Raw genomic sequence first — 225,356 nt, forward strand, 5'->3', positions numbered from 1 at the left:
AAATGGCTGAGTATTATCCCGTTGTATAGATGTGACTTCTATTAATCAACGTGGAGGCCACCACTGGTCTTTGTAGTGAAAAACATGCCACATTGAATATTTATGCACACTCACCTTTGTGTAATATATCTTTAGGATAAATTCTTAGACATGAATTTTTGGGGTATAAGGCATGTGCGTTTAAAATTTTTTTATGTGTTTCTGAATTTTCTTCCAAAGAAGTTGCACAATTTGCACATCCACTGACAGCAGATGAGTGCCTGTAACACATATAACAGACTTTTTCTCTTTAACAATGTGATAAGTGAAAAATTGTTTCTCATTTTTTATGCATTTAACTAGAGGCCCAGTGCATGAAATTCATGCACAGGTAGGGTCCCTAGTGGCTGCTAGCTGCTGGCTGCTGGCCAGGGCCTCCCTCCCCCGGCTGACCAGCCAGCCCTGCCCCTGGTCAAACTCCTGGTCAAACTCCCATTCGAGGGGACAGTTTGCATATTAGGCTTTTATTATGTAGGATTTGCTTGTCTTTAATTGAGAGAGATGACCATTTATGTTAGCTATCTTGCTATCTATATATATAAAAGCCTAACCGAATGTCACAACAGAAACAACTGAATGGATGACCAAACAGGCTGTGTGGGGTGACCAGGCCAGCAGGAGGGTTAGTGAGGGATGACCAAATGACTGAGCAGCAGGCTGCATGGGGCAACCAGGCCAGCAAAGGGGGGGGGGGGGCAGTTAGGGTTGACCAGGCCAGCAGAGGAGGGCAGTAAGGGGTGACCAGGTTGGCAAGGGGGGCAGTTGATGGTGACCAGGCCAGTGGGGGGGGGAATTAGGGGTGACCAGGCTGGTGGGGGAGCAGTTGGGGGTGACCAAGCCATCAGGGGGGGCAGTTAAGGGTGATCAGGCAGGCAGGCAGGCAGGTGAGCAGTTAGGAGCCAGTGGTCCTGGATTGTGAGAGGGATGTCCTAGATTGGAGAGGGTACAGGCTGGGCTGAGGGGACCCCCCCCCCCATGCACGAATTTCATGCACTGGGCCTCTAGTGTATCTATAATATATAAATATTTTAACATACACACATATTCATATGTTACACAAATAGAGACATCCTATAACATCACACAAATATGTTTTATTTACACAAACATATATTAAGTCAGAAGAAATTTGGAAAATTATTTGTGCAGAGACAATATATCTGTATCTATTTTAAATACCACTTAAAAGAAAGTGGGGCAGACTAGTGGAAGCTTCTAATTTTACTTATGCAAACACAGGCTCATGTAAGAGGTGCCTCCTTATCATGTTTACAGGTCTGGGGCTAGTCTAGACAATGGCTGTGAAGAATTCACCTTCCAACTGAGTTAATCTTGACTGCCAAGCAGGGGTTACAATAACACCTGGTGAGGCGCGACTACCTTTCCATTGGCATTAAATGCTTTAGCTTAAATAACCAGTGAGTTTAGCAAAGATCTGAATACAGGCGGTATCACCTCCCTTTAGATATATCTTTTATCCCTTAGCTCTTATCTTGCAGACAATTCTAGAAAATGAATTTTCAGTAAAATTGAGCTAGTTCTCTTGGCAAACTCCTCAGCTTTTCTACCCATATCATGGAAATGCACAGGAGTGTTGCCAAAAAAGGAAAAAATAAAAACAAACAACAAAAAAACAGAGGAAATGACAAACTACAAAAACTGAAAAGCAAGCATGATCACCTTTTTTTTAGTGTGTGTGTGTGTGTGTGTGTGTGTGTGTGTGTGTGTTTAGAGGTAGCGGAAGGGGGAGGGAAAAACATCCATCCTCCTGCATGCACCCACTGGGGATCAAGGCTACAACCTGGGCATGTGCCCTGACCAGGAATCGAACCAGCAGCCTTTCGGTGCACAGGATGACACCCAACCACTGAGCCACACTGGCCAGGGCACACTGTCACCCTTTTAGAAATGACTGTTTCTGTCAAGTTTAATTATTTCCTCCAGCAGTGGCTTCTAAACAAAACCAAAGCAATCCCATCTGAGAATGCAGACAGAGTATCTGGGGCTGGTGGGATCAGGGCTGCTGCCTGGAGAAAGCAGCCATCTCTCCAGTGACTCATGTCAGACACATTTCAATATCAATCTTTGCTGCATGCATGAGACACGTTCAATGATTGACCTGACAAGGCACCCTGAAATTTGGCACAGTTCTTTCAGAAAGGACAAGGGTCAGAACTTCCAGGTAAGCTACTTCTTTTATCAGCAATATCACCTGACATGCTCTGAGAGTCTCTTTTCAACGACCGAGAAGGTACAGAGGCTTGGTGAGGGAAACTTGCCAGGACAAGGTTTGAACATGCTCTTTTCTGGTGAGATGGGGTTGCAAAGAATTTCTCTCATCGAGGGTGAAACCCCTTCACTTTCTTGCAAGTCTTTCTCAAATGCAAATTTTCATGAAAACTTCTCTACCCATATAATTTAAAATTGCAACTCAAGCTCTGGACTGTGTGGCTCAGTTGGTTAAGCATTGTCCTATACACTGAAAGGTCACCAGTTCGATTCCTGGTCAGGACACATGCCCAGGTTGTGGGTTCAATCCCCAGAGTGGGTGCCTATGGGAGGCAAGTGATCAATGTTTCTCTCTCTCTCACTCTCCATTCATCTCTCTCCAAAATCAATACAAACATTTTTTTAAAAAAAACTGCAACTCATTCTCCCACTCCTTTTTTAACCCTGCTCTATTTTTCTTATTTTATAGTCTAGAAATCTCAAGGGTACAGGTTGATGAATTCTCTTATATATGTATAGCCTCACAGAAGCACCACCCAAGTCAAGACAGAGAACTCTTACAGCACCTTGAAGGCTCCCTCAGGGGCTTCCTCCCACTCAATCCTGCTTTATTTTTCTCAAAGCATTTATCACCTTTTAAGATACAATTTACCTGATCAGTTCACTGATGTATCTAAGCAAGTAGAACAGTGCCTAGCACATAGTAGGCACTTAATAAATACTTGTTAATATTGAAACAATACCCACAGTTTCCCTTTGTCCACACTTTTTCCCTCCAGTAGTCTGTAAGAGAAGCAATTAGCTTGAAGTCTCATTGTCTACACATGAGTGTTAAATGATTGGGCAAGGGGCCTTGGCCAGTGTGGTTCAGTTGGTTGAGTGTTGTCCCATGCACTGAAAGGTGGCCAGTTCAATTACCAGTCAGGGCAAATGCCCAGGTTGTGAGCTCAATCCCCAGTGCTGTGCAGGAGGCAACCAATACTCTCATCACTGTTTCTATCTCTCCCTCTCCCTTCCTCTGTAAAATCAATAAAAACATATCTTCCTATATAATAAAAGCCTAATATGCAAATAGTTTTACCAGGAGTTCGACCACTTGCTATGACATGCATGACCACCAGGGGGTGGTGCACAACATGGCAGGCATCGGTAATGTGGCGGTGGCAGTGGAGGCGCTGCCAGCCCTGATGGGCCCTAACGAGAGCTGGGCCGCAGCAGGATGGTGGAGCAGGTGAACGGGCAGCGCCAGGCCAAGGCAGTTGTTAGGGGGGGGGGGGGGCGATCGCCCTGCAGACTGCGACCAGTGGCGGTGATGGGGGGCGGGGCCACCGCCTGGCTCCCAGGCACTGAGGGAGCCGGGCAGGGGGCAAAGGGGGGGGAAGGAGGCCGCCCCTGATTGATCGCCCTGCAGGTGGGATAGTGGAGCAGGTGAGATGGTGGAGCAGGTGAGGGGGTGGTGCCAGGCCATGGAGGGGTGCCAGGCGGGGCTGCAAGGCTGCGAGGCTGGGCGTGTGAGCTGGGGCCCAATCCCCACAAGCCACCTGAGGGACCCTACTCATGCACAGATTCATGCACCAAGGCCTCTAGTTTAAAAATAAAATTTAAAAAATGTGAGGGTAGGTGTGGATTGGATGTGTCTTAGTGTAGTCTCACGGTCTAGGCAGTGTTTTCCTGGACAGATTGAGCACTTGCTGGTTGATCTACATGAAGCAGGAATCCTTCCTTTAGTTGAGTCATTGCTTGATTCCTAGGTTTACAGAGCCCTCCTCAATGGCCTTCCTCCTCCTGACTCTGCTGTTCCTACTAATGCCATCACCCAACGTGCTGAACTTGGCTCACCATCCATGCTTCTGTCTGCCAGTCAGTTGCAAGTTCTGGCCACACTGTGTCTTTGCCATTTCTCCCAAGCTGTCCCTGGAAGCGCATCTGTCTTTTCACTTCCACTGTCTATTTTTCTCAAAGCATTTGTCACGTTTTCAGATACAATTTGCCTGATTGGTTCACTGATGCATCCAAGCAAGTAAAACAGTGCCTAGCACATAGTAGGCACTTAATAAATGCTTGTTAATTTTGAAACAATACCCAACTCCTTCAGGCCCACCTTTTGTTACTCTATTAGCCTCCTGAGTAGTACTTCAGTCTTATCCTCTTCCAGACTATCCCCACTACTTTCCCTAAACACAACCTTGATCATGTCAATGTCGTGGTCATAAACTTTCAATGGTTTGTAGGTGCTGCCTGCATTCAAGGGCTTCCAAACTCCAACTCCCTCACTAGCCTTACGCAGTACCATTGTATTGCCAGCCAACTGGTCTACCCCACTGTTTCCAGGCCTCTGTACTTTTGCTCTGTTGTTGGGCTCAGAAAATAAGCACTGGAGGGAACCATTTCAGATCATCTGGTCCACTGTCATTTTACAAATGATGAAACTGAGTCCTAGAGAAATTAAATGATGAGCACTACCTAGAGATCAAGTGTGACGAATGAACAAGAAAACCAGGGCAGTCTAGGGTCTAACTGTATCAGTTGAATCTTTCATATACCTTAAGATCATATGGTGGAATACCCTCTCCATGCAACTCTGATCCCTAAAAGTGTGCATCTTTGAGCCCCACCTCAAGCATAGCCTCCTCAATGAAGTCTTCCTTGAGCTCCCAGTTGTGAGCCTGAACCCTCAGGCCAATAACCTAAGCCTGTGTCCTGCAGCTAACTATAGTCCTATCTCCCTTACTACATTTTTTAAAATATATTTTATTGATTTTTTTTACAGAGAGGAAGAGAGAGGGATAGAGAGTTAGAAACATCGATGAGAGAGAAACATCGATCAGCTGCCTCCTGCACACCCCACACTGGGGATGTGCCCGCAACCAAGGTACATGCCTTGACCGGAATCGAACCTGGGACCTTCAGTCCACAGGTCGAAGCTCTATCCACCGAGCCAAACCGGTTTCGGCACCCCTTACTACATTTTAAGCAACCTCTGATTCATCTTCGACTTTCCTTCATTCTTATCCCAGAGACTTGTCCATTGCAGCTGATCAGTAAAATTTTGCTGAAGGGGGAGCTTCTGGCGTGTGGAGGAGCGTAGTGTGCTGTCATGCCAGGGAGGTGCGGTTCACATGCTGGGTCCCCAGCTGTCAACCACGCCTGCGAATCCAACATTTCCAACTACACCGCGCCATTCAAATGCCGCATCTCGGCTCTTATTGACCCCAAACTTGTAAAGGTGAGGGAGTTTGGTCTCGGCAAAGAGCCTACTTGCTGCAATTACAGGATATGTTTCTCGAAGTCTTTGGGCACTGTCTCTTTCCCCACCCTCCGCGCGACGCGTATTCAGCGACCTGTCCCAGAACGTGACTTGGCATCCAGAGGGTACAGCTCCCCTTACCGAGGGAGCTCAGGTCCCGGGGAGCCGTGACCAAGACAGCTTTCCGGGCTGGCGCGGTCACCGACCCCGGGCGGCGGCCAGGGCAGCCGAGGGCAGCGGAAAAGGGACGCGAGGCTGGTGGGGCGGGGTGGCGAGCGCGGCCCCTAGGGAGGCGGAAGCATCTGGGAGCCGAGAGCGGCCGCAGCTACCAGGTCGCGGAACTGGCGAGGCGCAGGCCACCGCCAGGGCGCCCGCCTGCCGCGGGGGGACACCGAGGGCGCGGGGCTCTACCCGGGCCGCGTCTGTCAGCCCTGGGTTTCGCTGTCTAGCTCCTCTCAGCCCCCAGGAGGGGCAGAGGGAGGGCCGACGGCTGGGCCCGCCCCCAGGCCCTGCGGTGCGCGGCGGCCGCGGCTGCTGGAGGGAGACGGGAGGCACCAACCCGGAGCGGAGAAACCAGTTTGGCCGGTCGCTGGGAGCGGAGAGAAAAGGGCGGCCGCGGAGGGAGGGCGCGCGGACGCGGGGCGGGGATAGGCGAGGAGCCATTGGTGAGCCGCGAGAGCCGGAGGAGCCGCCGCCAACTGGACGATCTTCCCGGGGCCCCGGGCCAGCCCCGTGCGCCATGAAGCGCTAAATCAGCGGCCAGAGCTGGGGCCGGGCGGGCGGCAGCGGCGGCCAGGTGCGCAGCGACCGCGCAGAGAGCGCGCACCCGGCGGATGCCCCAACTGGGGCCCAGCGAGCGCCAGGTACGTAGGGGCGCGGCGTCGGGGGCCTCCGACCTCTCCCCACCCCGTCGCCCCCGTGGGTCTTCTGTCTGTCCCGGGACCGGCGTTCTCTGGGGATCCGGGATGCGGTGGCAGCAGCTGTCCGCGAGCCTCGGGCTCCGGGGTCCTCACGCGTGGGACTTGGGTGAGGGTACGGGAGCCTTCGCGGCCTCGGAGATGGGGAGGCACAGCTGGACGGGCAGACAGCACTGTGGAGAGGTCCATGGGGTTTTCACCTGTTGGGAAGAGAGGGAACTCGCGGGAAGTGTTTGGGTCCTTCGCTCACTGGTAACACACATGCCCAGGGTTAAGCTCGGAGGGTCAAGCTTGGTGGGGCTTGCGGGTCCCTGGGACGTGCCGCTGGCTTCCCTGCCGTGTCTGCTGCCCCTCTGGAAGTTCTGCTGTCAACGCGTCCAAACACTCCTTAGGGCCCTATGTACCTGGCCGCACCTGCGGAGAAGGATGGTGAGGGCGCCTGCACCGCGCCTGCTGCTGGACCAGGCGCCCACCGGACACATTCCGTGCGCCTTTACGCAGGCTGGGAGGTGGTGGGGGGAAAAGTCACTTTCCCCCGGTGATTGTAGGGTGATATCCGCCGGCTCCCATGACCCCAATACAGCCCATCTACTTTTCCCAGTTTGGTGCCCAGCCGTGTCACCTTGTTTTAGGTGTGCGGAGGGACAACTTGTTGGGGGTGGGGGGCTTGCAGAGAATGGCGAGTGTTTTCACTTCCCCGGTCCTCACTCCTCCCCAAGTGAAAGAAAAGCTTGAATGGTCCGGACAACTTATCCCAGGGGATGTGCGCTCATGGTCCCCGCCGGGGGTGGGGCGGGGGGGGGGGAAGAGAGACACTCGAAATGCAGATCCGTGACAGCTGTAGACGAGGGTACAGAAGGGGGGAGCGGGGTTGACAAGCACAAGTAAGGGAAGCTGGCCACATTTCCACCCAGTGAGCCCCCCTCGACCCGACCCGACCCTCTCCGCCTGCCCGCGCCGTCCCTGGCGGGCTACAAGCACTTGGGTAGCTCCGGACGCCGCGGAGTTCCCTTCCCGGAAACCTCCTGCCCTCTTGGCTGGAGAAGAGATTCTCTCCCATCTTCCTGGCTCCATTGCCTTCCAAGGTCTGTCTCACTCCTTGAGAATGAAAGGACACAGCACAGGCGAAGTGCTTGAATATCGCCCGCCACGCAGTAGGTTATGGGCCAAGGGTCGCTGTTTTTAGGAGCAAAAACTAAAAAGTGATGTGTGATCAAGTCTGCAGTGATAGTAAATACAAGCGCCTATAAAAAGAGGAAACAACACAAAACGTGAAGTAAAAGTTCTCATTTTCACGGTCTCAAGAGTCCTTTTGTGTTAGAACTAAAATGCCATTCATTAACTCTGGGCTATTGTTGCAGGCCTTATTAAAACCCATTATAACTGTATATACTGTGCAAAGGATGATGAATCGTTATTTGCTGGTTACTGTCTGGGGAGAAGCCCGCCTGCCTGCAATAACCCCTTCGAATTCTCCTAATGGTTTTCACTACGTAGTGGAGGCTTCCTTCATTTAAGTGTCCCAGTGGTTGGTGCTTTGGTGAGTTTTAGTGATTCTTTGTGTCTGTTATTAAGGGTCAAACAAGATTCATGCAGCTCAATACTATTGAACACAAGTGCCATCTGTGTGAGAGCAGGGGTGGCTTCCTTCAATGTTCAAGCTTTACACCTGGTTTTATTTTCAGGAAAATGCATACAGGTGTGTACTTATTACCTGTTGGTTACTGATAGAATTAGAAGGAGGCTGTTGTTGTTCTTTTTAAATATATTTTTATTGATTTCAAAGAGGAAGGGAGAGGGAGAGAGAAATAGAAAGATCAATGATGAGAGAATCATTCATCAGCCTGCTTCCTGCACACCTGGTACTGGGGATTGAAACTGTGACTGCCTGGTTCATAGGTGGACACTCAACCGCTGAGCAACACCGGCTGGCCGGGCTTGTTTTGTTTTTAAACTGAGGCTTTAAAATAATGATTTGGTAAAGCAAATGGCTTACCAAAAAGAAGCCTGCAGGTGTAAGTCAAGTTTAGGATTAGTTCCATGTTTTACCTGGATTTCAGGCTCTGGGATCTTAGCGCTAATGACACTGACCATTACTTTCCCTGTCTGTCTGCAATCCTTTCTTCCCTTTTTCCTTCCTTCCTTCTCAAGCAAGGAATAGTGGAAAGCATGTGGATTTAAATTCCCACAGACTTTGATTCTTTTCCTTACTTTAAGTTGTATTTAATTTTTACAATTTATTTTTAATATATTTATTTACTTTTAAAATTTTATAACCTTAGGTGAATTCCTAAATTTTCTGAACTTCAGTTTACTCATTTGCTGAGGTAAAAAAGATAGCAAGGTGTTTGGGTAGTTGAGAAAATTAAATGAGAGAACAGGTGAAAGTCTCTTGTACATGGTAGAGGTTCCAATGTTGTTTTCTTTATTAAACATGTTTTTTTTAAGTAGTGTGATGCCCAAATATTTGGGGGTATTTTTAATGATTTATTGCCTTATTAATATGAATTCCATTTTGTTTTTCAATAAACAACACTCACGGAATCCAGATGATCCTTATAATCTGCCCCAGAGATATTTTAATCTACTAGTTACCTTTGCTTTCTAGTTTCAATCGTTATAAAAGAAGCCTATGCTCTTATGAATGCAGAGGAACTTGCTTTTTAGGCACCAGAACAAGTTTTATGGGGTTCATTCATAACCTGTATCTCCAAAGAGATGTGCCGTTCAAGTTTCTTAAACACTTAATTTTAGAATTTGCTTCTAGATTAATCTCCTGGGAAGTTTTAATTTATGGTATCTTTAGGTATCTTGTGAGTTTTAAAGCCTGTTTGTTGGCAACATTCAATTAGATTAATTGTAGTCATGCCTGTAGGTGTTATGTTACTTATTAAGATAAGTAAAAATTAATTTGCTGCCAGAAGAGTTTTGATAACACAAAAAAAGATAGCTTGTCCTTTTTTATTCTGTTAACTGTGTTATTCCTGAATTCCCATCCCTGTCCTAGCTAAAAATAATGCCCAGTCTAAGATCTTTGAGGTCCTGTGTCCCTGAAGACCTGGCATTAAGGAGGAGTACACACACACACACACACACGTACACACATGCACACTTTCGCCTTTATTTCTCATTTTTATTCTTAGAAGACAAAGTTTTACTATCTGGTCATTTAGGAACACGTAAGTACTGTTCCTAGTACTTCTAAAATACACTGCACTTTTATTTTTACTTTTTAATTTATTATTATTATTATTAATCCTCACCTGAGGACATACTTGGAGGAGAGAGGGAGAGGGAGAGAGAGAGAGAGAGAGAGAGAGAGAGAGAGAGAGAGAGAGAGAGAGAGAGAGAGAGAGAGATGCCTTCCATGCATACCCCAACTGGGGACTGAACCCACAACCCAGGTATGTGCCCTGACCCAGAATGGAACCAGCAACCTTTCAGTGCACAGGATGATGCTCAACCAGCTGAGCCACTCCATCCGGGCAATGCATTGCACTTTTAAATAAATTGTTGCCAAAACCATGCCCAATGGGAGCTAGTACGTTTGATAACTGGTTGCAGCGTGTAGTGAGCCCAGAGGCAGTGGTAAATACAGGTGGGTCACACACTCTGGATTTCTTTGACCTAGCCTGGAATACAGGTCTCATCAAAACCTAGAGTAAGTCACTTAATCCCTCCCTCTGGCTTCAGTTTCCTTACCTGTAACATGGAACAGCAGCAGTTACTGCCTCACACGGTTGTATGATGAGTTCCAAATGAAAGAATTAATCAAAAAGGTTTAGCACACAGCTCAATAAAGAGTAGGCATTACTGTGGTGTTGTTAACATCACTCAGTAAATATTTATTGCTCACTTATCAATTCCCTTTCTCCTATACTGTGAGGAACCAGGAATCACACTGTTAGTCTTTATTTAGCAAACATAGGTGCTTATTCACACCAGATATTGCTCTCACCCTAGAGTAGGGGCGAGGTTCTGGAGCACGGGCGTCCCAGGGTGACACAAAGGACCAGGGTGCTCAATGACCTAGGGACATGCCCACCCAGTCACAGGCACGTGGTCCCTGGTTGCTCTCACCTGGTGCTCCTCCTCCACAGTGGAAGCCCTTGGGGCTCCTGAGTACTGCTGTGTCTCCTTTATCCCCTACTTCCTATCTGTCTTTCTTCTCCCTCAGACTCTGTCCTCATTTAAAAATATATAGGTATTCTTCCCTTAAAAATATATATAAATTCAGAATTTCTAAACCTTGAGTGTTTTTATAGGATCTGTGCTCTCCATGTGGTTTCTTAGTGATGGTGCCTGGTAAGTGTTGCTAAAGACAGGGAACCTTGGTTTTATCCCATTCATTCAGTCATTAGTTTTTTAAAATGGTTTGAGCATCTTCTCCAGGCACTATCCTATGGATTACCTCCCTGCTTCCTGGAAGCCTGCGAGGTTTTCAGAAGGTCTGAGTTGTGTGTTCTTGTTCTTCTTCAGCAGGAAAGTGGATCAGATGTTCTCTCTCTCCCTGCCCTGGACTTTGTTCTTGCATGGAGAGAGGGTTGCCTTAGACCCTGGAGGATGGCCCAAGCCACGTCCAGCTCTAAGCTCTGTTTCACGACCAGTTTCCAAATCTAGTGAATTTGCATCTACGAAGGGAGAGCTGGGCCTGGAAGCCGTGCAGGGTCAAGGTGGGAAGCCCACTGACTTCAGGGGGGAGAGAAGTCCCCCTTGTTCTGGGGCAGTCCTTCAGTGGTGACAGCCACCTGCCCAGCCGGACTGAGAAGCCTGGCACTTCTGCGTTGAGTGCATGTGTCGCCTGACCTTTGGTTGGTAGCTCAGGTCGTTATTTACAGGGCTGTCGTTTATGGCTTTGTCTCTTTGCTGAGTGGCTTTTGTTCACCAGAGTTGAGGTTTGTTTGATTTAGCGCAGGCCGTGTTTGAAATCAGTTTTTTAACCTTTACTCATATTGAGTTGAGCTGGAATATCCTCATTGGAACTTCTCAGGCACCCAGCATTCCCCTCACGCAGTCTCCGGAAGCTTCCATGGTTTGGGTGCCTGTTGATTTTATAAAGTGCTATGTGACTTGTACACAAACCCTTCCTCTGTCTTCTTGGGACACAGTGAACTCACACCATTCTCTGAGATCTGTATATGATTGGTGGACCCAGAAAAAAAGTGTTCAGTGTTCCTATAAGAAAACAGATCACCATCTGAGGTGGGTGTTTAAAATGAGGATATCGCATGGGTCAGGTTTCATATGGACACAAACGTGAGGGCCTTTAAGCCAGGCACTAAGAACCTGTGTGGGCCTCTAAGCCTCTGGAATTTGTTATGAACAAGGAGAATAGTGTGTGGGTTTTATCAGAGTGCAGAAATTGTGAGAATTAAGTGAAAAATCTATCCTCTGTTTTTGGAACCAGAACAACTCTGGGAGGAGAGGAGGTTCCTCATGATCTCACCTTAGGGCAGAAATTTATTTTATGGGAGTTGTGTTAATTGTGGTACATTGTTTATGAAATGTGCCATGTTAAAGTGTGAATTCAGTGGCATTAAGCCCATTCACAGTACCATGCCATTATTGCCACTATCCATCTCCAGAACTTTTTCATCATCCCCACCTGAAACTTTGTAACCATTCAACAGTAACTCCCTCTTTCTCCTTCCCCACCGCCCCTGATAACCTCTGTTCTGTTTGTCTCTGTGAATTTGGCTATTCTAAGGTACCATATACTTGTCTAAGTGGCATCATGCAATGTGGATATTTGTCTTTTGTGACTGGCTTATTTCGCTCAGCATCATGTCCTCAAGATTCATCCATGTCATAGCCTATGTCAGAATTTCCTTCCACTTTTCCAGGCTAACATTCCACTGTATATACATGGTACTTTAGGTTTACCTGTTCATCTGTCGATAAACACTTGGGGTGTTTTCTACCTTTTGGCTATTGTGAATAGTGCTACTATGGACATGGGCATATGAGTCTCTGTTCACGGTGGTAGTTGAGATCTTATCCGGTTTTGTGAGACTTATCTTTCATAGAAAGTAGTTAAGATGGGCAGAGACAAGTGGTGTATAACATCATATTTCAAAACATCCTGGAGATAAGAACTCAGGAAGCTTCAGGGAGGATGGCGGTGTGAAGACACGTGTAAGGCAGCCACACGCTTCTCCTTTTCCCTGGCAGCTGCTCTTATGAAGCTGGTAGTCTTTTGGCATTCCATCACCCAATTGCCCGCGGTGTGGCTGCCACTGTGCTCGGTGCCAGCGTGGGCATGAAGCTCGGGAGACCTCTGCAGACCACAGCTGCCTTCTAGGAAGGACATTCTGTAGTGGAGGGGAAAAAATATTTCACTTTCCCCCAGAAATAACTTGGATTTTTAAAAAAATTATTTTGGTGGGGGTGGTTTAGAATGTGAGGAAAACGGATATTTAAATGTTTGAAAAATTGAATAATTAAAAGTCAGGTTTTTCTACCTTAGGGCAGAATCCATGGTTTTCAAAATCAGCTTTAAGGTCAAAGGTCAGTCACAGACTGTAGGATGGCTGGATGATCGAAGGTTGCATCTGTGTGAGAATGCGCTTGTATGCATAGCAGGATGAAACCCAGAGGCCTTTCTTTAACGATGGGATGTCAGTCTGCATTAAAGACATCTTTGAATTTTCTAGAGAACAATAGACTCTCGTCTGAGTTTATGCTCAGACTGTGCTCTGAAAATAAGCCAACATAAGAATTTGCATGTTTAATATTAGCAAACACCACCATCCTTGGCTATTATTCCACCTTCCTATCCTATGCCAGTCGCAGCCACAAAAAAAAGATGTTGGGGCTGACATGGCTCATCTCTCGGCTTTGATACTTTGTCTAGCTTAACTTGATTGAGATCATTGAAATTTTTTTTAGCAGTCATAGGCTCCTCCCATTACATAGAAAAACATGGCGATAATTCCAATGTGTCTTTGAGATTACTCAGACCAACACTTTTTTGAAAGCTGAAGAAAGTTTGCCCAGGCCCTAACTCTTAGTTAACTATTGGTCTCATTTCCTGAGTTCTGTCTTGAATGGCTAAAGAAATAAACTCTTGGCTTCTCCTAGAGAACTTCATGTTTCTCCAGTCAGTCCTTAGCCTTACAAATTCTGAAACAAGCAGGCCTCACTTCGACAGCCAGCAGATACTTAGAAAGCACATCCTGTGTGTCAGGCACTTGGCACCTCTTAGTGAGTCAAGCTTGAAGAGCCTGCCCTCGGGGAGCTCACATTCTAGGGAGGGGAGAATAAAGATAATAGGTAGATTATATGGTGCTTGAAGAGAAGTGCTTCAGGGATAAAAAGATACAGCTGAAGAGGGTAAAGGGATTGGGAGGAGGCCAAGGGAGCAGGATGTAGTTGTAGAGTGGAGGCGGTGGTATGTGAGCAAAGACTGCACCAGGAAGAGGGTGAATCATGAAGGTTTCCCGGAAGGTGTCCCTGGCAGAGGGGACAGATCTTGGTGCAGAGGCCCCAACATGGGAGTGCCTTGCTCCTCTGATGAAGTCTGATGCTGTTCCTGTTGCCTCTGAGCTGGGAGGGGAGGGATAAGCAAAGACCAGAGCAGAGAGGTAGGGAGCCTCCTCTGCAGGGCTGCCTAGTGAGGAAGGACTTTGGCTTTGACCTTTTGCAAAGGGGGGTGGGAGAATCAGTGCAGGACATTGCCCACTGGAGCAGCGTGATCTGTGATCTGACTTGCATTTTCAAAGGGTCCTTCTGGTTGCTAGGTGGAGATCAGGCCGGGGGAAGGCTCCCAGGTAAACGGCCATTCGGGAGATTTGGACTCACCTGGGTGAGGTGTCTGAGAGAGAAGGTTGTGGGTGTATATATTTAAAGATAGAGCCAACAGAATTTCCAGACAGCTTGGATATGGGATGTGAGAGGAAGAAAAACCAAAGATAACTTTCTTGGCAGAGCCTGGGCTGTACAAGGAAATCTGAGTTTGTAAATTCAATGGGCAGCGTTCAGATCACTCATTGTAGGTTACAGAGAGGCTCGTCAGAAATGTGTATATTTATATAAGGTTTTGGTTGGTTCAGAGAACTTAAACTGTGTTTATCATCAGAGCATGTCTTCCTATTGTGGTGGCGATGGAGATGGTGTACATGAAGCAGCGGCCTCTACTTGTATTGGAGGGAAGATGGTTTGGAGGATGGTCTGACTCTAGCAGGTGCTGGCCGGGCCCTGCTCCCTTCCTCACCTGCTGTGTGTGCATTGAGAAGGCAAACTTCCCAACTATCAAACAGGTAGCCCCCATATTTACAGAGATATAGTTCATATTCCATACAATTCATCTTTTTTAAAGAGTACAAGTCCATGGTTTTTAGTACATTTACAGAGTTGTACAACCATCACCAGAATGTATTTTAGGAAATTTTCATCACCCCCCAAAAAATATCCTGTGCCCATTAGCCATCACCCATGTTCTGTTCTGCCCTCAGCTCTTGGCAGCCTCTCCTCTGCTCTCTGACTCTGTGGATCTGCCTGTTCTGGACATTTTATATAAATGGCATCATACAATATGTGGTCTTTTGTGTTTGCCCAGCTTAGCATAATGTTTTCAAGGTTCATTCATGTTGTAGCATTAATCAGTACCTCCTTGATTTCTCTATATTGCCGAATATGCAAGTTACTTTTGCACATGATGCTTTCTGGAAAAGAACACAGGCAATGGAGCTGTGTGCCCGTCACAAAGACTGACTTCCATGTTACAAAGGGAGTTGGTGGTGCCCAGAGAACTAAAGCTGTCTGTGCATGTGTGTGCACACATTAATTTGTTCTCTTTCACAGTTGAATACAAAGTCCCATGGAATTTGCCAGGGAACATAGGCTGGTGGCTTTCTGGTGGCCTAATGATTTTCTTTCATTCAATGATTCAACAATTATTTATTAATTACCTATTACACTCCAGGCTGTATCGGGAACTGGTGATTAATACAGGGATGAACAAAACAGACATGCTCCTCCCCATTGTGGAACTTACAAGGTTGTAAGTGGGGTGATAGGAGTAGATAATAAACAAAATGTTGAACAAAAGAGATATGAAATAAGCTGATATTAGAATTATGATCTATGAGAAGCACTGAAAAGAAAATGAGACATTACTAAGATAATAACAAGAGCTTACTTTAAAATGCTCTGAGAGAAATGAGATGGCCTTTGAGGGGTGAATAGATAAACAAATTGTCAGGTATCCATACAATGGAATATCATTTAGTCTTTAAAAAGAAGGAAATTCTGACCCAGCATGGATGAACCTTGAAAACAATGCTGCGTGAAATAAGCCAGATACAAGGAAGACAAATATTATATGGTTCCACTTATGTGAGGTACTTAGAATAGTCAAATTTACAGAGACAGCCCTAGCCAGTTTGGCTCAGTGGATAGAGCATCAGCCTGTGATCGGAAGGGTACCAGGTTGGATTCCAATCAAGGGCACATGCCTGATTGCAGGCTCAATCCCCACTATGGAGTGTACAGGAGGCAGCCAATCAGTGATTCTCTCTCATCATTGGTGTTCCTATCTCTCCCTCTCCCTTCCTCTCCGAAATCAATAAAAAAATATATTTTTTAAAAATTTACAGAGACAAAAAAGTAGAATAGGGATTACCAGGGGCAAAGAGGAGGAGGGTGGAGAATTAATGTTTCATGAGCACAGAGTTTCAGTTTGGGATGATGAAAATGTTCTGGAGATGGATGGTGGTGATGGTTGCATGACAATGTGAATTTCTTATTACCACTGACTATACACTTAAAAATGTTTTAAAATGGTAAATTTCATGTTATATATATCTTACTACACACACACAAAGCTCAGGTGGGTCTCTTGGAGGAAATTATACTTAAGTTGAGACCTGAAGGTTGAGAAGGTACCAGTCAGGGGTTCCCTGGTCCAGCCAACGGGAACAGCATGTGCAGAGACCCTGCAAACAGAGCTCAGTGCTGTGACCTTGGAACTGTGAGAAGGAGTGACCGTGGGGCCAAGAAGCCTGGGTTGTAGGCAGGGACCAACCTGATGGGGAGGCATTAATATATTTTTTAAGCAGTGGGACCAGATGTGATTTCTTGTTTCAGTGGATAACTCAGCAGTGATGTGGAATGGACTGGGGGCAGGGCCAAGACCATCAAGTGACTACTGTGCCCATGAGAGATGGTGGGGGTTGGGCCAGGGTGACAGGAGTGGAGTAAGAAATGGAGGATAGGAGCTGCATTTTAGAATTAGAATGGGAATCTTGGTCTTGGAGATACATCAGATTGAGAACCTCAGAGAAGGGAAGTATCAAGTGATTTCCAAATTTCTAACACAAGCAGCTAAAGATAATGGTGTCAGAGACAGAGGTCGAGACTGGAGGATTAAGAATTTAGCTTTGGTCACATTCAGTTCCAATTGCTGGACACCTAGAAGTGGCCAGAGGTCAAGCTTGGACAGATTCAGAAGTCTTGGCTGGAGACATGAAACCTCACAGAGGATTGGTTTGAGGAACTCCATAGGGACAGCCTTTAAATTTTGACTATTTTTGTGAAATCACACATTCAACTATTTTTGAGCAATAAAGCGTTTACATTTGAACCATAAAAGCACTTGTGCAAATGCATAAGCCCTACTTTCTGGACGAAGAGGACAATGGAGAGCTGGTTCGGCGTCGTCCTATAGGCAGGCCCACCATACACCGAGCAAAATGCTTATCAGATTCAGGAGACGGCCAGTTTGTATTCAATGGGAACTCTCTTAAGTTAGGGAATTTCTTGTGGGAAATAGGGTACTTGAATTGGCTTGTGTGGCCTCACTGAAAAACCAAAGTACTCTTTCTAATAGTGTGTATAGGGTGATATGACAAAATGGTGTTGCCTTTGTTAGCGGAATACTGTACTTTCCACACATAGCGTTTACCCACTCAGTCCTATGGTATTTATTGGCCTCTTCTTGTAAGTGAAGGAACTAGAACTTGCCTGAGGTCTCAGAACTAGTAATTAATAAAACCAGAAATTGAACTCAGGTTTCTACACTCTCAAGGTGAGGGTTCTTTCCAGAACCTCACAGCTGATAGTTGGAAAAACAGTACAGATGATCCAGAAATAGATTAGCAAATAAAAATATACCACAGTTAAATTTGAATCTCAGATAAATAAATACTGTTTTAACGTAAGTATGTCCCATGCCATACTTGGGACATACTTACACTAAAATGATGTATTATTTATTGAAAATTCAAATTTACCTGTGTGTCCTGTATTTCATTTGGCAACACTACTCAGGAATGAACCTCTGGAACATAGGGTTGTGTATTTAAGCTCCACTTGACCACTCCTGGATCGTTCATGTAAGTTTTTGAAATTTGGGAATGGAGTAGAAGGAGGATTGATTTTCCTAGTCTCTCAAAATGACTGTGTGGTATTATTCTCCTGCTCTTGAATGAGTATTTATGATTTGTAATAAACAGTGGCCTGGTATTGGGGAACAGGGCTTGGTTTCAGAGATGTCAAATCTGGCCAACTCATTCTCCAGTTCTCTGGCCTTGGCTGGTAATAACAATACTTATTGTTGATAGGCCACTTTAAATTTTTCTCATCTGGGAGCTATTAGGACAGATATTATCCCCATGGAACAGATGAGGAACCCAAGGGGAAGCAGGGTGTGGGTGGGTGGTCGGTGGCCTGGATTGGGCTCGAACACTCCCAAAATTCACTTCAGTGATCATCTTCAGTTCATTCTCTAAGCTCCCATTTCTTTGTGCTTCAGATCAAGGCCCTACTGTTTTACAGGTTACTCTTCTGATGTAATTCCATGACTTTTTGTGGTCTCGTTGGCCATAAGATTCAAGTTTTAAATTACGTGATGTAAATTTCAAGCATTGCAGGCTAAGAAGGCAATGAAACATATGCTTTTCTGATGGCAGATAAATACAATAGGTTCTGTTTTGATCATTCCATATACTCACATTTAGAAAGTATTTTTATGTTGATACGATGAATACTACAGGTTCCTTTTGGAGGTTTATAAAATTTCAAATGAGGCCTTTTCACTATAAAGGTTTTCCCACCTTCATTTTGAGAGATTCTAAATCTTTAGGAAAAATAAAACCAATATTCATGTTCCTGATCATGGAGGTTTGACAAAATTTAGGGCATTTTTAAGTGACAAGACTCCTTTTTTTAAAGTTGAAAATTCGTAAAGCTGTGCAATCAATAAGGCACTAAAAGCCAGTTTTGGAAAAGAAACTCATGGCAAAGACCAAGGGAGAATAAGAAGAGGAAATCCACACCGTGGCCCGGGCTGCCCAGCCTCAGTGCTCTGGGCCTGCTCTTAATACTCACTTGATGAAGTATGTCTTCTTACATGTAAGTTCCTCTGCATGTGACGTAAGGAAACCAGTAAGTATAATATGGCTTTAATTGCACTTGGCACAGGATAAGGCAATATAAAAGTTACAAGAACTGAAGTGCATTTTGCTTGCTAGTAAAATTTTGTTTGCTACATTGTCTTAGGCATTGTGCAATGATCTCCAGTCCAGAGTACCCTTTGAATTTAATATGAATGTCATAACATTTATTGTCTTCAAAGTTTTATATTTGAATGCTTCACATCTTTTAAATAATATTTCTCCTCTAACTTCCTGTTGGCAGTCTTTGTATTCTTTAGAATGTGTCTGACTAAGCTGTAAGTTGTTACAGATCATTTTTCTGTTCCAATGTGTTCAAAGGCAATGTTATCGTTCATATCTGGCTGTATTTTAACCTTTCTTACTAGACAGAGATGATAGTATCTCTCCTTTGTACTCAAGCAACTCTTGATTTTTTAAAACTTCCTTTAACATGTGGGGGGTTCCTATTTTTCATGAACCTTTAGAAGACCACATTTCATTACTGAAAGGAAGGGGCTGAGTTTAGAAGATAATCAGCAAAATTCCCAGCTCTAACATCGCTTTTTACGTTCAGTTTGCTGGATCCTTCCCTCTGTCCCAATCAGTTTCTATTTAAAAGGTGATCCTGAGATTTTTTATTTCTTTGTTCATTTTCTGGACTGTTGCAGGCACCATCTTTAGACTAACTGAGCATCCCACATTTGCACATATTCTTAGTAGTGATATTCAGATGTCAGGGTTATTATTATTTCGTAATCCTGGCATTGGGATTCACTCTTCTAAAGCTTGGGCTATTGTATAAGGAGGCAAGCATTCGGTACAAAAGGAAGAAGGATGACAATGAAATACAGTCATCCTTGGTATCTGCAGGGAATTGGTTCCAGGACCCCCAAAATTTGTAGAAGGTCAAGTCCCTTGTACACAATGACGTGGTATGTTTGTATAGGTTACAGCAGGGTGTGTCTACATGTCACTTCATTCACTTCATTGGAGTGGATTCAGCTTTACTGGTTGGCACATGGCAAATTCAAGGTTTGCTTTTTGGAACTTTCTGGAATTTTTTTCCCCAAAATATTTTCAATCAGTGGTTGGTTGAATCCAAAGATACAAAACCCATGGATATGGAGGGTCGACTATCTTTGATCATTAAAATGCTTTCAATAGAAGGAATGTTTTTGTTCCTGATGGTGCAGGTGTTTTTGCTAACCTTGCCTGATACCGAATGTAATTTCTCATCTTAGAATTCTGTTGGGACAGGGCCTGTTCCCTCTGACTCGGAGCATTGGCTCTCCTTCCCCACACCCCTCTATCTGCTGACCAGGTGCTGCCTTCTCCTGGAAGATGTCCTGTTCTTTCAGCTTTACTCATCCTTCCTCCCTCCCTCTATACCTCCCTCCTTCCCTCCCTCCTTCCCTCCCTCCTTCCCAGGTCAAAGTGAGGGGCTTCTCCCTTGTTCTGATACCTGTCTGTCCCATCCCTGTCCCGGCTTGGATTGTGCCATTCCAGAGACGGTAGCTAGCTTTTATTTCATGTGCCACCTTGGCCTGAGTATTAGTAGTGGCCTAGACACTGGTTTTCCTGGACCAGCAGCATGGGCATAATTGGGGCCCTACCAAGACTCACTGAATCAGAAACTGCGGGTAGGACCCAGCAACCTGGGTCTGAATGCACCTTCCAGGTTGAGAGACACGGGCCTAGAGGTTTTTTGATGAGAAGGATTCCAACGTAGTGTCTGGCCACCACAGGGAAAGGTGTGTTAGGATTCCTTAGTGACCTCACCCTAAGGAGGTGAGAAGCAGGACAAATGTGGGTCCAGGGGATGCCATTCCTAAACTGCATTGTCATTGCTGGTCTGTTTGTCTGTTTGGACTAGACTAGGCTGTGACCTTGGTGAGAAGAGTAGCTTTTTAAGGTTTGCTAAAACAGCCCTGGCCCCAGGCAGTGCTTAAATTGTGGTAGCTGTTCTACAGAGTAAGCCAGGGAGCCAGAAACATTCCTTCCCCACACTTCCAGGCCCTGGCTTTAGCTGTCATTATTAAAAGACTAGAAGCCGGGTGCACCGGATTCGTGCACTGGTGGGAGGCGTGGCATTCGGGGATCGTCCAGCTGTGGGAGCACTGCTCATCCTGGTCAGCCAAGCAGCTGTGGACCTGCCCTCTGAGCAGCTGTTCCATGGTCCGGCATCTTCCTTGGAGCCGGAGCACTCACCTGTCCAGGAGACCTGGTTGGGTCCGGGACCAGGAACAATAGCACTGAGAGGCTGCGGAGTAGGCCTCCGTCCCGCACAGCCATGAACCGGCCTCCCAGCCTCCAGGGTCAGCGCTGCAGGCCCGGCAGCACTGTGTGGCCTGTGGGCTTCTGGAGGAGGCAGCAGGGAGCGAGGAGGAGGAGCCTGGGGTGAGGATTGCAGCCTGGTTCCTGCCCATTGGCCCGGGTTCGCAGTGGGAGCAGCCACTCATCCTGGTCAGCCAAGAGGCGCTTCCACTATGGTAGTGCACTGACCACCAGGGGGCAGCTCCTGCATTGAGCGTCTGCTCCCTGGTGGTCAGTGCGCATCATAGCGACTGGTCAACCAGTTGTTCTTGTTGTTCTGCCTTTAGGTTACTGGGCTTTTGTTATATAGGATAATCTATGAGAGAAGGCTTCGAAGTTGGCTGTATTTGATAAAAAGAACCCAACTTGGCCTGATCACATAAACTCTAGGACTTTCGTTCCTTCAGTAAGATTCCAAAAGAGAATAAGCAAGTTCTTGGACCTTGTTACTTAGTAAACGTGGGTGAGTGAATGAATGGGGACGAGCCTGAAGCCGTGAGGCTCTGGGAGCACAGAGAAGGAAGTTACTAACTCAGTTTGGGGTGTTCAGGAAGCTTTCCAAGAAGGCGTTGCATTGGAGTGCAAGCTTGAAGAATGATTTGGGGTTCTTCAGACTTGGGGAAATAATAAGATGTTCCAACTGGGGTGGGGAAAATACTTGAAATTAAAGAAAATCTGGCCTCTGATCATGCCCCCATATGGATGCCAGGGACCTTCCAGAAAGTGGCTCCTTCCACAGTGTCCCCCAGTCCCTTCTCAAACAAAATTGCATGGGAATCTCCTGAGGGATCCTGTGAAAATGTAGATCCCGGGTTTGGCAGGTGGTGATGTTTTGTAATTCTCACAAGCTCTCGATGCTATACGTGCTGCTGGTCTGCAGACCTCACTTTGCATAGCAAAGACACAGGACATGGAAGACCAGCCGTGTTGTTGAAAGGACATCAGCTCTGTCATCACCTTTGATATGTGGTCAAGGAGATGGCTTCTGTCTTTTCCCCAATATTTAATTTTCTTTTACACTTTCTTTTGTGAATCATGTAAGCAAGAATTTTATGACTTCATTTTAGGCAGCACCTACCAGGCATATTTGATATCTTTATTTTTTCAAATGGATTTTTTTTTTTTAATTTTAGAGAGAGAAAGGGAGGATAGAGAAACAGAAACATAGATGAGAGAGAAACATCGATTGGCTGCCTGTTGTATGCTGCCTACTAGGGATCAAGCCCGCAACCCAGGCATGTGCCCTGACTGGGAATCAAACCTTGACCTCCTGGTTCATGGGCCAATGCTCAACCACTGAGCAACACCAGCCAGGCTATTCGTTATCTTTAAAGTTCTTATTTTACACTAGAGGCCCGGTGCACAAAATTCGTGCTCGGGAGGGGGGCGTCCCTCAGCTCAGCCTGCACCCTCTCACAATCCGGGACCCCTCGGGGGATGTCCGACTGCCGGTTTAGGCCCGATCCAGTGGGACATCCCTGTCACAATCAGGGACCCCTGGCTCCTAAATGCTGGCCTGCCTGCCTGCCTGATCACCCCTAACCACTCTGCCTGCCTGATCTCCCCTAACCACTCTGCCTGCCTGTCTAATTGCCCCTAACCACTCTGCCTCAGCCCCTGCCACTGCAGCTTCATCGGAATGACATCCGGAATGACGTCTGGAAGGTCATTCCGCTGTCTGGTGTAATTAGCATATTATACTTTTATTATTATAGATGGGTCCTCTTATATTATTAAAGGAAATGGAAACATAAAAAATATTGTTGCCATGGCAGGTTTGGCACAATGGTGAGAGTGTTGGCTCACGGACCAACATTGGCATATCAGGACTCACATTGGCATATCAGGACAATGGAGGATTTGATTCTCTGTCAAGGGCATGTATCTCAGTTGTAGGCTCCATCCCTGGCCCTGGGCAGGTGGGCACAGGAGGCAACCAATCGATGTGTCTCTCTCACATCAATGTTTCTCTCTCTCTCACTCTCCCTTTTCCCTCCACTGCCTCTCAAAAAAAGAAAATGAATGAAAAAAATATTTTTGGGTGAGGATAAAAAAAGAGTTGTTTTTGAGTGCTCCCTGTTGCATGCCAGTCATCACTTTCAAACGACCACAAGAAGCTGTTAGTATTTTCATTAAACAGAGATCCACCTCAGTATCATCTTAGCCATCCTGCCTGCATTTCTTCAGGTGCATCCTCTCTCCTAGAATCTGCACATTATCTATTTTATGGCCTCTCTGCAGAGCATTTTTAGTCTGGACAGTCTGTTCTCTTATCATACTTCTGGGCAACCCCCACTCGCTATCAGCCTGAATTTCTTCAGAAAAGACAGCATAATATTCATCCAGGACAGTCATCATTCAGGGGGTAAATCTGTTTTCCTAAAAGAACCATATTACAGTCTAGACCAGTGGTCGGCAAACCGCAGCTCGCGAGCCACATGCGGCTTTTTGGAAGGGGTCGACCTCAGCGAATGTACCTCAATCAGATTGAGGATGTTTTTAGCAAAGGCCAGCTTAGGAGTACCCTAATTAAGTTAATAACAATGTACCTACCTATATAGTTTAAGTTTAAAAAAATTTGGCTCTCAAAAGAAATTTCAATCATTGTACTGTTGATATTTGGCTCTGTTGACTAATGAGTTTGCCCACCACTGGTCTAGACTGAAGACACATGGATCTCATGTTGCCTGGAGGCTTCTTTAAGATGTATAAACCAGGGGACAGAGGAATTTTCTGTATGTGGGAGTGTGTAGCCCCTTCTTGGCTTTGCAATAAATGAGGTTCTCAAACTTGGCTTCACATGAGAAATACTTGGGCAGCATCAAATATACTCATGCCTGAGCCCCCACCTGGAGATTCTGTACCCAACAGGGGTACATCTGGGTGAGTCAAGGCAGAGAACTGCTCTTTGGAAGGTAGGAATCAGACCTCTTTGGGATGCCTTCAGTGTATCAAAAATTCACTTGGGTTTAGGAAAATGTCTGGATCTGAACATATGGGAGAAGTGACTTAAATGAATGAGTGGTGTAACTCAGACATTGGACTGGAGTCTGTAATGCATTGGTTGTAGGTGGCCTTGATCAAGTCACTTAACCTCATGCTCACATCTGTGCAGGGATCTGCCGATTACAAAGCACCATCCCACGAAATATCTTATTACCACAAGAATTCCAAAGAGAGAGGGCAGGCACCTTTGCCCCTTCTGCCCTTTCTCCAGGGAACACAATTCTTCATTGTTTGGATTTAACATCCTTCTGGCCTGGAGTGCCGCCCCAGCTCTTCCCGTACGGCTTCTCCAAATTTCCACCAAAGCGGGAACACATCACCCTTTCCTGGCACTTACCGTATTGAACTGTAATAATCCTGTGTTATGGGTTCTCTCCCCGTGAGAAGAGGGCCGTCATATTTTATTCATCCCAAGCATCTTTTACCTAGTGGGCACTCAATAAATGTTTGATGATTGAATTACTACAATAATCACTACTTTACAGATGGGGATGCTGAGGCACAGGCCTTACATTCACCTCACCTATCCTTTCTGAGCTCCAGATTCTTCTTGTGAAAATGAAGAATTTGGAAATTTTCTCTAACAATCCTCAGAGCTCTCAAATAGGGCCTGTTCTAGTCTACATGGTAGTATTATCAAAAGCCACAAAGCTCTCCAGACCAGTGTGGGACAGTCTCAAGAATAAAGAGTAAAGAATATGATCAGAGTAACCTATTTATTGGCAAGAACAGAAATTCATATTTACACTTCAGCCTAGACCAGTAACCCAATTACTGCTATGCTTCTCATTCACCTCAAGAGAATGAGAAAGTAGTGACTCCTGTCTTAGTCCCTTTGGTTTCTCTTTAGTTCCCCAAAAGATTTTGATGTAGACTGACCAGCAGTTAAGGCCTACTTTCTGGTGTTCTGGAGATTTGCTCACATCTGACCAACAGTGGTTCTGCTTTTATGAATTTTAAACAGCTGGCTGATGCAAACACAGCCCTGTTTGACAGCTAGTGTTGGCCAGCCACACATATACACGCATTGTTGAGACGAGGATGTTGTCTTCTGTCCAAATGAAGATGGAATCAGGGACCTTGCTGCTGAGCCTGGATTCCTGACCACTTAGAAACCATTTCCTAATGGGCTAGGGGTGAGGAGCAGGCGTGGGTGTTCTGGAATACAGAAGGAAAAAGGAAGCGTGAAACCTCATCTTTCTCAAGGTAAAACTGTTCTCAGAAGAAATACGTTTTTCACAGATTGTGGACTTTATTATTTCCATCAGGCAGCCCCTCAGCCAAAGCCAGTTAGGAGATAATTAGGGCCTGGCTGGTGTGGCTTAGTGGTTGAGCCTTGACCTATGAACCAGGAGATCATGGTTCACTTCCTGGTGAGGGCACATGCCTGGGTGGTGGGTTTGATCCCCAGTGAGGCGCATGCAGGAGATAGTGATCGATGTTTTACTCTCATTAATATTTCTACCTCTTCCTCTCCCTTCCTCTCTTTAAAATCAATAAAAACTATTTTTTTAAAAGAAATCTTTAGGGCTGCAAAATGTAAGGATTAGGCAAGTATATCTGATTATTGATTTTTTATTTATTAAAAAAAATTTTTTTTTGAGAGAGAGAGGGAAAGATAGAAAGAGAGAGGTGTTGTTCTACTTATTTATGCATTCATTGATTGATTTTTGTATGTACCCTGACCTTGGCATATCAGGACAATGCTCTAAACCCGTGGTTGGCAAACTGCAGCTCTCGAGCCACATGCGGCTCTTTGGCCCCTTGAGTGTGGCTCTTCCACAAAATACCACGGCCTGGGCGAGTCTATTTTGAAGAGGCGTTAGAAGAAGTTCAAGTTTAAAAAATTTGGCTCTCAAAAGAAATTTCAGTTGTTGTACTGTTGATGTTTGGCTCTGTTGACTAATGAGTTTGCCTACTACTGTTCTAAACTACTGAGCTGCCCATCAGGCCCAGTGTATCTGAGAATTTAAATTAAGTAATTTCTCTGGCTGGGAGTAGGATTGCCAAACTATTGAAAATCCATATTCAGATGTAATTGCGACCATCACACACACACACACACACACACACACACACACACACACACACACACATTTTCTGAGAAGTTTTCTTTTTCTTGTTCTCCCACCAACCCAGCCCTGAATTGGAAGCCAGCCTACCATAGTTCAGCGAATGATAAGATCTGACACTTTTAATTGTTAAGTTCCCAAAGCTGTTACTGTATGCAAACATACAGCAGGATGTCCTTACAGCTGCAGGGATGACTTGGGAGCCAGGCCAGAGGGAGCCATGCACAGGGCGAATCCTGTCAGACCTTCCTCATGTTCAGAGTAAATGGGAACTCTTGCATTTTTGTTTTCAAAGGACTTTTTAAAGAAACGGACCAGTTGAATATTTATTAATCCTTTTAAGGATTTACTTATGTGAGTAAAAGATGAGAAAATACCTTGTTCCCTTTACCTTTCCAACTTCAGATTAAAAAATTTTTTTCTATGTTTATTGACGTCTCGAAGACAGTTTTACTTATACAGTTTTTTATACACTTGTGAATTTGGAATTCATAAGGATCAAACAGGAAGATCAGCAATGTGGCCTTCAAGGTCAGTTGATTTATTCAGCGTTTGAACCCTAACATTTATATGCCACAGTGATCTACATGGGCTTAGCAAAAAGACAATGCTTAACATTATTCCTGAGTGTTTCATTTCTCTCTTATTACATAATACAAGAATTGATATTTAATCATTAAAAAAATAAGATAGAAACATCATGTCTAGTGTTGATAAAATTTAAAAAGTGGGCATAACAGATCAACTTTGATTTTTAAAGTTAACTTTGAATTTTCTTTTTGCCTTCCCTGGATGCCTCCAGCTCCGTCCCTGAGTGCTCATGATGTCTGGCATCTGCTGATGCTGTGTTGTTTTTTTAATATATAAATATATTTTTATTGATTTCAGAGAGGAAAGGAGAGGGAAAGAGAGATAGAAACATCAATGATGAGAGAGAATCATCTATCAACTGCCTCCTGCACGCTCCACCCTGGGGATCCAGCCCACAACCCGGGCATGTGCCCTGACCGGGAATGGAACTGTGACCTCCTGGTTCACAGGTTGACACTCAACCACTGAGCCACACCGGGCCGATGCTATTTTGCTTGAAGTCAGGTCTCTCTGGTTTTCATTTACCACTAGACCTCTCATGCTTGTTCCATATGACTTTTCAAATGGAACTTTCTCAAATGACTTTTACCGTATTTGGGATCCTGTTAAATGTCAGGATTCTTGTTAAGTGTAACTTTTGGCTGCTTCTGTTTCTGGGTATCCTTTCTCCTGGAGTATGGCTGGACCTGGAGATGCGTTCTGATGAATAGAATGTGGCAAATAGGAGGGGAAGTCACTTCCAAGGCGAGCGTGCTCTAAGCGAAGCCAGCTGCTATATTATGAGCTGCCCCATGGAGAAACATGCATGGCCAAGAACCCAACAGCCCATGAGAACCAAATCCTGTCCACAGCCCTGTGAGTGAGCTTGGAAGCAGAGCCTTCCTTCAGATGCTGAAGCCTTTTTTTTTTTCCTTTTTAAAAATATTTTTATTGATTTCAAACAGGAAGGGAGAGGGAGAGAGAGAAACATCCATGATGAGAGAGAATCATGGATCAGCTGCCTCCTGCATGTCCCCTGCTGGGGACTGAGCCCACAATCCGGGGTTGTACTGTTGACTGGGAATCAAACCCAGGACCCTTCAGTCCGCAGGCTGACGCTCTATCCACCGAGCCAAACTTGCTAGGGCCAGATGCTGCAGCCTTGGCTGACACTGGACTGTAGCCCTGAAAGAGACCCCCAGCCACTGAAACTGAGATCACGCTTATGTTTTAAGCTGCTAAATTTGGGGTAATTTGTTATGCAGCAATACATAACTAATACAGGGACAGAGACTTAAGGCAAGTGTTCCCTGCTTCGGGGACCCCACCATCTACCGTGTAAGCTCCATGGTTGTTTAGCATCATGGGTAAACCAAGATGTGGAATTTTAATTGTTATTTTTGTATGAAGGGCTCCAAAAAATAGCTTCCAATCTTCAGTTTTGTTTAACATATTTTTTATTGTTTTTCAGTTTAATTTTATGAATAAGTAATACATGCAAATGATACAACCTTCAAAAGGTACAAAAGGATATAAGTGTATAGTAAATCTAACTGCCCCCTTTCACCCTAGTACCATTTCCCTTTCCAAAGGCAACAGCCATTACCAGTTTATTGGTTAACCTTCTAGCATTCAACTTTTCATTTACCAGTGTGTACATACATACATACCACCTCACCCACCGCCAAAATAAAACAGAACAGAACAAATGGCAGTGGAATTTCACTTTCAAGTTCTACTTGAAATCAGGGGGATGGTTGATACACAACAGATTGAAATCTTACATAATTTCTGCCATTGGATTCTACTCTCAACTTAATAGGTAATTACCTTGAAGAAACCGTTGGGAACCTTTGAGAGAAAGGAAGATAACATGTCACCTAACGGCAGGGCTGGAGTGGGATCTAAGAAGCTGTCTGGTTTGTCCACTTGCCTTGGGCAGGACAGTATTCACAACATCAAGGAGAGCTGCTTTTGAGAGGCTCCTCAGTGAAGTGCCTTGCTGATCTTTGGGGAGGGAGGTAGGGAGAGATGAACATACACTCTCGATCAGAACATGTCCTAGACCCGTGGTTGGCAAACTGCGGCTCGCGAGCCACATGCGGCTCTTTGGCCCTTTGAGTGTGGCTCTTCCACAAAATACCATGGCCTGGGTGAGTCTATTTTGAAGAAGTGGCGTTAGAATAAGTTTAAGTTTTAAAAATTTGGCTCTCAAAAGAAATTTTGGTCGTTGTACTGTTGATATTTGGCTCTGTTGACTAATGAGTTTGCCGACCACTGTCCTAGACGATTGTTCCAGCTGAACAACTCCTCCCTCACTTCATGCTGTGAAAAATTAGAGGTGTCTGTGATTTGCTTCTGATCACTTTAGGGAACTAAGCTGACTCTTGGTTAGAAGTGGAATGAGCCCTGAGAACAGGTATGGAGAGGGAAGGAAGGGCATAATCTTACTGCTTTTCTAGTTCTTTCTATTGCCCCAGTAGTGGAGACTGGGTAACCGTTGGTAACTGGGTGGGTGGTGTCCCAGGCTCGCCAAACAGGACTTGTCTCCTTCCCCGCTGGCCCTGAGACCTTGGCCACACATCTTAACCTGTTCATGTCTCCATTTCCCATCTGCAAGGTGAAGGCGCTGAAACCAGGTGGCGAAATACTTTCAGCAATGGCGGAGGTCTAATTAACATGGTATACTAAGACTAATTAATGCTGTAGAAGAAAGGCTCTGTATGAATATGAGGTGATATTATTATTACAGTCATTACCTTTAAAGATTATAGGCCGCATGCCAAACAAGTCGCAATGGAGGTAAAAGAGTAATTGGCCAGAATTCAACTGAACACAGATGTTAGTTTTGTTTCCTTAGTGTGTAGTATCGACTTCAGGTTGAACTGAGTCATAGAGTGCATTCACCTGGTTTGTTAAGCCAAATCACAAGATTAGCCAATCCTTTGAATTTATTATTCAGAGAACCACAGAAGAAAGCAACCAGAAATAATGATAATAATTATTATTCAGTGACTTATGATTCTTTTGATTGGAATCCAGGGTATTGTTTATTCCTTGTCCTACCATCATGACTAGATATCCCCCCCCCCTTTTTTTTACTAAAGGAACTCGTGAATGGATCAATTTTAAATGAATGCCTACTTATTTAATTGCTTTCTTACAGAATGTCTTTTGTACCAGAAGAACCAATTATTTTTTTCTTTTAAGCCACTCATCTGTGACCCTGGTGATATGGAGTGAGAATTTCTCTGACCTTCCCCCTACCCTTCCCTCCTGCCTCTCCCCCTCCCCACTCTCCCCCTCTTCCCTCTCTCTTCCTTCCTTCCACTCACTTACCAAACATGTAGATTCTGTTTCCAGAATCTAAAACCTCTTGCTACCTACCAGCTACCTCCTATAGTGCCAGGCACTGTTCTAGGTGCTCTGGATATAGCCAGGAGAAAAACAGTGGGGGAGGAACAAACTTTCCTCTGCCCCAAGGTCCTTCTGGCTGGTCTAATAACCAAATAGACATGAGGCTGATTAGCAAGAGAAAACCAGATTTAATGCATATGTATAGGAATCCCCGCATGCATGAGAGAGTCAGAGGTTCAGAGACAGAAAGTGGGTCAAGATATCCTGAGCTAGGGATGAGGCCATGCTCCTTGGGGGCTTCACAGGGTCACTGAGGAAGATGAGGGCAGATGTTTAATAAATGAAAGTTTGCCCGGCCCCATTGGTGGGTCAGAAGGGTTATCACTGACAATCTCTTATTATGGGCAAGGGCCCTAGTTCTTCCAGGTAGTGAAAGGGAGGTGTAGGGGTTTCTCTTGAGCCTGAAGCTAAAATTGCCTTTAGCTTAAAATAATCCACATACCACAGAGGCACATCTTGGGGTGGCTCATTCTGAACCCCACATGACAAAGTCCCTGCCCTCCTGGAACTTAAACGCTCGCATGGAGAGACAGAAAATGAGGCCTCTAACAAGCGGTGTGCTGGTTGGTGATAAACGCAGTGGAAAAAAATCAGCCAGTACACAGGGAGGCCTCGTTAACAAGGTGACCTGTCATCCAATCACAGTATCTCTAACATACCTACTGTATGTAGGGCTCTGCTCTCGGTGCTGGGAGTATATCTGAACAAAAACCCCAGGAAACATGCGTGCTGGCGGGAAGAGACAGCTGGTACGTGAACACATTTTGGAGTCTGTTAGGAGGTGAGGGTATGGGATGGTGTAAAGGAGGGTGAGGGGCATCAGGAAGGTGGGACTGCACAGTTCAAGTACAGAGGTCATTGGGCAAGTCCCCTAAAACGGTGACATTTGAGCTATGGCAAGGACGAGATGAGGGGCTGAGCTTTGCTGTGACTACAGGAGAGTATTTCCGGCATAGGGAACAGACACTGCCTGGCCCCCAGAGGCCCAGGGCCAGGAGGGGCAGTGTGGCTGGAGCAGAGTGGGTGAGGGTGGTAGAGGTGAGACTGGGCGGTTAAATGATACATGGATGTTGGGTTTTGCTCTGAGAGAAATGAGAATCCATAGCAGGCTTTTGAGCAGAGAAATCACGTGATCTAAATTACCTTTTGATAGAATCAGTCTGCCTTCTGTGCTGACATGGAGCAAGGACAGAAGAAGCAGGACAGGACGATGGTGGCTCAGCCAGGTGGCCAGTATGGAGGTGGTGAGGTTTTAGATTCTGGAAACATCTGGAAGGCAGCGCCAATTGGGTTTGCTGATGGCTTAGGGACAGGGTGTGGGGGAAGAGCAGAGTCGAGCACAACTCCAGGTGTTTGTCCTGAGCACCTGGAAGGATGGAGTGGGTTTTTACTGAAATGAGGAAGACTAGGCAAGAGTGGGTTTCAGAGAGAAAGTGAGGGGTTCCGCTTTGGTTAGGTTTGGTTTAGGTTCTAAATTTAGCTTCCTGTGGTAATGTGGAAACCACCTTCCTCTTGAGCAAAATGTTGGCCCATTATGCTGAAGGGTCTCTCAATGAGAGGGTAAAACTGAGACTATTTCCCATTTGAGCCGCTTGCTCTGCCTCGGGTTACAGCAGCAGCTATCTGAGCTAGAAGCCCCGAATCTTCCTTGATGTTTGTCCTGCCTGAGCCCTTGCCCCAACCAGGTGAGCTGTGAACTGCTGCTGCCTCTCCCTCTGAGAGGTTCCGTGGCGTCCTCTCTGCCTGCACTGCCTTCGCCCCTGTCTCTATCATCCAGAGGTCAGAGGACCGAGGAACTTCCTGCAGCCTTGTCTTGGCCACAGATTAGCATCGTCTCTCTCTGGAGTGCGTGGTCAGGGTCATTTCCAAAATGCAGGTCTGATCAGGCCAGTTCCTGTTGAAGAGGCTCCGGGCCCTTTGCACAGTTCCTACAACTGTGCTCCCTCTCTTCTGTGGGAGTGTATGCTTCAAATTCCACGGTGACCACCGTGTCCTTACTTCTGTGTGACACATCCCTGCCTGTGTCTTCCCTTTAAGCTGCGGAAGGACAGGAGCCATGCCTCGCCACCAGCAGCTACCTGAGTGGTTTGGAGACAATTGTTTTCAAAGCTTAAGCCTCTCGTGGCTTGTGCTCATTTAGCACACAAGTTCCAAATGCCTCTAACCTGCGAGGCTCCGGTCCACACCTCTGCAGCCCCCTCTGCCAACCATCTCCTCCTGCGCCCGCCTCCACTTCAATAACTCAATGAAGCCTGTGTCCTGTTGTGCCTTAGGACTTTCACTTCTACGGTTTCCTCTCCTGAGATACCTTTCTCTTCTCTCTTCCAGTCTCCCAACTGGACCTTCAAGGTTCAACTCAAAGAACTTCCCTCTTCCTTCTGCCTTCTCTACAGTCCCAGCTCATCAAGTATAATCGATAGCTGTCTCCTGTGGATTCTCCTTCTAGCATCTGTCACACCGAATTATGGTGGGCATTTGCCAACCGTGAGCATAGGAAGACCAGGCCGTATTTCATCTCTCTCTATACTTACATATACTTCCTATACTATATGTCTTTATATTTCTCTATACTGTATGCTGTTGTCTTTATATACTTTATATGTAACTAATAATTTGTTTATTGCATTGGTTTTTGGGTTAATAGAAAAAAAAAAAACAGTGGAATTTCACACTTTAGGAGGCATGTTCCTTATGAGGAATCTTAACTCTTTTGTAAAGCACGGGTGTAAGCAACAGAATCACAGGTCAGACCTCAGAGAGCACAGGAAGGATTTTGTGGTGGGAACCTGGGGTTCTCCATCTGGTTTATTTGTCTCAAAACTAAAGGTACAGCCTGCCTATTCCCTGCCAGGTATTTTATCATCAGTTTCCAGCCTCAGGCTGTGTTGCTTCCTGTGTTTTTCTGGTTGTCTCAAGAAAAGTGCTGAGAATGGCCCTTGATGTGACTAGAAATCTAACTTGTCTCTTTGATACCATTCAAATCTTCATCATTATTACTTTTTTGTTAATCCTCTCCAAGGATATTTTTCCATTGATATTTTAGAGAGATTGGAAGGGAGGGGAAGAGACAGAGAGAGAAACATCGATGTGAGAGAGACAGATCAATTAGTTGCCTCCCACATGTATCCCAGGGATTGAGCCTGCAACCCAGGACCCTTCAGTCCAAGAGCCAACGCTCTATCCACTGAGCCAAACTGGTTAGGACAGTGGTCGGCAAACCGCGGCTCGCGAGCCACATGTGGCTCTTTGGCCCCTTGAGTGTGGCTCTTCCACAAAATACCACGGCCTGGGCGAGTCTATTTTGAAGAAGTGGCGTTAGAAGTTTAAGTTTAAAAAATTTGGCTCTCAAAAGAAATTTCAATCACCGTACTGTTGATATTTGGCTCTGTTGACTAATGAGTTTGCCGACCACTGGGTTAGGACATTCAAATCTTTAGAGACTGCATTATGATCAGCTCACTGGTTTTTGCCCTTATTTCTCCTCCAAATCGCATCTCGACCATCTACTTCAGGCCCTCCCTGGCTGTTTCCTGACACTGGAGATAAAGCACATACTACCTGCTTCTTGTTTTATCCTGGCACGCCCAGTGAGTCTTATCATTCCTGATTTTAACTAAGCCAGCAATTGGTAAATACGTGATCTTGCATTCTTGGCGGTTTGGAGTATAAAAGCCAATGGGCATTCTTAGAAAGGCTCTAGAGAAATAGTTTTAACCTGAGGAAGGATTCTATCCACAGGGCATGGAAGAGGAAGCTAAATAGATCTTGATTTTCATCTCCTCAAAGGGCAGATCCAGGCAGAGATGGGGCATAGGAGCAAGGGGTTCCCCTGAGGGCAGGCAGAAAACAGAGCTGGGGGAGTGGGGCGGGGCTGAGGTGGGGGGGGGGAGTTGGGGGGGAAGCTGAGGAGGAGGCAGGATGCCTAGTCTCTCCTGGGCCTGTCTGTGGTTTTGAGCAATGCAGACACACAGCTCTTGTTTCTTTCTAAGATGCCCCTCCTTTAACATGCCTGGACTCTCAGAATGCTGAACAAAGGCTACATGTGGTCTGTCTGGGTGCTTCCCAAAGCCACCTGTGCCTTGGCCTGGGAGGCCAAGGCAACCTGGGCGGACCATCTAATCATTGGGAACTCACCTACCAGATTCTTCATGGAGGCTTGGGGCTGGGCTCTTGGGCATTGCCTCTCTACTCCTGGCTGGTCAGTTACTTCCTGAGCAACTGGGAAAATGAAAACACCTCTGGCTTCAGAAATCATCACCCACCTCTAGCTTCTTAGTTTGTTAGCTAACTTAAAATGAAGGGTTAAACTTTTCTCCTGGGCGTGGGTCTCATTTCACAGCATAACTCATTTCCTCCCGGCATCAATTTCCATTTCTGTCCTTGGCTTCAGATTTGTTACCCACTTGGAATGCAATATGTCTTGCCTTTTATTTTTAGAACTTAGAGTAAGAATTGGCACTGTAATAATATGAATCCTACCAATTGAATTACAAGAGAGGAAAAGCCGTAAAAGCTTAGCTTTTTTGGCTCATAAGCAGTCAAAATGGCCTTTTATAATTTTAATCCAGGGTGTATTATCCTTCCTCAATTACTTTGGCCAATTATTTTCAGGATTTAGAAATGGCTTTGGAGAATGAGTGTGATTCTAGGATTCTTCTTAGTGGCCTGGAAAAAATATGCCTTTTATCTCCTTATGTAAGTGATATCTTAGAACAGTGGTCGGCAAACTCATTAGTCAACAGAGCCAAATATCAACAATACAACGATTGAAATTTCTTTTGAGAGCCAACTTTTTTAAACTTAAACTTCTTCTAATGCCACTTCTTCAAAATAGACTCGCTCAGGCCGTGGTATTTTGTGGAAGAGCCACACTCCAGGGGCCAAAGAGCAGCATGTGGCTCGCGAGCCGCAGTTTGCCGACCACAGTCTTAGAATATTTGTAGCTTGAATATATATTGTGAGGGACTGCCAGTTGTCCAGGTTTTTACTCTGTAATTTAAAAAATTGATTTAAAGCTGTGTGTGTGTGTGTGTGTGTGTGTGTGTGTGTGTGTTCATGAATGGCGCCCAACTCAGTTGCATTTTGGTTTAATGCAGTAAAGCCAAGATGCCTGGCAAGTCTTAGATCCAATTCTGCTTATATATCCTGGACCACTGCTGTCCAATAGAACTTTCTATGATGAGATTAAGATGCTCTGTATCTAGCCACCAGCCACATGTAGCTATCGAGCACTTGAATGTGGCTAATGCAATGGAGGAACTGGCTTTTAATTTCATTTTAGTTAATTAAATTGAAATAGCCTCACATCACTAGTGGCTACTTGCATGGGACCTCACAGGGGACTGGACTATTCTTACCTGAAACACCCTGTAACTCAGGCATCAGTTAGCTTTCTGAAGAGCTAGAGCTTCTATAGGGGGTCATCTAGGGTGACTAGAATCAGAGGGACACGGGACACAGGCCACTGCCCACTCCCCAACTCTCCAGGCAGTGTCTCTGCTGGATGGAAGCAGTCCCTGGGACAGGATGATCTAGCCCAGTGGTCCGCAAACTCATTAGTCAACAGAGCCAAATATCAACAATACAACGATTGAAATTTCTTTTGAGAGCCAAATTTTTTAAACTTAAACTTCTTTTAATGCCACTTCTTCAAAATAGACTCGCCCAGGTATTTTGTGGAAGAGCCACACTCAAGGGGCCAAAGAGCCGCATGTGGCTCGCAAGCCACAGTTTGCCGACCACTGATCTAGCCTTAGCTCTGAGAGTGTAAATCCTTTAATGCTGAAAGCCCTTGGAAGCTTCCTGCTGCTCTGAGGATAAACTCTAGGCTCCTTAATGTCCTGGGTTATCTGCTCACCTCTCACTTCCTTGCTCATCACTTTCACTGTCACCCTCTGACTTTCCATCACATGGACAGAGTTGCATCCGTCGCATGGACAGGCTGTGTGCCTTCTTACCTCGAGTCCTGTGCAGATATTGTGCTCTCTCTCAGATATTTGTATGACCTTTCCCTTCCCCTCCCCTAGCTCACTCCTACATGGCTTACTGGTCTCAGTTTAGATGTCAATTTTTATGGTATCTCCTCTGGGAAAGCTTTTTTGACAACTCCTAAGACAGACAGGCACCCCTACTGATATATATCCTAGGTAGATCCCCATCGTAGCACCCACCACACCTGATTGGAATCATAGAGTATTTGTCCTTTTGTGACTGGCTTCTTTCTTTCTTTCTTTCTTTTTAAAAATTGATTTTTAGAGAGAGAGGAAGGGAGAGGGGAGCAAGAGAAACACCGATGGGAGGTAAAACATAGATCAGCTGCCTCCTGCATGCCCCCTACTGGAAGTCAAACCTGCAATTCAGGCATGTGCCCTGACTGGGAATTGAACCAGCGACCTTTAGTGTGCACAGGATGGTGCCCAACCAACTGAGCCACACCAGCCAGGGCATGACTTGGTTTTTCACTTGGCATAATGTCCCTGAGGTTCACAGTATCGCAGCATGTGTCAGAATTTCCTTTTAAGGCAAAATATTCCACGGTGTGTGAGATAGATATATATCTCCTGTTTATCTGTTCATCCATCAGTGGACACTTGGGTTGTTTCCACCTTTGGCTATTGTGGATGCTGCTGCTTTGAACATGGTATTCATAGATGGCACAGTTTCCCCAGTCTCTTTAAAAACAGTAACAACAACAAACACAACTGGAGATCATTCAGCCTGCCTTTTTGGCTGGATTAGTCCTCTATTTTCTCTTGTTTCAAGAAAATACTTTTCTGCAAGCTGCCTATCTGGGAAAGTGAAGATATTTTATGACGTCATCCCTTTTAGTAATAGAGGTGCTCCGTGATTACTGATTCTCAAGCGTGTTATTTCAGTCAGACATACTGACCCTTTTAAATATTTTTTGTAGAACAGAAGCAGTTTTTTAATTGGAGAGGAAAAATTAAGTTAGAATCCATTGAATACAACTTTTGGTGTGTGAATTAGATCTATTTCTATTAGGTGTTTTTTTTTTTAGGAAGAACTTTGGCCCTTCTTAACGTTTGTCTTTGAGGGTCCTAATTTATGATAACAGGAGAATATTTTACTTTGGGTGGTGGGCACATGGTGCAATATACAGATCTTGTAACATAGAATTCCATACCTGAAACCCATATGTTCATGTTGACCAATGTCACCCCAATAAAATTAATTTTTAAAAAGTTTGTTTTTACATCTTGGTGAACAAAGAGGATAGCTAGCATATGACCATCCTTCCTGGTCAGAGATTTCATGAAGGGGAAAAGATTTTGCTGCAGGCCTAGGATTAAAATCCAGGATGTGGTTTCCTCAGGGGCTGTATCTTGTAAAAGCCGCTGGCTTCTCTTTCCCTCCAGGGTTCAGTTCGGGGAAAGTGAGAGAGAAGAGAGGAAGGTGGAGGTGGGCTGGCCATGGGGGAGGCCTCAGGCACCACTAGAGCTGGCTATGCCCAGTGGCATCATGTTCCCAGCCATTGGGTTTTGTGGACAGGACTCTCACTCAACCAGATAGGACAGGGACTGAGGCTGAGCCCCTCAGATATTCCATCCATCCAAGGCCTTATCCGACAGAGATTGTCTTTGTGTCATATTAATCCCCTGAGACTTTTAATTATGATATTAGTATACCAACTTCATTTGTGGCTTTCTTCCCTTTATATTTCTGTATGCTCATTAAAATCACTATGGTGGGAATCATGTTTAGTCATTCTTTTTTCTCCTTGGCTTTGTCTATTGGAGAGAATGGCCAAGTTGGAAAAGCCAAGTACCACAATACTAACCACCTTCTTGTTGGTGAGTAGAGAGTTTGGAGTGCAAGCCCTCTCCAGGCCCTTTGAGTTTGGGTGTGGGCGACAAAGTAGGTGAACTCCTGGCAGCTCTCCATCTTGGTGGGGAGTATGGGAGGAGTCACAGAACATTAGCCTTGAACTGCAGTTGGCTTGCCAAGGGCAGGGCTGGGAGTGAGTTTTCCAGCAGTGGTGCTGGGTTTGTTTTGAGTCATCCTAATACCTTCTCTTCTTTCCTGGTTCCTTTTATGGCCGTTGGACACAACTGCCAGATATCTGTCAGGGTTTAAAGGTTCGCAGAGTGATCTTTCCTTTTTATTCCCTATGTGTGAATATTTACTTAGTTGCTACTATTGGGGCCACCATTTTGGATAAAAATGTTGCCGTCCTGCCAAAACCGGTTTGGCTCAGTGGATAGAGCGTCGGCTTGTGGACTGAAGGTCCCAGGTTCGATCCCGGTTAAGGGCATGTACCTTGGTTGCGGGCACATCCCCAGTGGGGTGTGTGCAGGAGGCAGCTGATCGATGTTTCTCTCTCATCGATATTTCTAACTCTCTATCCCTCTCCCTTCCTCTCTGTAAAAAATCAATAAAATATATTTTAAAAAAAAATGTTGCCGTCTTAAATCCCTGGAAAGTCATAAGTATCCTTCTTGGAGATTAAGACATTCACTGTAGCCCTGACCAGTGTGCTCTGTGCACTGCAAGGTCGCAGGTTTGATTTCCCCGTCAGGGCACATACCTGGGTTGCAGGTTCGATCCCCAGTTGGGGCATGTGCAGGAGACGACTGTTCAATGTATCTCTCTCACATTGATATTTCTCCCTCCCTTCCTCTCTCCCTCTACAAAAAAATAAAAATAAAAAATCACTCTAGCCCTGCTGAAGATGGGCCCCTAAAGGCAAGCCGGACCTTAGGAGGACATGGAGTGGTGGATGATGACTCCTGTATTGGAGAACAGAGAGCAGAAAGGGAGCAAAGCACAGTGGAATCTATAAATTTCTTTACAAAGTTTTCCATGACAATGATTTAGACACATATTATAATGTTTCTGTATTTGTTTGTAATCGGTGTCGGGAAAGTGAATTTTAATGATTTCCAGGAGATTCTAAGTTAGAAAAACAAAGTACAAAGGAGCATATATATTCAACTTCTGTATAAGAAAGATAAAAATAAATATGTATATCTGCTTATCTTTATAAAAAGAATAAACAGAACACAGTGAAGCTGATTACCAACCAGAGGTGGGTTGGGACAAGAAGGGCCTATGTGAGGAAGAGCCACTTGGCTAAGTACCTTTTAGCAATGTTTTGACTGAGGAGCATGTTAATGTTCTACATATTTAAAAAATAAATTCGAATCAATAAAACGTGAAGGTGGGGAAAACCCTAAAACTGAAAGCAAAATAAAATGAATGAACCCAACTGCATTTCAAATGAGTAAAACAACCACAATGAAGAGGGGAAGAAGGAGAAAAAAATCCAGGGAACAATGGAACTATTTTACTACAAATGCTCAGTCTTAGACAAAGTGTGGGAGAAAGGCAAAAAAAAAAAAAAAGAAAAATCCTAAAATATTTTAGTATGTTTTTCATAGTGATATTGGCAGAGCAATTCTGAAAAAATTTTAGATGTGTGTTAGCATTAAACAAATGAATAAATGTATTGATATGGGGAGCCAGGCTTCTCACTAAGGAAGAAGGGACCTACAGGTAATATGGAATGGGAGAAAGTGTGGGGATCAATTGGAATTGGAAGTATTGGTATGAACTCATTTCTGAAATATGTGCATGCAGAGGCATTCTCATGTAACATATATGCATGTCTATGTGTTTGTATGTGTAAGATATCTGCATATACATGTCCACCAACAGGCCAAGAACTCAAGCCACTCCAGTAGCAATGAGCACTCTGGTGCCCAGATCTTGGTCTCTAATATCATTCCCCACTAGAAGTAACAGGACTGGGCAGAAGAAGAGATGCATTAAGCCTGGAGCATATTGTTCCTGCCGCAAAGTATATAGAAATGCTCAAAGAATGTTGTGGACCTGTCACAAGGACATATGTGCCAGCTTGAAGGGACTCCCACTGGGACAAGTTGAACAGGAAAGTAATTATGGACAACAAGGTATTAAAAACCTTTGGAAAAAAATAGAGTGTATGCATTCATAATGAGAACCAATGGATAAATAGACAAATTAAAGCCGATAAGGGAGACACTTCTTACAGTGAAATGCTCAAGCGACTAATACATGCAGAGGGAATGCTGGAGCTGGGGTGTCATCCTGGCGTAGACATCGTAACGATGGGATCAGGCAGTATCCTCAGTGTTTGCCACATCTAGGAGGGAGTTTTGATAAGGAGCAAGACGTTGGCATTGTCTCCCCACAGATTGCAAGTTTAAAAAAAAATGCAGTGGAGAAATCAGATGAAAATTAAAACACACTGAGGAGTGGAGGATGTCTGTGCCTCCAGATGTGATGTCCTGGGAAGGATACAGCATCATCTGTGCAGTTTCCAGCAAGGATGCATCACCTGGAGTGCTCAGCGTGCCTTCGAGATCCTCGGACTTGCCTCACAGCATGTCCCCCAAACGCCAGTCCTCGCTCCCACCTCAAACAAAGAAAGAAGAAACCGAAACTGGTTCCAGTCCCCAAGCCAGAGAAGGAGAAGAAGCCGACCCCTCCGGACGTGCCAAAGGAAGAAAAAGAACAGCAAGAAGCGATTGAACATATTGATGAAGTACAAAATGAAATAGACTTAATGAACAAGCCAGTGAGGAGATTTTGAAAGTAGAACAGAAATATAACAAACTCCGCCAACCATTTTTTTCAGAAGAGGTCAGAATTGATCGCCAAAATCCCAAATTTTTGGGTAACAACATTTGTCAACCATCCACAAGTGTCTGCACTGCTTGGGGAAGAGGATGAAGAGGCGCTGCATTATTTGACAAGAGTTGAAGTGACAGAATTTGAAGATATTAAATCAGGTTACAGAATAGATTTTTATTTTGATGAAAATCCTTATTTCGAAAGTAAAGTTCTCTCCAAAGAGTTTCATCTGAATGAGAGTGGTGATCCATCTTCAAAGTCCACTGAAATCAAATGGAAATCTGGAAAGGATTTGACGAAACGTTCAAGTCAAACACAGAATAAAGCCAGCAGGAAGAGATAGCATGAGGAACCAGAGAGCTTCTTTTCCTGGTTTACTGACCATTCTGATGCAGGTGCAGATGAGTTAGGAGAAGTCATCAAAGATGACATTTGGCCAAATCCTTTACAGTACTACTTGGTTCTTGACATGGATGATGAAGAAGGGGAAGGAGAAGATGATGATGATGATGATGAAGAAGAAGAGGAAGGGTTGGAAGATACTGATGAAGAAGGGGATGAGGATGAAGGTGAAGAAGATGAAGATGATGATGAGGGGGAAGAAGGAGAGGAAGATGAAGGAGAAGATGACTAATGAACACTGATGGATCCCAAACTTTTTTAATTTTCTCCAGTCCCTGGGAGCAAGTTGCAGTGTTTTTTTTCCTTTTTCTTTTTTTCCCCCTTATTGTGCTCAGTCGCCCTGTTTTTGAGGTCTCTTTTTCTCTCCTTTACACCATGGTTCTCACCTTATTTGCGGGGGATGTACCTTGAGCAGAATACAGTGGGAAAAGAATCTTTGCCCCTTTCTGTTCCAAATTCGTTTTTATCCCTTCCTGTCTCAAGAAAAACTTAATGGAATCAACACCACCGGGGTGCTCTGTGGGAAAAAAGAAAAACCTTCTGCTCCCTTAGCTCTGCTGGGAGTTGGAGGTTGCTAGGCCCCTGTGTAGGAGTGCATAGAATTCTAGCTTTTTTCCTCCTTTCTCTGTATATTGGGCTCAGAGATTACACTGTGTCTCTATGTGAATATGGACAGTTAGCATTTACCAACATGTGTCTACTTTCTCTTGTTTAAAAAAAGAAAAAAAAAAAACTTAAAAAGGGGGGAGGGGTTATAGAAGGTGAGCAAAGGTGGGTTTGAGATGTTTGGGTGGGTTAAGTGGTCATTTTGACAACATGGCTTCTCCTTTGGCATGTTTAATTGTGATGTTTGATGGACATCCTTGCAGTCTAAGATGACACTTTTAAAATAAAATTCTCTCCTAATGATGACTTGAGCCCTGCCACTCGATGGGAGAATCAGCAGAACCTGTAGGATCTTATTCGGAATTGACATTTCTCTATTGTAATTTTGTTCCTGTTTATTTTTAAATTTTCTTTTTGTTTCACTGGAAAGAAAAGATGATGCTCAGTTTTAAACATTAAAAGTGTACAAGTTGCTTTGTTACAATAAAACTAAATGTGTACACACACACACACACACACACACACACACACACACACACACACACAAAAGGATGCATCGCCTGGATTCAATCATGAGGAAGCATCAAAGCTCAAATGAGGAACATTCTGTTTTGTTTGTTTCTTTTTAAAAAGGGTGGGGGGGTGGGGGTGGGAACTGTACTCTTTAAAAATGTCAGTGTCATCAATGACCAAAAAAAAAAAAAAAATAGGTTATGGGAATGTTCCAGATTAAAGGAACTGGCCATTTAACATAATTCCTGATTCTAGACTGGATTCTGTCCGGGAGGCAAAATCCTATATAATAAAAGGCTAATATGCAAATAGGCTGAACGGCAGAACTACCGGTCACTATGGCACGTACTGACCACCAGGGGGCAGATTCAATGCAGGAGCTGTCCCCTGGTGGTCAGTGTGCTCCCACAGTGGGAGCGCTGCTCAGCCAGAAGCCAGGCTCACGGCTGGCAAGCACAGCGGCAGTGGTGGTGGGAACCTCTCCCCGCTCCATGGCAGTGCTCAGGATGTCTGACTGCCAGCTTAGGCCCACATCCCCCAAGGGCTCCCGGACTGCAAGAGGGCACAAGCCGGGCTGAGGGACCCCCCACCCCCGAGTGCACGAATTTCATGCACCGGGCCTCTAATAATACTACAAAAGACATTGTTGGGTCAATGATAAAAGACTATTAGATAGCCTATTAATGGTAAATTGTCTTATGTCACTAACTTATGATTATGGCTATGTAAGGAAATGTAAGAGACTATCCCTGAAGGATTTAGGGTAGGGCATGTGCTGTAACTTATCCTCAAATGGTTTGGAGGGAAATTCACACACATGCACGAAAGTGACCTAAGATTAAAGCAAATAGTGTAAAATGTTAACAGGTGAATCTGGGTCAACAAAAAAAACAAACAAAAAAAAACACGATTCCTGTTGTAGAAATGGTCCATGGTTCCATAGATGGTATTTTTCTTTGACCTTTTTAAGAAATTTATGACAAATTTGTGGCTATCTTATTATTCTAATTCAGATCACCCTATATTGATTAACTGAGAGGATGCCTTTGGCAAATAAAGAATTTGAAAATTACCCAGATCTATCTATCCTGCCAGTTGACATTCTTGGTCCCATGCTAAAAGGGGACAAGTGAGCAAGAGTGTGTGAGTTAAAAACACCAATTGGGAGCTAAACAGACTTTGAATGCAATTCCAGCTTGCTACTTGTTAGTTGTATGATACTGAGGGAATCACTTAGTCTTCTCTAAGCCTCAGTTTCCTTTTTTATAAAACAGGAATAGTAAGAGTATTTGAGGGGTCCCAATTCAGTTCCTGAAAGGGCTAGGGAGGGGTCCAGGCTGGCTGGGTGGGGAGTTTGGCACTCAAAAGGGGCAGTTACTACCCAGGCCCCATAGATAGTCGTCTTGTTCAAGTGTTGCCAGATTTATCTATTTAAGAAAATTTCAGAAATCTGGATTTCATGCAAATCAACAGATTTTTAAATGCACCGAACTACAGTTTAAGTAAACAAGAAGATCTCATTGAGCCAAACAACACACAGCTGCAGGTTGCCTTCAGCTGCCACGTATGGGTTTCTGCTCCAACTCCAGTGGGCACGTGGCGAGTGCCACGTGTGTCCTGGGAAGTCCGGCTCCCGTGAGATGGTCGGGGGTTGGTGCCATTGGAAGAGCACCACTGAGGCAGTAGAGGACGGGGGAGGAGAGAGAATTTAAGACCTGGAAATGAATGGGGTAGTGACCACTTCGGCCCATTCTTTCAACAGTTCAAAGTGAAAAACTCCCTGTGGGAGCTTGCCTGTGTAAACAGGTGAGGCCATCAGGTGATCAGGAAGGGAGCCCAGCCTGGGACCCACAGATAGTGAAGCAATCAATCGTTAAACATGCAGATAATCAAGGATTAACTTGATGAAGCAGTCCATGTGAAGTTGCCAAAAACTATAGGAAATTTTATCAAGGATGTTCGTCTCGGTAGGAAAAAAAATGGGAAGATTTCGTCTCTGTTATCATCTTCGTCGTCCCAAATGTTGATGTGGTTTTTATAATGCACAGAATTTTACTTTTACATTCCGATGTGATCATAGGACCCATTTAATAAAGTAATTTCGATAGGAGTGTAACGTGTGACTATAAGAATCCGTTCGGCTCGGGTTCTCCCATGTACAATTACACATTGTTGATAAACAGCTTGAGACTATTTTGGGCTGCCTGGTGTAGTGTGTCTCTTGTTGGCAAGACGTACACCGTATATTGTGGCAGAGGTGTCGGATGTAGACAGTTTCTGTTTCTGAAAATAACACTTTCTCTTTCTGAAAAATCCCACTTTTATTCATTCTGCAAAGATAGGGACTGTGAGGCGTTGGGTGTATACAGTATTTTACTTTCTAGAGTGTGGGTTTTGTAACGCTTTTCCCCTTTACTCGGGAGATCGGACGGGGAGGTAATGGATACACCCCAAGCTGCTTTGTTGAGAGCAGCTGGGAGAGTAAAATATTTAATGTCTCTCTCACTACTAGGGTGACATTTTCCTGCAGCCCGAGCATAACAGGTTACGAGCTGGGTATTCCCCTGGCTATCAATGATTCAACAAACGAAGGTACATTTGAGCCTCGGCATGAGCTGGAGTACTTCTCAGCTGTTCCCGAATTGAGGTCTGCTCACACATTCTTCTCCTGGTGTTTAGTCCTCTCCCAGGAGAATAACGACGACCAGTGTTTATTGTGCTCTTCCTTGGGGTCTGGTTCTGTTTCAGGAGCTTTCGATATATCCGCTCATTTCATCCTCACAGCAGCCCTAAGAGGCATGTGCTATTATTTTACCCATTTTACAGATGAGCAAACCAAGCAACAGCAATGTTATTAAATGAGCTTTCGTGAGGTCTCCCAGCTGGCAGTAAGTGTGGCTCTAGAGCCCACACTCTTTGCCACTGGAATGAACTGCGGGCAGGCTGAGGATGCCGGGTCACTGCACAGTGAAATGGCCTTGACAATTGGAGACTTGGGACTTGGCTCCAGTCTCATCCCTATTGCAACCCACTTTGTGACCTTGGGCACTCCATACAACCTTTCTCAGCTTAGTTTGCTCATCCATGAAATGAGGATAATGACAATATTTCCTTCCTCACACATTGGGGGAGGAAAAAAATGTGATGAAGGATGGGAACAGTATTTCAGCAAAAAGGATTCAAAGAAAAGAGTTAAAATGCACAAAAACAAGTTCTTAGTGATCCAAAGAGCAAATATGCCTCCTCAGGTACCATACAGGTGGGGCTGCCCTAATTTATACAATGTTGTAACTCTGTGACATTTTTACTTCATGAACTATTTAGTGAAATTCCCTTTTTACTTTATTAAATATTCAATTTTCTTTAAAAATATTCTCCTTTTAGCTATGAAAAGCCTTGTTATTTAATATCTGAGGTCTTAAGATGGACCAGTGGCCACACAAAGCACATGGTACCTTCTGAACCTATATTGTGAATTAGGGTACATGTGCTACATAAGAGGGTGACTTAGTGTTAATACATTGGTTTATTTTAAGACTAGTTTTTTGTTTCTTATTTTTTAAATATTTTTTATTGATTTCAGAGAAGAAGGGAGAGGGAGCAAGAGATAGAAATATCAATGATGAGAGAGAATCATTAATCAGCTGCCTTCTGTGTGCTACCTACTGGGGATCGAGCTGGCAACCCAGGCATGTGCCTTGACCAAGAATCGAATCATGACCTCTTGGTTCATAGGTAGACGCTTAACCACTGAGCCTTGCCGGCTGGGCTTGTTTCCTTTTTTTTTTAATTGAGGAAGATTTTAAACATATATAAAAACAGGCCTGGCCGGTGTGACTCAGCAGTTGAGTGTAGACCCAGAAACCAAGAGGCCACAGATCAATTCTGGTCAGGGCACATGTCCCAGCCACTGTTACAGGCTCAATGCCTAGTAGGGGACATGCAGGAGGAAGCTGATAGATGATGTTTCTCTCTCTCTCTCTCTCTCTCTCTCTCTCTCTCCCTTCCTCTCTTTAAAATCAATTATATATATATATATATATATATATATATATATATATATATATATATTTAAAAAGCATATAAAAACAAATATAATGAACCCCTTTTGTTCATGGCCATGGCCCTCTGTCTCCCTCCCCGATATTATTTCAAAGCAAACACAGCCATTGCATCTTTTCATTCAAACTGGTTTTTCAATTTGAGTTTGTTTCACTTGGTCATACCAGGATAAAGATTGTTTGCTATGCGGACTTTGAGGAAAGCAAAAATCTGCATTGCAGTTTGAGTAATTAGGTCACTAACTATAACTCCCCCAGATGACACACAGTGATAGTTTTGTTGGTTTTTTTTCATTGGGGTCCACTTTTACATGGTCTTGGAGCTATTATCACCTAGAAAATATATGGTTCTCTGGAACCTGACCCCAGTGGCAAGAGACAGGGCGATGGAGGGGAAAGGATGCAGGACTTGGACTCAGAGGATGAGACCTGATTCTAGTCTTCTCCCTGTTGAACTCTGAGAACCTGGATACAATGTTGACCTTGAATCTTGATGCTTCATTTATAACGTTCATTCACTTAGTAATTCTTTATGAAAGGTCTGCTGTGTGTCAGCCACTGTTCTGAGCCTTGAAGATATCAGAGAACAAAATAAAAAGAATCTACTTTTCAGTGTTATTGTATAGGTCAAGTACATTGATCTATATGTGAAAATGTTTTGCAAATTCTGAAATAAAATATCCAGGTTACTATTACACTTATTTTCTTACTCTGCTTTTCACTTGAAAACTTCAGTTCCCAAATATTCTAGGCTTATAACAATCTCTCTATATAAAAGCTGAAGTGACCGTTTGACCATTCAACCAGTAGCTATGATGCGCATTGACCACCAGGGGGCAGACGCTCAACACACAGGCATGGAAACATGGAACAGACTGATGAATCTCAGAGGGAAGGTGGGAGGAGGAAGGAGAAGAGATTAACCAAAGATCTTATATGCATACTAGAGGCACGGTGCATGGATTCACCAGTGGGGTCCCTAGGCCTAGCCTATGGATTGGGCCAAAACTGGCCCAGTGGTGCACAGATTTCTGCACTAGTTGGGTCCCTCAGCCTGGCCTGTGCCCTCTCACAATCCGGGACCCCTTGGGGGATGTCAGACTGCCAGTTTCGGCCTGATCCCCGTCAGCCAGGCTGAGGGACCCCACTGGTGCACGAATCTGTGCACCAGGCCTCTAGTTTATAATAAACTACTTAAGTTTCATTGAGGAGAAAGATATCACTAATTCGATCATATCTACACTGTCTTGCTGCATTTCTGATGAAATAGATCAGGAAGTTGCTCACACGGTGGATGGATACTTGAATCCCAGTACTGAGCACTCTGGTTTGACATAATATCAAAACTGAGCTTCACAGGACCCTACAAAGTAGGCATTATCTTCATTTAATAAGTGAAGGGTCTTAGAATATTTGTCCCAAAGTTCTATAGGCTGTAAGTGGCAGAGCTGGGATTTTAGCCCTGTGTATCTTGTTGTCTGTCTTCAGACAGGGAGCGCTTAACCATTTCCTGGTTCTGCCTCACTTGGGAAATAAGAGAAGCAGGGCTTGGTCCTGAGCCTTTGAAATTTACACTCTATTGAAGACAAAAAAAATTAAAAAAACACAATACAAGGCAGAATAGAGAGTGGGCAGAGCAGAAAGTAACTTGTTCAAGTGCAAATGAAAAGCCATTACTTGAGGATTTGAGGATCTGGAAAAGAATGAGAGTGCCTGTGGCCTTTGTGTGCCCCTGGGTGGAGGCGTGAGGTGGATGGAAGAGGAGGAATCTGTGGTGGGTGGGGCCAGAGCAGATACCCTGAGCCTCTAATTTCTAATATAGATGTGAAACTCCACTAATTTCCATAATGAAGCATGTCCGAAATCATCTGTCACCAGCTTTTGAAGACAACTGAGTAACCTCACAGATTCCCCACCTGACCTACAATCCCACCTGAGTGTCATTGATTCATTTCAGAATATATTGAACATTAATAATTGTATTTGTACCTGTTCTAGAGAGCAAAACATACGTCCCATTCAAATAATTCCTCACTTATTGATAGCCTAAGTGTTTAGAACCTGACAAGCTTGAATAATATGTAAATCCTCCTGTGATATCTGCAAACATCCTTAGGACAACATTGTTTTCTGTGCATGGGGTTTAGAAAGCTAAGCTGCAAATTCACCATAGTCAGGTCTCCTGGGTGAAGGAGGAAGAGAGAGCTGAGGCCTCTGAGCATGGGTTGGGCTTGTAGCCAGTGATGAGCCCAGAGACGCCCTTGCTGGGGCAGGTCTGGCGGAGGAAACTTAGACACTCCTGTTAATTGACTTGTTCAAAATCTGACAGCCAGAAAAGTTAGCATTGTGACTGTCTGTAGGAAACCCTGGAGACCATATGAGCCAAATGCAAGTGCTTCCAAGGGACATATACAATATTAATCACATGTTTGCTGTATGGTCTTGGTCCAAAACTTCAGGTGTGAATTCACCTGTGTGGGAAGAGTTTGTAATCTAAGTTGAGCCCTCTAAATTGACTAAATACAGCAGAGAGGAGAGTGTGAAGCATCAGATGTGGCCTTTGTCCCTAAACTTCTGGGACCCAGAGTTTATGAAGGTGTTAACTTCCAAATGGAATGAGAAATAAGGCTCTGTGACCAATCAGAGGTGTTTATGAGACCATGGCAGTGTCTAGAAAAGATCTAGAAGTTGTCCTAAGTATACTCGATATGCCAATCAGATATGGTGCCATGTAGACCTTGAAAGGTATTTACCCATGAATATTTGGAACAAACCTGATGCATGGAGGTTTAGTGAAGGTCAATGTTTGGAGTCTCTACAGGCACATAGTACAGGTCAGAGCAGCTCTTAAAGGACAAGACAGATGCGGACTGGACTCCAGGCACCTCGTGATCTTGAGGAGAGAATTGGAATCTGAGGTGTACTGATGGACTGGGAAAGAGCGATGATACAAAGGACAAAAATTGGTATGTTTCATCTCTCTTGCTCTGCCTGACATGCAAACCATCCCATCTCTGTGCTCAGAGATGGCCTCTGGATGAAACGGACCAGCTTTCATGCTACTGTTTTTGGTTTTGCAGTCACTTGCAAAGAGATAGGGTGATAGCAAATCAAGTGTGGGTGAGCATGGCGGTAAAGACATTAATACCCCGATACAACTCTTCTTCCCCTTGAAACAGCTCTGTGACATGTTTTAAGGGAGTTGGGGGCAAACAGGACTGGTTGAAATTTCACTGTGTGACCCTGGAGAAGTCACCTGACCTCTGTAGGGCCCACAAAATGAGGATAATCCTTCCTTTTGGGAATGTTGTAAGGATTCCATAAAGTAAGCTCAGCATATAAGTGACTGTTCAGTAGTCTTCAACAAGGGGTGGGGAGTTATCACCAACTGTTGATTATTTTGGAATGAGAAACACACATTGGATCTCTTCTTTCAGAGCAAAAATTCAGTTCTAAAGTATGCATACATATTATCTACAGAGCTGCAGTAATAGGATTCCATTCTGATTTCTGTCTTTCCCCCTTTTCATATTAATATTGTTTCTATGGCTGTTGCTAGATGAACATCATCGTTTATAAAACCATTATCCTGTTAGACTTTCAGGTGACTTTTATTCCTGCTTTTTAAGCTAACAATGACAATCAAACATTTTGCATCAATAGTTATTTCACTCTTTATTTCTGTTGGAAGGATTTCTGTAGATGAAGTTGTTGGGTCAGACGTTACAAATATCTGTAGTGTTCTTGGTACATAAAGTGTTGCTCTACTGTTTTCTAAAGAAAAGAAGCAGCTTCCATGTCAGCAGCAATGTGTATGTGTCTGTGTGTGTGAACACTCATTCCGCTTGGCCACCACCAGCATTTGATGTCGTCACTGAATATTGTTAACCTAATGGGCATAAAAAGGGATCGGATGCTTTCATCAGTCTGCCTTTCTTGGATTGCTAGGAAAAGTAATCTTTCCCATATGTGTGCGTGGTTTCCATTTACACATCACATCTGCCCCTCCTACTACCCATTTATTCTGACCAGCCGCTGCTGTTGAATCTGAACGGGGCATATAAGTGGTCACTCTGTAGGTTGAAAATTTCCAGGTTCACGTTCAGGTCTGACACTATGCTGATTCTTGTGTTTTCCTGTAGTGTCATCTGCGTTAAATGCATCTAGCAATACCTTGGTTACTCTTCAAACATTAAAATTAATTCAATTTGAATTGTTTTACCTTGGAGGTTCTGCTTCCGGGCAGCTGTCCCTTGTAAAACCCCTATGATTTTATATCATTTAAGCATGAATAAAATTTATAAGCCTAATCAGGGAGGCAGTAGTGATGAAGTAAAAATGGAGCCATTGTCCCTAACAAGTAAGCATGAAGCTTGAATGTGAAAATAACAATGCTTTTCTCCTGGTAACTTTCAGTGTTTCTTATAAAAAATAATTGTGGATTGAGACTGAGTCTCCAAAATAAACATCTGAGGAATTCTGGCATTATTATCCTATGGGAACCAGTTCCAGTCTTCTGTTTACTTCTTTTCTTAGTTTTCCAGACAAAAGAAGGGCAGCCCCACCCAGACTTCATTTTATACACATTTTCCTGGTTGCCACCACCCTAACTCAGGCCTGTGTTCCTTCTTGATGCAGCTGCGCCCACTGAGTGTTGCTGCCGGCCCCGCTGCAGAGCTGCTAGGTTCTATAGATGACACAACGGTGACTGGGAGACTCAGTGTCCACTGTGACCTCTGGACGGTCTCCCTGCCTAGCTCTCAGCTTCCTGGCCTCCCGCATTCCCTCCTCTATCAGGTTCATCTTCCTGAAGCACCTTTTGGATTGTATTTCTTTCCTTGCAGACGCCTTCAGTGGTTCCTCCAGCTGCAGGAACAAAGCCTTGCCAAGGCCTCATGGACCAGGGAAAGTGACTCCGGTCAGCCTCCACCAGCTCATGTACCCCTAAATCTCAGCTGGGCGGGTGACTCGGATCCTACGTCTTATTTGAAAAGCTCTCTCTCATCCCCCCTGAATTCTTGCTCACACCTGTGACTCCTATATGACCCAGCTCAAAACACCTAGGAAATGATTATTGACTTATGTACGCTCTATCGTGATAGAAATTGGGAACCATTTACGATTTTGGCACACGTAGGAGGGACCTGTCTGTAGATTACAAGGTAGCTTTATTTTGCTTGTCAGTTTCTCCATTTCCTTTGCTTAGGTTTTTCTTGTGACTAATGGGGCTTTAAGTTGGTATGGAGAGGGGACAGCAGTTGACACTGGCAGTTGTGGAGCAGGCCCTGATGCCCCCAGACAGAGCTCGAGTTCTAGGCTGAATCCAGATGCTTTCACTGTGCCACATCTGGACAGACTTGGCTCTGCAGTGAGGCGCCCGCATCCAATCCCAAACCATCTTGGGTCTTAACCCCTTCCCTGTTCCCATTGGTAACATGGCCATGATAGTGCGTGGCCACACATCTCAGAATAATTCCATGATAATTATGAAAAATACTTAGAGAACTCTTAAGGGCTGCCTGACATTGATGGGAAATATCATCAGCTTTAGTAGGATGTGATGGGGAGCCCACAGCAGAGGTGGACCACATTACCCAGAAATCATTTCAATTTAACAGGAAGGTCCAAGTTTGAAACTCCCCTGTGCCTTCCAGTGATAACAATGGAAGCTGTGAGAAGTGAAATGGTGGTCAGTCTTCTCTGTGGCTGAGGGTTCCGGGGTGGACTTTCGGAGGAATAGAGGATGGAACTGTGGACCCAGAGGAGCCTCTTCTATCATGAGTAAAGGTCTGGGCTTAGTTCACATTAGTTACCCCAGGCTTCTAAGTTTTCTAGGCTTCAGTTTAGGAGGAAATAAAATATATAACCCTCTTTGTCCTGGGAACAGTAATCATGTTGTTTCTATAACGGTATAAAGTTTAAATTTAATCTAGATCCTAGATATGCTTTATTACTATTGCTTCATGAGATTCTTTGTCTAATTACAACTGTCATCAAGCTTGTCAGATTATGCTCTCGAGAGTATTGGGCAGATTCCAAACAGGGTGTGGCTTGTGTCCGGGTAACAGGTTCCCGCTGCTTCTTAGATGAGGCTGTTCTTCAGAATATGTTTGAAACAATAGTGGCCATAGAATTATTATTACCATGGAGTTATTATTATTTATGATTAATGATATGTGTATTAGTTATCTGTTGCTACATAACGAGTTATTTCAAAACATGGCAGCTGAAAACGACCCACATTTGTTATCTCATAGTTGCCGTTGATCAGGAATCTGAGCACTGCTTAATTGGGTTCTCTGCTTCAGGGTCTTTCCCAAGGTTACAATTAAGGTGTCAGCCCAGGTTGGGATCTCATCTGAAGGCTGGAGTGAGGAAGGGCCCATGTGGTTGGTGGCAAAATTCATTTCCTTTTTTTCTTTAAAAAATATTTATTTTTTCCAAGTTTTATTGAGACATAATCTACACTAATGAAAGAGAAAGATGCAAATTGACCGTATCTCTGCAATGCCCACAAGCCAATCAGGAGTGAGTATGCAAATTAACCCAACAAAATGGCTGGTTAATTTGCATATGCAGGCACGGAGCAAAGACTGAAGGCTCCGCCCAAGTGAAGACTGAAGACTGAAGACTGAAGGCTCAAGGCTCTGCTGTGGCCGGAGCCAAACCTGAAGGCTGAAGGCTGAGGGCTTGACTCTGCTGCGGCCGAAGCCAAGCCTGAAGGCTGAAGGCTTGGCTCCACTGCGGCCTGGGTCCTGGGTGCCAGAGGAAAACCGGTGCCGGCAGCCGGGGGAAGGAAGGCCTATTGTACAAATCTTCATGCAATGGGCCTCTAGTTACTAATAAAAGGGTAATATGCAAATTGGTCAGGATGCCCTCACAGTAAAAACTGAACAGCAGGCTGCGTGGGGCAACCAGGACGGCAGAGGGTTAGTGAGATACAATCAAATGACTGAACAGCAGGCTGCGTGGGGCGACCAGGCTGGCAGGGGGGGCAGTGAGGGGTGATCAGGCCGGCAGAGGAAGGCAGTGAGGGGCAACAAGGCACGCAAGGGGGGCAGTTGGGGGCAACAAGGCCAGTGGGAGGGGGGCAGTTGGGCAACCAGGCCGACGGGGGGGGGCCACGAGGGGTGACCAGGCCAGCAGGGGGGCAGTTGGGGGCGACCAGGTGGGCAGGGGGGGCAGTGAGGGGTGACCAGGCCGGCAAGGGGGGCAATTGGGGGAACCAGGCAGGCAGGGGGGGGGGGCAGTAGAGAGGGTGCAGGCTGGGCTGAGGAGACTCCCCCACCCTGTGCACAAATTTCGTGCACCGAGCCTCTAGTCTATAATTATAAAAGCATAATATGCTAATTAGACCAGACAGCTGAACGACCTTCCGGATGTAATTCTGGATGTAATTCCAGACATCCTTCCGGACAAACCGCGGTGGCAGGGGCCAAGGCAGAGATGATTAGGGGCAATCAGGCAGGCAGGCAGAGGGGTTAAGGGCCAAGTGCACAAATTTCATGCACTAGGCCTCTAGTATACTAGTAAATTTGTATTAGTTTAAGTCGTACAACATAATGACTTGACATCTGCATAAAGTGCAAAATGATCACTATAAGTTTAGTTAACATTCATCACCTCACATAGTTACATATTTTTTTCTTGTGAGAACTTTTGAGATTGACTCTTTTAGCAACTTTCAGATGTACAGTACAGCATTGCCAGCTATGGTCACCATGCTGTATGTGTACAAAGTTCATTTCCCTGAGGGTTGTTGGACTGAACACCCTCAGTTCCTTGCTGCCTGGTGGCTGGATGCTCACTCCATTTCTTGCTATATTTGTCTCTCCATAGAGCAGCTGCTTTCTCAGAGTCAAGAAGGGGAGAGAGCTGGCTGCCAAGAAGGAAGTTACAGCCTCCTGTAACCTAATCATGGAGGAGACATCCCCTTTTCTGTTGGATGAAAGCAAGGCATTATGTCTAGCCCCCTCTCATGGGGAGGGGTTACACAGAAAGAGGTGGGATCAGTGAAGGTGTCTTAAATTCTGCCTGCTAGAGTTGTAACTTATTATATTTAGTATAGAGCATATAATAAAAAGCATACAGAGTCTAGAAAATATAAAAATATAATATACAAATTTATTATATCATGTGTGTTATATATTTGTGTTATCTTTAATACTAATAAGCAAATGAAATGAAGAAAACACATTCCAGCCCTAGCTAGTTTGGCTCAGTGGATAGAGCGTAGGCCTGTGGACTGAAGGGACCCAGGTTTGATTCCAATCAAGGCCACATGCCTGGGTTGTGGGCTCAATCCCCAGTAGGGGGTGTGTGCAGGAGGCAGCCAATCAATTATTCTCTCTCATCACTGTTGTTTCTGTCTCTCCCTCTTCCTTCCTCTCTGAAATCAATAAAAATATTTAAAAAAAAAAAGAAAAACACATTTCAGAAATATCCTTTCTTGTTGAGGACTTTAAAAGCTGTAAAAAAAACAAAAACAAAAACAAAAAACGATGACAAAGAATGAACACAAATGAATACTGTGAACTTACTTCCTGTCTAAGCTTGGGTCTCCCTGGACACAAATCAAGTTACACAACAAAGATATCATTGATCGGGGATTCTTGGCCTCTCCTGGCCCAAGTTCTCGTTGTTGCTGTGTATGCACACAGATCATATCCCAGCAGTGACAAAACTCAACTATTTTTGTCCCCATTTTCCCTTTATTTGAATCTGGAAACCTGTGTTCGCAAAGAAAGTTTGAGCTCTCATTCCTTCTAACTTCAGAGTTTTATTGCAAAGGCAGAAAGTTTATTCCTTCTACCTGGATTCCCTTTTTTTCTCTCCTTCAACACCTCCTCCCCCACAAAGGGGACAGAGGATTTCATAGTCAAGTATTTGAAGATGACAAATGATGGATGTTAGGAGTTCAAGTTTGGAAATCCTGCTGTTTACCCCTCCTGTCTTCTGGGGTTCATGACTAAGAGGGCTGAACACTATAGGAGGCAGGATGGGAAACGAGGCACTGCTGTATTAAATGCTGGAAAAACCCCTAATTGAGCTCTGGTGTAAATAAGGCCTCATGGTTCCTATTCTTCCCTCTGTTTCTTCCCCCACACCAGACTCATTTTAGAAAGCCTGTAGAAAGGTCTAGAGTCTGCTAACCAGACAGATGCATGGTGGGGACAGAACAGAGAGGAGGGGGACACTGGCGTTACTACTAGAAGGCAGACCCCATCCTGGGGTGTTGCCCACATGGAGATGTCAGGTGGAAATAGCCCACACAGCAGCCTGAACATGTGATAGAGTAACATGACTCCCTTAGTGCTGCAAGCTCGGGGCCCTCCCTTAGGGAGCAGCAGGTAAGGGGTGGACGGGAGGGCTGAAAGGTTTTGTCTGCCTTGGGAGATAGTCTTTGAGGCTTTATTTTGAAAATCTGTGTCTTTCCTGAGCACTGAGAAGGAGGGGTGGGAACCAGCCTGCGGAAGGTCATCGCAGGAAGTCCAGTCAGAGTTCACTTGTAGCGTTTTAGGAGAGAGAGGATGGTTGTCTGCATTAGGGTGGTGGCTGTGGAAATAGAAGAGAATGGATGGCAGGGGTGTGTTTGGGGAGAAATGACTATGTCTCATAGCTGTCAGGCATTGTTCATTTATCTGTACTCCTCCATAGCCTAGAACAGTGGTCGGCAAACTGCGGCTTGCGAGCCACATGCGGCTCTTTGGCCCCTTGAGTGTGACTCTTCCACAAAATACCACATGCGGGCGCACACGTACAGTGCGATTGAAACTTCGTGGCCCATGCGCAGAAGTCGGTTTTTGGCTCTCAAAAGAAATTTCAATCGTTGTACTGTTGATATTTGGCTCTGTTGACTAATGAGTTTGCCGACCACTGCTCTAAGGGGTCTGTTCCCAGGGCCTAGTGTAGTAGCCTCACCAAGCAGGTGCTTAAAGGAGGCTGAGGAAACACACAGGTGTCTGCAGTGTGCTGCAGTGGTGGTGAGAATGTTATCGTTTCCAAAGCCAGGGTATACATAGTGCCTGCCTTGTAGGGATCATGGTTGGCAAGGAAGGCTTTGGCTAGGGTTTCAAAGAAATTATTTCTTCCTTGTTTTTCTTTCATTGCCCTAAAGTGACAGAGCTACAGTAGCCCCGCGTGTGGCTGTGTCTGGACTGTACACACATGCAGACATCAGAGAACTTCCCACGCAGCTTTAAGCTCCCTGCCCGTGCCTACTGGGTCGCCTGCACAGATCTGGCCTGTGCGTGCTCTGGTGGGGAGCTGGTTGGTTATGCAAGGCCTTGCTTACTTTGGATCACATACTTGTGGTTGTCAAATCCATTTCTTTTTGTGTATTTGTCTCCTCCCCCACCTCAAAGACTGGACTCAGTGTTAATATGCGAAATAAGCATGGAGATGCTTAGAAGTGATGATATGTTCACTTACAAAATGTATCTATAGAATACGTTTAATGCCACTGACCTGTGCACTTAACAATGGTTTAAGTGGTAAATTTTATGTTGTGTATGTTTTACTACAATAAAAAATGTTTGTATAAAGTGCTCTCAGACTTTATGATATTTTATATGCCCCTATAATGGAGATATTATATCTTGATCCTGCTACTTACCAGCTGAGCCTCAGTCTACTTATCTGTAAGATGGGATGATAATATCTATCTCCCAGGGTTGTCCTGCTTGACATAGTAAGTGCTTACTTAGTAAGTGGTAACCACTTTATTATTTGTGTTCTGAAAGACTTTTGGTGTAAGTTTTGCCTCTCAGAGTTTGGGAATTTTAAAAAGAGAATGTATTAAATTTAAATATTAGCTAAAGCATTGATGCCACTATATTACAAAACCACCAAAAGGCCAATTAAACGCTTGTGAAGTCCCAAGAAATATCCATTTACAAACCCACAGACAGTTGGGAAAGAGGGAAAACGTTTCACTCTGCAATTAAGAGGTTTTATAGCTGAATATGTCTGTGCTTAAGTAGACTCATATTTTATAACTAGAGGCCCAGTGCACAAATTCGTGCAAGGGTGGGGGTCCCTTGGGGTGGCCTGTGGGGATCTGGCCAAAACCCGCAATCCAACACCACCTGCCGCTCCTGCCTGCTGCTCCTGCTCATCCCAGCCCCACTGCGCCTGCTGCGGGCTTGGGCCCAATCAGTCCTGATTGCGAGAGGCTCGCACCACTGCAGCAGCGCTCGCCAGCCGTAAGCCCTGTGCCTGGTGCCCATCCTGTGCCAGCCTGGGATCCAGAGCCATCCCGCTGACATTCGTGCCAGTTGTCGGGAGCCACCTGGTGACCACTTTTATATCGTTTCTTCCTTGCAGAGCGTCTAGGGTGGGGAAGCAACCATGGTGCGCGAGGCCAACTTCCAGGAGGCTGGCAGCACTGTCGGGATTGTGCCAGTGGCACCGGTCCAGCAGTGCCTGGCCCATTCTCTGGAGATTGGACCTACAGGACTACTGAGGGAGGGAGTGGCTGCTGCCAGGCTGGTGGGACGCTGGGACGAGTCGGCAGCTGATCAGCGCTCCCGCTGTGGGAGTGCACTGACTACCAGGGACAGCTCCTGCATTGAGCATCATAGTGACCAGTCGACTGGTCGTTTGGTTGCTTACGCTTTTATATAGATAGATAGCCTAATATTTTTACTCCCAATGATGGGTAGGTGCATTTTAGAAGTGATCTTTGGAGAATGAAAAGCCTAAAGGAATAGATCCCCATATGGTCCCATTTATTATTGTAAATAACTTTTTTCTATAATTATGGGAATAATTGTTAACAATAACAATGACTAACGTTTGAGTACTTATAGTAGGCTAAACCCTGAATCAAGCAATTCATGCATCATCTCATTTAAAATCATGCATGCCAGTTGTTGGAATTCCGGAAAATGAATAAATGTATGTGTGAATAACGGACTGTGCTGTACATAGGGATTGTAACTCACTTTTCAACTTAATGTGTTTAGACATTTACAGTGTCATTAAAAACTCTTATGATCACTATCTAAATAACTAGTTTAGATCTGTCCCCATAGTATGAAGAGGCCACAATTATGTACCATTTTAAATAACACTGGACAAAAGCCTCATAAATATTTGAACAGTTCCTGGATGTACACTTGTGACTATAAAAGTTTACATGTCCAAGAGGCTAGATTTGGTATAAAGCCATGCAGTTAGCTAAATAGTTCCACACAAGGCAACTAACACTCCATTAAAATATATAACAAATTGCAACATAAAAGTAGAATATAGAAAATCTCGCTTTGGGAAGCAGATGGTTTTGCTGCAAATTTTTAATAATTATCATGCAAGTTATTCAACCTCACAGAATTTAGGCTTTCTTCTCTGTTGAGTAGGAATAACAGTAATACCTTCACCAAGGTGGTATGGGAAGTTTCAAAGGTCAGTGCCTATAATGCATGTAGGCAGGGCCTGGTGTGCTGGTAACACTAAATAAATGTGAGGTGCTATTGACAATACTGAGTACATAGCAGTGTGATGCTTATGTAAATATTGCCCGGCTGTATGTCGATCCCGAAGTATTTGTGTAAATATTTTCCTAATATAAATGTAACTAAGGTTGTCTTTGTTACTTGTGGACAGTCATTTTATACACTGACATATACACAAATACAAAATCGAGATACAGGCAGTGGGTGGTGGCAGTTAGGAAAATGGGCTAGGGCAGTGGTCGGCAAACTCATTAGTCAACAGAGCGGCAAACCGCAGCTCATGAGCCGCATGTGGCTCGCGAGCCGCAGTTTGCCGACCACTGGGCTAGGGAGTGCTCCCAGGAAGTCGTTAGCAGAATGTGAGGACTTAAGCTTGTATTTAATGTATTGGAGTAAAGACTCAAAATATTAGTGTTAGCAGAAACCAGATATCTTAGGGCAATGGGTTTTAAATTTTGTGAGCAATACACAGTACAAAATTCAATTCCATGAAGACTCACGATGCAAATAAATGTGTGTAAGCATTGTTTTGTAAAACTGTCCCACCAACAATACTAACTCTTACTATGTGCGCTGTACTCTGAAATTTTAGAATCAGTTTCACTTTCTTTTAATGTTGGTTGTGAACCAGTTAAATTGATTTTGCTGGGTAGAGACCCACAATTTGAAATACAACCTTAAAGTTTGTCTATCCTTCCTCTTTAAAAAAAAAAAAAAATTGCAGCACCATTTTTTGTTGTTAATTCTCACCCAAGCATTTCACCAATAATGAATGGTTTGGTTCTTATTTGCATAAGAATTTGAACTTTGGGGACACTATTCAGACATATTTATATGTTAGTAAGATACTATTCTGTTAAAAGGGCATTGTAATCAGAGGTAGACAGAATTCTACCAAAAACTGGGCATGGGTCATAATTCACTCTGGTTTCCCTTTCTCTTAAACCAGGTAGTTCCAATTTGCCAGCAGAATGAGTACAGAAAGAGACTCGGATACGACACTTGAGGAGGATTCTCAGCCCAATGATGAAGTGGTTCCGTACAGTGACGATGAAACAGAAGATGAACTTGAGGACCAGGGGCCTGAGGTTGAACCGGCACAGAATCGAGTTAACAGAGAAGTGGAGGAAAGACGGGAGACATTAAGAAAAGGTAACTGCCCTGGGATGGGAGACCAGGTACCATCCTTGTCATCCTCACATGAGCAGTGGCACTGGCTGCAAAGGATGGATGGCCCATGTTAGATAGTCTAGGAGTTACCTTCCTTCTGTTATCTCAGGATGCAACTGGGAGAGTGGCTTGGTCAAGTACACAGCGTCCTCAGTATATAGGGTTGGTCTACCTTATCTGACAAGTTCTACCCAGAAACAGGAGGTCTTCAGTGTTCCTTCATGTCTGTATTTTTAGAAGGGGGCTGTATGTGAAGAATTTGCTTATTACTGAGCCCAGGGACCTTTGAGTTACCATACCTTTTGTTCAGTCATTGGTGACTATAAAATGGTTTTGGCTCTCTATTTCTCTAGAAAAATTTTTATGGGTTCTCTGACTGCCACGTGGGGCCTGTTATACAGCAGCTTTGAGGCTGCGTTTAGACCAGGGTTGGCAAATTTCTTCTGGTAGTGGCTTTTCTATTTAATTTCCTGTTGGTTCTCCCACCCTGGCAAATAAATGTGGCCTTTTCCTTAGCTCTTATGCTCCACGAGGAAGCTGATCCTTTTCTCTTTGGACCCCAGATATGCTCCAGGTTGAAACCGTTTCCTCCAGGTTCCTAGAATTCCAGCTAAATGTCTGTGGTTTCCTAGTCACAGAAATCTCCATGAAATTGATGTTTCTGACTCTCCAGACACACCTCTTCACAGCCTCTATCAGAATGACCTCTGGTTTTATCTGGTTTCTCCAAAGTCTCCATCACCACCAGTCTGCCTTTCCAAGGTCTCCCAGAAGCCTGTGTCCCTCCTGTCACCCCTTGCCCCCTCGTCTCTCCTCCCAGCATTCTGCTGCCTGTTAAACTGGTCTTTTTTCAAAGTTTTCACCCAGAGGAAAAAGTGGCATGGCATGAAATCCCTCACACTTCTGCCATGATTCCTCCTGGTCAGACGGTGCCTCTGCTTTTCTGTGTGGGGAGGCTCTCAGTGTGAGGGAGGGCCTATGTCCACGCAGGGCCCTCCCACCGCTGCTCTGAAACCTGGGAGGCCATCAATATGTGTATATCGCTTGCCTGTTTCTCAGCTTTCCACATCAAACTTGTAGCCCTGCCGGTGTGGCTCAGTGGTTGAGTGCTGACCTATGAACCAGGAGGCCACGGTTAGATTCCTGGTCAGGGCTCCATCCCCAGTAGGGGGCGTGTAGGAGCCAGCCAATTAATGATTCTCTCTCATCATTGATGTTTCTATCTCTCCCTCTCCTTTCCTCTCTGGAATCAATAAAAAAAAATTTTTTTTAAGTATACTTTTTAGACTTACTTGTGGACTTCTGGCTGATATTGAGTATCAAGCTTACGTGCTTTCTGCCTCTAAGTAGAAGTCATGACAATTGAGCTAAATGAAAATGGAACCACTGCCAAGCTGAACAGGAATGTGGCTTCTGTCATAACAGGTCCAGGCTGGGTAGAGTTCAGATGGGGAAACTTAGTGAGGAGTTCTAGCTGGTTGCCCAAATAGTGCACAACCTGTTTCTTCCTCATTCCTTTCCCGTTGCACTTGTAAGTTTCATATCACAACCTCGGAATCTCTACCATATAGAGATATCTGTGAGCTGGCTCCACGGGTAAAGGGTGAACTTGGCTGCTGGTGCTTGGTGTCACGCTATCAGATTTATGGTTGAGGACGCAGCAAAGGGCCTGGGGTTGGGTGCCTGCAGAAATGTCAGACAAGCACGTAGTGGGTGGCAACTCTCACCCCTGGTTTTTTCCAACTCTGCCTTCACATGCTGGTGCTCCGGGCTCTTTCCTGATGGCTGAGTTGGCAGGTCTTATTTCTTATTGATTTCTATCCTCAGAATATAGGCATTGAGGGGGTTCAGGCTTGATCTTGTCTCTTCATAGTCTTTTCCAATGGGGGCTTATATTTCTAGAAGAATTTGGTGGTTCTCATTTCTCAAAACCCCTGTTGAATAACTTTGCTTGTGACTTTTAAAAATATTATTATTCTGACACTTTCTGTCTGCCCTTCCAAACACACAGAGGACATTCAGTAAGTGCTAGACCTCTTCCCGCATTCCTTTCTCCTTCTGCCTGGCATTTGCCCCCAACCAGTCTGTTTCCTCTTCTCCCCTTCTCCCCTTCTCTCTCCCTCCCTTATTCCCCTGCATCCCTCTTTCCTCCTTTCTTAACTTTGCTTCTCTCCCTATTCTCACTTGGGCATGAACACTCTCTTTTCATGCTGAACAAAAACACTAGCACAGAACAGTATTAGCTAGAATGTGTTCTGGGAAACACCAGTCCCACCAAATATTCCAGGGCCCTGAGATTCTGTGGTCCTGTGACCAGAAACTCAGAGTTCTTTATCTTTGTCTTGGAGTTTAAGGTTGTCCATTGGCATAAAGGGATCCAAGAAGGTTGGGCTTTAAAGAAACCAGTTTAATTCTATTCAGCCACAGCTTCCTTAAATTCCTTGACGCTAGAATGCTGGGCCTTTTTGTTTGTTCTTTAGTTTACCATCCTGGTGTTACTAGGTTAGCTCCCTGGATGACCCTGTGCCAGTTGGGAACCAGCTTCGAGAGGAAGTCCTTGGGAAGAAGTAGTGCTCTGGAGGGGGTCCCTGGATGAGTACAAATTGGCCCTTTCTTCTGAGCCCGGGATGGAATGGAAAAGCTGTCTCCTGCCTCCTTGGCAGCATTGCTTTATTAATGAACTCTCCCATCTTCTCACTCTGGCTGGCTTACAGATACACCCACAGCTTCCCGTCTCCAGCAGATTCTTACCTGAATCTTGCTTTCTGCCTCGGGCCGGTGTCCTATCTCCTGTTCTCATGGCCACGCTTCTGGAAACCCGTTTATCTACCTCCACATCCTCCTCTTCTCTCAGGTTCTTTCCCTCTGTGGGCTGCCTATGGATAACACTTTCTGAAAGGTCACCAAGAACCCGAGTGCCGAGTCCAGTGAGCTTTGTATCAGTCACCTATTCCCGACCTCTGTTTTCTCTGACAGCTTGACCTTTTCAACAGCCTCTCCTTCAGGAAGCGCTGACCTCCTTGGCAGGTGATGCCCTCCTGTCCCAGCACTCCTGTTTCTCCTCTCTCCCCACCTTTAAAATGTTCACATTTCCGTTCATCTTCTGTTCTCTCTCTACTCGCCTTCCTTTGGCAAGCTGATCACTTTAATCTGCTTCAGGCACCACACCTCTATGCGTGACTCAAAGACAAAATGCGTGTGATGGTGAGGAGGGAGGACCCTGGATGGAGATAGTGGCATAAAATGGCGATTTCATGATGTTCACAGATTCTGAGTCAGGAGTTCAGACAGGACACAGTGGGGGTGGCTTGTGTCTGCTCTCAGCTATCTGGGACTTCAGCTGTAAAGACTTGAACCATTGGGGTCTGGAAACATCTGAAAGCTTCTTCATTCCTATGTCCGGCCCTTGAGCTGGATAACTCAAATGCTCAACTGGACCTTTGGATAGAAGCACCCCCAGCACCTTGGGCTTCTCCTGGCATGACGCTGGGCTGCCATGGGAGTGTCCTAAGCGGGATCATCGTGCCAAGAGATCAAAGCAGAAGCCGATTGTAGAATTCAGGCAGCATCATGAGTGCTACGTTCTCTTGGTTATAAGAGAGCCACCGATGCCAGCCCTGATTCAAGGGGAGGGAAATTAGATGCTACTTCTGGATAAGGGAGTCACAAGGTCACATTGCAGGATGGGAGATATTGCTGTGGCCGCCTTTGGAAAGTGCCTTCTGCCTCAGTGGATAACAGAGACATCTGTGGGGATGAGTAAGGCGTGGGGGGGGTGGGGATGGACCGTCAAAGAGAGGGTTGTTGTTTTGAACTTGACTACTTGGAGATATTTGTGGGACAGCCACTTGTGTTGCTAGCTGGCAATTAGAAGTTTAGGATGAACTAGTAAGAAACGAACAAGAATGGTGCAGCCTTGTACCTGGAAAGTGACAGAATTTTAAACACTTAACCACAACGTAATAAACAGCATTGAGCTTTAGTTTCCAGCATGCAGTCCTTAGAGGAGTTGGCTGACTTTTGGGTTTTGCTGTGCCCATGTAAGTCGCATATTCTTAGGGAGAAGGAGAGTCCAGGTAAGGGCTTTAGGAGAGGAGCCTCTTCCGTGAGTTCCTGCCCCCAGTCCTTCCATAAGAGCGCCCACCGCCTACTCCCATCCACACATTCTTCACGTTTGCATACATTCTAGGAGATGTGACTACTGCGTATTAGAACTGATTGATTCTGACTATACAACTTGGAACTGGAGATGATTCACACAAAAGCTTCAACATGGTTCATTCATTCATTCATTCATTCATTCATTTTAACCTAAATGATACTGTACAGGGAGTCCCCCAAGTCCTTTCTTCTTGACTGTGTTGGGTTGCTCTCTGTACTTGAAAATATAAAACTGCATTTCTTCTAAAGCCTTTTCCAACTCAGAATTTTGTGTAGGGGTGAATTTTGTGTTGTGTTGCTTGACTACTTAGGATGGAAAGTTCAATCATGAGGGTTTAAAGGTATCACCAAGAGAGCATCAGGACACAGGGAGGAAGTGTGCTGCAAGTGACTTCAGACTGGGTGTGGCATCAACAGAACAAGAACAGCTGCAAACCCCATGGAAATGCTGTCTTCAGAGAAGAATGGGAATGAAGGGTGTGGCTCTCTAGAGCATCTATGAATTCTCTTCTATCTAGAATCAGAAAACAGACTAAGCTAGCCCATTGAAATATGTGAATCCTAGGAAATCCTTGGAGCATGCTGAGAATCGATGGTTTCTACTCAATCAGGTTCGTTTTCAGTTTTCCACACCTAACATGTGGAAATTCCACTCTGATTACTTAATTTCTTTCTCTAATTGGCCGTAAACTGCTTGCCTGTTCTTTAGCCTTAAGACACTACAGTAACTGGCAGCTTGTAAAATAAAGGGTGTGTGAGCGAGGGGGTGGGGATATTCCTGTGCCAATGATTTGTAATGGGGGAGGGGGCGGTGAGACTGTGCCACCTCCTTCTCTGGAACTTGCTTCTAAGTAGTGTCATTCATGACTGAAGCTTAGGAGAGGAGCTTTTGCTCATGGAGACCTAACACGGCTTGTGCTTTTCTTACTGCCTGCTTGGATCCTGAGTCTCTCTCCCCCCTCTTTTCTCTTTCTCTCTCTCCTCCTCTCTCTAACTGGGAGTGCTCAATCTCACTGGTGCATCAAAATCACATTGTGGAGTTTTTAAAACCCTATGGGTGCCTGGGCCCAGTCCCTGGAGATGCCGATAGAGTAGGTCTGGAGTGAGACAAGGGGAGAATCTATATTTTAAAATGAATTCACCAGTTTCTACCTCGAATCGGTAGAATAATGCATCTCATCCCTACTTAGCACACCTGCTCCTCAGAGCCTAGTGGTCACCAACTAGCATCACTGGGTGCTCGTTAAATGCAGAACCTTCAGCTCCTCCCAGACCAGAATCAGAATCTGTTAACAAGATCCCCAATGAGGGTGAGGACACTTTATTTCAAAAGACAGTTGAGCCACCAAAGTCCTGCTTTGCTCAAACCCTGCAGTGTGTTGCTTAGTGACAACGTATATTGCTGGGAGGGTTGTCACTGTCAGGTGTGATGGAGGCAGGAGAAAGGCTGAGGAATGCTGCTCTTGAACAGTGGATCATGTCACCTGCAAATTAGGGTCACCTGGGACTTTTACTGGGCTCACCCAGACTAAAGCAGAAGGGGTGGACAGGGCTTTGAGAAGTGATTTTAAAAAAAACCTTGGGGATTCCATTAGGATCAAGAGCAGCTAATCCCACAGCCATGGTGCATAGGAATCCATCTGTGATCTTGTGAAAATACCGATTCTGGTGCCCAAGGTCTGCGTGTGACCTGAGAGTCTGCATTTCTAACCAGATCTCAGGCGATGCAGGTTGTCCATACTTTGTATAGAAAGGGGCAGAAACAAGGAGTGAAGTTGTTTTTATTTTTGTTTTTGGCAACAGAGCTGAATGCTCCAAAACCACACAATCAAGCAGGTAGACATGATAAATGCTTGACTCCAACCTCTGACTTCCTTTTCCATTTTCTCAAAAGCTGATCAGACTTTCACACTCTCCTGTAGGTGCCCACTTTGAGCCATCTCATGCTTTGAGAAACTCAAAGCTCTATATAACCTCCCTCACTCATCCTTCTCTACCCCTCACCCCAGGGGAGAAGCCCTCCCTCTCACCTCCTCTACAATCCACTCCATCAGCCATCCACTTGTCTTCCTATCTAACTATCACCCCTTCTGGCTCTTTCAGGCTCCCCATCCTAAAAACACTTAATGAGCTCCCCCTTAGTTTCTTATCCAGAAGAAACTTACCAGCAAGGGCTGAGCCAGCTGCAGACCCCTTGGACATGCCTAAAAGAAACAAGTTTGGAGCAGCCCAAGGGGCAGTAGCCACAGCACCACCACAAAGGATCCTAGGACATACCACAAATCAGGGAGGGGCCCCTCTCCTGCTGCATCAGGTTCTGGAAGTAAGAGACCCACTGTGGGTTATCCCTTTCCAAAAAGCCAGCCCTACCACAAAACAGTGGTTGCCATGAGGTAGAGAGGTGGGTGTTGTGTCTAAAGCCATGGAAGACACCATAGAGAGGACAGAGGGTGGCCAGGGAACTGTGTCATGTCACTGCTGCAAACTGAGTTTCCAGTCTTCAGTCAGGCTACCCCACGTCACACTCATGAGGGCACTGCCCTGCCTCAGTCCTTCCTGGCTTTGGTTCCCCAAGGCTGTAGCTGAAAGTCACACCACCACCACCACCACCACCACCACCACCACCACCACCACCACCTTCCTCTCCTCTTCTTTCTCTCCCCCTCAATGATGACTGAACTCATATCCCTTCAGGGGACGTTCAAGAGAGGGAGAAAGGGTGCATCAAGATTCATGGGCAACCACAAGATGAAAGTCATCATCTAGACTTAGCAATTCCACTCCTAAATAGATACCTGGGAAAAAAATCCTATGAGTTCCAGGACACAACCACAAGAATGTTTATAGCGAAATAATCTGTAATAGCCAAACACCCCAATCGCATTAGCAGAGATTTGATAAGTTGTGGTATGTGCATATGATGGGATACTAGGGAACAGTGGAAATGAATAACAGTTCTTCACCTGAATGAAACTCACATAATGTTGAGGGAGAAAAAGCAATTCACAGAAGAACGCATATGATATAGCTCAAGAACTGGCCTGAATGATATATTGTTTGGGGCTCTTGTTTGGTAAATGTGTATGAAAAAACAAGAAGATGAGGGGTACACATGTTAGGAATGTGGTTGGCTGAAGGGTAGAAAGGAGGAAAATGTGAGGGGGGAACACACAGGAGATTTCCACAGAGTTGAGAAATGTTCTGTTAAACCAGGAAACATCTGATAACTGGGGCAAAAACTATCCCCAAGGAGAATCAGGTTAGAAAGAGTTAATGTAGGGCAGGGCTAGAGAGAAGTGTTATAAGAGATACCTGTTGGGTGAGAAATGTTCCCCCCAGTAATAGAGAAGCTGTGGACTATCCTATCTAATAAAGAGGGAATATGCTAATTAACCATCACTCCATCACAAAGATGGCTGCACCCACAGCTGAGGCCAAGTTCCCATAAGGAGCCTTAACAAGCAATCAGCAGGGACCTGAGGCTACGCCCTCCCCTGCCCCCGTGGGGCTTGACAGGGGACTTCAAGGTGCGCTTCCCATCCTGGTGCTGGGCTAGGGGACCTCAGGCCGCGCCCCCCACCTGGTGAGGCTTGACAGGGGACCTCAAGGTGCACCCCCAGTGCTGGGTTGGAGGAACTCAGGCTGTTCCCCCAGTCCCAGTGCCAGGCCGGGGGACATCAGGCCGCGCCCCCCACCTGGCAGGGCTTGACAGGGGACCTCAGGCCATGCCCCCCACCCAGCGGGGCTTGACAGGGGACCTCAAGGTGCACTTCCCATCCTGGTGCTGGGCTAGGGGACCTCAAGCTGCTCTCCTGGCCCCAGTGCCAGGCCAGGGGACCTGAGGCCACACCCCCCGCCTGGCAGGGCTTGACAGAGGACCTCAAGGTGTGCTTCCCATCCTGGTGCTGAGCTAGGGGACCTCAGGCTGCTCCCCCCGCCCCAGCGCCAGGGTGGGGGACCTCAGGCCGCGCCCCCCACCAGGTAGGGCTTGACAGGGGACTTCAGGCCACACCCCCTCACCCCGGCACCAGGCTGGGGGACCTCAGACCTCACCCCCTGCTCAGTGGGTCTTGATGGGGGACCTCAGGCCGTGCCCCCCACCCCAGTATTGGGCCAGGGGACCTGAGGCTGCACCCCCCTGCCTGGCTGGGCTTGACAGGGGACCTCAGGCCATGACCCCCACCCAGTGGGGCTTGACAGAGGACCTCAAGGGGCACCCCCAGTGCTGGGTTGGGGGAACTCAGGCCGTGCCTCCCACCCCAGCACCAGGCCAGGAAACCTCAGACCGCACTCCCCGCCCGGTGGGGCTTTACTGGGAACCTCAGGCCGTGCCTCCCGCCCCAGCACCAGGCCAGGGGACCTGAGGCTGTGCACCCTGCCTGGCTGGGCTTGATAGGGGACCTCAGACTGCACCCCCCACCTGGTGGGGCTTGACAGGGGACCTCAGGCCATGCCCCCCACCCAGCGGGGCTTGATGGGGGACCTCAAGGTGCACTTCCCATCCTGGTGCTGGGCTAGGGGACCTCAGGCTGCTCCCCCCCACCAGCACCAGGCTGGGGGACCTCAGGCTGCGCCCCCCACCAGGTGGGGCTTGACGGGGGACTTCAGGCCATGCCCCCCACCCAGTGGGGCTTGACGGGGGACCTCAAGGTGCACCCCCAGTGTGGGGTTGGGGGACCTGAGGCTGTGTCCCCCTCCCAGTGCCAGGCCGGGGGAACTGAGCCTGTGCCCCCCTGCCTGGTGGGGCTTGATGGGGGACCTTAGGCCATGCCCCCCACCCAGCAGGGCTTGACAAGGGATCTCAGGCCATGTCCCCCAACTGGCGGGGCTTGACAGGGGACCTCAAGGCATGCCCCCCCTGCCTTGGTTTGGGCTGGGGTACTTCAGGCCACGCCCCCGCCCTGGCGCTGGGCCAGGGGACCTGAGGCTACTTCCCCTGCCTGGTGGGGCTTGACAAGGGTGGAACTGGCCAGATCTGGATCTAGCCCAATGGGGGCGGGGGCCGGCCTGGTCTGGGTCTCACACAATTTTGAAGCACATGTGGGTGGGTAGGGACTTGACTCTGGGTCCCATGGTGCACCCCAGACTCTAACAGGAGAAAGGTTTTCATATACATTTTACTAATTTTCTTTCATCTCTGACACTTCTATTATAGAGAAAGGGCAAATAGCAATATTAAATTATTTCCTCTAATTAATCCCCTTTTAATGTGCATGAATTTTGTGCACTGAGCCACTAGTATATATATCCTAATAAAAGAGTAATATGCAAATTAACCATCACACTGCCACACCCACAACCACGCCCACCAGCCAATCAGGAGTGAGTATGCAAATTAACCCAACCAAGATGGCTGCAGCCATGGAGCAAGCAGAAGGCGTGGGTTTCTCTGGCAATGGAGGAAGCCAAGCTTTCCACACACCCTGGTGGGCCCAGGTCTCCATTCAAGGCTACAAAGTTTCAATTATAGAAGATAAATAAATCCCAACAAAAATGGCTGTAGCCATGGAGCAAGCAGGAGGCTTGGCTCTGCTCAAGGCTACAAAATTTCAATTATAGAAGATAAATAAATCCCAACAAAAATGGTGGCAGCCATGGAGCTGGAGAGAGCAGGAGGCTTGAGGTGCCCCCGGCAATGGAGGAAGCCAAGCTTCCGCAGCCCTGGCCTGCTTTGGCCTCCACTTAAGGCTACAAAGTTTCAATTATAGAAGATAAATAAATCCCAGATCCCAGGGCCTCCGCTTGGCTCACCGGAGGGTGTGGCCAGCCTGCAAACCACCACAGGCCCCTCGCCCAGGCCACCCCACACTCCAAGGGAACCCTGATCTGGGACACCCTTCAGGGCAAACCAGCCGACCCCCACCCGTGCACCAGGCCTCTATCCTATCTCATAAAAGAGTAATATGCAAATTGACCCTCCAACACACAAGATGGCTGCCCCTATGTGGTCAAAGATCCTGCACCTATGTGAACACAAGATGGCCACCACAAGATGGCCAGCAGGGGAGGGCAGTTGGGAGGGACCAGGCCTACAAGGGAAAGCAGATGGGGGCGATCAAGCCTGCAGGGGAGGGCAGTTAGGGGTGACCAGGCCGGCAGAGGAGGGAAGTTGGGGGCAACCAGGCCTGCAGGAAAGGGTAGTTGGGGGGGACCAGGCCTACAGGGGAGGGCAGTTAGGGGTGACCAGGCCTGCAGGGGAGGGCAGTTAGGCATCAATCAGGCTAGCAGAGGAGTGATTAGGGGGTGATCAGGCTGACAGGCAGAAGCTGTTAGGGGCAATCAGGAAGGCAGGCAGGCGAGCAGTTGGGAGCCAGCAGTCCTGGATTGTGAGAGGGATCCCAGATTGGAGAGGGTACAGGCTGGGCTGAGGAACACACCTTCCCCCCCCTTGCACAAATTTCGTGCACCAGGCCTCTAGTGTGTGTGTGTGTGTGTGTATTCCAGAGTGGAAGGGAAAGGGATAGAGAGATAGAAACATCAATGATGAGAGAGAATCATTGGTTGGCTGCCTCCTGCACACTCCTTACTGGGGGATGGAGCCCGCAACCCGGGCCATGTGCCTTTGGCCGGAATCGGTAACCTTTGAGTCCACAGGCTAATGCTCTATCCACTGAGTCAAACTGGCTAGGGCCGGACCTTCTGAAGTGCCCTGGGATTTAGATGTGGTGACTGAATGGTAGATGTGACGTTAAGTACGTAAAATGAACTTATAAAGATGACAGATACTTCAGATCGGAATAAAGCAGTGCATCACACTAACCTATGATCAGAACTCAAAAGTTTGAGTTTGTTGGTTATGCCTTTTTTCTTTGATTTATTCATTCACTAAATATTTAATGGGTTATAAATTCGTTTCCTAGGCCTACTATAACAGAGTACCGCAAACTGGGTGGTTTAAAGATAAGTAAATGAGTTCAAAAAAATAATTTAATTTAGCTGTGACCTTCTGGGGCTCTGGGATTTTTTGTTTGGGTATTTAAACAAAGTTTGCTGTTTTAGGACCCTGATGTTCTATGGACAAGTTACAATATGTTCATTAGTGTGCCATAAACTGGGGAACTTCCACAGCAGAAGTTTCTTGTCTCACAAGAAGTTTAAGTCCAAGGTGTTGACAATGTTCATTCCTTCAGGGAAGAATCTGTTCCCGGCCTTTTTCCTTGGTTTCTTGGTCTTTCCCCTGTGACTTCACATCATCTTCCCTCTATGTGTATGTTTGTGTCCAAATTTACTTTTTTTTATAAGGCTATTAGTCATGTTGGGTCAAAGGCCATTCTAATGACCTCACTTTAAATTAATTCCATCTGCTATGATCCTATTTCCAAATAAGGTCATATTCTGAGGTAGGGGTGGAGGATAAGATTTTGGCAAGTGAATCTGGGAAGGACACAAATCAACCCATAACAACATGCTAATTGTCTACTTCATGTATTTTTCTCTTTCTTTTTTAAAGATTGTTCATGGCAAGTCAAAGCAAATGACCGAAGCTTCCACGAACAGCCCCATTTTATGAACACCAAGTTCTTTTGTATCAAGGAGAGCAAATATGCAGTAAGTTGATTTTAACTGCCTACATTGTCTTCACTAAAAGCCCGTTTTCTCCAATGGCCAACCTGCTTGCCAACTTCATGTGACACCTGCCTTCTAGATAACCTCTGGCCTAGGGCCATGACAGTCATTGTTAGTTCTATAGAATGTCATAGCTGTAAGTTTAGCTGTCCTGAGGCTGTCTAGGGGTGGCTTGAAACAAAAAATTATGTAGATTGAAAGTTTTTCTATGTATTTGCAAAATTCTCTTTACCGTGTCTTATGAAAGAACATGTGGTCATATCACAGAAGACTTATGTTCGAAAGTAAGAAAAAATTGAAACGAATCTTAATAACTTATCTCTCCCTTTCCTGCCTATGATAGATTTAGAGATTTTGGAGATATTTTCACCTCAAAAATGCTTATGACCTTTGAAATATGCTAAAGGACACCTGTGCAACATGGGCTGAAATGTTGTCTGTTAGCTCTCTAGGACTGCTACAAGGAAGGACCATACACTGGTGGTTGAAAACAACAGAAAGCCATGGTCTTACAGTTTCAGAAACCATAGTCCTAACGGAGGGTGTTGGCAGGGTTGGTTCCTTCGGGAGGATCTGAGGAATGGTCTGTTGCAAGCACCTGTCCAGCTTCTGGCAGCAGCTAACTGTTCTCACCATTCCTTGGCTTGTAAGAGCATCCCTCTCATCTATGTCTGTCTTCACATGGACTTCTCCCTTGTTTCTCTGTGTCCCAATTCTCCTTCTTCTAAGGCCTTCAGAATTGGATTAGGGCCCACCTTAATCTAGAATGACTCATTGTAACTTGATTACATCTGCAAAGATCCTCTTTTCAAATGAAGTGACAGGCACATGTATCAGGGGTAGGACTTGAGTGTAACTTTTGGGGCACAGAGTTCAGCCCATAACGGTGTCTGTTACTCTTTCTCACATAGCAGCCTCCATCCCCCCTTAAATAGAAAGTGTTCCTTCCCCTCCTGCTTTGCCACCCATGTTGACATCTCCCTTTGTCCTGTTTTCTAAGAGGCTCTAAGGCAGTGGTTCTCAACCTTTCTAATGCCACGACCCTTTAATACAGTTCCCATGCTGTGGTGACCCCCAACCATAAAGTTATTTTCGTTGCTACTTCATAACTGTAATTTTGCTACTGTTAATGAATCGTAATGTAAATATCTGTGTTTTCCGATGGTCTTAGGCGACCCTGCTAGCGGTTCTTAACCTGTGGGTCGTGACCCACAGGTTGAGAACCGCTGCTGTAGAGCCTAAGACCATCAGAAAACACAGATATTTACATTACGATTCATTAACAGTAGCAAAATTACAGTTATGAAGTAGCAACGAAAATAATTTTATGGTTGGGGGGTCACCACAGCATGAGGAACTGTATTAAAGGGTCGCGGCATTAGAAGGTTGAGAACCACTGCTCTAAGGGGTCAAGGATATAGCAGGGCCGTTTGGTCACAGTTGGATTTGCCAGAGACTTATGGGTGAAATGTCTGCATCTTGATACCATCTCTGATTTAGGCCTCCAAGAAGTCATTTTGAGGCCTGATTAGAATTAGAAGCTTAAAGGAAATCTCAGTATCTTTCTTCAGGATAAATGACGTCTCTGTGTCACTGTTGGCTATAGGACTTAGTGCTTTCGCAGATGTGTGTACATTGTGATAAATGTGTGGCGTGATTTAGAATGACTTTCTTCTTTTTTCCAACAGGGCAATGCAATTAAAACGTACAAGTATAATGCCTTTACCTTTCTACCAATGAATTTGTTTGAGCAGTTTAAGAGAGCAGCCAATTTCTATTTCCTGGTCCTTCTTATCTTACAGGTAATGCCCTTTGATATCTTAAAATCTGTTTTGAATTATGGTGACTCAGTAACATTTATGTTGTGGACGCATATAACTCGACTAATCTTGAAAGTTTTTATATTAACATCAGGGTGATGCTCGTACAGGAATATGCTTTATGCACAGAACTGGCTCCATCAGTGCTAAATGAACAGGGAAAGGGAGCAAATGGAAATGTTATTTTAATTTTGTATTTTTAAAAATTCCATTTTATACTGATGTGAATGTTAAAACTGGCTTCCCTGATGTGAATCCACTTAAAATCTTCACATTGTAAAATTATTTTTGTACCTTAAAATTAAATCTATTGTTTATACTTCTCCTTTATTTTTTACTTAAATGCCTAATTTCCCCAAGTATATTATTGATTTCCATTCATATTTTAGTCATAAATCTCAATAAATTATTTTTGTGATGTTGTTTTACATTGGAAAAGGCCAATTTTTTCCTGAGTTTTAATTTTTATTTATTGTGACCCCCAAAAAATCACTTATCTGGAGAGCATTAATTTTATCTGTTTAGGAGCTTTTATAATCACAGGAACTCTACCACTGGGAGTGTCATCCGTTAGCATCTCAAATACAGGTTACAGAGGATGGCACATCCTCTTGGTTTTATCACATTCTTTATACCGAGCGTTGGATCTCGAAAATAGTCTCACCTGCTGGGATTCACCCAGGAAGGTTTTGTGAGAATGGTAACATGTGTGTCTGGGTGGGGATGGAGATGCATGGAGTGGAGAGGAGAGAGAGGGAGAGAATGGGGGAGAGAGAAACAGAAAAAGAGAGAGAAACCACACACACACACACACACACACACACACAGAAACACACAGAGAGAGAAATAGATACTCATCAGATTTAGTGGAATGTAAGACCTGCTGACTCCACAGTGTAGGATGGTCACGTTATCACAAGGGACCTTTGAGATAGGCTTGGAGAGATAAACTACAAATTATAAAGTCCCACTGTGATGCGTGGGTGACATTCCTCTTACTTCCTTCTAGCAGGGAAAGGGGAGTTACATATATTGACAATAATGTGGAAAATGATCTTTGTCTCCTCCAGTGGCTCCAATTTCTGTCAAGTACAGCAATCCAACGTGGATAATAGGAACAGCCTGAGACAGCCCTTTCCTTGCACTGTTACCTCACTTGCTTCTTGTGCTCTGAGTTGAGTACTACTGTAACCTGCGTTTTGCAGAGAACTGAGTCCTGGCAAGACAAAGGAACTTGGTCCGAGTCTGGTGGCCCATAAGTGGTAGAACTGGGCAGGACTTGGGTCCAGGAGCTTGACTGTAAGGCCTGCCATTTTAACCAGTACGTATGGCCCAGTGATCAATATGGTAACAAAAGATCTTCACTAAATTTTGTTTCCAATCTTTTATTCCAATTTGTATGCCATCTTGATGAACGCCTGGCTTCCTTTTTTGCCTGGACCAATAGCAATGACACTGAAGGAAGTGCTTTTTTCTAGTGCCCCCCAAGATGCCCCATCCAATCATTGGCTTTCAGAGCCAGCCACTGCCCACTGCCGTCTTTGCCTGCATCCGAGCCCCCAGGCTCAGCCCTGAGCAGTGAAGAGCCTGCTGTATGCATTCCCTCAAAGTGAAAGGACTCCTTCCACCCACACCCCATGCTACCCTCCCAGTTAATTGGGATTTTCGCAAAAAAATTGGAGCACTTCTCCTCTACGGTCATGTTACAAAGCCTTCTTGGTGTTCAGTTAAGGTCACAGTGAGACAATTTCAGGAGCCACTGTTCTCTGGGCTCTGTTCTGGGAGGCCAGAAGCTAGAGAGAAGGCAGATGGTAAGAGGAAGATTGGCTGGACGTGTAGATGCCTTTTCTCTGTTTTCTGCAGGATGCACACTTGGGTGGGTGATGACGGAGATTAGACTTCGAATTAGTAAGCTTAGAATTAGCCGTTACCTATGGTTTTGCCTTCATGGGCACACATATATGCCTTTTTGTCTCTTCCAGGCCATCCCTCAGATCACAACGCTGGCATGGTACACCACGCTGGTGCCCTTGCTTATGGTGCTGGGCATCACGGCAATCAAAGACCTGGTGGATGATGTGGTAAGGATTTCCCATGAGACTCTCCCCTCATGGCTGCAAGCTTATTTTTTAGTTTGGCATTAACACTTTACATTTTGAGATTATTAAAATAACCTTTCTCCATCTCTCTTCTAAAGGCTCGCCATAAAATGGATAACGAAGTCAACAACAGGACATGTGAAGTCATTAAGGATGGCAGGTACTGTCTGTCAATGGTGACCTAGTTACAAGGCTCTAAGCAGGGGTAGGCAAACTTTTTGACTCGAGGGCCACAATGGGTTCTTAAACTGGATCGGAGGGCTGGAACAAAAGCATGGATGGAGTGTTTGTGTGAACTAATATAAATTCAAAGTAAAGGAGCGGAGGGGAGAGCAAGAGAACCGGATAGAACAGCCGGATCCGGCCCGCGGGCCGTAGTTTGCCCAAGGCTGCAATGCGTAAATATGTCTAGAAGCATAGTTGGAGATAACCATTAGAAAAGTCTAGCGGTGCGTTCACCCTCTAAAATTCCTAAGACTTTGTACTCCCTTTGTGACCTGGAGGCTCTACCCAAAATGCATTATGGGAGGTTGCCGATTGGGCTGCGTGATTGGCCTTGTGTTTACACAACTTCTTCAGTCTGGGATGTGCTGCTCCCATCTCTGCTGTGGACAAAAGATGAGACGCCCACACAAATAATTCAAATATGATTCCGATCTTAATGAGAAAGATGAAAACAAGATGTTCTGAAAGTTCAGTGAAGGAAGGAATCGCTTTAGCTGGTGTCAGGCATCTGAGCAAAGCCCTGCACAGCAGAAGTTAGGGAACAGCAGCAGAGTTGGGGCAGGGCAACAAGGAGACCCGAACATCCCAGCGGAAGAGTCCAATAGGATTGCCTCTATCGCCTGCAAAGAGCTGTGGCAAGAAGGTGCTAACTTGTTTAGTTATCATTTGAGACCCATGTGCAAATTGCTAATTTACAGTTTTAGAGATATTGAAATGTAAACTAATTACAATTTCATTTATTGAAAGCCAATTTTAAAAAATCCTGGGCTTACGAATTGTGTGATAAATTCTTGTAAAACCAGGGAAACGAGAATGTTAGCATGTATCTAAAATGTATTGTAAATCTCTAGCTCTTTTTTATCCATAAATTCATGGAGGACAAACATAGTAATCGAATTCCTGCCTCCAAAAAGTTAAGTTTATTCATTGTGTAGGTTCATAATATCTGTTGGGAATATCTTTTCTATATGTGAAAAACCTTTAAAACAGACTATATTTTAAAACTTTTTAAAATGTTTATTTGTTAGAAATTTAAATGGGTATTGCCTATGGAGTTTGATGCTGAAGGTAGTCATCATTTTATTTATTTTACATTTTATCAACACCCTTATTAGACTTATTATAAAAGTGATACAAACCCATTAAAAAGGTAATTTGAACTTTAAAGTTCCATGAGGATTTCAGGTGGCCCATGTGGGAGCCATAATGTGTTGTTGTCCTGGGACCACCCAGACCTGCAGCTGAGGAGGTAATGGATAATGGAGAGACAGGAGAGCCCTGGCCGGGTGGCTCAGTTGGTTGGAGCATTGTCCCATGCACCAAAAGGTGGCGTTTTCGATTCCTGGTCAGGACACATACCTAGGTTGTAGGTTCAATCCCCGGTAGGGGTGTATACAGGAGGCATCCGATCAATGTTTCTCTCGCACATTGATGTTTTTCTCTCTCTCCCTCCCTCCCTCTCTCGAAAATCAATAATAAAATAATAGTTTCACCCTAGCCAGTTAGGCTCAGTAGATAGAGTGTTAGCCTGTGGACCAAAGGGTCCCAGGTTTAATTCTGGTCAAGGGCACGTACCTTGATTGCAGGTTCCTCCCCATCCCGGGCCCTGGTCAGTGTGTTTCTCTCACATCAATGTTTCTCTCTGTCTTTCCCTCTCTCTTCCACTCTCCCTAAAAATCAATGGAAAAATATCCTCGGGTGAGTATTAATAACAAAAAATAGTTTCCCTTAAAAAAATAAATAAATAAAAAGAGGACAGGCATGGTGGGAACATAGGACATGAGCAAAACCAAAAACGGGTGGCATGTGTCTCCTGGACACGTTTAAGTAGCCCCCCTTAACCCTTCATTATACGACGGGGGAGGGAAAGAAGACGATCACCACCATCACCATCATCACCGTCATCATTGCTTCCTTCAGAGGATAACACGTTTCTCATGACCACTTAATGGGGCTACGTCATTAAATGGCTGAACTTTTTGCCAGACTTTTCCTGTGATTTTCATATTCTCCAAGAACCTTTGGCTTCCTGAAAGAATAATGCCAGATCTCTTGTCATTGACTTTTTTTAAAAACACCCATAACGTATCTGTATTTTTAATATTTAGATTCAAAGTTACCAAGTGGAAGGAGATTCAAGTTGGAGATGTCATTCGTCTGAGAAAAAATGATTTTATTCCAGTAAGTGAATAAACTCGCATCTCATTCCTCGTTCTCCCATCTGACTTGGCGCTCGGTCTGGCCTGGGGTCTCTGTGTCACTGGTGTGTTTTGTTTTGAACAGGCTGACATCTTACTGCTGTCCAGCTCCGAACCGAACAGTCTCTGCTATGTTGAAACGGCCGAACTGGATGGGTAAGTGGGTCACAGGTGGGCCTGCGTTAAAGCTTCCTTGGAAGGCTCAGTCCGCTACGTTGAAAGCCGTGCCTGGAATGGAAGCCCTGAGAGCTGGCCTGGCCTCTACCACGTGCTCTCTGGCCAGCAGTGTCCCTAATCGACCAGCCTCCCTGTCTGATTCCATTTATAAAGTGGTGCTGTCACACCTGCCTTTCTCCACCTTTCAGGGAAGGTGAAAGGGTCAAATGCACGCCCAGCCCTTTGTGAACTGCTGAGCAGTGTTCAGACACATCCGAATGACGTTAATACAATCTACTTTAGAAAAAAAGAACAGATTGTCAAAGTCTTTGCCAGTAGACAGTTTTGAATTCTCCCTTTGTTGGTCTTGGTTATTATGCTTCCACTTGAAAGAGAGTATAGGCCTGTTTTTGACTAGTTTTCAGTACTTTTATTGAGTGCCTTCTAGGGTACATTAGATTAATGGTTTTAGCTCATTTAATCTCCTCAACAACTGTCTGAGACAAGTAATATTATTACCTTGACATTACCCATGAGGAAACTGAGGCCAGGAGGTGAAGTAGCCTGTCCGAGGTAACACAGTAAGTGGCAGAGTTGGGACGCCACTGTTGTAAACCCCTTTCCTTACAGCCTAGCTGTGCATATGCCTCTTTAAGGAGAGCTGAAATCGCCGAGTAAAACTTAGGTCTTCCTCTGTTCTATAAGCCAGTCGGAGGATGTTCCATCTTACCTATAAAACAGCTGTTATTCCCATGAGTGAAAATAGTGAGTGGGTGGGACATGCCAAGATTTGGGATTGGAAAGAGGATTATCTTTCAAAGACATGGGATCCACCTCTTCACTCTGGAAAACAGTAAGTTGACAGTCTAGACATGTTCTGTAAAAAATATGTTTTGTAGAATCCCCTTAGTGTGATTAAGTATTAGAAACTAAGTTGTTAAACAGCAGTTTGATAGTTTAGGCTGGTCTAAGAGTTTAGTTAGAAGGAGGAAGGAGCATTTCTGGGTGCCTCTGTCTGGCAGGAATGTTGGCAACATTTCCCAGGTCAGGAGTTTTTCTGTCCAAATCTGAAGTTCCAAGATGATCAGAGAGTTTGAAAATAAAAAATAAAATAAAATAAAATAAAATAAAAAGCTAATTATTTAGCTTTTGCTTCTAGGATTGCCTAATGTTACTCTGAACCATTTTCTTTATATTCCCGTTTGAACTCTAAAATTTGTCTGTTTAATTCTTTTTCCCCCCTTCTCTCTCTAGAGAAACCAACTTAAAGTTCAAAATGGCACTTGAAACCACACACCAATATCTCCAAAAAGAAAATTCATTGGCAACATTTGATGGTTTGTGAAAACATGTCTTCCTTTGTTTTAAATTTTAGTTGCTTGATTCATTCCCTATTCATTAAAATTAGAAAATCTTGCATGAGTATTTATGTGAATCATATCTCTTTTAAAGGTTTTATTGAATGCGAAGAACCCAATAACCGACTAGATAAGTTTACAGGAACACTCTTTTGGAGAAACACAAGTTTTTCTTTGGATGCTGATAAAATTTTGTTACGTGGCTGTGTAATTAGGAACACCGATTTCTGTCATGGATTGGTCATTTTTGCAGGTACTTTGGAAGTTTCTTGGGAAATTGATATGATAGGTACTTTCAAGATTTAAAGGAGGGGATTGCTCTTCTGTTCTTTCTCCATTGAAACCAAAGGAAGAGTATCCACAGGCCAGTGCAATGGTTTTTCCAATTATTGATCATACTGAATTTTCCATTTCTAGGTGCCGACACTAAAATAATGAAGAATAGTGGGAAAACCAGATTTAAAAGAACTAAAATTGATTACTTGATGAACTACATGGTTTATACGGTATTTATTTTCTTTTTCTGTGGATGAGAGGCTGGATTGCTGTCTTGTGTTCTAATTTTGTTGTATGTTTTTCTAATACAAAGAAATCTTACCTCTGTAGGCCAGGTAGAAATGGGCATAAGTCCCTTCAAGATTGGAGTGGGGAGAGAGGCTTCCCTCACTTTTTCTCAGAAAGGCCACATTCTAAACCAGGGGGCTAGATAAGTTAATGGGGCTGGGATCCTGAAGTCAAGGTAGGGTTGACTTCACAGTTAGTTTCCCATAAGGGTAGTTCTGTTAAAAGCAAACTGTTTTCCAACATACACTGTGTAAGTCCAAATACAAGGCAAGCCTAAATCTAAGGGGTGTTGAGAATCCACAAGACATACCCCTAGGCTTGATGACTCACAAAGAGGACTCCCAGAATTCAGCATAAAGTTGTACTCCCAGCTCTGACTTATTATAACTTATTACTCTAAGATCAGCAAAGGCAAAAGGCTCCTGGGGCAAAGTCTGGAGGAAGCCAGGCACAAGCCTTCAGAGTCCTCTCCCAGTTGAGTCACACGCACGACACAGTTAATTCCCCCAGCAACAATTGGTGACAGCCCATGTTAAATGTTGCCTCTACCAGAGACGCTCATTAGAGACTCCGTGCCTGGAGCTTTACTGAGGTCTGGTCACGTAGGCACTGTCAGCCTGGGATCACCAGACTTCCAGGTTCCCCAAAGGAGAGCAGTGGTCAGCATAAAACATACACAAAGAAGCATAATGAGCCATTCTTATCAGAGCATAAGAAATAAGGAGTCAGGCCTGGCCGGTGTGGCTTAGTGGCTGAGCATCAACCCATGCACCCAGGAGATCTGGTTCGATTCCCTGTCATGGCATATGCCTAGATTGTGGGCCCGATCCCCATTAGGGGTCATGCAGGAGGCAGCCGATCGATGTGCTCTCCCATGGATGTTTCTGTCTCTTTCTCCCTCTCTCTTTCTCTCTCTCTCTCAAGTCAATTTTTAAAAATTTTTTAAAAAGAAAGAAAGAATTAAGGAATCAGGAAACTTGCCCAAAATCTAAGTTCCCAGATGCCAGCTAAGGCCAAGCTTGCAAGCAGGCCTGCCAAGGATAGCAGTCTCAAGCCTGCTCCTTAGGGTGGCCCCAAATACTAAGTGTTCCTCCAGGTTCCCAAAGAGAACTAATTTTTTTTAAGTATTTTGTTTAATTTGAATATATATACTTATAGGGAAGATATAATACTTATAATACTTTACTTGTATATACATATTTAAAATCATAAAAGTAATATATTAATTTAAGAAACAATTCTTTTTTCCCTGCTCTCACATTTCATGAAAACTTGATTTGAGTTTTTCATGTGCATCTTCACTGTCTTGCCTTGACTAAGGCTGGAGCACTCACAATGAGCTCATCATCTCTCTTTCTGTGGCAATTTGTTTTGAAATATAGGACTTTGCGAATCTGTCCAGAAATTTAAATCTGTCCCTGGAAATTTTATTACTACCACAAGACCCAAATACTACTAAACAGTTGACTTTTTATTCATCCCTTAAGTGTATAATCATAATTTCTACAACAGAATACTTACTATATTGTTTCTTAAATGATCTTAAACATGAAGTGATCATTAAACTTGCAAGAATAATTACCCAAATCTGGGTGAAATTTCCTTGCCTTAAAAAAAAAAGTAATTTCCATTAAATATTATCTATAAGCATCCCATTAAATGTTTGAAATTCTTTCATACTAAGGTAAGGCATATTCCCCAAACAGTGTGTTATTGTTTAAAATAAAAGTAACTGAGAGAATGTGGTACAATATGACGGTGTTTAAGGATTTGAATGTAAGACACTATCTTCTCTTCAGAAATATAATTTTGGAATAAAACCTCACCTCATAATGGAATGTAGGATAAATCAATCATCATAGAAATCAAATAGACTTTCAAAGCATTCTTATGGCACTGTTTCTATTTTAATTGTGTTGTTTTTACAGGCTACTAAATTATCATAAATATGTAAAGAAGTTAGTATCTATGAAATGCTTGGAGTGGGAAATCCTGCAGAATGCTACACTTCAATGTTGTATTTCTTCTAGATCTTTGTTCTTCTAAGCCTGATTTCTGCTGGTCTTGCCATTGGCCATGCTTACTGGGAAGCTCAAGTTGGCAATTATTCTTGGTACCTTTATGATGGAGAAGACTCTAGCCCCTCCTACCGTGGGTTCCTTAATTTCTGGGGATACATCATTGTTCTGAACACCATGGTACCCATCTCTCTCTATGTCAGGTAAGGCTGTCTACACTTGGGCTTTTGCTTTAAAGGAAGAACACAGTACGTTTTCACAACTTGGCGCCTTTCTTTCTAGCAATAATTGTTTCAAAGGTCATAACTAACAAGTAAGAAAATAACTTTCATTTCAGAATTGGGGGGAATGCAGGGAAAGGAAGTGAACAGTTGATTATCTGCTCTGTGCCAGGCTCAGCTTGCATCTCAGCCTGTTTACCAATAAGACTACTAGAGGCCAGAGGTCGAACCCTTCTCCTGTAATCACTCGCTTAGTAAGATCCCTTCTCTGTTGGCTCCAAAACCCAAGCTTCAGAAAGAGCCTGGGAGAAAGTGAAGATTTAGGATGTCATGGGAAAATTTAATTGCTTCCTTTTTAGGAGCCTTCCTGAAGTCTTATCTGCCTCTTCCTTATTACCATCCCCTCCCCCATTGCCGCTGCCACTTCCGTTCCTTGTAAAACTCATTGGACTTCCTGGCCACGAACTTCCCATGGGAATGCCACTCTCCCTGTCCCCCTTAAGCCTCTCAAAATGTTTTGTTCCTAATCTCAATCACAACCACAATAAGGGGCAGACTCATGCCTCTGACAAATGGTAACCTCCTGGTTTTGTGCTATTTCTTACTTTTTTACTTTTTCTGTCTTTCTTTTGTTTGTTAATTCTCACCCAAGGATATTTTTCCCATTGTCGTTTTATTTTTTATTTTTTTTTAATATATTTTATTGATTTTTTACAGAGAGGAAGGAAAAGGGATAGATAGTCAGAAACATTGATGAGAGAGAAACATCGATCAGCTGCCTCCTGCACACCTCCCACTGGGGATGTGCCCGCAACCAAGTCACGTGCCCTTGACCGGAATCGAACCTGGGACCCCCCAGTCCGCAGGCCGACGCTCTATCCACTGAGCCAAACCGGTTTTGGCCCCATTGTCATTTTAGAGAGAGTGGAAGGGTGGGAGGGACTGGGATGGGGGGAGAGCAAGAGAAGAGAGAGAGAGAGAGAGAGAGAGAGAGAGAGAGAGAGAGAGAGAGAGAGAGAAACATCGATTTGAGACACATGGATTGGTTGCCTCCTGTGCGTGCCCTGACTGGGGTCGGGGATCAAACCTGCAATCCAGGTACGAGCCCATGACCAGGAATGGAACCAGCAATTCTTTGGTATGTGGGCTGGTGCTCTAACCACACTGAGCATGCCATCAAGGGCTACTTTTTCCTTCTTTAATATCCAAGTTCATTGTTACTGGTCAGTTGGATTTTAGACCTTGGGGAGAGGGATTGTGTCTTGAAATGTACTCAGCAGCCAGAGTCTGCTTTTAGTTCCAGTAGATAATAACCCAGAGGCACACAGGGTCAGATACACACCTGTAATTAGAAGCATTTATTTTATTTTAATTTTATTACATGTGCATTTGTGTGTTTTTTAATTTTATTACATGTAGTTATTGTTGTTCTTTTAACATGAAGTAAAGCCCAGGGGAGCCATCTGTTTGCAGATGGCTTTAAGAAACTCTGAGATGAGTCAAGAAAACTCATACACAGATTATTTTGTCTAAAACTATAAATGTAATTTATAAAATAAGCTGTATGTGTAGTTATTGTTTTTTAAAAAGTCATGCCATGTGACTACTGGGATTTCTTTATTTCTCTTGGAAATAAAGGCCCTTTTAAGGCATGAGTCAGATCAGGTCATTCCAGATAGTATCTCTGCTTTGTGTTCAACCTGCAGTAGCTCTGTTACCTTCAGAACAAACTCAGTGAGGCCACACTATAACCCACAGGCCCAGCCGATCTGAGGCTCTGCCCTCCTCCACCTCCAACCGAAACCTCCTGGGCTCCCACCACTCTCGCCTCCTTGATACGCTCCTGCTCCGGCCTGCCAGCACCTTCATGCCTGCTCTTATGGAACATCCTTCACTCCGTATCTACATAATTGCTCTTTCATTTCCTTCAGCTCTCTACTCATCTTATCACCACCTGATCACTTGGCCTTTCCACCCACTCTATCTTAAATGTCACTTCTGTTTCCTGTTGGTCTCCATCTCTCCTTACCCTGCTTTGATTTTTCTCCAGAGAAATTTCACCACCTGATATGTGTTTACTTGTCTTTTTATTTATCTGATTCCATTAGAAGGTAACCTCCTTGAGAGTGGGGAGTTTGCATTATTTACTAATGCGTCCCCTGTACCTAGAATGGTGTCTAGTCAGAGCAGGCACTCAGGAAGCATATATGAAAGGAGGAAGGAAGTTATCCTTCCATCTGTTGAACTTGTTATAAGGCATCTTGGCCCACTTAACATTAGCTGGATATATAAACAGTTTCCTTATAACTGGATATATGTAATCATTTAGGGTTTTAGAATTGAGATGATCCTCTTAGAATATCTTATTTTGGACATTCAATAGCCCTGTAAGAATTTAGGGGGAAACTGTGCTTTTTCAGAGTATGGAATCACAGTTTAGGACTTATTTGCCAAGAGCCCTTTTCCCTTCTGGAGAGAGTGCAGGGTCTGTAACCTTGGTGAACTTGCCCTAGAATTGGGGTGATGGTGAACATAGCCATTCCAGTTGTACCCAAGTACAGTGGAGAATGAGAGAAAAGAGAGTGAGAATAGCCATATGGTGCCCTCCACATGCCACCATGTCACCCATCCCACTGAGCTGTGTTGGAACATGGGGCACTGTGGCCATGGCTGGATGTGCTCAGGAGTGAGTGGGAATGAGAAGGACCCTTTGGCCCTAAACCTAGAGAAAGGTATGTTTGGTCAGGAGAACCCAGAAGCTGGGCACAGGGGCTACCGCCTGGCTTGTGTCTTTGTAGGTAAGCAGCTCACTCCTGTACGTACAAGTGAGGATAAAATCCACCATCTGCCAACTCGCGTCTGAGAATTCTGTTGAAAGTAATCTTCTGTCTTCTTAGTGTGGAAGTGATCCGTCTTGGACAGAGCTACTTCATAAACTGGGACCTGCAGATGTACTACTTTGAGAAGGACACGCCCGCAAAGGCAAGAACCACGACACTGAATGAGCAGCTTGGGCAGATCCATTACATTTTCTCTGATAAAACAGGGACTCTCACACAAAATATCATGACCTTTAAAAAGTGCTGCATCAATGGGCAAATATATGGTGAGTGGAAGCCGATCCTCAGCCCCCGGGCATGTGTGACCAAGCCTGCCTTCCCAGCATTGCTAGTGCCCTCCCAACGCAGAGCCCGGTGCTCATCCTGGGCTGAATCCTGAAGCCAGAGCACTGGTGGCATCAGAAACACATGGTAGGAGGGGTCAGCCGTCAGAAGTAGGCACACATCCCTCAAAAAATTAAACTCAAAATTGCCATGTGATCCAACAATCCCACTTCTGGATATACACCCAAAAGAATCGAAAGCAGGGATTGATGCAGAGATATTTGCACACCGATGTTCATGGGAGCATTATTCACAGTAGTTAAAGCGTGGAAGTAACCCAAGTGTCAGTTGATGGACGAAAAGATAAAGAGTGCTCTATATACACAATGGAATATTTAGTTTTAAAAAGGAAGAAATTCTGACACATGCTTCAGTATGGATGAACCTTGAGGACATTATACTCAGTGAAAGGAGCCAGTCACAAAAGAACAAATACTGTATGGTTTCACTTATATGCGGTATCTTATCTAGAGTAGTCAAATTTCAACCAAAAAGTTGAATGGTGGTTGCTGGGGAGAGGGAGTTATTATTCAGTGAGAACTGAGTTTAAGTTTTACCAGATGAAGAGCTATGCAGATGGATGGTGGTGATGGTTGCACAGCAGTGTGTTTTCCACTTAATATCACCAAACTGTACACTTAACAATGGTTAAAATGGTAAATTTTATGTCATGTGTATTTCACCCCAATTATTTCTAAGTTGATTTCCATTTTAATATTTTGAAATGTGCTGTATACTTATAAAAATATTAAGGCTAATACTATATTCAATTAGAGTGCTCTTTTATTTAATACAGTTTTTTAAAAAGCTTTAAGAACACTGTGTGCTTTCCATTTGTAGCAAACTTTATACTGGGAATGTGTTCTTACTAACGAATATCTGTGAGAAAGGTGGGACACCAGGGGGGCTAAGGAAGTGATTCTCCTGTGCCCACTGACAGTGCCTTCTGAGCTGGGGGAGGTAAAGAGCTTCAAAGGACATGGTCTGGGCCCAGAGGACATTGCAGCGTAGAGGACACAGGAACCCAGTTTGAACTTCCAGGAGTCATCAAACTTTTTCCATAAAGAGCCAGATAGGAGATATCTTAGCCTTTGCAAGCCATATGCAGACTATATCAAATATTTTTCTTTGTTATATTTTGTTTATTTTTATAATTCTTGAAAAATATAAATAAAAACCATTTTTGACTCAAGGGTTGTCCAGAAACAGGCTATGAGACCCATAAAACCACCACCAACATAGACCCAAAGCAGGGTGAGGAGGGAACTCTGGACACAGGCAGAGACTCAGCTGGTTTTGTCCTGTTTGCTTTTCAGGAGACCATCGGGATGCTTCTCAACACAATCATAGCAAAATAGAGGTGAGTCCTTTAACTTAAGGAATCGGTGGTGGTGCGAATTTATTTCCTGGGGCTGCTCTAACAAATTACCACAAAATGGATAGCTTACAACAACAGAAATGTCTTCTCTCACAGCTCTGGAGGCCAGATATCTGAAAGTAAGGTGTCCGCAGGGCCACACTCCCTCAGAAGACTCTAGGGAAGAACCCTTCCTTGCTCCTTCCACCTCCTGATGGTTGCCTACAATCCTTGGTCTTCCTTGGGTTGCAGATGTCTGCCTCTGTCATCGCACAGTGTTCTCCCTGTGTGTGTCCCAATGTCCCTCCTTTGGATTGGGCCCATCATAACCTCATTTTAACTGGATTACATCTGGGAAGACCTTCTTTCCAAATAAGGTCATTCCCAGGTAGCAGGGGTTATGACTTCAACATAGCTTTTGGGAGCCATAGTTCCAACCCACAAGGTATCTTTTAACTTTAAGACAGGTGTGAACCTTTTGACAATTAAGAATATGTTGAAATCCTACAGTGATTTTTGCATAAAGACTTAGCTTCAAATAAAAGTTTGTATCATTTGCTAAGCCCAAATTGTTGTGTTTTTTTTAAATCACATTTTCTTTTCCTTTTCCACTTCTTTCTTTTAGCCAGTTGATTTTAGCTGGAACACATATGCAGATGGGAAGCTCGTCTTTTATGACCATTATCTCATCGAGCAAATCCAGTCAGGGAAGGAGCCGGAAGTGCGACAGTTCTTCTTCCTGCTTGCAATCTGCCACACCGTCATGGTGGATAGAATTGATGGTGGGTGTTTTCTTTGCACCTCCGATATTAAAGACCAGTTTTTTAGTTTACAGATAACTCGTGCTTTTGGGACTCAAATGTGTATGAAGCAGTTTGAGAAGTTTGTCTCACATTCGAGCAGTGAGCACTCGGGCACCTGCCACTAGATGGTAGATGGGGTAGCAAAGCATGAAACAAGGTCACGACCTCTGAGAACTGGTGTCTTCTCCACAGCTGTAGCTCCAGATGTGCTTATCACTTTGTAAATGAAATCTTATCACTGGAAGAAATGGTTGACTCTTGAATTATAATAGGAGGTTCAAAATCCTCCCAGCTGTATTATTACTTACATGGTTTATTGAGAATGAAGAGTCAGACCTTATCTGGATCATAAGTGGACTTTAAACATGGATAATCTTTTCTTCATGATAATTTCAGAGACAGACTTTTCTAGATTCAGATATGTTTAGGGTTTGAAATATAATACCAGTCAAAGCCCCTCTGTAAGGTGCCTGTTTCTCATTTGAAAGAGCATAATGAATGTGCATTTGCCTGGGAACAAGCAAAGCTGACTTATAGGCTCCTTTACAGAATTATTATTATTACTTGAGGCCTGGTGCATGAAATTCATGCATGGGGGGGGGGGGGAGGAGAAGAGGTGTGTCCCTCAGCCCAGCCTGCACCCTCTCCAATCTGGGACCCCTCGAGAGATGTCCGACTGCCCATTTAGGCCCGATCCTACCGGAACGGGCCTAAATAGGCAGTCGGACATCCCTCTCACAATCCAGGACTGCTGGCTCCCAACTGCTTGCCTGCCTGCCTTCCTGATTGCCCCTAACTGCTTCTGCCTGCCAGCCTGATTGATACCTAACTGCTCCCCTGCCAGCCTGTTTGCCCCTAACTGCCCTCCCCTGCAGGCCTGGTCACCCCTAACTGCCCTCCCCTGCAGGTCTTGTCCCCCCCAACTGTTCTCCCCTGCAGGTCTGGGTCCCCCCCAACTACGCTGTCCTGCAGGCCCAGTCGCCCCCAACTTCCCTCCTCTGCCAGCCTGGTCACCCCTAATTGCCCTCCCCTGCAGGCTTGATCGCCCACAACTGCCCTCCCTTGCAGGCCTGGTCCCTCCCAACTGCCCTCCCCTGTTGGCCATCTTGTGGCGGCCATCTTGTGTCCACATGGGGGCAGCCATCTTGTGTGTTGGGGTGATGGTCAATTAGCATATTACTCCTTTATTAGATAGGATAGAGGCCTGGTGCATGGGTGGGGGCCAGCTGGTTTGCCCTGAAGGGTGTCCCGGTTCATGGTGGGGTTTCCCTTGGGGCATGGGGTGCCCTGGGTGAGGGGCCTGTGGTGGTTTGCAGGCTGGCCATGCCCCCCAGCAACCCAAGCAGAGACCTTCCATCGCCAGGGGCAACTCAAGCCTCCTGCTCTCTCCAGCTCCATGGCTGCCGCCATTTTGTTGGGATTTATTTATCTTCTATAATTGAAACTTTGTAGCCTTGAGTGGAGTCCAGGGCCAGCCAGGGTGTGCGGAAAGCTCGGCTTCCTCCATTGCTAGGGAAACCCAAGCCGCCTGCTCGCTCTGTGGCTACAGCCATCTTGGTTGGGTTAATTTGCATATTCGCTCCTGATTGGCTGGTGGGCGTAGCTTGTGGGTGTAGCAAAGGCATGGTCAATTTGCATATTAGTCTTTTATTAGGATGATTATTATTATTCTTTTACTTTTCTGTAGTCTTTTATTTTCCTATGATGATTATATGTTACTATTGTATAGTAACAAAAGAAAAAAGTATCCTGTGCTCCCCCAAAATATTTAATTTAACCTGATGCCAATTTTTGTTTTTATGCACTAAATTGAAGAAGCAACAGTTTTTTTGTCTACATTAAGAATTCAAACATATACTTAAAGATATTTACCTACAAAATTGTTGCAAATATAGTTAGAAAAACAGTTAAATAGTGTCTAAGAGTCTAAACACAAGTTCTTAATATTGCTTGTATTTACATTTTTTAAATTAAAAGGCCTGTTTTTATTTCATATTGGTAAGATCCATACAGAGAAAAAAAGTATTCCAAGAGAATGTTGACTATAATATTCTATCTGTACATCCTTAATTAAATCTATTCTAAGAACAAAAATTACTGCAAAGAAATCTTAAAACTTTACTAGTTAATTTTATTGCTGATAGTAATACTGGTATTAGAATTAATCAGGACCCAAGATTTTCACTTCCAGTAAAAAAAAGTTCAGAAAGATCCCTGTAATATTAAACATAAATTATAAACCCTTTGCAGAATTCTCAAATGCATCAAATGCAGCTTGTGCCAGCTTTGTCTCAGCAAGTTTGTCCAGAGTCTAAGAAAACTAGTCGTTTTCTCACATGTGAATGTATGACAAATTATCTGGAAAGACATACACATTATAGAAAGAGCAAAAGGAACCCTTTGGCATGTCTGCCTGTCAACTCTCCACTTTTCATCAGCGCAGCAAAGAACAGTCCCTTCCTGCTTTCCGGCCCTGGGGTTTCATATGTAGCAGGTATTAAAACTCCAGGGAAGGAATATGCATTAAAGACTAAATGTGTAGAAGCCATTTGTAATATCTTTCAGTAAGTTTCAAAGGGACCCATTCTCCAAGGATGAATCTAATAGGGCAATAAAGAGAGATAACAGTAGAATTCAAATTGGGGTAGATCCATGGAAAGGGCTATTAGCAGGCAAAGTGGGGTAGATAAAGAGGGATGACATCCGGTGACCAAAGCACAGGTCAAAGTCTGTTTGACTAGCCAAGGACATTTCACTCCTATAATGGGGATCAAGTATGATATTGTTAAGCAGCTTGGTTCTCTGAGGGGTTTTTTTTTTTGAGTGTGTGGTGGTGTCATTTTCAGCGCTAACTCAGGCAACCAGCCAACTTAGGCAACTGTGCATTAATCTTACTTCTCTATTTTCTTCTCCTCTCTTCCTTCCCCTCCCCCTGGAATATAATGGGAAGAGTCCTGGACTGTGTGCTGCAGGTGGGCCTTCCCAGTTTGGGTTCCTGTCATAACACTTAGTACAGACAGGGTCTCTGTCTGAGCACCAGCTTCCTCTGTGTTGCAGGAAGAAGGCAGGAGTTCAAAGTTTCTTCCCACTTAATACTGTGCAGCTCTTTGTCCCACTTTCTGCTAAGGCCAAGTGTTTTACATCCTGAGGAATCCTTCCTCACACAGTAGGTGATAGGCAGATGCTCTAGCCACTGAGAATGGAGACAAGTTGGATTTCCAGAAGGTTAAAAGAATAATTAGTTTGGCATTGATACCTTGAAAGGTTCCCTTGGAAGGGATCTTGGGGGCACTCCTCCAAATTTTATAGGGAATGAAATTCAGACCCAGAAAGTATAGGGAACTGCCTGAGCACCTACCCATTATTCTAGTTGAGTCCTCTGAATTTCGCTATGCTGGTGTGTCTTTGGTCTTTTGCTGCTGTTTTCTCTCTTTTATAAGAGTAATATAGATTGGTTAGCCTTTATTATACATAACGTCAACAAGAGGAAGGAGGAAACCCTTATATATGTTACCACAATATCTGACTAGTTCAGTAGAGTTTGTGTGGCCCTAGTGTTGAACACGTGTGGGGCACAACGGAAGCGAAGTGTGGAGAGGCTGCATTGGTTTTTTATTGCTCTGTAATGAATTGGCATAACTCAACTCATTAGCTCACAGTACTTTAGGTTAGAAATCTGGGCATGGCAGAACTGGGTTTTCTGCTCAGGATCTCATTAAAATCAAGGTCAGGTCATGTTCTCATCTGGAGCTCAATGTCCTCTTCCAAGCTGTATGTAACAGGCATTTGCTCTAGTTACTGAGAATGGAGACAAGTTGGATTTCCAAGTGTAGGAGGTTAAAAGAGGTGAGCTTGTGGCAGAATTCAGTTCCTGTGGTTGTAGGACTGAGGTTTCCATTTCCTTGCTGCCTGTCAGGGCTGCTCTCTGCTCCTAGAGGTCTCCCTCCCCCCATCTTCAAAGCTAGCAGTGAAGTGTCTCCCTTCCATCAAACCCCTTTATGCTTTGAATCTCTCTCACTAGGAAGAGCTCTAGCTTATTTTTTAATGAGAGAGAGAGAGAGACAGACAGACAGACAGACAGACATCTATTAGTTGCCTTCTGCATGTGCCCCAGCCAGGGATAGAACCCACAACCTGGGTATGTGCCCTGACCAAGAATCAAACCCGAAACCTTTTGGTATACGGGACAACACTCCAACCAACTGAGCCACAATGGCCGGGAGCCCTGTCACTTTTAATGATTGACCTCATTGGGTTGGGAATACCCAGATAATCTTCCTACCTTGAGGTCAAATGATTTTATCTTAATTATACCTGCAAAATCCCTTCCCGGCAGTACCTACATTAGTGTTTGCTTGAATAATTGGAAGAAGATATGTGGAACCTTGGGGCTATCTTAGACTCCTGCCTCCCTCAGAGGCCACATGAGAGCAGCGAGTGAAAGAATTGGAGGCCTTTCCTTACATGAAAGTCTTTAAGTTGGGGTGCACCAGGATTACACAGCTATGTTTTAGGAGGTTGGATGGTGAGACGTGGGAAGTTGATGCACAAATTGAGGGCCTGGATTAGTGTGGGGCTTTGAGAAAGATGAGAAAGCCATGACAGTGGGGGATAATCCACAAGTGATTTGAAGAGAGGGGTATGATTGAGGGCAAAGAGTCGTCTGAAAGGTGACTGGTTTCAAGGCTGGTGACCATAAGACTGGGAGTGCTGTTACTAACCAGAGGAAGCTATGAAATCGGTGTCATGAGAAATGGGATTTGTGTAGTGTGAGCATTTTTTTTTTATTTCCATCAGTTTCATCTTTAAAAGAAAAGTTCTTGCGATTGGATTCCTGGTCGGGGCACATGCCCAGGTTGCTGGCTCAATCCTGAGTGGGGGGTGTGCAGGAGGCAGCCAATCAATAATTCTCTCTCATGATTGATGTTTCTAACTCTCTCTCCCTCTCCCTTCCTCTCTGAAATCAATAAAAACATTTATTTTAAAAGAAAGGTTCTTCCTGGTTGACTCTGAGTGTCCAGTAAATAGTTTTCAGAAATGGTTTCAGAGGATCATGTTTTAGTCCTGGTTGCTTCCTGCAAACATAAAATTGGAATTTGGACCAGGTCTCTGAAGTTCCTCCCATCTCTTAGTCTGTAATTCTGTGGTTCCATTGCTAGAACAAAATGGAAGGGTTTTCTTTAATGATAAAAATATCAGTGTTTGCTCCAGATATGATTCTTACTCTTGGGAACTTTACCACCTTTTATCATTGTGTTTCTTTCCTCTGTTGGAAATAAGTCTGCCATCCGTATGATGCAATATTCATATCTTGTTCCTGCTACTCTTGGTGGAGGAGGTGGGGGGGCGGTGCTGTGTTCTCACTGCTGCTTGTTTAGCTCTGGTTAAATATTTTGCCCTCTGGCGTGTGTGTATGTTTGTAGAATGGCTGGATTTAGTAAGTGGCATTCGTCACTCCTGCTGTATGACTTTCTCGGTGAACAAATAGAGAGGGAGAGAACCTAAATTATAATTTCTTAATTACTAATTGGGAAGTGATTAACACTGACTTAATTAGAGGGAACCATCTGTGCAGCATTGCGAAGGAAGGAGGGAGGGAAGAGGTGTTCAGCTCTACCTCCAGCCCTTCACACCCCAGCCTCCTCCCCTTCCACGTGGACTGATGGTAGGGAACGCTGCCCATCCACCCATGGCTTGGATCCTGGGCAAACCTTGGTGGAAGACCAAATGCCTTTTTCTGTAAAATTCATCTGACCACGGAAATACTTATTTCCTGCTTTGAGGCAGAAGAACTCGAGTAGAAAACTAGGGGGTGGAGGCAGGTGAAGAGGGTATTGAGGGTGGGAAATGGTAATGGAAGGAGGCTTGACTCTGCTGGTGAACACACAATATAATATACAGATGATGTGTTATAGAATTGTACACCTGAAACCTGTGTAATTTTATTACCCAATGTCACCCCAATAAATTCAATGGAAAAAAAAAGAGTAGTAAAATAGAAAACCTTGGATAGGCAGAGTGGTTGTTGTTGTTTTTTAACTTTTTACTTAAGTACAACATGTATACAGAGACAAGCATGTATAGCTCAATAAAATTTCACAAACTGAATACTCTTTTGTCACAAATACTTAAGATTTTTTAAAACAGAACGTTATCACTCCCCTAGAAGTTCCTTTTGTGTTCCCTTCTGGTCATTGCCCCTCCAAGAGTAACTACTGTCCTCACTTTGAATAGCACAGGTTAGCCTGGTCAGTTTTGTGGTCTGTATACATGGGACCAGATAGTACACACTTGCACTCCACATGGGGAGACTGAATTCTATTATTGAAATGTGTTGTGACTAAAAGGCGGTTTTCCATTATGTAACTTTAAAAAAAATCCACACCCAAGGATTTGCTTATTGATTTGAGGGAGAGGGAAAGAAATATCCAGGTGAGAGAGAACATACATTGGCTGTCTTCCATATGTGCCGCGACTGGGGATTGAGCCTACAACTTTTCAGGGTACTGGACGATGCTTCAACCAACTGTTAAAACATAAAGATACTAAAAATATTGGTGAATTGTGAGGTGTTGTTTCTTTTTTTAATTTGAGAGTATAGCTAAAGTGAAATAAATACACTCTTCTAGAGGGGAAGATAAATGTGAACAACGCTTTTGAAAAACAAATGAGTCATATATACTAATAGGCTTAAAATTATCAAGATTCTCTAGCTTAGTGTTTTGCTAAGAAATACTAAGTGTGGCTCAGTTAGAATATAAAGCCAGAGGTTTTATACACACATACAGAAGGTTATTACAATGTTATTTTTGAGAAGAAAAAATTTTGAAAGTAAACTAAGTACCTGAAATAAGAATATGGTGACATGTTAACATTCCCTAAAATAATGTTTAGAACAAATTTTTAAAGCTATGGTAACATTCTCGAATATAATGTTAAAATATTCAGGATATAAGTGTATATTCAGAATGATAGAAGCTGTTACAGAAATAGGCTTTTTCACCTTGTATGCACATATGCATAACCCATGGACTCAGACAGTGGAGTGGTGAGGGCCTGGGGTGTGGGGGCCGGGGTGGTTTAGAAGGGGTCGATGGGGGGAAAAAAGGGGGACATATGTAATACTTTCAACAATAAAGATTTTAAAAAATATAATAATAGTAATAATAAAACAAACAAAAAAAGAAAAGAAATAGTCTTTTTCAAAAGGACTGGAAGGAATTGTAACAAAATGTCAGTGTTGTTATTCCTCTAATTTAAGTGTGATGATGGGAATATTTTTCCTATTCTTGGCCAATTTTTTTAAACTTCTAGTTTATGTTACTGTTTATAGTTAGAAATAAACCATGAAAGTTTAACAAGTGTTAATATTGGCACACTCCTCTCTTGGGGAATGTTGGGCTCTGCAGCTTGTCCTCACCCACACATGCACCTCAGGGTGAACTGTTGGCAGTAAACTCCGTTGGGTCTGAAAGCTTGTCTGGTTTTCTCCCTGCTCCTCTGTTAGGTCAGCTCAACTACCAGGCAGCCTCTCCTGATGAGGGTGCTCTGGTAAGCGCCGCCAGAGAATTTGGCTTTGCCTTCCTCGCCCGGACCCAGAACACCATCACCATCAGTGAGATGGGCACCGAGAGGACCTACACAGTTCTTGCCATTTTAGACTTCAACAGTGACCGGAAGCGGATGTCTATAATTGGTAGGTCTCTCTCAAGGGTATGTCTGTGAATCTCTCATTTAGATGCGCCTGTCACACATTTTCTTTAGGACATCAGGAGAAAGCAGCCAATGAATGAACGACTAGGCTCCTGGAAGATTTCCACAGACTTACTGAAGCCAGTGTTTTTCCTTCATTCTGCTGATGTCCATTGCCCAAGAGACAATTGCAGTAGATCTGAATCTTGCAAGTGTTTATTGACACTCTTCGATGATTTGGGTTGGCAGATGCTGAATCTGGGGTGGCAGGTGCAGCATGCTCAGAGTGACAGCTGCAAAGCTGGCAGCATGGCCCACATGTGCTTTTACCGTGTGAGCCTCTCCAAACTTCTCTGGTCTATACTTGATGTCAGAGGAGTAAGAACTCAGCAGGAGAGGAGTTCTGAGTACAGCAAGGATGTGCTTAGGGATACCTCCAGTCCAGGCACGTTACAATAGGCTGTCAAATGGAGATGAAACTTGCTTTCTAATAGTGAAATTTTTTAAGTCATGATTTGAAATAATTTCATACTTATAGGAAAATTGTAAGAATGGTTAAAGAACTCCTTTATGCTCTTCCATATTCACCAACTGCTAGCATTGGCCACATTTTCCGTCATTTTCATTTTACAGAGGTTCTTGTTTTCTGAATCATTTGAGAGCAAATTGCAGCCTTTTGCCCTAAATACTTATGTAGGTATCTCCTAAGGACAAGAACAGTCACTCATATATCCAGTAGTGATCAGAATCAGAAAATTTCATGTAATACCATACTATTATCTAATCTATGGAATGTTTTCAAATTTTCCTCATTCCATTACCCTTGTCCCCTTTTTCCTCCCTCCCTTTCTTTCTTCCTTTCTTTTGTCTTTCTGTCTTTTGTATTCAAGATCCAACCCAAGATCACAGGTTACATTAGGTGATTGTTACTCTGGTTTCCTTTCACCTAGAACAGTTGCTCAGCCTTTTTTGATCTTTCATACACTGACAGTTTTGAAAAGTACAGGCTTGTTATTTGTAGAAAGCCCCTCAATTTGGGTTTGTCTGATATTCCCCCATGATTAGATTCAGCTTACACATGGTTGGCAGGATGAATATATAGATGATGCTGTGTCCTTCCCAGCATATCATATCAGAAGGCACATAATTATTGGTGACGTTAGCTTTTGATCACTTTGTAAGGTGGTGTCCACAAGATTTCTCCATTATGAGACTGAATTTGCAACCAAGAAAAGATACAGAACTGCCTACTGAACTCTGACTAGGCATATGTTGCTGAGTACTTTCTGTGTGCCTAGCACTGATTTGGGCTGATGAACATGCCTGGCATTTACCTTGGAGAACTTAAAATCTAGTTAACTGTGAGGCACGTGCTATAGTTAAAAATTTGTTTTTAATCTATGCAGTAATTTAATAGTTACAGCCCTGGCTGGTGTACTAAGTGGTTAGAGCATTGGCCCACACACTGAAGGGTCCTGGGTTCGATTCCTAGTCAAGGACACGTAATTGAGTTACAGGTTTGATCCCCCGTCTGTTTGGGGTGTATGTAGGAATCAACCAATCAATGTTTCTCTCTCACATCAATGTTTCTCTCTCTCTCTGTCTCCCCTCCTTTCCTCTCTTCCACTCTAAAAATCAATGGAAAAAAATATCCTTGGGTGAGGATTAACAACAAAAAAAGGTCATGAGGAGTCATATCATGGTCTGAGTATCAAAGGCAGTAAGAATTTATAGGCAAGAAAGATCCCTATTGGTTAGCATGGACAAAGAAGGTTCTATGGAAGAAACTAGCACAAGGCATGGAGTCAGTAAGTATTTGCTGAAAGAATAAGTAAGGATATGGGAAGCTAAGTGACCAAAGGAATCTTTTCATATTTACTTCATTAGTACATTCTATGTAGGTAGTGGCTTACCCACTTTGTTGAGAGCAACATTTTTCCAGGTGCATTGATGAGTTTAAACTAATAGTGCATTATTAGCACAGTGATAGTCAAATTAACTTTATCAATGTAGTTTTCTATTAAGAAATCAAACCTAACTTTATTCTTTGCTTTTCCTTTCCTTGCTGCTAGTAAGAACCCCTGAAGGCAATATCAGGCTTTACTGTAAAGGTGCTGACACCGTGATTTATGAGCGGTTACATCGAATGAATCCTACCAAACAGGAGACGCAGGACGCCCTGGATGTAAGTCTCACCTTCACTCTTTATGCCACAGGTTCCAAACTCACTCTCTGCTACTGTTTCTTAGCGCGAGTGAGAGCTGTGTGTTAACTGTTGATCCTTCCCTAGTCTTGGTGTGGTTGAGTGGAAAGAACACCAAAGGAGGAACATTTGGTGGCTCCTGCTCTGCCCCTGCTGCTGATTTCCTAGGAAATGACCATGGACCAGGCCCTTTCCCAACATCCAGGTCAGCAGGAACAGCAGGATTGGCCCACAGGAATGTCTGGTCTCTCTTCCAGTGGCCTTGAACAAGCTACACAACCACACTGAGCTGTAGTCTTAATATCCGTGTGGGTCCTAAGAACTCCACCAGCCTCCTAGTATATACTGAAGGAAAGAAAGCATTCATGTATGACAAGGCATGACAAAGCCATGTGTTGGATAACTGAGTTTTGATACCTTGGTTAGGGAATCGGTTTGGTTCTCATTCCTTCAAACTTGTTATCTAAGAGGACTATGTACTTAGTCCAGTGATAATACAATTATTCAGAATGCTTCTGGAAATTTCTCTTGTGGAATTGCCTACCAATCCTCATGTTGTTTTGATTCCGTATAAGGATGGCAATGAGGTATGGAGGATTTCCGTCAGATCTGGTGTTCCACTTCTTTCTCTTTACTTGTTTTGTGTCCTTGGGGAAAGAAGGGGGTTGATGTCTCAGATGAATCATTCATTGTCGAGTGAAAGAGGCAGAGGATAATTCCTACCATGGAGGGTTGCTGCAAGGGAAAGTATTTTGCACAGTTCCCAGCACTTAGTAAGTGCTTAATAAAGGGTACTTTCTTCCCTTTACTTTAAGGGTCTGGTCCAGTTTGGAAGCCACCCAGGGGTCCTTCAGAAAGAAGCCTGATGAATATGTTGTTTACTAATTGGGGTCACATTTTAAGATTAGATATGCTGTTGCCTGGCTGGTGTGGCTCAGTGGTTGACTGTCGACCTATGAACCAGGAGGTCACGGTTCGATTCCTGGTCAGGGCACATGCCCAGGTTGTGGGCTCAATCCCCAGTGGGAGGCAACCAGTCAATGATTCTCTCTCATCATTGATGTTTCTATCTCTCTCTATTCCTCTCCCCTCCTCTCTGAAATCAATAAAAATAAGGGGAAAAAAGATTAGATATGCTGTTAAAGCAGTTACAGTGGGTAATTATTTCTCATGAGGATATAAATTTAATCAAACAAATGCAGAACCTTCCAGAGAACCTTAGAAAGCAAGCACTTAGTTGGATGAACCAGTTCTGCCATCTTGGCTAGACCCATGTTAGTGTGAAATAATGAAACATTTTTACTGGCTCATATACTGTATAAACCATTTTAAAATAGCTTAAACTGCTCTCTATGGTTACATTTTCAGACATTCTTTTTCATTAAAATGTTTCATGTCAGCTTTAACAGTGGCTCGTGTATTTCAGAATTGGTTTGAGGGAATAACACTTACTTGAGAGCTCATAGTTGATTGGGCCTGTAACACAGTTTGTGGGAACAGATTATAAAGTTGTCAGTTCTGTGTTTACAACATCATTAACACCCGCAAGGCATCTTTCTTTGGCTGTTATTTTCTTAGTCATGAAGAGAAAAAGGTTTTTGTTTTTTTTTACTCTACTGACTTGATTTAGAAGAAAGGTTTACATTTTCCTTTAACTAATTTGGGAACTAAAAATAAATAACTAATTTAGGGTCTTAAAGATACTTGGAAAAACAAAGTGTTTGTTTAATCTCCTCTATAAAGTGTATTTGTCCGAATCCATCATTTTTTTCATGGTCTCTTTTTAAATTCTCTTATTGTATTACTTTAAGTAAGATTTCAAACTTGAAATCTGAATTACACAAAGTTAACTATTCTTTGTGTGGATGGTTGTCTTCTAAATAAAACAGGTCTTTGCAAATGAGACTCTTAGAACTCTGTGCCTTTGCTACAAGGAAATTGAAGAAAAGGAATTTGAAGAATGGAATAAAAAGTTCGTGGCTGCCAGTGTGGCCTCAACCAACCGGGATGAAGCTCTGGATAAAGTGTATGAGGAGATTGAAAAAGACTTAATTGTGAGTTTTAACCTTAGTAATTTTCTCCCTTGATATTCTAAACAAAATTGGAAATTTTAATTAAGTTTTGATCTCATTCTTGAAAGGTAATTCTAACTTCAGCATTTGAAACTGGTACAATAAAATTAGGTCATTTGAGTTTTGATTTTTTGTTTTTTACTCAGCAAGCAAAATACAAGTTGCCATTATGAGAAACAGAAAACATTAAAATAGGTTCTATTCTGATTATTATATCACTTATTAAAATTATGATTTTTACACAGTAACAAGCCAGACTATACTTAGTACATAGTGAGAATTACTGAAATGATTTCTATTGTGCAAACTCTTGAAACAAGAAAAAAAATACCATTTGTAAATTAAATTTTCAGAGTTAAACATTGCTGTACAGTTTAGATTAATGGAAAATGTTCAGCAAACAGTAATGACCTTTAGCAAGAATTGGCTTATGTCTGTTTAAAGTAAAATATACATAATGAAAGTATGTTTTTATTGTCCTTGATTTTGTTCTTGCATTTTTGACTTGGTCAATTACTTTAGGAAAAACTATTTTGATTATTTTGGTTTGGGGTGTGCAACACAGCAACCTTCCCTGTGAATGCCAGCCATCCACCACAGTAGAGAACCGACTGGGGTACATAATTAGCCCTTCTTCTATATGTAGGTTGGCAAATGGTTATCACAGAACATATTGCTTATTCACTAATTCATTGTTGTTGTTGTTTTTAATGTTTATTGCAGCTATTGGGAGCTACAGCTATTGAAGACAAGCTTCAGGACGGCGTCCCAGAAACCATTTCAAAACTTGCAAAAGCGGACATTAAGATCTGGGTGCTTACTGGAGACAAAAAGGGTAATTCATTGTGTAGGGAAGCATGTCTGTTAACTCACAGATATTCAGAGTTCCTGTTTTCGTGCCCGAGATGACCTTCTCAGACTTTCCATCCTGCACAGACACTGGCCTTTCTTTGGGACATCCACGCTTTCCCTAAGAAACCTTTCTCTGTTATTCCAGCCCACCCTGTGTCCTTCCCCATACTCCCTCATTTATTCCTCGTACTTGAGCTCCTGGTTGAGTCTTGCTGATTGTAGTCAGTCTTATCTCTCCAGCCAGACATAGCTTGCTATCCTGAGGGGCCGTCCTTCGTGTCCCTACTGTCCGTCCCAGCACTGCAATTTGTTGGCATGGGAACAACACACAGTGAACAACTATTATTTTCTTGCCTGTTTTATTGCTTGAAAATAAATTATAATTAACATTTTATACCCAAGGGAAGATTTTAATTTTTAAATTTAGAAATGAACAGAGTTGGTTGGAGTTGATACTTTAATCCACAGCATTCCACAGGAAACCAGATAATTTCTCTTGCTTTGATTTACATCAGCAGTGGGTCCCACACTCTGCTAGGCTCAGGGAAGCACAGTCCCAACCTTAAAAAAAATACCAATGGATGGTAATGCAAAAGGGGAAAAAGTTTTCAGTAGGAGCTTCCTGTGAATGAAGGTTGATGGAACTGGTTATCTCCTCACCCCCCATAACAGAATGATTAAACCACATGAACTGAATGTGTTTAGGATTGCAGTGAACACTGATTTATTAAATAATCAGTTAATGTATTTGATGCTATAGCACATTTTATTATTGAAAAGATTTCAAACCAGACTTTGAGTTATACTTACTTTATTATAGAAAGAGGGATTTTTTATTTTTTTATGATTATTTTTTTAATTTAATAAATCTTTATTGTTCAGATTATTACAATTGTTTCTCCTTTTTCCCCCCATAGCTCCCCTCCACCCGGTTCCCACCCCACCCTTTGCCCTTACCTCCCCCCACACTGTCCTCATCCATAGGTGTACGATTTTTGTCCAGTCTCCTCCTGCACCCCCCATACCCCTTTCCTCCTGAGAATTATCAGTCCACTCCCTTTCTATGCCCCTGATTCTATTATATTCACCAGTTTATTCTGTTCCTCAGATTTTTAATTCACTTGATTTTTAGGTTCACTTGTTGATAGATATGTATTTGTTGTTCATAATTTTTCTCTTTACTTTTTTCTTCTTCCTCTTCTTAAAGAATACCTTTCAGCATTTCATATAATACTGGTTTGGTGGTGATGAACTCCTTTAGCTTTTTCTTATCTGTGAAACTCCTTATCTGACCTTCCATTCTGAATAATAGCTTTGCTGGGTAGAGTAGTCTTGGTTGTAGGTTCTTGCTATTCATCACTTTGAATATTTCTTGCCACTCCCTTCTGGCCTGCATAGTTTCTGTTGAGAAATCAGCTGACAATCGTATGGGTGCTCCCTTGTAGGTAATTAACTGTTTTTCTCTTGTTGCTTTTAATATTCTCTCTTTGTCTTTTGCTCTTGGCATTTTAATTATGATGTGACTTGGTGTGGTCCTCTTTGGATTCCTTTTGTTTGGGGTTCTGTGCGCTTCCTGGACTTGTAAGTCTATTTCTTTCACCAGGTGGGGGAAGTTTTCTGTCATTATTTCTTCCAATAGGTTTTCAGTATCTTGCTCTCTCTCTTCTTCTGGCACCCCCATAATTCTGATGTTGGTATGCTTGAAGTTGTCCCAGAGGCTTCTTACACTATCTTCAACTTTTTGGATTCTTTTTTTTTGCTTTTTGCTTTTCCGGTTGAGTGTTTTTTGCTTCTTTGTATTTCAAATCTTTGACTTGATTCTTGCATTCCTCTAGTCTGCTGTTGGGTCTCTGTATAATATTTTTTATTTCAGTCAGTGTATGTTTAATTTCTAGTTGGTCCTTTTTCATATCTTCGAGGGTCTCGTTATATTTATCGGCCTTTTCTAGGATATTCTTGAAAAGCCTTATAACCGTGGTTTTGAATTCTATATCCAGTTGTTTGTTTTCCTCCATTTCTTTTGTTTGTGATCTGTTTCTTCGTCTCCCCATTTTTCACTGCTTCCCTGAGTTAGTAGGGTAGCTTTGTGTGCTAGGTTTCCTATATGGCCCAGTGGGTCAGCCTCCCCAGTTAACCTGAGGTGGACACTCTTGGTGCACCCCTTTGTGGACTGTGTGTACAGCCTTGTTGTAGTTAAGTCTTGATTGTTGTTGGTATCACTGGGAGGAATTGACCTGCAGGCCAGTTGGCTGTGAGGATCAGCTGTGTCTACGCTGGGAGATTTTCGGTGCTGGAGATAGCCTTATAGGATTAGCCTTCCCAGATTGCAAAAGCCTCTGTGCTCAGCTTGGAAGGGGTGGAGTCTCAGGGCGGAGCAGACAGTCTTGGCTTCCCGTCAGCCCTGCCCTTGCGCACGAATCTCCAGACCTCTGCCTTCCGCAGTTCCCGAGTTTCTGCCTTACAGTCCAGATTTCCCCCATAAGAGCGTGGGTCCCCAGGGGCTCGCCCGGAACTGTGGTTCAGTGCAGTCAGAACTGGGGTTCAGTGCAGTCAGGAGCTTCCAACTCCCTTCCGCTAGGGATAGCCTGTGGTAACCCCCGCAGTCAGTCTTTGTGCGCACTCGCGCCTCCAGACCCCTGCCGCCACGGCTCCCCTGAGTCTCCAAGTCTCCGTGTGCCTTTCTCTCTACCTGACAGTCCAAACTCCCCCTGTATGAGCCTGGGTCCACAGGGTTTCGCTCGGAACTGAGGTTCATTGCAGTCGGAACTGGGGTTCAGTGCAGTCGGGGGCTTCCTTCCCCCTCCCGCCAGAGAAAGCCAGCCAGGCACTGCGCCGCCCTTCCTCTCTGTGCGCACGTGTCTCCGTACCTCAGCTCTTTGCCACTCCTTCTCCATGAGCTTTCCTCTTTCCTTCTAGTTGTAGAATTTCCACTCAGCCAGCTTTCCTGTGGTTCTGGATGGTGTCCGTTCTGTCTTTTAGTTGTAGTTTTGAAATTGTTGTGCGGGGCAGCAGTTTAGGTGCTTACCTATGCCGCCATCTTGGTTTCTCGAGGGATTTTTTAAAATGTGATTTCTATACATTGTTATGGAAAAACAGCATAGTTGATTGAATCTGCATATTTTATTAATTGAAAAAAATCATTATTCCTAGGTAAAGTTGATTATTAAGTTCATCAGTAGGAATGACATCTGACTTCATTTTTTTCTGCTGTAGAGACTGCTGAAAATATAGGATTTGCCTGTGAACTTCTTACTGAAGAAACTACTATCTGCTATGGGGAAGATATAAAGTAAGTAATGAGCCTACAGGATAAGAATAATGTCTTGTTTTTATAAACGTAAGACTAGGTGTAGAAGACACAGATATGGAGAGATGAGAGCTAGACTGTCGCTTCGGGCAGCTTCCTCTGTTTACATGAAGCAAGAGAACAACAGGCAGCTCCGAGTTACCATGGTTGTATCATAGGACTTAATGTTGTAGGGAATCTTGGGGCTTTTATTTGCCCTTCCAGGGGCCATTGGTCCCCTTTCCTTAGAAGTTTTTGGGACTTGTCTGCTGATACAAATTAATGTGAATTACATTCATGTACTGTCTTTTCTAGGAATTTTACCTTTTCAAGGGAAAATAGAAGAAAGCCCCCACAATCCTGCCTGGCGGGAAATTTGGGGGTTGGTTACATCTGTAGTCTTGTCTAGTTGGGCAGGCCTGATAGTTATCACTGGCCCTAAATAAGAGTGCAGCGGACCTGGAAATGTATAAGGACAAAGCCCTGACTTGTTATGAAGCTACACATGTGCTGTACACAGTTACCAGGATGTGTTTGCCGCTGGCTTGAGAGTTAGTTCCTTTTATTCCTCAAGACTTTTCCTTACGATGCCTCAAGGCCAATTAACTAAGCTGTTAACATATAGCCTAGTCTGTTAAGATAATGAGGGAGTTGATGGTTGTTATTAGTCTTCCTTCTAATGATGATGATAGTTTCTGAGTTCTTTCAGTGTATTAGGCACACTGCTAAATTAGACAAACAAAACCAGTAGCCTTATAATATAAGTAGATCAGTTCTGTTTGAATAGAGGTATATAAATCATGCCTCTTTGTGCTTTGAGGATTTGAAAAATAGCAATGGACAAATAAGTACTAATATGTTGACTTAAGTAGTTTCTTGATTTCAAGTAATCTGACTAATTACCATATGGTTTTGTTTATTTTTTGTAGATAGGAGACTTAATATATTTCTGTTCTCTTTTTTGAAAGTGTTGAAAGTTGGGCTCTGAGCTAAATTAGAAGAAAAAGTGCATGCAAGTAGCAGATTTTTTTATCATGTTCTTAGCTCAATTTACCTTTAAGAAATGAATCATCTTTCTAGATGGACCATCCTATAGAATAGTTTGAATGGGTAACTTCATATTTTTCTCTTCTAGCCTTTTAGGGATCACTCCTTATTTCAGCTTGAAAATAAAAATTAAATTAATGTGGAAAATGGATAGATAACCAATCCTTTAGAGCAGTTGTTCTCAGTGGGAGGCAAGTTTGCCTTTTATGGAACATCTGGCAATGTCTGGAGTCAGGTTGTCACAAAGGGGTGCTCGAAACATCCTACAATCCAATGGATAGTCACATTCAACAAAGAATGATCTGGCCTGAGACTGCAATCGTGTCAAGGTTGAGAAAGCTGTTCTTGAAGGTGCAAAATAATGGCTCAGTGTGTGTAATGAGGAAAGCCCTGGGCTGAGAGTTAGGGGATCTGAGTCTTCATTCCCATTTTCCCATCAACCTGCTGCAGGCAAATCACATCATCTCTGCCAGGCTTCATTTTCTTATTTGTAACATGAAAAGACTGGATAAGATAAGTACAGTCTCTTCCACTCCAAAATCCTGTGTTCATTTTGTTATCACATGAATGTGTTAATGTGGTCTTCTAAATAATGTGTTGATAGAAAGCACTGAGCATTTCTCTAAACCAGACTTTATGTGGAAATAAGTTTCTTTCTGCCAAACAGCCCCCATTTATAACACAGTAGGGTTCACCCCAGTATTATAGTTCAGATTAAGATTGCCTTCCTTCTGTTTTTCTTTGTGTGAATATATTTTCAATGGTATCTTTCTTGTGCTGTTTTTGGCAATGATGAAGTACCAAGAACATGGTGCCCCCATAGTGGAGGAATTAAGACTTAGTTAGGTTGTATATCACTCATTTAAGGGCAAAGGACTTGAATCGACATTTCTCCAAAGAGGATATAAAAATGGCCAACAAGCATATGAAATGATGTTCAACATTACTAATTATGAGGGAAATACAAATTAAAAGTACAATAAGATATCACTTCACACCATTAAGATAGCTATCCTATCTAATAAAAGAGTAATATGCAAATTGACCATCACTCCAACACACAAGATGGCTGCCCCCATGTGGACACAAGATGGCCAGCAGGGGAGGGCAGTTGGGAGGGACCAGGCCTGCAGGGAGGGCAGTTGTGGGCGATCAGGCCAGCAGGGGAGGGCAGTTGTGAGTGATCAGGCCAGCAGGGGAGGGCAGTTGGGAGGGACCAGGCCTGCAAGGGAGGGCAGTTGGGGGCGATCAAGCCTGCAGGAGGGCAGTTAGGGATGAGCAGGCCGGCAGAGGAGGGAAGTTGGGGGTGACCGGGCCTGCAGGGAAGAGCAGTTAGGGGTGACCAGGCCTTCAGGGGAGGGCAGTTAGGGGCAATCAGGCTGGCAGGGGAGCAGTTAGGCATCAATCAGGCTGGCAGGGGAGTGGTTAGGGGGTGATCAGGCTGGCAGGCAGAAGCAGTTAGGAGCAATCAGGAAGGCAGGCAGGCGAGCAGTTGGGAGCCAGCAGCCCTGGATTGTGAGAGGGATGTCCAACTGCCCTACCGGGATCGGGCCTAAATGGGCAGTCGGACATCCCTCTAGGGGTCCCAGATTGGAGAGGGTGCAGGCTGGGCTGAGGGAAACACCCCCCCCCATGCATGAATTTCGTGCACCGGGTCTCTAGTTATATATATTGAGTGTGGGCAAGGATATGGAGCAATTGGGACTCTTTGTTCACTGCTGGTAGGAATGTAAAATGATGCAGTCACTATGGAAATGGTAGGGTGGTTCCTGGAAAAAATTAAAAATGAAGTTACCATATGATCCAGCAATCCCACCTCTGGGTATTATCCCAAAGAACTAAAAGCAGGGACTCAAAGAGAATATTTGCACATCCATGTTTATAACAGCACTATTTACAATTGCCAAGAGTAGAAGCAAGCCAAATGTCCATCAATGTATGAATAGATACACAAAATGTTGTTCATCCTTAAAAAAGAAAAGAAATTCTGACAAATGCTACAACATAGATGAACCTTGAGGACATTATGCTAAGTGAAATAAGCCAGTCACAAAAAGAGAAATACTGTATGATTTCATTTATATGAGTTATCTAGAGTGGTCAAATTTATAGAAACTGAAAGTAGAGTGGTGAGTAGCAGGGGTTGAAGGAAGGAGGATTGGGGAGCTGTTTAATGGGTACAGAGTTTCAGTTTTGAGAGATGAAAAAGTTCTGGATATTGGTTCTACAACAATGTGAATATACTTAACACTATTGAACTGTACACTTAGAAATAGTAATGATAAATTTTATGTTATTTTTTTTAACCAAAATGTTAAAAAGAGATTATACTAGTATGCCAAAATTATCTCACAGTCAAGGGCCTGTTTATAGCCTTGTGCTTTAAACACTTCAATTTCTTTTCCCCAGTGCTCTTCTTAACACAAGAATAGAAAACCAGAGGAATAAAGGTGGAGTATATGCAAAATTTGTACCCCAGGTGCAGGAACCTTTTTTTCCACCCGGCGGAAACCGTGCTTTAATAATCACTGGCTCTTGGTTGGTACGTATATCATTAGGGTGTCTGTGCCTTTGGCTCAAACTAAAGCAGTTCATTTTGGACCAATTTTAGATGGTTTGCCATATTAACTACCAACCCAAAGATCTTTTAGCCAATAAATGAAATGCAATTTCCCAAGTTTGAAACTTAATGTTCTATGGTACATGAAAGGAATTACACCAAACTGGTATATCAATTAATGATATGGTTATTTTAAATTTTCTTCTTTGTACATTTTTCTATTTCCTAATTTTTATAGTAAATTTTTTATAAATAGAACAATGTAATCAATGCTATAATCCAAGAATTATCCTTTCCCATCATCAAAATTTGGGGAAATGGGACTTTTTTTAAAATAAAAATAGTTTATTGAGTTTTAGAGAGAGTGGAAGAGAGAGAAACATCCATGTGAGAGAGAACCATCAATTGGCTACCTCCTGCATGCCCCTTAGCAGGGATTAAGCCTGCAACCCAAGCATGTACCCTGACCGGAATCAAACCGGCAACCTTTTGGTGCATGGGATAATGCCCAACCAACTGAACTACATGGCCAGGGCAGGAAATGGGACTCTTGATATAAAAACTAAAATGGTAGTAATTCTTTCCCTCTGTGATTTCATAGAATGAAATTCTTCTAGAGAAAAAGACCAAGACAAGTAAGATTCTGAAGCTGAAGTTCCCAAGGACAGAAGAAGAAAGACGAATGCGGACGCAAAGCAAAAGGAAGCTGGAAGCCAAAAAAGAACAGAGGCAGAAAAACTTTGTTGATCTGGCCTGCGAGTGCAGTGCAGTCATCTGCTGCCGGGTCACCCCCAAGCAGAAGGCCATGGTGGTGGACCTGGTGAAGAGGTACAAGAAAGCCATCACGTTGGCGATTGGAGATGGAGCCAATGATGTAAACATGATCAAAAGTGAGTCTTACACAGCCAATGCAACCCGAATTACTAAATTGATAGCAGGAACAGTTTTGAGGGTAGTTTTTCCTGATCTTATTGCTCGGGCTTTCCTAAAGCAGATATTTAATAAAGGTGCCCTACTGGGATGGCTACACCTGTGACCCTGCCCTCAGGTAGTTTACAGCCCATCCAGTAGGAGAGAGCAGGCATGACAGTGCTCCCCACAGCATGCCAAGTAGAAGACGAGTTCCATATGGTTGCAGTTATCCTTGTTTCCTTCTTTTATGTGTTTGGATTTTTTTCCTCTCCTTCGGCTTCTCCCATGTTTCTTTGGGGCTTATTAAAAGTCCTGCTATGTAATCAGTTTTGTTAAGCTTGGTATAATTGTTGAACTCTTTCTGGTATTTGTTTTTGAGATTATTCTCCCTCCCCTAAGCATCATTTTCTGGGGCTTTCTTCTTGCCTTTGATAAATCTGTTAGAACTTTGGGAGACCATTGGGAGACCTGCAGTGAGCTCAGAGTAACACATTTGTTATTGAAGCAAAGCTCCAAAATAGTCTCACCTATTTCTTGACCTCCCTGAAAGACTGCTGAGGGTCCTTCATGCAGAGAAACACAGTTGTGTGGGTATTAAAGAATGTGGAACCAAACCTCATCAACATGTCTGAATCCTGGTCCTTTTTCCCTCCCAGTATTACTTAAGGGTGATCTTGTAATGAAAATACCCAAAGTAGGGAGACTTGAATACTTCTTTCTCATCCTACTGCCAACATGCTCATCTGAAAACAAGAAAATTATCTCCGATGTCACCTCCAGCTTTGTGATGTTATTCAGATGAATGATTATATGAATACATGTGTATATGCACATCCTGTTGTGCTGGGTATCTTAATGCATTATGTATTTTATATTCAGCCTATGTTGTGACTCATGCATCTGTCTTTCTTTTCTTAGAGTCTCTTCTCCTCCTTGACATATACTAAGAGTATTCCAACTTTATCTTCTTCAACAGGAGTCAGCTGCATGATGTACGTCTTCTTGCTTTTTTATTATGCGTATCTGTCGCCACTACCAGTTTAATTCCTCTGTACTGTGTTTTGCATATGCTTGTGCTACCATGCAAATGGCATTTTTTGCTCTGAATTAGACCTATTTCCTCTGTACCTAGCTCTTTCTCTTCCACTATATATTATTAACTCAACTAGCTGTGCCAACAAGAGCAAGGAACTCAAACATGATCTTTATTCAGCTATACTGCAGACTCCTAGATGTTTGGGGAGGCGGGGAGGGTTACCTTGCAGATTTACCCTCTGGTTTGCGATTTAGACTTGAAAATGTTTTGTTCCTCTGAGTTCACCAACTGATAGCAAAGGGATCACAGAAGTCAACATAGATCTTAGAGACTTGTTTTTCTTAAGTTGTCTTACCAATTTCATTAAGCTGTTATGGCAGGTGCTTTTCTATATAACCTATGAAGCATCCATTTGCAACAAAAATCAAGGAAACTCTGAGGTCTCCTTGGAAGTCAGTAGCTTTATCCAAGTATTTTTAGTGCCTTTTTGTACTTTTCAAAAAAACTAATTTCTTTCAGCTGCATCAAGAAGAGTGTACAGTGGTGAGGGGGATATTTGTTGTTTATAAAAAAAAAGTAGAGTGAAATTTAAATGTCAGAAAAAAATCTGACCATTGGCTAACAGATTTCATGTTTAGCAGTATAGTGCAGTAGAAGTAGAGGAAATTGCAACCCACCATGTTCCTTCCCCTAGCAAGGATCCTAGGACTCTCATAAGCTGCCCTCGCCCTCTTGTGCCTAAAGATGTCTCCTGACTGGTGGGTGGTTTTTCTTGGTCTAAGACCCCAAGAATGAACAAGCTTGAGGAAATGATCTGTTTGTTAAGGAATTATGGAGTCTTTTAAAGAGGCATTTAAAACCATATTTGGAACTTCAGAAAAATCTATATTTAGATTTTAGGGAGAAAGCCAGTGTGGCCTTATGAAGTGCATCTGTTCAGTTGCCTTGAATCACCCTGTGAATCATTTCACACACTGTCCTTGGTCTGCTCAGCAGAAAGTTTGGCAGGCGTTCCTCGGCCTCAGCTCCAGCATAATCTCAACATTTCCCTCTGTGGCTTGTTCAGGAAAGAAAGCCGTGGTTGGATAGGAAAGAGTAGTTGGTAATCATGATCAGTCGAGTGAACTATGTGTGTGCGTTGAAAGAGGTCATAAATATTGAATGAGATGCAATTTATTCTATTTTTTAGAAATGCATAATATTGTAGAAAACCTTGGTTTGCACAAGTGACTCCATTTTGAATTTGCCAGACCTTGTGTTCTGCAAATGGGGAAGGGTTTTTGAAGCTTCTTTTAGTTGGAAACCCTGCTGGGTTGGCAGTCACTTCTCAGGGTCTGAGTAATAGGTTGTGTTCTCCAAACACATGTTCTCTTGAATGATCTCACTGTCTGTCTTTCCTCTCATGACTTCTGAGACCTAGAAAAAATGTGTAATTCTCTACATTGAATACACAATTTAATGACTATTGGAACGATGGATAAAATGGTGACTCGTTTTTTATCTATTCCGGAAACCTTTCCCATTACATTAAAAAAAAGAGTGTCTTAAGGTAATGGTAGGCTATAAATAAGTTTTTTAAAGTTTAATAGTAACTTGGTTAAAACTTTTCTGATTACTTGTGTTGGGGAATAACTAACACTAGTTTAAGACAAAAGAAATTTATTTTAAAAGATACAAAGATGTCTCATGCTGCCCAAGAAGGCCAGGCCTCAGAAGATGTTGGAGCCAGGATCTGGGGCTTCACCAGGAACCCCATATCTGTCTGTCTCTCTCTCTCTCTCTAAATGACATTTCTCTGCTTTCAGAATCCCTCAGAAATATATCCAGCCCACACCTTAAGAATTTGCATGTTAAAGTTTTAAACACATCCAAATCCTAATTCCAAATGCCCAGAGACTGACTGGCCCAGCTTGGGTTTTCTGTCAGTCAAGGCACAGGACAGGAAACAGACACCTTGAGGTCCTTTAAGCGGAAAGTGATTAATACAGGGACCGGGGTACTCAAAAAAGCTCTGGATGGACTGAAAAAGCTGGTTTTAGGCTGCGCATCTAACATCTAGTATTCCTCACTAGCGGAGATTCTACTGTGAGGATCCTCTGTAAAACTTTTCAAGTAAGAAGCCTTTGCAGCTTTCAATGAACCTAAGCCTGTGTCTCTGATTGTCCAAACCTCTTTCAGTCAGCATCTGATAGCCGGAGAATGGACATGAACTCTGTTGTAGAAATGCCAAAATAGGAAGTGATGCTGGGCTTTGATTCACTTCTCCCAACTATCAAGGGGGTCGAAACAGTGGAACTTAATTCACAAAGAACCTGGTGGTAAGGGAGTCTGGGCAATGTAGGGTTTTTATTGGCATCCCCATCTTCAATTAGAACAGGATGGAATGAAGGTTGAGAGAGTTAATTCATAGTATCCACCTCAGATTATGTGTCTGCCTATAGCTGACTCAGCTGTGGCTGGGGAGTCAGAGACACATTAGGGCTCACCCTTTGGGTGAGAAGGATGGTTTATGAGCTGGGCAGATAATCTGACTGGAATTCCGCATTCACCTGAGATCCTTTCACAAATGTTCATGAAGGCACAACCATGTGCACTATTTGGCAACTACTACCTCTGACTTTGAATTAGTTCAGAAGCTGGAGTGGAAGCTAGAGAGCAAGAATTTTCATATTTATTATTCCATGAATGTCAGTTTTTTGTTTTGCCATGGAAACATTATCACCTCAATGTTTTGCCTTCAAATAGGCTTACGACTAACAGTATCTTCTCCCTCTGCCTTATAGCTGCCCACATCGGTGTTGGAATAAGTGGACAAGAAGGCATGCAAGCTGTCATGTCCAGTGACTATTCCTTTGCTCAGTTCAGATACCTGCAGAGACTGCTATTGGTGCATGGCCGGTGGTCTTACATCAGGATGTGCAAGTTCCTACGATACTTCTTTTATAAAAACTTTGCATTTACTTTGGTTCATTTCTGGTACTCCTTCTTCAATGGGTACTCTGCACAGGTAATATTTATTTATTTGATTGGCAGTTTTTGGTGTTCTGTCTCTTAATAGCTGAGGCACAGATTAAGATATGGATTACTTTTCTAAAGTGTTTCTGGTGCTTTAACAATGTCTTATTTTGCCTTTAAAGGGGTAGAGTTTGTTCCTTGGCTTTTTTTTTTTTTTCTGTCAGTCAGGGCACAGGACAGGTCCTTTAAGCAGGAAGTGATTAATACAGGGGACGGGGTCTATGCCTTCACCCTAAATGTTTTTTCTAAGTTACCTTGCCATTAAAGAACAGTGATAACAAATTGTTCAACTTTGCAAATATAAAATTATATAGTGACCAAGGCTAAAGACATTATGCAAATTTTAAATGACCATAGATCTATTATGTCTCCATTTGTTTGGACTTTTAGTTTTTGCTGTAACAGTAATGGTGGGCATATGTAATATGTCAAAATAGTGATACAGCAGTTAAATATCATTAATGAAAAATGAACCTAAGCCAGTGTCTCTGATTGTCCAAACCTCTTTAATGCTATGTCACAGACAAATGGTTATCAGAACAGCCTCAGGAACTCGGGCCAGGAGTGACCTTGAGCAGGGCTGGGGCCTTCTTCCTGTTTCCGTGCAGGACTGTATATACAACTGCTGGTGCTGAGTAAGCCCGTTTCCTCTTTCCCACCCCGAGGATGGGTGTGTGCACAGCCTTACTTATCTCTTTCAGAAGCATAGTTCTTATATTCAGCCGAATTCTGTTTTAGAAAGTGGTGAATGGCAATACTGGACTTGCAAGATAAATGAAGATTTGAATGGTATTTATGTGCTTTTGAATGGGTTTTATGTATTCTCATTCATTAAGGGACATAAAAAGGATTCAAACACTGACTCAATTTCCAACTTTATTAAAATAGAATAGACTCCTTTTCGAAAATGTGTTGGGGTACATCCCCCCCCCACACTCATTTAGGGGGAAGTTAGTTTCTGTGGAATGGTTTTTTATTCTGCCCATTACATAGAAACAGACTCATACGGTCTGCAGGTGTAGATGTAGGGCAGAAGTTCCACTCAACCTGGGGACATCCTTGCTTTGACAGAGCAGATGAATGCATGTTGACTAGGCTGCCAGTGTTTCCTGGTTGGTGACACACTCTGTAATCTCCTCCCAGACTGCGTATGAAGACTGGTTCATCACCCTCTACAACGTGCTGTACTCCAGCCTGCCCGTGCTCCTTATGGGATTGCTCGACCAGGTAGGGGCCTTGTGCTGACAGGGACACTCTGTATGCCTCTTAAAGAAGGTCAACACAAATATTTTTTAAAATATATATTTTTATTGATTTCAGAGAGGGAGGGAGAGAGAGAGAGAGAAACATCAGTGATGAGAGAGAATCAAAGCAAATATTTTGATGCATTCTTTTGGTTTTCACTTGGTTCTGAGTAAACCCTATTATATTTCTGGTGTCCAGCAACAAGAATAACTGCTGTGCTTCTTGTTGAATGGTAAGAAAAGAGAAGTTCTGTGCCTGGGTTGAATCACTGACGGGAGTTGATAATCTTCCTTTGGACACTAAGACTTTCTTGATAAGACACTTGACAGTAGAGTATCTATACTAATAAAAGGGTAATATGCTAATTAGACCGGGAGACCTTCCGGACATCCTTCCAGACAAAGCCATGGTGGTGGGGCCGAGGCAGAGGCAGTTAGGGGCAATCAGGCCAGGAGGGGAATGCAGTTGGGGGTGATCAGGCTGGTGGGGGGGGGCAGTTGGGGGCAATCAGGCCAGCAGGGGAGGCAGTTGGGGCAAGCAGGTGAGCAGGGGGGGCAGTTGGGGGCAATCAGGCTGGCAAAGGGGGCTGTTGGGGGCAAGAAGGCTGGCAGGGGGGGCAGTTGGGGATGAGCAGGCCGGCAGGCAGAGTGGTTAGGGGCAATCAGGCAGGCAGGCAGGTGAGCGGTTAGGAGCCAGCGATCCTGGATTGCGAGAGGGATCCTAGATTGGAGAGGGTGCAGGCCGGGCTGAGGGACACCCCCACCCCCGTGCACAAATTTTGTGCACTGGGCCGCTAGTGTCTCTATAACAGGGGTGGGCAAACTTTTTGACTCGAGGGCCAAAATGGGTTCTTAAACTGGACCGGAGGGCCGGAACAAAAGCATGGATGGAGTGTTTGTGTGAACTAATATAAATTCAAAGTAAAGGAGCGGAGGGGAGAGCAAGAGAGCCCTCCGCTCTTTCGGCTCCGCGGGCCGGATAGAACAGCCGAATGGGCCGGATCTGGCCCGTGGGCCGTAGTTTGCCCACAGCTGCTCTATAATAACCTATTTGTTTTAAAATAAATTATTTTAAAACTTTCTAAATCTTATGTGTTTAATTCCCAGATTACTACATTCTACATTTTATCTGGTAGTAATTCTTAAAGAAAGTGCTTTACTGAATAAAAAGAATAATTTGGAATGAGCTCATCAACTTGTATGTGAAAATACTTTCCCAAATAATTAGAAACAATATATTCTCTGAGGAGGGAAAAATAGCCTTCCTACATTTTTTTGACATTATAGATTTGTTTTCTTTCCATAAATAGCAAGTTAATATACTTCCTTTGACTAATGTAATGATGTTGATCTCTGTACAGTGAAACTATTCATGACTTACCTTGTTTAATTTTTGCCTTCATAAAACCTAAGTTAGTTAGAGTGTTGTCCCCATATGCCAAAGTTATGGGTGGATCTCCAGTCACAGGGCACATACAAGAAGCAACCAATGAATGCATAAATTAGTGAAACAAATTGATGTTTCTTTCTCTCTCTCCCCCTTCCTCTCTCTAATTCAATTAAATAAATAAATAAATACCTTGTGAAATGTAAGCATGTAAGTTTTCTCTGAGCTCTTTGATTCTTGACGGACAGTACATAACTCTTCTTGTGTTTTCCCCTTAAGGATGTGAGTGACAAACTGAGTCTCCGATTCCCTGGACTATATGTAGTGGGACAAAGAGATTTATTATTCAACTATAAGAGATTCTTCGTAAGCTTATTGCATGGGGTTTTAACCTCGATGATCCTCTTCTTCATACCTCTGGGAGCTTATCTACAAACCGTGGGACAGGATGGAGAGGCGCCTTCAGATTACCAATCTTTTGCTGTCACAATTGCCTCTGCTCTCGTGATAACAGTCAATTTCCAGGTACATGGTTTTAGTCACCTGTTTTCAGTGTCTGTTGGTACCTGTATTTCCATACAGACCAGTGTGCACATCCAGCTGGCTCCCATTCTCCCTCCAACTGAGCCTCTGCCATTTTACACAATATGACTGCTGTTTTCACTCCTGATAACCAAACACATTTCCTACTTCTTGCTTGAGCCAAGGATAGTTTGGTTGGTCAGTATTCCAGCCAAATCATGCCCAAGTTACTGAATTCTTTTTTTCAGAGTCCTTAGATCCTTTATTTCTTGCTACCTCCCCAAAGTGAATGCTCTGTTTTTCTCTGGTTTCCCAACAGATTGGCTTGGATACTTCTTACTGGACTTTTGTGAATGCTTTTTCAATTTTTGGAAGCATTGCACTTTACTTTGGCATCATGTTTGACTTACATAGTGCTGGAATACATGTTCTCTTTCCATCTGCATTTAAATTTACAGGTTGGTATTTTCTTTCTAAATTCCAAAAATAAATGTACAGAAAAATTTCAAATTATAAATTATTGCTAGGGAAAACTAATGTCCTGAGAAGAAATTGAATGGTGGTAGTTTGGAAGAGTGGTTATGTAATGTGGGAAAACAAATTAAAATAAACTTAAGATATAATTGTGTATCTGTTAAGTTAGATAAAAGCCCGCCCCCATAAAACCTAATATTGGTAGCTTACTGGGGAACAGAATACATGTATTGCTGGTAGCACAATAACACAGTTTAATTATTCCAAAACACTATCTGGAAAAAAAATTATTTCAATTATTTGTACACTTTGAGAAGTATTTCCGCTTGGGAAAAGTACTCTAAGGTAAAGCACATCGAATTGTGGAAAGGTAATCTGTACAAACATTGTATTATAACATTTCTAATTATGTTTTGAAAATGGAAATAACCCAAAGACCTAAGAATATAAAATTATCTAATCCAAGTATGAATTCCATATCATAGAATTCCAGAACTCAAAAGTGTGTGCTACATTGCCCAGTTGGTGTGGCTCAGTAGTTGAGTGTTGACCTATGAACCAGGAGGTCACAGTTCAATTCCCAGTCAGGGCACATGCCCAGGTTTCGGGCTCAGTCCCCAGTGAGGGGTGTGCAGAAGGTAGCCAATTGGTGATTCTCTTTCATCATTGATGTTTCTATCTCTCCCTCTCCTTTCCTTGCTGAAAAAAAATTTAAAAAAAAATTTTTAAATATATTTTTATTTATTTCAGAGAGGAATGGAGAGGGAGAGAGAGAGAGAGAGAAACGTCAATGATGAGAGAGAATCATTGATCAGCTGCCTCTTGCACGCCCCCCACTGGGGATAGAGCCCACAACCCGGGCATGTGCCCTTGACCAGAATTGAACCCTGGACCTTTCAGTCCACAGTCCAACACTCCATCCACTGAGCCAATCCAGCTAGGGCTATAAAAAAAATTGTTTTAAGTGGGCTACATTGGAGATATGTATTCAGAGAAATAAATACAGTTACAGAAAACACAATAGTTTACAACTGTGTAAAATATAGGACAAATTGACAAATGCTGGAATGAATTTTAGTTTATAAATATAAATATTATAAATAACTATCCTGAATTGGAAATTATAAACTTCTTATTTTGAATAGAGTATCTTGGATTTACAATGGCAAAAAATCCCCATAGCCAAAATCGGTTTGGCTCAGTGGATAGAGCGTCGGCCTGTGGACTGAAAGGTCCCGGGTTCGATTCCGGTCAAGGGCATGTAACTTGGTTGCGGGCACATCCCCAGTGGGGGGTGTGCAGGAGGCAGCTGATCGATGTTTCTCTCTCATCGATGTTTCTGACTATCTATCCTTCTTCCTTCCTCTCTGTAAAAAATCAATAAAATATATTTTTTATTTATTTTTATTTTTTTTAAATATATTTTATTGATATTTTACAGAGAGGAAGAAAGAGGGACAGAGAGCTAGAAACATCGATGAGAGAGAAACATCGATCAGCTGCCCCCTGCACACCTCCCACTGGGGACGTGCCCACAACCAAGGCACATGCCCCTGACCGGAATCGAACCCGGGACCCCCCAGTCCGCAGGCCGACGCTCTATCCACTGAGCCAAACCGGTTTCGGCAATAAAATATATTTTTTAAAAAAAATCCCCATAAACTCAGTTTCCTGTAAAAGATTAATTGTTTCTTTTTTTACAACCACTTTTGGCTTGTAAAAGATGGTTGCTGTGGTAACCTTTTTCTTCTTGGGATTGAGATCATTTTTTAAGATTACATTTTCTTTAGTGACTTGGTTTTAAAATTTTAGTATCTAGTGACTTAGACTATTCCCATAGGGATTGGTTTTTGAACCCAGACACATTTATCAGTGTAGAAACCACATTTTAAAAACTATACCTGAAACCTATATAATTTTATTAACCAATGTCACCCCAATACATGCAATAAAAAATAAAATCTAAAAAAAGACCATTATTTTTAGAAAGTTACAATGTAAGTACAATGTTGTGTGAAAAATTTGGCTCTAGTTTTAAAATTGAGTAGTATCTGTGATGATCCGATTGTATTATAGAAATGAATGGTTACTTCCTCTGACATCAACTAGAAGCCGAATTGCAGTGGGAAATGCCAGTCTCTCATCAGTCGGATGTGGGTCTTAATTCGGGAGTTGCCATAGCTAGTTTTCTAATCTTGGGCAAGTTACTTCTTCATGACTCAATTCCCTTCCATGGCGAAGAGGGAATACTCATCTCTCAGAACTGATTACATGGCACGATCTGTGTCAGACACCTAATACAAAGCCAGGCACACAAATGGCAATATTAATATTTGGAGTTTCAAACCAAAACTATGAATAGGAAAGTGCTGTTTTAAGTTCCTGAAAAAATTCAGATTGTCTAATTCTGTATTTTTAATCAATGTACCCTGTCAACAAATGCCCTTTTTTCCCCTTATTTGTTCACTTATGCTCATTTGTCTTGTTCCAGAGACTTTAAGCAAAGCAAAATTTGGAAGGTAATCTGATTTTAAAATGTTGATTTCGTAAGCAGTGATGGATGTTTTGGAAGGGTAATCTGCTTCTTGTAAAACTTCAACAGAGAATCCAGTTATGGACAATGGAACAGGAACTGTGTCCTTAGGATGGAAGGACCCCTGTGACTCTTTCTCCACATTTCTTACAGGCACAGCTTCAAATGCTCTGAGACAGCCATACATTTGGTTGACCATCATTTTGACTGTTGCAGTGTGCTTACTGCCTGTCGTTGCCATCCGCTTCCTGTCCATGACCATTTGGCCATCAGAAAGTGATAAGGTATAGAAAAAATACTCTTTGTCCTAGCTCTGAGTGCCTCTCACAAAAATCAAAAGAGCATTTCCTACTCTGGCTGGTTTTGCTGAGTGGTTAGAGCATCAGCCTACAGACAGAAGGGTCTTAGGTTCAATTCTAGGTCAAGGGCACATACATCGGTTGCAGGTTAGATCTCGGGCCCCAGTTGGGGCACGAGCAGGAGGCAACCCATAGATGTGTCTCTCTCACATCGATGTTTCTCTCTCTACCTCTCCTCCCTCTCTTCCACTTTCTCTAAAAAAATCTATGGAAAAAATATTACTGGGTGAGGATTAAAAGAAAAAAGCTTAAAAACAGCTTTCCTGCACATGTCTAAGCTTTTGGGAAGTTCGGTGTGAACATTTTTTTATGACTACTTCTCTTTCTTTAGCTCCATCTTGCAAATAAGTCCTTTGGGGTAAGCGTTTTGTTTGCTCACTTTTTGTTACAAAAATTATCAAACCTAACAGGGAGAATGGTATAGAACCCCCATATATCTATCTTCTCAATTTAACAATTACACTACTAACATTCTGCCATGCAAATAGGTTCGGGTTTCTTTCTTCATTTAAAGAAAAATGTCACCTTGTAGCTGGATCCTTTGAGATACAAGAAAGCTGTAGCTGAACAATAATGTGGCTGAACAACTCACATAATAATTAGCAGGCTTTGGGCTCTGTTGATGAGCAATTTAATGCCATCAAAAAGTACTGGGGTTCTTTTAATCTCTCCCCTCTGCTATTTTCATCTTGAAGTAAAAGGATGAATCCACAGCAGTTCCAGCATCGCTGCATCCTGACATGTCTATATCCAGGGAATTACTCTATCATTTTCCCTTTAGGAGCCTGGAGACACTTCCCTCCAGTCTCATTGGCCAGAATTAAGTCACATGCTCATTCCTGGCCTAGTACTGAGCAAGGGAAATCAATCAGTCCCAGCCCTGGGAGTGGCATCCAGGTCCCACGAGGAATGCGGCTGTATGGAGCACAGGGCACCTGAATAAATTCAGTTTCCATCAGAGAGTAGGTGCTAGGTAGGCAACCTGCAGTAACCGCTGGATCTCCCTTTTCCACTGACAAGTGTAGGCAGTAGCAACGAGGGAAAGGATTTTCTCCTGAACCCGAAGCAGACTGATTTAGGAATTGGAAAGAGCACAAGCTTAGGAGCTTAGGATCCCCATCTTCTAGCTCCAAGATCTAAACTTCACATTCTCACATAACACCTCTCTCTCTCTCTCTCTCTCTCTCTCTCTCTCTCTCTCTCTCTCTCTCTCTCACAATCTCTCTCCGCCCCTCCCTCCCTCCCCATTTTCTCATCTATAAAGTGAGGGTGGTGATGCCCACCTCAGCAGGTTGCAGGAAAGCCTGGTATAGGTCCTCCATTAACATTTGATCCTGTCCCCGTCCTGTTGGCCAGGCTTCTTCTGCCTTCATCTCCATTCCGTCAGCCCGTTCCTTTTAGCCTTGACCCATCTCTCTCCCTCTGTAGATTCAGAAGCATCGCAAACGATTAAAAGCAGAAGAGCAGTGGAAGCGGAGGCCATACGTGTTCCGTCGTGGCATGTCCTCCAGGCGCTCGGCCTACGCCTTCTCCCACCAGCGGGGTTACGCGGACCTCATCTCCACGGGGCGCAGCATCCGCAAGAAGCGCTCGCCCCTGGACGCAATAATCGCTGATGGGACTGCAGAGTACAGGCGAACTGTGGAGAGTTGATGCATAGGCCTCAGATTGCCTGGAGCAAAACATTCACCCAGAGGAAATGTCCTGTCTTTCTTTTTTTTGTATGACACTCTCAGGACTAGTTTTAAAAAACTGAACTTGTCACAAGGATTTTGAAGACATAATCTTGTTGACAAACTACTTGGGTTGGACTATTATGCAATAGCAAAGCCAAGAATACCTTTTTAAAAGTCCTATTGTTCAACTATTTATGTTCATTAGGATTCAAAGGGAAATTTGTAAGCCAGTCTCAATCTAGAACAGAATTAGAAAACGTCTTGTATTTCAATTCAAATGGTATTGCATCATAAAATTTGAATTCTATATTTCAGTCTGGGATCTTCAATGAGAATTTCCCTGAGGCTCATATATATATATATATATATATATATATATATATATATATATATATATATATGCATGCCACCTTTTAACCAAGATCTTTCATTTATGATGGTAGTGACAAAAGATTCATGTATGTTCATCACCTGGAGCTCAGTGGTCCAAGGCTTTTTCAAGGTTGTCAAGGGGCTAATGGTTTCATGTTCTCAAATTGGTTTAATAATTCAATCAAGGAAAATTACTTCAGATTTCATAAGTACAAGGTTTTAGTCTGTTTTAGTTTACTACGAGGTTAAAATAGCACATTGCATACCTTTACTCTTACTATTCCGTATTACTTTAGCCACTTCCTATAGTTCTGAGTTCTGGGTGAGTTTGTTCCCCACTTTCTTACAAAAAAAAAAAAAAAAGGATTTAAATATGTATGGGCTTTTTAAAAAAAGTTTTAAAAAACTGAGGATATCAGTGATAAATTGCAAAATATTTTGCAAAGCTTTCTTTTGAAAAGCAAACTTTGTGCCTACCTATATGTAAAGTATTTTATAAGAGACTTTACTATATGTAAAGTATTTAACAGAGACCTCATTCTTTTACACTTGTTAGATCTTGAGAAAAAAGGGCTGTTGGTAGCTACATTTCTAAGACTGAGAGGCAAAAGTTATTTTTCCAGAAGCTTTTCTCATTCTGTTTTTCAGTTTCCATATTTTAGTGAAGATGCAGAAGTGTTTTCAATAATTCTGTTCTTTAGGCTGTGAACATTCACAGTATCTGTCCCATTGAATTGCTATGAGGAAATCTCAGCATGTACATAGTTCATTTTCTAGGTATGATAAAAGAATGTATGGCTCTTTATGAAAGCAAATTTCTGAAAGTTTACAACTTCTCTTTATCTTGTAAATTTAAAAAAATTGTAAGTTGTTTTGTGTGTGTTTGTTTGTAAAGAAAAGTTAGCTTGTGTAATTCTATTTCAGATTTCTCTCCCATTTTGTGAATTGTGGGAAAGGTCGAGAATGCAAATGTGTCAAAGACTTACGTTGCGGGGTGCAATATTAACAATTTTAAAATTGCTTTGGATAAATTATTTCTACATTCTGTAAATCTGAGATTTAATGTATATTTTTGTTTAAAAAAATAAATGATTTAGTAAAATCTTTGGTAAAATCTTTTTAAGTTGGGTTATTTATTTTACAGTTGTATAGATGACATAAGAATCTAAGCCTGCAGGTTTCTAAAGGAACTAAGGGGTCCTCAGGTGGTGAGAAATAAAGGTGGGGGAAGAGTACTATGTGTTAGGGGAGAAGTGACTGAGAAAAGGTGATCAGACTTTAAAGTCTCAGGGTATGGGTTCCAATGGCAGAATTGAGAGGATTAACTCCCATTTTAAAAGAAATTTTACTGTGGGTCTAATGCTATCAGAATCACATGATAAGGAGAAATCTCTCATGAAAGAGTCAATAGATGTGGTACCCAACTTTCAACAACCACCCTGATCCCTCAGCAGCTCTCAGCATGGAGGCAGGAGCTCCACCGCAAGCAACTCGCTGAAGGCTCCGATGAGGGTAAGCTTTCTTTTAGCAACATTTTTAAGTTTAGGTATGTACATTGTTTTGTTTTGTTTTTAGGTGTAATGCTACTGCGCGCTTAATGGACTACATTATAGTGTCAACATAACTTTTATATGCACTGGGAAACCAATAAATTAGTGTGACTTGCTTTATTGTAACACTCTCTTTATTACAGTGCTCTGGAACCAAACCTGCACTATCAACAAGGGAGGCCTATGTATCATTTACTTCAAAGGAAGCTGCTGAGAGAGAGAGAGAAAGAGAGAGAGAGAGAGAGAGAGAGAGAGAGAGAGAGAGAGAGAGAGAGAGAAATGTGGGTAGTGAGACTTTTAAAAATTGAATTTTCTTTTTAAACTTTTTTAGTTTTGAACCATATGAATATATTATCCTCGCCAAAAATTAAATAACAATATAAATGGTTATTAAGCCCAAAAAATGGTAGTTTGAATTGGTATTTTTCCCACTTAACATTACAAATCCTCTCAAACTTAGAATCTCCCTAGCCCACAAATTTCTAGACCAGCAACCCATAGCTCTCTACTTTGCCCCTTTGGGTGACCTGGGTAGCATCCTGTTCATGGTTATAGACTGAGCAGTGGGCTTTGTTAGGCCATTTATATGCAAACAGGTTTTCTTTGCCTTCAGAAAAGTCTGGGTAACATTTTTTTTAAATATATTTTTATTGATTTCAGAGAGGGAGAGTGAGAGAGAGATAGAAACATCAATGATGAGAGAGAATCTGATTGCCTGCCTCCTGCAGACCCTCTACTGGGGATGGAGCCCCAAAACCCCAGCATATGCCCTGACCAGGAATCGAACCATGACCTGAGCCACGCCAGCTGGGCCTCTCTCTCTCTCTCTCTCTCCATATATATATAATATTTTATATATTTTTAAATTGATTTTGGAGGAAAAAGCCTGGGAAACATCTTAAGGTCATGTCACAGAAATGGAAACTCCAACAGGATTTGAGAGAATGTTCCAGATTGAAAGACCAGTACAGACTTGTCTTTATGCTGTCCGAACATCAGCTAAAATGACCCAGGTAGTAGTAAGATGCGCAGGAAGAAATCACTGTTTAAAAATTATCAGGAATTTGGCCTCAAAACAAATAAAATCCTAATGCAGCTGTTTACAATAAATATAAGACGAAGGGAAATTCTAACATGGAGAGAAATCCAAACTGCTCAACCAAGGATGGTGGTTAAAAATTTAGGCCAAATTCAGGATATGGGCTACTCACTCCAGATAACCTGTTCAGGATCTCCAGTTGGAGAGATTACCAATGTTCCTTTTGGCCCTGATACTGTTAAGCAGTATCACCCTGGAAGTGCTGTCATAAACCCTGGAACGTCTCCCTGTGTCTATTCCACCCTGAGATTAAAGATATTGGATCTGGCTTGTGAGGCCAACATGGGAGAGATCTTTAGTCTAGCATTTCTCATCAGGAATCAGTTCTTCTAGGTGCTCAACCTTTAGAAAAGAGGTTGATTTGCCCACTGGGAGTCATCTTGCAGTTTCATTCTAAAGTGGTTCTGCTGAGCCAAGGTGCATAATGAATAAGCCAGTCAATGGAAATCCTATAGGAGGTTTCCGGTTACCATCCACTTGGGGATTCCACCTGCCTTCAGCTTCCTTAGTTAAACTTTGTGTGACCAACATGAAAATACATGCTGATTGAAGTGTAATAAAGTATCACTAAGGACTATTTCTAAAGGTAGAGTTTTGGTTCAAATTCCTGGAAAACTTGTATCAGGATTTTATCATTGCAAACATCTTGAATAAATGCGGACCAAGAAGAGCTCTTTTCAATTATCTGCGTATGTTCAAGACTGGGACATTTCTTAGCATTTTGTGACTTGGGGTGACCTGCTCCAACAGCAAAAAGCCTCTTAAATCAAGAAATCAGCAGCAGGGCCTCGGAGACCTCTCGGGGCCTCATCTCTTGCTAAATTGATGCTAAATTGATTGTGCTCTTCATTGCTCAGAGGACACAACTCCTCCATTTTGACTGCCCTCAACTTTCTTGAAGGTTATCCCAAATCCCACATTGCACCCAGGATAATGCAGTGAGGAAATTAGCTCAGGCTGATGGTAATTGTGTTTTCAGAAAGCAATGACTTGCCAGGGCACATGCAGCCTGCTGAGCATGTAGGGAAATTGGGGTGGATCCCGAGAGCAAAAGGAAGTCATGGGAGGTTGCCAGCTGGAGGATGGAATGGTTGGGTTTGTGTTTGTAAATGTTCACCCTGGTTGGAGTGTAGAGATTAGACTGGAGAGAAGAGAGGGATCCGGAACACAGGAGGGAGGATACTACTTGCATTGTAATAGAAGGAAAGGATGGGCGTTGAAGCAGGAAAGTTTGAGGGTTTTAAGGGAGGGCTGTCAGAGAGCTCCTATTTAACGGCATGATGGAGGAGACAGGTCACTTGCTGAGAGCTGGAGCAGAATCTTAAGACATTCTGATTCTGGCCAGAATTCTCCAAGGTGAAGGGGTGGGGCAAGGGTTGGGAATGGGGCAGGTGCACCAGCAGCCCTCAGCAGTTTGGTTGAAGGCTTAAAGGTTTGATTCATGCAGGAAGAAAAGAATAACAGTAATTAACTATTAATACCATTTATATCCTAATTCAGAAGGCTCACTAGATGTCAAGCACATACTAGGCATTTTTGCATATCTAATCTCTTATCAACCTCACAGCAGCCTTTCCAGAGAAGGATTATTATCATTTTACAGTAAAAAAAAAAAAAAGTCTGTGGCGCCCTTCCAGTATGGCTCAGTGGTTGAGCATCAGCCTATGAACCAGGAGGTCACGGTAAGATTCTGGTCAGGGCACATGTTGGGGTTGTGGGCTCAATCCCCAGTGTGGGGTGTGCAGGAGGCATCCAGTCGACGATTCTCCCATCATTGATGTTTCCATCTCTCTCTCCCTCTCCCTTCCTCTCTGAAACCAATAAAAATATATTTAAAAAAAAATAAGTCTGTGCCTTAGGTTAAGGAACCCAACCCCCAACCAGGGTCGAGGAGTCCTGTGTCCTGTGGTTATATACAGGCATACTTTAGGGATGTTGTGGGTTCTGTTCCAGATCAATACAGTGAATATCAAATAAAGCTAGTCTTAATCTTTTTGCGGGGGGTGGGGGAGGGGGGAAAGGGGGTCTTGCCTTCCATTTGTTAAAAAACCGCAACATCTGTGGAGCGCAATAAAGCCAAGTGCAATAAAACAAGGTAGCTAGATGATAAGCCCAGCTGAAAAGAATTATTCAACCTCCCTAATGGGTGGGCATGTAGCAGCACCTGAACATCTCATTCATCTTTATTTTTTAGGAAAAGGTTCTAGGCAAGCAGTGCACAAACATAAAGGAGCCCGGAATCACGGAAATAAATTAACTAGCAAACCTAGGTGCTTACAATGACCTCTACAGCAGGGAAGAAAGTTACGTTTTCAGTTCCTTAAATTAATAGTTACCTCGTGGCCGGCGTGGCTCAGTGATTGAGCATCGACCTATGAACCAGGAGGTCACGGTTGATTCCCGGTTAGGGCACATGCCCGGGTTGCAGGCTCCATCCCCAGTAGGGGCGTGCAGGAGGCAGCCGCTCAATGATACTCTCATCACCATGTGTCCATCTCTCTCTCCCTCTCTCTTCCTCCCACTGAAATCAATAAAGCCATATATATTTGAAAAAAAATAGTTACCTCGTAATTATAAGTCCCACTTTTGTTTGCTGTCTCAAGCCGGGTTTAAATATTACTGAGATTTTTGGACGTTTGGACGTCTTCGCTAATTAAGCGAACACTAGGCTTTCCTCCACCCCACCCCCGTTCCCGGCCCTGGGGATACAGAGGAGCCCTCGAGGCACTTAGTGATTTTGGCCTCTTCTGTTTCCAAAGACTGTTTTGAGGTGCAAATAACTGTTTGAAAAAGCTCTAAAAACATCTGTTGATTTGCTAGGTCTGGTGCCGAGAGCCGTGTTCCGGCGACCAGCGCAGCCTGAGGATTCCCTCCTCACCAGCAGGTGGACCAGGCATACGTTCAAGAAGGCAGGACCGGGAGGGCAGCGCGGAAGTGGCCCAGAGAAAATATGGCGGCGGCAGCATCGCGTAACCTGAGCTCAAGCCGGCGGCCGCTACGGTGGCCCCTGGGAGTCAATACACTTTTAGGACGGCGATTCGCATCAAGCGCCAGCTGGAGCGAAAGGGCCATCAACCCAGAGACTGGGACAACCCTGAGTGGGCGGGGAAGTGGAGCACAAACGAGCGCGGGAAGAGGGCGCCCCGAGCTGGCCAGACTCGGAGGAGGAGACAGAAGAGCAATAGCTATTCATTCAGTTCTTCCATTTATTCATGCATTCATCGGCACCAACAAACTTCAAAGTTTGTTCTTGGAAGTGACCCTTTCAACGACGCTGTAAGGAAAGTTCTTTTTCCAGAGGGAGGTTGGACTAAAGGAGACTAAAAGATCGCTATCAATCGCTTGCTGAGTTCGAGGATCTATGCTAAATGCCCTGGAAGGATGCCAGGAACGCATTTTTACCTACAATCCAGTGGGGTCATGTAAGGGCCTACCAGATCCAGTGAGCACAGGCAAGTACATGCGGGATGTGGGCAGATAAGGAGAGAATCCCACTGGGAAAGAGGCGGTGCAACAGCACCACTTTTTATTTATTACGGAGGGAGCGGGAGAGGGTAAAGACTGAGGGTGGTGAGTAGAGGGGATGGTCTGCAGGAGCTGTGTTCCCTCAAGATTCCTGCCTATTAGTTTCAGGGCAGGTCAAAGACATCACAGTTATTTTATGTAAATGAAATACCTGGAGACTTCTTTGAAACCAATAAACATACTAAAAAATAATAATATGCAGCCCACTATGGGGGAGATTGCACCTTGCATTGGCTACTGGTTTAAGGCATAGATGGCACTCATTGAATGTCATAACTTAAAATAATAGCAGCTATTCTTTTAAGCCAACTGCTTCTGGGCAATGGGGCATGTGTCAGTCTATTGTTGCAACAATAAAGCTGTGTAACAAAATGCTGCAAAACTCAGAGGCAGCACAGCAATCATTTTTTCTCACTCATGCATCTAGGGGTCAGTTGATCTGGGCTGAGTTCAGTTGGGTTTGGCTCAAGCTGCAGATTCTCACCTTCCTTGGACCAGTGGGGCGATTGGGGTATGTTCTCATGATGATGGCGGAAGCAAGAAAAGTTCAACTGTACAAGCACAGTTGAAAGCTTTCATTGCATCACATATACTACGCTCAAAGAAAATCCACATAGCCAAACACTACATAAATGAAGCAGGGAAGTATATTTCTCCCATGTAAGAAAGGGGAGCATGTGTGAACATTTAAAACAATAACCTAATTTAACACAAGGCCCATGATTAGACCAGTGAACTCCACAGGTGTGAGCCGATCGTCACACTTCCCTCACTGAAATGTGTTCCTTGGCTAGAGAAGATATTATGTGCATGGAGGTGGACTCAGCATTCTGTAAGGTCACAGGTGTTGGTGCTGCAGGTAGGGAGGGCACACCTCTAAGTGGACTATGTACTCAAGAGGTATTGTTGCCTCCTCCTCTAGGGGTCTAATGTAAAAAATCCACCTGCCACCAGGTGGCCACCTGGTTCCCCCAAAGATTGATGTCCTATCAGGTCCTCAAAGTTGGCTTCTGCTGTTGGCAGGTTGGGTGCTCTGCAGTGGCAGCAGCCAGCCAGATCAGCCTGATGAAGGGCAGTCCATGAGGTCAGAGCCATGCATAACTTCCATCCTGTTACTATAACCATTTTGCACGTGGTTTCTTTGAGCAAACACTGGGGTGTTTGGGGGAAAAGGCCAATGTCCACAGATTACAGAGACCTGCTCCATGTTGAATGCCTCCATGTTGGGGGCAGAATTGTAAAATTCGCCGGAGAAAGTAGAAAGTAGGGAGGAGGAGACGGAAGGGAACGACTGGCCGCCCCGGGTGAGTCCGACATTTACATGGGACAATACATCCAATTTTATGGATCGGGTAAAACTAAATTCATGAAGGGCCGTTCGAATGCCAGTCTTTTATTGCTATCTGACAGGAGCTACAGCCAGCCTGCCACGAGGGAGCTGGGGTAATATGTACCGACTTCCCCACCTCCCTCTACTCTTCCACCAGTGCTCCCATGGGTTGTATGGGACCAGACCCAGAGAGCCCACTGATATGGTCCACAGAAGTCAACCTCTAGAGGCCCAGAACAGGTTGGAGAGGAGAAATTCATCTGGATGGGCTGTGGTAGGCAGCCTCTAAGATGGTTCCCACTGAGCTCCACCTCCTGGTATTCACACCTGTGTAGTACTTTTTCACGTTGCACCAGGGTTGGTCTTTGTGGCCAGTAGACTATACCAGAAATTATGAAATGCCACGTTACCTATTAAGTTGCTGTAGTAGGCAGCTAAGGTGGCCTCCATGACCCCTGCCTCCTAATATGCATGCCCTGGTTTAAAACTCTTTCTTGGAGTGTTGGCTGGACCAAGTGACTCGATTCTAAAGAAGAGGACATGGTAAAGTAATGGGATATCACTTCTAAGAGTTGGCTGCAAGAGACTGACTTCCATCTTGATTGCACTCTCTCTTGCTTGCTCTGATGATGCAAGCTGCCCTGTGGAGATCCCCACATAGCAAGGGACTGAGGGAGACCTCTGGCTAACAGCCCATAAGGAACTGATTCCTATCTACACCCACTTGAGTGAGCATGGAAAAAGATCTACCCCAGGTGAGACTTAAGAATCTTAAATTTCAATGACTGCAACCCCAGCTGACACCTTGATCGCAGTCTTTTGAGAGACCCTGAGCCAGAACCTCCAATTAAGCCACTCCTGAATTCCTGACTCTCTGAAACTATGTGAGGTCATAAATGTTTGTTTTAAGGTCCTAAAGTTTGGGGTAATTGTTTTGTAGTAATAGATAACTAATATGTGAGCAAGAAAAAAAAAATTCAGGAAGGATGGAAGGGAAAAATCTATGAAATCAAGTGTAATATTATTGAAGAAAAGTATTTGGTTCATATTCTTAATAGACTCTGAATCTGTGTATGGAGTTATTTTTAGACTTTTTTTTATGAGAAAAATGTTTTCCTTCGACTCAAGGACAAACTCTGGTATTTCAATAAGTTGAGAATATTTAAAGGCAGAACCAGAATTCCAACCAGGTTTGAAGCCCTAGTTCTTTTCACAACATTATTACGCCTCCCTATGGTGATCCTTGTAACTTTAAATAAAAATATACCACAGCCCTGGCCGGTGAGGCTCAGTTGGTATATATATACCATATATATATATATATATATATATATATATATATATATATACACACACACACACACACACACACACACACACACACTGAGTGGCCAGATTATTATGCATTCAGATATACCATTGTCCAAATTATAAATACAGAAGTATGTTCATTAATTTAAGTTAGGAAGTTAAAGTGTCATGTTTCAAAACAGGTAATGCATGTAAGGACTACTCTTATCTATGTTCCTCACGCCCACCCCCACCCCACCTCATTGCTGGTGCTCAATACATCTAATGAGGAAGAAATTAAGGGTTCCTGTGATTTTGATTAAATTCAGTTTTATTTATTTATTTATTTTTTAAATTCAGTTTTAAATCCTAACTCTAAAAATCCTCTCTCTACCCCTCAGAGACCCAGACTTTCCCCCAGATAATCAGCAATCCGGAGGCAGCAGAAGACAGTAGCTGGGACTTGAGTATTGGTCACACAGTCCAGACCTCTGGCAGCCTAAAGATAACATCTTGTTTCAGGTCCGGAGCCTTAAGGTGGAACAACCCCCTGGCTACTTTCTCAGGAGACCAGACAGAGGGACCCTGGAAAGGTCCTCAGTGATGTCCTCAAGACCAGAAGAAATGATTCATCACCCTTCCTTCACCTCCCACCAATCATCTCCTAACATGACCCCAAATCCCTAACTCACGAGGTCTTGTGATTTCGCCCTACAGCCATCGAGTGTGGCTTTGAGCATTAGCTTCCCGCCTCCGTATGGGCCAATTCAATATTAAACTGTATTTTCTTTTTATACTGCAAACTCCTGCTCGTGCATTTCTTTGGGCCAGTATGTGCAGGCAGGCAAGTTCAAGGAAAAACCTCTGAAGTTCTGGTAACAAAGACACTAATTCCACAAGCAAGCCCACGTCTGGGGATATGGACCGGAATCCGGCGTCTGTTTCCCAGAGGGCCCTGGAGCCCACCGCTGGGGGCAGAATTGTAAAATTCGCCGGAGAAAGTAGAAAGTAGGGAGGAGGAGACGGAAGGGAACGACTGGCCGCCCCGGGTGAGTCCGATGGTCCAGGAGTCCCGGGTCAGGGGTGCCCCGGATGTCGGAGTACGCGGGGCGGGGCGAGTCAGGGGGGCGGGGCGCCGGGCGGACCGGAAGTTGCCTCTGCCCGGCCCAAAGATGGCGGCCGCAGTCACGCTTGCCCTTGTCACCTAACCTCTTGTAACCAATGGCGCCGCGATGTTCGGGTGACTCATTGGAGCGACCTAGGCACGACGTTATATGATGCAACGTTGGAGTCGAGGAAGCCGCCGGTGCACGTTGCGGTGACAAGGCGGCGGCGTGTTGGGAGGTGATGTCCTTGGAGGTGACCCGGGCGACCACAGGGATGGTGCTAGGTGAGTACGGCTCTGGGACCCCCGGGTGTGTAGGTGGCGCGTTGCCTCTGCCCGGGGCAGGAGCCTCGCTCACGCCGATTACCAGCACTTGCTGGTGGCCTCGCGCTGAGTGGGCGTGCCCCCACTCTTCAGACGTGAACGATGGCAGGGCGGGTGTGCAGGGCCTGGGCCCGCAGGGCCAGGCTGCTGGGCTCGCCCCGGCCTCCCTCCAGCCCTCTGGGCCCCGGGCCTGGTGTGGCGGCCGCTCCCGCCCTGCCCCCCGAAAATCCCGTGATGCGGCTGAGGTAGGCACTGTTGGACCTCAGGGTACCCTTCATCGACGTCACTCTTCAAAGTGATCGTCAGGAAAGGCCTTTAGAATTCGAACCCTCTTTCACAACCCTCATTTGTGCTGAGGTCCCCCGGCCCTCCATACGGAGCAGTAGAAAAGGGAAAAGCAGACCTGGTTCCCTAGCAGACTTCCTAGTCGCGAGGCCTTCTGCAATGTGTTTCACCTCAGAGCTTCGGTTTCCTTTAGAGACCAGAAGGAACCGCTATTTATCTGACATTTGGGCACTGACCCTGGGTACCTGATTTGTATGTGTGACTTTATTTCCTCCTCAGTGCAGCCTTCAAGGTGGGCGTTGTTTCCCTATTTTATAGTCAAGGAAATACGCTTGGGAAGTTAAGTGAATTCCGCAGGGCCACCCTTGCTGTGAAGGCACAACATCCCAGGATTCCAGGCTGGTCTAGCCAACTTCAAAGCCTTCTTTATTACTGGGAACTCGAGGAGGTGGAAGCAGGGTCACAGATTATTCAAGTGATCAAAGCTAATGAGATGGATGTCATTGAAATAGGGGTCTGGGAAAATAATTGCGATACATTTTCTTTTGGGCTGGGCAGTTTTTTACTATAGTAAATCAGCTGCTTGTTCTGTTCACAGAAATAAAGAATGGATGAAGTAGTTGCAGTATGAGATGACGGATAATTATTATCCAATTATGTAACTTATTCTCACTTTGTAAAACAGCAGAGCTATACGTCTCGGATCGAGAGGGAAATGATGCGACAGGTGATGGAACCAAGGAGAAACCTTTTAAAACCGGTCTAAAGGTAGTGTCTCCTCTCATAGCAGAACAGCTTTGCATTTATGAATGACTTATGTCAATTATTACGTGTCTTGTCAATAATTTATTTCAAGCACTAGGTTTTGAAGAGCGTTTTCAGAAAAAGGAAAAAGATTGTGTAAAGAAATGTAGCTTTAACAGTATTAGATCTAAGTCTAAACTTATTTGAACATTTTAAAAATGTCTTCTTTTTTCCTTATGTGGCATTGCATCTTGGAATGTGTCTCTCCAATGCGTCAGATGGCCAGTTTTTTCAGTTCTTGTTGAAATAATATTCAGCTTCAGGTTAAGGTGTGGGTCAAGACATCCCTCCTTAAGTAGCCGTGGGTTTGCCTGTTGAACTGAAATGTCTGCACCTGCCAGGTAATGCAATGTTAAAGCTCCCTCCTTGGACGCGCTAGGAAAAGCTCTGCCCTGACACTTTTTTTCTGTGTCCATACCTGGCCAATCCCCCTTTGTGTTGCCTATGTTACAACACTTATTTAGGTTATTATCAAGTGTTCCTCTCCTGGGAGCATCCTCTCCAGTTATGCTTTGGTGTGTCATACATAGTTCTTACTTTTTAACTCTTAGGGGAAAATATTTCTCTCATTTCTGGGCTGTTGGGGTGACTTGAGTTCCCCAAACTGACAACACTGTTTAGGTGAATGTTTGCAGAATGTCACTGTTAGCAAAAGCATGCCATTCTGATTTGGGGAATTACAGTTTGGCTCCTTCAATTTCAGTCATACAAAAGGAGTGATTAGTAGAGAGTGTCAGGTATTAAGTGAATTCCTAATGATTTGCAAACATCCCTACAAAGTCTGATGGTTAAAAACATGAGTTCTTCGGTGTTTTTTAAAAGGGCCAGGTTTCCCACTCCTCTGTACCAGTCATTGAGTTGGAACTGCTGTTAAAACAGAGGAAAGGTGTTTTTTAGGTTAGAAGCTATACTTTTAGAAAGCTTTTTGTAAGCTTTAGATCTCATGATTGGAGAGAGTAATTCCTTATAATTATTTCTTGGTTGACTTAACAACTTGGAAGAAAATTTGAAGTAGTTAATAAAACATTTATCTTTTACATACTTTCAACTATTTTTTTTAAAAAAGAATATGAATTATAAAATCCTGTATAATAAAAGGCTAATATGCAAATTGTCCCCTTGGCCAGGAGTTCAACCTGGAGTTCGACCAGGGAGCTGAGCTGACGGCCCCTCCCCCTGGCCGGCCTCCACCCGTGCATGAATTCGTGCACCCGGCCTCTAGTATTCAATAACAGCAAAGCTGATGTGTTCCAGTATTAGTGAAAGAGATACTCTACATAAGAGTAATTTTTAAAATTAAATGAAACTTAGCCCTTTGTGTTCTTAGCCATTATTTTGTTACTAGAGTTTCAGAATTGGCTTATCTGTTCCTTAGCCAGGATTAATCGTTTAGATGTGAGTTGTAACTGGCTTTTGCTATCATCTGTCTCCTCTGTTGTCAGCATAACTCCCTCTGGCCCCTACCCACTTAAAATCTGTTGCTTCTAGTCTACTTGTGGCTGGGAAACTCTATATTATGTAACTGAACTTGCTAGAACGTTGCAAAAGGATACAAAAGGTAAAAAAAAAGTTCTTGGTACTTCAACCAGTCGATATATCAATACTGACTTTCCACTCTTGGGATCTCTTCTTGGCTCTTGATTATGTCCTATGGTTGAAATTGCCTCATAATAAAGGTGTTATTTTGATCTCAAATATTGTACAATGTTAAGGATATTTTCTTTTTCTCTCTCCCCATCCAAGGCTTTGATGACAGTGGGAAAAGAACCATTTCCTACCATTTACGTAGATTCACAAAAAGAAAATGAGGTAGGGTGAACGAAAACCTTTACTGAATTTTATTTTCTGAATATTCATCAGAACATAGAGGTCTTGAAAAACTAAATATCTGTTCTCTCTAGCGGTGGGATGTTATTTCTAAATCACAGATGAAGAACATTAGGAAAATGTGGCATAGGGAACAAATGAAGAGTGAATCCCGGGAAAAGAAAGAGGTGAGCAATGAATTCGCAACTGAAAACATTTCAAATGTTAGAACACTAGGAACCGTGTTAACAAACTGCTTTATCATTAAAATTAGGCAGAAGACAATTTGAGAAGAGAAAAGAACCTGGAAGAAGCAAAGAAGATTACCATTGAAAACGATCCAAGTCTTCCAGAGCCGAAATGTGTAAGTGTGACATGTATTGTCACAAACACGGCAAACTGTTATTTCTGTGTCTGAGGGCCCTGCCATGAGGTTTGTTCCTTTGCATTGTCGGTCTTTCCTTTCCTTTTAGAAGAAGGGATAGAGAGAAGTAATGTTTTAGAGTTTTGCGGCTGGTGGTTCTTTTGGGGTTCATTTTCTTTTTTTTAAAAATATTTTTATTGATTTCAGAGAGGAAGGGAGAGGGAGAGAGAGATAGAAACATCAATGATGAGAGAGAATTATTGATCAGCTGACTCCTGCAAGTCCCACACAGGGAATCGAGCCCACAACCTGGACATGTGCCCTGACCAGGAATCGAACTGTGACCTCCTGGTTCATAGGATGATGCTCAACCACTGAGCCACGCCAGTCGGACAGGATTTTTTAAATACAAAGTTTTGTGATTTTATGAGATTGGATTCCTTCTCTATTCTTTCTAGAACAGAATGCTGGCCTGTGAGTGGGCATGCGTAGATTTCAGATAGTTCTGATTGCTGATGAACTGCCATATTTTTCCTGTTTTTTTAGTGAGGAAGCTGTTTTCTTGGTTGTATTCACCATCCCCTTTACTCATCTTCTCTATTCTCCTTCATCCCCCAAACAAAAAGCTAGCTAGCCTTTGTTAACTTCTACCTCCCAGAATTTATGGAGGGACTGTGAGGTCAGGGAAAGGGCTCTGTGTGGATTTGGATTATTGCTATTGTGAATTCATTTACTCGCTGATTTTCTGTAGCCATAGCTGAAATTCTGGGTGTTTCTCACAGTTGGTTTTGCACTAAGAGAAAGAAGACTCAGATTTTTTTTAACCACTCAGTATGGTGAAATTTTCTGTTTCTAACCTGCAGTAGAGTTACTAATCTGTAGTTTTGCACCATTTTTGAAATTTTAACACTTTACTGTCATCTATCTCATATTAATGAAAATTTGATATGTGATAAATGACACAGTTAGTGAAATGTTATTTATTTTAATTTGACAGGTGAAGATTCATGCATTAGAAGGATATAGAGGCCAAAGAGTTAAAGTGTTTGGCTGGGTCCACAGGCTGCGAAGGCAAGGTAAAAGGCATAGCTTTCCTTTTCTCTCTTTTATTTTTAAATATACCTGGTCTTAGATGAAGAGTAATGTAAAAACATTACTTGGAAATATTTTGATTTTTGGATGCTAGCTTTTTAAAGGAGATAGTGACTTATATCCTAAATTTGTTCTTATTCAATATGACTATTAAAAGTTTAAAAAATTTTAAAATGCTATTTAACTGTAAGCAATCACAGTGATCAGAAGATGTCCAATAAATATTTGTGTAGTTGAACTTAGTTTTTTAATGAAAAGCAGGAAGTAGAGAGCCAAATCTGAAACTTACTGATGGTAGTACTCATGACACTTATGATTAGTATATTTGCATTCTGCTTCTCCTGATATTTTGCTTTCTCTTTCTCTTTTTATTACTTTATTACATGTGTTTTATTGTAAGTGGTTATCAAATCCTTCGTAAAAAGAAATGGGACATTTGCCCTGGCCGGGTGGCTCAATTGGTTGAGCGTCATCCTGAAAACCAAAAGGTTGCGGGTCAATTCTTGATCGGCACATACCTGGGTTGCAAGTTCGATCCCTAGTCTGAGCGCGTAGGGATCACATCGATGCTTTTCTCTCTTTTTCTCTCTCTAAAAACATATCCTCGGGTGAAGATTCATTTAAAAAGGGAGAGACGTAAATAAGAAAAAATTATTCTCTACCACAGTCTTTCTGCACCTCGCACCTAGTGCAGAGTCCATTAGGCATTGCTTGGGCGTCAGCAGCTAATAGGACTAATCCCTCATCTCATGTTGCTTACTGTCTGCTTTCCCATGGTCGCATGGGTCATGAGGATCACATCGAATTTGAAAGTACAATTAAGAAGATAACATGCTTTACAAACACTGAGTAGTGATAGAACCAGTGACACTTGAGAGGAAGGGCAGCCCCTGGGAGGTCTGAACTTTCAATACATTTCTCTTTCTCACTTTCAGGAAAGAACTTAATGTTTCTGGTGTTGCGGGATGGTACAGGGTATCTTCAGTGTGTCTTGTCAGATGACTTGGTAAATATTTTCTTTTACTTGTGGCTAAAATTTCAATTTTTTCAGTAGCTTTCTTTATTGTTAGTTTTTGGAATTTTAACTATTATTATGGAAAACATTTATTTGTTGGGGAAAAACTGGTTGTTTGTCCTGTGGAATTTCTCTGAATTTGGTCAATTGTATAAGCTGGATGTTAAGTCTAATCATATATCTACATATATAATTTATATATATGTTGTGTATATAGATATATAGATATTTGGCACCACTTTCATGGGCAAAGCTCTTCCAATTGCATATTGTGAAACACATAATGTCTGGTTGGTGTGTTTTTTTGTGTTGTTTTTTTTTTAATTGTGGACTCAGGTGTTGATAGCCTGGTCCCTCCCTCCATTATAAAGTTCCCCATCACTTTTCTTCTAATGATTTTAACAAATATTGGTGATCATAGCTCATATTGACTCTGTATTATTTTAACAGTCTGAATTTCAAATAAAAATGAATTTTTCAAATATTTTTAAGAGATGTGGGCTAGTGTCATTTATGCCTATGTATGTATGTAAAGTATCTATTTACATAAATGTGTATATATATAGAGAGAGAGATAAATCTTTTATAAAAATAGCTATTCTTTATTAATATTAAAAATTGATGGCCATCGTATTTTACTAGTTTTGGACCCCTTTGCTTTCTAAACGTTAGAATATTTTAATGTAAATGTGAATAACTTAAGTTTGAACTTGATCTTTTTATAGTGCCAGTGTTACAATGGAGTAGTCTTGTCCACTGAGAGTAGTGTTGCAGTGTACGGAATGCTAAATCTTACCCCAAAGGGCAAGCAGGTGAGTGGATTGACTTTCTCACTGGGTGAATAGCTGTTTGTTTGTTTTCCAATTTGTACTTTTGGTACTTGGCATATAAATATACAAATATGATGCAGTTGCTAAATTTAGTATGCCTTTTCCTTTTCCAGTGAAATCCCACTGTACAGCTCGTAAGATGTGACAGACTCAGGGATTTCCAACCTTTGTAGAATTCCTGAATAATCCTCATAGACCATAATGTAGCCACTTTGCTGTGGGTGTGTGAATAACTTTTCAGCTAGGTGGAAATAAAAACTTAATCCAAGAAATTTCAGGAAAGAACAGTAATCTAAATCTGAAAATTTCTGGATAGAATTTGAGAACATCTTAAAAAAGTTAAATATAACTGCTATGCAAAAAGATGTTTGTTTTCCTAGCCAACAGGCACATAACCTGTACCAGTTACAGTTATTTGTTAGTAATTATTGCTCAAATAACTACTGCAGTTATATTCCCTGGCTGGGAAAGAAAACAAAGGTGACGTACTAACCACCAGAGGGAGCCCCTAGAGTCTACCTAATAGACTAGAAATACTGATAAAAGAGAGTCAGAGCTCATGTAAAAGAAGAACCTGTATTTAGAGTGAATATCTGATCCAAGTTCCCTGGATTTTCCTTGGGATTAATGTGATTGGGAAATGGAGTGATTGTTATGATGTTACTTGCTGTCCAGTGTTTGGCTTGGAGAAAATTATGTATTTCATAATTGGTGGCTTCTAAAATGAATTGTTTTTAATGGAATTATCAGGGAGAATATGAACTTTTACTAGATATATGTTCCAAGGAGAAAGAGCTTGTAGTAAAAACTTTGCATTTAAAGAGTTTTTCAATGTGAGTATTGTATTACTTTCAATTATTGGTAAAGGCTAGAAAGATATACCAAAATGTTAATAGTAGTTAGTAGTTACTCCAAGTTGTGGGATTGTAGTTTTATTTTTTACTTTGTGCTTTCTAATTTTTTAAAAACTTGTATGTGAATTAACTCTGAAAGGAATATTAAATATGTCAATATAAAATTGAATTATTGGGTCGGTTAGAAGGGTAGGCTAATAATGATGAGATTTTTAGAAATATCAGCTTACCAAAAAATTTTTGTAACCAAGTAAAAACTCAAAGTTTTTGCTGCACAATAGCCAGTAAGTTGAGTGAGAAGGAATTGGGGTAAGGAAAGCAACTTTATTCAGAAGCCAGCAAGCAGAGGAGAAGGCAGACTAGCATCCTAAAGAACCACCTTGAGAAAGTACAGAATTCAGTCATCTTTTATGTCAGGGGACAGGGGAGAACAGGAGGGGTTTAAAGTCAAGAGGTGATTAAGGACCACAGACGTCTGGATGCCAGAAATGGCCCAAGGGGGTGTGAAAATTCTTTGCTTTTGTTCAACAAACTCCAATTGTCTTGGTCCCAGTCACAAGATTCCTATAAAAATTTTTTTAATACATTTGTGTGGGTTTTTAAAAAATATTTTTTTATTGATTTCAGAGAGGAAGGAAGAGGGAGAGAGAGATAGAAACATCCATGATGAGAGAGAATCATTGCCTCCTGCAAGTCCTCCACTGGGATCAAGCCTACAACCCGGGCATGTGCCCTTGACCAGAATCGAACCTGGGACCTTTCATTTCACAGGCTGACACTCTATCCACTGAGCCAAACGGGCTAAGGCTCCTATAAATAAACTTTTTTTTTTTTTTTTTTTAACATACCTTCCTTATCTGGGGAAGTCGTGGCGAGCAGGGAGGTTGTTTCAGTAATTTCTAGGCTACAAGTTAGATCCTTGAATGATTAGCATATGTGTGTGCAGGACTAAGCAGAAGATTCTAAGCCACATGTCATGGGACCTGGCAGGTTCAAGCAATGTGGAGTCAGAAAGATTATTTGAATCTATTACATTTTGACACAAATTAAAATTTTTACTACCACTGTAAATTTTTTGTTTCATTCTCCTTCCCTTTCATCCCTTCCCTCCTTTTTTAAAAATGTAGGCTCCTGGGGGCCATGAGCTGAGTTGTGACTTCTGGGAACTGATCGGCTTGGCCCCTGCTGGAGGAGCTGATAACTTGATCAACGAAGAGTCTGACGTTGATGTCCAGCTCAACAACAGACACATGATGATCCGAGGAGAAAACATGTCCAAAATCCTGAAAGCACGCTCCGTGGTCACTAGGTGCTTTAGAGATCACTTCTTTGATAGGGGGTACTGTGAAGTAAGTGTGCACTCATCTCTTGCAAATGATACCTTTGGCCATTCTTCAACTTGAACAGAAGTGCTCACAGTAGGCTTTCTTTACTCCTTTCCATTTGAACAGGTTACTCCTCCAACATTAGTGCAAACTCAAGTAGAAGGTGGTGCTACACTCTTCAAGCTTGACTATTTTGGAGAAGAGGCATTTTTGACTCAGTCCTCTCAGTTGTACCTGGAGACCTGCATTCCAGCTCTGGGAGATGTTTTTTGTATTGCACAGTCATACAGGGCAGAACAATCCAGAACAAGAAGGCACCTGGCTGAGTATGAATTGTCTTTTTATTTTTATTTTTAAAAATGTAAAAATAGCCAAAACCGGTTTGGCTCAGTGGATAGAGCGTCGGCCTGCGGACTGAAGGGTCCCGGGTTCGATTCCGGTCAAGGGCATGTACCTTGGTTGCGGGCACATCCCCAGTGGGAGGTGTGCAAGAGGCAGCTGATCGATGTTTCTCTCTCATCGATGTTTCTAGCTCTCTATCCCTCTCCCTTCCTCTCTGTAAAATATCAATAAAATATATTTTTAAAAAAATGTAAAAATAATTGTTTAGAAAAGCAATTTTTATGTAGTCAAAGGATGCCTATGTAAATGTGTTGGTATATTAAGAGGATATATGAAGAGCAGTTGAATAAATTAATTGAAACCATGGAAGAAGTTTTGCCTCTTAGACCATAGCTAGCTAAGGCCTTCCTTTTACTTAGTCTTGATCCTTTATGTGTTAAGGAATAAACAAAAATTCATTATTTAAAGGAGAAAGGTAGGTGTGTGCTAAAACTAATTTGCAGAGTTAGCAAGGTTGGAATTTTACTTTTCTGGACAATTTCCCAATGTTAAAATCCTTGTATGAGAGAAACTTAGTAGAAATGAAGAGCAGCTCTGAGCTAGTGTCTCATTCTTCAGATACACTCACGTGGAGGCAGAGTGTCCTTTCCTGACCTTTGAGGAGCTCCTGAACCGGTTGGAGGACTTGGTTTGTGACGTGGTAGATAGAGTCTTGAAATCACCCGCAGCAAGCATAGTGTATGACCTCAATCCGGTAGGTGTAGTGTTTTATGGAAATACAAAATTATGATTTCTGGAAGGCAATGTTGTTTTCAACCTCAGTATTTATAGATTAAATGGGTTGGCAAGCTTTGAAATAAGTGACTAATAATTGCCATTTCTCCACGCTACTTCAAAAGGTAACTAACCAAGAATGTGCAAACAGCTTCAAACATACATGTACATACACAAAGAAGAGATAAGATCATCTGTGGCTTTGTTTTTGTTAGGGACACATTAACTGGACTATGTAATAAGCAACATAGTTGGTGCTCAGTGACTGCTGCATTTCAGTAAAAGTGGAATCACCTTTGGAAGTAACAACAATATATAATTTCACACCAATGGTTCAGGGAATAATGAGTTTGTTGGAGTTAGTTTATGCTCTCACGTGTATTACCACAAAGATTCCAGTTATGTAACCACCAGTAGTCAGTTCCATTCATCTCCCCCTCAATCAGAGCCCTGCAGAATGTTTGAAACATCTTTTATCTAATGTTTTTTTGACATCCCTTTCAGGGGAGTACTTTAAAGGTGGAAGCATTTAAAATTAAAGTATTTTTATATTCATGCATTAAAAAAATAATTGTCAGTAATTTCATAACATTTTAACTTAGGAGGAAGTTCATATGTTTTTGTTTTTAGGAATATCCACATTGATTTTTAGTTTGAAATAATATTTTACAATGGTACTAAGTAGTTTTTCTTAAAATGGAAATTTTAGTGTTAATGGTTTCTTTATATACACTGTATTTTTCCTTCTGTAGAATTTCAAGCCCCCCAAACGGCCTTTCAAACGGATGAACTATTCAGATGCTATTGTGTGGCTCAAAGAACACAATATAAAGAAAGAAGATGGAACTTTCTATGAATTTGGAGAGGTATGTATTCCTTTCTAATCATTGTTTCAAAGGCGGCATTGTGCTTAAGTGGATTGCTACTTCTGCTTAATTAACCAGAGATGCAGGAGGCATCTGCTTGCCATCAAATCTATGGTAACTGAACCTTCTAGGATGGCTGAGGGTTCATTTGACTTAAGAGATGTAGAGTAAGCCTTAGAACAGTGCCTTACTGTAGCATTCAATAAATATTAGCAAGTTTTTCGCCTTCACACCTCAACCATTGCCTCTTTTCTCTTCTTCCATGGTCAGTCATAAGCTTGATTGTAATTCTCTAGGCTGCCAGGATGCCTCAGAAAGTTGTAAACTATAAAATTATACATGCAGAATGTTAGCATGTATATATATTTGTTTTGTTTGTCTGGAGGAAGTATCTGGCTTTGCAAAAAGGATCCCTCCTCGCAAAACAGTAAATCTAAACTCCTTCGTGTTTTGATTTAGAAGAAAATAGCCGCTGGTTAAAATACAAAACCAAGAGAAGCCTTGATAAGGAAGGTGACCTGGGGCCCCAGGTAAACTGAGTGGGTATCTGTTTGGGGTGTAGATTATTTGCTAAATTTTTTATTTATTGATTTGAGAGAGAGAGAGAGACATCAATTTGTTGTTCCACTTATTTATGAATTCATTGGTTGATTCTTGTATTGCCCTGATTGGGGATTGAACCCACAACTTTGGCATATCAGGATAGCACTCTAACCAACTGAGCTGCCAGGATGGGGGTATAAATTGTTAACACAATTCTCAGCCCTCTTCCCTGTGCATTTAACCATTCCTTGCGTAATATTTGCAAATCCAACTATTCTACAGACGAAATGTAATTACTGCTAGCTAGAGGTTTGTTTTGTTTTTAGAAGGAATTTAGAGAGGACAAACAGTAGACTGGACCTATGTAAGTTACTCTTAATGTTTCATGGATTCAATTGATGATGTATAATAGAATTTTGTACTGAAGACTTTAGAACTGTTAGCAAAGTGGTGTGATTGAGTGGAAAGAATACTAGTTTTGGAGTAAGAAGCCTTCGCAGGTGGGCTTAGCTCCCACCTCTGTCCTCTGCTGTATAACTGAAGGCCAGTGACCCTGCTCTCTGGTTCCTTATCTCTGATGCCGAGGTAACATCCACTTTGCAAAGTCGTGAGGACTCAATGAGCAAAATGCCTTACAGGGTCCCTGGCACAGGAAGTGATAAGGGCATGCCAGTCCTTATTCTACACCCATACACAAGAGTATGCTACAGTAGCTAAACAGTCTTCAGACTTTTGGAAAAGACCCCTTTTCCTTCAATTAAAACTTATTCAACCTCAGGATAACTCTAGGGTGCAAAATAGATAAAAGCTGAGAGACCAGAGCTCTCCCACTCACCTCCCATCTCTCTGTACTTTAGAGGGCACAGGGCTCCAGGGGCTAGAGCTTGGAAACTGGTGGGCCAGGTGATTGCTAAGCTCCATTTCAGTTCCTACACGAAACAAATCAGTGAGTCTTGTCCAGTTCTTTCTTCAATTTTTACTGGGACAGGAGTTTTCAGTGGCATTTATCTGTGTTTTACTGAAGGATGTTTGAGAGAGAATGGATTCATCATCACCTAACAAATCTTGGCTAACTATTCCAGGTGTGGTTACACTTAAAATTTGAATTGGCTATTTGTCTTATGACAGTGTCATACTATCATTGAAGGTACACAGATTTATTATTATAGGAAAGTGCAGATACTAGGAGAGTTTAAAGATTATTGTTTTTTGTTTGTTTGTTTTTATTGACTTCAGAGAGGAAGGGAGAAGGAGAAAGAGGATAAGAATATCAATGATGAGAGAGAATCATTGATTGCTGCCTCCTGCATACCCCACACTGGGGATCAAGCCCACAATCTGGGCAGGTGCCCTGACCAGGAATCAAATGTGACCGGTTCATATGTCGACGCTTAACCACTGGGCTCTTCCAGCCAGGCAAAAGATTGTTGTTATTAATAACATACACTGTGTGTATATCTGTGATGTTCTGGAGCATTCACTGATTAGCATATGTTTTTTGGGATGAAATGGACCATGTCTGCTTCAGAGCTAGATAAAACTAGCCATTGACAAAAATGACTGAGCAATATCTAGTCACAGTGATAATGACTTGGGTGGGGCTTTATTGTTTGGGGGGGGTTTCATTCCTCAAGCAGCATGGCATGTGAGATATATTGTAGAAGGTTGCAGATCATTTTATAGTTTATTTAATAACTGGGTTTTTAAAATATATTTATTTGATTTTTAAAGAAATTGTCCCTTACCCTGTGTGTCTGGGTGATGGTGGGTATGGATTCTTCCTGTGTTGCACTAAGAAGAGGAAGGGTAGCTACTGGGTGAAAGAGCTGCTTCTGTCTTATTGCATTTAGAGCTGTAAATGTTAATAAAGTCTTGTTGAACCTCAGGATATCCCTGAAGCTCCTGAGAGACTGATGACGGACACCATTAATGAGCCCATCTTGCTTTGTCGATTTCCTGTGGAGATCAAGTCCTTCTATATGCAGCGCTGTCCTGAGGATTCCCGCCTCACCGAATCTGTCAGTTGTGATTCGAATAGTATTAATGATTTTGCTTTTCAAGGGGGTGGAGACTGTTATTGGGATAATATACAGCTCATGGCAAATACTTCATTATAAATCTAGAATGACATTTTTTTGAGAAGTTTTTTTTTTTGTGTGTTCTCTAATAAATTTACTTAGTTAACTTACAGAATTTGAATATTTGCATTTTGCATGATCATAGTACTCCTTTAGCTATTGGAGCTTAATTGTGATTTTTTTTTTTATAATATATTTTTATTGATTTTAGAGAGGAATGGAGAGGAAGAGAGAGATAGAAACATCAATGATCAGAGAGAATCATTGATCGGCTGCCTCCTGCACACCCCCTACTGGGGATCGAGCCCACAACCTGGGCATGTGCCTTTGACCAGAATTGAACCCAGGACCCTTCAGTCACAGGCCAACACTCTGTTCACTGAGCCAAACCGGCTAGGGCTGAATTGTGATTTTCATTTAAACTATAGAGCAATGTCATGACTGATAGCCTGTCGTAACTGCATTTGATTTACTTGTTAAAGGTCGACGTGTTGATGCCCAATGTTGGCGAGATTGTGGGAGGCTCAATGCGTATCTGGGATAGTGAAGAAATGCTGGCAGGTTATAAAAGGGAAGGAATTGACCCCACACCCTATTACTGGTACACAGATCAGGTAGAAACAATTTTTTAAATACTCTATACATTTTTTTACTGTAATAGTTTTGTATAAATTGAATTTTAAAAGGTGATGATTCAGGATGGAACTTTGGTATTTAAAGAGCTATATTCAGTTTCATGATTATAATAATGTGTCATGTGAATATTGCTAGTTTTTGGCTTTGGCTAATGACATGTTAACTTCATTTGAAACCCTATTTAACTGCTGGCCTTGCTCATCGCTGCTGAGTTTTTAAACATTTGTCATTGGATCTAACCAAATATCTAGTGCTATCTTTCATTTTCCTCTTACAACCAATGACATTGACTTGGTTTTAAAGTTTGAAATCTCTTCTTTCCAAGGTAGCACTTAATCCCTGGTTGTTTTTTTTCATACCAAATTATTTCTTCACATTTGTTCCATGAAGGTATTTAGATTAAGGGTTGAGTTCTTAACCACAATAAGCTAACTCATTTCACAGTAGAAAATTTTAACTATGTTGGGAAAAACTGTAAACTAAGCATATTCCTCTCTCTTCTTTTTAAACAGAGAAAATATGGCACCTGTCCTCATGGAGGCTATGGCTTGGGCTTGGAACGATTCTTGACCTGGATTCTGAATAGGTATCACATCCGAGATGTATGCTTATACCCTCGCTTTGTCCAGCGCTGCAAGCCATAACCGGTGCCTCCTGAAGCACGAAGGCCAGCACACGGTTCCTGAGAGCAACAGACTGCCTCGTCCAAAAGAACAAAAAGCCAAGATCTTCCCTTTTTTATTCTATGGGGATGTGTCTGGTTCTGTTTTCTCCTTTTGTTTTTTGTTTTCTATTCCTGCTACCACAGAAAGCAATCCAAAACACTGGAACATAAAGTGACATTGATGTTGCCATTTTAAGAAAAAATATCCATTACAAAATTTGGGAGAAATACGTGGCATGTAACTCTGCTATTACGAATATATTTCAGCATTTTATGTAATTATAGGTTATAATACTTGCACATATATACCATATATATATAATTAAACAGGTTTTAATTGTGGTCTAAGACATTCCAATTACTTAAACTTTCTGTCTTTTTAATTACAACTGAAATTCTTTAATTTGTATCATTTTATTGTATCAATGGGTTAAACATCTTGGGAAGATTGACACTATGATGTAAAAATTTGCTAGTATTAGAACAGAGTACAATTTAACAGTAGATGCTGGAATCAAATGAATAGTCTCTTGTATCATTATTAATCTTCTCTAAATCCATGTAGCTGCTTGTAATTCTGAGGTATACGGATTGATATGGAAGAACTTGTAAAAATGGAACTGTCTTAATTTGAAGAGCAAAAATTTTTTTTCAGCGCTTCAGTGCACAGCATCCTTCCTAGCATTAATTTAAATTAAAGGCAGACTGGTCTTCCCTCTTTCCTGGTAGTTCCTAAATAACTAAGAATAAGTTCCCAAAGAATTTGCACATAGAATCTTGCTAACAACTGTTAAGTGACTGAGTCATCCCCAGATCTCATCTGTACTCCCTTACTAACTCTCAGCAGGCTTTTTGAATGGCTTTGTTTCAGATTTGGTTAATTTCTCCCCCAAAATGCATGTCATGTATTCTCAGGTTGTATTCTCAGCAATCAATAAATGGACACACGTAAAAACTCTTTGATGGCTTAATTTTTAAAAAAATTTTATTGATTTTTTACAGAGAGGAAGGGAGAGGGATAGAGAGTTAGAAACATCGATGAGAGAGAAACATCAATCAGCTGCCTCCTGCACACCCCCTACTGGGGATGTGCCCGCAACCAAGGTACATGCCCCTGACTGGAATCCAACCTGGGACCTTTCAGTCCGCAGGCTGACGCTCCATCCACTGAGCCAAACCAGTTAGGGCGGCTTAATTTTTTTTAAGCTGAACATTTCTGTCTCACATTAGTTCATGTGTTTGCATTTTTTATCTTTTATTTTTCATGTGTGTATAATATGATATCAAGATAGATATGACTAAATTTAGTAGGTATTACTAACATTTGCGGTAATGAAAAGGAATGATATTTAAAAATTAGATGTAGGTCCTAGCTACATCTTTTTGTGCATTATTTTTGAACACATTAAATTAGATCCTGTTCTGCAATAAGTGAAATGACAAGGAAAAGGGGCATTTGTAGTGTATTTAGCCTATCTTGTTAAATAAAAAATATTTGTAAGAATGTGAATGATTGGATTCAAGTAGGCAATTCATTTGATCACAGTTTAGGTGGAGGGGTTAATTCAATTATCCTAAATTTTAATTGTGTAAATTAATTGATAATTATAAATACTGAGGGAGAGGCATGGGGTTAGATGGGGTAGGAAGTCAAGGTCATGGTAACATCAGGCCCAGTGAGCAGCAAACCTCACAGAGGTGGGCTTTCGTTTCCTTCACTGTGTGGTTGTGGTCCAGGCGTCACGACTCTTTCCCACATCCCTGCTGAGTGTCCAGCACACAGACACCCTGGTTCTGAGCCCCTGCTCTCGTGGCACTCTCCTCTCACTGGGCTTTTATTTCTCAACTAGAGGCCCGGTGCATGAAAATTCATGCACTGGAGGGGGGCGTCCCTCAGCCCGGCCTGCCCCCTCTCACAGTCTAGGAGCCCTCAGGGGCGGGAGGTGACCCGGCGATCAGGGGAAGGTGACGCCCCCACCACACCTCTGCTGCTGCCACTGCAGGCAGTGCAAGCCTCAGCCAGCCCTGGTTACCTGAGCCTTAGGCAGCCCTGGGCAGCTGGGGGGCTGGGAGGCTGGGGGACTCCAGAGGCAGGTGCACGGAGCCTGCTGCCCCAGTGGGGCTGAGGGGACTGGGCACCGCCATCTTTGAGGGCATGGCAGTCAATTAGCATATTCCCTCCTTATTGGCTGTGGGTGCCACCATCTTTGTGATGGGGCGAGGGTCAATTAGCATATTCCCTCCTTATTGGCTGTGGGTGCCACCATCTTTGCGACGAGGTGAGGGTCAATTAGCATATTCCTTCTTTATTAGATAGGCCTAGAGGCCCAGTGCACAAATTCATGCACGGGTGAGGCCCTCGGTCTGGCTGGGTTCAGGGCCTATTGGGGCCGACGGAGGCGGGGAGAGGAGAGGAGGGACCACAGGACATTGGCTGTGGGAGTGCACTGACCACCAGGAGGCAGCGTCTGCATTGAGAGTCTGCCCCCTAGTGATCAGTGCATGACATAGCAACTGGTCATTCAGTCACTTAGGCTTTTATATATACTAGTATAGATTCTGCTCCCTGAAGCCTGATATAGCCCTTTAAGTTGAGGTCACGCAAAACCCTCTCCACCTTCAGTGCTTATGTAGCAGACCTGCTCCAAGTTTCAGAGACAGACAGGAGGCTAATACTGTAGCAATTCAAGTGACAAGTATTCACTTTCGCTCTGCAGTGTCTTACAGCCATGGCCACATCCCAGTTTTCTCCATGTTGGTTTTTTCTGTTTGTTTGGGTCTCTGTTCTTGTAAGAGGATTTCTTTTAATGTCAGGTGGTGCTTGGTTATCTGCTGAGAATTCCAAATAGGAGATTAAAGTGCTCAAAATGTGTGGGTAAGAGATGTGTACCTCTTTCCAGCGAGCTGCCTGGGCCATTTAGTCAGGGAGGCCCCACCCGATATCAATGTCCTTAGTCTCCTTGGGCTGGTCAGGTTCCAGTCTTTTCCCAGTTTCTGTGGGGAAAAGGAGAAGAGAGCTGGGTCCTTGCACCTTCAGGAAGTCTAGTTCTTTTCAGGGGTTCTCTGCTGTGAACTGTGCCTGGTATCTTCAGTCCAGAGCCCTCTGTTTCCTCTCCAGGAAGCAAACCTCCAGGCTGCTGCTGGGTAGGTGAGGGCAGTCTCCCACTGCAGTGGGGAAACCTAGGCAATCTGACTACTTCTTTAACAGGCTTTCAATCCATCTCATTCTAGCATCTCCTCTCTCCTCCCCACTTCCAGAGGTGCCTGGTGCTGCCAACCATGAACCACGTATCTATTCTATCATGTAAATCTGGATGGTTCTTGTCTTAGGATGGCCAGCTTAGCACTGTTTTCTTGTGTCTGCTAAATCATGAACTATTTAACCATCTCTCTTCCAGCTCTCAAAATTATGTTGCTATGGTTCCCTTTTCTCTCCCCCCTGCTGCAATCCTTTTAAGTTTGAGGTTGAAAACACCAATGACAACAATAACAAACCCTCTGTTTACATTTATGTCGGGTCTGGGGGAGGGAGTGAAGTTATATCCATGTTTTGGAATCCCTGTCTTTACCCAAAGGTCTTTACTCTGTATTTGAAGACAAATCAAAAGGGAGTGGACATAAGCAAAAAGTGGGGAAAGTGCAATCATTAGCAATTGGGAAGGACAAATTAGTGAGGGGAGTGATGACTTCTCTGGAAATTGTTTTGTGAAAGAATGAATGCATGCTCAGTTTTCTATAGATGACCCCTCCAACTTCCTGTTGGATACCTGTACCTGTTCTTCCTGCAACATAAAACACTCGGTAAAGCTCTAGCTGGGTTGGCTCACTGGACAGAGCATTGGCCTGTAGACTGAAGGGTCCCGGGTTCAATTCAGGGGCATATGCCCGGGTTGCAGGCTTGATTCTGGGTTGGGGGCTTGCAGGAGGCAGCTAATCGATTATTCTCTCTCATCAATTCTATCTCTCCCTCTCTGAAATCAATAAAAATATATTTATAAATAAATAAATAAATAAAAATAAAACACTCAGGTACAAACAAAACAGTATAAAAACAACAGACCTTAGAGGGGCATATTCCTGTTGATACCTTGATTTTGGACTTCACAACTGGAAGACAATAATTTCTGTTGTTTTAAGCCTCCTGGTTTGCGGTACCTAGCAGCCCTAGGAAACTAATTCAAGTCTCAAGTGCGTACCCACACTTGGTGGTTCCTTTGCGTGCAGAGCCCTTCCACAGAGAGTTTACCTCACTCCCCACAGGTCCTGCTCAAATCCCACCTTTGCAGAGGCCACATCCTATTATGCCACTGAAACTAGTAGTTCCTGCCTCTCTCCACTCCTTGGCCTCTTTTATTTTTATTTGTGGTTCCTTAGCCATACCTTATATTATGTTGTACTGGAGGCCCAGCACATGAAATCGTGTGAGACCTAGACCCGCTGTGCTGGCGGGACCCCAGACCCGCCTTGTGCGAGCCAAGGGCCCGGCCTCCACCACACAAGCTGCGGGCCTCACGTGAGCCCCACCTCACTGCACAAGCCGCAAGACCCGGACCGAGAGAGGTGCTCCATGCACCTCTTGGTGACTGGTTGTTTGGTTGTTCAGCTATTTCAGCATCACGACCACAGGCCTTTGATGATACAGATAGCTTTTGTTTATTGTCTGCCGGGTCTTCTAGAACATAAGTGTCATGAAAGTCTAATTCAGCCCAGCCGGAGTGGCTCAGTGGTTGAATGTCGACCTATGAACTAGGAGGTCACAGTTCAATTCCTGGTCAAGGGCACATGCCCAGGTTTCAGGCTGGATCTCCAGTGTAGGGTGTGCAGGAGGCAGCCGATCAATGATTCTCTCTCATCATTGATGTTTCTATCTCTCTCCCTCTCCTTACTCTCTGAAATGAATAAAAATAAAAAAAGAAAGAAAGTCTAATTCATGGCTGTAGGTTCAGTGCCTACCATGTGCCTGATATAGGTAGGCTCTCCACACACACTGTATTTGTTTCATAAATGAATGAACTACTTGACAGTCTGGTTTACTTTTTGCTTTTTTTATAGCCTTTACATTGCTTTGCTCATAGTAGACTCTCAGTAAATGTGTGCAGATGCACCAAAAAGCCATCACCATTAGTGGGCATAAGGCTCGGTAGGGTTAAGGGAGGAGTAAAAATGTGTAACACATTAGCCTGGTCATGTGGCCTCTTTGCTATAAAACAATTGTGGGGACAATCGATCAGAATTCTCCGAGTAATCATTTGTTTGCTGCACACAGGCACTGTTTCTCTTGCATTGAACATCACCCCCACTTGCTCTATTTTTCTGATTAAGGAAACAGAATTGAGTAATCTAAATTTAGTTTGTGTAGTTCAGAGGTGCCAATCATGGCACATAATGAATTAGGTGATTCTTCTTACCCCCCTTCCCTGAAGCATTGAGCTGAAACCAACAAATTCATTTCATTTAGGACCACAGGCTGAACTGGGAGTGCTGTCTGTGACAGGACAGTGCTTTCTTCACTAATTAAGTCACCAGCTCTGACAGCCTCCACAAGGTGGGGGTGCCGCTTATCTGAGTTGGTCCAGAGACTGCTTTTGGCCCTTTGTTTGAGAAGGGAAGTGATGTATAATTTTGTTACAAATACATAAGCCAGAAAAAAAATGTACTTATGTAGCATAAATATGTAAATAAAATGTACACACACACATATAAATTTCATATAATTTTGTAAATGTCTTTAGTCTTTCAAGGGCCTTCCTTTCTAGTTTTCTTAGTAAACCCATATTTAGAATTCACAATTTCTGGGTAAAGGGCTGTTTTCTAATCAGTTTTGAAAAGAGCCGATATAAAGCACATTTTATGTGCTTTCATTTCATAAAAACATAAAAAAGCACTTGTTGGAAAGCTGTTATATTTGATATTTGTAAGAAATAAGTCATAGGTTAGAAATAGTAATTGTTGTGGTACTTTCTCTAGGGGAAAAATAATGAAGTTCTGTTTCCATTTATAACTTCTGAGTCTTTATATGCACACCAGGTTTTATTTACTTATTTGGAATTTCTCAATATGTACTCTTTGTGTAGAACTTCTCTCTCTGCATAATGATTCATCCACATTTTGCTTGTATCAGTACTTCCTTAAAACATTTATTTCCAATTACAGTTTACATTCAATATTATTTTGTATTGGTTTCAGGTGTACAGCATAGTGGTCAGGTCAGACAATCATATACTTTACAAAGTGTTCCCACCAATATTTCCCCTTGGTACCCTACATAGTTATTAGAATATTATTATTTATATATTTTTAATATATTTGTATTGACTTCAGAGAGGAAGGGAAAGGGAGAGAGATAGAAACATCAATGATGATAGGGAATCATTGATTGGCTGTCTTATGCATGCCCTGCACTGGGGATGTGCCCTGACCAGAAATCAAACTGTGACCTCCTGGTTCATAGGTCGACTCTCAACCACTGGGCCACACCAGTTGGGTTATTACAATATTATTGATTATATTTCCTATGTTGTACTTTACATGGCCATCAACCAGGAGGTTTTACACATGAGGAATTTTGACTGGGCTTTTTAAGTCAGTAAAAATGAAAACGCAAGATGTGAATGAAATGGTGCAAATTCATTTTTTAAAATGTTATTATGTTGATATATTAAAGTATGTTTTGCGAGCTTCTTTCTCCTTTCTGGCCAGATACAAAGTTAGCCCCTCCCAACTGTTGATGATGTGAGATGTGGCACCTTCATGCCTTGTCACTAATCACCAGCATTCGCCTGGGAGGGGCCAGAAGACCCTGGTTATCTGCACCTGGCAGGAGGGGCGCAGCATCTGGATGGAGGGGTGGCTTATCCAGACTCCCAGAGGTGGTTTGAGAAGAGCCTAGGTAGCTCAGACATCTGAAACCCGTGGCCTTTGCCAGTTCTCTGGCTTTGTCTACAGTTTTTTGTTTTGTTTTTTTTCCAGCATAGCATTTCGAAATGTAGAGTCTTTTTGTGTAGTTTATTTAAAAGAAATAGATTTAGGGTTTAGATAGAGAAGTATATTATCTATAAATATCACCTCTGTAAAGGACAAATTAAACTAATGTTTGTTATGAGAATAGAGCTGGCAAAATGTATATATAGGAAAGCAATTGATACTTGGAGCAAGTTTTACTGTTTGCTTTTCAAAAAACATCTCTTGCTTGTATTTGAAGATCATGTAGGTAATAGGAAAGGCAATCTCTGAAATGAGATGTTTTACACTGGGCTCATACTATAAGGAGGGCTAACTTCAATAATAAACTAAACCAATCAAGAGCACTCGTTTTAACTACAGGGAATTGGTTTCAACCCAATCTAGACTTCATCTTGTGGAATGTCCCTTACTTTGCCCACATGTTATTGAGGACTTCTCTGACCTATTTCAAATTACATTAGCCTTCCCTCCCCCATCTCCCTATGTCGCTTACTTTTTCTTTCTAATGCTCATCATCACCCAAAATAGTACATATTATTATTATTATTTTGTCTCTCCCGTAAATCCCATGTAAATCCCTTGTGTGTTCTGTTCACTGCTGTTTACTGCGTGTACATAATAAGTGCTCAATAATTGTTCAGTGAATGAATGAATGAATGAATGATGCCCGAGGGCTGGTTATAAGGGCTGGTCTCATTCTACAGGATGCGCTGAACATCTGGGCATGGTTGGGGGTCGGAGGTGTGGGAATGTAGGAATGGCTGGAAATGACGGAGGTTCCTGTGTTCCCTGCGCAAACCATTCTTCTAAGAACTGCATTTGCCTTACTGGCTTTCACTTTGTTCTCATGTTAGCAGCGTAATCTTGAAATTGAATAATTATGTCAGTATAAAATAATTCCTTTTCCTATTCTGAAAACAAAGCAAAACAAAACCATGTCGGCACAGTTGTGCTGTAACTAGGCAAGCAAACCGGAGAACTGAGACAAAGCATCCTAATACAGAAGTAACAGTAATGGAAATATCTAGGAAGTCCTTGGCTGTGGCTATGGTTCCTGCCTTAGTCAGGTTGGCACGTGCAACCAGGGCATTGGTCCAGAACCACCGGGAATCTAGCGGGACTGGAGTTCACGGACCTGTGGTGGAGGCGGGGGTGGGAGTGGGCGTGGGGGGTGGGGTGGGGGGGCCCCCCACGAGCGCAAGCCCTGAACCTGGGGGCGGGGCTGGCCCGGGGCGGGCTCCCTGCGAGGGGCGCGGCTTCGTTTTGCCCCGCCCCCAATGCCGGCCAGCGAAGGTGGCGGCGCGGCACGGGGCGCGGGGGAGAAGCGAGCGAGATCAGGTGCGGGCGGCAGAGGGGCGCCCTGGGCTCGGTGCTGTGGCCCCGCTGAGCGCGCCGCCGCGGCAGGAATCCAGGGCCGGCAGAGGCCGCCCCGGGAATGCTCTCACTCCGCCTAAACATGGCTGCGGCCTTGCGAACCGCGGGCGCTCTGCTCCGCGATCGAAGTAAGTGGGGCTGCCCCCGGGGTCCCTGCGACGGTGGGGACAGCGGGCAGCTCCCGGCTCCCGTCCCCCTGCCTGGGGGCTTCCGGGAGCCGCGCGCACTGCGCAGGAAGCTGCGCGGGTGGGGCAAGCGGCGGAGAAGCGGCTGGAAGGCACCCTCCCCCGGCAGGGTCCCGAAGGGTGCCGGGGTAGGGGACCTGAGAGGCTGTGGGGAGGGAGCTTGTGGTCCCACCGGTCAGCCGGGTGACTGTCAGTAATGGCAGACCCTGGTAACATTCAACAGTTATTTATTTATTTATTTTCTTTTTAAAAACCCTCACCATTGATCTTAGAGAGAGTGTAGAGAAACATGACATGATCTTAGAGAGAAACATGACAGATTGCCTCCTGATATGCACCCCCTGGGATTGAACCTGCAACCAGGGCATGTGCCCTGACCCAGAATCCAACTGGTGACCTTTTGGTGATCCGACGGTTCTCAACCAACTGAGCCACCCTGGCCAGGCCCATGGTCTTAGCTCTTAACTGTAGAGTCAGAATAACCACAGTGACAGTACGGTTTGAGGATTACTGTGGGACATATGTTAAGGGCCTGCCATAGGGAGGACTGTACTGAAGGCATTGTCCATCCAGCTCAAAAGACTAGGGAGTCTAGAAATAGATGATACAGTTTTACTTACGGATCTTAGGGTTTGCAAAGAGGAAACACAAGTTAGGCAATACCCAGAGTGTTCCAAAGGAGAAAGAAAAGTTTGAGAATTTTTTTTAAAAATATATTTTATTGATTTTTTACAGAGAGGAAGGGAGAGGGATAGAGAATTAGAAACATCGATGAGAGAGAAACATCGATCAGCTGCCTCCTGCACACTCCCCACTGGGGACGTGCCTGCAACCAAGGTACATGCCCCTGACGACCGGAATCGAACCTGGGACCTTTCAGTCCGCAGGCTGACGCTCTATCCATTGAGCCAACCAGTTTCGGCAGTTTGAGAATTTTATAGCAGGAAGTACACGTTTGAAAAAAGTTCAGCCCTAGCTGGTTTGGCTCAGTATATAGAGCATCAGCCTGCGGACTGAAGGGTCCCGGGTTCGATTCCAGTCAAGGGCACATGCTGGGATTGCAGGCTTGATCCCCAGTAGAGGGTGTGCAGGAGGTAGATAATCCATGATCCTCTCTCATCATTGATGTTTCTCTCTCTCTCTCCCTTTCCCCTCCTCTCTGAAATCAATAAAAAAATATTTTAAAAAAATTCAGTCCTGCATTCTTAGCCATTAGGTTGGCTGAAGATGGTAATCTTCCAGATGCCCATTGCTGTGAATAATGGAACATTTTCTTCTTGAGTTCATTAAGATGGTTCACTGAAGGTTTGATGTGTGTCCAGACATTGATGCTTAAAGGACTAATGTGCATCCAGGTACTGACGAAGGATTGGAAAGGTCAGAATTTAAGTTCCCAGGCTAGTTAAGGCAAAAATAGAATTGTTTCCTTATGCCTCAGCTTACTTTCTTTCAATAATTTAGCAGCTTGACCATAGTGACTCCATGTTTTTTCTTCATTCTATTCTTCAACATCATCATCATCATGGGCGTCTACTCTTGGCTTCTCTCCCTGGTGATGGAAGGAAAATGTGCCCACTGCTTCTCTGCACTAGCCCCTGGCATCATCCAGTGCTCACTTGTCCTTGGCAGCAGGACCCACTAGCCTGGGCTAGTGTTTTCTAGAGATATTTGGAAAACAAATATGACCCATTGACAACTCCACACATTTCTGATGCAAACCCTTTGAATGTAGGTTGTGTCTACAGGATGAACTGATGGGACCCTGGGTCAGACACACTTGGTTGGGACACAAGCTCTGAACCGTTCTTAACTGTGACCCCTTGAGCAAGACACTGAGCCTGGCATGAGCTTTAGTAAACGTGAAAGGAGTAAGGTAGTACTTCATGGCTTGCCATGAGGATTAGCTGGATACACACTATCCTAGCACTCACTACAGACATGGAGACCCTCAAAATGTTCATTATGTAAAAGTCTGCCACATACTAAGACGCTTAATTAATGCACTTGAACCGTGACTGGACACAACTGACTTATTTTTATAAGAAATTTCCTAATTGGTCAGTCTGGCATCTACTGAGAGGAAATGGAGAGAATCCACTCTGAACCTCCATATCTTATTACAGGTGCCTTTGTTAGGAAAATAATAAGAACCCAGAAGTACAATGAGGATCAGGTCACTAAGGGCTCTGGGTGACAAAAGGCATGATCTTTTAAGAAGAGGAAGCACAGTGACAGTAACGGGGCTGAAAGAAGTATTAGGGCGGAAAGATTTGACATCTAGTTTTATTACAGACTCTGATGTTAAGAAGTAGTTATAATACTGTCATCAACTTGTTTGATATGAAGGGTTAACATTATCTGGATTAGGAAAAAATGAGTAGTATTTCTGAAAATGAATTCTGAAAGTAAGAGTGGAAAAGCAGTTTTACATTCTGTTTTTAGCATGTGTCTCCCTGGTTTCATTATATGTTGTTTTGCTTAAAGTCGTAGAACCTATTGATGGTGTTAAGTGAGGATTTACTGTATTCTTACCTCTTGCTTAACTACATGCAGCGTGCCTGGTACTGTTCTTGGGGCTGGACGGAGAATGCTTTGTTTCCCTAATCTTCATAACAGCTCTGCATGATTGACCTTATCACCATTTTCCAGACAAGAAAAGTGAGACGTGGAGTAACTCACTGAGTTGCCCAAGCACTGCCCTGCAGCTTGTTGGTCCTCTCAGGGGTTTCTGCTCAGATCTCTCTGGCTCCAGAACACATACTCTCTATACACACAGTGCTGCCTGTGCCTTTGGCTTGCTCTTCAGCTGTGAGCTGAGTATATTCAGGGGCCTCAGTTGGCCCTTCGAATGATCATTTTAAACTCCTTTAGCTAGATGAACACTAATCTTTTAGTAGGAGACACTCTTTGTTTCTCTAGAACCTTCAGATCATTAGGGGAGAGCTGTGTTTTAGAGAAGTGTCTGAGAGGTGAGTATATGAACTCTTAAGTCCTGAACAGACAGGATCCATGTTTAGCAACACCCTCCTTCTCTGAGAATTTGTTCAACCATAGAGAATAGAATTTTGTAAGTAGAGGGCATTACAATAGCCTGGCAGCTCCAATAGCTCCCAGCTCCTAAGTTGTTCTAGGTACTAGTTGGAGGCTCTTGTCTCACCCTACCCCTTTTTAAGGTTCACAGGAGGCAATTTTATTTTATTACCAGCAGTCCTATTATGGGATGCCAAAGTTCTGTTCTCATACTCCATGGAATCTGATAAAATCTCATTCATATGAGGAATTGCAGACATTGTGGCATGATTGAGAATCTGGTTAAATCTCATCATGCAGTTCAGAATTTAGCGTGTCTAAAATAAGGAGATGTGGGTTGATTTGAGACTTCATTTGAGCAGAATTGAACTGCTTTGTGTCAATTGTTGCACTTCCACTTAGAGTTAGTAAGGATTATTGAGCGCAACTCATGTAATTGGCTCTGCTGGGAATGGTCACAATCTGGATAGCTGGTTCTCTCAGTAGCCTGGAGATACCATTCTCCTGTATTTTATAGACATTCTAGGTGATAAAAATCAGCAGGTGTAGTCCCTATGCTCTAGAGTCTAGACACTTACAGATGAAACTAACGCCAGCATTAATCATATGTAGCAGACCCCTTGCAGAATGCTTCACTGAACTTATCTGCTATAATCCTCACAAGGATCCCCATAGCAATGTCATCATTTTACACCCAGGGAAAGTAAGGCTCGGAAATGTAACCCGGCCCTAGTCACATTACTAAAAAGAGGCAGAACTGGATTCAGAGTCAGATCTGCTGGTCTCAAGCCCAAGTTCCTTACCAGGACACCTATGACTCATAAGTAGTAGGAGGAAGGAGATGGTCTCAAGCTGGTTTCAAATTTGTTGGTTTAAGAATATGAAAGGGAGGTCATGTGTCCAGTGTGGGACTACAGTCGAGTATGGCCCAGGGACTCCTCAATTCAAGTGGGTTCTCCAAGCCCACCCACTAACTCTTGTGGGGCCCAGGGCAGGAGTATAAATGGAGAGCCGTATATGTGGGACAGCAAGCTAACAAATGTGCCATATATTCTATTTTTCTACACTGATAAATAGACCTTCATAACAACCTGGAAGGGTGAACTCCCGAACTCTTCTGAGTTCCTGCAGAAATGTGGAGGCTTTGGGAGACATGCCACTGGCCTGCAGGCCTCCCTGCTCCTCCCACTGCTGGCTCTGTGCATACACATGTGTGGATTTTCCAGTTTGTATGTTCAAGCTCCCTTCTTGCCCCTGCAAACAGCCACCCCTTGGGTACCCGACATCATGCTTACATTGATTGCATGATCAGCTCTCTGGAGGATGGACCTAGGTAAGGGACCTGGGCAGAGCCTGGAAGTGGGTGTGGGACTTTGGGGGTGTGGGAATGTGGGGTTTGGACGCTGGGGGGTCAATTAATCATTGGCTATGCAGACTACATACCCCATGGAGTGGGGTGCAGCAGGGAGAGTGCCAGAATGGGGCCTCTAAAGCGAGGTCCCCCTTGTCAGGGTCCAAGGGCAATGTGGGGCCCTCAGCACTGGTGCTTTATTGGAGAAGGCTTGTGGGCAGATATGAGATCTGTGCAACTGGTGGAAAACTGGCCCAGCTTCCACTTCTTAAGTCAATGGCTCTTACCCTCTTCTGCAGGCTTCTCAGCTTTCATATGAGCAGCATGCAGCCATCAGTAACTTTTAGGAGGTGCAGTGATTCTCATGAGGGATCCTATCAAATCTGCAGCCAAGGCAGGGAGGGGAGGTGTGTGGTTTCTAAAAAGGCTCCCTATAAGTCCCGATAAGCCATCCTAGGGGGCACCACCATGTCCCCTTGGAGACGCCTTAAGTGCCTTCACCTTCCTGCAGAGAAATAAGGAAGGGGAGGAGGGGTGTCACCTCTGCTATTACATCTCTTCAAATTTTAAATCTAGGAATTATGCTCTGAGGACCACTTCAAAAGAAATTACTTTCCAGCTAGATTTCATGTTTCCCCTTTAATTTTGTCACAGTGGTGCCTGGCAGCTCAAGGGCCCGACAGCCATGGAGGTGCCAATCAGATGCAGCAGCCGCAGCAGTAGCCACCACAGAAACAGCTCAAAGTGCCAGAAGCCCAAACCCTCAAGTTCAACCGGGGAAGAGGTATGAGTCTAATTTTAGGTGCTAATAAGGATTTCTCTTTACTGATGCAAACACCTGTAGATACAAGCAAGCTCCCCAGGAAAGAAGGTGCTTGGAAAACTCAGTATATAAGGAACGGGATGTTATATTCTTGACTTCCTTTCACTAGCTGTCAAATTATTAAACAAATTTCACACACCCCCTTAGGTCTTTAGAATAAACAAAAATTTATTTACAGATTTTTAAATCATTAATTTATTTGTTTTTCAGCTTTGTTGAGGTACCATTCCCACAGGGCTTTTGTTAAAGGACACAGAGTTGAGTACAAGCAGTCTATAAATCATGTAGGAATTTTGTTCTGGAATATGTCACATAACACAAATTATATGTATGCTGGAAATGTATTTATGAACCTAACATAATTATACCTATGAAATGTATGTCCTGTTCAGGATAAAGAATAACTAATCTACCAAGAATTTCTGTAGTGAGTGCTACCGTTGTTTTTCATAGGTTAACACAGTGAACATAATTGTAAGTGATGTAATATGGTTTATAATTTATTAAGGAAATAAAGTACATGTTTCATACCTCACCTCTGCTATTTGCGGGCGGACGTCAGTAGGCATAGCATTGTTGCTGGGTATCCTCTTTCATAACAGAAACCACAGCTGTTCTCAAGTTTTATTTTGGTTCAGTCTATAAAGACAATTATTTAAATGAGTACATGGATAGAATACTGCACTTGAACACTAAGCACAGTGAAAGCAAGTAGTGTGAACTATTTAACCCCTTGATCTTTCTGGTAGACCTGATATTCGATGAAAGTTATACAGCTGTGAAAATGTAATAGTCTTTTTTGTGTGTTTTTGTTATTTTTCTTTTTTAGATTTTTAAAATTGATTTTTTAAGGAGAGGGAGAGAGCGAGAAACATCAATGTGAGAGAGCTATCAATAGGCTGCCTCCTGTATGCCCCCTACTGGGGATCGAGCATGCAACCCAGGTATGTGCCCTGACCAGGAATTGAACCAGCAAGCTTTTGGTGCACAGGATGATGCCCAACCAACTGAACCACACCAGGCGGGGCGTGTTTGTTATTTTTCTTTGTGTGACCAGGGATACATTGAGTGCTGAGTAAACTGAGATTTGTAGAGGATAGAGCATTAGGCGTGGGGCCCCAAATCATCTCCTTTCACCTCTCTGGTTTCCTAAAAGTTTGAGTCTGGTGAGGAAGCACAGCTACTTGTCATTCTGGCATGCTGAGCCTGGCCACCCATGGTCCCTCTTCTCACCTCAGCCATAGTACAAAGTACTGTAAGTCCTTAGAGTACTTGGTGTAACCTGAAGAACTGATTCGATGTGGAACTCTGGAAAGAAATTATTTCATTATTGTGTTATTTCAGTGGCAAAAGTCAATAATATAACTGGCCTTAATATGAATTTATTAACATTTAACAAAAATATAAAAAAATATAAATTCTATTAAATAACTTTACATCTCATTTATGCAAAAGAAATGGGTTTATTTTAGGAACTACAGACAGGTAAAAAAAAAAAGATAAAAAATTAACAGTAATCTCACCATCAGTATTTTGTCTCTATATCTGTGTCTATTAATATTCACTCAGTATATATTTACAAAAATGTGACAATACTGTACATATTATTTTTATAACTTCCTCTATTTATTTATTTATTTAATTTTAAATATATATATATATATTGTCTGCTGTCAAGCTGCGTGGCTGCCCTCGCCTTCTGGGGCCGGCGATGGTCCCGGGAGCCTGCGGGCATGGCACCCGTCCCCAGGACCTAGGCTGCTTGGCACTGCCCTGCCCTCGGCCACTTGGCACCACCATGGTGATGAGCAAGCAGGCCCTGCTGGGTGCTGCCTGCAGGCCTCGCTTGCCTGCTTCTGGGTTGCTGTGGCAACGGCCAAGCAGGCCCTGCTGGGTGCTGCCTGTGGGCCGTGCTTGCCTGCTCCCGGGCTGCCCTGGTGATGGCCAAGCAGGTCCTGCTGGGTGCTGCCTGCGGGCCGCGCTTGCCTGCTTCTGGGTTGCTGTGGCGATGGCCAAGCAGGCCCTGCTGGATGCTGCCTGCGGGCCTGCTTGCCTGCTCGTGGGTCGCCACGGCTACAGCCAAGCAGGCCCTGCTGTCTGCTGTCAAGTTGCGTGGCTGCCCTTGCCTTCCGGGGCTGGCGATGGTCCCGAGAGCCTGCGGGCATGGCGCCCATCCCTGGGACCTAGGCTGCTTGGCACTGCCCTGCCCTTGGCCACTTGGCACCTGTGTATGCAAATTAACCTGCCAGCTTTGTTGGGTTAATTTGCATACTCACTCCTGATTGGCTGGTGGGTGTTGTGGAGGTATGGTTAATTTGCATCTTTCTCTTTTATTAGTGTAGATATGTCACCATGTTAATATAAACATTCTACATTATTTTAATAATATAGGGTTTTAAGTAATAATTTATGTATCCGGTCCCATATTATGGGACATGTAGATTATTTCTAGTTTTTAGATATTGGAAATGATGAAGTAATGAGTGTCTTTCTGATGCCAGACATTGTGAAGGCATTGTGCTGCTTAGTGCTTAGACTAGACTAGGCTAGACAATCCTAGACTAACACTCTACTAGACCAAGAGTCAGCAACCTTACCTGTAAGGGGCTAGATAGTAAATGTTTAGACTTCGTGGGCCATTTGGTCTCTTTTGCTGCTATTCAACTCTGTTGTTGTCATGTGAGAGCAGTCATAGATAATACGTAAATAAATGAGCTGTATTCCAATAAAACTTTATTTAAAAAACAAGCGGAGGAGGGGCAGGTTGCAGATTTGGTGCATGGATTTTAGTTTGCCACACCCTGTCCTAGAGGCAGCATGAACCTTCAGGCCAGTTACATCTTGTGGGTTGACTACATATAGTAGAGTAGAATTCTATTTATTAATTGATGAGCTAAGTTTCTGTGATGTACCATTAATAGTTCAAAGGAAAAAACTCATATTTTGAGAGTCTCAGAATATGAAAAGGGCAAAATGTTGATACCTTTTCAAGTGAGAAGTTTTAAATATATTTTGCTCCATACATTTTTGCATTCAAACAAAGGGAACTTGGCTATTCAGATCTTGGTCACAAATGTGCTCTGTCTGGAGAGGCGAAGAGACAGAGACCCTTGACTAAAGCTTTGTACTTCACATTCTGGAAAAGGGGTGTGGGGCCAGGGCTTACTAATGCACCATTCGTTATGCACAACACAGTTTTGAATTAAGTGCATGTGTATTAGGTATTTTCAAATCATGTGCATCTCTTTCATGTATAAGATCAACATGCTTTACAAAACATGGGTTTGCAGGGCAGGGTAACATCCCATTTAAAGCCACTCTCGTCCTGAGCTCAGGTGTAGATGAAAAATAGTTCTAAATCCCATTTGTACATTGATACCCTCCATGGCTTAGGTAAGTCGCTTAGCCTGGGGTTTCTTAACCACTAATCTGTTAACTGGCAGCAATCCATGGAAAAATGCACTTAATTTATTGTGAGTCACAGATTTTGAAAGTGAAAGACAGAATCCCAGGAGAACACTGGTGGTCTAAGTAGAAAGATTAGGGGAATATTACAATTTCACAATATAATGAAGCTGGAATTTTCAGGTATCAAGAAATGAAAACTAAGCACGTTTGTTAATTCGTTGAGAGGACTTCTGGTCAGAGGGGTGGAAAAGTTATAGAATAACGATGTCTTCAGGGTAGTTGTGTGGTTTAATAAGAAGGAAATTAAACCCCCTTGCTCTAATACAGTGGTCCCAGCCAAGGGTTAAGGTATACTTGGTTGTTACAGCTGGGATGGGGTAGTGCTGTTGCCATCTACTAAGTAGTTCCCAGGGATGCACAAAACAGCCCTCCACAACCAAGTGTTATCCAGCCCTCCACAACCAAGTGTTATCCAGCCCAAAATGTCAGTAGTGCCAAGGCTGAGAGAAGACAAGGAGGTGAAAAGTGAATTTAGAGAATCGTTATAATGGGGTCTAAATAGGAAAATCCCTGACTCCATTATGATGCAACATTTTCCTTTTCCCAGGAATTGGTTCTGATTTTGAAAATTCAGGCTGTGAATTTAGATTTCTACCTCATTCACCTACGGTATGCTTGATCAAGAAAACAGTTTTCACCTGGGTAAACGTGACACACTCTGCTGTCCACCATTGCTAAATGGTGTTAACAGTTGTTTAGCAGTTGCAAATGAAATGTCACTATGATATCATCAGCTTCAGAGCACATCAAAGCTGGGCTTCCAAACGAGAGCCCTCTCAGCAGGACTGGCTTAGTCACTGTGGTTGCTAGCAGTGGTCCTGATGTAGGAGATGGAGACGGTGCACTCGTAATAATGGTGTTTTAGGTAAACCTAGGACTAGTTATTTCTCAGCTGCTTTATCAAGAGTGACTGGAGAGTGCATCTCTGCAATGGAATATTAGTCCGTCATGAAAAGGAGAGAAGTACTGGTGGATGCTACAACATAGATGAATCTTGGAAAATTTTATGCAAAGTGAAAGAAGCCAGACACAAAAGGCCACATTTTATAAGATTCTGTTCCTATGAAATATCCTAAATAGACAAACCCATGGACCCAGAAAGTAGATTAGTGGGAGTGGCTCTAATGGGTCCAAGGCTTTATTTTTTTTTGGAGGGGGGGTGATGAAATGTTCAGGAATTAGGTACTTGTGATAGTCACATAACTTTGTGAATATATTAAAAGCCACTGAATGGTACCAGTTTAAAGTGGTAAATTTTGTAGAATGTAAATTATATCTAAGTTTTTTAAATGAGAAATCAGGAATGGAAGATACACTCCTGTGTTTCTTTTAGTTTACCCACTTGCAGACTCTCTTACTGTCATCACATAGCTCCCCATTCCTGGGGACACACAGGCCTCCAGGTCATGGTCCTGCCTCAGGCCCTGACCTCATAGTTCCTAGTCTCTGGAGGCTCCTGGAAGCACGGGGCCTTGTTCTGGCTCCGCCTTGACCCTGGCAGGTTTCTGGCCTGGCTCACTTCAGACTGTGTAGGCTCCAGGCTTGCTCTGGATTTTAGAAGTTTGCATCTTGCATAAGTCTTTTGTGGTTTTGATTTCTCAGATGCTGCTTGACTTAAAACTTTTTCTATATATGTTCTTATTGATTTCAGAGAGAGGAAGGGAGAGGGAGAAGGCTAGAAACATCAATGATGAGAGAGAATCATCGATCGGCTGCCTCTTGCACACCCCCTTTTGGGGATCAAGCCCACAACCCGGGCATGTGCTCTGACAGGGAATCGAATCTTGACCTCCTGGTTCATGGGTTGATGCTCAACTACTGAGTAACATCGGCTGGATTTGATTTAAAACTTTTATTACAGAGTTTTGCTTTCTTTTTGCTTCTCCTTGCTCATTCAGTGCTTAATTCTTTAGGCTGGAACTGATTTGAATAAATTAGACAGTTGTTTTTTACAGGAATTACCTAAAGCAGTAAAGGTAGGTGCTGGAGAAGGAAGCAGGGTAGCAAGAAATAATTTAAGTCAGTAATCATTTCATTTAATAATGGATAAAGAGAAGGTATCAGAGTGAGACATGGGCTGGTATACAATTGATGGGGAACCCAAGGCTTCTCTGTGTCTATAGAACTTTCTGTGTGTACCAGTCATGCTAAGTGACTAAGCACATTCTCCATTTAATTCTCAAAATATCCATTTGAGGTGGGTGGTAGTCTCTCTATTTACAGACGAGGAACCTGAAGTTTGGAGAGATCAGGTAACCTGTGTGTTCATAAGGCATTCACTTGACCAGGTGTTTCTGTCCAGGACAATTTTACATCATACCTTGACTCAGTCCCCAAAGCATGGGATCTTTGTTCAGGGCTGACAACTTAAAAGAGAAACATTTTGAGCCTGGTGAAGACCAGTGCCATGGATGGAGCTCCGAGATGAAGGTCAGAGACTGAGCTGGGGCCGCACGGACCTGGAGGCCCCTTGTGTTCCCAGACAGGTAGCCGTGGGATGGCAGTGCACAGGTCTGCAGCTTTTTACCTCTGCATCGAACAGATTAGATGAGAGCTTGCTAGCTGAGCCACGATTCCTCCGTGGAGGGAAATAAGTGTAGAAATCAACAACTGCATTTTCTCTTACGCAGGAAACCGAAGACTGGAATACTGATGCTAAACATGGGGGGCCCTGAAACCCTCGCAGACGTTCACGACTTCCTCCTGAGGCTCTTCTTGGACCGAGACCTAATGACCCTTCCTATTCAAAAGTAAGCTCCCCGTGAACACCTGTCCTTATTCATCACTTGTCCCGTGCATTTTACCTTAGGTGCACGTCAGTCTATAGTCTCAAAAAGGAAACGTTTTTAAAGCATGTCTGGTAGTGGCTAGAGCAGCAGCATGATTTTCTATGAGACACGAGAAGGCTGTGATATTGCAAGAGAGAGACAGCAGGTCAGTGAGTGTTCTTGAGCCTGTCCCTCCCAGAGCTCTAGAGAGCAGGTGTCTGACACAGCCGAGGCCCCGTTAAAGATCTGTAGAGATGGGTTTGTTCTTGGCAGTGAGCAGCTGGTTATTCATTGGTGCTGCGGGTGTAAAATTTATACATGTGTACAATAAAAATGCCAGCAGTATAAAGGTGTTTACAGTAAAAAGCAGGTGTCCCTTTTACCTTGGACTCCAGCCTCGCAGTGAGCCACCCTGGATGTGAGCACTGTTACATCCAGAAATAGTCCATGCATATCCAAGCAGACGTGTGTATACACATATATATCCCCCCTTTTCTTTACACAGATGTGAATGTAATTATGTATATCATTAGGCACGTGACTATTTTTTCCCTTCAAATTTAATGTGTCTTGGAGATTGTTCCCTAACAGATTATATAGACCTGGCTCATTTTTTTCATGATGTAAAGAATTGGTTGGGCCTTAATTTATTTAGCCAGTGCCTCACGGATAGACATTTAGGTTGTTTACACTGTTATAATGAATGTTCTTATGCATATACCTTTGCTCACATATGCAAGTATATCTATAGGATTAATATGCATTTTCTTACATTGAGAGGGATATGTAAGAAAATGCATATTAATTCTGTCTTACACATCGCAGTCCCTGCTAGGTGCAGGACCAGGAGGTGTTAAGATCGTAGCTAGCACGTGTTCAGGGTCTCTGTCCACTTGTTTGGGGTCTGACTCTTCAGGATGCTAGGACAACTGCGGGGCAGAGGTGGCTGCTCCTCCGAGAGTGTCCAGTTTTCTCCGTAATCTAGGCCGAGAGAGCTGGCCCTTGTCAGTGACTTCCAGCTCCCGTTTTCAAAGACTTGACCTTCTTAGACTCTTTTTAAAATTCAGCTTATCTTTTTCTTATTGAGTAGAAAATGTTTCTGAGTTGCTAAGGTCGAATAGAATTCACTCACCTTCATGTTAAATGATTTAGTAGGCTGGCGCCAATCATCGCCAAACGCCGAACCCCCAAAATCCAGGAGCAGTACCGCAGGATTGGCGGAGGATCCCCCATCAAGATGTGGACTTCCAAGCAAGGAGAAGGCATGGTGAAGCTGCTGGACAAGATGTCCCCGCACACAGGTAGCGTGTTTCTTAATGAACATCTCACCAGCAGTTATGAAATTCAAAACACTACTGCATGCCAAGTGCAGTCTGTGTCCCGGAACCTCTCGCTTTGTGGGGGTTCCTGTGTGATGCACGGTCACTTAGTTCTCGAGGTCTTTTCCCTTGTCCTCAGCTGTATGCCCTTTCCTGTTACTTCCTTATGTGACAAATTAAAAAGCTAAAGATTTGGAACATTAGTTTCAAAAGGTAGTTTGAGGTGCGCATTAAGTTGAGCTAGATTATAAGGAAGAGGCGATACACACGGACTCAGCCAAGGTCCCGTTAAAGATCTATAGAGATGGGTTTGAATAAAAGACGCACAAGTCATTGCTCTGGGAAGAAAGCTTTGGGGACTGGCTTGAGGCTGCTGTGATTGCCTTTTTTTCCTGTATGGATAGCTAATTATTGGATCAACATGTAGAGCCAAATTAGCTCGCTGTCGCTGCAGCCATGAGACGAAGCAGCTCTCAGCAACTGCTTTCAGCTCTCGGCAGTCCACCATCATGAGGCATCTGTGCGCCTCGTCAGACGTGGCACTGGCAAGAGGATCGTGCCTGGCTGAGTGGCTCGGTTGGTTGAAGCATCATCCCCATGCACTGAAAGGTGGCAGGGACAATTCGGGTCAGTGCACATACCCTGGTTGTAGGTCCCATCCTCGGTTGGGGCATGTACAGGAGGCAACCGATCAATGTTTCTCACATCAATGTTTCTCTCTCTTTCCCTTCCTCCCTTCCTCTCTCTAAAATCAATTAAAAACAAATAAATAAAAATGAAAGGAGGACCACACACCTCTGGCAACTGTCCTCTGAAAACCTCTAACGGAATAATAATGCACAGAATGAAACACTACTCAGATGAACTATAAGTACCATATTTAATCTAACTTAAGACACCATGGACTGTAGGATATACCATTGTTTTTAATGTAATACTGAGACACACAAAACAACTCTGCCAGCTGTCCAGGAGTAGGGAGGGGGAGGAGCCTTATCTGTTCTTTCCAGGGTATTTCACTCTCTCTCACTTCAAAATGCAGCCACCACCCTGCCTTTATCTGTGAGGGCAGCCTCTCCCCCTCTCTTAGTCTGCAGTATTGAGCAACTCCACACCCTAGGCATTTAGGCCGCAACGTTCCAACGGTGGAGAGGAAATGTGAGAAGCTGGTGGACCTGCAGCATCAGGGATCTTACTATGCCAATCTGATGGTAGTATGTCTCAACATAGGTTAGAAAGCCAGTGCCACTTCCACTGCACCTCAGGTCGCCAGGCGCGCCTTAAACATGGACTTGATGATACTGTGGAGGTTAGCAGTTTTAGGATGAGCCACATAACCTTTGAGCAATCAGTCATCTGGCATTTGCTTACAGGGTCATGTCCTCTGGTGTGTGTTTAGTCCCAGTTCACCATATTTTATGAAGAGGACATAAGATGGGTGGCTTAGAAGGACAGACAGCTGAACATGGTTCCGTTTATACCCTTTCCTTCTTTCTGTGGTCCCCAACCAGCGAATATCGAGTCAGACCCTCCTTCCCACGCACAGACATGCTTCTCTGTTTTTTGCTATTCTGCACCTGTTTTTGGTAACATGCTCCATTGATCCATGGTTTCTTGGGTCACATTATTGAGGAGTATTTATAATGTGTTTATCTTCTTCTTCAAGGTAACCTTAATGTTTCTTATGTGGCAATTTAGTGTCGTTCTTTTTTAAATCCTCACCCAAGGATATTTTTCCATTGATTTTTAGAGAGAGTGGAAGGGAGAGGGAGAGACACACAGAGAGAGAAATATTGATATCAATGTGAGAGAAATACATTGATTGGTTGCCTCCCCTCGTGCCCCGACCAGGGCTCAGAGCTCCAACTAAGGTATGTGCTCTTGACTGGAATTGAACTCAGGACCCTTCCATCTGCAAGCCGATGGACGCTCTATCCACTGAGCCAAATGGGTTAGGGCTAGTGTCATATTCTTAGTTTTAGCCCCTGCTATTGGTTGGATAGTAACATTATCTTGGGTTTATTTATTACTAATTAATGTTTATGTGGTGTATTCTCATATTATCCCTGAGCACAAGTTAGGTGTAATCCTATGAAAAGACAGGGAAATAAGTCTGGGTAACTTTATGAAATTCTGAATTACATGATTTATAAATGCCTAAGAATTGTGCGGTTGTCGATGCTTTTAAAATGCAGGAAAAAAGATTTAGGAGGACAAGGGAAGATTTAGAAGAGGGAACTGGTAAAGCTATGGAGGAAGGAACACAAAGATATGGCTGATGTGGGCCCTTAGGTGCTTAGGTGCCAAGAACAACGATTTGAAATCTCATTTGGTACCTCCAATTTAAGCATAGTTATTGGGTGTTTTTCCTGTATTAATACAGAAGAATCATTTCAGTCATTTGTTACCAGTGAACTTGTATTGAGTATCCCAAAGCTTTTATATAAACTAGGTGACCTTGGGCCTGAGGGCCCAGGAGGAGGGAGTTTGGGTGGTGGAAGTGGGTCGGGGCAGAGAAGGACGGGACATGGGCTCTGGGATGGGCAGAGACGGTAAAATTTCAGCTTGAGCATCTGCTGGGTGTGACTTTGGGCCGGTTCATTGACCTTGGAGAGTTTCCGTTTCCCTATTTGAATGGTGGGGTTCAAACAAGAGGGAAGAAAAAAGCAAAGTGTCTGGTACTTGAGAGGAGGTTCCTAGTTCTTTTCTCTCTTCTCTTGAGTCTCTCATCTTAGTAAAGAGAAGAGAACGAGGCACAGGTTTTTCATAATCCTCACCAGAAGTCATGCTTAGAGACAGAGAGAGGGAGGGAGAAAAAGAGAGAGAGAGAGGGAAGGGAAGGGAAGGGAAGGGAAGGAAAAAGAAGGGAGAAGAGAGAAAGAGAAACATTGATGTGAGAGAGAAACATTGACTGATTGCCTTCCCCTGACTGGTAGTCGAACTGGCACCTTTCGATACTCAACCAACTGAGCCACGCCAGTGGGCAAGGCTTGAGTTTTAAAAACCTTTGTGCTAAGAAAAGATGTGTGTATATGAGGGGAGAGGTTGGTCCCAGACAAGAGTGATTAAAAGTCCATGTTCTAGCTGAAGACTGGATAAGATCCAAGGAATATTCTAAACTTCCCCCCGTTTATCAGCACCATAGGAAATTAGCTCAACTATTCTTTGTTCTGGACATTGCATTACGTTTGGCGACTCGGAGGAATCCATATAAAGATTAATACTTTCTCTTTTCCACACATGCTTCCTAATAGCCCCTCACAAATACTATATTGGATTCCGGTACGTCCACCCTTTAACAGAAGAAGCAATTGAAGAGATGGAAAGAGATGGGCTTGAAAGGGCTATTGCTTTCACGCAGTACCCACAGTACAGCTGCTCGACCACAGGTAAGGACTTCTTACAGTGGGAGGATGGACAGGGCCCTGGCAGAAATAGCCAGGAAACGGAGTGCGGAAGGAAAGGATAAATCCTTTGGGATTTGAATGGCAAATCCAGCCTGTCTGCTTTAAACTCGAGAGTTCAGGTCAGTCCATTTGAAATCTCATGGTTCATCTGTCCCTTGAGTTATTGGCCAATCGGCTCAGAATTACAAATGGTGGTGGAAGGCAGTGGCTACTAGTGTTCAATGCTTTAATGCAGCAAGTTCAACCAGGGTGCCGCAAGAATTTTTAAAACACACAGTATCTGACTAGTCAAGGGCACTGACCTCTTTTCCCTTAGATTGTAAAAAAAAAAAAAAAAAAAAAGACAACAGCCAACACAACAGTAGCAGCAGTAGCAGTCTGGTATGAATGAATCAAAATTATACCTTTTTCTCATCAGATTGGCAATATATATATTTTTTGGTGTGCTGCAGAATTTTAGTAATTAGTTTATTTGTGCCATGAGGTGAAAAAGGTTGAAAATCACTGGTATAATAGATCAGGATTAAGCACTTTCTATATTTGTATAATAAACTGATTGTTATAGATACCCTAATATTCTTATGAATGTAGCAAAGGTGATCACTGTTTACATTTTAAAAGCCTGTAGAATATTGGGAATAGTGTTATTTTTTATTGTTATTTTTTGTTATACTTCAGTTATGGGTTGGTTACTCGTTAAATCAAAGCCCAATTTGAGGTTTCCTCTGCAAACTTAGAATTCTAGATTCATGTCATTTCCTATGTTTAACAGGAGCAGGAAGGTAATCTGCATCTGCCAATCCCTGTCTCATCAATTGTGGGTGAAGCTTCTGCTGTCACTGACACATACCTTTGTTTCTATTCTGTTTCAAGGATTGGGGTCAGCACACTGTTACTCCCAAATTGCTTTTGGATATCAGTGTCTATTATTTTATTACTCTAAGGAGAAGCAGAAGGCATTGGAAGACCTGCTGTGTTTAGGTGCCTATGAAAACGCCTGAGCTCTCAGACATCCTCAACCGTTGGCACTGTGATTTCCTTTGGAAATCTACCTCTCCAACTTCAGAATGTCTGGTGATATGTTATTGGAGAAGGAATCAGATTTTATAAATACTTAAGCCATACTTTTTTTTTTTGGCCTTATTTTAAAAATATATCTCAACATGTAGATGCTCTCAAAATTAGACAACTTAAGAAGATCGTTACTTATATGATGAAGGGTTGACTGTGGGTTTCATTACACAGCTGGCTCTATTCGTGTGTTTAAAACACCCAGGTCTGTGCAGTTTTTCTCTAGTATATCTCATGTGTAAGGGCATGCACCTCTTCACTTCAGAGATGTGAAAGCCTTCGGGAAGCACATTCATTCTTTGAAGTCACTGGAGTATCGTTTTTCTATTGCATCTTGTAGACACACGTTGTGGCAGAGCCAGTATATTCTGTATATCAATCACAAGTGATTTTTTTGGTTATACTTTCCTCTTAATTACTACTTCTGGTAGTTCATGGAATGGTTCTGAGTGATCTAGGGCAACTTATGTGGCTTCTAGAACCTGGAATAGACTCAGTTTGGATTCTCCTGGTTCATTGTATTCTACTCAACAAAGTGAACTCATTTGTTTTTTTAAAGTTGAGTCTTAGCCTAAGAATATTCCTGTGATTTAAATATGGCTCTGTCCAGACTAGCATTATAAGTTGGGAACCTAACTGATGAATAGTTCTCATAGTTAGAGAAACCAGTGGATTGGTGTTGGGAAGCATGAAATGTTTTGGAGCTTTTGCTCTACATTAAGATTGAGGAAGAGTCCTTGTGTTAGGATCAGTTTCATAGGATTAAGGCTTGGCCCCAGTTCCAGCTCCCCTAGGCCAGGATAAAATTGTATTGGGGTGGTACCATTTACCTCTTTTTTATTTTTTTAAATATATTTTATTGATATTTCACAGAGAGGAAGGGAGAGGGATAGAGAGCTAGAAACATCGATGAGAGAGAAACATCGATCAGCTGCCTCCTGCACACCTCCCACTGAGGATGTGCCCGCAACCAAGGTACATGCCCTTGACCGGAATCGAACCCGGGACCTTTCAGTCCGCAGGCTGACGCTCTATCCACTGAGCCAAACCGGTTTCGGTCCATTTACCTCTTGTTAGGCTTTAAATTTTCATGATTTCTATCTCTTCCTTAGAAGTATACGTTTTGTTAGATTCACAAGATAAGGTTTTGATACCCATTTAACTTATTCTAGGGGATGATGATGATGTTGTAAAAGCAGATAAAAAATAGAGTGCTCATAGAAACCTCAATAAGCTGCTGTTTTTATCAACAAGCCATTAAAAAGGATGGTTATAAAGCTTTTATTATAATGTGGGAAATACTCTTCTCATAGTATTAACTAAAAATGCCCCAAATACTCAGGATGCAAAATTGCATACATACTAAAATTACAACTTTGTAAAACAAGATAGCTAAAAAGAAATATAACTGGAAAGAACTATGCTAGCATAAAACAGTGATGTATTAGTAAAATGGGAATAATGTTTGGCTTCTTTCCTTCTCTCCCACCCCCTACATTTGCTGTAATGGGGTTGATTACCTTCATGGTGGGAAAATAATCTCAACATGCTTTTAATTGTAAAACTTGGTCGCTGAAAATAATGACCACTAATATTTCATAAGTCCACTGCCATCGTGTTTCTCACTAGAAATGACCTCAATAATCTTTGAAAGGCCGTTGAAATGGATTGCTTTTTAGTGATCTTCATTTGCAGGGCAGTGAAGTCTGTATGTATTTTAGAGCATTGGAATGATTGTGATTAGACTGACTCAGTATAGAAGCAGTTGCCAATTTTGAACTTATAATTACTGCCTTTACTAGTCTTGTTATTTTATTTTCACTATAGTCAATAGGCATCTACTAAGTGGCCCCTGCCTATTTCAGGTAGCAGCTTAAATGCCATTTACAGATACTATAATGAAGTGGGAAAGAAGCCCATGATGAAGTGGAGCACAATTGACAGGTGGCCCACGCATCCCCTCCTCATTCAGGTAAGCCAGAACCTACCAGCACCCCATCACCCCAGCTTCTGTGTGGCCAGTTTTTTTACAGGTGTTCCTTTGAGCCTCACAGTTCTCTTGCTTAAATTGTATGCTGTGGATTAAAAAAAGGATTATTGTGACAAGAGAAAATACATTTAAAGATTAAAGGTTAGACTTTTCTTTCTTCAGGTTAATACTGTTAGTCACAAACCATAGCAGAATTACATTTTGAGTTTTGCGTTTCCCAGTGACCAGAAGAACATTAAAGATTACTCAAAGTGTTTCTGCTAATGTACATTCATAGACTGAATGGCGGACAAATAAACCCTCTGTGTTCTAAATCCTTTAAAATATCAAAAGTTTTAAAACTTAAAGGTAATATATTTACATGTTCTCAGACATGAAAAGAAATTTAACATTTCAATCGAGAAAGTTTTATATATTAGAAATTTCAAAATTCTTCTATGCAATTTATATTTATAATATTTATATTAATAGATGACATTAGGAGAACAGTGAAAAGTATAATTCTAAAGCCAGTGGCTTTTTGTTTTTAATTTTATTTTTCAGTTACAATGTACATTCAATATTATTTTATTTTAGTTTCCGGTGTGCAGCATAGAGATTAGATAATCTTATACTTTACAAAGTGGTCCCCCAATATTTCCAGTACCCACCTGGCACTGTACATAATTACTACATTAGCATGGACTATATTTCCTGTACCAGCCAGCAGTCGCCAACCTTTTGGACCTTAAGGACCACCAGTGGTCCATGGACTACCGATTGGTGACTGCTGCTCCAAAGATTTCCTTAAACCAGCGGTTGCCAATCTTTTTTTTTTTTTTTTTTAATATATTTTATTGATATTTTACAGAGAGGAAGGGAGAGGGATAGAGAGCTAGAAACATCGATGAGAGAGAAACATCGATCAGCTGCCTCCTGCACACCTCCCACTGGAGATGTGCCCGCAACCAAGGTACATGCCCTTGACCGGAATCGAACCCGGGACCCTTCAGTCCGCAGGCCGACGCTCTTTCCACTGAGCCAAACCGGTTTCGGCGGTCGCCAATCTTTCAGACCTCATGGACCACCGGTTGGCTACCACTGCCCTGTACTGCACTTTATAACCCTCAGATTATTTTGTGACTAACAATTTGTACTTATTAATCCCTTCACCTTTTTCAGCCAGATCCCCAACCCTCCTCTTCTCTGGCAACCATCAGTCTGTTGTCTGTATCTGTTTTGTTTGTTTGTTTATTTTGTTCTTTAGATTCCACATATAAGTGAAATCATACAGTATTTCTTTTTCTCTGTCTGACTTATTTCACTTAACATAGTACTCTCTAAGTCCATCCATGCTGTCGCAAATGGTAAAATAGCTTTGACTAGTTTTCATTCATTCATTTTAATATCCTTTTTTGCCCTCTGAATACCAACGCGTTTCTATAAATGCCCTATATCACGCAGATATAGTTTTGTTCTGCCAGTGGAAGTTTCTGCCTTTGAGTTAGTTGAGGTAGGAGAAATATTAAGTGATTCAGATTTCACCCAGTTTATGTTTCATTCCTGGGACATTCTTTGACTGGCAAAATACCAACTTAACATCTTTTTTAAAAGCCTGGAATCATTTAAAATCTGTAACCGCTAGATGGTGCTAGACATCGTTAAAAGCAGGCCAGCTTGTTAGGTTTGTAGAAGTCAAGGGTTAACCCGTGGGTTGAAATTCGGTTTTAAGTAAAAAGTGAAAAGAAGGCACCTTCCTAGAGATGGGTGTGGTTTTGCTTCTGTGCCCCCACTCGTCTGCTGGTCCAGTCAGTACCACCGGAGCCCCAGTGAGCTGTGACTCTTGCTCTTGGAGGCCTGGACTGGAAACGAGGGGTGTTTCAGGTCAGCACTGACATGTGGTAGAGAACTGCGGAGTCTGCACAGCATCTGCCTGCCCTGATCCAGTGAGTAATTAGATTTGCATTAAAATTCAGCCATTTGAAAAGGGGGAAGCAGAAAGATGGAAAGGTCTCTTAACTGAGGAAGTCTCCGTTCACAAAATGAAAGGGGATCTCAGAAGCATTTATCTGCCCCCTGGATGCTGTGATTGAAGGCTCTGAGAGCCGCCTGCCTCTTTCATTCTGCTGAGGGATTGCATGGAGAAAATACCACAGATGGATTCTAGATGATTTAAGTAGCACTTGTACTTGCCCACGGCTCCTCAGTTTTGACGGTGGCTTAGGGTCTGTTGTAAGCCAGAACAAATTGTGTTTGTACTTGCAGGTTTGCAAGATGAGAAAAGGAAAAATATTAAACTTCTTTGGAAACAAAAAATTGATACATAGATTCTATTCTTAATATTATGTAGATTACATGAGAAGGAGATGGGCTATCTAGCAGAAATAGAAAAAACACACAAACCCAAAACTAGACCCTAAACTAAAACTATAGTTAAAAACTAAAACTTTTAAATCAACATCCCCACTTATTACAGGCAGTAATTACGTAGAATGGTCATTTTAGTACTGTTACCCAGCTGTTGGAATAATTGGAGTAAGTGGATGTTCCGGGCTCCTACGTGAACTTTGCAGTGGGCCTCCTCATCGAGGCTTTTGTCCAGAACTAAGCCTTTGTGAGCATCTTTAGTTTCCAAACACTGCAAAGACTACCAGAAAATCCCGTTTTTGTTTGCATCTACTCCTGTCACATCCTATAAGTCAATTATAAATTTTGAAAAGGGAACTAACTCTCTAGGTGCCATTTTGTGCCTTGGGGCATTTATTTACCAATTTTTGAGGGTTCTGTAAAGATTGATAATATCTCAGTATTTATGGAGGAATAATTTACTCATCCTAAATTGGTATATATCCACATACCAACAAGTATAAATTTACTTGGTTCTGGTAAATTGTCCTTTATAATGTTTGAAAACCTTTTTATTTGATGGGCCAGAAGGGGTCAATGGGAGAAAAAAGGGGGCTTATGTAATACTTTCAACAATAAAGATTTAAAACAACAATAAAAAACCCCTTTCTATTTGGAAATAATCTCAAACATGCAGAAAAGTCTACTGTTTACCTAGATTCACATATTATTAATATAAACATTTATCTCTGTGTATGTATATACCTATACATAATTTTTTCCCTGAACCTTTTGAGAATAAGTTTTACACATATTCATATATAAAATCACTCTGTAGCTAAATAGCAGGAAGATTTTCTTCTATAACCATGATACAGTATTCAATTTCAGTAAATTTAACATTGATTAATTTATCTAATCCATGTTTATATTAGAATTTTGTCAATTGGCCCGTTAATGTCCTTTGTAGCATTTGCTTTATAAGTGAAATGACAAAGAATGATTAAAGTGTAAGATGAAAGAAAGCCTCCTCAGATCTGGTATTTCAGCACCTATTGATGTGAGTCGGAAAGTGCCAACTAGACGAAGGGAATTAACTGGTCTGGTCGACAGAGGTTTGGGGGAGGAGGCGGGCCTGCGTTCTAGCCCAAGTTCCGCAGATGTGACTGAATGGGCCCCCAAGTCGGCGCATCTTTCCGCCCTCTGTGAATTTAATGGGAGTTTTACAACCTCTCATCTGTTGTTGTGAAGGTTGTTATGAAGATTGACTCAGTGAGGATATTGGGCTCAGAAGGAAAAGGTCATAAAAATAGATGATATTTTCTTATTCCTCTACTATTTCTGTCTAATGCATTTTAATGCAATATGCCTGAAAGCCAAACTAAGGAGATTTAGAAAGACCCTGTAAGCTGTTTTCCTGCTAACCGAGCAAATGAGAGGTCTTAAAACAACTTCTCCTTCCCATCTGTGTTTCCTTTCCATCTGGAAGTGTGCCCCGCTCCTCCCGAGGGACAGCAGATCCAGAGCGTTCATTTTCAGTGAGCCATTAGCGAGCGTTAGAAGTTTCCCATCAAATTCCCCAGGCCCCTGAAACCGTTAGGAGCCATTTTGATGATGAACCAAAGCAAGAGAGACCGTACTGTTTGCAATTTTTAAAAAAGAGAGTTCCGAGTTTTGAGGGTTGCTCCGACCTTTTTGGTGTGGCTCTCATTTTAAAAATACCGTCTTTCCCTTCCACCTCTTTTCCCCCACGTGCTCCTGACCCTCCTGTCTCGGCATTCCTGCAGTGCTTCGCAGACCACATTCGGAAAGAGCTGGACTGTTTTCCGCCGGAGAAGAGAAGCGAGGTGGTCATTCTTTTTTCTGCCCACTCACTGCCCATGTCTGTAAGTAAGAACATTTTGTCGGATGACCTCGTGGTAGAGGATTTTTCATGGACCCAGTAACATGGACCCAGTTTCTACAATGTCCTGAATTCTAAAATCTCAGACTTAATGTGGTGCTCATTTAACTTGATTCACTTCTTGAGACCTAATAATGATTCATTCCGATTATAATATTTATAATTTATAATACTGTGTAAAAATCATAGCAACCTGAAGATATAGTCACATATAAGGATTTTTAGTAAGTGGCACAGTAGACTGACTGCTCTGACCTGCCTGATGTTTTGGCGGCTTGACTGTAGGCCCTCCATTCAGAGGGAGGGCTCTCAATCTCACTCTTTTGTCCTCAAGACTGGACAGGGGTTTTCTGAATTCCAGGAAGTGAGTACAGGTTGTTGTTGTTTTATAGTCCTCACCCGAGGATATATTTTTGTTTTTAAAATTGATTTTAGAGAGAGAGGAAAGGAGTGGGGGGAGAGAGAGAGAAAGAGATAGAGAAAGAGAGAGAGACATCCATTGGTTGCCTCCCATATGTGCCCCCACTGGGAACTGAAGTGGAAACTTTTTGGTGTAAGGGACGACACTCCAACCAAATGAGCCACCCTGCTGGGCACTATTACGGTTTTTAACTTGCTAAGACGAAGGACCACACTTGGGCAAGCGAATACAGAGTGTCACTGTATAGGAACAAGGATGATCCAGCAGGTGTGCCGTCGTAATACATGGAAGTGCTTGGAATAAGCAGCCAGTTTCATCAGCTCAGAACTAGCATCCTGTCCTACAGACATTGCTTTCAAAGCTGGAGAGGTGGAGAATTTCATCTTCTTGGGTGTTATCAAGGTTTTAATTCCAGGGCTAATGGAGTTAATGAGAGGCTGGGCCACTCTTCTAATTGGTCTTTACTGCCACCTTGTGGTCACCAGGGTCGAGCCCTTTGCAGCTTTTTCCTCCTACATCTAAGCTAAGCAGTTGCCCTTTCAGCAGTATGTGGCCCTGGAGATCAATTTCTCTCCTTTGGAAGCCTGCCTGTTTCATTTGAACAAGTTCCTAGTCTCTTTTTCTGGCATTATGCAAATTCTCTTCACATGTCCATCTTCTTTCTCCACCCTCATCCTTTTTATAACTGTCCCGGTGTGTTGAGGCCACGTCTGAAGTGCCAGAAGGGAGGCGCTTGAACTGGGGAAGGAAGAAACACATTTTTACACATGAACGTTTCCAGGTGCTGCCTTTTGTTTTCTCACCCTCGGCCCCACTTCTCTTCCCGCCCCCCCCCCCCCAGGTCTGGGCGAGCTGCTCCCAGGTTTTTTTGCTTCCCAGGGTTCTGTGTGGGACTGAGGAATGCCATGAAGTTATGAGGATAAGAAAGGGGTTGGGGCGGCGGGTGGGGGTGGGGGGGGGTGGGACATGGGCTTGCTGAGGAAGAAAATGGATGGAGCAGGCTATTCTTACCCCTACACTCCCCTCACCCCCCCCTTCATGGCTTTTTAGAAAACTTATTATTTGAAAATATTTTAGACTTACAGAAAATTTGCAAAAATAGTGCCATATCCCCTTCACATGGCTGGGCCTGAGGTTGACGCATCACATATGGTCAGAACAAGAACTGAACCGTGGGCAGTACTGCTAACCAAAGACCAGGCTCTCCTTGGGGTTCACCACTTCTTCCACCAGGTCCTTTCTCTGGTCCCGATGAAACCCAGGACCCCTCCTCACATTCAGTTGTCCTGTCTCCTCGTGTCCTCCCATCTGTCTTTGTCTTTCATGACCTTGATAGTTGTGAGGAGTGATTTTGTAGAACGTCAGCTGTTACGTAGCATGCTCTCCTGTTTGGACGTGTCTGGTGTTTCCTCATGATTACACTGAGGTTGTGCCTTGGAGGGAAGGATATCCCAGGGTGACCTGTCCTCCTCAGAGCATCATCTCGAGGTACGTGATGACAGGTGTGCCTTATTGCTGGTGTTATGATCGTTGGTCCTTCGTCAAAGGTGGTGTCTGCTGGATTGTCCGTGGTGTAGTTATTCTTTTCCTTTTGTACTTAAAAATATCTTAGGGGAGAGTCTTTGAGACTGCCCAAGTGTCTTATTTCTCATATTTTTGCCCTGTAATTTTAGCATCCATCGCTGGATCTTGCCTGTAGCAATTATTTCTGTGCTGTTCTGATGGTGACTTTATATTTCCCTCATTCCTTCTATATTTATCTTTCTAATGGCTTTTAAACTAATTTTTAGTAGATCATAAAATAGTTCATCAGTATTTCATGTCAACAGTATTTATTGAGCACCTACTATATTTCAGGCACTGTTCTATCCACTGTCACAGGATCTGGGAATGAACAAAATAGACATAAATCTTGGCCCCCAGAGAGTGGAGAAAACAGATAATAAACATAATACATAAGAAAATATTGTGGTATATTAGGAGGTAATAAGTGTTACACTGAGGAGAAATACAGCAGGGTAAGAGTGTTAGGGAGTCAGCATGAAACTAAATAATAAAGCAGTAAAAATACAATTTTATTAAACACTTTCAAGGTATTAAGCTGTTCTGACTATCAGAAGCGTTTATCAGACATTCGCCGTACACAAAGCATTCGTCTATATTCCATTGTTGTAGGAAGAGGAATTAGAAGGCATAGGTCAAAGAAGAAGAAGAAGGAGGAGGAGGAGGAGGAGGAGGAGGGGAAGGGGGAGGGGGAGGAAGAGGGGAGGGGGAGGGAGAAGAGGAAGAAGAAGAAGAAGGCGGCACCGGTCATATCCTTCAGGACCTTGGAATCTGAGCCCATGTACTGCTGCTTTCGTCTCTCTTATTCCACTGGCGTTTACCACTGTTCTTTCCCTGAACCCCATAAACCCAGTTCTATACACTGTCCATACAGTCCTCTTTCAATTCCTTTCCAAACTCAGCCACTCCAGTGACTACCAAGGTAGAAGTCTCATCCCATATTGACTCCTCCTGCCCAGCTCTGTGTCATTCTTTCCCCTGTTTCAGATGGAGGCACAGAGAGACCCATCCTCCATCGTTACACATTGTCAGTTTCCCACGGATAACGTGGGACATAGAATTGGATATTTTCTTAGGGTCCTTAGAGATGATTGACCCTTGGCCAATGAAGAAGTGGATCCAGGGAAGTTTGGCGATTGAGCTCAGATTGCTTTGTCTTTAGTGCAGAAGACAGAAGGGGAGGACTCTGGTCCAGGGCTTACCTCCTTCAACTGCACAGTCCCAGGCTCTTGGAACCCTTCACAAGGTTGTGACTGAACACCCATGAATCTCTGCTGCAGGTGGTCAACAGAGGGGACCCCTATCCTCAGGAGGTGGGCGCCACTGTCCAGAAAGTCATGGAGAAGCTGGGTTACTCTAACCCCTACCGGCTGGTTTGGCAGTCCAAGGTGGGTGGCTTCCACACGTTGTGGGCAGTCGGCTCTTTTGAGGACACCTATTTTAGGACTTAGTTATGAAACGGTTAGATTTGGCTCTTTCGTACGCACAGGCTGTGTGTAACCTGAATGCTTACCATGGCAGAAAGAACTCTGCCTGCCAGTCTGATGAGGGGAGAAATCGATTGACTAGCTGAGTTCCATTGACTTACTGTATTATTTCTAGTTGTAGTGACAGAACTGGTATTTATAGCCTACCAATTTCTAGAAGGATTCAAGCTTAAATATGGAAATACCAAAACCCATTAAAGCAGGTGTAAAGCATGGCCCTTGCTCTCAAGGAAGGTGTGCCTGAGGCAGTGCTGGGCCCGACAGTGGGCGAAGTGGGGCCATTGGGCACGCATCCTCCTTTCTCCTAGGTTGGTCCGATGCCCTGGCTGGGTCCTCAAACAGACGAGACCATCAGAGGGCTTTGCGAGCGGGGGTGGAAGAATATCCTCCTGGTCCCCATAGCGTTTACCAGCGATCACATTGAAACACTATATGAACTGGACATCGAGTACTCTCAAGTTCTAGCTAACGAGGTAATGCTGCTGTCTGCCTTATTAATCCCACTGCGATTGGTTTTAAAGGGAAATTGTCTCTGTCGGGATCTAATTGTGTCATTCAAAAATATTGCGTGGTATATGTGTTTGCAGGTACTCTGCCCTCCTTGTTCTGAATAATACTTAATCTGAGTAAGAAATCTGACCACATCAAGTCAGTCCCACTTCCTCGGTGGGGAAGCACTTTTGTGCCGTTCTGAAATTGGGCCCATTGTGGGCAGCATCACTGTGTTTAATTTGGGTATTGTACTACTTGAAAGTAATAAACACTACATTTCCTTAAGAAAAAATAATTGTACTTCTCACCAATCTGGAGGAAAAAGATTTTATTGTTATATAATTCCTTTTCTTCACTTAATAGTATCCCTCGGGTTTCTGAGGCATAGAGGAGTCATTGTCATTTAGGAAAAGAGCATGTAATTTTCTCGACCACTTTTTTTTTTTATGCACTTAATTAGCTGTTTACTCCTGTGTTGTTATCAATCTGATTATTGAAATAACAAATACCATGCTTAGTGTCTTGTAACGTAAGATGGATGTGAATTGTTGTTCAAAGTGGAGAAAAACTATGGCTCACCATCTCACGGCTCCTGAGGGTTGGCCTGAAACCTGAGTCCAATTTGTAGCATTGTTTCTGTGGGAATTGTGGAGGCGCTAGGACCAAGAAGCCCTCCCCCATCTTCTGCCAGAACTCCTGTCCCTGGTCATCCAGTGTGATTGATGGAGGCCTGGCCTCGAAGGATCCTTCACCCTCTCTGGGACAGGGTGGCAGGTGCAGGGCCGGGTGGAGAGTGGGTTGGAGGCGAGCTTCAGCCAGTACCCAACCCCACAGGTTTTTGTGTACATGCAGGTCATCAATCAAGTGCTGATGAAGTTAGAGGGTGCCTAAATTACGTGTCAGTAGTTCTGATAAAGAATTTATGGGGAAGTTGTAATTGGCTAAAATGAGATTTCAGGGCTGTCCATGGATTTCATTTAATGATGCCTTCTGCATCCCACCATGACCTAGGCTCACTGTGAGCTCGCTGAAAAGACTTAAGTGCAGTGTGTACCTTTTTGTTTGTATTGAGTGATAATTCACATTCATTCATTTTACTAAACTGAGGTCATTCTTTAGTAAACACATCTTAGTAATCCATGGATTATTAGTGACTAATAAATTAGTCCATATGGAGAATAAAGAAAACCATCTAGCTACAACTTATTTTATTATTTTGATGAGAGGATATACTGTTTAAAGCAACTAACTTTTCTTTAAAAAGTAGTTTGAATGTTTTCCTCAAATAGAAATAACTTTACTGCTTTTTGATAATAAAAATAATAGAGCTCAGACAGTTGAGAGAAGTAAAACATTGAGAGTAGAACTCACTCAGAATCCTACCCTTCAGGCATAATATGTTAATACTTTGGTAAAAATAAGACCCCTTTTCTCTCTCTATGTGTGTGTGTGTATTTTACACGTTTAACAAAATAGCATTTTATTCCTAATATTTTGTAGCCTTTTTTTTTCTTAAAAATATATTATGGACCCATATCAATATCAATAAATAATTATATCTAAGTAATAATTTTTAACAAATTCTTAGTTAGTATACATTAAAGATGTTTCTAATTTCTTATTGTCATATACTGCTCTGTGATAAACATTTCCTTTTTTATTTTCCCCATTATTTTCTGAGGATACATTCCTAGAAATGGGATGTAAATGTTGACATATTTTACTTCATTTCCCTACAGAAATGTGTCCTTCAGTGCTCCCATCAGCAGTGTCTGAGAACACTTGGCCACCTCTTTACACCAGTTTCATCCCTTCACCTTTTTCAGCCAGATTATATTAGCATTGACTATATTCAAGGTTACCCTGCTGGTGCTGACTTCTCCATGAAGTTTTAGACTACAGTCTCTTGTTGAGAACTGTGTGTTTACTGAACCTCAGCATTTTCCCCATACCAGTCTTCTGATGTTAATGCTGACTTAAAAGATAAAGCACCTGAAAAGCCATCAGCATTTTGGAAAGGGAAAGAGAAGATCCTAACTACTTGAATAAATAATAATGAGATATTTCTCACTTATTTGGGGGATAATTAACTAGATATTTTTGGAGAGGAGAGCAGGGATGGTACTGAAACAATGCTCAGATTTTTATTTTAGATTTTTTAAATGTCAGGGTATATTTAAAATCCCAACTCTAAATTGGATCCCATCTAAGTTCAATATACATTAAATTAATTTACCTCTGCCAAAACCGGTTTGGCTCAGTGGATAGAGCGTCGGCCTGCGGACTCGGGGGTCCCGGGTTCGGTTCCGGTCAAGGGCATGTAACTTGGTTGCGGGCACATCCCCAGTGGGAGGTGTGCAGGAGGCAGCTGATCGATGTTTCTCTCTCATCGATGTTTCTGACTATCCCTCTTCCTTCCTCTCTGTAAAAAATCAATAAAATATATTTTAAAAAAAAATTAATTTACCTCTTTCGACACTTGGAATCAAAACAGGTATAAAAATGTACTTATATCAACATTCTGCTTAGGTAGAGTCTATAAAGGTGTGCATTAGAAAGATACAATAAAAAAAAGAGTGGTAAGCAGACTTAAATCACTTGGGAATTCTATCAAATATACCTTCAAAAATGGTTTGGAAACAAAGCACCTATGGGAAGGTACTGGGTAGGGGGAGGAATAGAAATTGAAGAGCCATTTTATGATAATGTTTGAAAATCAGCATATGGCTTGGTCCTGTGAATGTTTCATTTCAGAGCAATGTTAGACTTCTTTTGAAGTAAGACTTTGAATTGTGTGTGTGTGCACGTGCGTGTGTTCTGTAGCAGTCAGTTTCTTAAAAAAAAAAAAAAACCACAAGGAAAATAAAACGTGTATGTGTTTTTCCTCCCTTTTCTCATTTGATTCAGTGTGGAGTTGAAAACATCAGAAGATCCGAGTCTCTTAATGGAAATCCATTGTTCTCTGAGGTATCTCTGGAGTTACAACCCTTTTAGTAGAACATATCGGAGAGTAATCCTCTGAGAAACTCGCTCAGAATATTGGTTTTCTCACATATTAGAACATTTTGAGGTCCAGTTAATTACAAAAATAAAATCGAAATCCTTATCCTCTCACTCCTTTTTCCTTTAGATAGCCCCCATTTTCTGACTTCTATCCACCTACCACTGTCTGATTTAAAATCTGCCTTTTAGAGACCAACAAGGTTTAGCAGGCGGGGTAAGAGGATTTCACTCTCTAAAGTCTCTATTTTAAGTTTTCTCCAAGCTGAGGATGCTTGGGAGAGAAAGATATAGAATGTGACTCAAAGGGTTCATAATTCAGATTAAAAGAAACCCCAAGCCATAGTGATTATCAGGACAGATGGGAGAGGAAATACATGGATGGGGGAGACAGCAGACTTTTTTGTTCTGATGAATCTTTGCCTCTTGTCACCCGCCTTGCAGGCCCTGGCCGATTTGGTGCACTCACACATCCAATCAAATGAGCTGTGCTCCAAGCAGCTGGTTCTGAGCTGCCCGCTCTGCGTAAATCCTGTCTGCAGGGAGACTAAATCCTTCTTCACCAGCCAGCAGCTGTGACACCCGCCAGAGGACCCCGTGGGATTAGGCAGATGCCAACCTGCAGATACCTCCCACTCGGAGGACACGGCGGAGGACGCATTTAGAGACTGAGGAAGGAAGTCACATTAGAACACGTACAGCCTTGGGGCACACATCATGTGATTTCTTGAGGAACGACTCTGAAATCCTTATTGAGGGTTTTCTACTTTATATGCCAATGTAGTAAACACATATTAGTAAACAAAGTTACTCCTTTGGAATGGCCACTATGCTACTTAAACACTGAATTTTAAAAATTTATCTTATGAGATGCACACATATTTTAAATATAGATTTTGGTTTTATTGCCCAAAAAAACCTGCAAGGGGACGGAGAGTCCTGGCTGTGGGCTGTCAGTGTGAATGAGGTCTGCTTACAGGTCTTCTGCATATAGTTGTTTTTTTGTTTTTAAGTGAACATAGTTGAGCAAATGCAATATAATTTGAAAAAGAAATGTTACCTAATCTTTCCTAGGCCCATGGGTTACGGAATGCTAGTGAGGCTGGTGAGGGCTGCTTTTGCCAGTGCTGTGACCTTTCATGGTCATTTGGTTCTAGTGTGTGAACCTCACTTTCTTCACCATCAAACCAAATCAAGGCAGATTCCCCAGGGACACAAGACTAATAAGCGTGTAAAAATCCAACCTTTGTCATCGGTGCCTGGTGGGGATCTGTGCCATGGGAAAGGGGGCTCCCGCTGCCTCTTGTCTCCGAGGACTTGATGCTGGGGAACGCTGATGATGCCATTCACTGTTCAAGCTCCTCCCAGGACCTGTGGACCTTTCCCTCAATCATCTTTGTCTTGGTTGACTCTCTCCTTTCTGCACAATATTTGAAGAATTATTTTTATAAAGTTAACTGTGTTTTGTAACCTTGAATTTTCTTAATTTATGATTTTAATTACAACATATTTCATGCAATAGGAAACTTGAAAAGTAGAGAAAAGAAAAATAATCATTCTAATGCAACAGCTAGGACATCATGTTATCTTTTATGTCATTCTTTTCCTGTGGGTGTTTTTAAGGCCATTGTAACCTTGAATTTGAGTGAAAAGTACTAAAAATGTAGAAATAATATAGGATCAGAGTCTGATCTTCTGTACTTGGATTTGAATGGATTAAAAAAGTCTCTGATAGATCTATAATGAATTTGTAATGATTACTTTGTCTTTACTCATTGTCCTAAAACTTTGTTCTTCAAAAGAGCATTGCTTTGATTTTGTAAAAATCCTGTTCCTGAAGTGGAAGTATTAATGGAGTCATAGACCTTCTATATTCAGGATTTACTATATTAATCAATATTATGACATTATTAAGGTTTTAACCAGTTTGATTCATGCTCTCTGTTAAATCAAAACTAATCCAAATTAGTTAACAATCAAAATTATTGAATAGGGACTTACTTTGTAATGCTTGTCCACTCTTGTTCATAGTTTGCTCACACTGATAATGGCTCTGAAATTTAAGTAGCATCTATATTTTTTTTCAAATTTGTTTTGCTATTCATAGATTGTGTTTCCAGAGAAAGTACAAGGTAGTTCTTTAGAATTTTCCTCATCTGTTTCCATCAGCTTTTTGGGTAGTAGGTTCAAAGCAGACTTTGAGTGGCTGTCCCACATGAATTGGATTCTCTGGGTTAGTGTCTTGGTGCTGAAGGCAGGTTATACTTGTGGCCATTCTCCCTCCTTCAGGAAATTTCCTGAGGGCTTACCTCACTTGGACTGCTTTAGAGTAAAATATATTATTACTAGAAGCCTGATGCATGAACATTCGTGTCAGAATGGGCCTTCCTTTCCCTGGCTGCCGGCACCGCCTTCGCTCTGGCCGGAGCTGCCTTTCTGCTCCGGCCCAGAGCCACCGCCTTTCTGCCTTCCTACGCTGCTCAGAGTCCAGGAGTGGCCAGGGGTGGTGCGAGACACCTGCGTTGTCGCCATGGTGACGATGCAAGTGTCCTGCCCTGCCCCCAGCTGCTCGGAGCCCACGTATGCAAAATAACCCGCCATCTTTGTTGGGTTAATTTGCATACTCCTGATCGGCTGGTGGGCATCGCAAAGGTATGGTCAATTAGCATGTTACTCTTTTATTAGGTAGATAGAGATGTTATAGAAAACTCCAATTCAAGAGCTGTTGAGAGGGTACCTGAGTCCCCTCATTTGCTAAGGAAGCTTCCAAATTATCCTTGAACTATCTGGAGTAATATCATTGATTCTGAGTTGGGACCTGACTGGCCTTTGTAGCAAGAGGCTAAGGGGGATTTATTGGGATAACTGTCCATGGCATTAGTTGTTCTAAGACAGTGGTTCTCAACCTTTCTAATGCCATGACCCTTTAATACAGTTCCTCATGTTGTGGTGACCCCCAACCATAGAATTATTTTTGTTGCTACTTCATAACTGTAATTTTGCTACTGTTATGAATCGTAATGTAAGTATCTGTGTTTTCCGCTGGTCTTAGGTGACCCTGCTAGCGGTTCTCAACCTGTGGGTTGTGACCCATAGGTTGAGAACCGCTGCTGTAGAGCCTAGTATCTAAGAAGTGTTACCTTTGACTTATTAACCAAAGATGGGTAAGGGTCATACGTGAGAGTAGCATTTGATCGGACAAACTCAGCAATTGTTCTTTTTAAAAAAATATATTTTTATTGATTTCAGAGAGGAAGGAAGGAAGGAGAGAGAGAGAGAAATAGAAACATCAACGATGAGAGAGAATCATTGATTGGCTGCTTCCTGCACGCCCCACACTGGGAATTGAACCCGCAACCCGGGCATGTGCCCTTGACTGGAATCGAACCCAGGGACCCTTAAGTCCGCAGGCCAATGCTCTATCCACTGACCCAAACCGGCGAGGGCAGCAATTGTTTTTTTCAGAGCTAATAGGCTTTGAGACTTGTTATCCTATTTGTCAACTTTAAAATAAAAATGTTTGTCTTGGAAATTAGCGATGCACTGTTGGCAGTTTCTTCAAGCTGCACTTAGGTGCAGACCTGGCTTTAATTGATGAACCAACTTCTACAGAAAACTTGCAGGAGCTGCGATGATGAGGCAGTTTAGCTTGCCAGGGTTACGGAAGGCCCAGCCATGTGTACAGCATAGAAAGAAGGAATCTTCTGAAGAACATGCAGTCTGGAACTACTTACCTTTTTAAAATTAAAAGAAATTTCAACACTCAAAACTTGCTTCATATCAGGAGAAATGAAACTTGTTAAAAAAAGCCCTTTAAAAGGTGTATAGTGACATGTTATGCTGACTGAATAGTCAAAATCCAGGACTTTTCCCTGGAGTACACATCTTTGCTCAAGTAATCCCATGCACAGAGTGTAACCTTCCTTTAGGATTCTGACACATCTTTCCTTATGGCTGAAATTATTCAGACAATGATGGCTACGTAGGTATGCAGAGAAAGTGGACTTTTTGCTCCACCATGCCCAAACTAAGCCTGTCAGAAGGTGCATTATATTAGTAATCCTAAATTCATGTCATTTACCTGTTTAGCTGCTCTGTAAAATATTTTTTCCTTGGTGAAAATACACTGACTTGGTGAGATGAGTCTCAGAATGAAGTCATTGCGTCCCACCACCCTCAGCTAATCTATTCTCATCAATTGGGTATTTAATTCAAGAAACCTTAACTTAAGGTATGCAAGAGAGTGTTTGCTCAATTTGATGCTGCTGTGTTTATCCAAAACATGCTATTACACCGGGAGGGTGAGCCCACACCACTGAGTAGGGCAGCAGGAAGACTACACCCTCCTGAGCATAGGTAAGCACGTGGGTTCTATTCTTAATACTCTGAAGATCTCCAGGATTCTTTATGCTGATCCCTCTGTATCCCCCAGGGCCAGGTACCCATTTCCCAGCACACCACTGCTTGTCCATGGAGATGGATGGGGTAGGGGTAAGGAGACAACTTGTGTAGCTGTAGCTGGAGGGAAGAGTTTAGAGCTGATGACCTTAAGGAAAATAAATCTGTGTACGTGTGTGTGTGTGTGTGTGTGTGTGTGTGTGTATGTGTGTGTGTATGTGCGTGCACAGGTGCATAAGCCTAGAGCCTCTGACCATGTCTTTGAGCTCTTTGCCTTGCCTGAAAGACCCCTCTGTCGGAATCCTGACGGTGGCATTAGAAACAGGTTTCCCAACATTAGGTGGAAATGGGAAATCCATTAAGGTGTCACAATCTGGAAAAGAAAATTCTGAGTTGGCCCTAAAATTAGTGCTCTACATTAAAACCATTCAGCGTCTCAGTCTAACCAGCAACGTGGGCAATCCTTAGAGGAGGGCAAAAACTAATCATTTCTTTGATGGTTTATAACAATTATAAAATTAAAACATTTTGTCAAGGTCGTGCCCTAGAAAGGCTTTGCAAATATTATTCCAAGGAATTCCATTCTTAGTGCCCACTAATTGAGATCTCTATGGTACCGAGCTGGCGGTTGGTACCAGTGGGTGCTTGAGAAATGAGTTGATGCTGCCAGTATTTGCTGAATGGCACTGAGGCAATGAGAGATACCAGGTGGGGCCGACCCTCTGTGGGGTCCCCGCCCCCTGCGTGAGATGATTGACCATGCTCTGGGAAGTGGGTGCCCGCTGGAGAACACAGCCATAATATTGTAGGGCCCAGGAGAGGAAGAACTGCTGTTGCTTTCACTGTGGGAATCGGATTAAGCCTTTCTACAGGGAAAAGGAAGTGGAAAACAAATGCACCCTGTGATAATCAGTTTCTTACAATAAATATGCTTTGATAGTGCTGGCTTAGTTGTTTTTAGCTGAAATCATTAGCTTCTATTTTTAGTATAACAACTACTGGCTAAATTAGTCTACAGTAAGCCATTAAGATGGATGTTGGAATTAATAACATTTTTGGAAAAAAGCCTGGTTTGGGCCTTTATTAGGAGCCCTTGGGCAGGAACTGAGTCCTGTGTCAGCCGCTTGAATGCTGTCTCTGACCTTCAGGCATATGGTCTTAGCAGCCCACCCCTGAAACGGGAGCCCACAGGCCAACTTTTCTCCTTCCAGTCCACCCGATGGGTTGAAGTTATACTTTCCTAACACGTTGAGAACAAATATCCCTACCTGGTTTGGCTCGGAGGCAACTAATTGATATATTTCTCTCACATCGATGTTTCTCTCTCTCTGTCTCTCTCCCTCCCTTTCACTCTCTCTAAAAATCAATGGAAACATATCCTTGAGTGAGGATTAACAACAACAGCAACAACACAAAAAACACAGAAAAACACACATAAAAACAAAATAAATTAATTTAAAAAAGAAATAATAGATTTTACCCTGAGAATTCATAAAGTATTCTGTATTTCTATCTTTTCCTCATTTAAAAAATTATATATATAGTACACAATAGGCTGCACAAACCTACAAGCAGGGGTGTGCTGGATCATGAGAGTCAATTGTTAAATTTTCTGGTTGTGAAACAGCATTCATTAAAAATTCTATAACTTGCAATTAAATTGTATTAAAAACAAAGGTAACATAAATTTCACCACTTTCCAATTACTTTACTATACTTCATCATCTTTGCTGTAGAGATTACATATTTCTATTGGACCTACATGGTGGAAATCTATATATATGAAAGGCTAATATGCAAAGTGTTCCCTCCGGAGTTCGACCAGGAGACTGGGAGTTCAATCACTCCCTATGACGTGCACTGACCACCAGGGGGTGGCATGAAATGAAGGAAGGCCCCGGCCAGCAGCTGGAAGGAAGGCCCTGGCCAGCAGATGGAAGGCCTTGATCAGCCCTGATCACTGGCCAGGCCTAGGGACCCTACCCGTGCACGAATTTTGTGCACCAGGCCTCTAGTACTAAATAATGACCAGCTTCTGTGCCTCTTTCCAACTTTAGTGACATCACATTGGTGGCTTGAAATTGGCTGTTATATTGTGGAATTCAGCAAATACTACAAATGAGTACTTGATTGCTTTGCTGATTATCTAGACTTAAGAAAGTGATGGAAAAATGTTAATAATGCAGATTAAATGTTGTGTCTATAGCCATTACATTGTGAATAGCACTAAAACTAGAACCTTCCATTATTTGAAAACTATTTATCTGACGTATCCAATTGGTTTCCACATACAAAGATGCTATTACACGTTTGCATTATCATTAATGTAAACATTAATATTAATGTAAACATTCATGTCAGTACTACATGGTTGATTGGTTACAACTATAGGTTGGCTACAGATTTGTTGGCTATAAAAATCAACAAAAGCATTCTTTGAGAATCCAGTGACTATATGGAATTCATAGTGAAGAGCATTGTGCTTTATTATTATTTGTGAATTGCATTTCCAACCTGTTTTATAGGTAAAATTTATAGCAAACATACACCCACACATACATGCATTGGTGGTTTTTTTCAGAGAGCTGGTTGGCGACCATTTCCCAGCACACCACTGTCTTACAGGGACCTTTTCTGGGATGATGGAAATGATGTATGTGGACTGCACACTTGTATTGTTCTCCAGATTCATTATAGAGAGAGGGGCAGCTCTCTATACATCACTGTCTATTTAGAGTGGAAGCAAACCCACAGTGACTAGATATTTTAATCTTCTTAGTAAGATTCCAATTGTCTTCAACAAAATCCCATGGGCCTGCTGCACTAACAGAATCCCTGAGAAGAACCCTCAGATGGCGAAGGTCTGAAGAGCAGGTTTTCTCCCACTTCTCATCTCACTGGGCCATGAAGACTGTCAGCGAGGGCCCAGGCTCACGGGGACACGAGTCTCTCACTCTGACCATCAGCTGTGATTCTCTGGTCTCACAGGGGTGGTTTCTTCCATCCATGCCTCCTGTGGGCCAGGCCTTATGACACCCGTGACAGCCAGAGAGACTGAGGTGGAGCACAGCACCCAGAGCGGCCCAGTATGCCGCGGGGTGTCCTCACTGAACCCCGCGGCCCTCTCAGGCCAGTGTCAGCATCATACTCTCCCCACCGCTCTGGCTTCATGGTTCCTATTGTTCCTGAAGCAGAGCGATCTTTTCCCTGGGCTGGGCTCTGCAGACGAGCAGTTTTTTATTTGTGTCTTTCTCATGTCAAGTCCTTGGCAGAAAGAAAACACACACAACCCAAAACTGCGTCGAACAGTGAATTCCAACCTCTTCCTCTGCCTCAGAACGTGACCAAAATAGAGGTGGCTCCTCTCTGCTGCCACTTCCTGCACCCCACTTGGCTGCCTCTTGAGCTTCTGCGCTACTTTCTTCCGATTGCAGTCCCAGGTTATCCTTTGCCTCAATCCTTTGATCCTCAGGAGCTAGGGAAATCTTCAGGGCTTTATGCTGATCCCCCCGTATCCCCTCAGGGCCAGGTACCCAGCGGAGCCTGCCTCACCTGCCTAAGAGCTGCATGTCTCTCCCCACCTTTGACTGCCGCTGAGCGACACAAGGTAGCATTTCCAGGGTGTGTGGCAGCGCGGTTACCGTCACTTCTCAAAATAACTGAGCTGGACTTCCCCAGACCAAGGAGACATGCTGCCCCGTGCTTCTGCCTGTTATTTCCGTCCGCGTTAGCACCATCTGGGCCAGATTATCTCCTGATCACGTTTCACTCTCAGCTGAGTCATCCATGAGCCAGTGCAGGTGGAGCAGAGGTGGCTCAGGGAGCCCCTGGAGGGGGCCCAGGGAGCCTCTGGAGGTGAGTCAGGGAGCCTCTGGAGGGGGCCCAGGGAGCCTCTGGAGGGGGCCCAGGGAGCCTCTGGGGATGACCCACTAGCTGGGAGCCAGAGCAGTGGCAAACCAGCCACCTCCCCCAGGGGTCAGTCTCAGGGCCAAGGCCCTGGAGTTGTCTGACACGGACATGGCACCTACTCGGCAGACACTCTTGTTCTAATCCTGGTTTGGGCCCATCAAGTATAGAAAGCAAAGCACTAGATGGTCTTTCTTTGGCTCTGAAGAGAACACAGCAAGAGGAAACATTTAAGTGGCCACAAGGAGGGTGAAGAGTAGGCAAATTGTCAAGGTGTGTAAATATTGAAAGTTTTCTGCATAATATGTTATCATTTTCAAACAACATTCACATCCTGCCTTCGTCTATGCAGGCTTAGTCCTGCTTAAAGCAGGGGTCTGGGAAGATTGACCCTCATTTCAATATATGGATTTCTATTTCTGAGAGTATGCAGTGGTGTGCTGGTAACTGTTTTACAACTGGCTCTCTGGGGCGGGGAAAGGACCCTGATTTATAGCGTCTGCCGATTTCCATGGTAGAAAGACTCACCACGGCAGATCCCAAGCTACCATGGTGTGTCACTGATGGCAGAGCTGGGAAGACAGGCCAATAGCTGGCTTTCTGGAACCAGTACAAGCAGCTTCATCACACTCCTGGCTCTTATGCCAGAGACTTTGCTTACCATGTATTCTCAAATGTTCCCTCCTCCAGTTCCTGTCCTGAGCAGAATCCTGGAGAACCTAAGCACTCATGGGGGCGGGGAAAGTCAAAGAAAGAGCGAGGCCGATTGCTTTCGGAACCTCCAGTGCAGCAATGGGAGCTGCAATCAGTGGACAGAGAGAGCTGGGAGCCGGCGCCTGTGGCCTGTGAACGCAGCCTGGGCCAGCCCTTCTGCAGAGAGGCCTGCTCCAGGGGAGGGGGGCGGGGCCCTCTGGGTTCTTTGTACCATCCTCTCTAATTATTTTTGTATATTTGAAGAGCTCCAGGATTCTAAAACCTCTGCTCTGTCCACCTGAAAAGGTTGCTGTGGGGATAAGCTAAGACAGTGCATAAAACCACATTTTAGACAGAAAGGGCTTTGTATCTGTGATGGGCTGTTATTAAGCTAATTTCTAGGACTATTTGGACATAGTACCTAGGTCAAAATTTTAAAAAATATTTGTCTTATAACAAATTATAAAAAATTAGAAAGTGAGACAAATGGATAAAGGGAAAAATCACCCATAATCTTATGATGCCCATAACCATTCATAATCTTATAATGGTGGTGACGCTTGTCTCACATATTTTATGCATGTGCATAACATACTCTGAATTTATAAAACTATCCATATCGTGCCCTGGCTGGTTTGGCTCAATGGATAGAGCGTATGCTTGCTGACTGAAAGGTCCCAGGTTTGATTCCGGTCAAGGGCACATGCCTGGGTTGCAGGCTCGATTCCCCAGTAGGGGGCATGCAGGAGGCAGCTGGTCAATGATTATCTCTCAATCTCTCATTATTGATGTTTCTATCTCTCTCTCCCTCACCCTTCCTCTCTGAAATCAATAAAAATATATTTTAAAAAATATCCATATCATTCCTATTCTTAATACTCTGTATTGCTTGCTGAATATCTCATGGGCATATTTTATTTATCGATATATTTTCTTGTACAGCATATTTTTAAATGGCTGCACAATATTATATTTTATGGAGATGTTGTAATTTGTTTACTCCTTTTGATTATTGGAACTTTCTGTTATTTTCATTTTTTGCTTGTATTCGATAACCATCCTTGTAGACAAAAAAAATAAAAATCTTTGAATGGCCCAGCTGGTGTGGCTCAATGGTTAACCATTGACCCATAAACCAGGAGATCAGTTTGATTTTCGGTCAGGGCACATGCCCGGGTTGAGGGATCGATCCCCAATAGGGTGCATTCAGGAGGCAGCCAATTAATCATTCTTTCTCATTCTCTCCCATCATTAATGTTTCTCTCTCTCCCTCTCCCTGCCTCTCTCTGAAATCAGTAAAAATATATTTTAAAAAATCTTTGAACTTATCTTTCATCATTTCCATAGGAAACATTTTCAGAAGTGAATTTTCTGGATCAAAGGATATTTTTGCAGATTAAAAAGGGATTATATGAGATCACATGCATAATTCATGTAGTACAGCGCTTTTCTCTCTCCCTCTCCCTCTGTGTGTGTGTGTGTGTGTGTGTGTGTGTGTGTGTGTGTGTGTGTTGAAGGTGCAGTATTACTTGTGTTATTCACTTGGTTAGCAGACTATTGCTATACTGTTCTCAGCGGTGACTTTATTCGAGGTGCTGGAACTTTATGTGTTGTTTTTTCGGGGAGTATTATGAAGCAAGTACGGTGGCAGAATAGATGTTATAGAAGTTCAGAGCTCTCACACAGAGCCTCTAGGAACCAGGGATCAATTCTCCGGTCCTGCCTTTTATGTTCCTTGTTGCTGTTTACTTTTGGTCACTTGCCCTGAGTGGGTCATGGGTAGAAGGAGGAGAGCCAGACTATAAAGCTGTCAATCCTGATTCATCAATAACTTTGCAGAGTTTGAATGTTGGGAGAAAGCTGAGTTTCAGGTGAAAACAGCCTGGGGGATTATGTGTGGGTTTCACTTACCCTTTGTGAGTCTGCAGGTACCTGAGCACTTAGTTGCCTGTGTGTCCCCCACGTTCCCCTGTCCCTGCGTGGCTCTGAGCCGGCTCCCAGAGGGCAGAGCTGTCCATCAGAGCCAGGCAGGCCTCCAGCTCAGGTGACCACTGCATTTGCACAATTGTCCCTTTAAGAAAGGTCAGCGGGGAATGTGTTTCTTCCTGCTTCTATGCTCCTGAAGGTTTTCATGTCCACAGTAATCCACTGCAGGCCTGGGCCAAGGCCAAGTTGCCCATCAATATTTTAAAGTAGTGGTGTTATAAAATTTATGGAAGACGCACAAAGGACAATTCCCTGAAGTGACAAGCCCGCTGAGAAGGGATATTGGCTAAAAGAAGATTTCCCACTTTGAAACAGTGTGACATCAAGTGCCAAGCTGGGGAGACCCTTTATGTGCATGGGCTCGGAGCTCAGTGGAGAGGTGATCCAACCTGGTTTCAAATCCCACCTACAATTGTAATTTATTTGGTTATCTATTAACAGTCTCCTGGCAGCTTACTTTTATGTTTAAAATTAAGTGCTTGATTGATTATTTTCTAGGACAGTGATGGGATGTTGTTCTATACTTAAGCCAATCCATTAGTGGGCTCTCATTACTTCCTTTCTTGGTTCATTGTGCGTGTGCTTGCCTGCGGGCACCCACATGTGTGCCCCTGAAGGTGGGGGCGGTTGGAGGCTGGAGGAAAGGAGTCTTTATTCTGAAAGTGGAGGAAAGTTGGGCTTTTATATACATAGTCCTGAAACTACATTTCTGTAAGGATTTCCCATTGTGTCCAAGGAGAGGTGGTTAATTCTCGGCACCATCCAACAGCATCCCAAAGAATTTTTATTATGGTGATTTCATTTTGTAAAAAATCTTAATATAAGCTTTTATTTTTAAAGACATCTACTCCCCTTTTATCTGCTTTGGAGGTATCGTCAAATATTTTCATTATTTTCAAGATTTGCTTCTGAGGATTGAGAGTCAATTTTTTAAAAAATTGGGCTTATTAAATATTGAATGGACACAAAAAAATAACATATATAAGGCAGAGAGAGCCTCCTGACTCTTGGGCGTGGGCAGGTTTTTCATTGTGCTTGTTGCTTATTGGTCCCTCAGCCCTCGGCTTGTCTAGGTGTGGCCTGACATCCCGGGCAGTTCACTCCTGGCCACCAGGAGCAGGGCTCCTCGGAGCAGCACAAACAAAGCAGGATCTGACCTGTGTTCTACCTGGAAAAGGTTGGGAAAGACTGGGACACAGAGTCTAGGATGACAATAAAAAGAACATCTGTGTCCACACCACACAGCTTAAGAAGCAGACTGTCATTCCTTTGTTAACCTGCCTTCACCTGGGGTAGGTGGCCTTCCAATTTATAGACGAGAAGAGTAGGTACAGGGAAGGATGGCTCAGTCCATCAGCGGTGAATTGAGGAGGAGCATTCAGTCATGTCACTGGTGTGAGCTGTCCCAGTGCCATCTTGTAAGGAAGGCCAGCTCCTCTGTCCTTCGTCTCATAACCCGAAGGTTCAACAGGCAATGCGTACCATGACCATGCTTCATATAAGAGGCATGTTTCTAAACATTTCCATGGAAACAGAAGTTGTGTAAGTCTAATGACACTTAACACACATTTGGGAGGGATGGGGACCAAAAGGAAACCTTCACTGAAGGTAAGAGCCTTTCTCCCACACACTCCCACCCTGCTCATTTGTCAATCCTGATTTTTGACTTCAGGCTAGAACATGTCTGGTTTCATTTACCAAGTCTCACTAAGAGAAAGAAATGGGATCCCTTAGGCAAAAGGCAGATGGAATAACAGTCCAAAAAAACATCCCTGGAAGCTTGATTACAATGGTAAAGAGCATGAAGATGGTGGGTTGAGGTCTGGGTTGGGGGTTGGTGCTAACTTTCCAGGTGGCCTTTATGCTCTTATCCTTGCCAGAAGTGTGGAGTTTTCAGTTTCACAGAACCTACCACTTTGGCCTCAGGCAAAAGGGTAGGTGATGTGGCAGACAGATGGGCCTGCTCTTTCTGGACCCACACCATCCCAAAGGTACATGACTCCTCATTCCACCAGGTTTTGGTTTCTTAGGGCTGCTGGAACAAATCACCACCCACTGGGTGGCTAAAAAATAAAGGAAATGTATCCTTTAGCAATTCTGGAGGCCAGAAGTCCAACTTCAAGGTGTTGGCAGGGCCATGTTCCCTCTGAAGGTCCTAGGGGTGGATCTTCCCTACCACTTCCAGCTTCTGGTGACTTCAGGTTCCTTGGCTTGTGGCAGCATCACTCCCATCTCCTTCATCATGTGGGCTTCTCAGCATCTGTGTCTTCTCCTCTTCTATATTATATTAGGACACTTGTCATTGGATTTAGGGCACACCCAGAAAATCCAGGATGATCTCACCTTGAGATTCTTAATTATATCTATAAAGACCCTTTTCTCAAAATAGGTCACATCCCCAGGTTCTGGGGGTTAGGATGTGGACATATATTTTGGGGGGGGGGGACCATCCAACCACTACACAACCCTTTTTTCCTTTCCTAGAAACCACTCCACACACTCCTCAGGGTCTGGTAGGCTCACATCTCCCGCTTATGCGGCAGCATTGTGTGATCGTAGCATAGACACGGGTCTCAGGGCTGAGGTGGTGGTTCTAAGCACAGGCCTAGAATCCGACAGAACCTGGAGCCAATCCTGGCTCCCAGTGTACCACCTGTGACATCAGGAGGGTGGCGTATACCCACAACTTATTGTAAAGATGAATCGACGTGACAGGTAAAAAGCAAATGCTCTGGACCAGGGCAGTCGCTGAGTGTGTAGCCATTGTTATGGCTGGAAATGGAGAAACCTGGGCCTCTGTCCTGACCAGTCCCAACCAGCCATGTGACCTCTGGTGGTGCCACCGCTCTGAGCATCTCGGGATTGTAAACTTATTGCTGTGCTTTCCTCGAGCTCTGATTTATGAATCTCACAAACTGACTCCCAGCCTTTTCAGCCACGGTGGCCTTGTACCCTCAACCAGGTGGAAACTATGCAGGACACTCTGAGGCTGTGCCAACTCTCACTTTTTTTAAAAAAAAAAATCCTCACCTGAGATGTTTTTATTGATTAGAAAGGGAGAGAAACATCTATGTGAGAGAAAAACACTGATTGGCTGACTCCTGCATGCCCCTTACTGGGGATCGAGCAGGCAACCCTGGCAAGTGCCTTGACCCAGAATTGAACTGGTGACCTTTTGGTGCATGGGAGCCACACCGGCCAACTGAGCCACACTGGCCAGGGCACTTACATGTGTTTTTGTTTGTTTGTTTGTTTTAAGAAATAATACTTAAACATAAAAAGAAATTTAAAAAAGAATTAAAACTTCAGTAGTCATGAAAAATGGGAGCATCTCTTACCCAGCTCCCTAACAATTTGAATAGCATTTCTAATTAATTCAGAAATTAGTCTGTCCTCTGCCCGGGGGCATGTGTGCCAGGTATTAAGGACCGTTGAGGGACAATCTGTGCAGTATGGGAGGTGACATCTGTTCTGCAGAATGTGACCTGCTTTGTGGGGCTAACCTTTCACCTAGTTGACAAGTCCTCATCTTTTTTCTCAGCTGCCTGCTCCACAGACTTTCAGCCTGCCTCTGAGGACGGTTCTAGTGGCCACAGGGAAAGCACGAGGCCTTTGACGGGCCTCACGTATCTGTCCGTGGCAGCCTCAGCCCCTGGGCAAACCTTTGGAGAGGAAAATGCTTGATTTTCAAATGATGGCGTGGTATTGACCAGTGTGTGTGTGAGTGTGTGTGCTTGTGTGTGGACAGGTGCTGGGGGAAGAGGGGAGGAAACCAATGTATAAATCACATCTTGCAAATCCTTCCATTCTGAGCCGATTGTAAACTCATCGCTGTGCTTTCCTCGAGCTCTGATTTATGAATTGGGATCATGGGGTTTGTGTCCCTTCTTCTGGCTGTAAGTTTGGATTTAGCAGGGTGCTCCATAAAAATGTTTGATGATTTGCATGCTCCAGGCTGATTGAGTTGCATTCTTTATGTGACCATTTTTAGATGGATTGTCTCTGTGGGCCTCTGTCCTTTTGTTTTCTGAGGTTCAGAGGTTACATCAAAAACCTCCCTGCCTGCTGCCTGATGTGACCTTTGAACTCCAAAGGGCACAAGATCATGAGGCCATAAAATCAGGCACAAACACTAAAGGTGTCATTCTGATTGTCCTCTGTGGACAGGAGTTTAGGGCTTGATCACATGATTCAGGGGAAAGGACATCCCGAGAGAGCAAAAAGCAGGGGACACCATGCATCTGAATCTCCATCCATAGCCAGAAGAATATTAAAAAGCCTGGGGGTGGGGCGGACATCTGCATTCTGCAAACTGCTAAAAATGTCAGCTGTATTTTTCTGCAGCCATTTCTGGTAGGACGGGCCTGGGAATGTCAAGCATGCCACATCTGGAGACCGGTTAGGTGGAAGATGCTGTTTTTTTTTTATTGTGTCACCCTAATCAGGTTCATTTTGCCGTGTTTTGCCCACCCTGGCGGGCAGGGAGGCAGCAGGAAGTTATCGGGAACAGGGCTAGCTGCTAGCACACTCTGTTCAAACTCTCAGGAAGGACAGCGGCCGAGATGAAATGTGAGAGCCGGGGGCTGGCACAGCTTGGAAGGAAGAGCTCTAGATTAGCTGTTGGTTTTTTAAAAGGGGAAGAAGCCCTGGCTCAGTGTCAAATCTCCCAAGAGTATGTGATTAGCAAGGGGAAAAATCTATTTGGAATAATGATAAAGGTCTCCTTGGTGGCTGGCTAGCATTTCAGGGCAAACCAAAACAAACATGCTGGGGACACACAGCCGAGCCCTGCAGGGCCCAGGTTGAAAAGTGAAGGCGCAGGCTCCGGATCCTTGACACCAAATAAATTATCCAGAATATTCAAAAACCATAAATGAGCTTCTACTGATTCATGCAGAGGTTTCCAAGGTCTTTCAAAAATGCATGTGAGGAGCATTTGCACTCCCCAGAGGCAGGGAAATTGCTCCACAGCAGCAGAAAGGAGTGGAGCCCAGCGGAAAGCTTAGGCTGCAAATAAGCTGCCATCGTAGAAAAAAGCCCATGAAAGGGATCAGGAGCAGGGGGAGGGGTCGCCCTTGGAGAGAGGTCAGGATTGCACTGAGAGGGAACCCAGCCCCATGACGAAGGGGACCCAGAGATGTCTGTGCCCAGATGTTCTCTTACGCCCAAACCTATTGGAGGGAAGGGATGTTTTTAAAGAAGTGGTTGTGTAGAAATCTGAGCTCCCCGCAAGGTCAAGGAAAGGGAACACTCCTGACCTGAAAGTCCTACTGGAGGCAATGGGTTTGAAGGCTGTAAAGGGCCAGGCAGATATTTGAGAATTTTAGACTAAAAACTTGAGAGTTGACTGTAGCTAAGGAATGAGAGGCCCAGGTAGAGATGGACAGAGGGAGAATGAGGGGTTGGGGGCAGCCAGAGGGTAGTAGCTCTCACAAGGATGACTGGTTCTTCTCAAGCTGGGGAGGGATGAGATAGACCAGAGGAAGGACGTTTTCTCTGGAATGACTAGGTTTTATACTTGCTCCAGGGCCTGGACATTTAGGGATTTGTTCCCCAGAAATGCTGAGCAACTGAAGCAAAACTCTTGTCTGTCTCTACCTGTTAGAGCAGCTATTTTGAAGGGAAAGCAGGGTTCAACTGTGAATTGACTGGGGAGTTCAAGTGCTTTGACCAACTGGGGTCTTTGAAAGGTGGCATCTGCCCAGGAGAGTGCCCAGGTCTTTTGTCTTCTCTGATCTCCCGCCTTGTCTCCTGACACCTGCTCTAGGAGAGGTCAGAGAGGGTCTGCCTGGGTCCTTGAGCTTTCTTGGATTTGGATCAGTGACAATTTAAGCCCATGAGTTTCTCTGGTTCTCTTGATGGGAAAGAAGTCACCCTGTGGGGGAAGGAGACAAATCCCAAGGCTGGAGGACAGTAATGAACAGAGGACAATGTAGATTGAGGAGGGCTGCTGAGAGCAGGTTGGGGAGAGCCCTAAGAACACCTGGTGGGGCTGGTTTGGCTCAGTGGGAAAGGAAAGATGCTCCTTCAAGCCCCCACACTGCTGGTAACCCTGGTTTGTGGGCCTGCGGTGGGCTGCCTGCCTTTTCCACCTGTTTGAAGCCCACCTTTTCTCAAAAGACTAAGTTAAACCCCCCACCTCTAGGAAGTCTTCCTGGTCCAGATTTTTCCTTTGTGGTCATGTGGTGTATCATTTGTTCAGCATGTATTTTACTTGGTTTCCTGTTGTCAATCAAACAGCCTGCTCTCGTGTATATGTATTTCTATGTGTATATATAGTATATATGTACGTCAACATCTGAACCCTTCCACAGCTTGGCTTGAGACTCCTCCAGAGCAGAAACTTCATCTTTCCTCTCATTCATCCCCCTCTAAAGGTATGTCTTGGTTAATTGATGTATTGACTTCTTGGGCCCAGCACACATCTTCCCTTGATGGACATTCATTTTATTAGAAGCTCAGTGGGAGAGTGATGATTAAAAATGTTCCCAGTTCCCTACTGCAACGCTTCATGAGATGTAGAATAGCCACATGAATGACAGCAGAGTCCTATGTCACTTCCACACAGTGGCACTCTCAGAGGGCCTATGGACAAGAGTTCAGTTCTGATGGGTGTTGGGTGAGCCTGGGGGGGAACACAGGCTCTGACACCTGGACCCCACCCTGAGAGATTCTGGTGTAAGTGGTCCAAGCTGTGATCCTGGCATAAATATTTCTTACAAGCTCCTCAGATGGCTCTATTGTGTAGCCAGGGTTTGAGATCACTGGTCTATACGATGAAGTAAGACTGTCTCCTGACTCCTGGGTTTACCTGTTACACTTGCGCAGATCAGCAGTCTCTGAATCTCAATTCCAATTAGTGGGAGAGGACATTTGATTGGCTAAGCTTGGGACCAGGTGTCCACTTCGGTCCAATTAGCCATGGCTTGGGGGCGGGGGCAGGGGCTAGCAATGTCATGAACTGTAAACCTGGCTATTGCTACTCCTTTCAATTTGGGGTATAATTCCCAAGAGTGGGAAGCTGTGAGCTGGGCAGATATCCCCAAAGGTGACTGGTACAACTCCTTGTGCCATTATGGTATCAAACTCTACTTCAATGGTATGTTTTGAGGTCTGTGAGCTCTTTAAGGACAGAGACTGTATTTTGCCAGACCCCCTATATTAATCATATTTTATGATGCTAACATCTTGGAGCTTTGCAGACCTAGGGAGGGACTGCCCCTCCCAGGGTTAGCTAATTCCTGGAGACAATAAACATCTTGTTTGCAAGCCTGATTTTGATGTGCAAACTAACCAATCCTATATCCATACAACCCATCTCTCTTCTTTCATCAGGCTCCGGCAGTCCAGGACATTTTCCTCCTGCCCCAACTCCCCAAGGGCCAGGTCCTGGACAACTGGGTACCACCCCGAGAGCCCAGAGCCTGCTGAAGTGCTTCCAACTATCCAATCCCAAGCTGTTTACCCCGCCTCTCCCATTCCTTCCTGTGAAATCAGCAATGCAGACTTTGTCCACACTTTCCCCTCGTTCCTTCTACCTCCTGACTGAGCCTAGTGCTTTCCCGTGTGGCCCCGCGAGGTACGGAATGGTGTACCCCTCCTCTTAGGAACTGTACGTAACAAACTGTCTTTTCTTATAATAACCATGCAGAACACTTTAGATATCATTTTTAGCCCCAGAAGTTTCCCTTGTGCCTCTTCTAAGTCAGAGATAACTACTATGTAAGTTTTAGATGTTCTTGAACTTCATATAAATGGGACTCTTTTTATATCTGGCTTCTTACACCTCCATTATGTCTCTTAGATTCATGCATGTTGCTGCATGTATCTGTAGCTTGTTCTTTTTTATTGCTGTGTAGTATTCCATCACATCAGGACAGACCCTCCAGGACCTGCTGATGGGGTGCAGCTAACTGTCTTTTCAGTGCCATTCATCTCCGATCTGTTTGTTGGCCGCACCGTACTAGAATCAAAGCAACATCTCTTGTGCATTTTAAAGCACCCCAGCACCTGGCACAGTGCCAATAGCATAGAAGGCAAATGATAAATATTTGCTGAATAAATTGAATAAATGGATGGATGGATGGATGAGAAGACCCTTGAGCATGTAATGGGGGCCTGGGTGTGACGTTATATGCCTGATCTGGCCCTGGCTGATGGATGCCTGGGTCACTTCTCCCAAGTTCCCTCCTCTGTCATAAGAAGAACCACGGGCAATTACAGTGGAATGACAGAATGGAGGGGCCAGATGACTCCCTGAAAAATAGCAATGAGACTGAAGTCCCAGGGCAGAAGGAAAGGAATGTTAGTGTCTGTAGGTAGAAATGAAGCATTAGCATGCTGTGAGCTAGGCCTTTCTCTCCCCGTCTCCTCACATTCTCTTTCTGGGACAAAATGTGCCCGGTACCAAGGAATTGTTGTCCCTTCTAGTCAAAACTGGGGGAAACTGACGAACTCCATCCTGGTTCATTAGACCCCTCGATGAATGATGGGAAATCGTGGAGCACACTTAATGAACCCAGGAACTCCAGTGATGGATGGATGGAAGCGAACATTAATCTATTCTTACTCACGGCAATGATGTCATTTTTAACCAACCGTGAACATCACCAGAAGCCAACCTGGAGACAGAGCAGTGATAATGGGGGTGAGGCTGCCGAGGGACTAATGTTAACCAGATTTCAGAGTCCTGACAGTCAGTCCTGCTATGAGTTCATTTAAATGCTCTGTTTAGCTCTTGAATTAAAACAGGACAGGGCTAAAACTTTAATCAATCCAGTTCAGCCACCACACTCAGGTACGAGCAGAGAATAAAATGAAGGGCACAGGAGAAGTCCAGCAGAGGGAAGCTGACAGTCTGTGCAGATGAATGGGGCTATGCCAAATGGCCTTTGAGATGAAAAGGAGGCCGAGGCCAGCAGTTCATTTAGAACCGAAGTGGCAATCTGTCGCTAGCTGGTGCCAGATTCCTGATCCCTGTTTTTCTAGAGCATGGAGGTGTGTGTGTGTGTGTGTGTGTGTGTGTTCACCTACCCACATGGAAAAATAGGTAAGAAGCTTCTGGAAAAAAAACTCCTGTTCTATGTTTAGTTAATTACAGACTTATTTATGTTAGCTAGCAACTCATTTCCATGGAAACTTAATTCATATTTTGATGTACATGGTGTTTCTTCACATAATCGTATTGCTTTAGTCTGAATTCCTGAGCTCAAGGAAGGGTTGGGGCGGGGGGGCGGAATTGAAACTGGCACATATACCTGGTAGGCCAGGCCTAAGGCAGCCTGCGTGTAAGCAGCTAATGAGGGAAAAGCAGGGGAGAAGGGGACGCCAGGGTCTAAAGACCTGCCAGTCCTCTGGACTTTGCTTAGCACCTGCAAGTACTTCCCACAAGATACAGAGAGACTAACTGTCTTCTGTGTGCTTATGAGAGGCCCTGGGTAGGGAGAAGACAGTGTACAAAGAGGCCTGGTGGTGGGAAGCCAGGAGGATGCTATGGAAACTTTGGGGACCATCAGTCACATTTGATGTGACTGCAGCCCAGACAACCCCCCCCCCACCCCGTGACACCCCACCCTCATTGCTTTGGCCTGTCCTACCCTGGGAAAGGAGAAGAGAGGCCCTAGTGAAGTAAGGCTGCCTCTGTTCTGTCTGCACAGGTAGCTTGAATGTGCTGCCTCTCACTTCACCTCTTCCACCATCTCTCTCTCTCTTCTCCCTCTCTTACTCCCTCTGCTCTCACCACACTGGCCTCCTTGCAGATCTGTATATGCCAAAACACACACTGTCTCAGGACCTTTGCACTTTCTGTTCTCACTTCCTAGAATGCTCTAAGCCCGAATATGCTCATGGTTCCCTTTCCACTTCATTGTTTAAATGGCATATTTCAGAGAGGGCTCTCCTGACACCTTATTTTTAAAAAATCATCGTCCAGCCCTAGCTGGTTTGACTCAGTGGATAGAGCATTGGCCTGTGGACTGAAAGGTCCTGGGTTCAATTCCAGTCAAGGGCACATGCCTGGGTTGCAGGCTCGATCCTCAATAGGGGTTGTGCAGGAGGCAGCCGATCAATGATTCTCTCTCATCATTGATGTTTCTATTGCTCTCTCCCTCTCCCTTCCTCTCTGAAATCAATAAAAATATATTTTAAAAAATAAATAAATAATAGAAAATCATCATCCATTACTCTCTGTCCTGTTTTGTCTTCAGAGCACTTATGTGACATTACATATGTGTGTATATGTGTTTTATATATATGTATATATATATATATATATGTATATATATGCCTCCCACATATGCATAATATATATTTGTTTATTTTTTCATTTATTGTCTATTTCACCTGATTAGGATGTCAGCCCCATGAGAGCAAGGAATTGGTTTATTTGTATTCCCGGTGCTCAGAACAGAGCCCTTGCATGAACACTTCCTGAGGAGTGGGTGAATCCACACTGCCCTCTGCACCTGCTGCTCAGGCACCTGTGCAGCCTGGGGACTTTGCTTCGATCTGCCCCTCAGGGCTTCTGTGTCACACTTCTGCCTGTGGAACCTGCCATTTAAGCCCTCCGTTCCTTCTCTACTTCTTTGCCCCCTCAGCCCAAAGAAACTTTATCTAGCCTGGGGCAGAGCTGTCTGGCTCTGACTGATCACGTATTCTTCCAAATCTATTATTTATGCCTCCACCGTATGCCCTGAGTCCTTCAGGCCTGCGGCTTCTTACGCTCAGAAGTCAGGCTTTGAAACACAGAAAGCTTTCTTCGCCCTTAAAACTGTAGTCTCTACTGTGAGTTTCCAAAAGCCTATTTTGTAATGTAGACGTGAAAGCATGATTCCTGTTACTGCAGTTTGCTGTGTCCTCACTTCCCTCATGCAGGACGCGTGGCCATCCCTGTGGCCACCTGGCTCTGAGGGCAGGCCAAAGGGTAAAGACGGAGGGAGGTTGGCAGAGCAAGATATTCTCTGCCACATGCTCTATAGTAGAGGCACTCCTACTAGTTATTGTCAGTATAAATGACCTCAGTAAAACCCTTTCAAAAGCGCCTTCTAATTGGCACCAAATAATTAACAAACATAACAAAAAATAATAAAACCCAGTGTTGCTGGGATGTAGGTAAGCATGATGCATTGCGGATGCTGCTCTTATCTGTTCCAATATTTCTAGAGAGAATAGTCTGGCAACAATATAATAAGAGCCATGAAATAGTTAATCCCCTAGTAATGCATTGGTAATGCCCCTGGTAATCCCCTCTGGGGAATATATTCAATGCGTGTAAACCAGAAGGAGCAAATGAAAAACCATAATTTGTTCAAAGATAATCATAGTGTTATTTAGAAACAGTGATAATACCCAAGACAGGAAAGTGGTTAAGAAGAGTGTAATCTGTTAAGATGATGGGACAGGGTAAATCTTTGGGGTTCGGGGTAAGATAATGGCTTTGTAAAACACCACCAAGCCTGAGTGACTTATCAGAGTAAAAATTCATTTCTTGCCCACATCACAATCTAATGTGAGTCAGTTGGAGAAAGAGTTTTTCTACTCCTTACAGTCATTCAGGGATCCAGGCTCCTGCCATGCAGTGGCTCTGCTATTTTTTCTCTGAATCTGACAGGTGGGTGAGGAAACAGAGGGATAACAGAATACCACAAGGGAGAGTTCATGAACCAGATCTTGAGGTCTGGAGGCAACATTACATCTACCCACATTCTAGTGGCCAGAATTTAGTCATCTGGTAACACTGAATTGCAAGGGAGCCTGGGAAATGTAGTCTCACTACGTGCCAGGGTGAAAGGGCAACAGGGTTTGGTGAACACACAGCAGGTAATGACCACCACATCATTAAAGTGACATGCATGCTGACACATAGGAATTTAAATATTAAATAATATTAAACAGAAAAAGCAGAACAAAAGTCTAATTAGGACTAATCACTAATAACTACCCTATCTAATAAAAGAGTAATATGCAAATTAACCATCACTCCGCTACACCCACAAACCATGCCCACCAGCCAATCAGGAACGAGTATGCAAATTAACCCAAGATGGCTGCGGCCATGGAGCGAGCAGGAGGCTTGGGTTTCCCCGGCAATGGAGGAAGCCAAGCTTTCTGCACACCCTGGCAGGCCCAGGCCTCCACTCAAGGCTACAAAGTTTCAATTATAGAAGATAAATAAATCCCAACAAAAATGGCGGCAGCCATTAAGCAAGAGCGAGGCTTGGGTTGCCTCCGGTGATGGAGGAAGCCAAGCTCCTGCAGCCCTGGCCTGTCTTGGCTTCCACTACAAAGTTTTAATTATAGAAGATAAATAAATCCCAACAAAAATGGCTGCAGCCAAAGAGCAAGCAGGAGGGTTGGCTCTGCTCCAGGCTACAAAGTTTCATTTATAGAAGATAAATAAATCCCAGATACCAGGGCCTCTGCTTGGGTCGCTGGGGGGCGTGGCTGGCCTGAGAACCACCACAGGCCCCTCGCCCAGGCTGCCCCACGCCCCAAGGGAACCCTCACCCTGATCCGGGACACCGTTCAGGGCAAACCAGCTGCCCCCCACCCATGCACCAGACTTCTATCCTATCTAATAAAAGAGTAATATGCAAATTGACCATCACTCCAACACACAAGATGGCTTCCCCCATGTGGTCAAAGATGGCTGCCCCCATGTGGACACAAGATGGCTGCCACAAGATGGCCAGCAGGGGAGGGCAGTTGGGAAGGACCAGGCCTGCAAGGGAGGGCAGTTGGGGGCAATCAAGCCTGCAGGGGAGGGCAGTTAGGGATGACCAGGCCGGCAGAGGAGGGAAGTTGGGGGTGACCGGGCCTTCAGGGAAGGGCAGTTGGGGGGACCAGGCCTGCAGGGGATGGCAGTTAGGGGCAAACAGGCTGGCAGGGGATCAGTTAGGCATCAATCAGGCTGTCAGGGGAGTCGTTAGGGGGTGATCAGGCTGGCAGGCAGAAGCGGTTAGGGGCAATCAGGAAGGCAGGCAGGTGAGCATTTGGGAGCCAGCAGTCCTGGATTGTGAGAGGGATGTCCGACTGCCCATTTAGGCCTAATCCTACCGGGATCGGGCCTAAACGGGCAGTCGGACATCCCTCGAGAGGTCCCAGATTGGAGAGGGTGCAGGCTTGTCTGAGGGACACCACCCCCCCCCCCAGTGCACGAATTTCGTGCACCAGGCCTCTCGTATAATTATAATTATACCGAGTGGCCAGGTTATTATGATCTCTGAACGCATAATAATCTGGCCACTCAGTGTACTTCTTTTGAGTACCTAATTTATTTGATATCAAAGATACTATAAATCATGCATCTGATCCGTTTTTCCCTTTGCACTGGCTGATAGAAAGCACAGGGCAAATAGGTGGTTGATCTCCAGCAAAAGTCTAGAATACTTTTGGTACCCATTTGAGATACAAATACACTAAGTGACTAGATTATTATGCGTTCAGAGATCATAATAATCTGACCACTCAGTGTATACTAGAGGCCCAGTGCATGAAATTTGTGCGTGGGTACGGTCCCTAGGCCTGGCATGCGATCAGGGCCATCTTCCCCAGCTGCCTGCAGCTGGCCCCACACCCTGCCACCACCCACCCCCAGTTCCCTGTTCGCCATCAGGTGATCGGTGCTTGACAGCCAGGGAAAGGGACCAAGAGGTTGGCTGTTCCCACCCGCTTGCCAGCCCCAGCCCCACATCGGGTGCCCATCAGGCGATCAGAGCCTGCCAGCTGGGGAAAGGGACCAAGAGGTGGTCAGTGTGCCTCATAGTGACTGGTCCAGCGGTCGTTCTGGTCGTTCTGCCGTTAGGGTCAATTTGCATATTACCCTTTTATTATATAGGATATATTCAGCAACTTAGAATGGATGTTAGAGTACTGTGGGCTTTGTCAACTTGTGTGGGGTCTTTTTTCCTCCTGTGACATGAAAAAGTGTTGAGTGTCATTATGGTATCTACCTTTTCAAGACTGTTTCATAAAAACACAGAGGCTTTTCTCAATTATTTTTTTTATGGTTCTAAAGTAAGTCTCATTCACTGTAGACGATTAGAAATATATTTTTAAAGTGTGTAATCATTTTTCAACTCATTGGTAACCACTTTGACATTGCTTTCCAATCTTTTTTCTAAGCTTGTAATTATATTAGAGGCCCGGTGCACGAAATTCATGCACGGGGTTGTGTGTTCCTCAGCCCAGCCTGCACCCTCTCCAATCTGGGACCCCTCGAGGGATGTCCGACTGCCCGTTTAGGCCCGATCCCGGTAGGATTGGGCCTAAACGGGCAGTCGGACATCCCTCTCACAATCCAGGACTGCTGGCTCCCAACTGCTCGCCTGCCTGCCTTCCTGATTGCCCCTAACCGCTTCTGCCTGCCAGCCTGATCACCCCCTAACGACTCCCCTTACAGCCTGATTGATGCCTAACTGATCCCATGCCAGCCTGTTTGCCCATAACTGCCCTCCCCTGCAGGCCTGGTCACCCCTAACTGCCCTCCCCTGCAGGCCTGGGTCCCCCCCAACTGCCCTTCCCTGCAGGCCCAGTCACCCCCAACTTCCCTCCTCTGCTGGCCTGGTCACCCCTAACTGCCCTCCCCTGCAGGCTTGATTGCCCCCAACTGCCCTCCCTTGCAGGCCTGGTCACTCCCAACTGCCCTCCCTTGCAGACCTGGTCCTTCTCAACTGCCCTCCCCTGCTGGCCATCTTGTGGTGGCCATCTTGTATCCACATGGGGGCAACCATCTTTAACCACATTGAGGAAGCCATCTTGTGTATTGGAGTGATGGTCAATTTGCATATTATTTTTTTATTAGATAGGATAGAGTCCTGGTGAATGGGTGGGGGCCGGCTGGTTTGCCCTAAAGGGTGTCCTGGATCAGGGTGGGTGTTCCCTTGGGGCATGGGGTGGCCTGGGCGAGCGGCCTGTAGTGGTTTGCAGACCGGCCACATCCCCCGGCGACCCAAGCAGAGGCCCTGGTATCTGAGATTTATTTATCTTCTATAATTGAAACTTTGTAGCCTTAAGCAGAGGCCAAGGCAGGCCAGGGCAGGCGGAAAGCTTGGCTTCCTCCATTGCCAGGGAAACCCAAGCCTCCTGCTCTCTCCGTGGCCGCAGCCATCATGGTTGGGTTAATTTGCATACTCGCTCCTGATTGGCTGGTGGGCGCAGCTTGTGGGTGTAGCGGAGTGATGGTTAATTTGCATATTACTCTTTTATTAGATAGGATATTGGAGATTACACATTATATACTGTTTTGCAATACACTTAACACTATCTCATAAACATTTCCCCTTGTCACTAAAATTATTCAAATATGTTCATATTTTTATAATATTCCATTTTATAGATTTGCCACTACTTAAACCATTCTCCTATTGTGGGACATTGTTTCCATATTTTACTGGTGTAAATTACTCTCTAAGGAATGTGTTTTCTATACATTTAAGCCCACATTTCTGATTACTTTTTAGGTTAGAGTCCTTTAAGTGGAATTACCAGGTCAGAAAATATTACTATTTTCAAGGTTCTTGATACACATTGCCAAAAGGTCTTCCAGAAAGGTCATATAATTTATATTCCTCTCTCACTTCACCTTTGTAGCATCTGGAACTATCAGTCTTTCCAATTATTACCAATCTGATAAGCAAGAAGCTGTATCTGTGACTTTGTTTTTCATTTCTTTGATTATTTTTTGTGGCTGAATAGCTTTTTTTGTGTGTATTGGTCAAGCATTTGTATTTTCTCTTTTGTAAATTGTGTCTTCATAACCTTTACCCATTTTTCTATTTCTTTTTCTTATTGATTTCTATGGATGACTGATATAGTAAGAATATTAACCTTTTTCCTGTCATGTATGTGGCTGATATTTTCCCAGTTTATTGTTTGCTTTTACTTCTTTTATCTAGACATTTAAAATATTTGTGTGATATAATCTTTGTGTGTGTGACTTTTTGCAGTTTTATGCTTGGAGAACTCTTTCATTGTAGGGATGAGAAAAATAAATATTTACCAATATTTTCTTATAATTAAAAAATAATTTAGGGTATTATAATTTTATTTTTAATTAATTAATTAATTAATTAATTAATTTTTAGAGAGAGAGGAGAGAGATGGGGAGAGGGAAAAAATCAATCTATTGGTTGCCTCCTGTATATACCCTGGCTGGGGACTGAACCTGAAACCTGGGTATGTGCCCTGACTGGGAATCAAACCAGCAACCTTTGGGTGCATAGGACAATGCTCAACCCACTGAGCTACACCAACCAGGGTGAGTGTATTATAATTTTAACATGTCTGGCATTTGTTTTATGATGTGAAATGAGGATTGAGATGTTTTCCACCACCAAGAGAGCCAATTTTTCTAAAATTACATTTGAATAATTGTTTTCTCACTGACTTGTAGTACCTCCTTTATTAGCTACAAAGCTCTTAGAAAAGTGCAGATTTTAGAACCGGTGAAGTGGAAATAATAATCGGTAATTCAGTACCCAGAGTTGTCATGAAAATCGAGTGAGATAATCTATGTGAATGGTTTCTCAAATTCTAAATTATTCCACAAATGCTTTGATGGCTAATAAAACTTAGAAAGAGGAAGAAAAGAGAAAATAGGCACCAAAACACCATTTTTCTAACAAAAACGTACATGATGACGAACACTCAACCATTGATTCCCTTGCGTTGAGCCACCCCGAAGGTTCTATATCCCCTTTTCTTAACTTTGTCTCTCTTTGCTTGTACTCACATTTTGCCAAAGCTGAGGAGGAGAAAAGACAGACTTTGTTGTACACATGTCTTATAAAGATGAGGAGGGAATTTTTTGGGGGGTGGGAGTGGGAGGTTACAGTACAAGACAATTAAAACAAAACTACATTCAGGCACTGTCTAAAGATTTCAGTTCTCTTTCATTTCCTGCCCCCCATATCTCAGAAGAGAGCTATCTGAATCCAACAGCTCAGTTAACTTAGCAGGAATTTATTGAGGTTCTGCCATGAGCACTTCAGAGAGACACTGAAACGAAACAGACAGTTTCATGTTCAAGGGGAAAAAGACTGTAACTCCCAAAAAAGCCGAGTGGATGGAGGTCACAGAAGAGCCGATGGGAGTCATAAGTGCTCCTGGTGATGGGAAATAGGCAACCAAAGACCAATAAATCTACAGCTCCTTTTGGGGGTGTGTGACAAGTTTAGAAAAGCAGATGAAGAAATGGCAGTAGTAGGCAGGTTCAGAGTGCAGAGAAAGATGACCTGAAGCCAAGTTTAGGTCTATTCTCCATTCCCCGAGGGAGAATAGGCACATTCGAGGGGAGGCAGTGGCAAGCCAGGCAACAATGCTGGCCTGGAGGGTGTGGAAATGGGTAGATTTGTTTGTCAATCCTAGAAAGCTATTTGCCATGAGCAGAACCTTAGGGATGGGGATGGGTTTGTGGGGAGAAGGCTGGAAGAAAAGAAGGAGGAGTAATGGAGTCGTGGCTGGACATTTTGGTGGCATTTTATTTTATCATAGAAACTTTTAGATGAGAGTGGTTTTCAAAAGATTGCATGCTCCCAATGTTTAATCAGCTCTGGGCTGGCATACTCCTAAGGAGCTTGATCTGTGATTTCCTGGAATTTTTGACAGCGCCTCATGAATGGAAAATGACTCACCCTCTTCCTTTCATATGGATTTGACCATGTCTGTCCCTGTAGCATCAACCTTGGATCGAGTGCTCCTAGCCTTCTTGCTTTCCTGACACTTCTCCTTTCATTTCAAAACCAAACAAAGTCATAGCCCTTGGTATTCAGAAAGCTGTGAGTCTAGACAGGAGATTATTAAGTGGAATTTTTTTTTTTCATGGAGGACAATGGTGAGAGAGCTAATATCCACTTCACATGGCCCTGGGTAATTTTTTTCTGTCATCTTTAAGGATGATGAACAATGTGTGAATTTGGCCCACAATTGAGGCCTAATTACGTCTCTCCAGTGAGGTGCTGCATTTTGGAGGAAGTCTTAAAAGAGCACTTAAGCAGCAATGCTTCTGAGCACAGGAGCCACCGAGGGTTTGGAGGGAGCTCTGACTCCGGCCCAGGAGCAGCTCCTCCCACTCTGCTCCCACAAGCACTTTTATCACCAAGTTATTAGACCATTATGGTCTACGATGGTCTTTTACTGCCTTTGATTTTTTTTTTCTGTTGTTAGACAGGAGGAAAATGATGTGTAATCTGATCCAGAATGCTCTTGTTTGTTTTCATCTGCTGTTTTAAGATATGATGGCTTCCTGCCATTACCCTTCTCTGGCAGGGGCCTAGGGCTCCTTGGAGACAGGGGGAGCCTGGATTGTGCCAGGCACTTTGGGGCTTTGGTGCAGTCTGTGGGCATGTGTATCTCTACCCAGTGGGGACTCAGAGCTGGAGTGGACCCTGGAGGTCACCAGAAAGAGGCTCTAACAAAACTCAGAGGAAGAGATGGTGGGAAATGTTATAAGATAAATTCCTCCTCTATCAAAAAGAATGGAAATGACTTGCTATTACCCACTGCTGGTAAACCAAGACAATGAGAGCTAAGCATATTGTTTACAGTTATGGTAGTAACTGATCTGAAGAATAAAAACAGAAGGTTAAAAGGGGTTTCCTCTAAAGTGGGGAAGTAAGATGGAGAGTTTTACTTTTCACTTAATCCTAGCCTACAGGGTGTCCCAAAAAAATGTATACACATTTTGAATGATTATAAAGCCAGTGTTTATTAACGTGTAGTTCATTTTCAAAATTTAAAAGAATCTACAGAGATGAATGTGTATACATTTTTGGGGGACACCCTGTTTAAATTTTTTAACTATATGCTGACCAGGGATCTAACCCACAGCCTTTTGATGTATAAGATGACACTCCAACCAACTGAGCCAACTGAAAATGTCTTTATAAAAAATTGGCGTTAATGATAGTGTAAAGAAAGCCCTAATTAAAGAATTGTTTTCCCTGCTGGTGACATTTGCTAGCTTAGGTCTTTAGCTAATGCTGTATCTACTTGTCCTTTGGGGGTCCCTGCTCTGTGGCTGAGTTCCCGTTCTTTACGTTGACACTCTCCATCATTCTAAATCAACGTGTGCACTTAACAGTGCTATTTAAGCCTTAATAAATATTGTATCAACATTAGTGGGGGGTGGTATGAGAGAAATGGGAGCTCATGAGGGAGGGACTTATCTTGTCAGGGCCATTGTGTATATATTTGTCAAAGAGATGGACACAGAGAGGAAGCAAATTTTCACTGAGCCTTTGGAAAACTTGATGGAGAAACATACAGCATCCTTATATATTTCCCCGGAAATGGGAGAAATGTCAATGGCTTGCTGGGATGTCCGGGGCTTATGGTCCTGGCCCCAAATAAATCTGCCTTAATCTGTCTCCTCCATTTGGCTTGTAGCCCCTGAATGTCCTCAGCAGCATGGTCATTTAGAAGCCACCATGCCTGAGCAGGTCTGCCACGGAGGGTTTGTGGCAGGAAGTAAAGTCCCTGCCTTTCTGCTCTACCAGAAGCTTGCTCTCCCTGACTCAATCCTGAGGCTCAGGGCTCCACTTCCCAATGAAACAGTGTTCACACCAGCTTTCTGCTTCCATCAGTCCTCAGGAAGAATGTGCTGCTAACACTTGGCTGGTTCCTCACTTCACTTCTCTTGTTTTGTTGTGGGGCTTTTGGCTTTCCTTTCTCCTGAGCCTGACCCTTCTCATTCTTATTGATTCCATTTGTCTCTAAATCTCATGTCCCATTGTGTGCAAGGTAAGATGCTGGTGACAAAAAAAGAATAAGATTCAGCCCTTGTTTCCAAGGAGCTCCCAGGGCAGTGAGGAAAGTGGAAAGTTGTGGGGTAGGTCTCAGGCCAGTAGGAACACAGGGCAACATGGAAGTACACAGCTGAGACCACCCCAATCCAGACATGTGTCTTAAAAGGTAAGTGGGAGTTCATTAGCCAAAGAAAGGTATTTGAGAAAGAAGGCAGAGTTTCCATAAAGGGCTGAGGGCAAAAAAATATGGATAGAGCCTTTAGTAGGGACTTTCTAAGATTAGGCTCTAGGGTGGGAGGCTGGATAATAAGAGGTGAGGCTGAGTTCACACCTTAAATGTATCCCTTATGTTTGGGTGGTGCTTCAACATGTCCTGAAGCTGTCCACTGGGTGAGCTGGTTCTAGGGCCTTTTGGGAGGTATGGGCCAAGATTTAGCCATTGCCTATGTTCTGCCTGGGGCTACCCGGCATGAGCTACAAAATGATCTGCAGATAGGTAATACTAGTGCTGGGCTTGGAGGTGCCCAGGTGAAACCAAGTTGTGGAACCACAGCTGGCTGCCACTAGTGCTGGATATGCCATTTGGTGAGAGGTACCGGGCACACTGAGGCCAGATGCTGCTTGTTTGAGATATTTTAGGAAAGTCTGAAGTATAATCCAAGACAGGCCATTCCTATGGAAAAGCCACTGGAAACAGCTTGGGTGGGCCTGCAAGTTGCATGGGGCTGGGTCTCAGGAAGTCAGCAGGGCGGGAGAACAGTGATAGCCAGGTTGTTAGAGATTCAGATATGGCACCAGCCTGATGGCTCTATAGGGGAAGGGCTCAGAAAAGGACCAATGGCCTCTGCCAGCACTTCGATCTGAGAGAAAGCTGCCCCTTTAGGTCTCATTCTGATGACAGACAACTCAGTTCCTCCTCATATGTCCCTGGTACCCATTGAGATGCTGCTCAGTGAAGGATCTCAGAAGGAGTGAGTTGTGTGGGCCCTTTAAGAGGAGCTGCCTGGCCCACCTTGAATGGCTCTGTTGGCTGAGCATCATTGTCCTGTGCACTGAAAGGTTGTTGATTCAATTCCCGGTCAGGGCACATACTAGGGTTGCGGGTTTGATTCCTTGGTCAGGGTACATATGTAAGTCAACTGATCACTGTTTCTCTCTCTCTGTCTTTCCCTCTCTCTAAGCATGTCTTTGGGTGATAATTAATAAAACAAACCAAAATAAACAAATAACAATAAAAAAGGAATACCTGGGGCTCTAGCAGCCCTTTATCTTACTCAGCCTTAACCCCTAGTGCTTTTTACAGCCAGAAGTTATGTGGGCTTCTCTTCCTAGCACTGGAACCCTAGGCTGTGGGACCTGGTGTGGGGTTGTGACTCCTTGCCTCTCAGAAGAGATCTCTGCAGCTGAGATATCCCTCCCTATTTTCATCTGTTCTTCATCTCCACCCCTCCTACCAGTCTCATGCAGCTTCTTTTTAAATCCTAGTTGTAGGGCTTTCATTTAGCTAAATTTCAGGCAGTTCTGTATGATGGTTGTTCTGTAGTTTAGTTGTAATTTTGATATGAGAATAGATATCATTTTTTATTGTAGTTTGAAGTCATTCTGAATTGAATCTGCTGAACGTGGTGAGTGATGAATTAGGAAACTTTAAGAGTGAAAACAACCATAACAACTAAGTTCTAAGGCTGAAGTAGAGAAGTTCATTTTCTTTTGTGGTGGTTAAAACCAGCCCCGGAGGAAAAAAAAATGGTGGCGGAATAGACAGATGTGTCCCGAGCCTTGTCACGGAGCAGATAGAAAGAACATCTGAGGGTCGCATGGGGAGTGTCTGTTGGAGAGTTAAGGGACAGCTATACTCCAGGAGAAGGTGGGGGACTGCTGGATGGGGGTCCCCTGACCGGGCAGCCCTCACTGCTACTGGGTTCCCTCCCAGAGCCATTGGCTCGGACGCGGAGACCACGCCATCTTGAAGGGGAAAGTGGATGTTATCTGAAGCCTGAAAATCTACAAATGCGGCACCCACCGAACAGCTGCAAACCCCAAAGCACCAGTCCCCAATTGGCGCAAACATGCGAATTCAGAGGAGCTCTACACTCCACCACGGAAAGGTCAGATTTCGCCTGCGATAAGGTGAGGTCTCTGGTCCCAGCAGGACAGAGAAATGTGCGCACTGCAGGAGCTGGAGGACCGGGGGAAGTCTGCACCTAGAAAAATCCGGGGCTGTTGGGTCTGGCGTGATCCATGAATATGGAAGGGGGTCCTCAGAGCTGCTAACAGAGTGGATCTCTAAAAAGAAACCCATTTTGATCTGACACAGAAGGACAGCCTAAAAATTTTGGGAGTGTGCTGGCTGCTTGGACACAAGGGGGAAAAGGGGATTGTGCAGGCTTGCGCGCAGACCCAGAGTTCGCACACTTGCGCTTTTTCCTCTTTGAATCCTTGCTTCTGATTACTGAGCCCAATACATAGGATCACCCAGTTGGGGACACCCTAGGAGACTGCAGGGGAAAGTTGTTTTTCTGGAACCTGGGGATCAGAGCAGGGAGTGACTGTCGGAGAACCAGCTCTGGGGCAGCCCACTCCCACAAACCGGTATTGAGTGCCACAGGGAAAGCAGGATCTAAGCACAGGCTAGAGAGGACCTATAGACCCGGAGGTCAATCCAGAAACACTGCCACCCAGAGGTTAAATCACAAATTGACTCTTGTGTAATCACAAATAAAGGAATACAAGAAAGTAAGACACACCGCCTGCTTAAAAATCAGGACTGGCTTACAACACTGAGGAGCGGTGGAATGCAGGGAACTGCAATACTGTCCTGACTGGGAAACAGGTGTGCCAAACAGAACAATAGAGAAAGTGAATGACCTTCACTACTGCACATTTTATTTTTATTATTTTATTTTATTTTATTTTATTTTATTTTATTTTATTTTATTTTTCATCTTTTACTTAAGAAACTAATTTTTTCTTTTTTCCTCACTTGATTTTACCTTTTTAATTATTGCATTTTTATTTTCAATCAGTATTATTACTACTACTATTTTACCTTTTTTTTAAAAAAAGTGTCATTTTATTTTCTCTTTATTTGACTTTGAGATTAGTGTTCTACATTCTATTTTCATCTTTCCTTTAGCATCATTCTACTCAATCTCAACTCTACCTTTATGCCATCACTCTCTTCCTAACTTTTGCCCTTTTGTTGTCCTGTTTCTCTTACCCTTTTCCTGCTTTAGATTTTCCCTATTCTTTCTTTTTACCCCCTGTTAAAATTTAACCCTACTTATATATCTAATTTCCAATCCCCTGCTCCGAGTTCATACACACCTCTCTCTTCTCTGTCTTCACTATCCAAAAAATTGTTTTTCTCTCTGTCCTTTTGTTGTTGTTTGCTTGAATGTTGATTATATTGATTTTTTATGCGTGTTTGTAAGATTGTTTTGCTTATTCTTTTTTTTTGTTTCTGGTTGTTTGCTTTGTTTTTGTTTGTTTTTTGCATCTGTTTTTCCTCACCTCACTTGATATTAGTTGTTGTTTGTAGTTTGTATTCATTTCCAGGTACTTGTTGCTGGCAGTTGCTGGGATTAGTGGCTGTTCTATTGGAGTTTTCTCCCCATATATGTAGTTTGTTGCCCTTTTCTTTCTTACGTTCTTTCTTTTCTCTCTTACTTTGTTTTTCCTTTTCCCAACTTTTATTTTGGCACTGCTTTCTTTTTTTTTTTTTTGCCTCTTCTTCTTTCTCTCTTATCCCCTAATTTGCCTTTCTCTGGTGGTCACCTTTATTTGGGGTTATTAATATCGTGAATACATTTCTGTTCAGTGCCTTGTGTGTTGTACCTGGTTGTGTTGTATTTTGTGCCTTCAAATCAACGCAGCAGAGAGAGAACTACATTACCAGACACCCGGAAAAGAGAGACCATGGGAAGACAAAGAAACAGCCTGCATATGAAAGAAAAGCAGGCATCACCAGAAAAGAAAGTAAACGAAATGGAGGCAAGCAACCTGGCAGAGAAAGAATTCAGAGAAATGGTCATAAGGTGGCTGAAAAGAATGGAAGACAAATTCGACAATATGAGTAAGAATCAAGAGGAAATGAAGAAGAACCAAGAAGAAATGGAAAATGACATTGCTGCTGTAAATAACTCAATAGAAAGCATCAAAAGTAGACTAGAAGAAGCAGAGGACTGCATCAGTGAGCTAGAAGACAAGGTAGGAAAAAATACCCAAGTAGAGCAGCTTCTAGAAAAAAAAATTGAAAAGCAGGAGGAGAGCCTAAGGGAACTTTGGGACAACACGAAACAAAACAACATCCGCATAATTGGGGTTCCAGAAGGAGAGGAAACTGAGCAAGGACTAGAAAACCTGTTTGAAAAAATAATGACAGAAAACTTCCCTGATATAGGGAAGAAAAAAACCCACACAAATCCAAGAAGCTCACAGAGTCCCAAGCAAAATGAACCCCAAAAGACTAATGCCAAGGCACATTATAATTAAATTGGCAAATACCAACGACAAAGTAAGAATTTTAAAAGTGGCCAGAGAAAGACAGAAAGTTACCTAAAAAGGAACCCCCATCAGACTAGTGACTGATTTCTCAACAGAAACTCATCAGGCCAGAAGGGAATGGAATGAAATATACAAAGTCATGCAAAGGAAGGGTCTGAATCCAAGAATACTGTACCCAGCAAGGCTATCAATCAAAATTGAAGATGAAATCAGGAGCTTCACAGACAAAAAAGGACTAAGGGAATTTATTACCACCAAACCAGCAATGCAAGAAATGCTAAAGGGTCTGCTGTAAAAAAAAAGAAATAGGAAGCGAAGAAGGAACACAGGGGTAAAAATAAAAATGGTGACAAATAAGTACCTATCAATAATAACTTTAAATGTAAATGGATTAAATGCCCCAATCAAAAGACATAGGGTAACGGGTTGGATAAGAAAACACAACCCATATATCTGCTGTCTACAAGAAACCTACCTCAGAAAATAAGACGCACACAGACTGAGGGTGAAGGGATGGAAAATGTTTCTCAGGCGAATGGAAATGAAAAAAAAGCGGGGGTAGCAATACTTATATCTGACAAATTAGATCTCAAAGTGAAGAACATAACAAGAGATAAGGAAGGCCACTTCATAATACTAAAGGGAGCAAGCCAACAAGAAGAAATAACTCTGGTAAACATATATGCAGTCAATACAGGAGCACCCAAATACATAAAAAATCTCCTGGAGGATATCAAAGGAGAGATTGATAGCAATACAATCATAGTAGGAGACTTTAATACCCCACTATCACCATTGGACAAATCCTCTAAACAAAAAATCAGCAAGGAAACATCAATCCTAAATGACGCACTAGACCAGATGGAATTAATTGACATCTTCAGAACATTTCACCCCAAAGCCACAGAATATACATTCTTCTCAAGTGCACATGGGTCATTTTCAAAGATAGACAATATGTTGGGTCATAGGTAAAGTCTCTTCAAATTCAAGAAGATAGAAATCATATAAGCATCTTCTCAGACCACAGTGGCATAAAACTGGAAATCAACTACAATAAAAACAATCCAAAAAAATCAAACACATGGAGACTAAACAGCATGCTATTAAACAATGACTGGGTTACCAGAGAGATCAAGGAAGAAATAAAAAAACATCATGGCAACAAACGACAATGAAAACACAACAATCCAAAATCTATGGGACACAGCGAAAGCAGTCTTGAGAGGGAAGTTCATAGCTCTACAAGCCTATCGCAAAAAACAAGAAACAATGGTAATACATTACCTAACCCTACAACTCAAAGAGTTAGAAAGAGAACAACAAGAAAAGCCCAGTGTAAGCAGAAGGAAGGAAACAATAAAGATCAGAGTGGAGATAAGTGACATTGAGCCAAAAAAAAAACAATACAAAAGATCAACAAAACCAAGAGCTGGTTCTTTGAAAGGATAAACAAGATTGATGAACCTCTAGCCAGGCTCACCAAGAAGCAAAGAGAGAGGACCCAAATAAACAAAATCAGAAATGAAAGAGGTGAAATAACAACAGACCCCACCGAAATACAAAGGATTGTTAAAAAATACTATGAACAATTCTATTCCAACAAACTGGACAACCTGGAGGAAATGGACATATTCCTAGAAAAATATAACCTTCCAAAACTCAATCAGGAAGAATCTAAACATCTCAATAGGCCAATAACTATGGAAGAAATTGAAGCAGTCATCAAAAAGCTTCCAGCAAACAAAAGCCCGGGGCCAGATGGCTTCACAGGGGAGTTTTACCAAACATTCAAGGAAGAACTAAAACCTATCCTCCTCAGACTATTCCAAAAAATTCAAGAGGAAGGAACACTTCCAAGCTCCTTCTATGAAGCCAGCATCACCCTAATACCAAAACCAGATAAAGACAACACAATGAAAAACAATTACAGGCCAATATCCCTCATGAACATAGATGCAAAAATCCTAAACAAAATTCTAGCAAATTGGATCCAGCACTATATCAGAAAGATCATACACCATGACCAAGTAGGATTTATCCCAGGAATGCAAGGATGGTACAATATCCGCAAATCAATAAACGTGATACATCACATAAACAAATTGAGAGATAAAAATCACATAGTCATATCAATTGATGCAGAAAAAGCATTTGACAAAATCCATCACCCTTTCTTGATAAAAACTCTCAATAAGGTGGGAATAGAAGGATCATACCTCAACATAATAAAAGCCATATATGATAAACCCACAGCTAACATCATACTCAATGGGCAAAAACTAAAACCATTTCCCCTAAGAACAGCAACAAGACAGGGATGCCCACTCTCACCACTCCTGTTCGACATAGTACTGGAAGTATTAGCCATTGCAATTAGACAAGAAAAAGAAATAAAAGGCATCCAAATTGGAAAAGAAGAAGTAAAGCTGTCCTTATTTGCAGATGACATGATATTGTACATAAAAAAACCTGAAAGACTCCATCAAAAAACTAATAGACTTAATAAATGAATTCGGCAATGTAGCAGGATACAAAATTAACACCAAGAAATCTATGACATTTCTATATACCAATAGTGAACTTACAGAAAGAGAGACTAAAAAAGCAATCCCATTTACCATTGCACCAAAAAAATTAAGATACCTAGGAATAAACTTAACTAAAGAGGTAAAAGACCTATATGCAAAAAACTACAGGACACTGAAAAAAGAGATAGAGGAAGATATAAACAGATGGAAGAATATACCGTGTTCATGGATTGGTAGAATCAACATCATCAAAATGTCCATTCTATCCAAAGCAATCTATAGATTCAATGCAATCCTCATTAAAATACCAACGGCATATTTCACAGACCTAGAACGAACTCTCCAAAAATTCATCTGGAATAGAAAAAGACCCCGAATAGCTGCAGCAATCCTGAGAAAGAAGAACAAAATAGGTGGGATCTCAATACCAGATATCAAGCTGTATTACAAAGCCACTGTTCTCAAAACAGCCTGGTACTGGCACAAGAACAGACATATAGATCTATGGAATAGAATAGAGAACCCAGAAATCGACCCAAACCAGTATGCCCAATTAATATTCGACAAAGGAGGCATAACCATAAAATGGAGTCAAGACAGTCTCTTCAATAAATGGTGTTGGGAAAATTGGACAGATACATGCAAAAAAATGAAACTAGACCACCAACTTACACCGTACACAAAAATAAACTCAAAATGGATCAAGGACTTAAACATAAGACAGGAAACCATAAAAATACTAGAGGAATCCACAGGCAGCAAAATCTCAGACATATGCCGAAGGAACTTCTTCACTGATACTGCTCCTAGGGCAATGGAAAATAAAGAGAAAATAAACAAATGGGACTACATCAAAATAAAAAGCTTTTGCACAGCAAAAGAAACCATCAACAAAACAACAAGAAAGACCACTACATGGGAGAACATATTTGCTAATGTTATCACTGATAAGGGTTTAATCTCCAACATTTACAGGGAACTCATTCAACTCAACAAAAGGAAGATAAACAACCCAATCAAAAAATGGACAACTGATCTAAATAGACACTTTTCGAAAGAAGACAGAAGGAAGGCCAAGAGACATATGAAAACCTGCTCAAAGTCACTAATCATCAGAGAGATGCAAATCAAAACAACAATGCGGTACCAACTCACACCTGTCAGAATGGCTATTATCAACAAATCAACAAATGACAAGTGCTGGTGAGGATGTGGAGAAAAAGGAACCCTCATGCACTGCTGGTGGGAATGCAGACTGGTGCAGCCACTGTGGAGAACAGTATGGAGTTTCCTCAAAAAACTAAAAAGGAACTCCCATTTGACCCAGTGATCCCTCTTCTAGGACTATATCCCAAGAAATTAGAAACATCAATCAGAAAGGATATATGCACCCCTATGTTCATAGCAGCACAATTTACCAGAGCTAAGATTTGGAAACAGCCTAAGTGCCCATCAGCAGATGAGTGGATTAAAAAGCTGTGGTACATCTACACAATGGAATACTACACTGCGCTAAAAAAGAAGGAATTCCTACCATTTGCAACAACATGGATGGAACTGTAGAGCATTATGCTAAGTGAAATAAGCCAGTCAGAGAAAGATAAGTATCACATGATCTCACTCATTTGTGGAATATAATGAACAACATAAACTGATGAACAAAAATAGATCCAGAGACAGAGAAACATCAATCAGAACATCAAACCTCAGGGAAGGTAGGGGAGGGTGGGGGTAAGGGGGAGAGATCAACCAAAGGACTTATATGCATGCATGTAAGCCTAATCAATGAACACAGACAACAGGGGGGTGGGGTCATGAATGGGAGGTGGGGGGTAATGGGGGAATAAGGACACATATGTAATACCTTAATCAATAAAGAAATTTTTTAAAAAATAAAAATGTTTCCTCTAGCCCTGGCCAGTTTGGCTCATTGGATAGAGCACTGGCCTGCGGATTCAAGGGTCCCAGGTTCAATTCCAGTCAAGGGCATGTACCTTGGTTGCAGGCACATCCCCAGTAGGGGGTGTGCAGGAGGCAGCTGATCAATGTTTCTAACTCTCTCTCCCTCTCCCTTCCTCCCTGTAAAAAATGAATAAAATATATTAAACAAACAAACAAACAAACAAACAAAAAACGAGCCCTGGAATGAGTCCTACAAAAGATCCAAACACATTCAGACCTTGGCTGTAGTGTTGGAATGAGTGTTTTTGTCTCTCAAGTTGATTACTCTGGATATGTGCATGTGATATTGTGCTTCATAATAAGAAGTATTAGTATGTACAGTGTTTGGTCTTCTTCCCCTATGACAGAGCTCCATGGAATTTCCTAAGTGATGAGAGCTGACTGAGGTGACTGTGTTACTGAGGTGACTTTTGGAAAGCACCTAAGAATGGGGTTAGTTGTCAGGGGAACCAACCAGGTGATTGATTAGAGGGTGAGAACGTCCCTTTCCATCCCCTGGGAGGAGAGAGGGGTAGAGTTCAATCACCAACGGTTAGTGATTTAAGCAATCAGGCCTGTGTGAAGAAGCCTTCGGGAAAACCCACAAGGAGAGGCTCCTGAGAGCTTCTGGGTGGTGAACTCATGGAGTTTAGGGAGAGCAGCACACTGGAGAGGACGCAGAAGCTCTGCGCCCCTATGCACCCTTTGCCTTCTGCATCCATTCCATCTGGCTGTTCCCGAGCCCAGTAAGTAAAATGTTTCTCTAAATTTGGTGAGCCGCTATAGCAAATTAATTGAACCCAAGGAGGAGGCTGAGACCCTCACATCTATAGCTGGTCAGTCAGAAGTGAGGTGAGGGGCAGTCTTGTAGGACTGAAAGGACTGAACCCTTAACCTGTGGAATCTGATGTTATCTTGAGTTAAATTGTAGGACACCTCGCTGGTGTCTGAGAATTGTTTGTCGTTGGATGTGTGGGGGAAACCACCCCCCCCCACTACACCTCCCCCAACCCCCACACACACTGGGGAATTTGGGTATAGAATCCCATCTGTATGCCCTAGAGTATTTATTTAAAACACAGTCACATTACTTGATAATGTTATTTAATCACATTATGTATGGGCTTTGACTCCCAATTGAGCTTCTGAAGAAAGTGGCTTGTCTTAACAGGAAAGTTCTAGGAGTGGGTATGTTTTATACTGAATTGCGAATGATTGAACGCAGTCATTGAGATTC

At 43.4% G+C, this 225,356-nt stretch overlaps 3 protein-coding genes and 1 pseudogene across 8 annotated transcripts; all 4 read left to right on the forward strand.

Annotated features, from left to right (window-relative positions):
* Positions 1-6,071: 6,071 nt before the first annotated feature.
* Positions 6,072-120,700, forward strand: ATP8B1 (ATPase phospholipid transporting 8B1). Its single transcript, XM_080684652.1, has 28 exons — positions 6,072-6,378; positions 59,803-60,005; positions 71,635-71,732; positions 73,439-73,552; positions 75,553-75,651; positions 75,768-75,829; positions 78,003-78,075; positions 78,178-78,248; positions 79,503-79,585; positions 79,701-79,859; positions 80,024-80,112; positions 82,201-82,391; positions 85,307-85,515; positions 86,890-86,933; positions 87,556-87,712; positions 95,241-95,429; positions 97,498-97,610; positions 99,518-99,682; positions 100,424-100,535; positions 103,766-103,841; positions 107,295-107,427; positions 108,047-108,335; positions 112,177-112,400; positions 113,552-113,635; positions 115,319-115,564; positions 115,881-116,019; positions 118,722-118,852; positions 120,356-120,700. Exons 2-28 carry the CDS (start codon positions 59,825-59,827, stop codon positions 120,578-120,580), a joined length of 3,756 nt encoding a protein of 1,251 aa, XP_080540778.1. The 5' UTR covers positions 6,072-6,378; positions 59,803-59,824; the 3' UTR covers positions 120,581-120,700.
* Positions 40,568-41,450, forward strand: LOC308257420 (protein SET-like; annotated as a pseudogene). Its single transcript has one exon. The product of its transcript is annotated as a protein SET-like (transcript).
* A 9,591-nt stretch (positions 120,701-130,291) lies between the features above and the next one.
* Positions 130,292-146,984, forward strand: NARS1 (asparaginyl-tRNA synthetase 1). Of its 2 annotated transcripts, none has more exons than XM_080684031.1 (15): positions 130,292-131,159; positions 132,169-132,251; positions 134,031-134,096; positions 134,189-134,281; positions 134,368-134,457; positions 135,455-135,533; positions 136,485-136,555; positions 137,290-137,376; positions 139,376-139,597; positions 139,700-139,899; positions 140,534-140,669; positions 141,442-141,555; positions 143,985-144,116; positions 144,659-144,790; positions 145,325-146,984. In XM_080684031.1, exons 1-15 carry the CDS (start codon positions 131,117-131,119, stop codon positions 145,454-145,456), a joined length of 1,680 nt encoding a protein of 559 aa, XP_080540157.1. In that variant the 5' UTR covers positions 130,292-131,116; the 3' UTR covers positions 145,457-146,984. The 2 variants fall into 2 exon arrangements, with proteins under 2 accessions (XP_080540157.1, XP_080540158.1); XM_080684032.1 differs by having other exon boundaries at positions 130,999-131,159; positions 132,172-132,251.
* Positions 146,985-153,632: 6,648 nt separating this feature from the next.
* FECH (ferrochelatase) lies at positions 153,633-185,953 on the forward strand. Of its 4 annotated transcripts, none has more exons than XM_080684738.1 (11): positions 153,633-153,941; positions 159,034-159,163; positions 165,301-165,420; positions 166,594-166,739; positions 170,012-170,146; positions 173,101-173,207; positions 177,338-177,436; positions 180,718-180,825; positions 181,233-181,397; positions 184,324-184,383; positions 184,861-185,953. In XM_080684738.1, exons 1-11 carry the CDS (start codon positions 153,875-153,877, stop codon positions 184,993-184,995), a joined length of 1,272 nt encoding a protein of 423 aa, XP_080540864.1. In that variant the 5' UTR covers positions 153,633-153,874; the 3' UTR covers positions 184,996-185,953. The 4 variants fall into 4 exon arrangements, with proteins under 4 accessions (XP_080540864.1, XP_080540863.1, XP_080540865.1 ...); XM_080684737.1 differs by having other exon boundaries at positions 153,669-153,941; positions 166,591-166,739; XM_080684739.1 differs by lacking the exon at positions 180,718-180,825 and having other exon boundaries at positions 153,687-153,941; positions 166,591-166,739.
* The last annotated feature ends 39,403 nt before the right edge of the window (positions 185,954-225,356 follow it).

Source organism: Plecotus auritus (genome assembly GCF_963455305.1).
Source record: "Plecotus auritus genome assembly, chromosome: 8".
Lineage (NCBI taxonomy): Eukaryota > Metazoa > Chordata > Mammalia > Chiroptera > Vespertilionidae > Plecotus > Plecotus auritus.

Excerpts from the sequence above, each read along its gene's own strand:
- ATP8B1 (XM_080684652.1), top strand. The coding sequence starts at position 59,825 with ATGAGTACAGAAAGAGACTCGGATACGACACTTGAGGAGGATTCTCAG. Across the intron at positions 75,830-78,002 it reads GAAGTCATTAAGGATGGCAG|ATTCAAAGTTACCAAGTGGA; the intron begins GTACTGTCTGTC and ends TTTAATATTTAG. Across the intron at positions 99,683-100,423 it reads AGATTGAAAAAGACTTAATT|CTATTGGGAGCTACAGCTAT; the intron begins GTGAGTTTTAAC and ends TGTTTATTGCAG.
- NARS1 (XM_080684031.1), top strand. The coding sequence starts at position 131,117 with ATGTCCTTGGAGGTGACCCGGGCGACCACAGGGATGGTGCTAG. Across the intron at positions 136,556-137,289 it reads GTGTCTTGTCAGATGACTTG|TGCCAGTGTTACAATGGAGT; the intron begins GTAAATATTTTC and ends ATCTTTTTATAG. Across the intron at positions 141,556-143,984 it reads CTTTCTATGAATTTGGAGAG|GATATCCCTGAAGCTCCTGA; the intron begins GTATGTATTCCT and ends GTTGAACCTCAG.
- FECH (XM_080684737.1), top strand. The coding sequence starts at position 153,875 with ATGCTCTCACTCCGCCTAAACATGGCTGCGGCCTTGCGAACCGCGGGC. Across the intron at positions 181,398-184,323 it reads CTCAAGTTCTAGCTAACGAG|TGTGGAGTTGAAAACATCAG; the intron begins GTAATGCTGCTG and ends CATTTGATTCAG. Across the intron at positions 184,384-184,860 it reads GAAATCCATTGTTCTCTGAG|GCCCTGGCCGATTTGGTGCA; the intron begins GTATCTCTGGAG and ends CCCGCCTTGCAG.